At 41.4% G+C, this 288,358-nt stretch overlaps 2 protein-coding genes across 5 annotated transcripts; both read right to left on the bottom strand.

The window, feature by feature from the left end:
- Positions 1–45,990: 45,990 nt before the first annotated feature.
- nlgn4xa (neuroligin 4 X-linked a) lies at positions 45,991–164,972 on the bottom strand. 4 transcript variants are annotated; one of them, XM_072657176.1, is made up of 6 exons: positions 164,591–164,972; positions 154,452–155,193; positions 125,502–125,654; positions 73,191–73,376; positions 64,036–64,825; positions 45,991–50,086 (listed from the first exon to the last, which is right to left on the bottom strand). In XM_072657176.1, the coding sequence occupies exons 2-6, from the start codon at positions 154,912–154,914 to the stop codon at positions 49,198–49,200; spliced, it is 2,481 nt and encodes an 826-aa protein (XP_072513277.1). In that variant the 5' UTR covers positions 154,915–155,193; positions 164,591–164,972; the 3' UTR covers positions 45,991–49,197. The 4 variants fall into 4 exon arrangements, with proteins under 4 accessions (XP_072513277.1, XP_072513278.1, XP_072513280.1 ...); XM_072657177.1 differs by having other exon boundaries at positions 164,596–164,972; XM_072657179.1 differs by lacking the exon at positions 164,591–164,972 and adding an exon at positions 164,354–164,446.
- A 94,488-nt stretch (positions 164,973–259,460) lies between these two features.
- Positions 259,461–288,029, bottom strand: pudp (pseudouridine 5'-phosphatase). Its single transcript, XM_072657316.1, has 4 exons — positions 287,899–288,029; positions 286,704–286,922; positions 284,471–284,700; positions 259,461–260,338 (listed from the first exon to the last, which is right to left on the bottom strand). The coding sequence occupies exons 1-4, from the start codon at positions 287,951–287,953 to the stop codon at positions 260,162–260,164; spliced, it is 681 nt and encodes a 226-aa protein (XP_072513417.1). The 5' UTR covers positions 287,954–288,029; the 3' UTR covers positions 259,461–260,161.
- Positions 288,030–288,358: the final 329 nt, after the last annotated feature.

Here is a 288,358-nt window from a genome sequence, read left to right as displayed (position 1 = left end):
AGCTTAAACACACCTGAACGGAAATGGTCCACCATAGCAGTTAGATAGCAGTTCCACGATGCACACAGATGTTCTTAAATTTGACAACATCGACATTTGACACATTAAAAGTCCCCACCATGAGGCTGCTTGACTCTAAAGTCGTATGCTGTTGACGGCTGCAGCACTACAAACAGTCGGTGCCGTTCCAATGAGACTTCATGCTTGGTTAGCGTGTGTGTTTTTCCTCCCATCACCCAGCGCTGACCTTGATGCTCCACTTAGCGTATGACATGCTCCGTGCATACGTAATGCCTGCGTCGCGCCGGATGGGGCTGAGAACGGAGGCCCACGGGGGAGCCAGAGACGCCCCCAGACGAGATGATGAAACGAATGGGCCGGAATCAATCAAAATTACGCCCGGCGCGCAGTGTTAACTAAACAAATGTCTGCCGGGTTTGCACAGGCTCTGCAGGGAAGCACTAAGCCAAACAAAATGGATTTTCAACCCAACAGACATCCGGCCCCCGTTACACTTTGGAGTACTCGAAGGGCAGAGGACCGAGGCAGCAGTGTGTGTGTGTGTGTGTGTGTGTGTGAGTGTCATTGGACTGCAAAAAATGAACTCACAGGGGCTTTTGTTCTGTGTGTATGTGTGCGCATGAACAATAACACAACCTTGCTTGAGGTGTCACACTTGTGTTTTTGAAAGAATTCCAAGTTTCAAGGGATTTTAAGGATTTTCATCGCTGTCACGCAAAAACCTTGTATCTGCCTTTTTTGACATGAATCAAATCTGGCAGATGATCTTTACATTGTGTGAAGATGTGTAGCGTAGTGTAGTGGGCAGGGATTTTGAACCCCATGAAAAGATATTACACTGGACCCCACAACTCTAACAATTCATGCTTTTTTTTAGGGAGCCTGTCAGTCACAGGCCCTTAGAGTCATCCTAACCCCCACCCTCAATACAGCGACCCTGGTAGAGGGCCTTTCTCATGACAGACTATAGGGTTTGATTCCCCCGGCCAGGCATGCACACCATGCTACACCAATAAGAGTACTTGAGCGAGACTCCTAACACCACATTCTCCTACCTGTGTAACATGTAGGATGCGGAGGTGTGTAATATCAGACCGAGACCTGAAGGTGACAGAAAAGGCCTGTGACCAGATGGGCATTGGTTCATTGCCCTGAACCTACAGGACACAACTGAAGTGCTCTTGAGCAAGGCCCCCAATCCCCAAGTGTTTCCTGTGCGCCGCAGGTAGGCGCTTGCCAATTGCTCCGGGCACATGTGCTCACTCTCCCCCTGGTGTGTGTGTGTGTGCACTCACTGGCGTGTGTGGATGGTCTTTTACCTCACTATCCCACCACTGAAACCCCCCCTCGCTGCTGTCATCCATTTTATCTGCTTTTGAGTGAAAGTTGAGTTGGATTGACGTAAAAGTCACATCAATTCTGATCTGGCTGTTCAGACTGAGTCGCATTGCCACATATCAGATATGCATCGGATTTCAGTGGCCCAAATGGGAACTGAAACTGTCAGCATCAGTGTGTACATTGCAGCCGTGTAACATATGATAAAAAAAAAACAAATCAGATTTGGGGCACTTTTACCTGCTCTGGGAATGTAGCCCTAGTGTCCTCCTCCAAGCGTGTTCAGCTGTCCAGTGATGTTGGCGGTAGTTTAAAAGGAAGAGGTATTGTGCTTATTGCAATTTCAGCTGAGGAAACACAAGCTGGTTATCACCCTTCCAGCGCTGGTAGCCTGTGATAAGGAGGACTATATGTCATGAATGTGGGGTGGTGGTGGCTCGGTGGTTAGAGCACCGGGCTGTTGATGACAGGGTTGTGGGTTCGATGTCTAGGCTCATCAAGCTGCCATTGTTGGGCCCTTGAGCAAGGCTCTTCACCCTCTCTGCTCCCTGGGTGCTGCAGCAATGGTTGCCCACTGCTCTGGGCACATGTGCTCACTGTCACTGTGTGTGTGTGTTCACTGCATGGAGGTGGAGGCCAAAAATCCATATATGTCCAACACTAATGGTGAACATGGTTGACAAATCTTTATCAGTAATGATATCTGGCCTAAGGGTTATATAAGTAGGTTTGGGACTAGAAGGTTGCTGGTTCAATTCCCTTGACCGGCAAAGAGATGGGGGCAGAAAGAACAGGGAAAGAACAGCACTTTCTCCTCCCTTAACCTTTTCAGTTAAGCTGCCCCTGAGCATGGAATTTAACCCCTTCCGCCAGCTAATGCTCTAGGTGTGTGTGATCTCTGCCCTTAGTGTGTGAAGAGTATGTGCTGTGATTGCGCACTAGTTTGTGTGTGTGTGTGTGTGTGTGTGTGTGTGTGCGCTATGCAATGGCTATAATGTTCTCCAAAGGACCCTATTACTATTGAAAGTGAATTCCTTGCATCACCTTTTTCAGCGCGAGTGCATGTGTGAACACACACATAAATATACTCGCAGGAACAGCAGGGAGTCTCTGTGTGTTTGAATAAGGGACAGCTTCAGTTTCTCTTTTTCAAATCGACTGTTACCGGCCAGCGTTGCCAATACCACAGAGAAATTGGACCACTGCACAAAGCCTTCTTCTTTGTTTCACTATGTTTGGCATATCTACTCTATTTGCCTTCAGCTTGCTCAGCAATATCTTGCATGGATTGTAGATCTTGGACAGTCTTCTGAGTTGCAGAAGCCAAACAAATGGATTTCCGACTAAGAACCAGCCAGCATGTGCACACTGCACAGCGGCAAGATGAAAGAATCATTAGGGTTTATGGACTAAGAACTTTAGCCTGCAGGAAGTCCTGAGAACTCGTAGAAGAAGCTAGAAAACCAATACAGCCAAGCAACTGGCCATAAAGGGTTTGGTGCTAAAGCCAAGAACTGTGCTCAAGTGGGGAAAAATCCCTCTTTGTAAATGTCCTGGGGTTGTGACTAAAGCCTACCTTACCATGTGAAGTCTTTGGCTGAGAAGACAGTAGGCGTCTCCATCCCCTTTGCGAAGTGACTTATTGAGGCATGCTGATTGAGTCATAGTTGTGTCCTAAAGGTAAGTGATTATGATTCTCCTCTAAGCCTCTTACAAATGCTGCATGCCTGATGACTGGAGGTGATTGGGTGGTTCGCAATCAATCAACAATGTCTGTACAGTCTTCATCCTGCCAGGCTCGATTGGTGGTGCAATCACATATATAACATACAAGGAGAGACTCACAATGTTTGACAGCTGGAGATTGGACTAAACTGACAGCTAATATGATTAAAAAAAAGCTCATCAATGTTATTGTTTAATGCAAGAACTGGCAACATCATTCTCATCCCATAGAGAATCTCATGCTGAATATTGGAGCAATACCATGCTTTTGGTTTATAGCATTGAATATGCACTCACATAGTAATAAATAAAGTAAAAAGCCACTCCCGGTTGTGCAGTACAATGATTTAAGGAATGTCAAAGAGTACAATCAGTGTAATGCTTGGTCTTAAGTAGTCCATTGCTTCATTGAAGCAGCCATAATAAAATATGATAATATATTCCCCAACTGTAGGCCACGGTTGCCAACCAACATTATTTTGGCAATGGTTTTATAAATTGCATTATAGTCATATAAATTGCATATAAATTGCAATATAGCTACACTGAACAAAGCAATATGTTTAAAGACAGCTACTCTCTACAGTCTACTTCAGATAGCAGACTTTTTCCTCAGATGGCAACAGTCCCCCTCCAAATACAGTTCTCTGTAGCACAGTAAGCTAATAATTAATAATCTAATCTAGCTAATAGTATTGCATAGTTTATACACTGTGGCCAGTAGGAGAGCATGCCGGACTCAAAGGAGACAGAAAGTAGAACCCTGAAGAGGAATTGATTAGTTACACTTGTCTGGGAAACTGGGAAAATTACTTACAGCCGGCAGAGGGCTGGGCAGGTTGGCAAATGGACGAGGTTGAGGGCTGCAGGCTGGCACAGGCAGTTGGCATCAGTTGAGATCCACAGAGAAATAGGAATAGCGGAGAGGACCAAAAAGAAATAAACAGAGAGGGGACGGAAACCACAAAACATAGCCCAGTCTGAACGTATCTGCTCACCTAACTGCTGCTAAGGCAGTAGCTTTACGGTGGTGCTGCAGCAGCCGGGAATGAAGCACAGGTGGTCTCCTTAGTGAGTGCCAGACGTGCACCCTTGAACGGCCCCACCCCCGGCCATGCAGCTGTGTTGGTTGTCCAAAACAGCTGTGCTTGAACCAGCAGCTTGGTTCAGCACCATGGACAGCGCAGAGTTGCTGCGCGGGCTTGATTTCTTTATTTCTGTGGCAGCCTGCCGGGCCCTTGCAACACTACAGCACACTGCCTGGAGCTGGGAACCATTTACGATGTGCAACCCTTCTGCAATTCCATCACAAAATGCACCTTTCCAGCTTTGAGTCGGTTCTGCTTTTTTACCCCCCAGAGCTAAACCGTGATACACACTGAACTGCGTCCAAAAAAAACTCAAGACGGAACTGGACCACCAAAACGTGTGTAATGAAAAGACATGAAAGCATAGATAATAACACACAGTGTGTGTCTTTTGAAACCCACCCACTTGGCACCCTCAGGAACGTTCATCATCAATCAGATAAAAGGTTAAGATCTTAAATCTGCAATTACAGCAGTACAAAGGAGAGATCTCTGACAGAACAAGACATTAGTTCTGACACACCACTAGAGATTTGCCATCAAATAAAGCTGGATGAAACTGCAAATCAATGTGAATATCAGCGAGAGAGAAAAAACGAGAAGGCAAAAAGTACCTAAAGGGTAAAATAATGAATCTACAAGCGATAAAGTTCATGCTGGCAATTAAAGGCACAGTGATGCAGATTACCGGAAAGGTCATATATCAGGACTTTACAGCTGTCAGCGAGAGCACTTCAAATTAACATTAAGAGAGCAGATATCGAGCTCGTCAACATGCCTGACATTATTAGCACCCATTCCATTTCTATTCTCAGAAAAAAGGGTCTGATGTTGTCAGACAAACAATAGCCCCATTTCAACGTCACCTGTTACAACTTGTTCTTGTCTGTAATTTTGACATTAGAAAGCAATTACTGTGTTCGTAGTCTGGGATTTGACATGGTCTCCAAAATAAATTGCAATCATTTTTTTTTGTTCTAACATCAAACTGTATAATTCCTTCCTTATAATACACTGCTGAAAAACCGACCTGCCCATCACATTTGAAAATAGGCCAGCAGACATGAGGCAAAATGAGATGGACTGTGAAAATTAACATTTCTATAAGTGGTTCTTGGCTTGGATGTGTGGTTCTTGGAAAAAACCTTTAATTGATACACATTATGTGGAGGTTCTTTAAACTTTAACAAAGTTCTTCATACTTCTCATTTACAAAACACAAAAACACTGTTCTATAAAGAACTATCCAATAAAAAATGGTGCTCAAATTAACTATAAGTTGTTAAACATCTGACATTTAAGTTAAGCCTAAATTTTATTTGGTTTAATTTTGTGTTCTCCATAAAGTGTGTTGAGCTGTCCACTTGCTGTCCGCAGTTAGCTGATTTCATCTGTTTTGAAGGAAGCATTTCCCCCTCCTTGCTAGCCTTCACCATTTCAGCACTGGTAGCATTAGGTAATAGGAGGAGACCTAGCTAGTGGATTGGAACTGGCGACAGCTAAATTCAGGACAAAAAAAAGGACAATTTAAGCTGCTGACATAAATTTGACTAACAGACTCGACTGGTTGTGGTTCACAGACTTTAAACTACGGTAAAATCCCAAACTCAAAATTCAAGCTCAGTTCGATCCTCACTCCAGACACTGTCTATAAGGAGTTTCTGCCCATGTTCATGTGGGCTTTCTCCAGGTTCTCCAGAATCCCCCTGCTTTCCAAAAACAATTGGTTATTCCACATTGCCCCAAGGTGTGGATGTGGTACTCTTCGATGCACTGGCCCTCTCTCCAAGGGGTATTCCTGACTTGTGCCCAGTGATTTTGGGTAGGTTCTGGACCCACTGCAGTCCTGATGAAGCTGGAAGTTGAACTTGGCGCCTGGTAAAGTGCCTAAAGGAAAATTACAGCTTTTTTCAACCTATTCTTTATCTGCCGCATCTGCAGCATACGGTCGATTACCACAGACAATCATTTTGAAGCATTTCCCTGCCCTTAAAAAAGAACAGAAAACCAGTTGCCTCAAGCATCTGCCCACTGGCTTCTATTATGAGTGTGCTTTGTCAGTGAGTTTTCTATTTATTCTGGAGTACCAGAAAAACGCTGTCCGTGGTAATCGACCATGTGCTGCAGATGCTGCAGACAGGGATTATGTTGAAACACGTCGGAATGCACACACCTCCCAACCTCCTCCCTTGCCTATTGCAAAGAGTTACAGCAGCTAGAGGCCATATAAAAAATAAAAAAAAACTCCCCTAAATCTCATTTAGCCACTAAATGTTACTTACCAGTGCAGAACATCTTAAGGATTCATCCAAAGAATGGGCCTCGCCTGTAGCTTCTAACTTCTGACAAGTGGCCAGCACTAAATGATGTCACTCATGAGTGAACTTCCACCAACAGAATACAATACATGGCACCAGGGGATATTCCGCTACTGTATTTTCCAGCTTTTGCCACTAATATAAACAGATGAGCTGCCAGACCTCCGGGAGAGCGCTGCACATGAACGTCACAGGCAGATGAATAAATCATAATCAATCAATCTGCCAATCAATCAGGGGCGCCCATACGTGCATTCACCGCTCGGCGGAGCACAGATGCGGCGGCACTTAGGTGCACGGTGGCGTGTAATGTGTGTGTGTGGGAGAGAGTATGTGTGTGTAAGTGTGCAGGGGTGTCACGTCTGTAAACGCTGCAATGGTAAATTAGTCCCAATGGGAAGCCATCAGAAGATAGGTTTTACCCAGCAGGCATAACAATCCTTAAGTCAGCCGGCAGGTTGAACCGACCCTTGGCAAAATAGGAGAGAAAATTGGGGAAGTAAGTGTGTGTGTGTGTGTGTGTGTGTGTGTGTGTGCGTGCCTGTAAATAAGTCAATTGCTCTAATTTAAAGACATTTCTGAGGGTCACCTGTCACCTGCCTCATTAGAACTAATGTGTATCCACATTTCAGTTTAACCAAACTGGCATAAGCTGTTCCTTATGGGGCATGGGATTTAGTATAATTAAAGGGCTCATATCATGGACATTTTCCCAGTTTTGAAATTAACAAGGTTGGTTACATTTACATATACCAATTTATTTAGCCTACAGTAGTTTAGCCCCACCAATTCTGTCTATAATTGACCCCTACAATAGACAATGAACTGACTACTGGCGTGTAAAAGGGGTTGTTACTACAAACCCAAGAATAGCCCAGCCAGTTTGCATAGAAGTCCCTGTACATACTAAATACGCCTTAGCGTGTAATAAGCCCTAATAAGAGGTTAAAGAAGTGCTTTAATGCTTCAACTCTTTCTTGGGGACAGCACAGGGTATCCAGTCAAATCAGATCTTATATGCGTGAAAACTTAAAAAGGTACCAAAACAAAGATAGCCTGTTGAATTATAGCTGCATAACCACACCAAAACATCATGTTCAGGGGTGGGTGGAAATACAAGAAATATGAGATAAGATATGAAAGATATGAGGTCTATAAAAAATAAGCTACTTATTGTTCTGAGCCATAGCTATTAAAGTGTTCCTCAAAATTCATAGCGGATGCTATAAAATAGGCCCGAAATCTTGTCTTTTCTAAGTTGAAACGCACCAAAGACAATCATTCATTTCATTATAGATTGCTTTCTTTCTAGATAGCCCATCAATAATGAAGTCATGAGGGAAATTCAGATTACATGTCAACCACGATTTGAAACTAATGAGCTTCCAGCAGAAGACTGCATACTTTCTTGGGAGGTCTTAACACCAATAGTGTGTAAAAGACTGCATTACCCATAATCAGAACCTATATTTTCAGACTGTCAAATCTCTCAAATTGTACAATAAATGTTCTGAGCTTTAGTGTATGTTAACATAACTTGATTTTTCGATGAGCCCATTTAAATCTGGTCGTTTCATGCATCTTGAGTATCTGGATTGTATCTGGATAGGGCTTTTCCACACAAAATTTCAGGTGATGATCCCAAGGATTCAGACTTCTTCAGGGTGTAGTCTGAGATTCATTGCAGATGTTACACTTCAAACAAGTGTAAAGGCATGAGTGTAAAGTGTAAAGCTGAATTTGACAACCAACATCTCTTAATTGTGTGACACACCTGCCCTTTAATATGGGGAAGAGACCACCTCCTGGGCTGCTGCCACTTAAGATCTTAAGAAACTTGACTTCTAGCATTCAGTAGTTGAGTAGGCATGCTATTAAAATCTATGTTTCAGAGAGATTTATTGTCTAATCATGCTACACATGTACTGTACAAACTCATCTTAATATTGCAGTAGCACATGAGGGCTGCAATGGTGTTAGCATTTTACCCTGATATGTGGTGCAGCCCACTACAACATTTAGCTTCTAGACATAGTGACATTAAAAACACGTAGAATTCAGATTATTATGATTAGCTGCTCTGAGAGCAGTCAAATGTGTTCTCTGCCTTTGGAAAGCACTCCCATGAGTTTATCAGTCACTTCCTGTGTTAGTCAGTTAGCATTATCATCTGCAGCTGACCAGCATTACTTATTATTTATTTCTCATAGGAGGCTCACCCAAAGTTTTACTCGACTTAGCTTTCTAAGTGATGAAGATGTGAGTGTATTCTGGTGGGTGTTTATCTCCAGTTTGGTAGTCAGCTGAGGTAGTCCAGTTTGTTTTAAATGGGAGAAGGCGATGGAGAAAAGAGATTCTTCACTATCAACAACACCCTATTTTCCTGAAGTCGCATCATGTTTTACTGTTTCACCAGCTTGGACCAGGGCTTTCACGAGTGGGCAAGTTTATGAGTTTATGCAAGTATTGGGGGTGTAAATATAACAAGCCAAGGATGCTATGAAATAGGTTTTGGGTTTTGGAATTGGACTTCCATGTCCTGAACATCCATTATTCAGCTTTACCAAGGAAAATACAGTTTAAGCTAGAGATGGCTACAAATTCAAAATACCCAGAAACACACTGTGATGTGTTATCTTGCAATGGCAAATGTAATTTTTGGGGGTTCCAAACTTTGTTTTCATACTGAAATGTTACCTGTTAAAAAAAGTCAAGAGTTACTTAGTCATGCTGATTGACCAGAATACCAGCATTCAAAACACACTATATGTTGGTATAGTTATAGTATAGTTATTATATGGTAATATTACATGGCTTATCAAGCATGTGGTGAGCCCTGAAATGCACCTACTTGGGGGCAATTATCATAGTCTATACACAGAAACTGTTTCTGCAGACTGCTGATCTAGAATCAGCTTCTAATCTGCATGTGCTAGCATTCATTAGCATATCATATGGAAGTTTAAACTTGATTGTAGATCAGCACTCTCCCGAGAAGCAAGAAGCTGTATGTCAGGATGGGTATGGTTACTGTTACTGTGAATGAGGTTCCATGATGAATGTACCTTCCCCTAATGAGGTGGCGGTCAACCTTATCCGTTACTGACACATTCCTCAGCTTTATGAGCGATTATGCTACCCCTCCCCATTTATGCGGCTAAAAAAGAAGGCTCTTTCTCAAGGCCTCACATGATGAGAGGCCCATCCCTTTCCCTCCTTCACAGAGCATCATTTTGATTTGGCCTCATCATCGCCCTGTCGTGATGGAAGACCTGTATCGCTGGGATGTGCATAAGGAGAAGGTCAAGGAACAGATCAGGAAATACTTAGAATAACAGCACAGAGCCAGAGAGTTACCATACTGTAACTGGCATGGTGTGATGTGTACAGGCGCTAGGCAACTGTAATGTGTTCCAACACAGAACATGAAGCAAATTATGCAAAAAAGGAATATAATAATGAATCAGACAAGACATCAGAGGCGGACCAGCAGCGAAAAGCAGCCCGGGAATTTGCTGTTAAGCATTGGGGCTGTTGTGTGGATGTCCTCATTATTACCTGCAGACTGCTTTGGGGTGCTAGATATAGGTGGTATAATGGCAGGGAGGGGAAAAACTGTCCCTCATAAAGACAAGCCCACCTTTAAAGGGGCCCTAGAATATTAAACTTGCTAACAATAAGCTAGTATACGAAGCTCGCTAACATCATTTCGTGCTGAGAGGACACAACAAGAGGACAGCAGAACTATCTGGTATGATTTTAGAATTATATTGTTTATGTTACAGCATTAACACTAGACTATAATATGCGGGTTATGCAGCTTATTATTTTTCCCAAGCCTTTAATAAATAAAGAAAATCAGCATTTTTCACTCTGATGCAAAATAACAGGGTGGTAAATAGGCTTGTTTAAAGATATGAGCATTCTCAAATCTACTAATTACACATCAAACCCGTTTCCTAATCACAAATATAGTTCCTTTGTTACGGTGTGGTGTGGGGTTTGGACTCAAGTGCAGTTAAACTTTGTTTTATTATTATTAAATGAAACTACCCCTTATCTTATGGTGTGTGCTTGGTGACCGTTGGGCTTGAACTCCCAACCCTGGTAATGGAAAGTGTATTTCCGCTGCACCACCACAGCTGTGAGAGGTGGCAGTATAAACACTGATCATAAGCAACATAGAAAACGGCGGGAAAACAAACAAAGGAAAAAACAGAAGTGATGTTTACTCAAACTAAAGACAACAACTCAAATGCTTTTCTCTTTTCACTTCAGCATCTCTTCACTGTTCACAACTTAAACCGTTTTCTCTTTTAACTTCAGCTTTTCGCTGTTCACAACTTAAACCCACTGTTACCGTCCACCCCTCTACAAAGGTGCGACGGGGAAGTGTGTTTGGCTGGGTGTATTTATACCGTGCCACACAGGTGGGTCTGGTCAGCGTTGATTACCGCTGGGGATTCTGGGGATTGGAGTTCTTTCCAACCCCACCAGCTTTCATACTTTGCTGGCCGGGTACCCTGCTGGTGGCTGACGGTACATGCTGCCTGCTCACATCCTTATGTTATTTCTGATACTGTGTGACATACTGTTATCTGCAAAAATTGACAGACGTAGCCCAAAGCCTGACATAAGCAAGTCTGTCTGAGATGACTCAACGAACCAACAAGGTTTGAGGGGCTGCATATAGGCTATTAAATGGCAGGGAGGTAAAAAAAAACTGTCCATTATAAAGACAAGGGACCTTTAAAGGGGCCCTAGAACATTATTTACCTTGGCATTGTTGAATAATGTTGCTGAGAGTTGGGTAGATAAACCTGACATACTGTGAACCTCTAATGCTGTTGTGAAAATCTAGCATAACCATAACAGAGCTATAAAATGAGCCAGAATATGTAATGGAATATGACGCCTTGATTTGTTATATTTATGATATTTACATAAACCTCGCCCACTAGCCAAGACCCTTGCCAAAGCTTGTGCAACAGTAAAACGAGAGAAAATGGAGTTGCTGATACTGGAGAGCAGCTCATCAACTCCACTCTGCTCTGCTAGTTATGGGAATTTAGGCTGCTCTGTGAACCTGGCCTTCAGAACGCTGCTTTTCCCGGGCCAGTGCCCACAGAATGGAAGCTCAAACTCATCAAACAAGGATCCACACAAGGCTAAAAGCTAACGCTAGCTGACACTAGCCTCTACTACCTCTTCTCTCCATTTTGTGCTTCATCAAAAACGAACTGGAGTACTTCAGCTGAACCAATCTGGAATTAAACACACATCAGAAGGGATGTGTGGCTTTAAAAAAACTTTGAGAAAAACAAGTTTAGCCTAGTGGGGCAAGGCTAAAAGCTAACCAGCTATAATCTCTTCAGCTTGCTAACAGCATATTACATTGAGAGGACACAATGAGAGGACAGCAAAACGATCTGGTATAAATCTGGAATAATTATATTGCTTATTCTACACCATTACAGCTGCTATAAAATGCAGGTTTTGCGAGTCCTCCATAAATGGAAAACCACTGTTTTGCATTCTGCAGCAAAATTACAGGATGGCAATTAGGCTTGTTTAATGACATCTAAGCATTTTCACCCCAACCAAAATCACATGCTTACTATTTAAACATCATAAACTCATAAAACACCTTCTTTGGCATGTTTATCTAATCTCAAATACAACTTCCCTACGTTATTTCAGATGCTGTTTGACATACTGTTATCGGCGAAAATGGACAGAAGTAGCCTAAAGCCTGAATTTTGACTTTTGATGATGGATAACAGCATCCTACTGTCAAAAACCACATAAGCAAGTCTGTCTGAGATGACTCAAGCAACCGACATGGTTTGAGGTGAGCGTGTGATGATTTAGACATGCTGTTTGCAGGACGCCAGCCTGGCTAGAAGCTCCCAAGCCTTGTTAGCTGCATTAGAGTCACAGCTCCAGCACCAAACTACAGAAGCAAACTTTGGTGCGGGCTGATCACAGTCAAGATGTAATCAAACAGACTCCACAGCGCATCTCAGCCGGCCTTGTGTGTAGAAACAGGGCATTAGCATACTGCGCATGTAGCATGCAGGCAGTGGGCCACCTCAGGTGATCGTTATCTTCACCAGATGCAACAAAACCAACCAGTGAAAGAGGACATGCGCGGGGCTAATAGTGCACTTGCACTGAAGTGACTTCTAGACGCACTTTAATGGAGCATGAGGCCCGTCATTACTCCTGAATAATTCTCTGCCTGCATGAAAAATGCATACGCTGTGCAGCCGGCACAGCGCCCGATCATGGCCGTCTTTGAGTCAACGGCGCAGTGCACACAGCCCGAAGGCCCACTGCTCTCCAACTAGCCGTCCTCGCCTGTGTCTGAGGCGACACTCGCACAGTAGTGCGAACTTCCCGAAACCTGTGTAAGAAGCGGCCTAGTGATTCTGCTTGACAGTTTCGCTTCGTTCTGTGACTCGGCGCTTTTTAAACCATGGTGGAACCTCATCTGCTCTCTCTTCCCTCGCTCTCTCGCTCACTCACTCACTCACTCAGGCTCAAGGGCGCACGTTTGCCGGCGTTTATTCTGCTGTGTTGCCTCCTCGTCGCCATATCAAAAGGAAGCGAGCGGAATGAAATGGGCTTTCTCAGGCATACACCCACACACACCAAGGTGACACGCGCGCACATACACAGACACAAGGGTGTTGCGTAAGATCCGCCGTTCGGTGCGTAGACTAAATGAGCCCCCTCCCTCTCAAAGTGGTGTATCAACTGCAAAATTACTTTCCGCATTCAGCAAAAAGGACTCCCGGCGAAACCGAACATCCGTCATTTCAGACGTTTTCAGAACCGTGCAGAGGCGGGCAGCTCCTTTTCAGACATCTGACGACGCTCAACGGCCTTCTGACCTTGAAGGACACTTTTATAAAATCTGCTCAGCTAAGTCATGTTCTAAACAGCTTGAGGACATGCTAGTTATTTAGTCACAAACACTGTATTGACAAAAGTATTGGGACATCCGCTCATTCATTGTTTGGTCTGAAATCGAGACTATTAAAAAGAGCTTATCCTGCTTTTGTTGGGGTAACTGTCTCTACTGTCCAAGGAAGGAAGGAAAGGCGCTCTACTAGATTTTTGGAGGAGCACTGCTGTGAGGATTTGAATGATATGCATGCCGCGACAAGAGTGTTAGTGAGGTCAAGATGTTGGATGATCACCACCCCACCTCATCCTCAACTCCCCAACTCATCCTAGAAGTATTGGATGGAGCACCAAGCATCATCCAGTGAACACAGTTCTACTGCTCCACAATTAGGACATGCCCTGAGTAAACCCTCTTTTTCGGTGCAATAAATGGCAATAGAGAAATCTTCTGATGTAACCATTGATCTACAGGTTAATAAATACTGATGTGGTATTCAGCTTCCTAGCAGCAACCTTAGCTATCTGTCTTTTTTCTTCATATCCCTCCTACCTTCAAATAGATCATCGGAAGAGGGTTTTAAAACTGGAAACCTTCACCATTGAGACAATTGTGGCATTACTATCAAAGGCAAGTAGGCATGTTTACAACCGATAGTGAGGAAAAAGTGAGGAGTGTCCCTTTAACCCTCTAAACCCTAAAGGCCCAACACCTCAATTCCTTGACAACAGCATACAGTAAGTCACATATAGTTTAATAGCAGTTACAGAATACTTTAAAGTAGCTAAAATAATATACATTATTAATATATCATTAATTATATTATTACATTTAGATTTTGTGTACATATATATATATATCAAATAGTTGCTGAGTAATAGTCTTAAATCTTTTAAAATTAAAACAAAAAAAAAGCCCAGGTTTCAAGGCGTTCAGTCGTATCTTGCATTACTGTGGCTTTTCTTTGTTCTCACTGCTCAAAACTGAGCGCAAGTTTAAGCCACTTTCCAAGGTCACTTAAATAAGCGGTTGAGAACTGTAGGACTGTGAGTCATTCCGGGGCTGACTTCGAGTTTCATTGATGAGTAATGGGAAGCCTTAAGGAAATGTCAGACCGGGGATGTTTAAGGTGATCAATGATCTGAGCCTTCAGGAAGATCTTAAAGGGCTGGTCTGATCAAGCTAATGGAGCTAACAAGGACTTAGTGCCATTTTTTATTCATCACTAAGTAACGTTAGTCTTTTTTGACCAGATTCTTTGAGGCGAAGGCATGGTCCTCTGGAGAGCTGAATAACAGAACTGTGCATGGGAAGAGGAACTCATTCATGAAGCATAAGTTCAAGGAGAATTTACTGACACAAATAAGGAACTGACTTCTAGTTCTGAATGCCAGCACTTGTCAAATGCAGTGATGTTGGATCTTAAAAGACACGTCTCGGATTCCAAATGAATGTTTGTTAGTTTTGGAAGAATAAAGTTGCCTTTTTTTCCTCAACACTCTGTTTTCCTCAAATCCTCTGAAAGCTCAAGACCACTTTACATGGCGCTGGATAAAATCGCTGGAATTTTTATATAGTTATTTGCTGGGTTGATTAATTCATTTTCTATATGGTGGAAAGACTTTTGTTTATGTTTCAGAAATGGTTCTAGGGCTCAGAGTGGCTCAGCAGTCTAATGCGATACCACTTTGCCATCAGCAACCGCAGTCTGAGTGAGCACAACTGGCCATGATCTCTCTAGGTAGATGGCGCTCTCTTCCCTTATCACTCTTAAGCCATGTTGGCAGGCACAGGCATCTGTTAGCTGGTGTGGTGGTACTGGAAACGCAGCATTTTCCTCCTTACCCTCCTAGTGTTAAGAGCATTGCTAGTGCTAGGGGGATTATGAATGGGTGGGCTAATTGGCAGTACCAAATTAGGAGAAAGAAAGGCTTCCACTACTATTACAAAAAACTATTTTCAATATTATTTAAAACTTATTTTGCTAGTTTATAAAGCAGTTGTCACATTCAGCCTCTGCTCCTTTCCTGTACCTAGTGTTTCAACTTAGCTCCGCCCCTTTATCTCCCTCCTGTCTAGTTTGTGGCTCTCCTCATTACTTGCACATGTTTCTTGTCTGTGTTTAGAGTATTTAGAACACTGTGATGGTTCATCTTTAGTGTAACGCTTGTCCATCGGGAGAGGTACACTGTCTGACTGTAGGGGGAGCCCAGGAGCAAGAAATACCGTTTCCCATATAATGCTGCTTTAAAGAATCAAGTGACGATTGCATGACAAGCTGACTGCTGGCTGCTGTGTTGTTTTAACTGATCGACTTTATTTGTTGTGAGGAGGAAAGTGTGAACGTCGGATTTTCCCCCATGTCTCTGATTGCCTGTTTGAGCAGCCCCACGTCTCTTAACTCAGGTGAGGCTTCACTAGCGCAACAAATGGCTGTTCAATTGCTTTTCATCCTCTTTTTCCCCTCAGCATCATTAAAAACGGAGTGGCACGCTCAGCCACTGCCGTGATAACGATGTATGACCTTGTTAATATCAAGTCTGCTAATCCAGTGAGAGGTGGCGCAGGAGGAGGAGGAGAAGTCCTTGCCGGGTTTCAGTATTCCACTCATTAAGGCTCCATATACTGACATAACTCTGTTCAAGGTGAAATTGCTGGTGGACTTTTTTCATTAGCTCTTATTAGGCCATATTAATGTCTGGATGCGGACATGGCTGGGTCAGAATTTAGATACAAGCATTTATTTCTTAGCAGTGTATTATTAAATGGTTTTTTGTGTGTGTATGGGAGTCTAGATGCCTTCCTGAGTGGGCCAATTCTCTACCAATTAGAGACCCCACAGACCCCTGAATAATGTCATTAAACATATCCTCCAGCTTTTATTCCTGGGGCCTGTTTTACTAAAGCTAACAAATCAGCCTTTTCTGCATTTGGATTGGCCTATATCCTTAAATAAAGCAGGCAGAGCCTGCACACTGTGCTAAATGCTCCCAAAATAATTTATTTGCCAGTAAGGACGGCCTATTATTACAGCTAAAGCTGGCATATTCCTCAGCTTTTTTTTAACAGTGATGGAGTGAATGACACATCTGGAACCAACCAGTTCTATTTGCATTAAAGAAGAAAAAAAACATTAAGCTAATAAAGTATATTAAGCTTATATGAACTTTTATATAAAGCTGATTAAGCTTACACATGGTTTACATATTGGCCATATTGTATAGTATTGCCTAAGCCAGCAGTAAGACTGTGTACTACTTATTTTGTATAATTAAATTGAGTAATAAATCATTATAATAATTAATCATTAAGTCAATAAATAATTTAATTAAGAAATTGTGACTGCCCCAAGCTCCAAGGGCACACAGTGTCATTACTGTGAAGCACCATTGTGAGTGTCAATACCTTTTTGGTAAAAGAGCTTTGAATGTCTTGTTCTTTACACTTCAGTGGCCAAAATGGTTATTTTATGGCATTGCTCAAAGAACCCTTTGTAGCAGCTTTATTAATTTTAGTGTAGACAGTTATGGCCACTGTGTATTTTGTTTTTTTTTAGAGAGAATTGGTTTAAGGGATCAGAATCAATGATGTGATAACATAATCAGTATGTTTTTTATTCCTTAGCCAGAAGGGAATATTGAGTGTAATTCATGGCAGATTCAGATTCATGGCATGCAGTGTTTTCCTTTTTCCTTCTGAGACATATCATTGAATCTGCCTGTGGCATCTTTGTGCCAGCATTTAGCCTGAGTTTCCTTGCTAAATCTGATATCCAGCTTTAATGCTTTTCTATTATACACATAAATGCTATCAGAGCTACAAAATGTCTTGTGTACATAGCAATGCTAGACTTAAAGGTGCCATATAATGCATCCATTGAGTATTGTTTAGTTTGGTGTATGAATAGTAAGTATGCGAGGAAAATATGCTCAGATGCAGTTTAACAAGCCTGTTTACCACCCTGTTATTTTGCCTCAGAATGAAACATGTTGGGTTTCCTTTCATGGGGAGGGCTCTTGATTCTAAAAGTATGAGCAAATGAGCTCTGAGCTCATTAACTAGTTTACGTTACTGTAAAGAGCATTTAGCTTTTAGAACTGTACCAAAAACATTGTAAACATTTTTGTGATTATTCCAGAGACTTCAGTGTTCTCTCATGTCCTGTCGGCTTGGTATGCTGTTAGCTGCTAGCCTAGCTTCATCTGATCAGCTAGGGTTAGCTTCCAGTCTATTCCACTAAACCAGCCATTGTGTTTAGTCTTGAAACAGTTTGGCAACTGGGTTCATATACATTTTGGAGAATTAAACATAAGGAGTCGGGACATTTACAAAACAGTTTGGGGGTTTGGAATTGGCTCACAGCAGTGTTTCACAGGTTGTCAGTTCCATATACTGAACTCTCCTTATTCAACTGCAAAAGTGTAATGCAATCTGACGTTCTAGGTCACCTTTAAGGGGTGTCTCAGCAGTGATCATTGTTCATTCCTAAACAGGGGTGGTCATAATATTCTGGTATGTCTGTCTATAAACTGTGTTTAAAATGCTGACATCCTAAATGGTCATCAAAGGAATAAAAATGAAATACAAGAAAAATGTGTATTACAATCAACAGTTAGGAACCTTTAGATGTGAAAATTACAAGGTTTTGCTTAAATTGGGCCAAATGCTAAAATCCATTTCACTGAATCTATAAGACTGGACCGGGTAACTGGACTTAGCTCCTCCGACACTAAGATCAAAGACAGTTTGTCTATTAGCCAATTGTTAGTGCCCTTCCTACTGGATAATGAGGAATGAACTCAATAGTAATTAGATTTTGAACTCCGCAGCTCTCGGATGCCTAACTAAACAGAAATGTCTATATTAACAAAGTTTACCTCACCCTGAATTCATTGGTGTAAAGCATTTTTGTGTTTTTATTATTATTATTATTATTATTATTATTATTATGCAAAACAGAAAAACTGTCTCTGTTCCAGTTAGTAAGACTTCTTCTCTGCACCTGATTCCATAGTGACATATCGACAGTGAGCAAATCACCTTGTTCAGCACCCGCCCTTGACACTTGTCAATACACATTGCTTCTCAAGGGCAATGTGGCTTGACCCGCTGATCACCTAGAGGGTTTTCTTTTACAAAGCATTTCCAACTGTGGCTTTTCATTAGAGTCAACTGAACCTCCCTAGCATCTACAGATGGCTAGAGTGGCTTCAATCATAATCAAGCAAAGGTATTGTTGAGAGAATAAAAAAGTACAGATACACAAACAAAGAAAACAACACATTAATAAATAAAGTGTTCTTTAGAGTGTTATAATCACTTAAGAACCTTCCAAAAATGTTTGTTTAAGACTAATACAAAATTATTGTTCACAAACTAATAAAAAACAAAAAGTGGAATATAATTTAGACACTGGTAGTGCTATATTGTTGTTCTGGTTAAACAGACAGTAATAAGTGTTTGCCAAGCCGAAATACGTATTTTCACCTGGAAGAAAATACAGTGCATCCAACAAGGCAGCCTTGTGCAGCTTTTATATTAGGGTTGCCTGATCTTTGTCCTGGAAATCTATCACTGGTCCAAAAGGACTTCATTGCTTGAACCAGGTGTGTCAGATGAGACTTTGAGCTAAACTCAGCACATTGGTAGATAGACAGGACCAGGACTGTGAACTCCTGTTTTATATATAAACACAATATGTGTTTAATTAGATTTTATGATATGGACAGTCAAGCACATGACTTAACTCCTCTGGTTAAATGGATCCACAACCACAATTTGGAGAAGGGGTCGTTAGCAAGAAGATTCATGTGATAGGGAAAACAAAACATCTTTTAAATTGAAAAAACTTACATGATTTCTACCTAGAATCCTGCCAAACAACAACCATCCTAAAAGCCTTGTTTTTAAGACTGTGTGCAGAGTTCTTAAAACAGCAGGAGAACTTCCAGAGTCTGTCAGAAGCCTGGAATCATTTTGGTCTATAGTAAAATGTTAATGTGAGAGGAGATGGGAGAGGTGCTGGACCAACAAAACAGAATGAAATCACAAAAAACACAAAGAGACAATGAACAACTGAATGTCTGAAGTAGCTAAGGTTAGCCTTAGCAAAAAGTTCATCATTTTTTACACAAATATACTTAAATGAAAAAGTAGAATTTTAAAAGAGTTCAAATACAAACTTTTATCACTGACCTCAGCAATAATTCCTCCTGTAATAATTACTAATTTTGCATTAGTTTCTAATTTAGTACAACGATTTGTATTATAAAAGTCCATGTACAAATGCACAATTTCAACTTTTTTAGAATTTCTTAGTATCTGGTTTGCGTGTCCATTTTGCTTTAATTACAGAGGGCACTCAAGCTGCTTGGACACAAACAGATTTTTGCAAAAGCTTCTGACCAGCAGATCAGAGCAACGTCTGAACATGAGCTTCAACAAAACAGATCTAACGGAACTAAAGGAATTCTTTATATGATCAGTGCCATATATTAGCTTAGATTTTAATATGTACATAGAAGTAGTAGTCTTAAATATAATATCTTCATTGTACATCTCATAACTTTTCTAAAACTTCTAAAATCCAAATTCTAAAATGTTCTATAATTGAAATTCCAAATGTTCAGGTTGCTCCCAGGTTTCTGGACCCAGATTTGCAGTTGGGTTAACGAGACCAGCCCCACATGGCCATGCTATCTGGGTAAACAATTATTATTTTTTCAATGTTACCATTGTTTTGCCTCTCTTTATCCCTAATGTTACTGTAACTTCCAAAATACAGTATCATCCCTAAAACTGAGTAATTAAGTAGTTATTTGATGTAAATATAGGAAGAATTTGATTTTGGTTGGGGTGAAAAACACTATTCTAAAACTTTCTATAATTGAAACAATTCCAATTTTTTAAGTTTGCTCTCAGACTTCTGAACCCCACTGCACATGTGACGTAAAGAATAGAAGTAGATACTACCCACCCTGGCCCGTAGTTCATAAAAGCCGCAAAATATAGACCAAGTGATGCTTTTTTCATGTCTACAGAACTGCACATGCACAAGTGTTTGCTAGGTTGTGTGCATGCTAGTCTTGGCACTAATGCTATAATAAAAAATCCCTTCAATAATAGAAGCAGGGAAAAAGCAAGGAGTAATCTGAATTACTGTAGCATGCATGGAGGTTTCAACATGGCTTATATAGAGCATCCCATCGCCGTTATTTCCTAAAGCCTATTTTCCAGCAATAAAAAATAATCTTTCTTTCTCTTGCTTTGTAATAGGCGGGAAATGGCACTAAGCTATTGAACCATCGGCTTCTACTGTAACCGGAGACAAACTGTTTCCCTACACAGCCTCGGGCGTTCCTCTGATCAGGCACAGGGATAATCGGCGAGGTCCCCGCGAGGCAGGGTTGGCTGGTAATTGCTGATTTCTGATCCTGCAAATTGAAGCCAGTGACGGAGAGTGGCTCCTATCGCATCTACGTCGGAGAAGTATACTTCAGCATAACAGACTGTGAAATGGAGATGGCCTCGTCCAAGATCCGTGCAGAGCCTTAGACTTGAGGGCTTGTAAACGGCCATGACGGATGCAGCACTGATTGCGTAATTTACTCTCCTCCAGCTCTGGCCCATCATTTATGAAGATAATGATAAACGTGCTTTTGTTCACGGTCTTGGAGTTATGCAATCTTTTTTTTTGAAGAAGCATTTTTGTAAATGAGCTGTGTGAGTGGGGGAGAACCCATTTAAAGCTGAAATCACCTCCAGAACCTAGAGCTAGTTCATGAAGTAAGTAACCCTATTTTAGCTGGGAGCTGATTTCGGGTGGTCTTAGCTGGTCTTTGATGGTCAAAGTGGTTAAAAAGCTGGTCATCCTGGAGAAAAAATACCCTATGCTGGTAAGCGTAGTGTTTGTTACATTCGATTTTGGTCATGCTTGGTGATGCTGGTTATGCTGGTCAGCCAGCCTGGTCATGCTGGTCCACCAGCATGGTCATACTGGTCAACAAGCATAGTCAAGCATGATCATACTGCCTGTTCAGCTTGGTTAGGTTCATCATGCTAACCCATGACACTCAAGCAAAAACATGCTCCTAGCTGGTCCAGAGCTAACTTGGTCAACCAGCTTAAGCTGGCTGTGCTGGATGTTTTGCAGATTCTTCCAAACATGGGTGGCGTGAGGTGAACGACATACTCCATCCAACCCATTCCTTTATATGAGCCTTTTAAAGCATAGTTTACGTTCCAGTTTTCAGCTAAATGAATTCCCCTCCACTGGAATTAGATAAATTTACTTTGTTTTCAAGCTCATTTTTCCCCACTGTATAAAACATTAGGCCTACTAGAGCAACCTAGATGTATTGTGTATTAGGTGGGGAATTATAATTACATTACTACGAGCACTGATCTCATGCAAAATGCATATAAATTCATTTTTTTTACCCTTTCCCATCTCATCCCAGAGATTGCTAAGCAGCGACGTAAAAAAAATATATTTCTTCTTTTCAGAAAAAGAGGAGCTCAGAGATTGCATTTTGTTTGGCAAGAGTTCCCTGTCATGCGGCGTTATTAAAATGACCTCCAGGGATCGGATGACTGATTGAGTTTGTAAGCCCGAGACAGACCCCTTTGCATTTTGTGAGTAACCCAATTTCAGTGCATCTGCCGGGCCACTGAAAAAAGTTGCCTCGCTCGGCTCATGTCATCCCTAAGATTCCCCATAAATCACTGCTGCCGTTTCATCCCCATGGCGGAAAGTGATAGGGTGAAAATATCCGCCCTTTTGTCCTACATAGCGGTCCTGTCAGCTGTGTGCCCTCTGAGCTGTGTGTTAGCGTATAATTGCAGTGTCAGGGGCCCCATGATTCATTTACATCATCTGTTTGGGAATTGCGCTAATGACTCTTTTAATTTCATCAAATGTGTTTTTCTTTAATCAGGAAATTTATCTAAAACAAGGTAAGATGCAGAAAAGCAGCAGCTGATGTTGCAAAGTAGCACGCTAAGCAATGAGCAATCGTAAAAAATTTAGCTGAGCTAAGAGCTAAACATGCTAATAGCTCACTATTTCTTATGAATTACTACAACACAAGCATATTTACTGTTTCTATGATGCTGTAAATATTCTGGAAGATGTAGATGCCGAAAAGAAAGTTGATTTCCCTGCTAAAATAAATCCAGCTTAAGACCAGTTTTTGCTGGTAGCTGGTTTTGGATGGCCTAAGGTGGTTGAAGCTGGTCATCCAGGAGAAAACATACCCTCTTGACCAGCATAGTGTAAGTTGCATTTGGTTTTGGTCATGCTTAGTCAAGCTGGTCATGCTGGTCAACTAGGCCATTGTGGTGTTACGGTGTGGTGTGGGGTTTGGACTCAAGTGCAGTCAAACTTTGTTTTATTATTATTAAATGAAACTACTCCTCTTGTGTGTGCATTGTGACTGTTGGGCTTGAACTCCCAACCCTGGTAATGGGAGCCCAGTGTATTTCCACTGTGCCACCATGGCTGTGAGGGGTGGCAGTATAAACACTGATCTTAAGAAACACAGAAAACGGCGAGAAAACAAACAAAGGAAAAACCAGGAGTGATGTTAACTCAAACTAAAGACAACTCAAATGCTTTTTTTTTTGCTCTTTTCTGTTCACAACAAAAACCCACTGTTACCATTCGCCCCTCTACAAAGGTGCGACGGGGAAGTGTGTTTGGCTGGGTGTATTTATACTGTGCCACACAGGTGGGTCTGGTCAGCGTTGATTACCGCTGGGGATTCTGGGGCTTGGAGTTCTTTGCTCCAACCCCACCAGCTTTCATACTGCATATATTCTGGGGCAGTGGAGGCTCAGTGGTTAAAGCGCCAGGATATCGATAACAGGGTTGTGGGTTCAATTCCCGGGCTCGGCAAGCTCCCACTGTTGGGCCCTTGAGCAAGGCCCTTCACCCTCTCTGCTCCCCGGGCGCTGGAGTTGGCTGCCCACCGCTCTGTGTGTGTGTGTGTACTCACTGCCCCTAACACATGTGTGTGTGTGAGTGTGTGTTCACTACCAGATGGGTTAAATGCGGAGGACACATTTCGCTGTACACTGTACAGTGACAAATACGTGCACCTTTACCTTTATTTGCTGGCCGGGCCCCCTGCTGGTGGCTGACGGTACATGCTGCCTGCTCACATGTGGTCAACCAGCTTGATCGTACTGCTTGTCTAGCTATCTGTAAACCTGTAAACCTGTATGCCTAACCAGCTTTACCAGCATGAGCTGGTCCTCTGCACCCAGTCACTCACACCTAGGGGCAATTTAGCATAGCCAGTTCAATTCTTACATGGGTTTTTCTTTTGAATGAGGAGACAACCAGCTTAGCTCTAGGTTGACAACCAGTATAATAAGGCTTGACCAAGCTGGTTGACCAGCATCATCAGCATCATCAGCTTTACCAAGCCCTCTTAAACCCTGATTTTTCTGTTACTGAGGGTTTGTAAAAAAAAAAAAAACATTGTTGCTTGTGACAGTGATGCCAGCTTTAGCTTTAAGCAGGTCCAGAGATACCCTCACACCAGATAAGAGCATCTGTGCTAGCTTAGGCCGATTTAGCATTAGCTTTTAGTCTCTCCAGAGTCACCCTCACACCAGATAACTGCATCAGGGCTTGCTTCGGTCTTACATGTGAGGTTCATAATATATCACGCCCATGTCCCAGACTCACACTGTTCAGCTATGGCAAGCTAAATGCAGTTTTTCATTCTAGGGTGCCTTTAAGATGAACAACGAATGGATTTTAGCGCTTGAATACGTTCTGCATATTACTTCACTTTTTTCCACAGCTTGGCGAAAGTCCAAGAAAAATTACATTGTGTGTGAAAGCATTCAGAGTTTTGATGTGAGAAAGAAAAGCATCCAAACATTCAGCAAATGTTTGTGTTTTATTTTTTTTTTTTCACATTACGTTTGGTGTATAACAGTCCTAATGGTGAACACTGATGCTGAAATAGTCTATATGAGCATTGCAAAGGCAAATATTAATGCCTGTCTGCCTCCTGTCGGCACTTGCATTGGTAGGGCCTGAGCCTGCTGGCCCTCACATCCAAATGAGAAAACTAACCTGCGTCATTGACCATCAACGCTAACAAACGCAGACAGAAACTTGCCTCTGGTGACTCATTTACCTGAAAAAACGTGCCATCAATGAACTAACTGTCTGGTCTGTTGGAGACACTTTAGAAAACGCTGGCAGATTGATAATATACATCTTCAACAACAGGAAAAATAAACCAACTGGACAAACGGGCCTCAAATGCAGGTTAAAGGAATACTTCAGCATTTTTCAGCCTAATCTCTATCTGCCTCATATGTAGCATAAGGTTGATTACCACATAAAATGATTTCGCTGAGCTTAGAAAAGGGGTATTGGCTCAAAACAGTTTTGGCCTGACCAATTCTCTGTTCCTCAAATGAGCACAGTGCTAATATTTTCCCTGGCAATCATGTACATGCTAAAAATGCAATAGATACAGACAGGGTTGAAAAAAGCTAGACTAAAATGGATTAATTTATATTATTTAAATAACATTTCATTTAATCAATGAAATCATGCCTTTTGTCATGATTTGTAATTACATTTTATGGTCTAATGTGAAGACTTTCCTGATAACATGTGCCCATATGGGGTCTGTATGGGTAGCCCAACTGGGAACCAGAATGTTTTGTCCATAGGTTCCATGTTGGCCCCACATCTGGATGCCCACCAGAGCAGGGCACCAGTGATAGAACCTAGAGGAGTTAAACATGGGCTCACTTGGGTTGTACACTGCACGTGGGCCTAGATGGGACCTATGTGAGTTTAGGGTGGGCTGTAACCTATTTAGAGCTCATGCCCAATCTTCCTTGCCCAGTTTAGCTCTGCATGTTAATGCTGAAGGTATAAGCAGTTTCTTTGTCCTTAGTTCTAATGCTTTTCGAATTAGGCATAATACAGAGCAGCCAATCAGAATGGAGATTCATGTATATCAGCAATGAAGACAGTAGCAAAACAACAACCTGTTTAAGGGATTAGGAGATGTTGGAAACTAAGATGATTTACGTCTGAACGATGTCAGGTTCTGTTAGTGGCGTTGTCCATACCAATATGATTGTCTATATAATGCATTATGGGTCAGAAAAAAAAAAAAAAAAAAAAAAAAAAAAAAAAAATATATATATATATATATATATATATATATATATATATATATATATATATATATATATAATTTAATAATTATTTAATAATTAATTAATAATAAATAATGGTGGACATGTGTGCAGTGTTTAGGCATCAGTAGATGACTGTTAATGCATGTTTGAGCTGCTAAGAAAAGAACAAAAACAGTCAAAACAATATATATATATTGTTTTGACTGTTTTTGTTCTTTTCTTAGCAGCTCAGACATGCATTAACAGTCATCTACTGATGCCTAAACACTGCACACATGTCCACCATCATCTAGGGGGCAAAGTTGGCCACGCTCAGCTGCAATTGCAGCTTAAGAGGCAAGACAGAGCTACATCTGTTCTGATTTCATGCAACTTGAAGTGAAATAATTATCTCTCATCTCTATTCAAAAATGAGAGCCCTAAAAGAGAGAGAGATAGAGAGAAAGAGAGATAAAGAAAGACAGAAACCGAGAAAGGAAAGTTTCCCGTTACATTTATCTTTTTGCTGGTGTTGGTTACTCATGTTCACGTAATTGACTGACATTAGTCAAATGTGTTGGTAATGGGATAGCAGGGGAAAAGTAAAACACTTAGAGGAACGAGCGTATTAGAGAGACACAGCTGCCTAACCAGCTGCTAAGAGCTTACGCTGTATTACCGTTTCTCTAGGCCAACTGGGTCACTGCTGCCACCGCAAATATGGGCCGCACTTAACCTAATGTTGGGGGATATAGTCCGTCCAGCTTTGCTCCGAGATCAGCTTTTAACGGCAGCTCCGGCCTTGCCCGAGGAGTTCCAGTTGTGGGAAAACGTTTCCAGATCAGCGAGAAATAGGGTGAATTAACCTCGCTGACTTTAATCTAATAAAGCCAGAGTTTGAGAGGGATCATCGTGCTGATTGTGTTGTACTGCGGCGCTCTCCCATGAACAGTGTTGTGAGAGCACAGCTAGCCATTAAGAGGGAATTAGATTGCAGCTCTGCTCTCGCTGTGAATGAGGACTAATGCTCCAAATTTGACAAATGGTGGAGGAACGCCGGAAAGTGTCCCTGTAGGCACTGACACAACATAAGTGAAATGAGTTTCAGTGCAGGAGACTGAACTGGCACCTTGCTGGCTTTACCATTGTGGTTTATAAGTTGCGTCAAGCATTATTTGACAGGTTTGAGTTTTTCTGCTAGTTAGTAGGACTGATTTTCTCCTTGTCAGCTATAGCAAATCAGTAGCATTCGGCCTACATTTCAGCCTATGTAAAATGTAATGACTTAGCTACACAGATCATCCAGATACATCATCCCTCACATTTACATTTCTGCCATTATGCTGACTCTCTTATCCAGTGCGACTTAGAGTTCGAATCATGTTACACAGGGAGGAGAATGTAGTGTTAGGAGTCTTGCCCAAGAACTCTTATTGGCGTAGTGTGATGTACTTGTCTAGCCAAGGAATCAACCCCAAAATGGGGCAAGGTGAAGTGTCAGAATTTACTTGTGTTTCTTTCATTACTTAGTAAAGTAAATTCCAAAAAAGTAAACGGACACAGTGGCTGTGACCCAAATGGATTGCTGTTTGCATTTTTGGGTGCAAAAACTGTGGATTGGGAAAACTATTATAGAACAGTCATTGGGAAAGAGCATGCTAGTACTTTAAATGGTGAGAACATTCCAGATTATCTCAGCAATCACACACAGATATGCCAGACCACCCCAGTGTTCCCATTTGTTCACCATTCAGTGGTTCTCAAGGACCTCCAGAAAGTTCACACTTGTGATCTGTATGTGGTTGGAGAAGTCAGAGCTGAAACGTGCACTATCTGGGAGTCCCTGAGGCCCAGGCTAAACATCAAAAACCTCCCATGTTTATCCTTTATGGCCATGCGTACAAGCCCAGTTTTTCCAGTGGTGTTCTTCAGAGATACAGTATTTATTTCACTGCATAGCCTTCGCCTCCCCGCGCTCTGCTGCGGGACAATGCTAGGCTGTCTTTATAACTCGGTGGAGTGGTGGTATAATTTGCTGCTGCGGTACATTTCCTCCTGCAGTGTCTGCTCTTGGATGCAGACTGAATCTCGGAGAGTGTGATAAACTGCTGCTTCTTCATGTCAGTGTTTGGGCCCCGTCATTCATCAAACAGCCTCTTCCCTGTCCGCTACCCGCCAACTTCAGATTACATCAGTAACCATGGAAATGCATTTCCAAAAGGACACAGGTTCTCAGTTTGATACTTTCAAAGAAGAGAGTGAGTGAGTGAGAGAGTGAGCAAGAGCGAGAGGCGGCCTTATGCGAAAGCCACACTGCCAGCGTTGTCTGTCCAGAAGGAAATTGAGGATTGCATCAGTTTGTGTTCAAGTAAAGTCTTGCTATAGGTGAGCGTGAAAACTTCATCTGGGAAGTCCCAGCATGCCCAGGTGGAATACAGATAGCAAACTCTCGCACCACAGAAGAAAAAAAATGAAGGCTTATTACTGACCCGGAACAAAAGGCACAGTCCGCCTGGAATAGCCAAGTCGATTTTGTTGCTGGAGGTCACAGGAACGTTTCCGAAGAGACAGTTTTTTTTCTAGCTGCCTTTCAGAGATGGGTCTGGATCAGTGAGTTTTTCCACCTTTCTGCAGTGACTCCATTTGCAAGAGTTCTTTGTAAAACAAGAAGGGTTTGTTCCCTGAGCCGCTGACAGTCTTTAGCTCTTTTGCCATGGTGACCTTAAGGTCATGAGCCTGTCCTATTTCGACAAGAGTGCTGAGTCTTGCCCAGGCAACATGAAAAGGCAAAAGTAGTTTCAAAAGTGAAGTCCTCTTCTTACTCTCCTGAAGATGCCACAAAGAGTGACACCTTGGGCATTCTTTGGGACCTTTCAGTTGATGGTTGGCTTTTCAGTGGATGGGTGGCTGGGGTTGGCTGTATAAAACCAGGTAAAAAAGGGTTTAAATATCACAAAAAGGGTGAATAACAATAGTAGAACCCTGTATTGTGCTATATAGATCCAGTTCTTACCAGTTTAAATGAAAAACTATTTAACCAGGAAAATAATCATCTAAACATTAAAATTGATTATTTCCTTTATTACCTCAGAACTTCAGAATCTGTTTTTATAAGTTCATTAACATCATAAATCATTACAAAAAATCAATTAGTACAGAGGTGCTTTACACTTTACACTACATTTTCATACCTGCAATTTTTAATCCGGTTAAAGGTGTGAATACAGTAACTGCTATGTGGACAAAAAAAGTGACTTTTCAAGTAAAGATTATGTAAAAATGTTTAGTGTTGGTTTTCCAGACAGGGATTAAGCCTAGTCCTACTTTTACTTTCAATGTCTTCAGTAAGTTTAAATTATTAATTATATTTACAACAACAAACACCGATTCAGAAGAAACATCTCACCCTGATTTTCTTAGATAAAACATTGAATACACATTTTCTTAAAAGTCTTTTGCTCTTTTGCCATGGTGACCTTAAGGTCATGAGCCTGTCCTATTTCGACAGGAGTGCTAAGTCAATTAGTAAAATTTATTTTTAAATTTATATATTTATATACTTTTACATGAGTAAAATTTATATAGTCAAACTCAGCACTAAGGCAAATGAGAACTTGCCCTTACAGCATCCCTCACTAAAGCTGGGCAGGCAACTTTTAAAGGTAGGTAGCCTGTGGGGAACAACTACATTGTGTGGCAGTGGGTTGTGGGGAGGAAAACATGCCCAATAGATGGTGCCAGGAGCCAATGAGAAATGAGTGAGTTTTACCTAAGGTTGCATTGCACACTATCCATATGCCAATGGCAATAGCCTAAACTAAGTTTTAGATAAAATCTGAAAAATGATTACAAAAGTTCACCTAATTCAAAATAGGTCAGCAGTATGTGGGAAATATCCAGGTTTATGTATAGACATAGCCATAACTCACAGTGTCAAGTTCATTTGACTCACTCCAATTTTAAACTAACTTAAACTTATCCTGAGTTGAAAAGCAAATGATAAATGACAAAACTTTGAATTTGATGAGTTAAGTTGAATTAAATAAAATTTTTAGCATAACTTATAACTGTAAATATACTGCAAATATTTGTATACTATGTTTTGCTTTTCTTTTTAATACCCAGTCTACTACAAACATTATACTTCAGCCCATGAAGGCATAAAGGTTTGGCATCCCTGTTCTATGGCATCAAAAAAAACTTCATTTTTAGGAGCACTGAGGTGCATCAGGAATGAATGGTGCTGTAGCCAAGCCAATATCTTCACCCTGTAATGAATGCTACAGGGCACATCCTCCATGTAAACGTTTAAGTTCCAGCATGCAGAGTTTAGCTTGGAAATTAGTTAGCCTGCACTTAATTAATTCCTCAACTTTCGAGAAGCAGTAGGACTACAATAATGTGCCCATTTTTAACTGATAGAGGTCTAAGAATTAGATGTTCATGCAATATAATGCCTAGAATGTGTTTTACATACACTATATATGTGAATGTTTGTGGACATCTTTTAATAAATACATTCAGCTAAGGTGCAGCCATTGCTGACACAAATGTACAAATGCACACACAGCTTGTCTAATTCATGTAGAAAAGCATTGCCAATCATACAAATAGAACTCTATAGGTTCAAATACACATGAACCAATTGGCATCATGCATTACTAACACTCTTTTTGCTAATTGCAATCCAATCTTTATATCAATGCTCCAAAATCTAGTAGAAAGTAGAGACAGTTACTCCAATAAAAGCAGGATAGCAAGAATCTTTTTAATATCCTTGATTTTGGAAGAAACCGTGACTCAGAAGGTGTCCCAGAACTTTTGTCAATGTAGTGCCACCTCTTAATATGAAAGTTGACTCATGTGGATTTGCATTTTGTCAGTGCTGTTTTCCCCTACCTGAAACCAAATTGCTCACTTGGAATTTAAAGAGATTTATTTTTTTATGTTGAAAGTGTAAGATATGTTGGCCTTTCCCCAACATCTGAGCCTCGATAAAATGCAATGAAGAACCATGTCCATATAAATACTTTTGATTTAAAAAAAGACTTTGGAACAGCTTCTTTCTCTTTGCTTTCATATTGAAGTCTTTAGTATATGATTTTAGTCACTAATGCTCTTTTTAATAAATGCAATCAAATCCTCACAGGAATGCTCCAAAAGTTAGTAGAAAGCTTTCCCTGGATAGTAGAGACAGTTGCTCCAACTGTCAACTTCCAAAGTAGCCCAAATTTGTTCTGCATCAAGGGGTTAAAGCTTAGCTTAGCTATTTAGTTATTTTTCCATAATTAAATTTAATTAGTACACTTTAGTGCCTGACCCCGACCCCCTCCTGGAGCTGTGGGGCTGTAGATGCTTTTTTAATTCTTTTTGTAAAACAACAAAGGGCAAAGTTATAAAAAAAATAATACAAGCCTGTCTAAAATGTATGATTACAGAAACCTAACTCACTCAACGGACTGCTGTTTGGGGGGAACAGCTGTGTAAGTGTGGTTTAACACTTTTCATTTTCATTACTGCAAAGCGAATTGCCTCTCTCGCAAACGCTTCCAACATCCCAGTGAAGCACAGATGACAGTAAATATAGTAGTTGCATTGAACCCAACAGAATGTAATTAGCAGCGTAATTACAATGCAGCAATATAGGACTTTATGTTGAATCCCCTCAGCACTGATTGCATGTGCATGGATGGACAAATTAAGAAAAGTGCTTATTGACCACCTTTCAACGTTACATATTGACTGCTGCTTGGGGAAATCCCACCCAACCACCCATCTACACATCCCTCACCCTGCAGGCAATGTTAATCTCATCAACAAATCACCAACTGACATGCTGTGATCACTGGTTTTTATTCTTCGGTCAAATATACCACCCTGTTACAGACATACCTAGTGTCATACCTAGTAGATAACCAGCTGCCGGGACGTTCAGTGAGGGGAATTTAGTGGATTGCTCTATTTCTCAACAGTAACTTTAAGCAGTGAAAAAGTCCAGTGTAGCAATATATGCAAGAGCTCTCTGAGGACACGAAGACTATGAATCTATGAAGACATATTCAGCAGTGACATGCGGCTATTTATTAAACTCCAACTTTGATAGATTACTTTTTATTATATTAGTTAACTAGGGAACAGTCCCAATGTTTCAGACAAACCCACCTCAAAAATGTGGGACAGCCCCAGTAAGCCTACAGACTTAATTACTTCATATTGTACTTGTGATAAATGAATGTACACATTTTAATCGACTGAAATTGTATTATTTCTGTTGATTAAAACAATTTATCATTTTAGTCAGAGTAAACAGGCTAGAATGAATCCATATAATATAACTAAAACCTAGCCTACAGTTTAAGACTGTATTAAAGGTGCCCTAGAGTATAACAACTGAAACCATCTCGCCATTTATTGGTCTGTTCTGGCACCAAAGTGGTGGAGCAAACTTCCCCTGGGTGTTCGAATGGTGTCCGAGTCGCTGGCTTTCTTTAAACACCGACTGAAGACCCTCCTCCTCCAAGAGTACTTGGGCGAAGTGTAGTGTGGAGTATTGTGGTCTCCACTCTGACTTCTGTATTTAGTAATGTGTTCCTGTGTTCAGTTTAACACAGAGCAACAGCAGAGATGACATCTGTTATAGCTGTAGTGGCTAATTATCTGTGCAGTATACCAGGTCAACACCTGGCTATGGGAGCAGGATCAAGGTCAGATCACATTCTCACCACAAACAAACCGCTCCAGAGTTGGCTTGGGACCGGACTGAGACCACCCCTTCTCGAAAGGCCCGCATCCAAGTGCGAATACTGTATTCAGACATGCCCAACTGAATCGCACCAAGGGTGAAAATGAATCAAGGTCAGATTTAACCGGACTGAAAAGACGAGGCCACTATGGCCTGAGGATTGGTTCATGCTGCCTGCCATCAGCAGTCAGAGCCAGAGAGAGCACAATTGGCCTTGTTCTTTCCAGGTGGGTCTCTCCCTAGGTCACTTTAGTGTGATGCTGGCAGGCAGATGCATTTTTTTAGCTCATGCTTTAAAGCTGGGTACCTGGCCCTTTCCCCCTAGCACATTAGTTGCCTGGTGACGTTGCATCAACAGCAGTTATTAAAACAGGTGTGGCTGGCTGCACATGTGTATTACAGGGCAACGCTAGTTCTACAGTTAATTGTTACCATTGGTGTAATCATTGGAATTAATTATCTTGATATTGATGCAGCACATCCATCCAAACATCGAATAAAACTTAGCAATTGGGTTGTGTGATGAAGATGTAGGCCGAGGATCTTCAAGTATTGAAGAGTGACTCTATTAGCTCTGCCTTTAATGCTCACCCAATAAAGTCAAAAAGATGCTGAAACAAACAAATGTAATGGTGTCGGGCCCAAGTGTGTTTTTGGGCTGAAAGCCTTTATAGTTTTTGACAGTACAAAGAAATCCAGACGGCAAACATGAGCAAATGTGTTTTAGGAGAAACCTCATAACGAGGCTGTCAGTCAAACTTGTTCTATGCAGCTTAAAAAACAATGAAGTATGTTATTAGCTGGTAATTGGTAGGCTTTGGCTTCTGAACGTCGGGTGATTTGCACTGTCAGCTTGTGAATTGCGAGGTCCTTTCAGGCAAATCAAGGATGGGTAAGAGAGGAACGTTAGCACTATCCGAACAATATGGCTGCAGACGCTGCATTTAAGGGGTCAACCGTAGTCGCCATGGCAACAACAACAACCAGTCAAGGCAAGAACAACAGCAATGGGTCATTGATGGACATACAGAGTCAGTCAACTGTCTGCAGCTGAACAGCTGTTTGTCAAATCCTTCCAAAAAAATTGTCCTCTCCGGAGGTTAGGAAAAGGAGACTGGGATGTTATGGGCATGCTTTTTCTATGGCCAACTCTGGCTACGGACCACTCTGAGCACTTTACCTAGTCCATTAGGATAATGGGCCAGTCAGGCAGGCGTATTATGAGGGGCAATTTGCATCCGAGGCGAGGCCGAAGCTAATGTAAAATGCTAGAGACAACACACTAGTGTGTGTGAACGTTTCATAACAGTGAGGCACAGTTAGAGTCGCACCCACAGTTCCCTTACCGCCTTTCAAAGCGTGGCGCCTCACAGAGAACAGCAATCGTTGTGTAGGTCAGGGCTCTTGAACTTTAGTTGTAGAGTTTACCCAATTTTTTTTCATGGTCAGTTCTATCCAAATAGGTCTCCTCTTTTCACAGAAGGGTTCCAAGCTGAGAGGGTGAGGGCTAACATGAATTATGTGCATCGTTTTTAACACAATGTGACTGGATAGCTGAACACGCTCGGAGGAGAATGCTAATGCAAATTTCACTATGTTGTTATAATGCTCAAACTACTCCAACACTGTAGAAACACACTGTAGAAAAACACTGAATCAGATATTGGGATATCGTCTGGGATTGGGAATTGGGATGGCTAGCTGACTGCCATTTAATTGAGGGATGTGCTGGTTCTGAGTTAGATCCAAGGTGAATCCACCTTGCAACTGACAGGAGTTCATGGATCTGATGCTAACGTCTTGCTGCCAGGTCTCACAGGGAAGATTCATGGCTCCTTGACTCTTGAAGGGCTTTTAGCGTAACTTTAGAGAACTTCCAGAAATCCACAAAGGAAAGGTAGGAGAGAAGTAAGAGAGTTTTTTGGCTTAGATTTTTCGAAAATGGTCATTCAGCCCTCTTTCCACGACTGACGAATGTTTAAAGACTGCACCCTTGTTTGAAGTGGGACATGGGGGCTTATAATAGGGGGTGCACAGTATACTGGCAGCCAATATTAGGGCTGTGTATTGGCAAGAGGCTGGTAATACGATGGAATACAGGGGTAAAATTGTAGCATACCATCATATGAATATATACCATATATTGAATATATAATGCTTTTGGGATGAGTTGGGGAGACGGTCACTGATACTCTTGTTGCTGAATGCAATCAAATCCTCACAGCAATTCTCCATAAATCTAGCAGAAAGCCTTCTTCCCTGGACAAGTTGAGACAGTTATTCCAACAAAAGCAGGGGAAACGTTTGAGCGAGTGTCCCAATACTTTTGTCCATATAGTGTATGACATGATATGATATGATATTTAAATAGTTATTGATATCTGCCTTGGCCAAAGGTTCCTCTATCGTTCATTGTTTGTCTTACCAGTTGGATGATTTCACCCTGTATTTCCATAGCAGAGCTTAGCAAATGCAGCAGCCCAAACTTTTTCAGGCGCGTTTTAGTTGTAGATCTGCAGAACCAGAGATAAGTTCATAGAAAAAAGTTGGTAATGTACCATCAGCAGGAAGGAAATGGAGAGGAAGAAAGTAGGGGGGGAAAAGAGGGAGAAAAGGAGTTTCTCCAAGCCATATTCATTACCCAGGCAGGGTGGCTCAGATGAACGTTCCTCTTCACTTAACTGTTCAGCATATATATTGGCTCAGAAGATTTCATATTCACCTATTAGGGTCCCGCCACCGAGGGAGCGAAGGCAATCAACTGGCTTGGATGTGGAGGTATTTACCTGAATCTTAATTCATGTTTAGACTAGGTGGGAAGATGGAGAGAGAGAAAGGTGGCCAGAGAAACAGAGAAAGAGAGAGGGAGAGAGAGAGAGAGTGAGAGAGAGAGAGAGAGAGAGAGAGAGCTGAGCGAGAAAGACTTCCAAACAAACACTGCTGACCGAAAAAAACGTCTCCAATGTCATTTTCCTTCGGCTAAATAAAAAGAGTTCCAAAAGTATGTGCACACAGAAATTTAAGCTCTGGAAGCTCACAGAATGAATAATAGATTTCTTAAATTGCATTTTAGAAAAATAAACAAAAATTCATATTATTATTATTATTAATATTATTTTTATTTTGAAATATAAACAAAGCATAAAAGTCAAAGCAGAGGATTTGCTACAGAGGGGTAAAACCCTCTTTGCAACCAGAGGCTGAAAAAGCTATGAAGGCTTATTACACACTAAGGTGTATTACTGAGTAACTTCAGGGACTTCTGCTCAAACTGATGGGGTCTATTTCTTAGTAATAGTAGTTTGTAAGTTGAAGTTTGTTGCCGGTGGTCCATAGACCCCCTGTTTAAGGGGTTAAGAGCCTTTTTACAACAAGGACAAAAAAAAACGGATGCAATTTTTAACGTAGTGGAAACCTCACACCAAGTCCAATGCTTTTTTTACCACCAGGGCTAGAAACTCAATGGCTCTCATAAATTCCCTTCCTTTATTTTTCTCTGCTCCTTGTCTGCTCCCCTCTCTTTAATTTCCCTCCTCCACATGATTGCTCATCAGCAAGGGGAGCTATTGTTCGCGGTTGATTGTGGACATGAACAGACCATGATGCAATGAGACCACACCAAAATATGTCTGCATAAAGTAGCTGTACAGTTCTTACCATCATTCCCCAGCCTTTCAGCTCTGCTTCACCATATACAGGCACTTCCTTTAGCCTCTGCAGTCTTATAGTCAGCGTGGTTGCTGCTCATCTTGTAAGCGTTTGTGTGCTGCTATGAACAAGATGTGCTGTCCTGCCACCGTCTGGATGCTCTTTTGTTTGGTCTGCAATCATTACAACAGCGCTCTGATTGGTCAACTTGATTTTAGCACATCTGTATAATGCAGAAAATACTTGTAAGCAGGAATGGTGCCTGTAGGGAAGTACTGCCAGGAGAAAAAAACTCTCTGGAGCGGATACACATTGAACCTAATGCCAGGCGTGGGCTAGAGGGGTATAAAGCCCCCTAGCATTGATCTGTGGAGCAGTGGAACTGTGTTGTCTGGAATGATGGATAGTGGTCCATCCAATACTTTTGGGGAGGAGGTGGGGTGGTGACCATCCAACATCCTGACCTCACTAATGCTCTTGTTGCTGAATGCAATCAAACCCTCACACCAGTGCTCCTCCAAAATCTAGTAGAAAAACATCTTCTCTGGACAGTAGATAGAGACAGTTACTCCAACAAAAGCAGGATAAACTCGGGTGTCCCTATACTTTTGCCCATATCGTTTGGAAAACAGCTGGCTGTAGTTAGGAGGTGTCATGGAGACGCATGTGATATTTTCCTTGTTGTTATTGTTGTCACACAATTCAACTCGAAAATGCAGATGCCCATGAAGACCTTTGTTACCTGGTTTGTGCTATTCAAGGGCTAACAGTTAATGATAATGCTAACAGTTAAGTCGGAAAATGGGGGAAGCTTCACAAAACCTTCAAAATGATATAATGCTAAATGCTAATTCACTGATTTCAGGCTGTTTAAGACCACTTCATTTGGAGATGAAGATGCTTTTGCCTACCAGGTGATTCTGCCGGCTGTTTTCCTAAATATATTATAATCACTTCAGTACCCACTACCACCCCACCCCACCCTCAGCCCTTTTCCCCTCTCGCCTGCTTTCTGTTTGGCCGGCTACCTTGTCATGGCTGGATCGATATGGCCGGGTAATGGCTGTTTGGAGAGCTCCATGCATGAATGACAGTCCAGGCGAGCCTGAAGACTGATGGAATGTTGAAGCCAGGTTAATTAACTTCCAGTCGAGTCGTGAGCATTCATGCCCGCTCAGACCGCTTCGTTAAACACACATGCTGAAACACACCCTCTGATAGGATTCTAGCAAATGGAAATCTAAACAACAGCCACACTAAGATGACTTTTGCTATTAACTCTGCCCCTAGGTTTGCTGTATTGCGTTGAGTGCTTTATTTATCATTTTGATTATTTTTCCTTAGGGTGCACTTATGTGTTCACATTTACATGAACTCTCTTTATCCCTTAAAATGAATCCAGGCTGCATTTGTGACAAGATAAAGATCTGTTTGCATCATAGGGGCCAGCATTTCAAGCCAAAATTATCCAGAGTGTGCCAAAATCTCCCATTTTTTGAGCACTTACATTAACATGGATGGCATTTAGTAGACACTCTTATCCAGAGGGACTTACAGAAATGCTTCGCTGTTCACTCCGAAAATATCCCTAGCTAGTCTGAATACTGAGTAGAAACCTGGGTGTCAAAAGGTGAGAAAAAAAGAATGGAGTTGAGTGTCGTCAGCATAGCAGTGGTAGGAGAACCCATGAGAGGTTATTTCTGCACCAGGAGAGCTAGAGAGTGGAGAGTCAGAATAGAAGAGGGCCAAGCACTGAGCCCTGTGGGACACCGGTGGAAAGTCTCAGATGTGGCTTCTCCACCATGATACTAGGTAAGAACGGCCCTCTAGATCGGTAGAATCACTGCCATGCATTAAGACAGACAGGAGGATCTTTTGATTCACACCGAGAGTGCCTTTGTCAAAGCTGAACTAGGGGTGGGCTTATCTGAGACCATGGGGTTTTGTGACTCTTTGAGTCTGATGAATGTAAATGACCTCTGATCAGATCAACTGACTCGTTCATACACTCCTCCTGGCCTCAACATAAACGAGGGGGATAAACCACTGTAGGCACCATAGGGTGACATATATATATATATGGACTGCATGTTTTTAAACTTTATATTTAATTTACATTTAATTTCATGATATGGGCTCTTTAATGCAGCAGATCTTTTAAAAGAGTGATATATGGTTAATTTGTGTAACGGATAAGAGTGGCCTTAAAGTTTTAATGCTTCACAGAAACTGCTTGATATGGATTTTGATCCCATGAAAGACTCAGAACTTACCCAGCGAAATGTATAGAGACATCCACTTCGGCCCAGTGCAAATAACTATTAAAGCTTTCGATTTTTGCTGCTGTCGTTTTGGCTTTAAGTCAAAAGCTAATTTGCTGGCGTCGTTTGAAGCAAGATCAATAAAAGCAAGCTGCGAGAAGGCAGGCAGCGGATTCACAAAGCAATTTATCGCAAAAACAAGGCGCAACATGTTATGCAAATGAATTCAAAACACTCTTAAAACTCAATACAGCAAAGTACAATGCGTTTTATATCTGATACCTACCCCCACATCCCCCCTCACACTCCCCTCGCCTCCTCCTCCTCCAGCCTGCCCCTTCCATATGGAGCAAGAGTCAATGGCTTTCACTAAACAATTTAGAAATGCAATTTAGCATTCTCACAGTTCCAGTGGCTAGATTGCCAAAGTTGATAAACTCTCAATTGAGAACTCAATGAGGTAAATAGCAAGACACACACTCACTCTCTCTGCCTCTTTCTCTCTCACTGGTGTATGTATATATGTGTGTGTGTACTCTATACACAGGCAATACACGCATCAGTGCATCATAGAATAAATAGGCTATCTCTGTTCAAGTACAAATGAGATTTTAGAGCATTTGTTTCTTCGTCTTGTCAATTTCAGTATGGTTTCCTCCTGAAAGAGTGTTTACTCAGCTGTCCTTAAACCAGCCATCGCAGCCGGCGATTCAGCGAATTTTAATGCGCCTATTAGCGACTTTACTTCTGTACTACCTGAGGGCAGTAACAGTTCTGGGCCCACTTTCCCAAAAGGGGCCGAAACGTTATCTTAATCGAATGATCTCAATCATTAAACGGAATGATCGTGATCGTTAAACTGAATTATCTTAACTGCTTGAGCACGGATCACTTTCAACACTCTGTTAATCAATGTATGATTCCTGTGTTATAATGCCTTTGGGAAACTGGTCCTCACTTAGTGGCTCATGTACTCAGTTTCTTCCTTAACCCAGATGTGGATCTCGATCAGCTAAGACTTATGTCTGGCCTCTGATGTTAGCTTCTTTAGTTTTGCGCTGGACACAGGGGGCTAAGGTGGCTAATGTGATGGAAGCAGTGATGGTCATACTGTTGGATTGGATGGCTCTGCTTAAGTTTGAACAGCATTTAAACACTTGTCCCGAATACGCAAGTCCACACCCAGGATCTGTTCTGGCCTTGTTTGGGGTATGACCAAATGGTAAGACCTAAGTTCATCCGTTTATTGCTTTTCTTTATTTTCATTGGCTTCAAATGCTCAAACAGCAAAGAGCAGTGCAAACAATCTGGCGTTCTCACGGGACGTCAATCCTACGGGCTGCACTAGGATTGCATAGCTTCCACACGAGCGGCAGACCACAACACGAACCCCAGACCACCGATTTCAGGAACACCAAAGAATGGTTCTCTGGGCCGCTCATGGCTCGTTCACAGCTTTTACACTTGACCAAGCATACTTAACTCCTAGGGCCGGAAAAAATACTAGTGTGAAAACGCCCTAAGAATACAGTACAAGAAAAATAAATACAAGGTATTTAGAGCACTTGGAGTTTTGGAATGAGCCCTGGGGTAAGCTTTGGAGAGCAGGCCCTAATGGCTGGGGACTCAAAAGCCTTGTTGTTTGGCTAGAGACCGGAGAGACTGGTGGGACAATGATAATGTCCTGCCGTGGAACTCATGGTGAATCCAAAGGCTTGGTCACCCACCTTTTTTTAAATAACAAAAATACCCATTAGTGACTCACTATAGCATCACCTTTTTTCCAGTGTCAGTAATGAAGCTTAGAAGTCCAGCTAGCTACTGGTTATACCTAAATATTGAAATGTTGGAGTGTGCCATTACTTAACATCAGCTGTAGCAAAGCTAACAGAACAATCCCATTATATTTCACAGCAGCATCACACTTTAGATCAGCTACAACCATGCTGGACATGCCAAGATTGAAGTTCAAATAATTATCAATCTTTCCTGAATGTCTGTGATAATGACTGTGTACAGCTGCCATTGTGCCACCGTTCTATTTTATTGGGCCCATTCTGGCCAAACAGCAGGTTTAGTGGCCTCCCCAGTCCTGCACAGTTGTTATGGGTCCCATTTGTACTGTATCTCTTAATCATGTTCCCTGAATGTTCTTCTTCCTTATGCATGTGGAATTTTTAGACCAATCTTGTACTGGTTGAGCATTTTTACTATACATTCAATGAATAGGTCTCTGACTCCTACACTGCACTGCTCATATATATCCTGAGCTTTTTTACAATTTTTATAGTGAGAGGAAAACACCAGCTAGAGCAGTAAAGTGCAAACGTCCCTTTCTCCTCTGCAAAAGTGGCTACAAGTAGATTCTGCTGATCCAGTATATTACCTGGCCTTGCTGTTGCAAAGAAACCATCCACCAAATTAGATAAAGACACATAGCTGGAAAGCTATGTTACTGATCTAATTCACACATGCCTATACATGCCTCAGTTTGAGTTCTTTTGAGGCTCAGTTAAAGGCCTTGACATGCTTTGTATAGTTTATCAGCTGGCTGCTGTGCAGCCTATAGGATAAACACAAATAAATTGCAGAGTGTGTTAAGCAAATTTACCTCCACTTGCTTGATCTGATGCTATTAGAGATCCAAGACAGTTAGCGGAAAGAGAGAGACGGTACGTTGATTGGCAGACATGTACATGAATTGGCATCAGAGAAAATGTTTGTGGAATTGCAGCCGCAAACTGATCAACCTAATGACCAGAATTCATATCATCTTTGTGGGAATGGAGTTCTTGGACAGGCTTTAACCAGGTCGCCTCAAAACCAAGCCAGAACGGCTGTGAGGGGCAAAACACAAGAATATTGACTTGGAATGTTAAAAACAAAAAGAGCACCAATGATTGTATAGCTGCATTAAAGTGGTTTACTTTCTTAGTTACTCTAAGAAACAATATGATAAACCTTTAAATTGGTAAAGAACCTTAGCACAAAGAGATTTCTTTAGACCTTTGAAACACATCTTACAAACATTTAAAAAAGATGTACATCTCAAAAGCATTAAGCATTTCAAAATAATGAAAAATTACACAAATGAGAATAATGTCTGTTCTGAAGTGTCTCAAGAATAATGACTCAGCATCTTAAAATAAAGACTTCATACCTCAAAATAACATTTTGTTTTTGACAATATTTAAATGGTATGTCAAAAGTAATGAGAAAGTATCTCAAGATAACAACATAATATCTAAAAACATAGTATAACAGTATATTAAAATAATATCTCAGAATAATGAGAAAGTATCTCTAAACATGAGACAGTATCTCACAATAATGAGGTAGTATCTTAAAATAATGATGAAGTATTTATTTTATGTATCAGTGACAGGAACAGGCTTCCATACTTAAAGGACAATTGGTAGCACCTTTATGTTTAAGAGTGTATGTGTGTGTGTGTCACATATGAATTGAGGATGATTGGCTAAACATCCAGGGATGCGTGTTGCACTGTTATACATACTGATCATGTGACTGTGCATTGTGTTTGGCTCATGAACAGGATGCAGATTAATGCCTGAAAAATATAGGCTATGCTTAAATGTCAAGCTTGCAGGACGTGTCCTCAAGCCACTTAAATGTTTGCAGCAAAAAGCTTTCCCAATAGAGCGCGAGGGGGGTGGTTGGGGGGTGGAGAGAGAAAGAGAAAACGACCCCATTATTGGACATCCTGCTGTGGCGAAAGTTTGGCCCCCTGCTATTGTCTAATTGATTTGGCTTTACACATGGACATTACTGTGGACATTACTTGCAACAGCAAATTAGCTGCCATTTAAGCATGTGATTATTGCTAGGCCACTGTAAATAACATTCAGATTTGACTGGAGACAAGGACGGGGATCTTAAAAACCAGGCCTGTCCTGTTACTGTTTCATTAATACTGAGGTGTGAAACAAGATCAGCATTCACAATGAAGTCTTACAAACCTGAAATAGCTCATTTTGATTGGACTGCTATGTTGAACCTTTGAAACCAGCACGCCTAGGGTTCTCAAATTGCATGTCAAAATGGTGTGATTACCTTTTCCAGACGTATCTATTTCATCAGACTTGCTACTTTGTTGCTTTGTGTTTCATAAGGTTCTCTTTGTCACTTCAGGCTCCTACAGATGGCGCTAAACAAGGATGTTGGGGCTATAAATACCTGTGAAGTGTGTGACGGGACTCATAGATTGAGAAGAGGTGGTTCAGTGCAGTGAGTGTCTTGTTGGATGTGTGGAAAATGGGTCACAAAGCAGATGTTAATGATTGGTAAAAAGGAGTGACTGCATTTGGGTGTGCCAAAGACCATATTGCTGAACTTGCAGGTGTATAGAAGCATACGGTAATACAGGTCTACCAGCAGTGGCAGAAATCCCAGGCTACAGGAAATCCTTGTCAGAATTGTGGTGGAAAGACAAAACTGATAGACAGCATCAATTTCATCTTTTGGCCACTACTCTCTATTCTCAGTACCATCTGTTTTGCGACAGATTTTTCTCACATTCAAGAAGACGCTCACTGTGGTGTGACATCAGAAATATGTTATTTTCCTTATCTAGAAGCTAACAGTATTTTCAGAACAATTACACATTAGAGTAATTAAACAAATTAAGTAGATTATATTAGAGGCCTACCTAGTGTAAATGTTAGGTGATCAATAGAAAAATTTAGGAACAGTTCATTATTAAGAATACCAATCATTAAAAGTGATCCTGGGTTCTGGAAGGACCTTGATAAGGGTATGTTAACTCATGTTCTGTGGTACTGCCCCGAAGTACGGGACTTTTGGACACTAGTTCATGATTGTATTCAGAGAACTGTTGGCCAGGAGATCCCTTTTTTCACATTTGCCTGTTTTTTTATTGGGGGAACCATCCAGGCTAAAAGATATAATTCCAGCTGTCTATACTGAATAGACTCCATCCAGTCCACCATCATGTTGGGTAGGAGATTGCTCGTCCAACAATGGAAATCAGCTCATGCGCCATCAATCAAAGACTACTAGCAAAATCTGCGAACTATTGTGGCAGCATATGAGCGTGTCTGCTTCTTTCTGATGGGCACAATGGAACAGTTTTACTTGAAATGGGAAAGAAATCTTCTTTAGTACATGAATGGTCCTTAAAGACAAGCATGGCTTAGCCCTGTTCAGAGTCTATACACACAGGAGGTGGGATAATATAATTATTACCAGAGTTTTCTAGTAATTTTTGTCCTGTCAGTCATTTTTACAAACTGTGCACCGCCACGCCAGTGACATTTCCGGCACCTTTTACCTTCTGTAAAACGAGCCCTTAAAATAACCTCAGGTATATTAATCCTGTGTATCTGTGCATCGACAAGTGGCTAAATATTGCGGATATATTCAGTCAGTCCCAGGGAAAATGTTTTTTTAATGGCTTTCTCAAGTACAGAGGTGCTCGAGGAGGCATTTAGAGGTGCAACACTTCTGGCTGCTTTAGGTAAGTCCTTGTGTAGCTTAGCCTATAGCCTACATACATGTTATGAACATGCTAATTTAGTAGTTGCTAATTTTTAGACTAAAATTTCGTTATTACAATAAGTGGATTACAATATTGGGTATCATCACATGTTTTTGGAGGTGATGGCAGTGCGTAATTCGAGCCACTTTCATCTCAGTCACTTATGCTTAAGATTTCTTATCCCGCACAAATATATACACATAGATCACATAGAAATAGGGCTTAAGAAGAATTTCTTTTGGGAATTTGGGCAGTTTTATTCCAGCTCAAACTAGAATCTGGAAGCTGATGGTAACAGTTGTTGAACTGAATGTCATTATGATGATATAAAGCTCATTACTTATCAATACCCCTAAAGCTAAAATCAATATCCTGGTGTGACTCCAATTTCAGTACACTGGTTTCGACAGGCTATCGCCCAGCACCAACACTTACTTGGAAAAAGGGGAGGGCATAATCTATTTTTTTCTCTTAATTTAAAGAACTGTTATAGGACAGGTTTCCTCTTTTTGAGCCAGACCTCTATTTATCACCTCTGTGGCACAAACTCTAGGTCATTATTTTATGAAGAAAACTGCAGTGTCAAACGCTCAGTAAAGAGTCAGTCATCAAAATAAGCCAAATGGCAGCGTGCCACTGATGGGCTGAATGATTTAGATGAAAGATCTAGAAAAGGTGCGTCTATCCTTTACCTTCAAAATACAGATTTCAAAGGAAATGGTTTTGCTGTTTGTGAACTGGCATCATCACGTTGCCAACTTCCCATCATTGGGCCAGATGCTCATTTCTGTAATTGGGTTTGTACCAAGGATCTTTCTCACACCTGCCAGAACAAACAGAACAAATATATACTTTTTAAAAATATATAAAGATCCTACTTCAGCCGTACCTTGAGCTGCTGCTGCACACCCTGAGTAATTCCTTACCAAGGCCCTTATTAAGTCAATTAAGATGCTTCCAGTCTGTTAGCCCTGTATTATAAACTGTACCAGTGATAATCTCACTTTTACATTGGAGATGCTTTTGAAAAAAACAGGCTCTGTAAACTAACCCAAATAATGAAGCACATGGATATACAGAAAACATCCTCTTTTCCATATGGTTTTTAACTAGGGCTCGGAATTTCCTACGAAAAATTGCATATCAGTACTGATACCTTGACTTTAATACCAATTACTGAAGCTACGTTTTCACCCCATTCAATTAATTACTAGTGTTTTGGCTGTACCAGGAGAAGCAATGATTGTCAAATACGTTTTGGACAGACAGACACGTTTAAACTGCAATTCCGTGGTTCAAATGCGCCTCTGATCAAGTCGATTCCATCAAGTGTGTTATTAGTAATGTTACGCAGCACACAATCCAACTGTTGGTTGTTCTTCAGTATTGCATCCCATCCCAAATAAGATTTTTGTAAGGAAGCATTATTGGTGCTTTGGAGTTTTTGTAAATGGGTATTATTGGCGGCGTTGTGTATCTGTGACAGGTTGGACTTACTGAGGTGAAATTTCCATAAACGGAGGGCATGCTTGCCCTATAATGTAAATGTAGACAAATGTCTATGCAGTGTTTTGTTTTTAAGAACACCTCCTGAAGTGATTTGAGGGGTCTGATTTGTATCTGGTTGTAGTCTTGGGTGTGTTTACACTTGCATTTTTATGTGGCTCGGCCTTATCCAGATATAATCCTAAAACTCAAGATGCATGAAGTGACCAGGTGTAAACGGGGTCTTAGTTACAGTTGCTTAGCTACGGCTAGTTAATCAATTTTAATTGAAAAATTAAAATATATGATATATTCAAATCGAAAGTTCAAAGTTCTCCCACATTAGAGTAACAACACAAATACAAATGAAAAAGCAGGACACTTCCCGTCTGAAATAAAGTGTAGGTAAAAGTACAGATACTTAAAAAAAGTATTCAAAGTACCGCAATGACGCACGATTATTGAATATTTTTAAAGCTATATAATGTTTTACAATTCCAATTTTACAGTCACGAAGTACATGTACTGTTTTCTATAAATTGTAATTACAATTCAGGAAACATCGTTATTAATAGTATGATATTGACAAGACCAATCATTTTTTCTATTTAAATTTTGTACTGAATGACAGAAATCTTTAGTACCAGAAAGTAATTTGGTCAGTACCATGAAAAATGTTGAAACCCAATCCCAGACCTGACCATCATGTTTATTCACTGTATTTTCCCTTGTCAAACACAACAACGAGGCAAACACAGCTTTAGAAAATACTGTGATATTTTATTAGAAACGCTGCAGAAAAATTTTATATAGGTGTCCAGCCAGAAATATCATCTATCACTTAAGGCAAAAACGCAAACAATATAAGACAAACTATTATTTAGAATCCTACATTTCACCCTTGAATTATTGACAGTTGAAGGGGCTAGATGAATATCTTAGATTCAATATACAAATGTAACTTTATAAATTTCAATTGCATTTTTTTATACCATTGCTTGCGCTTTCAAGCTTTCTTGTTATAGGATGCAGAACTAAAAATATCAGGGTTAATGATTTTTTTAATAGCATTTATAATTCTTATTATTATAATTTTTTTTTCATTTATTTACACTCATTCACTTGCGTTGTAACCCAAAAATATCACAAGCCTGGCACAATACTTTACATATTGCTAGCATATGACAAGTAGAAATATCTAACATATACTGCTTTACAAACATATCCAACTAATATTGATACCAAAATCCACTGCCTGGGTTTTTTGTGTCGTTTTTTTTTCTTTCATATAGAATTTTTTTTTTTCTCTAAACAGTACAATGCTGGCCACATCTTCCGTTCAGGCAGTGGAGAAAGTGACAGAAAAGTTGTGAAAATAAACCGAAAAAAAAAGAAAAAGAAAAAAAGACTAAAAGCAGGACATGATGAAGCAGATGGTGACCCAGACAAGTCGGAGAGAGAAGATGCAGTTTTTCTGCCGTCGTTACGATTTGAGGTGCTAATTCTGTAATTATATTCTGGCTATAATGCAGTTACCTACTTATATTTCCTTTAAAAAAAAAAAAAAAAAAAAAAAAACAGGAAATACATAGGGCATGGGAACGTCAGGACAGGCCCGTGCACAGACATGTAGGCAGGGGCTCAAAGGGCAAATAAGGGCACACGAAACATGAATTTGAACCTTTTTTTTAGCATTTTTCACTCAATCAGTCAGGAAAAGAACCCTGAACCCTGATATAAGTGTGGGGCTTGTAATGTTACACGGCACACAATCCAACTGTTGGTTGTTCTTCACTATAGCATCCCATTGGTAAAAAAAAACAAAAGCATTATTAGTGCTTTGGTAAGAGGTATTATTGGCGGTATCTGATGTGTGCATCTTTGACAGGTTGGACTTAACGAGGAGAAATCTCCATAAAGAGCTGAAGCTTGATAAGCTTGGCTGCTAGCGTAAATTTAGACAAATGACGTCTACACAGTTTTTTTAAGTATTTTAAAAGACTTGGACACGGGTGAAAAAACAATCCTTTTCAGAATATCGACACTTATTCAGAGTATTGATATAGGTGTTCAAAAAGATCTATTATCGGCCCAAGGCTAACAGAGGGCACTGCATCCTAGGTGGAGCTCAAGAGCAGTAAACACTCTTAGAGCATATGCCAACACTTTAGTATTCTCAGGTCGAGGCTCATTCCTCCTCACCAAAACAGATCTTGAATTTGAAATGTATTTGTTTATCTAGTTTTTCCCAATTTGATACTGCTAATGAACGCATCCCGTCATAGCTCCCTCTACACATGTCCTCTGATACACACTGCCCGAACTCATCTCATGACACTGCTATGAGAGAGCGGCCAATTTGCAGCTGATTGCAAAGTGGAATGGCTCGGGATTAGAACTCACAACCTCCCGAGCCATAAAGGTACATGTGGACATGGCTTCAATCATTTTGGCTGACCTTAATATTGCCCATTGTGTTTACTGAGCGAGGAGGAGCCCATTAACACGAATAAGACAATATTTAGACTGTGCTAAAAACGACAGTGTTTTTATTTGATTAGTATTTATTTTTTATTAATTTATGTAGGATATTTAAATATTTCTTTCATATTTCAATTCTAATATCTAAATATTCTTAATTAATTAAATTAGTTTTTGAAGAAAATGTAACTGCTTCATAATTCTGCTATAATATAATTATAAATATCATAAAATCACAATAATACTGTTTATACACTGTCTAAAATAACAGGTATTGTGACAGCTCTTAAGGTTTTCTGTGCACGTGCCTGTCCACAACCACAGCTGGGAACCACTGGCTTGTTGCACGAAGATGCATGAGTGACAGCACCATGGACCAGTGTTTTTCTAGCAATTTAGGATTCCCTAGAACAAAACGACTCACACTCGTAAAGTCAGACAGCATGGAAAACAGGCCTGCAAGACCTATCCCCAGTAAAATTAACTTCCCTCCATAGCACGATTCCGCTTGTTACAATCCCGTCCTGCCCCTGTTCTTGGTGAGTGTGGCCCTTATAGTTCACACAAGCTGAGATTAGCATAAAAGGGCCATTGTAGACAGCGATCCTCAGTGACTGTAGTCACTGTACAAGGCTGTTTTTTTGGGGTGAAATGACATTTGCAAGACAAAGATGAAGAACCACCCAGAGGTTATGGTGATGGATGCGGGTGGTCACTGGAATGAGTGGGGTATAGAGTAGCATTGGAAAGTGTAATGCGACGACTGATTATGACTGGCATATTTACAGTCACTTCAACAGAAAGCACAAGCTCATTATAATAGTCATATTTTGAACCAAAACAACAATAAAAGCTTTTTTGTATTTTTCTCTTAGTATTGGATTTGTAACGCACAGCTATTTACAGAATTGTCATCTTTACAAATTTGTCATAAATACATTTCAGGCTGGGAGATTTCGAATTCAGTCCCCTTTTGAATATGTGACAACACTGGTCGGAAAAGTAGACTGATCCCTTTGTTCAAAATACAGTGTTCTGGCACCATACCAATGTCGTCTGTTGCTCTTGATATAGATAACCAGTATGGCACATACAAAGCATCGACAGATCATTGACAGAGCATTGCTGCCCACCAGCTTTTGCATGTATGTGTCACTTCTGCGAGCAAAACCAGTCCCTCTCTAAAAAAGTTTGAGAATTCTTTTGGTAAAACATCCCACTATCCTCTCTACGCTTGGCTCTGAGTGCACCGTTAGTTTAGAAACATTCACTTTTTTTGCCCACAAGTAGGTCAGGTCAGACTTAGCTGTTCTTCAAGAAGGGGTTGTAGCAAAATAATATCTTATCCACTGAGTCTCCAAGTGGAACAAAGAAACGGTATATATTTTTCCTTCATCCTTAAAAGACTTCCACGTCCTAAATCCCATGCTGGAGTAAACCATCCCCAGGCTCCCCTGGATAGTTCTGAAAGGTCCAGCCCACAAAAAGTCCCAAGGCGCAGAGCTATACCCTGGTGGTGGAGTGACCGTGAGGCAAGTTGGTGCTGTTCTGATTCCCGCCAAAGGTGTTGAAGTTGTGCAAGGGCTGCATCCCAGCCAGGGAATTGGGGATCATGGTGATGGTGCTGGGCGTCATGAGCGGGATGTCGTCGGGCGACCGCCGCAGGGTCAGTGTGTAATCGGGCGGGCAGGCCAAGCGCAGTGTGTCGTGGGCTTGAAGGGACTCGCACTCGTGGTGGTGCTCATGTTCCAGCTGCTGCTGCTGCTTCATCTGCAGGGACATCAGCTCCTCGCTTTGCAGGCGTGCGATGTCGTTGGCGTTGGCCGCCACGTTGGCTGGCGTTGAATTGCGCTGAGGGCTGGGGCCCCGGCGGTTGGACTCGTGCCGCCGCTTGTCCTTCTTGTAGTAGAGCGCGGCAAAGGCCAGGATGTTGAGGAAAAGGAGCGAGGCGCCCACGGCGATGGTCACGCTCAGCTCCGTGGAGTAGTCCCGCTTCTCGATCACCACGGCAGAATCGTCGCCAAGGTCGCTGCCTTTGTGCTGGTCTGTCGTCTGCTTGGTGTTGGGTGGGGGGACCCCGGGATGGCGCGTGGTCGATGGCCATGTTTTGCCTAGTCTCTTGGTGTAGGGGAAAGGCGTGGTGTCCTGCGGGGGAATCTTGGTGGTCGTTGAGACGTACTGGAACAGATCATTGATGTTGTGGAGGTGAGGGACGAGCTCCAGCCAGAAAGCCACCTTGGTGGCGCGGTAGTGGTCGCGGACTCTGGGCTTCAGGCCAATGTGAAGGTAGAGCTGGTCTTTGGGGTTGTACTTGGACCAGGCTACTTCTTCAAAGCGGTTAGGCTTGGTGTGGATGAACTTGGTGTCCTGTGGGACTGGCTGATTGGGATCTCTATTAGGAAGAAAAGAAAAAATAGGAATCTGTTAGATCACAAGCAAACACGCACAGCTTGAACCTATTTTCTCTATGCCTAATGCCTGGTGTGGGCTGGAGGGGTATAAAGCCCCCCAGCATTGAGCTGTGGAACAATAGAGCTGTGTTCTCTGCAATGATGGATGGTGCTCCATCCAATATTATCTGAATAAGTTGGAAAGTTGGGGATGAGTTGGAGAGGTGGTCATCCAACATCCTGACCTAATGCTTTTGTCAGCAATGCAATGTTGTCAGCTCCAACAACTAATTTTTAATACCTCGTAAGAAAGAAACAATAAATAAGCAGGTGTCCCAATACTTTTGTCTACATGGAACGAAAGGGTACCACGTGTTACATGTGGGCTCCAGCAGGACAGATCTATAGGAGGAAGATGACTAAGTATACCACTACACTCCATTAACAAGTGTAACCTAAGGGCATACTCATGTGGTCAACAGTGGTCTGCTCGGCATCGTCCTTTCATTTTTATCTCCTAACACAACCAATATTTATGGAAACATCATAAGAGACACCTACTCTGAAAAGATTTCCTGTGCTTTAATAAGCATTATATCACATCTTTCACATCTCTAGTGGGAGCACATCTAAAAAAAAAAATAACCCAGTCCAGCAATTGTTCATTTTATTCAGTGAGAAGGTGTTAAAAGGCTTCTAAATATGGAGATGTACTGGTGGCTGGTGAAATACTTTTTTTCCCTAGGTGCATTAGCGTTATTCAAGTTTGTTGTTTCAATTATGGCTCTAGTCCTACATGGACTATGCAGGGAAAGTTCTTTTTGACCACCTAAGTTGCAATGTCAGTCATGTCTTTTCATCCGGCTTTTTATACACTCATTATAGTGCTACTGGATTCCCACCAAATTACTCTAATGGATCTGAAAATGACTAATGACTGAAATTTCATTAAAAATCTTAACCCACCCCCATCCAACCACCCAGCCATCTTCCCTGTGGAGAACTTGTCCACACTCAACTTTAACAACATTTCAAACCCTCAGGTTTATGTTTTCCTATTATACTCTTAACTATAAAGGTGCTGCACATGGTTCTCCGAGTAATGCCATAGAAAAGTCCATAATAGACCATAAAGAGTCAAGTTTGTAATAGAGATGTGTGAATGTGAAAACCTCTGAAATGGTAAAGAACTTTTCCATCAAGTGACAATTTTTTTGACACATCTCTGTTATACTGATTCGGATTTCATTAAGAACCATGTTTGTAATAGAGATGTGGGAGTGTAAAGGGTTTTTTACATTGGTAAAGAATAAAGTTTTATCAAGTGAAGGTTCTTCAGACCCTTCAAACCCTCAGAAGTTTCTTTACTCTCAGACATTTCTTTTTTACCTAATATACCAAATTACTCTAACGGGTCTGAAAATGACTAATGACTGAGTTCTCATTAAAAATCATAATCCACCCCCATCCAACCACCCATCCATCCTCCCTGTGGAGAACATGTCCACACTCAACTTGTGGTTTCTGTTTTCGTCCTACACTCATAACGATGAAGGTGCCATGGAGCTATTAAGACCCCTGTTTGTAGTAGAAATGTGTGAGTGGGAAAACCATTAAACTGGTAAAGAACCTTTACTTCAAGTGAAGGTTCTTTAGATCTTTGAAAGGTTCATTACATACAGTGGGGAGAAAAGTATTTAGTCAGTTACCAATTGTGCAAGTTCTCCTACTTAAAAGATGAAAGAGGCCTGTTATTGACATCATAGGTAGACCTCAACTATAAGAGACAAAATGAGAAAAAAAAATCAGAAAATCACATTGTCTGATTTTTAAAGAATTTATTTGCAAATAATGGTAGAAAATAAGTATTTGGTCAATAACAAAAGTTCATCTCAATACTTTGTTATATATTCTTTGTTGGCAATGACAGAGGTCAAACGTTTTCTGTAAGTCTTCACAAAGTTGGCACACAGCGTTGCTGATATGTTGGTCCATTCCTTCATGCAGATCTCCTCTAGAGCAGTGATGTTTTGGGGCTGTCGGCGGGCAACACAGACTTTCAACTCCCTCCAAAGGTTTTCGATGGGGTTGAGATCTGGAGACTGGCTAGGCCACTCCAGGACCTTGAAATGCTTCTTACGAAGCCACTCCTTTGTTGCCCTGGCAGTGTGCTTGGGATCATTGTCATGCTGAAAGACCCAGCCACATTTCATCTTCAATGCCCTTGCTGATGGAAGGAGGTTTGCACTCAAAATCTCACAATTCATGGCCCCATTCATTCTTTCATGTACATGGACCAGTTGTCCTAGTCACTTTGCAGAGAAACAGCCCCAAAGCATGATGTTGCCACCCCCATGCTTCACAGTTGGCATGGTGTTCTTTGGATGCAACTCAGCATTCACTCTCCGCCAAACACCACGAGTTGTGTTTGTACCAAACAGTTCTACTTTGGTTTCATCTGACCATGAGACATTCTCCCAATACTCCTCCGGAACATCCAAATGCTCTCTATCAAACTTTAGACACGCCCGGATATGTACTGGCTTAAGCAGGGGAACACGTCTGGCACTGCAAGATCTGAGTGCCTGGCGGCGTAGTGTGTTACTGACGGTAGCCTTTGTAACGTTGGTCCCAGCTTTCTGCAGGTGATTCACTATGTCCCCCCGTGTGGTTCTGGGATTTTTGCTCAGCGCTCTTGTGATCATTTTGACCCCATGGGCTGAGATCTTGCGTGGAGCCCCTGATTGAGGGAGATTAGCAGTGGTCTTGTAGGTCTCCCATTTTCTGATTATTGCTCCCACAGTAGATTTCTTCACACCAAGCTGCTTGCCTATTGCAGATTCAGTCTTCCCAGCCTGGTGCAGGTCTACAATTTTGTTTCTGGTGTCCTTCAACAGCTCTTTGGTCTTCACCATAGTGGAGTTTGGAGTGTGACTGTTTGAGGTTGTGGGCAGGTGTCTTTTATACTGTTAACGAGTTCAAACAGGTGCCATTAATACAGGTAATGAGTGGAGGACAGAGAAGCCTCTTAAAGAAGAAGGTACAGGTCTGTGACAGCCAGATATCTTGCTTGTTTGTAGGTGACCAAATACTTCTTTTCCACCATTATTTGCAAATATGTGATTTTCAGAATTTTTTTTCTCATTTTGTCTCTCATAGTTGAGGTCTACCTATGATGTCAATTACCGGCCTCTCTCATCTTTTTAAGTGGGAGAACTTGCACAATTGGTGACTGACTAAATATTTTTTTCCCCCACTATACATAAACAAAATCTCTATTATAGCAGTTACACTCATCCATTTTATTTCCATAAAGAACAATGTTTGTAATAGAGATAAATGAGTGCAAAGACCAATTAACTGGTTAAAACCCTTTCATCAGATGAAGGTTCTTTACATCTTTAAAAGAACCTTTATTGTAAAGCAATTCCAGTTCCATAAAGAACCGTGTTTGTAATAGACCCACACTCACTCATCTCTATTATACCAATTATTTGTAAATGACATGTGAGTGTAGAGAACCCTTTATATCAAGTGGAGGTTCTTTAGACCTTTAAAAGGTTTCTCATACTCTAGCATACCAAATATAGCAATTGTGGTTCCATAAAGAACCATGTTTGTAATAAAGACGTTTGAGTGTGAAGAACCTTGAAATGGGTAAAGAGCATTTACATAAAGTGAAGGTTCTTTAAATGTTTAAAAGAACCTCTAATAGACCAAGTATAGCAATTTTGGTTTTTTAAGGAATCATGTCTGTAATAGAGATTAGAGTGTGAGCAGGAAAAACCTTCAAACGTTTACATCAAGTGAAGGTCCTTTAAACATTTTTAAGAAACTATCATACCAAGTACACCAATTTTGGATTTATAATGAACCTTTAGATCAAGTCAAGGATCCTCAAGCCTTTAAATAACTCTTCACACTCACATAATCTCTGTTCTAAACATTTATTTTTAAGAGTGTACTGAAGCACACAGCATGTAAGAGATTGCAACAGCCTCTTCCTAAGTGGGTCAACTTATCATTAGTTGTTCTGCAACAGACGTCTTTCTGGTGCATGTCTGCACAGGATTTGCACGAATCAGGTACAGATGACCTGGTAATGGTGGTGGTGGTGGTGGTGGTTTTGATGTTGGGAGACGAGGAGAAAAAGGAATCTGCTGGTTTAATTTGCATGTGCATTAAAGCAGTGTGCAGGTACAGCTTATGAGTCACCAGCTTTAGCACACGCCTCAGTCCCAAAAATACATCAGAAGTAATTCTCGGGGACATGTTCGGAATGTTAAAGTCCTACAATTGCAGTAAATCTTCGTGCTACCTGCTAGCATGCAGATAATCCACCGTGACGCTGTCCGACAATGCCGGCAGGCGATCCCCTCGACAAACTCAATTCGTACCACGAGACGGCAATGCGCCGTCATTAGCTGCAAGATGAACTGGGTTAGCAGCAGTAATTCACCCCAATGGTCTTAACTGTGTTTGCGGGCTGCTCAGGGAGCCTGCAGAGGTGGCGGTGACTCTGCCGCAAGATCACGGGCTGTGATTTCATTAAGTTGGATGAGTTGAGGGGCTGAGACAGAGAGAGATAGAGGATGAGAGCCAGGCAGACTTTAAATAGACACTGATGACAGAGAGAACCTCTAGCGGCATGCAGAACACACACACCCACACACACACCAATACACAGATAGAACAAAGAATAGAGGGCGTGATTGAACTGACCACACAAACTGTACCAAGGTTCTGTTGCTACAAATGAAGGAGAACCATTTTATGGTTCCATAATATGAGTATTAAAAACCTTTACATCTGCTTTTTTAAGCCCTGAAAATGTTCTTCACACATACACTGTATGGACAAAAGTATTGGGACACCTGCTCATTCACTGTTTCTTCCGAAATCAGTGGCATTAAAACAGAGTTGATCCTGCTTTTGTTGTAGTAACTGTCTCTACTGTCCAGGGAGCTGCTCCACAGCTCAGTGGTGGGGGGATTATACCCCTCTAGCTCACACCTGGCATTAGGCAGGATGGTGTCAATAGGGTCATGTTTATCTGCTGTCCTGTGCTTTTAGCAGCACTTATCTACTTGGACATATAGTGTACAAGGCTGTCAATAAGAGTAGATTAGTTATTTACATATATAAGCCTCAAAGCCATGGTTATAAAAAAGTGCCTAATGGGATAAAAGGCTAGAAAAGGGTCATATGAACCCACATGATGACTGATTATAATTGAGGTGGACTTAAAATCCTAAAGGATATAAGATATGGACCCTTTAAAGAGCAGTTTGTTTATGCCTGGACGATATTTTGGTTTTGTTACAATCACAGACTCTCAGCTGGCTGAGAATCAAAGCAGCGCTCTGTGGTGTCTGAAGCTTCGACCCATAATCTACGCATCAGCGCTACGACGGCTGTGTGTGACTGATACCCGAGCAGAAGGGGTGATGGCAAGTTATTTATCTCCCATTTGACTGCGCTGTTTATCTTTGACTCAAAGGGACTCAGAGCTAAATTGAGGCGCAAATGCATTCGGCTATTTTTCTTTTCTGCGTTATCACGTAATTCCTACCACACACAATACCACGGAAGAATGGACCACCTTGCCACTGGCGGACACAGATGAAAAATCTACAGTGTAATCTTGCCGTGAGCCAAACAGGAGGGAGAATCAATGACGCGAAATGGTTCCGCTAGCCCGGCCCATTACGAAAGCCTTGGAGAACTCACCATAACGACATTGCGTACTGGAGCTTCCCATGTTGCTCTAGACCTGTGATGAGCAAAGTGCTTTGAGCCGTAGTTGCCCACAGAAAGGTGCTTCCGAACAGCTGCTAGGACCACACATAGGCAGAGCGTAAGCACCGCACAATATATCACTTGCTAATTGGTGGTGAAATGCTGGGCTATGCAGCCGCAGAGATCTGCAATGCACAAATGAGTCCTGAAACTAGCGCAAGTTTGTTGATTGAGTGCTGCCAGCATCCTGACTATCGCTCAGCTCATTTTCATTACGATCATTAATAATCTTGCCCAACAGAGGTTTATAAGAATCTATGCATTTCATAGACTGTAGTTTTACAGACACATATTGAACGAATTTTAGAAACAGTAATTTTACCACTAATAATTTTGTTAATGAAAACTATTGTGAAAATATTAGCCGATGACTTATTTTCCAAAGCGGAAACGAGACAAGAACTAAAGAAAAATAAACATTTGGAGGAAATGTACTACCCTTATTATTAATGAATAAAAACAAAAAGATAATGTGAAAAACTGACAAACTGACAAATTATGTTTAACCCGTCAACGCAGAAAGGCTTACTACACACTAAGGTGTGTGAGAATAGCCCCACCAGTTTGTACAGGCGTCCCTGTAGTTACTGAAGAATACACTAAGGTTTACTATTCAGTAGCTACAGGGGCGTCTGTACAAACTGGTGGTCCATAGCCTTTTTAATCTGTTTATCTATCTGTCCAGTACAGTGTTCATATGTGCTGATCACTGGACAGATAGATAAGCAGATTCACCATAATTTGCCAATTTGTCAGTTTTTGGTTTCAGGCCATAAATGTCAAACACTCTAAGCTCTGTTTAACACTTAAACAAGATTATAGTAGTAATAGCAGTAGTCTTCGCTGACTAGGACGATGTGTTTATTAGCATTCATCAGAAACTTTATGCCTTCAGTTCATTTCTTGAAGGCCAAACTAATGGGAAAGCTTGCTCGGACTACTTAGACACTATAGGGAATAAGTCTGAATGGATAGGTCGCAGGAATTTTAATGCTTAATTCGACAAGAAAACGTGTCAGTGAGGAAAACACTGTAACTAATCATTTCTGCTCTGAAAGTGGGGATAGTGTTCTCAGCAGTAACACAGCAGCCTTTTTCTGTACTTTCAGACAAGATAACAGCATTGTTAGTAGTAGTAGTCTTTGCTGATTAGGACTATATGCTCTCATTTGACATTTTACATCTTCAGTCCAGTTCTGGAAGGCCTAACCAAGGGGAAATAGTGTAAAGAACAACTGCCAAATTTATACTGTCGAAATGTGAAAAATTACCCAGGAAACCCAGGAGATTCAAGCTCTCAGATAACTTCTACCAGTCTCAGACCTTAATTAGCTTGTTGGGGCTATATCTTGTTCACAATTATCAGTAGGAAAGGCCAGGTGCAAATTTCAATGCTTTCTAAATACTAGCACTCTAAGAAAAGTACTTGTAGGATTACTAGAAAGGCATATCAGAACCCCTGTTTGACTGTTTGACTGGTTTAGCAGGGAATGCTGTTTTAGACCAGAATGCCAGAATGACACAGCAAGGGTTCAACTAACATATTAACTAAGCACATTGAGATTGCACTGTTTATCACTAGAATTGTAATGTGATATTTTGTCCATTATCTGTTGTCTGAGGTCCCTATTCCTAATTTTAGTGAATACTATAGTTCAAGAAGGGGTGGCTGGACAGAAATGCTTCTACTATCTCTTTGCAATGAAAACAGAAAATATACCATCTCTCTCTCTCTCTCTCTCTCTCTCTCTCTCTCTCTCTCTCTTTAGCTCTCTCTCTCTCTTTAGCTCTCACTCTCTCTCTCTTTTAGCCTGAAGCATTTACCACATACAGCTTGCTTCATTCACTACGATGACTGTTTCTGAACTCCTTTGGAATTCAACCCAGTTGCGTCTTGAGGATGCATCCAAGCACGGTTATGTTTCATTCTAGCTGAAAGAATGTATATTTATTAACGGCAGAATTCTTGACGTTAAATATCTTCATCATGCTAGGATTTGCGCTAGTGGAACTTTTATAACAGCTTTGCTTAAACACATTAGAAGAAAATAAGAAAATATATAAGAGATATATAAACAAAACATGCTCTTTTTGATGTAATGTAAAAGCACCAGCTGTCCTTCACATTCTGTCAACATTACTGTTGCACCGATACCTTCACTTACACACAGTATCGGTATCTGCAATAGAGAGCACCGATACCATGAAGCTTCCTGGCACCCTGTTTTTTTCACTACATAGAACATGTTTGTTTGCATACTTTGTTATGAAACCAAACGTTTAAACAACCAGTAAAAGCCAGTCATAAAGATTTATTACCATTAAACAGACATACTTTTTGTTTCCATGTGTTTTTTTGGTTCTGAAACCAGTAGTTGAGTTTCAGCAGCCTGTTTAAAAGCCACACACTGAAGTTTAGTAGTTTTTACACAGAGACAAGGACCTGAATATGAAATTGCTAAATCGGCACTTTTTGTTTCTAAACTAATATTTGTTTCACTGCTCTGAAACGTGAATTTTGGAAAGCTTGGAAAGATTATGCTTCCCTACTTGCATGTGTTTCTGCATTGATAAGAAATAAAAAGTACAACCTATAAAACAGAACACTATAAATATCATGAATTATAGCCATCTATCGAGTATTGATAAGATAAGATAAGATAAGATAATCCTTTATTAGTCTCACAGTGAGAAAATTCTCAGTGTCACAGCAGAAAGGGGTAGCAAGACACTCAGTTACAAAAACGTAGATAAATAATTTACACTATATACACAATATAAATAAGAAAAAAAAGCAAAAACAATATTATTTACAGGTTATTGTAGATTACTCTTAATTGCACATGTGGGGGGAGGGTATTGCACATAGTAAATCAGAGTTAAAGTCAAGGTTATGTATCGGTATCATTATCGGAAAAGAAATAGTGGTCTCTGTGCATCCCTGTTCCACATAGCCTGATAAATGGATCATTAGAAGTAGTCCAGACTGACTGGGAATAAAATATTAAGGAATAATATTCCTTACAATGCACAGTTTATACAGCTGAGCAATGGTCACAACTGTAGAAGATGACCTCCTGACCTCCAAAATGTATAAACTTAAAGATTCAACGTTTTAAGCTTGACTAGCTAGAGTATAAATTGGAAAGGATCCCATGCAGACCTTTCGGAAACCCAGGAGATTCAAGCTCTCAGATAACAGCTACCAAGGTCTTAATTAGCTTGTTGGGGCTATAGCTTGTTCACAATCATCACTAGGCAAGGCCAGATGATGCAAATTTCAATGCTTTTTAAATACTCTGACTTCTCAAACCTTGTCCCAACAATCAGCAGCTATGGGCTTCTCTAAGGAGCCTACTAGCACTCTACTCATAGGATTGCTAGAGAGGCAAATCAAAGAGCTTAGCAAGGTTTAGCAAACTCTAGAGCAGAGATCTTCAAATCTGGACCTCGAATCCAGTTTCCAGGAGTGGTGGTGCACTTTTCTACTGTGCAGTGACATCTGCATTAAAATAGCACCTTCACCAAAGAGTCAACAGAAGAAAACAATTTCCAACACCCTCACCATAAACACACCTACTCAGGGCTAGTTCATTAGCTGATAAGCTGGATCAGGTGTGTTGAGAGCAGGGTAAACACAGCATGCAGGGCTGGAGGTCCTCCAGGACCAGGGGTGGGAAGCCTTGTTTGTCTGGCAGCAGATCCGCACAACAGCATAAATCCTGATACACAGGCAGCTTCGCATTATGCTAAGTTCCTTACAGAATGCATTCTGCTAAAAATCCTTCCAGGACTGAAGTTTAATCTGTACTGAAAAGCATTCGCAAGTGCTTTTGCCGAGTTCCCCTGAAGGCTAAAAGAGCACCCTTCTCCCGGCGCTGTGCAGTCTCCAGACTCATTTACTCTTCATAGCAGCGCTGACAAAAGGGGGATTAGCAGTGAAAGGTTGTAATGATAGGTGCGAGACACGTCTGAGCGCTCGGCGAGAAAAAGGCAAAAATAAAAGTTTTTCAACAAAAAGGCCAAACAATCTCTCTCTCTCTCTTCCTCTCTTTAATGTGGATCTCTCACTTAATTTCTGCATAACACTTAATGAGTCAAATTCAAGCGACTAAAGGAAAAAATATATTTAGTTATTCTAAAAATATGGTGTCTGTATTTCTCTCTCTCGCTCTGATTTGGAGCTCACATTCTCTCTCTATCTCTCTCTCGCCCTCTGACGGAGCTCATATTCTCTTTCTCTCTGATTTGAAGCTCACATTCTCTCTCTATCTCTCTCTCTCGCCCTCTGACGGAGCGCATATTCTCTCTCTCTCTCTCTCATTTGGAGCTCATTTTCTCTCTCTATCTTGCTCTCTCTTTCTCTGATTTAGAGCTCATATTCTCTCTCTATCTCTCTCTCTCGCCCTCTGACGGAGCGCATATTCTCTCTCTCTCTCTCTCATTTGGAGCTCATTTTCTCTCTCTATCTTGCTCTCTCTTTCTCTGATTTAGAGCTCATATTCTCTCTCTATCTCTCTCTCTCGCCCTCTGACGGAGCGCATATTCTCTCTCTTTCTCTGATTTGGAGCTCACATGCTCTCTCTCTCTCATTTAGAGCTCACATTCTCTCTCTTTCTCTGATTTGGAGCTCACATGCTCTCTCTCTCTCATTTAGAGCTCACATTCTCTCTCTTTCTCTGATTTGGAGCTCACATGCTCTCTCACTCGCTCTGATTTGGAGCTCACATTCTTTGTCTATCTTGCTCTCTCACTTGCTCTCTCTCTCACTCTGATTTGAAGCTAATATTCTCTTTATCTCTCTCTCATTTGAAGCTTACATTCTCTCACCCTGATCTGAAGCTCTCTCCCTCTTTCTCTTTCCCTCTCTCGCACCTTGATTTAAAGCTCTCTTTCTCTCGGCCTCTCCCTCTCTCCTGCTCTGATTTGGGACTCTCTCTCTCTCTCTCTCTCTCTCTTTCTCTCTCTCTGTCTCTCTTTACATTAATTGTGCACTGATATGACAGTGTTACACAGTGTTACGCAGCTCTCACGAGGGTTGTCCTGTTTGCTTCGTGTTCCATAGAGCAGCAGAGGAATTCCGGCCTGGAGTGGGAATGAGGGAAACACCATTCCTGCAGTCAGTGGAGTACTACAATGATTCAGACGCTGCTGTTCTACATTAAATACATGATGCTGCTTTAAGTGTTTTGATTAAAGATGATTATAAGTCACAATGTCTCTCAGATTTGTGACTCTCTCACTCTCTCGCCATCTCTCTCGCTCTCTCTCTGTCTGTCAGACATACACATGATTTTTGGATAACCCTCAGCAAGTTAAAGTCTGGCTTCATGAGTGGAGTGTTTACCAGTGGCTGGAGAGACTCTCCTGTGACGTGAGAGCACTTCCAAGTACGGCGGAAATTGCCTTCATTTTTTGCCCGCTCTGTTTTTAAGCCACTTGGGCAGAGTGAGAAACACTCAGAGAGAGTGGAACGAGAGAGACAGAGAGAGAGAGAGAGAGAGAGAGAGAGAGAGAGAGAGGGAGAGAGATGTTGACAAGCCTGCCAGCCCATCTCCTGATGCCATGGTGCCAGTTGGAGATGGGCCATGAGTCAGACGAAGCTAAGCCCTGTCACAGTTACTATTTATTGTTGGACGATATACTGTCCCATAAATAATCCCAACAATATTAGAATAATTCTGAGACCATTATTGATTACCCAGTATTACCCAATTCCCCCCTCCAGTTTCTTAGATTTACCAATTACCCAACCCACTTGTTACAACTCTCCCCCATCACATGTAATGCTCCCGACTCCAGAACGGTGGGGACTGACGTCACCGGGCAGCCAACGTGCTCGGAGGAAAGGCCTGGGTACCCTGCTTTGATGCATTAGCTAGCAGCATAACACCCAGAGAGAGAAAGGCCAATTGTGCTCTCTCTGGTTCTGGCTGCTGATGACAGGCAGCAAGACCTGGAATTCAAACCAACAATCAATAATATAATAGAATAATACTGAACTTTCCATTATTAAGAATATTCACACACTGGAATTGGAATAAAAAATAAATAATATAATAAATAATATAATAAATAAATAATATCCTTAATAAATAAAGCTCTCTCTCTCACTCTGATTTGGAGCTCACATTCTCTCTCTCTATCTATCTCTCACTCTGATTTGGAGCTCACATTCTCTCTCTCTCTTTCTCTCTCTCTCTATCTCTCTCTCTCTCTCACTCTGATTTGACACTTACATTCTCTCTCTCTCTCTCTATCTTTGGAATAGAGTTTCAAATTAGAGCAAGAGAGAGAGAGAGAGAGAGAGAGAGAGAGAATGAGAGCTCTGTGTCCGTGTGAGCGTGCGAGAGAGAGATTTATTTATTAAGGATATTTATTTATTTTTTATTCCAGTTCTCTCTATCTCTCTACTTGAAGCACAGGCAACATGCTGCACAGGGTCCCGACCCCCTGGAGAGGGGCTACTTCTGAAGATGCCCTGATCTTGTGTCGCCTGGAGCTTCTGAAACTTTGGATTGGTTGGAATAGGGTTGTTAATCTTCAACCTAAATTGCACAGCAATTTAGATTTTTGACTACATCGTTCGTTAAATGCCACAGAAGAACCGGTTTGGACTCCATAAAGAACCATTTCAGTGAAGAGCTATATATGTGAAGAAGCGTTTAAAGGTTTAAAGACGTCCATGTAAAGATTCTCTGCCCATTAAAAGATTCTTCACATTTACAAAAAATCCAGTTCTTAATGAAACCTTAAATAGTTCTTCTATGGCATCGCTCAAAAAAAAAAAAAAAAAAAAGAGTTTAGGCCCATATCTGATCTAGGGTCAGTTCTCCAGAGGCTGCTATGTAATCAGGCAGAGGGTAAAATCTGGTCCTACATATATCTGCACTCCCGGTCTAAAAGGTTCTGTCACATATAACCCCTCGTCTGGGAAGCGGCTTGAGAGTTAAGCCACTTATCTTTAAATGGATGGCCTTTGCAATGAGGTGGCGCGTACATGCTCTGAAACGCAATGAAAGGGAGAGAGCGACTTTACAGAGAGGAAAAAAGGTCTGATGAAGGTGATTTCAAATGCAAAAACCATGACTCATTCAGCTCCAGCGCCCAAAAGTAATCTCTGCTTCAGCCAGACACTATGCTTTATCACACCGTACATCTGGCATTAGGGCTGGGAAAGAAATGACAGATGCATCTCGATTCTGAATCGATTCACAAATGTCAAAAATATCAGTTTTCTAAATGTTGACGGAAGACAAAAGACAGAACTCGGAAGTGTGGAAGAGAAGTGCTGAGTGAAGCAAGCCATGTCAGAGCTTCCACCTAACTCAGAAAGGGCGAAGCAGCTTACAACCTCTATCACACTGTTTATTGCCAAGGATTTGCGTCCACATTCAGTTGTTGAGAACCAGGGCTTTCCTGCTATGTTGCACACTTTGAAAATGCCACTTATCAGCACTTATTTTAATACTAATAAGGCAATGCTGTGTGATGTGTAATAAACAGCTAGTCTATAACAAGAACAAAGCATCCCTTCTCCTCCTCCAACACGCATTTACATGCAAATATATCTTTTCAATCTGCAGCTAATTCAACATCATTAGACGGTTCAACGCGCTTGGAGGAGAACACTAATAACTTGTTTACACCTGCCATTAACATGTGTTTCATCTCTGGATGTTTTCTGGATTTACTTTGATTGTATTCTGCATCCTCAGTGTGACCAGACGAGTACTTTCCCGTGTAAATCACACCAACGCGTACATCGTTTCCGTTTCGCTTTGTAGGAAGTTTGTAGGAACGGTGGGGGCTCTACAATGCGGGGGAACAACAGATAGTTCTCGCATTACTGAAACGGCTCTAGAATGAAAAAGCAGCGGACTCTTTAAGCCAGAAGGGAACAAACTATGTTAAACTGCTATCTATAAAAAAAAAAAAAGCAGCCCGAAAAAGCAAGGCAAATTATGCACTCTTGGACTCCTGACCATGGATGTCTGTGGACTGAACTCACAATCTTCCATTGATTATAAAGTTAGTTAAAGTTGTATGCTAGTTCTATTCATTCTATGCATTCAACTTACTGACTCAATGGCATCAGTTAAAAAAGAACCCGACATACGTCATTAGGAATGTCACTAGATCCTTCACTCACCCTGTCTTAGCAAAATTTGTCCAGTAGGTCATCACGACTGCGCTGAGCATGACATCGTTCTTGGAGAAATTGCAGTTGAACAGATCCGTCGGGCCAATCATAGGGATTCCGAACACGTACGGCACCTCGTCTCCGTGTGCCGAGTCGGCCCAGCTGGGCTTCATCTCGCTCTGGCAGTGGTGGTAGAAAGCATAGAAGTATGTGGGCGATCCGTACTGTGCGTGAAGATCTGCTGTAGCCACGGCGGGCGCCACCCACTGGTGATCCGTAAACAGTGCAACCAAAGTCTTGCGCCTGGTCTCCGGGTTCTCCTTGTCAGCCCAATCCGTGTACATGAACTTGATGGTTTCCCGGAGCGTATCCTTACCCTCGGGGTAACCGTACAGGTGGTCCACGAAATCAGACACGGCGAAATCGAAGTCGTTCGCGGAAACACCGTCCTCGCTGTCCACGATCCCGTCGACAAACTTGAACCCTTCCCCCTGGTTGACTCCCAGCATGATGTCGTAATTGAGGAACTCGCCCTGCTCCATGAGGATCTGCGGGTCGTCTGGGATGACGTCGCCATCTATAACCGGTCCGAAAGCGATGTGGTACTTTGCCTGGGTGATGTACTGTTCAATAAGCTCCTTGTGGTTCTTTTTCTGTAAGCACTCCACCAGATCTGTGGTGTCTATCATGTTGCAGCCCACCTTTTCGGCTAGCATGCGTGTGTACTTGGCAGGCTGGTAGTTGACGGCCCAGCTGGACAAAGCAGTTCCGCTCTGGATGATGGCTTTCTGAAACAGATCTGGAAAGAGGACGAAAAACCCATTAGGGCACTCAGACCACTTTGCTAAAAGCAGGAGCAGAAACATCTGTGTAACTTACAGCATTAATGGTAACAGGAAGCATATAAACCAGGACAAAGGGTGAAGGCACTATTTGGACAAAAGTTTAGAGACACCTGCTCATTCATTGTTTTTACTGAAATCAAGGGCATCAAAGAGTTTATCCTGCTTTTGTTAGAGTAACTCTTATTCTCTACTGTTCATGGAAGACTAGGTTTTGGAGTCATTGCTGTGAGGATTTGATTGCATTTAGCAACAGAAGTGTTAGTTACATGATCACCCCCTACCTACTTTGTCCTCAAGTTGTTGAATCACTGGAAACCATATCATTGTAGTCCTACATTTTGAGAAACCATTAAGAACCCAAGAACAGTTACTTGTTAGCCAGCTGTGTGTTGTAGCATCATTCGCTCCAACATGAGAGCTAACAAAAGGTCTGCAGATAACTCTAGGTGTGGTATCTAGAATATTTTGCTGTTATGTCTCCAAATGAATGCCAAAGAAGTGTCAATGCCAGTAGAGCAGTCCATCATGAGACTGAAAAATCAATAATGAATCAATACATCAGTCAAAAACAGAAGAATACAGAAGAAGGTACCTCAGAAGAGAAGATACAAACCCCTGATGAGGCACAAGAACAAAAAAGCAAGGTTGAGTTTGTCCAAAAGTATCAGATTATGCAGAGCTCTGAGACAACACCTTACAGACTGTTGAGGTGATTATTTCCATCTACCCGAGTAAAAAAGGAACTGCCCATGATCCACAGTGAACTAATCCATGAAACATGGTGCCATGGGCATTCATGGCTTCTACTGGTTCATTTCCAATGTGGCTGCTGACAGCAGCCGGATATTGAAGTGTGAAGTTTACAGAAGCCTCTAAACTGCTCAGACCCAACCCACTCAGGGCTCTGGGGACTCAGTGCTTCACCTTGCAGTAGGAGACGGACCTCAGACATAAACCTACTACTAAAGCAAACCCTGAGTTTGCTTAAGGGGATGTTCTTGACTGACCTGACCTTCACTGAGTACACACAAAGACAGGACTGAAGTCAGAAACTGGAAATGGATGCGTTACAGGCCTAGTGATGTACACTATATGGACAAAAGTATTGGGACACCTGCTCATTCATTGTTTCTTCTGAAATCAAGGGTATTAAAAGGAGTTTAGTAACTGTCTCTACTGTCCAGGGAAGAAGGCTTTCTACTAGATTTTGGAGTATTGCTGTAATAATTTGATTGCATTCAGTGGCAAGAGTATTAGTGAGGTCAGGATGTTGGCTGATCACCACCCCAACTCATCCTCAACTCCCCAACGCATCCCAAAGTATTGGAAGGAGCAGCAACCATCATTCCAGAGAACACAGTTCCACAGCTCAATGCTGGGGGGCTTTATACCTCTCTAGCTCACACGGTGTGGTGATGTATCTGTTCCAGAGAGTGCTATTCTATTGGCAGTACTACTCCACAGGGACTCGACAAGCTATGTGTGTGCATTTACACATATGTGTCAGCAACAGGTGTAACGTTAAGTAGCTGAATGCATTCATTAAAGGGATGTCCACAAACATTTGGACATATAGTATATTGCAAAGGAAGATGAATGCTGATGGGTCCATGGATACTGAAATAGATTCACAACCAAGTAGCAAATAGAAAAGCCTCTTCTAAATGTTTTTAAAGCCTAAGATGGAAAAAGTATGTTGACCTTATCTGAGGTCTCACTGGTCACCCAGCATCCATCTTCTTTCAGGTCAGGGTGATAGTTGGCCTGGAGCCTACCAACAACCATTGGGCGCAAGGCAAGAATATCATGTGGGAAGGGCACTAGTCCATCGCAGGGAACTACACACCCCTAGGGGCAATATAGCATAGCCAGTTCACCAACATCCCATGTGTGTTTTTGAGGGGAACAAATGCCAGAGCAAAGATCAAACCCACTACCCCAGGCCTCGGGAGCGGTGTGGCACGCACATTACCTGCTATGCCACCTGTTCACCCAGAATACATTTCATTACATTGTTAAATTTAACATCAGACACCTAAGCATTGAGTTTTGTTGGTGTACTTTTAGCAATTAACCTTTTGAAACTGTATTATGTAAATGTGAGAGGGACCTCTTCCTTTTAACGTATTCTTTGGCCCAAAAAAAAAGATCAACCTTATAAAGGGCTTGATAATTATCTTATAACTTGGAGAAACTACACCTTTAATTAATGTTTCTATCACTGGTCATGTTGGGAATGAAGGAGAATTATATCGCAGGTCAATTACTTGCTTGGAAGATTGCCAGGTTTGCTCCAAAACACTGGGAAAAAGATATTAACAGGAGGCAGACAGGTTTGACCTTAAAGGAAAGCCTTAATGCCTTAACTGTCAGGGTCCTCTTTAGATGATTTTTACCTCAAATGATGTTAAAGTGCAGTTTAGAGTGTGGGATGATGGGATATGTAGTTTTAATGACATTACACAGAACAAGCAGAGATACAGTGCTTTGAGGCTTTAACCCTAGACTAATTTATAGATTCAGTATCTATAAATGATCCAATATATACTATAAATAATTCTGTATCTACTACAAAGATTGAATATATACTATAAATAATTCTGTACCTACTACAAAGATTGAATATATACTATAAATAATTCTGTACCTACTACAAATGATTTAATATATACTATAAATAATTCTGTATCTACTACAAAGATTGAATATATACTATAAATAATTCTGTATCTACTACAAAGATTGAATATATACTATAAATAATTCTGTACCTACTACAAATGATTGAATATATACTATAAATGCTTTAGTAAAAACTACAAATGATTAAATATATACTATAAATGCTTCAGTATGTACTACAAATAATTAAATATATACTATAAATGCTTCTGTACATACTACAAATGATTGAATATATACTATAAATACTTCTGTATCTACTACAAATGACTGAATATATACTATAAATGCTTCAGTATGTACTACAAAGGATTGAATATATACTATAAATACTTCAGTATGTAATACAAAGGATTGAATATATACTATAAATACTTCAGTGTGTACTACAAATGACTACATATATACTATAAATGCTTCAGTATGTACTACAAATGATTGAATATATACTATAAATGCTTCAGTATGTACTACAAATGATTGAATATATATTTATAAATGCTTCAGTATGTACTACAAATGATTGAATGTATACTCTAAATGTTTCAATATGTACAACAAATGATTAAATATATACACTATAAATAATTCTGTATCTACTACAAATGATTGAATATATACGATAAATGATTCTGTACCTACTGTACCTACTACATATGATTGAATATATACTATAAATGATTCTGTATCTACTACAAATGATGCTGATTCAGTATATGATTCTGCATATATAAATGATTCTGTAACAACTAAAGATGATCCAATATATACTATAAATGATTATCTATCTACTATTAATGAATAACTAATAATACATTTAACATGTGCTATAAATGACTGCTAGAAAGTGTTTAGTATTTATGATAAATGAATGACGATTTACTATAAATGATTCAGTAACTGCTAAAATAATTCAGTATCTACTATAAATGATTCTGCAAATATTAGAAATGACCCTGTATCTACTATAAATGATTCAGTAATTGCTATAAAAGATGAAGTAACTTCTATAACTGATCCAGTGTTATGAATGATTCTGTCTGAACATTTTATCTACTATAAATTGTAATGATATGTAATGGGCAAGAAGCTGAAGTATGGGCCCATCTACAGGCCTCTAAGGTTTTTTGAAGGCTGATATTCTGTATTTACAGAGTAACTCATAACTACAATAAGCTGCGACTTATTATGAGATTTCTCAAGTCTCATAGGCATGGCTGCATTACGCCACACTGTGCCAGATAGAGGAACCAGACAGGAATTAAAGAGCATGACTATGTTTCGTAATGACGCTTGGGGCAATGTCCCCATCGTGAATATTTTTTGGGGAAGATGAGTTCTTTTTTTTCCTGAATTGCCACTCTGTAAATAGGCCAGAGCGCACCAGGAACTGTGTGTGTATGTGTGATATTTTGCCCATACTTTCTATTTATATCCTCTCAGAAGCTTCAGTGACTCAACCAGGCCAATATGAGGAGTCTATTGAGCACACAGTGATCGTCTCCATTATGACTGGTTAGCACAGCTCCCTTCATTTCCCCTCCTCTGCACTTAGTATTCTGGAGAAAGAACATCGCCAAACACCTGACGCAGATGCCAAGCGAGACACATAAGCCTCTGTGTAGTACCTCCGTCAGTCCAGCCACGCGTGGCAGCAGATTCGTGCCACAGACTGTGTCCTACAAAAATAAAAAAAATAAAGACGGTACCTGGAGGCATGGAACTGACTAGGCCTGACTGAGGCATATGATTCAGTGACACAGAAGGAAACATAGCCCTGCCTCCATTCTGTATTCTCAGACATGCAGAGAGCAAAAAGAAGGGAAAGGATGAAAGCAGGGCCACTGCAGGACAAAAATGCCTGACCATGCATGACTGACAATTAGTTGAAAGTGGACATAGGAACTTATTTTTAGCTCATGACAGCGTACATGAGGAGAAAAACAGCCATTAGCAGTTGAATAAATACACAATTTACAGCGACACGAAAAAGAATTGGCTACTTTTGCATGTTTGTCAGAATAAACTGCTTCAGATCTTCAAACCAATTATAATGAAACACAAAGGCAACCTGATTAAATTCAAAATACAGTTTCAACTGTAGACTAATTATTAACTAACTATTGCATAATCAATTAGCAAATAGCATTATAATATTAGTATAATTTATCAAGTATCTTCTATAAAATATCTTCTATAAAAACTATTAACTAACTAACTACAACTACAAGTGATTCTGTAACTACCAATTACTTAGTACCTACTAATTAAACAGTAACTGCCACTAATTATTGCTTAATAATAATTAACTACTAGTTAATTACTATCAACTAATTTAGCCGCACCTACTACTTATTATTCAACAACTAATAGAAATGATTCAGTAACTACTACAAATTATTCAGCAACTAAAAATACTAAAGACTCAGTAATTACTAATTATCCAGTAACTCCAGTATCAGTAACTGATTTATCTAGGCACAGATGCTGTTATCCTCTGGAAGGCTGGAAGCCTCTGAAGCAAATAACAGCTAACACAGAATCGACCATCTGGTAAGACCTGCTCTTGTTAGCGTTTTAAGCTGTGCTAGGCTAGGCTAGGCGGCTGTGGCCTGTTTTGGCAAGGTAAACCAGACTTTTTTTCCCACAAGCCCACCATGACAGGAAAATTAGCAGGTTTCATTCAGAGGCAAAATAACATGGTTGTAAAATCAAAGATTTTTTTTTTACTCCAAATTAAAGTCACATACTTGTTATATTTATACATACATAAATATATATAATGTATGTATATAATACATATATTAAATAACAGCAGTCACATAATTGTGTTATTGTGATTACATGTATTGATTCCAGTAATATTTTCTAAAAGAATCCATCTATTATTTCTCTTTTATCATCTATTATTAAGCTTATTGGAACTGTACTTTTCTCAATAAAAAAAGTTTAACATAAAGTTAAATTATGAATTATATCATATCAACAATAAATGTCATATTTATGTTTCGGTCCTTCAAAACGTATCAAGAAGCATTAAAATGGAGCTGAGAAATATTGTATTTTGTTTCTCAAAGGAACAGTTTGAATTGGTGAAATATGTATTTTAAATAATTAACAAATTATAATAATAGGTAGAACACACAAATCATATGAAATACTAAACATCATTTCACATGAATAACTTAAAAAGAATACATAGGTATATAGATACTACCATATCAAATGTGATGCACACATTTTGAAATTTAAATTAGCATACACATACAAGCACAAAGAGTATTAAAAATATTTTGATGTATTAAATACTTAATTTTAAATATTTAATATTAGTTAAAAAAAACAAAAACAGTTTCATTTATTTTCTATTCAAACCAAACCTTAAAGCTTCAAAGGTTGTTGTTTTTCCTGTATCTTCACAATGAAATTCTTCCACTCATAGCACAAAAAGGGGTCCCTAAACACAAGTCCCAAGGGATTTCTTTTCATTAGATGATGAAGTAAGAAGGTCCAAAGATCATATTCATCATATTTGATACAGATGGCCTTAAAGGCTTAGGAGGAGACTACTTTCTACTTTTTTAAATAAAATAAATTCAATTACTTCCACAAAGGAATGGTTAGTTAGGAGCAAAGCAATATAAAATAATTATTAAATACAAAATGACCAAATATCCACCAAAGGCCACCACTTTTGGCACCTGCATGTGTTTAAATACACAGGGCCATTTTCAGAAGAATGAGTGACATCAATCTGTAGTCCATTCCAACCCTTAAAGCTGAGAGGACATCTGTAAGAACTCAGCAGCCGTAGCAGCAGGTGAAATGATGTGCTTTCATGGCAGTGAAAGTGCTTTTCACAGTTTGCATTATATAATTCAAAATGCATTCATAAATCATAGCTGACCCTTTCAGACAAGAACGCAAGGGAGTACAGTGCATCTCATCCATGTTATTTTGATTAAGTCTGTCACATAGTCTATCCAGATTGAATTGCAGGTTCTGCAAAAGTCCAACTGTTGCTGGAGGTCATTTGATCCATTAAGATTCAGCTTCAATCTGAGCTTCTTATTTTTCACCAGGGGTAAGTGCCATAAGAACATCCCGAGTGTGCCGCCTCAATGGGCTGCTTTTTACTTACACTATAGGAAATGGACTGTAATAGGCTAAAATCTTTGCCAATGCACAAGCAGCTGCCACTGTTTGAACTGTAGGGAATGACTAGCACAGAGCTTTTCTGTTCTTCAGCATCCCTCTTTAAATACCAATGCAGCCATATTCCAAAATACCCTGATTGTTCGAAAATGAAAACACTCACTTGACAGTGTTGTCAACATCAGTGAACTAGCTTCATAGTACACCATTTCCATGCCCTGCCCTACAAGTAGGCTGGATTGGACAAGCTTTTCAAAATGTGGACCATTTCTAAAGAGAGGTTGTAGCTCAATTTAAGTGGATATAGCATAGCGTATATTACAGCACATAGGATTGACATGATTAAAATATGGTCGCACATAAATAAAATATGGCACATCAACACTGTTCTAGACAAAAATAAGAAGTCAACATATCACTGCTGTCATGCAAACAAAAATTTTATTTTTTCATGTAATATAAATCTAGCAAATATTCTTTACAAAATGGACCAATAGAAATGTAAATTTTTTTATTGACTTCCATTAATCTTGATCTTTTTACATTGATGCCTTGATCCTGATCTTTTTTTCATTGCTTTAGATCTTTTTACACTGACACATTGATCTTGATCTTTGTACATTTACTTCCATTGATTTTGATCTTTTTAGGTTAACTTCTATTGCTTTAGATATGTTTACATTGGCCCATGTATCTTGATCTTTTCACACTGACTTCCTTTGCTTTAGATCTTTTTACACTGACACATTGATCTTGCTCTTTTTACACTAACATTCATTAAACGTTTTTTTTTTTTTTTTTTTTTGCCATTTTGGAGATACAAGGTTTTTGCGTGACAGTTACAATGGCATTTGCCTACAACCACTTGTCACATTTTGGTCAAATCTAATGTTTATAAAATAAATAAATAACTAAAAAAGCTTGTCAATATATGTAAATAACATGCTTGTAAATGTAAATGCAACAATTGGTTCACTATGGAAACTGAGGTGCAAAAAGGCCAACAAATCTTCAGTTATAAGGCATGTATAAGCCTGCACTTAATAGCAGAGACCATTTGTATGCTGTCTTACAAGAAAAGACAGACAAAGAGAAGGTGAATTCTGAATGTTCTCTGATACTCTAATACTACATTAATAACTTTGCACCAAACATGAGATCATAATAATGAATAGCTTAAAAAAATAATAAGCTAACTAGATGTTACAATTCTCTGTCAAGTAACATTTCAGAAACCCCGGCTACTTCAAATCTGTATAATCTGTCAAATCTACAATTCTTTCTGCGTAATAATAATACACCTAAATACAAGCAGCCACGGTACGAACACTGTTGTCTTCTTATTTGAAATGAAAAGAAAAGCGTATACAAAGTATAGTAAAAAACATCTGAATCAAGTGACAGATGACCTCTGAACTACAGTCTTCAACAGTAACACAAAGAAAAAGTGTTAGAATGAGTACATAACGAAATGGTACATACCCTCTGAATAGTGTGACAAGGTCAGCAAACTAACGCATGATGCTCCAGCCCCTGATCCGAATATGGTCACCCTTTTCGGATCTCCTTTGAAGGCCTGGATGTTTTCTTTGATCCACCGCAACGCCTGAATTTGGTCCAGTAGACCATAATTCCCTTTGGCAGCCTGGTCACCTGTGCTCAGGAACCCTGTTGGCACAGAAAATAACATCAGCTTAATAAAAATGATGTTTTACTCAGGATTATGTTTTTTTTATTATGTAAATTACACATATATGATTGTGGAGCTTGTAGCATGTGCCATAGCATGTAGCATGAGTGTGAGCTTGTAGCATGATTCGGTCTCTGATAATCTATTACTGGCTGTCCTACTGTTCATAAAAAAACTTTAAAATAATATAAAAGTGATGAACATAACCATCTCTGTTTTGACACACACCTAATATATCTAATATAGATATAGAAATCACTAGCAATGCCCCAGAAACTAGGAGGGTGAGGACAAGCACATGCCTCTTCTTATAGGCACTAGACTGTGTTTGAAGGAAAGCACCGGATTCCTAGCTCTGATACTTCAGAATCACAATGGGAAAGCTTGGGGAAGCCAGACTGAGCAAGGCCAATTGTGCTTTCTAGGGCTCCAGCTGCTGATGGCGAAGCAGCATGACCTCAGGCCATAGGACCACAGGCGTCCATCGGTCCAACTCTGTTCCTCAAACTAGCTCACAAGATCTCCCCTCACCTTCTTTATAATGAGAAATGATTTGTGTAACCTGCATCTGTTCTCATGGGATCTGAAGTTTTTCCAGTAAAGACTCTCTTATTGCTTATTGCTCCCTGTGGACTGTTTTTAATCAACAAGAACAAATACGGCTTGAAAAAGAGGTGGATAACATGAACCGTTCCACATGTCAAAGTGATTTCAGCGTAGACAACCATTCTGATAGAACATACACTTAAGACAGCTTACAATGAACAACACAAAGGTGTGTTGTTTAAGTACAATTCTCTGGACCATACGTTGGCATTCAGGATCTGAAACACTGGAATGCACTAATTTTTTTTTTCCTGGTGTGGAAAATAAGTGCTTCCAAACCCGTCTATGTTCAACAGAAAATGTAAGACGGATCAATCGAAAGCTTCTCATTAGAGGTTCGCTCTGCTTGCCATTGCTCCCCCCGTACGGCCCATACAGGGTGTTGGGTGCCAGCAGTGTTAATTGTGCCATCCTGCTTCTATGCAAGTACAATCATTCGGTCCTTAATAATCACAAAAGCCCCCCTCCCCCAGAGTCCTAGAACAGCAGCGGATGTGGTATGGTAAGAAAAGTAATCCTAAAACAGGCTCTTAATGGAACTGCAACATCACTCTGCGCAAAGGGCACTAATGGCTGCCCTAATAATCCCCCCTCTACCCTATTTTACCTCAGCCCCCGATCTCTATTTCTGCCTTTTCACAAGGGCCCCATCATCTTGAGGACAGGATCAAAAAGGCCCCACTTCTGGGCTGAGATGTGCTTTCAGGCGAGGAGAATAGTTAAAAGTGGCGTTCTGCACTTTAATGGGGTTATTTGGCCGTCTTTGTGGAATAGGTTGAGGTTACTTCCATTTTAATTCCAGTAGTTTTTTGGCTGCCCGTTTGGAATCTGAATGCGAAAGTGCCCTATTTACTGCTGTGTATGAAGTAAGTCATTGAAACGACACAAAGAAATGACAGCTTGGCAGCAACCTTTGCGAGATCTTTGCTATGAGGAAGAAACATGGCTCAATTAGAATTATAATGAACTCTTGGAATGGCAGAATCTTTTCAGGCCTCTGGCTGGTTGACAGGAGCCTTTGCCATGGATGCCACTCGCTGCGCGCACTGAGCCTAAGAACGTGAAGCACAAATCCCGTCCCTAGAAGCCTTCAAATAAGCCCCGTAGCACTGAGCGGCTTGAAGCGTGCTCGCTAACCCCCAAAACAAGATTTGTCAATGAGCGCAAAATGGCAACTTGTTGACAAATTAGCCAACTGGTTTAAACCCATTAGCGAGACCCTGGAGCAGCCTCCAGGGGTGTCTGCTCCATTCTCTTGGACGGGCTAGGATCTCTGATCCCAGCAACTGGCAAAGGCATGGTCCCCTGTAGCCCCCTCCAGAGACCTGGTCATGGACCAGAATGGCTCAGGACAAATAGGATAAGAAGCAGGGGTAAGTAGAGGGTTAGCCCCATGGCTCTTTGATTGGGGGCAGATCCAGTTGGTCATGCCCACATGGAAGGAACTAGCAAGGGGTATAGGATTACAAAAGCCCTGGCAGCATTAGACACCCTGACGGATAACCCGGGGCCTTGATGAGATCCAGAAGGCCTACAGGGACACGGAATGAAGATGGCTTGGATGAAGCAGCCAAAAGCTGTTTAGTGCTTGATGAAGAGTCCCTTGCTTCAACAACTAACACTGGATCCTAAGCTTCCTAAAATCTTTAGATCCTAAGCTTCTGCTGTCGATACACTTTAATATGAAACATACACAATATGGACAAAAGTACTGGGACTTTGGGGGTATCCAGGGGGTCTTTGAGGGTTCTTTAGGAGATGCAGTGTATGGAATGTTATATATAGAACAGGAAAACCTATAGAAACACTGGAATGCTTACATTTCCTATGGTTCTGTGTATATTTAACAGGTTCTTCTCTGGGATGTGGAACCTGTCGTATAATAACCTTTAGAACATGGTTTTATATAGAACCAAAAAGGCACAGAACCCTTATTTGTTCTCATGTAAAGCCTTTGTTGTGCAGTTTAGCTCCCATGGGCCTTCCTGGTCACCTTAAAGGTACACTGGTGAGGTAAAGCTCTAAAGTTCCAAAAAATGGATTCTTTGAGGTGAAGGACAACTTTTGGTTCCCTTAAGAACCTAAGACCTAAAAGGTTCTTTAGGCAGACTGAAAGGTTGTGTCACCTTTTTAAGAACATTTTACAAAATCTACAGACTAAGCCCAGTCTGGAATCGTGCACATGGTTCCCTGAGGGTTTTGGAAAAGTTTGCTAGTACACGTTCAGGTATTCCAGAGCATTCCACAATTCTAGGTTAGATATTACAGGGCACTCTGCGGGATCCAATGCCGTCTCCGGTGTGGGGATTAAAGCTGAACCTTCATCAGCTCCCTGCTCCCATCTCACCAGCTCGCTGTAATCTCTGACCGTATTAAAAAAATGAAGCCGGCAAGAGTCGCTAGCACAATATAGGCCGCTCTTTCTAAATACCCGGGGACAGATCGGCAGGTTGAGCGACACTGACATCAGAGATTCAGTCGGACACACCGCTAGCCGTGGTCACTAATGCTTCAGACTGTCTGACACATTGCTTCAGAAGGTGTGAGTCGAGTATGAGTGCGGAAATATTGTTGTCACCAGCAAAGCATGCACAATTATTCAGGAACAACACAGTCAGAGGTTTTTATGACTTGTTTGGGGGAACGTTTACAGTGTTTCGCTTAGCGCAAAGAAAACAAGCTATGAAGATGTATGAGGACAACAAAGATTTCTCAAGTAGCAATGTTTTTTAAAGTCTTGCCTGCAACTGATATTCTGTATCCACCCCAAAAGCTCTCTATCTGGCATACAAATGGGGAAAAACAGAGAGTCTGATGGAATGCACTGTATATATAACTGTGTCTATCCGTGTCTCTGTTTCTGAAAACTCTATTTTCTATACGCACCCTTGTCCTTTGACAATTGCAGTCAATAGCTTTACAAATACTGATAGCAAAGGATTGCTCCCATTAGTGATACCACTAGACATACATAATATCAAAGGGGGGTAAAACAATGAGACTTAGATATTGCAATGGCCATTAAGTACTGCCGGCTATTGACTATGAGGTTAAGGAACGGACTGATTTGGAATATAATACACATTCAAAGTTCACAAGACTTCATTATACCACACAATAGACATTTTCTGTCACTTACAATGAGAGCCTTATTATGCATTATTAAACATACTGTTAAGAAGCTCCATTTAAAAAAGGTGCATTTGGAAAAAGGGGACTTTTTGTGAAGGCAAGTCAGTTCAGAATGTATTAACTATAATATCGAATAAATCTTAATACTGTGAGCCAATATACTGTTCTCCAGAAGGATGGTACTCCAGAAGGAATGGTTCCAGAACAAATAAAAAAAACACTATTTGAATGCTAAGGTAGCTAAGACATGTTTGTTGTCCAAATTTTGCTTCTTATGTTGTGCACTGGAGCTACTAATGCTACTGTAAATACTTGCCCATTCACCGGTATCCACTGTGGGCAGGTTGGGCTCAAGTAGGCCTAAGTTGTAGGACCCTGGCAGTGTGTGGTATGTGTGAGTGTGGAAATCTCTCTCAAACCATGCAGCTACAGTATGCTAATGAACATCCATACATACGCATTTACTCATATATGTGTCTACATGACCAAATCATCAGAATCAGATCAATAAATTATTTCTGAAATCATCTCTTTCAGTTCAACATACAACTAAGGCCTACATGAAACCCCTTAGCCACAACATCCTAACTACGGTGGAAACCTATGTGTCCCCAGTGTCCTCCTAGCATTTGGACCAGTCTTTAGGATGCTGGTACTGTAGGTCTCCATGAGCAGGACTGATGACCACTGCTTTAGATGAAAGCACAGAACATCTAGAAATAGCATGAGAAGCTTGACATGAGCAAGTGAGCTTGGAGGGGAGTAGATCAAGTGGGACGCCAGACTTCACTGTTGAGCCTTCCGGAGGTGTCCTGGGCTTAATTCAGCCAACACTGCCAATGGGAGGTGCCTACCTGATGACCCTTGTGAGAGCTTGCAATGTAGTGGGTGATTGGCGTATGAGTGAAAGGAAGAATACGTGTAACCTTTACTGGTAGGTGTGGGATCTCGTCAGTCCCTGAGGAAGTGTTGCTAATCGGATCCCAAACGGCTTTTGAATTTTCATGTAATAATTCACTGCAGAAGCTAAATATTGAACAACAGGTGAATGTGTTGCTGATTGGATCATAAGCACACAAGCATATAAGTCACAGCAACGTAGGAAGGGAGGTGCCTACCTGATAGAGCTTGAGATGTAGTGGATGAGTAGAGTACGGGGGAAGGGGATGAGGTGGTCCCTATGCGTAACCCCAGTTTTTAGGCTTTTATAGGCAGGATTGTGTCATCTTCCTGTAATATGAACTTCCTGGATATGTTGAGCAGATAGGAGATAAGGCGATTTCACTGGCCAAGATATTTTTTTTGCAGAGTGGCAACTGTATCATTTGGTTGCTTATCTTAATGAATGAAAATCCAATCAGGAATCGATACGAGCACTAACCCTAATCATAAAGCTGGGGGAACACATTAACTTAGGAGCACGTCTGCCAAATTCTCTGAGCATTACAATCAATTCGGCCAACAAGCAAGCAAAAAACAAGCCCTTTTAGCATCAACAGGAGCCTAGCGCAGCGTGGGAGAAGAGAGGAATTCGCCTTAATCCTTGATTATTTTCTCGGAATCACCAAGTCATGTGAGCTGTGCTGACGTTCTCCAGCGAGCACGTACTGAGGATTAAAACATGACACAAAAAGCAGGAAAACAAAACCGGAGAAGGCCTTACAGTCATTACGGTTACTCTACAGCTTCCACTTAAGAGAATTCTATCCTGCCTGTCTCCGTAATCACCTTTCATAATAACAGGAAGCAGCCTGCTTTCTTTTCGGCCCGTTCTGGAGGGAAATTAGACCATAATAAACCGTACAAAGTTAAAGCTATTTGAGAGAGGGAGATAGAGACAGATGACTTAAAAGCATAAGCCTGAGGCATATGCACAGACAGAAGTATGTGCGCTGGTGTGTGTTTGCAGAAAGGAAATCCAAGCAACTGCCCCTTTTGCAACTGTCCTTTGCACTAAAGTGGGCCAGTGCTTGGGGGGAAGAAAAACACCCACCCCTAATAATAAAGTACTATTATTATCCATGTGTTAATTGACCATTGAAGACCAGTTATAATCCCTTTGGTGGACCACCATCCTCGCAATCTCAGATTAACTGTGACATTGACATGGTGGTGGCACTGTAGTGTGTTTGTGTGGGCTGGCGTGAGATATCCGGCACTGTTGCTGAAGGTTTCACACACCTCATTTGTCACTTCTAGGATTAAAAAAGGTCCATCAGCTACAAGTAACCAGCAAACAGTGGCTCTGTGGTCAGGAACCGATGACTGTCTGATCGCCACAGCCATCCCTGGAGAGAGCATAATCGGCCTTGCTCTTTCTGGGATGTCCCTCTCTCCTCCCATCACTTAGCATGAAGCTAGCAGATTAGGCAGGAAGGGTACCAGCACTGGGAGCATCATGTGATAGTGGGGAAGTTCGGTCTGATTGGTGGGAATTTGAACTAAGGACGTTTTCCCACAAACTACCAAACACTAACAGTCAGACTTCGACACACATATTAATGCCACAGTATGTCTTTACACCACTTCCCTTCACATTAATATTTTAAGCAAGGGGACCCACCACAGATTGCATCTCTTCTCGGCAGCACAGATACTTGTTAGCTTTGTGGCAGTCCTCAGACTTCTAGGCAAACAAGTGCAGTCCTTGTGCATGTACGTTTCAACAAGGTTCATCAGCCAGTCAGTAAGAAAAATTGCCTCTCCAAAAAATCCAGGGAGCGCTGTTCAGACAGCTGCACCACTCAGGACCACACTAGACCATTTTAACTGGTCCCTTCATTATGAAAGATTTACATAATGTACCTTCTTATGGTTTCAAATGGTGTAAAAATGAACCAATGAAATGAGGACACTGCTGTTCAAAAGTCTGGAATCCCCCCTTTTTTTGGCTATTGTTACTCTACATACTGTAACAATGTATATAATGCATATTTAAGCACTAGACAACAGTACTGGCCAATGTTGTATTTACTGCCATTATTTATTTATTTTTGGATTTTATCCAGTCATCTTTTTCATCCACTTCTTCCTGGTCAGGGCTATGGTGGGACCAGAGCCTACCCAGAATCACTGGGCACCGTGGCACAATCACCCCCCTTACAAGGCAGCAGTCACAGCCAGTCCCACACACTCATACCTAGGGGTAATTTAGCATGGCCAAGACACCTAGGGAAGCAGACCGGAGGAAACCCACTCGAAACATGGGGAGAACACTCCAAACTCCTCACAGACAGTGACCGGAGCAGGGATTGAACCCACAATCCCAGGCCCCTGGAGCTGTGCGACCACCCTGCCGCCCTTACTGACTGCTTCTACTAATTATTTGTATATTGTACTGTACTGTATACAAATAAACATGTACAGTTGCACAGAACTGATAGATTACAGAGGTTTAATACACGTATCTGCCACCATGCCGCTTTCATGTAATGGAAAACTGTTATTCCAATCTTTCTGACGTTTCCTGCTGTCTAAGAGCTCCTTTACCAGGTTTCCTGGCTTGCTCGCTGACAACTGAACTCACATTCATTGGCATTCATTTTGTGTCGCTGATGTGAATTCCACTGAGTTCTTTCCTGAACCCAGCCTGAACGACATTTCCTAATAGCCACAATCTCTGGCTCACGTCACTTTCATTACACTTCCCCTTTGTCTAGGACACTGAATGGTCATAGTAGCTACTTTTTTCTTTAAGCCAAAAAATATGGAGAGGAGTGAATGTGGGGTATGAGAGAAGAGGATTAAAAAAAAGGAAAAAGGCAAAAGGAAGCCAGCGTCCTGACAGGCTGACGGTAATAGCGCCTAATTATGCTCATTGTCAGGAAGATAATCCGTTTGGCTCCCAGATGAAATGTTAATTATCAAAGGGAGTGATGTGAGGGGAACTTTCCGGATTAGCTGAACGAGGTCAGGTCACACACACACTTTATTCTCTCTCTCTCTCTCACACACACACACACACACACTCCAAGGAACCCTTTTTAAGACGTTCAACTAGTCGTAAACTGCTACGGACTGACGTCAGCAAAGCCACAAAGAATCATGGGACGTGATCTGCGGCGTTCTGTGCAGCTGCGGGTCATGCCGGCTGCCATCAGGGCTGATAACAATCAACTCCGTCCAGTCATTACTGTCATACAGCGCATTAGGCCCAGAATGACTCTGAAGGCCAATCATTCGCTTTCAAACAGGCCATTTGGAGCATTTAATAAAAATAAATATATAAATAATATTTCAAATATTCGAGCAAAATGAACACTATTAAGACTGTAAAATAATTAAAATCATGAACTGCAAAATTTTGTGTAGCCAATCGTGATTAACTCCTCATCCTCTTGACTCTTATTACACAAACTGGCTGAGCTGAGCTGATAAGTTCTAACAGTGGGGGGCAAAAAGCCAGGAACCACCAGTGGCTGCAAGTTCGCACAAAGTCTTATTTATTAATTTATTAATATTCTTTTTTTTTTATTAAACTTTGCTTATACATTTTTTTCCTATTTGGTACCACCAATTAATCCACCCATTCGTCGCTCCCCCTAGCACTAGCAATGCTCCCTAGACTAGGAGAGTAAAAAGCGAAACCAGCCACCATCTCTTTTCAAACTGCCGCCAATACAGTAATCCCCGGGCAGCCGTCACACTCGGAGGCAATCGCTGGGTCCCCAGCTCCTCTGCACCAGCTAACAGACGCCATCAACATCGTTTTTTTTTTTTTTTTTAAGAGTGATGAGGGAAGAGAGCGCTTCCAACCACCCTGAGAAAGCACAGCCAGTTGTACTCTCTCAGACTTCGGTTGCTGATGGCAAAGCCGCATGAACTTGTGACCATTAGACCACTGAGCCACACAGAGCCCTATTATTCACTCAAATTTAACTAAAAGGAAAGACTGCCAATTAACAGGAACAAGAGGTTGGAAATGCCAAGAAAACTACGGGGAAAAGGCCTTCAAGAAGATACAGAAGACTCTGGAATGGTGGTGCGCTGTGGTTTTTACTGTGCAGCAACATCTGCACAAATAGGATCTTCTTGGTGGAGTCCTTAGAAGAAAAATGTATCAGGAGTTTTTATGGAATAACTTGCATTTTGGACTGATAGTCCAAGTTTCAAATAGAATTGATGCAGAAAATTTCAATTTGAAAATTGTAGCCTCATGATCTTAGTCTTAATCACACAACTCATGCAGCCTTTCTGCATATTCTGAATATTCTCCATTCTAAAGCACTGCCAATAGAATGGGACAGTCTGGATAAGCAGCACATAAACCTTTGGTCACCATATGCAATTCCAAGCACCAGCTAGAGGGGTATATAGTCTCCAGCCTAGAGCTTTGGAGCAGTGGAACTGTGGAACTGTGTTCACCGTAGTTATGGAGCTCCATCCAGTACCTCTGGGATGAGTTTGAGGGCGTTTGTGATCCAGAACTAATCATCCAACATCAGCACCTGCAGCAAAGGTGGGACACAGACTAGAAAAGGCTATGAATCGCCTGGCGTCTACAAATTTCTGGACATGCAGTGCAATATGTATGGCATAATTGCAAAATGAACTGCTTACATGTTTTTCTTTGGATGGCGTAGTTGTAACATCATGTTAAAACTAACCTCGCAGTGTGGAGGCCGTACTTTAGCCTGGTTTGTTAGTTATATGCTTCACACTCATGCTATATTACCTACACACAGCACAAAAATGTGCTACAGTTTAGCTTGACCTGCTCTATACTACATGCAATTATCACTACATTACACTCCCTGCTTCACATTCTTCAATTACGTGACGCAACAAGACAAATCCTAGTGCACTGCAGCTCCTGTTTTGTGTACCTAAGGCATCAAACAGCTGTGACAATAAACACTTAATCCTCAATGAAATCCCCACTCTAAGTGGTTGATGAGAGCCAGTCCGGAAGGGTTAGCATAACAATGCAGTCCAGTAATTTATCCTCTTCGTGATTCCAAGTCTAAACACATCAGCACTCAATGATGCACTTTCCAGTAGTACCACTACTTTACATACAGAGCACTAGGGAGGGTACAATATATTGTTTTAAGACATTATCATATCAGCTTTTGATGATATCGAGTTTGCAAAAGTAGACATACAATATTTATCTGGGTGATTCTTCAATTAGGGAAACTTTTATGTTTTTAAGGTATAAATAATTATGTTATAAAACAAATCTTATGTATTTATACCGAAATATATATTTTTTGTTTGTACTTTGCTATTTTGACCCCAAACCCCAGGGGAATTCTCAATACAATGGTGGTAGTGACTTGGCAAGTGGTGGGGAAGTGGCGACTTTGCGGTTAAAGCTCCGAACTATTGATGGTAGGGTTGTGGGTTTGATACCCGGGCTCGGCAAGCTGCCACTGTTGGGCTCTCGAGCGAAACCCTTCACCCTGTCTGCTCCCCGAGTGCTGGAGTTGGCTGCCCACCGCTCTGGGGGTGTGTGTTCACTACCACAGATGGGTAAAATGCGGCATACACATTTTGCTGTACAGTAACAGATATGTGAACCTTTACCTTTTAAGTACAAACTCCCGAGGACAGGAGGGCGCTGTTCGCTCATTTTGCAATTGGAACAGCTGCGTGGTGCTGATTCTGATGCATTCTGGGATATTTGGCTGTGATAAGTCCACACAAGTCACGTCTTGATGCCTGCTCGATAACACAGGCGGAACAGGAACACATCCATGCATTTGGACTGTACTTGTAGTAGTTGGGCAACTGATTACTTTTCTCAAATCCAGAGTATCACTGGTACAGACAAGAACGCAGACTGAGACCCGGGACCAGACTTTAAAACGTCTCTGATCAGTTTATTTTTTTTAGAATTACATCTACACAACCTTTGCATAGTTTTGAATATTATATATTACCGCCATTACTGCAACAGCCTGTGATTTCTGTAAGGATTTTTTAAAAAAAGGTAACACCTTTGCCGTATCCAGTAACCATGGAAACAAAGACTGATGGGACCATTTGTCAGTCCATCAGACATTTTAGTAGAGTGACATTTTAATGTCTGAAAAAGTGCGTAATTTAATCGTGTTTTCCTCCTGATAATAGAGCGGATTTATGCAGTGTCATTACCGTTTATACAGTTATGACATTTTTTTAAGGAAAAGGATTTACATTAATGATGATGTTATTCAAATAATAATATATACTAGATGTTGAATAGTGTTAGGAAATTCATGACCTAGGTACTTTTTCCTGGAAAAACTGAAAAACTGTCTATACAGCAACTCGTCATTACCGACACACTATTTTCTAAAACAAATTCTCACCATTTGTCAATAATCAAAAGTCAATAAAAATATATTAATATATAAACATGAACCTGTTGGCACCATGCCTAATGGCAGGCGTGGGCTAGAGGGATATAAAGCCCTGATCATTGAGCTGTATAGCAGTGCAACTGTGTTCTCTGGAATGATGGTTGGTGCTCCATCAAGAATTTTTGAGATGAGTTGGGGAGTTGAGGATGAGGTGGTGATCATCCAATATAAATATAAATATAAATATAAATATATCCAACATCCCAACCCCACACTAATGCTCCAAAATCTAGTAGAAAGCCTTCGTCCCTGGACAATAAATGACAACAATGAATGAGCAGGTGTCCAAATACTTTTGTCCATATGCTATTGAACAAAACTTCCTTTTACTTCTTAATCCTGACTATGTGGGTTTTTATTAACTTGCTCATTTAATTAGAAAAGGGTGAACATTTCTGAAGGCAGAAAATTTTTCACCTTTTCTTGATGCGGACTAAAACTGGAGGCAGCACCGTTTTTTCGCTCTGATCATTTTCCAGCAGACATTACTTGTCCAGCATTTTTTTAAGCTGGTTCACCAAGGCCATCTTGCTGATGTTCAATCTTTTGTCTTCTTTCCTTGCAAATGTTTGCAAAACACTTGTCCTCCTACAGTTTTAAGCGGCAATAACCAAACTTTCCCAAAACCTTCGCCCTAAGCCCACTCGCACTCACGCACTGTAGAAAAACCTCCCTCTGTTCGTCCATTGTCTTCCCACTGTTCTTGTTTTTCAGTCTTTCAAACCAAAAACCCAAACCCAAACTCTGCTGTGCAGTGGTCAATAACCCTCCTGCTCCTGGCAGATCTACCATCCTGCAGACTTGACTTCAGCTCCAACTCTATCTGACACTGCTCGATGCATCTCATTACTTCACCTTCAGAGCTGATTGCTTCGCTTCGGGTTGGAGGTGAAACCTGCAGCAAATGGGTCATGGTTTTGCAAGACCCCAGTTTACATCTGCAGTGGATTGTCCCAGGGGCCTGTGGTAGCCAGAGGCCTCTGTCAGTCAGATGTCTCATGCAGACAGGGAGAGGCCTCTGGGCACTTACCCCAAAGGCCTGGTCAATAATCCATCCCTGACCTGCAGGAAGGTACTGTGTATCTCCACGAGGAACCACTGCTGTAGAGGCTCGTGCATATTTGAACCGCCTCATTTTCCACCTCATAGACTTCAGTTCGATGCCCTTTTTTGACAGTAGTTTTACCTCAGAGCTCTACTAAGCGTCATGGAGGGTTCTCATTGTTGGCAAATTAGTGCTTGGTTGTGATTGGTCAAAATGCAACATCATCTAAAAAGACTAGGGATGTCTAAGGGTTATTTTTGCCTTATGATCCGAATCTCTTAATGCTGAGAATCAGCCTGATCATGACTGATGTCTGTTGTTGTTGGTCTACTGGTGTAAAATACCTGGTTTATAGTGGGTGAATGTGATGCTGTACTTTTGGGGGTTCTATAGCGTATGTGTGTATTAGCATTAGCATTAGCCTCCACTAGGTTCTGAATGGGCTCTTCAGTGCTGGTTTAAAAACAAAGAAAGGCAAGCGGTTCTGCGGAAAACAGAGCATTTCAGTGATAGTTTTATAAAGGTTCAGAAATGATGGTCTGTTTTCATGTTCCACTGTAAAGTAGGGCCACACTGCAGACTCTCAACTCTTTTATTTACCTTCTCAGCACTTCCCTACTTCTTACCATGAGGATATCAGACAGTGATCCAAACACTGTGGTTAAAACAACTGGGATTGGGATTAAAATAGCTGATACCCAGTCCAATAAAATTTCCTTGGATCAGCCCCGATCTCGATCCACTGGAAGAGACACAATAGGTTGAACACGAATGATAAGAATTATAGCAAGACATGCAAGACATTCCAAGAGGTTTTTAAAAGACTGTTCAAAAAGCAGGAAGGAGGCGATTATCAGTGTGTACATGAGGGACCTCACCTGAGCTGATGTTCACACAGGCCTAAATTCACAAGTCTGGATTATATTAATAATGCACATTTTAAAAATATGAATATGCCTGAAACAAAAGCTAGAAAAGTGTCAAATAAGACAAAAAGATAAATTGCAAATTTCACACACACTTATTTTTCAATCACCAGAAAGTGGCAAAGCTGAGATAAAACTTTATAACTTTCAAATATTAACCACTATAAAAAAAAAATATGAATAGAAAACGTTCATGGCCTGGAAGAATGAATAAGCAACTACAAAAGACATGACACTGGATCCAGCTCTAAATCTGCACTAGCACACAGACAAGTCCCCCAGGTCTGACGGAAACCTCTGCGAAAAGCATTAACCACTTAAAAGTATTACGTGACTAACCACGAAAAGGCCTGCTCTCAGATTAGCAGCAAAGGGCAGCCGCATTTGCGGCTGATTTGGGGCAGGTGGGTCGAGCTTATTTAAATATTACCGCGTGATTGACAGCTGAGCGGAGAAACAAACAGGAACAGCTGTCAAAACGCATCTCCAATCGCTGCTGAAATATGGACGTATTAGGGCCAGGGATTTAAAACGACAGCCGCGCTATTACTCACACTCCAAATGGCGTCATAATTACAAATGAAAAAGACAAATGCTGACATTTCTCCCCGCAGTCGCCACTTTCTCTCTCTGCCCTCTTTTTCTTTCTTTGCCATGTTGTTTCCCTTTGTTTCCGTTATCTACTCCTCAGAACTGAAAAGGCTCCTACGTTCTCCTGTGCATTTACTGTTCACGACAGCTTTAGAGAAGGGTTTGGATTATATTCGACGTTTTTGTGGAGGAGACAGATTACTAGTCAGTGGTGCATCAGGAGAATTAAGAGCTTAGTAAACAAAGAATGACAAAAAAAAAAAGAAAAAAAAGAAAAACAGATTCCCGTTTGCTCAATTTTTCTTGTGTTGAAAAAGTAATAATGGAAAACCTTCCCCCAGCCAGTCGGAGTGATTAAAATGGGCAAGTTTATCTTTTGGGACGTTGCTGTTTGTGACAATAGGCCTCATTTACTTATATTTTTGGATTTTTGGAGAAAGGTCCAACCTATGGTCTATGTCTGATTCATAATGTGTTTTTATTTAGAACTTATGTTTTGCTCTCATAATGATTGATGCCATTGTCCTCATAAATAAAACACATCCCAAATAAGAATACATAATAATTATAATAATAATAATAATAGAAAGGTCCAACCAAAAGGTCTATGTCTGATTCATACTGTGTTTTTATTTAGAATGTATGTTTTGCTCTAATAATGATTGATGCCATTGTCCTCGTAAATCGAACACATCTCAAATAAGAATACATAATAATAATAATAATAATAATACATTTTATTTATTTGAGGAGTTGAGTCGCTTTACAAAAGATACAAAACATACACCAAAACAAGTACAATACAAATCAATAAAACCCTAACATTTAATCAATCATTAAAAGCACATATATAAACGTGAGCTTTATATATAGGCAACTAGGGCTGGACGCTAAAAAAATAATATATCACAATATATAAAGTAGGTCTGATACCAGGATTGGATATCAGTCCTGATACTAACAAAAATAGCTGGATCGTGTATCAGATAATAAAGGCTGATCCACGAGACCGATCCATTTACTGAACTCAATTCCCGCACCATCGTTATTCTAGGCTTCATAACCCAGGATCAGAGTAACTATAGACAAGATACACATATGACAGCAGCCAGCAAGGTATACCCTATCTAACCAGCAGTGGGGGATCTTTCATACGGCAGTATATCAAATTTCTAAGATTCCAAATTTAAATCAGTTCAATCAGTTCAGCTCTTGTCTCTCTCTATTGCTGGAAAACAACAGAAACAGCTTTGCGATAAATGCTTTGCTGTTTCTGCTGTTTTCCAGCAATAGAGAGAGACGAGAGCTGAACTGATTGGTTGGAGGCTTACGCCAGCCGGTCTTCCAGGTCTTTCAGATGCAAAGTCAGCCCAAACGTCCCTGTGCCCATGTCCAGCATAATAATTACATTTAGTGACAGATAAACAGCAATTCAGTATTTCTGTCTGTGTTATTTATTATATTTTGTTTGACAAAGTTAGTAATCTTTACGTTAATCACGATGCCTTAAGTCTCTCTCGCGAGGTGCATGGTTTATTAAGTCAGCAAAGGTATCGGATCGGTATTGGGTATCAACTCATATGCAAAGTTTACGCATCAATATCAGAACAGAAAAAGTTATTTAAAGACATTTGCACAATATATTACATTTATCGTGATACACATGAGCAAAATTCATTTTAATATGATACAATATCGCCATATTTCTCACCCCTGTGGACAACATTAAATCATACACTAAATCAGATCTGAAAAGGCGAGTTTTGAGAAGTGATTTGAATATGGACAGATCGGTGTCGGCTCGGATGTGTTTAAGACAGAGCAACGCTGAGGTCTAGGGTTCAAGTCCCTATCTGGGTGGAGTTTCCACATTTTCCCCGGGTGGTGTGGAGATCAGGTGAACTGAGGGTATGTCTGTATGCCCAGATATGGACTGGCACTCTGTTCTGGATAACCCCTCATAGGGCTTGATGCATTGATTGATCCTCCAGGAGGACGGATGTTTGTGGTGAGGATTGTAAAGTGTCCTTGGGTATCAGAAAGGTGCTATGTAAGTGTAACCTTCATTAATTCATTAAGAACATTGGTGAATATGGCCCAATGTTTCTTGTGGTACTGCTATTTCTGCTGTAACGGTGGGTTTGGAAGGTTAAAACCAGATCACTAACCATCAGCATCAAAACTAAACCCTATCATAAGATATCCTAGACTTAAGAAGCCACAGCCCACATTTTAGATCAGCCCAGAGTTGGGCCGAGCTAGGAAACTGCATTATTCATCTGCAAAAGCTTGACACACCGTATCGAGGGCTGCATGCATTTTAGATGAGTGCACCCGGCTGGCTGCCCCTCTGAAGTCATTTAGGATCTCCGTAACTGAGGCACAACCCTTTTCGTTCACAAAAAAAAAAAAAAAACTGTGCTTCCAGTGCAGCTCATCTCTCACTATCGGGAGGCATTTCATGTCATCCTTAACTTTAAAAAAAATTGCTTCGAGACAGTTGTGTTGGTAAGCCCTGGTTAATTTAGTTGGATGCTTGGAGTGATGCCATGGAAGAAAAACCATGTTTTTAAAGAGATCTGTGACTGTGAAGAACCCTCACACTAGAGGCCTTCGCGAGAGATGGAAGGACCCTTATCGGCCAAGTCTCAACTCAAATATGTACTCGGCTGATAATTTAGCTGATTCCGAGAGCTGATTAGATTCATATTTAGATGATGTGGTTCCAGTCTGTAGCAGTCCAGCTTTCTCCTTTAGGACACCACTGCAAACAAAGGCGATGGTGGCCGGCTGTCAATAGCTAGACACAAAATGGGTGCCGTGACAGAGACACCCTGTGCCATCTGTGTCTGGATGGTGGACAAATTCCAGAACGAGGAACGATCCTCTCTACTGGTGGTCTGTCCGGGCCGTCCGGAGCCTGTTCGCTGTGTCTGTGTCCCCTCATGTAACCACTGCTCCTAACACCTGCTTGGTCAACAGCTTGGTCAGAACGGTCTAGATGGTGAGCAACTGGTAAAAACGACTATGCTGTTCCTCTCAGTCCAATGATGCGCCCCTTCTCAAAGTCTGTCAACTCGGCAAAATGTCATAGAGGCATGTCTAGTGGTCAACTGTCTCTCACCAGAAGGTACACTGCCCAAAAGTAGCCTCTGAGAACCTTTTTTTTATAGGGCAGCGGGTGAGTCACTTTTACGCCCTCTTGTGGCAAGATCCAGCATCTAATCAGACCAGATCACACCTGTACTCATTTTGCAGCAATCTGACATTTCTATCTGGGTGAGAGTGTATATTAGGCCCACATGGACTTATGCTATGGCTGGAACTCAAGAACAGACACATCAAAATCCGGCTTCTGCTCAGCAAGTGTGGATCTTCAGGCAGCATGTAATCCGCTGAGCAAAGCCGTATCGCTTTCCGTCACTTTAAATGTTCTACCATGATCCCTATGCACGGTCAACTCTCATTAGCGTCAATGGGACGAGACAAGAAATGCACACAGCAAAGATAGAATCTGGTGTCCTCTGGACTCAGGCAAACCGTAAAATATATGTGCATGATTGGCTACGCTTCCTCGGATGTGGGCGTTGACCCGCGTGATCCATTAACGTATGTTCATTAAATTCTGCCTAGGTCATTAGAAACTGCTCAGCGCCGCCATGAGAAGCTCTGCTTTGCTTGCAAGATCTTCGGGACAGAGTAAATCATGGAAGAAAAGTAGGAAATGAATAAATACCTGAGTGGTGCAGAACTACAGTACATAACTCTTCGTGTGCAAGCCATTGCGCAAGTGGAGGAGGTACATACTTCATTTTGTGCCTCTGCCTGCAGTCAGGCCGAACTCCGATATGAGAGTAATAACGCTCATAAATTTACAAATTAATTTCTGAAGAAGTTTTTAGCGCTAGTCACGGCTAGACCCCATAGCTCCAGCCTGCAAAGCTTTGGGCGAGTAGGACTAAAAAAGTCTCAAATATGTAGCTGTGTCAGACAGAGACGCTCTGGAGGAGCTTCAAGGGGGGTGTGATATTGCAAAAGGACAAAATATTCCCATCTATCAGCAAAAAAAAAGTAGTGTTCCCCTTAATAGATGGACCCCTCGCCCTGCTCCATTTCCTGCTTCTGTCAGGTGGACATATTTTGATGGATGGTGTCTTTTTCTGGACCATGTTACATTTTGATATACTCTTTATTTCTTTCTCAACCCCACCCCCCCCTCTCTCACACTTTTATTTGTGGTGACCCCTCTCCAAGGCAATGTGTGCATGTGTATGCGTATGTGTTCCTGGTTGCACCTGACTCACTCGAAACCAGATGAGTCCTTTTCGCTACCTTGAAACACCACTTTCCCTACTGTTGTGCCATGTGCCAGTTAGCTTGCAAACACTTCAGGCTGCTAAACCATAACTGTTCAAATCCATACTGGCGACACCTAATCACCACTGATACCCGTTTCGCTAAAATTTAATAACCCCTTTCTGCAAGTCTACGGGTGGTCGACCTTTTCTGATGTTACGCTGCCTCGCTGATGTTGCTGCATTAGCTTGATATGTGATGAACGTGATCCAGCAAAGCTGAAAGGTCATCAATTTTTGCTTCCTTCGCATCATTTTGAACAGGAAAACACATGAACAGGAACATCTTCAACAGGAAAGTGGAGTATTGCTTGTGTTTTATTATTTCTCTAGTTAAAAACAACTAAATGTGCCTACTGTTTTAAAGAGTAGGGGAAAAAAACATAGCGCATCCAACAAGAGCAAACGTCTTGTGCAGCTTGTGATCTTTATGACTGATGTATTTGGGTTCTTTAGCAAAGGGAATGGTTCAATGTAGAAGGCTGACAACTTGAGAAACCCTCTGGATGCTTACATTGTCCATGAACAGTTGAGGGGTTGTGAAGGGGACGCTGATGCCAGAGGGGAACATGCACATTTAGTTTTTTCTGGTATGCAGTGGTCAGTACCTACCAAAAGTGGTCCAAGAAAGGGCAACCTGTGAACCAGGCACCCATAGGAGGCCCCACCTCACAACTTACAGGACCTAATAGATTTGCTGCTAATGTCTTGGTGCCAGATACCACAGGAAGCCTTCAGAGGTCTTGTGGGGTCCATGCCTCGAATGGTCAGATCTGCTGTGGTGGCACAAGGGAGACCTACTCAATTAATGGTGTTAATGCTCTGGCTGAGCGATATACTGGTCTACAATAATGCAGAAGCAAGCAGAGGACCTAACAGTGTGTGTGTGTGTGTGTGTGTGTGTGATGCATATGTGAGTACTCTCTGTGTCCATATGTGTGTCTGTGTGTAGTATGGATGTGAGCAGTCTGGCCTCAGGCAGGGACACTGGCTCATTGTTACAGCTATGAGCATACTCTGAACCTAACCCTCACCACGTGATATATTATCTCTCTCTCTCTCTCTCTCTCTCTCTCTCTCTCTTTCTCTCGCTCTCTCCTCTCTGGGAAAGCGGGGAATCACAGCCTCAGACTCGGTCACTAACATGCCTGCATCTTCTTGCTTTCCAATACCTATACACACACATTCGGTTTACAAAAGGTCATGAACACTGTGTATCCCAAGCACCAATATGTATATATCTATGGAGCTATAGGCCAGCAGCTTCAGGTGATTTTCACATCAGACATCAAAATGGGGGAAAGGGGGGTGGGGTGGTCTAATTTTGAGCATGGCATAAATGTTATTGCCAGATGAGCTGGTTTAGGTTTTTCTAGCACTGCTGAGGTCGTAGGATTTTTATGCACAGTAGTGTCACAAGTTTATGGGAATGAGGATAGGATAGGAGGGTAATCTCTAAGGTCATATAAAACAAAGGAGTTTAGAGGAGTAAAGGTAAGCATTTACCCACAAGAACACTGTACCCAACTGTTAAGCATGGTGGTGGTAGTAACATGCTCTGGAGCTGTTTTGAACTGGTAAATTTCTTAAAGCTTTCAGCAAAACATCAAACCATCAGCTAGGCAGTTAAAACTTGGACACAGCTGGACGTTCCAACAGGACAATGACTCCAAACACACATCACAGAAAGATGTTTGTGGAGTGGGTAAAGCCGGCTAACAGTCAGCTTTTCGAATGGCCTTGCCCAAGTCCTGACCTCAACCTTATCAAAGGTACTGTTTGAGGACTGTGCTAAAAGTTGGGTCTGTGCCAGGAAACCAATGAACTGACCTGAATTCTACCTTTAATTCTGCCAAGAAGAACGGTCTAATGTCCAAGAAGAATTCTGCCAGAAGCTTGAGGGTGGCAACCAAGAGCGCCAGGTCAAGGTTCAACTTGCTAATAGACATTTAACCAATCATTAGACGTGCTGTATATATAATTTTGACCATATTTGAACATGTTTTCTTATAACTAACATAATTTATCAGCTGGGATCCAAAAGATACCTCCAAGCTTGGATACTACTAAATACAAAAGGCAGTGTGGAGACCACAATACTCGACACTACACTTCACCCAAGTATTTTTGGAAGATATGGGTCTCCAGTCGGTGATTAATTTGATATATATTACGCACACATACACACTGCTGCTCTACTAGCAAATAAAAAAGGCTTGCCGCATCCTTCAGACGTACAGGCACACCCTGAATCCCATTTGGATGCAGAAAGCTTGCAGGGCCTCCGTGATGCTTATTAAAATGATGTAAACAGCAAAAACGATAATAAAAGAATGCGAACATGCCACACAAACCAGTCCTCTCCTGAGACTAATGTGATGTTAGTGGAGCTAAATTACCCCACCGTGTCAGTTTACCCCTCCGTGATGAATGTATGCAGGGTGTTTGGATTGGTGAGACACAGTTTTATAAAATGCAGAGCAATTAAAGGAAAATTCCGTCGTTTTTCAATCTGCCACATCTGCGGAGCACGGTCAATTACAGATTACTGTACTATAATTTTGATGTCTTTCTCTGTAATTAGAAAAGAACAGGAAATCCATTGACTAGAAAGACACGTCTAGGCAAGGCCGATGGTGAGCTGTTTAATTCTGTGAATAAATGTTGATGTAGAACACGTGGGCTTTTTTAATGAGCACATATAAAACTGTTGGACTAAATCTTAGGTATAACTACTGTCAGGTATAACTGGTTTTCCAGTTTTTGAGTTTTCCTCCCAGTTGTGCACCAAAACCAGAAAACGCTCAGGAAAATCTCTGGGACCAGGGGCCGGATACACCAATGTGTTCCTAAGAGAAATCGTACAACAGATCTTAAGATAAACACAGTTTCTTATGATTCTCATCAATGTTTTCTGGTTTAGGCCAGTCTTAACATTGTATTTCCTGCTGCATTTCACATCTTATCATAAACAATACAAAATACCATTTATAATTTTCCAATATTCAGATAAGTCGATGAGTATCTTAAGAAACTAAGCATAATACGATAATAAGCATTTAACAACATTCGTATATTGTGCTCTCTCCGACTCTGGCCACTGATGGCGAAGCGGAATGGCTCGGGATTTGAACTCATGTCCCCTGGCCAAAGTGTAGTGTGTTAGACCACTGAGCCACTCAAAGCCTCCCCAGGGGAGTCCCATTTTAAGACTAATAGGTCCCGATCACACCTGGCACTACCATGCGTCCTGGGTGAGCCAATCAGAAGTGACCAGCACAAAGTACAGGAGTGAACGGGGTACGAAGCTTCTCCAGGACTGATTGTAATCTGATCACTCAAACCACATTTGGAGATGGTCAGAGACGCATATGACCACATTATTCTTGTTGTCCAACAGCAAAGCACCGCCTGCCCCATCTGGATAATACACAATAACCGCAAGACCATACCATCCACCATCCACACAAGTTAGCTGAGCATGGTACAATAAAGTACTAACTAACTAAGTAACTAAAAGGACCAGTCTATTAAGACTGTTATGGCCGTGCAGGTGTCCCAATACTTTTGTCCACATAGTGTATGACTTCTGGAGGTTTAGCACATTTGTGTCTCTCTATTCCTTCTCTCTGACTGTCTCTCTCTCTCTTTCTCTCTCTCTCTAACATCTCTGTCCTTCTCTTTCTGCTCTTCTCTCGCTCCCCCCCCTAGTGACAGGTGTCCTCTTCAGTCAGTGTGGCTGGATAAGGATCAATAGTGAGTAGGTGAGTGATGAAGCCCCTCTGGGTGACAGACTGTAGATGCACCAGTGCTGCTTCTCTGCTCTGCAGGGGGAGTATGATGTATGGTTAAACTGTCAGGCCTGGTGTCAAGCTTAGTGCTCTTGGACATGTGTGCAGTGCAGAGTGTGTGTCTGTGTGTGGAAGTGTGTATAGGCACGATATTGAGGTAGAGGGCAAGTCTGCTGCCCCTAGGCTGGGTGGCTGCAATGACAGATCATTCAGGTGGAAGATAGGAGTGCGCTGGTGTGGCGGAAGGCATAAGAGTGTGTGTGTGTGTGTGTGTGTGTGTGTGTGTGTGCCATGACAGCTTGTTCAGGGGGTGGACAGGCGTGTGTGACAGTGATGGAGACTTTGCCACTGGCAGCTCCAGTAATGCTATCTGTGGACTGAAAAAAAAAAAACACACCACCAGAAGTGTGTGTAGCCTTTCAGAACATGTTTCATATCACTCAAGTTATTTCGTTATATTAATAGAAATGAGAATACTGAGAGTTCGGTACATGGAACTGTCGTACCGTCAACCTCTTGCCCACAAAATTTACATAAACTCCGCCCACTAGTGAAAGCTCTAATCTGGCAAAACTGTAAAACACAGCAGCGACTTTAGGAAAATATGGTGTTGTTGGTACTGGAGAGCAGCACATCCTCTCCAGACTCTGCTAGTTATGGAAACACAGGTTCCTACGCAAACCAGGCCTCTTACTATGCCAGTGTCCGCAGAAGAGCAGCTCAACCTCAGCACGTCACAAAGCTGAAGCCAGAGGGGAAAGCTATGCTATGCTAAAAGCTAATGCTAGCTGATCTAAAAGTTCTTTGCAGATTTAAAGGTTCTTCAAGGTCACATCTCTTCTACAGAAATGCTTCTTCCATTGTATCACTCAAAGAACCTTTTGTAGGAACTTTAATTTGAAGAGTGCATCATTATAGACACCCATGAATTGATTCTCTGACCCTGAGGCTGCCCTCACCCACACACACTTGGAATGGAAGACATTCTGCTGTCACTATCCACATAGCCTGTCTGAAAAATGCATCCTTTCTTAACAAATACACTATATGGACAAAAGTATTAGGACACCTGCTCATTCATTGTTCCTTCTGAAATCAAGGGTATCCTCCAAGCACGCTGGTTGTGTGGTGACGTTGCATCGGCAGCAGTTTGGAAAACAGAGGCGCTGGCTGGCTCCGCATTTGACGGCCTTCCCCCTCCCAGTGTCAGAAGTAGTGCATGTGATAGGGGGAGAATATGCATTTTTATGAAATTAATACATGATTCCACTCTTTCCGGGTCAAAGATGCCTTTTTGAGAACTATTTAGAACCCTGTTCTGCTAGGTGGGAACGTATAACTTACTGTAGTACAGCAGCACTCTTGTTTAGTACTACTTTTTTTAAAAATAAGCAATCGTAAATCTAACAATGTCAAACGGGGGTCAGAAGTGAAGACTGCTTAACCGGGATCAGATCAGAGAATTTTCAGAAATCTCATCGTTGCACATCCGCACACACATATACACACACGATAACACACACACACAATAATGCACCTCAACACACACACCATCTGTGCTCCAAAAGCACGGCAATCAAATCCATCAGGGTCTTCCAGGTCGCTATCCACAGGGCGGCCGTGCCCACGTGCCTGTGCCATATGACCAATACAGTGCCCGGCCTCCTACAAATGCCCAACCCTTCTGCAAAAAAAGCAGGCCTGCCAGTGCCTGGATTCTCCTCTCAGTACGCAGTGCCAGAGGCTGGAAGCAGCCTTATCCGCTGGCCGAAAAAGCAAAAAGCAAAAAGCCTGTGTGTGTGTTTGAAAGCACATGATGCTAGCAAAGTACGCATGAAGGGTTGTAAATTGTTACGTGAGAAATGATACGTACATCACTGTAACTGTAATTAATGTCATAATAAGATACCATATGCATTGACTCTACCACGAGGCCAGTCACGATAACTGCGCCTTATATATTATGACAATGTATGGGCCTGATCATTTTTGCTGAGCTCGATATCGCCCAGTTGGTTGGCTCGCATGTATTTTAGCCATTTGCGCTGTTCTGACTTCTTGTCTGCTCTCTGTCGGAGACGATATCAAGTCTGTGAGCAGACAGCGACATCTATCAGTTAGAACAAGAGTGCAGTGCATGCAATGACCAATACATCAATAATGACACCATATCGTCGCTGTCCAGTGAAAATCCTGTATCTATAAAATGGCGATTTTACAGGAGAAGGAAAACATGTTCTGACTTTTGAATGGAAGCAAATGAGAAGTAAATAGTAGTTTTTTCCAAGTCGTTTTAGAGCATTTCTATTGGTCCATTTCTTTACACATTAACTGATCAAAGTTACTGTATTCCAACGCAAGACAATCTGAAACTGCTTTTCACCGCACGACACATGGGTGATACGGTCAATCTGAAACTTTAAGCCTAGCAGAAGGGTTCCAGACCATCATACGCACCACACCTGACTGCAGAACCATCATGCCGTATTTCTCTGTGTTCCGACAGAAATGATTTTGCCAGCCTTTCCATTGCCGACGGACTACCTTTATATGACAGTGGTAATACATCCAGAATGGCAACTCATCTGAAGAGCAACGCTTGTGTCCCTTTTTTCCTGTTTTGCTGAACCGGAAAATGATCCAATCCATGCTCCTTGAATCGTGAGTTTTGTGATCCGTTATACCCCTAGCGACAGGTGACGCTGAAGGTGATCTTAGAAGCTAATGGCTGTTTTTCCTCAAAGACGGCAGAATTCCAGCCGGAAAGTTCGGAAGAGTGAGTCCAAATGAGGGACTTGGTTACAAAACCCTTTGGCTTTAAGCCAAATGAGTGAGCTGAGCCCATTAACGTGAATGACTGACTCGTTTTTATTTATTAAGGATATTTCATCTTAATATTTCAGGATTCCAGATTTCGGAATATTCTTAATTTTCAAACGTTTGCTTCTCTTTAAAAGGATAAATACTTATGCATTATTAAGCATTATATTATATTAAAACAGTGGCCTAAAAATACTCTTAAAATAACAATTATATTGTGTACCGCAATTATTTCTGGGACAAAAAATTCATTACCATTTCATTCTACTTTAACAAGAAATTCATTATAATTTCAAGCCTGAACAGAAAAGAAAGCTTCAACTTGGTTAAAGTTCCAGTTCTGTTTAAGGTCTCAGGTTGCCCTGAGGTCATAGCATGATCACACGTCTACCAGGCTGAGGATGTCCATCACTCAGACGTCTGCTGCTTAAGTAACCCTTCAGAAGTTGACGATCACAGGAGCTCAGAGTGGTCTCTCTTTTTGCAGCGGTCGCTCTGAGGCCTCCATCTCTCACTTGGATAGCCAAGGTGAAGCGCCAAGGTGAACCGACTTCTGCCCGGGTGCATGAGTGAATGAATGATGGACGTCAGTGTCTGATCTACTCATTTCAGCCTAGCTATCTAAAGGAAGTAAAATGCTATAGGCTATTGTCAGTGTGTGAAGTCACATGATGTTACTACATCATAAATACTACTAGAAGTCTACATGGTGAAGCAAGTGGGAGAGTCTAGTCTAGCTCGAAGCAGTTGAGATATATATATATATATATATATATATATATATATATATATATATATATATACACACATATATAAAGCTTGAAAACCATAAAGCTGATTGTTTTCTACTGAATAGAGCTGGATGAAGGGTCATCATTAGTGAATAGTCCTGCAACTCACTGTAAGATAACCAACCAATGCATCTCGAATCAGGATCAAGATACTATATTACACATTCTACATGGATCAGCCTTAACATTACTACCCCGTCAGGCAAGGTCAAAACCATTCTTCATCTATAGTGACATCTGTCAAGAAGTGGACATCTAAGGCAGCGAGTGAACAGTCAGTTCTTGAAGGTGATGTTTTGGGCAAGCATCAGAATCTGACTGTAATGCCTAGACGACTGGGTCAGAACATCTCCAAAACATCAGGCAGGTCTTGTGGGTTTTTTTCTGGTATGCAGTGGTCAGTTCCTACCAAAGTGGTCTAGGAAAGGAACTACCTGTGAACCAGTGATAGGATCATTAGCACCTAACGCTCATTGATGCGATTCATGGAAGCCCCACCTCACAACTTTCAGGGCTAAAAGGATCTGCTGCTAACGTCCTGGTTGCCAGATACCACTTGTGGTGGCACAAGGGAGACCTACTCAATATCAGGCAGGTGGTAGTAATGGGGAAAAAAAACAGGTGGGAAAAAAAGATGCTCACTGTAGTTGTGAATTTAGCGACATGCTAAGCCTGATTAAAAGGGAAAGCAAGCAAGCCTGGATGAAGCGGTCTACTAAATGAGCCTGAAAACAGTGGAAAACACGCCTAAGTCCATTCACTTAACTTTGTGCTCTCAGGTATGAGGCTTTATCTTATACACAGGTGTGCTTTGAGCCTCAGTTAGCTGGTCTTTCCTGGCTACATATCGATGTCCATGGACCTTTGATTATTTGGTCATTTGGCTGGATCGCTGTCGGGTCCAACTGCCTTTAACTTGAGCGGATAATCCCTTGTTTCAGTCCTGGTATGGTTGTTTTTCCTGCTAAACGCTGCCGTGTTGCAGAATGTTTAGCCACTTGCCACTTAAAATCAGCATTTTTGGAGGAACACTAAAATGTGGTTAAATATTAAAATTCTAATATTTTCATTTGAATCTTCCACTGATACCACACCTATGTTTGAAAGTAGCAGTATGCAGAATTCCTTCTAAATATCTTTCAATGCACAGTTTCAGTTATTTATTCAGGGCCTCCATGCAGTAGTGAGAATCGATAGCTAGATATTAATATAACACATGTTGACCTTTGGGTTTCAGGTGCTTCAGAAGCTCCTTCCGTGGGCTGATCCATTACTATTCAGAAAAGCAGTGCTCAGGGAAGCCGGAACTCCACTTTGTCCTTCGTTAAACAAACCGGACGCAGTGGGCCTACAACATTCCAGCGTCTGGAGTGAGCAGTTGGTAGCCACTCATTTAATATCAGCTTGGACCTTGATGGAGTTCTTCAGCTGAGTTTGGAAAGTGCTTCAGTGTAAAGCTCTCCTTGCTATGCCTTTGAGACTATTTATTCAATCCGGGGAGGAGAGCAGGGCAGAAAACATTAAGGATGGATCGATACTAAGCAAATACATAACCATGTCAAAACACAAGCTAATCCTCTTTTGTCAACAGGAACTGCAGTCGTTTCTGGACCCTCCTGGACCTTCCAGCACTTCAGCACTTTGCAAATGAAACAAACAAGGCCTGAGTCAATCACTGAAAGCCAATTCTAATGAACAGGAATACGCTCAGAACCAGGTCCAGATTGAGTGTTGCCATTCACTCATCTAGGGATTGTGCTGTTTAACTGTGCCATTCGAACGTAATTCTCGGTGTTACAGCTAATGACACACATAAGCTGATGTATTTGCCTCCATTTCTGCCTTCATTTCTAAGTATTATCCTAGGTTCGACCCTTTGGACCATCCATACCTCCAGCCTGGACTAGGCAAGCTGCTTGTGCGCTGTATGTCCCTTGCCGCATGTCAAATGGGACTCTGGTCCCTATGCGACACACTGTGTAAGTCACGAAACAGCAGCACACTCACCCAAACAGTGAATTATATGTCTATTAGACAGGCATTTATATTCAGCCATAGCGCAACTCCCTGGAGACTGGAGCTCTCTTGGCCAAATACAGCTTTTAAAGAGCGTGTTCTGCTGAGGCTCTCTCGATAAACCTAAGTTTAATTTATTTATGACCAAAGTATATCAAGCCTTGAGGTATCACTTACGAGCAAAACACACTGCTGACGCTGGCAATACTAGCAATATCTGTAACATCTGGGGTAGAACACGCCTTTGGCAGAACTGCGTAGGAGCTCGAACCACTGACTGCATGTATCATTTTACAGATTTACAGTATTTATAAAAAATGATGCTGTATAAGTTTGTGTTGTGGACGTGATTAGCTAGCTAGCTAACTGTAGCTGCAGCATAATGTAATTTTGAGGATGTAATTAGCTAGCTGGCTAACTGTAGCTGCAGTATAAGTTTGTTTTGAGTATATGATTAGCTAGTTAGCTAACCATAGCTATGGTGATAGTTATTTTGAGGATGTGATTAGCTAGCTAGCTAACCATAGCTACAGTGATAGTTCTTTTGAGGATGTGATTAGCTAGCTATCTAATTGTAGCTGAAGTATAGTGTGTGTTGTACATGTGATTAGCTAGCTGGCTAACTGTAGCTGCAGCATAATGTAATTTTGAGGATGTAATTAGCTAGCTGGCTAACTGTAGCTATAGTATAAGTTTGTTTTGAGGATGTGATTAGCTAGTTAGCTAACCATAGCTATGGTGATAGTTATTTTGAGGATGTGATTGGCTAGCTGGCTAACTGTAGCTGCAGTGTTTGTTTGTTTTGAGGATGTGATTAGCTAGCTAGCTAACCATAGCTACAGTGATAGTTATTTTGAGGATGTGATTAGCTAGCTAGCTAACCATAGCTACAGTGATAGTTATTTTGAGGATGTGATTAGCTAGCTAGCTAACTGTAGCTGCAGTATTAGTTAATTTCATCATTCGTGATTAGCTAGCCATACTGCTCAACATCAACTTTCCATCAATTTTAAATTATAATCAAATATCTCCTCGTCTGCTCTAACTCACGTGTGACAGTCTGAATGTCGAGAAGTTGAGCACTTTCCACAGACTTGTCTTTGTTTTTAACGAGCTCAGACTGAGAAATAATTCATAATAATTAGACCATGCTTTTGCCATCTATAGCAATAATGGCTTAGGGCATAAATGAGAAAAAAATATCCATCCAGACTTTAGATGAAAGTCGTCCTTCATTAATCAAACTCATATTGTTCTTTTCATCCTTCCACTGCTGAAGCGCATGAGAACACAATCAGGATTACATTATGTTGGTTCACTGTGCGAGTATGTGTTAATTAAATATTGCCACTGTGACACACAGCAGTGATCACTGCCATGTTTGATTGTCATTTCTGTGCAACAGCTGAAGTGGAATATCACGGCACATACAAGCAATTACCTGGAAAAAACAATCACAGGATTTTCTAATCACAGTCCTTTCTGTTCTCTTACTATGTAAGCTGTACATTTACAGTACTGTACAGTGAAAAAGGCTTTATACAGTCACTGAAGATTCTATTTGTGCAGTAAATGCATTTGTGCAGCTCACCTGATTTACTTTAATGAAGGACTGAATACATAAACTAGGTGTAGCATGATACTTCAGGAGTGCTTTTAAAATCCTTATTCCAACGCTCACCCACACATTACGAAACACAATGTCTTCTAAAAGTGTTTCGTTATATTTTTGAGTGAAAAATCACTGACTAGCCAGATATATATTTTTTATAATATTTTTTATGTATTATGTTCCTAAACCTGAGATGTTTACACAGTACTATAACACAGTAAAAAACTTAATTTTCCACCATATACTCCATTTCTCATCATGTGAATGGATCAATAGTGATGACCTTTTTATCAATCAAATTATCAATAAAATATAATGTTTTTACATTGGCATTGACAGCTAAAAAGGCTTTTCCTTCTCTTGTAAAGTTGTTCTTTTTGAGATACAAGGTTTTTGTATGACAGGGACGATATGTGGACAAGTCGCACTAAGTTCGAACACATAAATGTGTGCCGAGCATCATCTTAAAAAAAATTGCCTGTATTTGTGTTGTAGTCATAGTGACTCTTGGTTCCCATCACCACCACTAAAAAGAAATCAGAGACAGTAAGTTTCTTTAGAAAGTCCAATTTCAAACTGTTTCTGCTTTCCTCTAAAGTCGCTGGGCCATCCGGACACCAGATGACCATGCACAATGTCAGGTACTCCCTAGAGGGGTATAAAGCCCCGCCCCCCATCAGATTTGCACTGTGGAGCACAGTTATCTAGAGTGATGGAGCACCATCGAATACCTTAGGGATAAGTTGGAGTAACATTTGTTGTCCAGAACAGCAATACCTGACTTCACTAACGTTTGGAGGCTGAGTGCAATCAGATCCACACAGCAGTGTTCCACACAGTGTTGTAAAGTTGTTCTTTTTGAGATACAAGGTTTTTGTATGACAGGGACGATATTTGGACAAGTCGCACTAAGTTCGAACACATAAATGTGTGCCGAGCATCATCTTAAAAACACTAGATCCAAATGCTTAAAAAAAGGACACTAGGGACACATGGGTATTCATCGTAGTAAGGATGTTGTGGCAGGGGGGTTTCAAGTAGGCCTAAGTTAAGTTTAGGATCGTGGCAGTGTGTGTGTGTGTGTGTGTGTGTGTGTGTGTGTGTGTGTGTGTGAGGGAATCCATGCAGCTACAGTAGGTTAATGGTTATTAATACATACACATTTGCTCATTTACTCATTTAGCAAGACCAATAAATAGCCTTAATAGCCTTAACATGACCACATCATCTCACTTCAGTTCCACTTACAACTTAGGCCTACTTGAAACCCCTATATGAACAAAAGTACTGGGAACCACCTCTTGATTCTTCATTGAATTTAGGTGTTTGGTTCAGTCCCATTGCCACAGGTGTACAAAATCAAGCACCTAGCCATGCAGTTTAACTGTGCCAGCTGAAAAGTTTGGTGGAGGAGGGATAATGCTATGGGGTTGTTTTTCAGTGTTTGGTCTTAGCTCCTTTAGGATGTCATGACTGGGGGAAGCTCCGTCTAGTACCTCTGGGATGAGTTGCAGTTGTGGATGTCATGCTTCTTGCTGAATGTAATGAGATCCCCACAGCAATGTTAGACATCTAATGTAAAGCCTTCCCAGAATGGCAGAGGCACTTAAACGTCTTACTGATTCTTATGATTTGGAAAAAGATGTTGATCAGCAGTTGTTTTGGACATTTTTCCATTCAAATATTCAATGAACTTTCCTCTCCATTTTTTCAGAAGGAAAAGCGTCAAATGGTTTATTAAGCTCTCATAAAGAACCATTTTTGTAGTAGAAATCCTTATTTTGATCATCATGAAGTTCTCCAGGTCATAAAACAATTTCCCGAGCCATCATCCCAAAGTAACGTACAGTACAGCTGACTGGCCCAGTGCGTCACAGTGCCAAAAGATGCTAATTCCGATTGCAAGCGAAGGATAAGGAGATAAAATCGCTGCCGTATGCATATTCATTTTACATTCCGTCTCGTTAATTAAGCGCATTACAAACAGCCCCTATTCTCCCGTGCACTTTGTGGCAGGGTGATGATCAAAGCCTCTGTCTTCGTGTCGGCTGGGCGCTTTTTCTGTCTCGCTGGGTGGCTGTAGCCTCTAGTCTCTGGGTGGCATTACTCTTTAATCAGCTTTGCTCTCAGGGAAGAGCCCCAACTCTAAAGGAATCATGCAAATCGACCTGTGCTGTTTTTTCCCCTCTGCTCCTCTTCCTGTTTAGCAATACCCCTTTATCTGTCAGATCGCAAAGGCCATTCTAACTCTGTGAGACAGGTTGTTTGTTTGTTTGTTTTTGAGAGATTTTTAAGTTTACATATAAAATACTTTATTTTATATCCCCAACAAAGAGCTATATCCCTATCAAGAATAAGGTTGGGGTCAAGTATAAAGAACATATTGCATTTCGGCAAAATGTCAACCTCACACAGAAAAATCAAAATTCTTAACACTTTTTTAATGGATTTTTAATTTTTGGGCATTTCTATTGGTTCATTCATCATACAAAAATGCAATGAAACGATACACAGCTAAAGAACAGCTGCCAGATTCACATTCTGGAAAAATATTTAAAAAATATATATAGATATATACTTTTTATCACTAACCAGATTCCCTTCTCGAGAGTACATCACTCAGCCCAGTACAGTGAGTTTCAGCAAAGCTAGCAAACACTGTTAAAGACACTTTTGGCCACAATGCTGTTCTGAATGTAGCAGAAAGTGTAGGAAGAATGGATTTCTTGTACATGGAGTGCCTCCCAATGGCATAACAGTGGTGCCCCATGGGCCATTGCTGCTCTGCTCAAGGTCACAGGACCCTGCAGTTCCTTATTCAACCACACAACCATGGTAATACAGGCCTTACTCATGTCTGCAAAAATCCATTAATCCGTTGAAATCTTTGCTCCGTAAGTGGATAGTGTCTCCAGGCTTGTGACTCAAACTCAAATATTTGTAGAATTTATAAAAGTAACGTTTCATGTGGAGCAGAATGAAGACTTTAAACACCACTAATCAGATACCCCCTCTTGAGAGTACATCACTCAGCCCAGTACAGTGAGTATCAACTAAGCCAGCAAACACCGCTAACGGCACTTTGAGCTACAGTGCAGTTTTGAGTGCCTCCCAATGGCATGACAGTGGTGCTCCATGGGCCATTGATGCCAGAGGGAAACAGCGACTCTGGCAAATAGTACAGAGCAATCAATGCATCACTGTGGAGCAGTTAACCTTTATAATGAACACCTTCCATCACCTCATCGGAGCCAAGAGTGGTTATTCCCATTATTAGGTAGGTGGCCATAATATTCTGATGTGACTCTTAGTCTCTTAGGGCTTAGTTTTACAAACTCCAGATACAGTAAAAACCACCATGTAATGGTCATAAACTGAAGGAGAGTTTTTTTTTTTTTGATGGCCTTTATGATTCATACAAATATCATGTGAAAGCATCTAAATATTTCATTATTATTTATTATAAAATATTACAACATTATTTGACCTGTTTCTGTGCTATTTAGGAAATGTTTCTATTTCAGTTTAATAAAAAAACTGATTTTGCTGCATTGGAAGACAAGTTCTCTTCAAGTCTTTTTTTTTTTTTTAAGTAAACACAATTCTCTACCAGCCACTCCATTAAATCTTTTTTTTTCCAGTGGTTTTGAAGCTAAATGTCACCTTCCTTCATTCTTTAGTCATAAATAAATACCCGAAACCTGGAAGAAAAGAAGCTATGAAGAGTTCTTGTTCATTCATTATTCTGTAACTGTATTCTAAAAAGGAAATATAAGGCAGGCTTTATTGAGCGCAAACCTTGAGACGGGCCTCAGGTTGTGCATGTAAGACCGAAGTAGGCTACATTAGCGAGCCATTACGTAATCCAGCCAAGGAGCGCGGGAGCGATGACAAAGAAGGATTTGACTGCTTCCCTTTGTTCAGCTCGAGTTGCCACTTTTCCTCCACATTCCTCTGTTTGTGTAACCCCATGGATCTTCAGTTCGCTTCTGTCTGCAGGATTTGAGACGGATGGATGCCTCTGATGTGACTGGTTCCTCAGGCGGATACCTGTTCCAGCAAAGCGGTCTGGTGCTTCTATCTAAACCGTTCACTCTCAAAGACCCACAGAGTGTTCCCGGCCTACAAACTCAACCCAGCGGTCGTTTTGCTACACAGAGACGGCAAACCGAGCAAGAAGGTCACTTAAATTGCTCTGCTCTGCTTAGAAGAGTGTTTTGTGGTTCCTGTTTCGGTCTCCTGTTTCTGTTGCACAATAAGATTGTATCTCATTGTTTGCTGTTTGCTCCTGTTTTTACTTTTTTTCCACATACACGATATGACAAAAGTATTGGGACATCTGCTGATTCATTGTTTCTTCCAAAAACAAGGGTATTACCAAAGAGTTGATCCTGTTTTTGTCCCTACTGTCCAGGAAAGAAGCCATTCTACTAGATTTTAGAACATTTTGCTGTGAGGATTAGTGAGGTCAGGATGTAAAATTATAAAGAAAACTTTCTAACTTTTTGAATTTACAAATATTTTGCAGACATCAACATTATTATGAATCTCAAAAGGCCTGTGTGGGTTCACTGTTTGCTTTTAGACAGTAAATAAATTGCCTGTATTTGTGTTGTAGTCATAGCGACTCTTGGTTCCCATCACCACCACTAAAAATAAATCAGAGACAGTAAGTTTATTTAGAAAGTCCAATTTCAAACTGTTTCTGCTCTCCTCTAAAGTCGCTGGGCCATCCGGACACCAGATGACCATGCACAATGTCAGGTGCTCCCTAGAGGGGTATAAAGCCCCGCCCCCCATCAGATTTGCGCTGTGGAGCACAGTTATCTAGAGTGATGAAGCACCATCGAATACCTTAGGGATAAGTTGGAGTGACATTTGTTGTCCAGAACAGCAATACCTGACTTCACTAATGTTTTGGAGGCTGAGTGCAATCAGATCCACACAGCAGTGTTCCAACAGTCCAACATCTAGTGCAAAGGCTTACTCGAAGAGCAGAGGCTGTTACTACAGCAAGAGGGGGCAAACAGCTTATTATTACCCTTGATTTGAGAAGGTGCACAGGATTAGCAGGTGTCTGTGAACTTTTGGAGATGTAAAGTCATCTTATGGTGCCAGTTTGGAGCCGAGGTACAGCTTTGATCTAACATGTACAAAGTAAACAGTCCTGAGCAGAAGTGATGTAGAAAAAAAAATAAAAATAAAAAATAATAATATTTATAATAATTATTATTATTATTATTATTATAATAAAATCATAATTAATAACAAGCTTGGGCTTGGGACCGGAAGGTTGCACAGCACTTTCCCCCACCGCTTTCACAGCTCAAATCTCCTTGTTAAAGGCACCTAACCCATAATTGCTCTCTAGGTGCTGAGGTTGCTGCCTACCACTCCAGTGTTCACTACCCCAGATGGGTTAAATGCAGATGTTATGTTCTGTGGCACTGCTGCGCAACGAGCATAACGTGGATTCTAAACTCAGCCAGGTGTCGGGAAATCGCCATCTTGCCCCAAGTCGGAATTCTCCGTGCTGCAAAATGAACTCGGGAGTCAATCTTGCGGAAGACGAGCAGCGTGTACGCTGCATATGTATCAACTTTCTGAGCGCAGACTCACGCAGACGGCCCTAATCGGATTCGAGCCCATATAATTAAAATCGTCTTCAGCGGGGATCATCCGGTAATTAGTGTCAAGCTATTAACTTTCTTTTATATGTCTGTTAACAGCATATTTAAAACACATTTCCATGAATTTTAATCAGTGCGCCATATCAAAACAGCCTAATTTGAAATGAAGGGTGAGAGAGGGAGGAAAAAAGGACAAGGGAGCAAAATGTCAATTACCTAAGCCCAAAATATAATTATTCTGTTAAGTGCGATGATGTCACACAAAAGGACTAGCATGTGTCATCTTCCCTAATTGGAGAATGTAGAAAGGAAGTGTGGGCACTGACCCTGAAATCTTGAACTGATCTGACTATTCCGGCACGGCGATAATAATAAAGAAGAGCAAAAAATAATAAACAACCCCCTCCATTTAACATATTATCATATAGTACAATATAATGCACCTAGAAAGCATTTGCACTATATGTTCAGATGTTTGTGGACACCCCTTCTAATGAATGCATTCAGCTACTTTAAGTTGCACTCTTTGCTGACACAGACAGACACACACAGCTTGTCTAGTCCCTGTAGAGAAATACTGTGGACTCTCTGAAGCATATAAGCATGAACCTGATAAATTGATTGATTAACATGATACATGTTAAAATTATGACTGTGTAACATATGAGGGGCGAGTGGTTTTCAGTAATCCTTTTAATATCATCCCTTACAGAATCCAAAAGTACTGAAAGATCCATATGCATAAAGAAGCAAAACCCATAATAGCACCAACATAACAAACCAAATCAACCAAACCAATATCAACAATGCTAGACAACCAATGAAGAAAGCACAGGGGTTTAAGAGCATCAGACACAAGCAGAAACACCTGAGGAAGATGCACCTGAGAGGGCAGGGCTACAAAGGAGACACGAGTGGGAACACTAATGATAACACCGGGCCAGGGCGGAGACAAGACTGTTGTGCACATGGCAGGGCTGCAGACTACCTTAAACACTTCTTTGTCCATGACATGGGTCACAAACACATGGATCAGAGTTGGACGGATTTCAGAAAGCATGTCCCTTACAAAGTACGAAGGTCTGGTTATACAATATGCTGCCATAAAATATGCTAGCACGCAACCTTTTGTTGCCACCTGGTTCGTGCCGACAGCAGAGTCAATCTCAGTTCACTGTATTTATTTAGCCAGACAATTTACTCTACATTATGCATGCACAGTAGGTGAGTTTTAAATTCTATCAAAGTGCAATGATTTCACTTGTGCAAGTCAGCTTTGAAAAGACAAGCAAATGCTGCTAAACGAGAGCTGACCACAGACCTGCAATATTTGCCAGTGAACTTGAATAACATGAAAGTCATAAAAGGAAGTATACTTAAAAAGCTACAGTTGTGGTCATTCTAGACATCAATGTCATGTGCTCTAGGAACTGGATGTAAAACACACATCCTTAATCTAAAAAAAAGTTTAGTGCAGTTTTAATTGGGGGGTTTCTAAAATCAACACAGGGTGAAAATTATGTGTATAGCCATTTTTAGCACCACATTCATTCATTCATTCATTCATTCATCCGTCTTAACTTCCTGCTAGTGATCATGATTGACTACAGCTGCTACCTCCCCATGTAAATCCCCACGGAACTCATCACAGATCTGAGCAGGATGATTGTAGATGTACACAAAGTTCCTAAATGTCTCTTGGAACCATTTTTAAGTCCTTTTAGGCTTCTATGCAAAACAAGAGAAAGAGGCTACTTTACTGAGCTCAGGCTCAGTCAAACTAAATATTATTTATTTATTTTGTTTTGTCCATAAAAGCACATAAATGTTTAAATGCCATCTGTAGGATTTGGGATTTTTAACATGCCCCATTGTTGAAATTACTTCATGAACTTCTATGGCTTGTACAGCTACAGCACTTCACAGCCAGATTTCAACAATGCAAGAGCCATGTGATTCCAACCCCCCTCTCCCCACTTCACTTTCCTTAACACTTAAGTCTAAGTGTGAGAACTTCCAGATAAGAACATTTAAGTAATATCATCTGACAGAAGCTTAAATGTCTGGACTGGATAAAGAGAAAGGCCCTTTGATGTGAAAAACGGCATTTGAAACCCCGCTAGCTGTCGAGAGATAAGGTACTTTGTACAGTCTGGTCTTTCTTCAATAGCAAATGAAGAGAGATGTTTGAGGGGTGGAAAAAGGTAACAAAAGAAGAGAAGCATGTTTTAGATTCAGGGGTTATCAAAGAGCTAAGCTAAATTTGCAGAGCATGGGCAGGTGGCCAAATTTAAAATGAGTCTAAATCTAAATGCCCTCAAGTACTTCTATTATTCTTCTTGCTGTTTTATTGCCATTTGGGTGCATAAAATGGATTTTTTGGTGGGCTAAATGAGGATAATACACTCATGGAAGTATTGGGACACACCTCTTAATCATTGAATTCCGGTGTTTCATTCCACGACATCAGTACAAAAACCATGTGCCGGGAGTTTCATGGCATGGATTTTCATCACCAAGCACGATGTGCAACATGCTTGGTGTTCTGTGAAGTGACGGATCACACATCTCTATCTGGCAGTCTTATGGACAAAGTCTGGGTTTGGCAAATGCAAGGAGAACATTACCTGCCTGACTGCACTGTGCAAGCTGGAAAGTTTGGTAGAGGAGGGATAATGCTCCAGGGTTGTTTTTCAGGGGTTGGCCTTTAGGCTCCTTGGTTCCAGTGAAGGGAAATCGTAAAGCTTGAGCAAACAAAAAAGACATTTTAGACAACTGTATGCTTCCAACTTTGTGGAAAGAGTTTGGGGAAGGTCGTTTTCTGTTCCAGCATGATTGTGCCCCAGTGCACCAAGCATAAGGTCCATAAAGGCAAGGTTGGGTGAGTTCAGTGTGGAAAAACTTGACTGGCCTACAAAAAACCCTGACCTCAACCCCATCGAGCACCTTTAGAATAAACTAGAACAGAGATTGTGAGCCATACCCAACCTCAGTGTCTGACTTCACAAATGCTCTTCAGGGTAAATTAGCAAAACCTCCCACAGACACTCTCCAGAGTACTGCAGAAAGCCTTCCCAGAAGAGTGGAAGCTGTAAGACCTGCAAAAGGGGGACCAACTTCATATTAATGCCTATGGATTTAGAATGGGAAGTCATAAAAGCTCCTGTAAATGTAATGTATAGGTGTCCTAATACTTTTTTTTGGGTGCCAGTTTGTGTGTATTTCTTTCTGGGTTCCAGGTTGGTTCAGAGCCAGCTGGACTTAACGTTCCCTGAGCAGGAGGTGGACAGGCCGATGAGGAAGCTGTGGTGTTCGGAGCACAATGTGAAATGTCAACAACTTCATCTGAGAAGGTCAAACTCAAGTCTTTGTCTCTTTCTTCTGGCTAAGGTCTGCTTGCAAAAGCGCAAGCCCCTAAATCCGAACAGGAAAGACAACAGTGCCAAGACAGTAACATTTTCATCCCCAGCTTAATATGATCTGAGAGTGCTTCTTCCATTCCATTTCTCTCCCGCTGCTTCCGTGTCTTTCTTGACGTCGTTGTCAAACGCTGAATATTAATGCCATGCTTGCTTACCATAGAGGTGCTCTGCATTGAATAAGAACCCGTCAAAAGCAGGGATTTCGGAATGTGTCACAATGTCGCTGCACATGTGGTTGCGGGCTGAAACAGCTACAGTACATGCCATCTGACACCGCCATCTGAGATCCAGCCTACAACAAAGCCTGTTGCTCTCTCTAAACAACGGCCTGACATTCTGTCATTTTCTTGCTCGTTCCTGTAGCCGCTCGCTGCGTGTTTGTTCATGTACAATGTGAAAGTCACTCACTGTTTTTCTGTCCTGAGCTGTAGGCAGATTTTCCCAGTTTTTTTAGGAGTGGTGACAGTACACCAAACGGGCACGGGCCTCTTGGCAGTTGCCGTCTCTTTTGTGAGCACGGGGACCCGAGCAATTTCCTGCAGAATGCAACAGCACCCCTGTGCTTTTTTCAGGACCTTTCCACATTGTCCCAAATAGGACACCGCACCCATTTAGGGAGGAAAGGATCATCTCGAACATCACTTTTCAATGAATTGTCAATTCTGCCGCAAAACGGTAGGATCTAGGTTCATCCTTTATTGCTTTTCCATATTTGTGCCTCAGACACAAACCCTCAAGCGGCAAAGAAGACCGCTTTCTGGAGTCAAGACATTTTACCATGCAGGAACACCTACAAACAAGGAGCCGTTATCACAGGAGAAGATAAATCAAAGCAGTCATGTGACAAAATCCAACCATCATGCAACCCCACACATGACACCGGTAGCAGATAGCTTCCACACACACAGCAGACTGCATCATAGTCTGCTTGAAGCGAACCCTAGACTACTGAGGACCAAGACCAGAAGACCAGAGATCTGTTCTCTGGACTGCTCCCAGCACAAAAACAGCTTTCACACTTGACCAAATGCCACTTCTTCCAGGAATGTGTGGTCCAGTCACAAATGCTGTGGTATATGGAGGTCTTCAAAGAAAAAAAAAAACACAATCTCTCCCGTCAAACACAAAAAGTGGAGGTTCAAAGATGTTCTAGGGTTGGTTTGCTGCTCCTGGCAGTGGATGCCATCACTATAGGGTCACATAGGAATAAGTTCAGATCTGAATCCTACACAGCACCTTTGGAAATATCTCAAAAAAAGCAAACTTCAAATCTGAGACCTGGAGCAGTTGGCAAAGGAAGGGTGGTCCAAAAGTCCCAGTAGAAAGGGGGTGTTCCACTAAGTTAGATACAACATACATAATCCACCAGCATGTGGGATTCAAAGCTGATTCACACATACATAGAAGACAGTACCCCTAACAACTAAGACCACCTAAGCCGCCCCTCACATAAACGACCAGGCTCCTCTCTAACTCTTCAGATGTTTTAGGGTTGGTTTGCTGCTCCTGGCAGTAAATGCCATCACTTTAGGCTCACATAGCGGTGTGAAGTCTACCAAAGTCATTTGGGGCCCAATATGGGGCCCAGTGTCAGAAAGCAGGGCCTTCAGGGTCTTCCAGCAGGACAATGTCCCAAAGCATACTTCAGAAAACACAAAGTGCAAGATAGTTCTGAAGTTTCCTACCTTTGGAGAGATCTCAAAAAAAGGAACTAGGAGAAGGCAAACTTCTAATCTGAGAGACCTGGAGCAGTTGGCAAAGGAAGGGTGGTCCAAAAATCCCAGTACAGAGGTGTAAGAGACTCATGAGATTCATGGTTCCAGGGAGTGATTGATTTCAGCTGTTCCACCAAGTTAGATGCAACATACATAATCTACCAGCATGTGGGATTCAAAGCTGATTCACATATACTCGGAAGACAATACCCCTGGTAGACCACCTAAGCCGCCCCTCACATAAACGACCAGGCTCCTCACTAACTCTTCAGATGTTTCTGTCCATCCTTCCACTCTGCAGAGGATGCAGAGATGATACTCTGGTGCACCCCTCTGCATTTGTCTTTGCAGTCATGCTTCATTTGATGCTTGACCGCTTGAACACTAAGTAATGAGGTCAACGCCGGACAGAGCTGACCCTTGTAAACTGGCAGTGGTTAAGCTGTGGATGAAAATCCCTGCCTTCACAACTTTAGTCTCCTACCTCAGCAAATTAACCCTTGAATGCGTGGCCCATGCACATGCCTAGTCATTACGTCCACCTCCACACTGGTGTACTTCACTGTCCTCATATTGCTCATGCTAGTACCCTACATTCTGACTCGCATGTTTACTGTGCCTTCTCCTCGTTCTGCCTCATTATTTCTGCCCCACTCTGGGTCCTGTTCCTAAAAAGTGGCTGATTCAAAGCGCTGCGCAATTACACAACCGGCTCAGCCATCAGTGGGCAGATACGATGGCTCCTGGTGCTCGTTTTGCCCAAAACAGGGCTGATACAGCAGCAGAACTCGCCAGAAATAGGCAGAGAGGCTGCAACCAGAGCCATTATTAACCCTTCACCTCAGCATGCCCTCGCACTCTGCAATCTAAAGCAGCAAGCTGTCATCCAGCAGCATTTGTAGCTAGCTTTGCTAGGATTTGTGTGCAGAGATGCTAAGGTTTCATCCTCTCGCCGGGATCGCGCCATCTGGAGTAACGTGCTGGGGTGGGGCACAAAGTCTCCAGCCCAAATCTCTCCAGTGCATCTGCTTCAACAGAAAGGTCCATTTAAAGGTCAGAACGTGTCTCGTGTCTGTGTAAAGTTGCCAGACTGTGGCAAATAATGCCACTGTTTTACATCAACTAGCCAAATTCACTACACTCTCAGCAAAAAGGGTTGCATAGAGTAGCTATACAAGGTAACAGTAGCTATACAGAACCATGATAATCTCCATGATGGTTCCATGAGGCACCAAAAAAGGGAGTCGCAAAACTGCACCATCTCCATGATCATGATTGATGATTCACTGTAGGTCCAAATACTTGTGGACACCCTGTCTAATGAATGCATTCATCTATTTAAGTTGCACCCATTGCTGACACAGATGTGCAAATGTGCACACACACACAGGTTGTCTAGTCCTTGTAGAGCACTGACCATAAAACCTTAAGGCTCTCTAGAGCAGATGAACATGAACCTATAGGCTAGGCGGGTATAAAGCCCCCCCCCATTGAGCTGTGGAGGAGCTGTGTTCTCTGGATGGTAGATGCTCCATCCAATACTCTTGGGATGAGATTGGGAGTTGGGGATGAGGTGGTTTTATTGAAATGTTCACTTTAAGGTTTAGATGTACATAACTAGATATGCCTGGACTTCTTCTACAAGCTTTCAATATAGCCATGGTTATTCCATCACTGCAGTTGGCAGCTGGGTTGGGGAAACTGAACTGTTGATGAAACATTTGTGTGATATATGTTATTGAGGCTGCCTGTGGGAAAAAGATCAATTTCCGCTTCATTGAAAAGCTGTATAAGTATGTAGTTTAGCATTTGTGTTGGGTTCCTCTGCTCTATCTCCAGGTGGAGATATGAAATATCTAGCCACCATTTGAGACACCATTTGAGAAAGCGACGATATGGTTCCATGAAAAAAAAAAAGTACAGTAAAAGTTCTTCAGACTTCTAAACGTTTCCTTATGAAATCAAAATTGGTGGTGGAGGTTCTTCTCCATCGCTCCAGACAGCCCTGTGCAGCATCTTTATTTTCAAGAGCATGAAGTTCAAGATCTTGTGCCAAAGCGAAACTCTTTTCTCAGGGCTTGAAATGTAATTGGAAACGATGTACCTCTGCAGCATGTACTTTGCACAGCATTACAACAACAGCCAGTGACCTTTCCCAGGCCGGATAACCTTGTTTGGCCTTAAACTTTTATTTTAACACAGAACACTGAAGTTGCACTCTGTACTCTCTAAAGGTCCTCGAGACAAACACGGCTCTGAAAAGCCATGGCAGAAAGTCCACTGTGATTACTGACCACATACCTGGTAAAAACTAATACGGTGAATTGGCTTGTTTTAGGCACCGAAGCACATTATTGAAAACCATTTCTCTCAGCTAGCTTTATGGTTTTAACTGTAGAAACTCCAGATCCTATTAGAACAGATGCAAGTCAACATAAATACAGTAAAAAGGAACATGAGTTTTTCATTCTGAAGAAAGTAGGTGAACTCCTGTGAGCTAGTCTAGTGAGGTTCTTCTGGGTGCCTCTAGCCAGCACAGGGTGGATGTGTTCAATTCCATCACCAGTTCAATTTACCAAACCAGGTGTTGAATAATAACTATAAATATATAATATTATTATATAATATAATTTTTTGGGTTTTTTTGCTGAGTAACTTTGACTGACCAGATTAGGAGCTTTTTCATTCTAACTTTCACAGGTGCTGAAAACTTTCGCACAGCACTGTACATGCACCTCATTTCCATACGTACCATAAGTCAAATGTTGAGTATGATTTAGTTTTTCAGTTTAATCACTTTTGGATTGTACAGATTGTGTAATATCTTCAGTATGAGAAATTTTCATCACATTGCACTCTTGCAATTTTGTTTTACGGCCTTTGAGTCTTTTCAGCTGTTTTAGTTGAAATAAATAGTTTTCCATATTTTTTTGGATGCATAGTTTTGTGTGCTAAATGAAATCATACATTTTATATGGCCACTTCTATTTAGAAACAAGCTGTTTTTGTTCATGTGTCTTTAAGATTGATATGTAAATAACCTCAGTTCTGATTGGCTGAGCCGTCTGTATTGTATCATCCAAAAAAAAAATTGAAACACCCCTTTTTACAGAAATGCTCTAAAATGACAAATAAAAAATAAAAAAAATAATAAAAATAATACAAATCTTTGTAAATTGAAAATGAATCCTGTAAAATTATCAATTTGAAGATACAATGTTTTTGCATGGCTGTAACAATATTTCTTATGGCATTAGCCCTGTAAGGGTCCACAAACAAGACTCATTACATTCAATCAGTCGCTGATCACTATGACATCTTTGTAAATGAAAACAGGACGCATGATCCAAATGTACTCTAGCATCTCTAACTAGCAAGCGCAGGTCATCTTGTGTCGAAATCCGCTGTCTTGTCCGGTGTCATATCCAATTCATCAGGAGAGAACGGACGTGCTTGTTTTTTGCAAACACGCCGATCAAATTATGAGGGACGGCACGCGCTCGAGCATTCGATTTCAAGAAGTGCGGCTTTTATGAGGAACTACAATGGCAGACTCTGCCATCGCTATTTACAATAAATCACCACCGGCTCCTTTTCTCACTAATTACTCCCATTTCTAACACGAAACCAACAACAAACAACAAAAACTGCTTTTAAGAGCAAAGAGGACATTTGTGATTTTTCAGGTTGCCTAAAAAGTGTACCCTTTTTTTTTTGTTCCAAGCTAATGGGCTACATAAGCTTCAGAAGGAGCTGGAGTTGGAGGTGGCAGGTGTGGGGGTGGGGGTGGGAAGGGGCTTGGGGAGTAGCAGCGCTCTGAGTGGTCGTGGTTCATTACTGAAATCACACAAGAGTCGCACGTCAAAAGCAGAGAGCGAGAGAAGGAGCTGTATTTGTCATGTTAATGAAGGGGTTTTAATTAGATCAGGCAAATACGCTCTGGCTAGCATGTAGGAGCCTAGAGGAAGCGCATGTTTGTTTACTGTTAGTCATTTGTTTATTTGCTTACCGTGTGCGGTTCGAGACCAAAAAGTCACCGACCGCACGGCAGGATGGATGCTGCCCGAGCGCTCTTGGCCAGGAGTGTCCCCTTTAGCGCTTTGCTAAAAGTGTTCTCCACTTCTTGTTCATCTTCTCTTCCCAAGCAAATCTCCATCACTTCAGTGTCAGAGGAGAGCAGAGCTCAAACTTCATGTACAATATGTCTTTGTTCATCTACTCATGTTCCCATAGCAAACGCATCTGCACATTCCCATCCATCCCAAGCAGAGATTTCTCCAGATTCCGCCTGAAGTACATCACAGCATGGACTTTCCATGGACATACAGTACACATTAGTCTTTGCGTGAAGACTGATGAACCTAGTGCTGAACCAAATTCACAATCCACAAGCCCGGGTTCCTCCAAGAAACCTTAAGCTCTTAGCTGTTAATATCTTAGTGCCATGTCATGCTAAGCTTAGAATAACCTGACTGCCATCTGACTACAGCGAGTGCAAATGTCACACCGGAGCTAGCAAACCTGATTCTTTTGAATCAGATTCAAATCATGATTCAACTCAAACCAAGCCGAAGCTTGAAGATAGCAGCAGTCCCAGCCAACATGCTCATGTGGGGCTCAAATGGGTGGAATATGGGCTAGGTGGGTTCCAGGTGGGCACGGGCTCTGAGTGGATTTGTACATGTTGTGTTGTAACTGGGACCCAGTTAGGCTTCCCAAATGGGCCCCATCATTACAGCCCACCGTAATCTTACATGGGTCCCATCTAGGCCATCTAGCCATGTGACTCCACTGCTGCGTTCTCTTCACTGGCATCCTGTAGCTGCTGCCTGCATCAGATTCAAAACCCTGACGCTGGCCTTCAAAGCCCAGAACGGACCAGCCCCTCCGTACTTGATGGCAATGGTCAAAAGACGATCCGCACCTAGAGCCCTTCGAGCTTCAAGTACGGCTCGGCTCGACCCGCCATCCCTCAAAATCCATGGAAGACAAGAGTCCAGGCTCTTTTCTGTCCAGGCACCAAAGTGGTGGAACGAATTTCCTCTGATTGTCTGAAAAGCAGAGTCGCTCGCTGTCTTTCATGAGTACTTGGGCGAAGAGTAAAATAGTATGGTCTCCATATTGACTTGTGTTTAGTGTCTAAACTTAGAGGTGTCAATGAATTTTTAGCATATTCAAACTAGCTGAGGTTATTCTTGGGTAAATAGCAAAGCCCTGAATAAGAGCGTCTGCTAAATGCCTTAAATGTAAATGTAGGCCCCTTGTGCATTGTACAACCCAGATGGGGCCCATGTTTAACCCCTCCTGGTCCAATCACTTAGCCTGGTGGGCATCCATGTGTGGGGCCAACATGGAACCTTCTGGTTTGCAGCTGGGCTACCTATACAAGCCCCACATGGAGTTCTCCTCCATCTAGTAGGAAGAAATATCTAGGAACCAATTAGCAGCACCGTTTCACAGTGGCGGACATACGCCTGCATCACCCTGCTCAGTTCTCACTGGTTAATGCCACATCGCTTTGCTCCTAATTTGCATATGTTAAAGTCTGCTCAACTTTGTTGCGGTGCAGACTCCACCCACTTCACAACCACCAATGTTCGCACTAGCTCTGGTCACTGGAAATGGCCAGCTCCCATTGAAAATGAATGAGTAACAGGTGATTTGCTGGGATACTGAAAAAGCAGTGGACCTTCAATCCGTCATGCAACACTGCTGTCTTCCTCTTGAATGAAAATCCCTCTGATCGTGTTTGTGTACCACAAACTGACATCTTGTCTTCCGCACCTTTTGCTCTTGTTCCTCTACTGCTCACCTTCTCGTTTTGTCTTCTAGTTCTGCTCTCACACTCTTTGGTCCTGTAGCTGTGTTTCCTGTCCACCTCCCTCACATCCCACCCCCTGACAGACAGCATGGTCATTAAAGTAGCAATGAAACAACCATTCTGCCCTCCAGCTCTTCGTGATTCTGCCACTGATAAAATCTGTTCAACACACACACACACACACACACACACATAACCCACACCCTCTCACATCCTTACACTGTCATACCCACCACTTATATGCCCACAGCTTGACACTAAGCTGAAAAGGCAAAGGTTCCAGGTGCCAATCACCTCACTGTTCACTGTATGATCCTAAAATCCAGTCTGTATCTCTCTCCTTCTCTCTCTCTCGCTGTCTTTTCCTCACTGGTCTCTCAGGTCTACCAGGGGTCACTCCTCTCCCTTATCTGCACCCACCTACTGACACCATTAAACACAACAGAAGAGAAGTATGAGAAAAAGTTCAGGACTCTCATCCTGTCCAGACGTGGAACCTACCGTTGGAATGATTCACATAAGTCGACCCATCAACTGGTACATGCTGGTCTCACTGAAGCCCTAGAAGTCTAAAGTTTTCATAGCCCACATTAATTCAGGCCAGCAAGGTGTCAAATCATCCAGGAAGTGACAAAGAAACCAGGCACTACATTGACAGGACTTCAGGCCTCTCTTGCCTCAACTAAGGACGATGTTCATGGCTCAATCATCAGAAAACCACTGGGCAAGAATGGGATGCATGCCAGAACAGTATGGCAGAAACCACTGCTTACTTATAAGATAACAAATGCTCATCTCAAGCTTGTCTAGAAAAACATAGATGACCCATGTGGGTTCTGGAACAATGCTTAATGTCAGCCAAAACCTTAACACTTCTTTTACTACTACTAAGTAGGAGCTTTCTACCAACTGTGAAACATGGTGGTGGTAGTGTGATCGAACGATCAGAACCTGTAACTAACAATAAATTTTTTCATTTAGTCAATTAATCTAACAACTAATTTTTTTTTTTAGATTACTCTGTCTAATAATTGTCTAATGTGTTAGCAATTAAAATTGCGGATGTGGACCTGATGACCCTGCGCTATAAGGGGCTCAGAAGCACGACTTAAAGGGCACCTTAAACGCATGTGATCTATAAGACTACGCCCTGACTGGACTTTAGGAGGCACAAATGACACATAGCCCACACAGCTCACGAACAAAAAAACAGACATTTTGTGGTCTATATCTATTGGCAGAGAGTGATTTAAGAACGAGCTAGGTGTGTTTTAAAGATCCCGCAGTATCAATAAAAGCCTTAGCAATCTACACTGGACGATTAAGAAATGGTTAGCAATGCCACCTTCTGTGTGAAATACTCCCACACTTTAGATGCATGCAAGCAATTTTTTTGTAGCTGCAGCTTGCCCTCTGGATAAATCCATGCTTTCAGTAAGCGCGGTCATCTGTGCTAAGCATCGGCACACGTTATGTGAAGCGGCGTAATTTTACAATTAATTACGTTGACGCGTTGCTTGAAACTATTTGCTCTACATCTGAGAGTTTTTTAAGACAAGGCCAGGTCATCTGTTCTATGACCTGAAGCTAATGCGCAGTTGGGTCATGCAACAGGACAATGATCCAGATCCCACAAGCAAGTCCCAACCCTACTGCTCCCAAAATGTTTCGAAAAAAAAGGTCTAATTCACTATATGTTCATATGTTTGTGGAAACCACTTCTAATGAATGCATTGTAGCATCCATTGCTGACACAGCTCACATACAGCTCATATAGTCCCTGTAGAGAAGTATTGCCAATAGAATAGGACTCTCTGGAGCAAATAAACATAAGCATATTATCTACATGGGCTAGACGGTTTAAAGTCCCCCAGCATTGAGCTGTGGAGCAGTGGAACTGTGTTCTCTGGAAAGATGGTGCTGCATCTAATACTTTTGGCAAGGGCTGGGGGTGAGTTTGAGTGGTGATCATCCAACATCCTGACCTTACTAATGCTCTCATCACTGAATGCAAATCAAATCAAATCAAATCCCAGTCCTACTGCAGAGTATACAGTATAGACATATTGGACAAAAGTATTGGGACACCAGCATTCATTATCTCTTCCAAAATCAAGGATGTTAAATAGAGTCTCTCCAGCTTTTGTTGGGGTAACTGTCTCTACTGTCTAGAGAAGACTTTCTACTAGGTTTTGGAGGAGCATTGCTGTGAGGATCTGAATGCATGTAGCAACAAGAGCATTAGTGAGGTCAAGATGTTGGATGATCACCACGCCACCCCATCTCCAACCCAACCCAAAAACATTGGATGGAGCACATTTCCACTGCTCCACAGCTCAATGCTGGGGGCTTTGTACCCCTTTAGCCCATGCCTAGAACAGATTCGTGTTTTTCTGCCATATTCTTCATATTCTTGTGGCAGTGCTTCCCTACAAGGACTAGGCAAGCATATGTGTGTGTGTGTGTGTGCATTTACACATCTGTCAGCAATGGGTGCACCTTAAAGTAGCTGAATGCATTCATTAGAAGGGGTGTCCACAAACATTTGGCCAAAAATGTGGTTTAAAAAAGCCTCAAATGAGGAAAACACACTAGGCTGCATCTCCCAGAGTTAGTGCTAATACTCGGACACATGCTGCTGTATCAAAGGCCCATCAGTAGTCTGCTCACATCTGTGTATAACTAGCAAGATAAAGTGAGAGAGAGAGAGAGAGAGAGAGAGAGAAAGAGAGACATGTGCCAGTGACACGTCTCAGTTCAGCTCGCCCTAAACACACTCTGCTACACCTCATCAACGAGCCGCATGTGACGCCCCTCCACAGATGGTGCAGTCGTTACGAAAGCACCACACTTGCGCGAGTGCGCGCACACACACACAAATAACACAAACACTGAGGCCCTATTACGTTTGATTGATTGCCACCACCAGCTATCATTTATCTGAAGCTCTATATAGTCACCACCGCATGTTAGCCAATTTGGTAATCCTGTTTCCGTGAGGAAACCGCCACGCGTTTTCTGCTTACCCTCTCGCTCCGTAACTGCGTTACCTTCTATAAATGTGTTTCTAGCACCTAAATGTCATCTCTCGCGCAGTAAGTGTGTAAGTGTGTCGTAAGAGGGGTAAATTAATTAAAATGTTGCGGGTTTAGCAACAGCTGAGGCCTTATGTACTTCTCACTGGTACAGCTGGACCTCGGCCAAGTAAGCAGCAGACAGCTTGGTGTCTGCTCGCGCACACACACACACACACACACACATACGCACGCATATACTCTGCCCACACTCACACACAGGACTCACTCTGTTTGCAAAGATCCTTCCGCAGTGCTAACCATTAACCTTCAACGTGTAAAAAGGGTCTGTGCTCCCAAAACGGCGCTAAAGAAGGACATCAGGCTCCTATCTCCAACTAAGCAGGCTGCATTCCAAATGACAGTTTGTTCACTATCTAGGGCACCACTCTGACCTTCACTACAGCCAAAAATGTCCCTGGCAGAGGCTAGAGGGGCTTCTATGCTTGTAGTGAAATCAGTGGAAGGTTTAAGTTAGTGGTCTCGGATTCTAGTCTTGGGGTAAACAGCACCAGAGAGTGTCGTGTCTTCCCTGGACCAAAACAAATGATTCAGCTTAAAGGGTCCATCTCACTGAAAACTGCAGTGTTACAATTTGAATCTGGCACTTGTTCTTTACACTGTGTCCACATTTCATGATGAATAGACCGATAGAAATGCTCCAAAATGAACAGATCTAAAATATCCATTAAAAGTTCTAGTAAGGTTGCTAGTACGGTTACCCCTGCCAATTCATGGTGTTTAAGCCTGGGCTGTATTTTGAATAAGGCATAATACTAAGCAGCCTATCAGAAAAGAGTTGACTGACATACATGGGACAGATGGGATGATTTTTACATGGGGAAGTGGGGTAATGTAATTATTGCCAGAGTTTCTCAGTGATCGCTGTCCCGTCCGATTGCGCCGCGTCATTTTTACGGACTGTGTGATCTTGCATCAGTAAAGATTCTGGAGCCGTTTTTCGGTAAAGAGCCCTAGCACACAGCTAAACCTGTTAGACTATCTATCCTATTGACAGTGAGTGAGGTATCTAGAACGTTACCTGGGAGGCCTAGAGATTGTTTTCCACCCACTGTAAAACAGAAGGTGATTCCACTGTCACTTCCTAACAGTGCTGGTGGTTAATCGGATGCATTAGGCCAGCAGGTTCAGCTTGTAAGGTTCTAACCAATGAGAAAAGCCTGCATGGCTGTATCTTCATAACACTTGCAGATTGTAAACACAATTGTAAAACCTCTATTAGGCGCGGACGTGTAATGTAGCAGCGATGGTTAAGTTCTTAAGTTCTTCGCACCCAGAAACCGAACCTGAACTGATCACTGAACCTTATCCCACACATGTGCCCTTCGATTTACCTTCGATCCAGCTGGAACTCTGCTAGAAGCATAAATAGGTTTAGAGGAAGCGTGAAAAACGCCAAGCACCTGAGCCTAAGCCTTCAGAGGAGACAATCAGAAATGGTACATGGTTAACAAGTCCACTCTCTCTCTCTCTCTCTCTCTCTCTCTCTCTCTCTCACCCATTCCTTCTCTCTCTCTCTCTCTGTCTCTCTCTCTTTCTCCCTGCAGTGCTCACTTTTTTTTTTCAGAACACCTTTTCCCCCTGGCTCCAGCACAACTAAATATAGGGAGCTCTGCCGACAGCTCGAGCCGATAACAAATGGTAAGCAGAGCAGCTCCTTCCAAGCATGACAAAAAAAAGGAGTTGCCATTTTAATATTTCCCCCACCCGTATTCAAGCGAAGCGGGACTATGCTGTGGATTTTACATATTTTGCTATTTTATTATCATATATTTCACATTTTTGATATGCTCAAATACACTGCTAGCGCAGTATCACAGTAGAGGCAATCGAAGACAGACTAACCATGTGTGAACGTTTATTTTAGCGCATTGCTATCAAGAGCAGGAAGAATAATTGCTTGGTTTATCTGTTGAATTACTGCACTGAGAGGCTCCCGAGCTCAGTCAACGTTTTGGCCCTATCATCAGGAGATTGCAAAAAATCCAAGAAAGCTTAATTGGCCTTGCTCTCTCAGAGTGGGTGGGATGGCCTTCATCGTCCAGCACAGTGCTAGCTGGGCAACCGTTGTTGATGTAATGTAACTCAATAGGCAATTGTTTATTGTTCTCCTCCAAGCGTGTTGAGGTGGTGCTTGTGTTAGCAGCACTGTGATAAGACGAAGTGGCGCTTCGTGATAGGGGGAGTGATAGGGGGAGTTCCACCCATATGGAAATCAGATATGGCCACATATACATTTACATTTACATTTATGGCATTTAGCAGACGCTCTTATCCAGAGCGACTTACAAGGTAACTCGTATTACAGAGGAGGGCCAATGTAGTGTTAGGAGTCTTGCCCAAGGACTCTTATTGGTGTAGCACAGGATAGTCACCCAGACTGGGAATCGAACCCTGGTCTCCCACATGGTGTAATAGCTCACTAGCTGCTAGTGGTTTTATCTGTTGTGCCACACCAACCACGATATATACACGTTTATCATAAATGACTGGGATGTATATACCAACGTTTATGCACTATGCTCCTCAGCACTTGGTGACCTCGATCACAGTTGATGGTGGAATACCTAGGAGGGATCTAGACATTTCCCCAACTGACTTGTTGTTCCAATGATGGCATACTATTCCACACAGAACCACACTGGAACTAAAATGAGCTCTTTAGAACCACCCATTCTCTCACTAATGTGTGTAAAGGCAGACTGCATGGCTTGGGGCTTGCTTTTACACAACTGTGGCAACAGAACTGAATTAAATGACTAAGAGGTGTCCCAATAATTTTGTCAATATTCTGTGTGTGTGTATATTTATACATGTATTGCCATATATCAGGTTTCCGTATGGGCAGGTTGTGAGTGAGAATTAGCGATGACAAAATTGAGTAGTCTGAACATTCTTGCTTCCTAGATGGCAATTTTGTCATAACTCCAAAGCTAGGTCAAATATAGTTCGAATGCTATTTGATTTCTAGTGTAAAACACTATACACATCTATTTGACAAATACATGTTATTCTAGAGAGTAGCAAACTCCTCCGCATAAAAAACAAAGAGTTTGGACAAATTTCTGAAAATGACTGGACGACTTGTAGACGCACCCCAACAGCAAAAAAGAAAGCCATCCAACAAACACAGCTTAATCACAACAGCTGCCTCATCCGTCCTATGAGCTTCCACATGGCCAGACAAGCGGACACGTCACGCCTTCTGTTGACTCAGTTCTTCGCACTCAATGAATTAACGGAAAATCTTCTTTAACCCCCCCTAAAATCTTTAAGATTCCCTGATTCTTCTTTCAGCCATTCCTAAATCAGTTAGCTTAGCAGCAACTGTTGCTAAATCGTCTAGATTAGCGCAGCCCAACAACAAAATCACAACCAGACTGACTTACCCAACACTCCTAGTCTGTAGTTGAGAGTGACCACGATGACGTTGCCATAGCTGGCCAGGATACTGCCATCGATCATGTTCCCTGTGCCTTCCATGTAGGATCCACCATGAATGTACACCATGACTGGTCTCAGACCGTTCTCGTCGTGGATATCTGAAAAAATAAAGGAGACGGCAGCAAGCATATGAATATCTAGGAGAAGACGGCAAGGGAATTTCTGGCCCATGCTGTGGTTAGTTATGGTGATGAGAAGTGACCGATATCCATAGTGTGATTCCAGGGTTCCATGGACTCGTAAAAATGCAGGTGTTTCAGATGAGTTTTAATCTTTTTAAAGGTTCTTTAGGCCTTTTAAAGGTTCTCCACCCTCCAAATATGGTTGTCTATGGACCTAAAAGTGGCCAAAGAAGCATCTGTATATTTTTTAAGACTGTAGGCCTTCGCGCTCTGCTAATGTCAAAACGCCAAAACTTCTATTCACTGTTAGCTTGTTTCACTGGGTTTATTATTTATTATTTATTATGGGTTAAAACTGGCTTCAGATCCGTGCTTGATCTCAGATGTTTGACACGTACATAGCACATACTCAATGCAGCAAGGGCTAAGACTCCAACTGCAACCAGCTCCCATTATCTCGCTAATTTGATCCTTAGCAGAGGAAGACTTCATTTACACCAATCAGTGCTCTTGTAATGTTCCACCTTGAGATGTGTGCTAATGCGCAGAGTGGGGCACTGGATCTTCAGACTCAGAGTCCACTAGGCCATTTGCAGTTTTCCCCTGCCCTGATTGTTGTGGCTGATTAGCAAACGCGGAGCAGAAGCTGATTATAAATGAAGGGGTTGGTGAAACCCGAGTCAAAATCACAGGTATCATTCCACAAATAGCCAGCAGGCTTTCAGAGATCATAGGCGGCCACTGCTGCTCCTGCTGCTCCTAGCCTCATTAACAGCAGCTACTTTGAGTGAATACCTATGAGGGGACCATGAAGAAATATCCCAAAATATGCTATCCTAGCCCCTTTACCTCTGCTTAGCATAAAAAAAGAAGCCTGTACTAATACCATCCAATAGCACCAGGCACCATATTTATCTGTCCGTCATTTAGCCTTAGTGTCCTTTCCCTAAAACCCTCTCATAACCTTAGGTAAGGACAATTGTCCCAGATCACTATAAAACTTTAGACGTATACCTCCAACCTCTACATTCACCATGTTTATTTTGTATTGTACATTGTATTTATTTACAGAAGCTAAAAGCCCTGTTTGCCTGAGTACAAGAAGCTAGCCTAGCATCAGTTCTTTCAACTGTAACAATATCGTTACATCATTCACTATATTCATTTCTCCCTCATTTAATAGCACCAAACTTTTTCATTCAATTAAGCTAATGGCTCTGTTTCCTCTAATGGAGATGTTCCACAAGGCGTGGGTGGAAGATGCTAGCCTAGCATCAGCTCCTTTTAAGTGAATACTTATGGGGGGAGCATAATGGGAAATAGAAAATAGCCCAAAATCAGTGAAGAAGAAAGCGCTCTGGGTAAAAGATGCTAGTTTATGCTAACTTAGCATCATTTTCCATTACTTTCAACTTCAAACCCAAACCTAAACTTATGAAAGACGAAATCTGTCCCAGATCTGCATAAAACCCCAGACCTATACTTCAGACCCCTACATAAACCATGTTAACCTCTCCTGCATTTAAAAGAACTGCATCCATGTATTCATTTAAGCTAACGGTTCTGTTTGCTTTAAAGGAGATGTTCCTCAAGGCCTGGGTGAAAGATCCAAGCCTAGCATCAGTTTGTTCCATCTTAACCATTAATTTATTAATTCATTCATTCATCTTCTAATCCACTTCTTCCTGGTCAGGGTGGCAGTGGGTTCAGAGACCACAGAGAATGATTTTGCACAAATCAGGAATACCCCTGCACAATATCAATCCTCTAATGTGGATGTTCCACAAGGCCGGAGTAGATGATGCTAGCCTAGCATCAGCTGCTTTAAATGAATACTTATAGGGGGAGCATAATGGGAAATAGAAAATAGCCCAAAATGAGTGAAGAATAAAGAGCTCCTGGTAGAAGATGCCAGTTTATGCTAACCTAGCATCATTTTTCATTACTTTTAACTTTAATCCCACACCTAAACTTGTCCTTGATCCGCATAAGACCCCAGACCTATACTTCAGACCTCCACATAAACCATTTTAACCTCTCCTCTCTCTGTATTCTTGTATTTGTTTAAGCTAATGGTCCTGTTTGCTCTAAAGGAGATGTTCCTCAAGGCCTGGGTGAAAGATGCAACCCTAGCACAAGATGTAAGCCTTAACCATTCATTCATTTATCTTTTTACCCAGGGTCGCAGTGGGTCCAGAGACTACCCAGGGTCTTTCGGCGCAAGGCAGGAATATCCCTGCACAATATCAAACTAGCCGTGGATCAGCGTAGAGTGACTTGTACCAATACCATTACACCATTCACCATATTCATTTCTCCTTCATTCAGCAGTACCACACTCTTTTATTCACTTAGGCTAATGGTTCAGTTTCCTCTAATGGAGATGTTGCACAAGGCCAGAGTGGATGCCTAGCCTAACGTTAGTTCCTTTGAGTGAATGCCGAAGGGGAGGGGGAGCATGATGAGAACCCAAAAAACAAAGAAAAAAATAAGAGAAGCCTGAGTACAAATGGATGCTGGGTGAACAGAGGAAAACTGTAAGAAGACAAGATTTTTGCCAGCTGCTGATAATGCTATGTATCTCAAATCTCTACTGCTGATTATCCAGGCTTGTGTACACACTCGGCAAATGGCCTCGGCGAGCCTGTGCAAAATGTCAGATCGAATGAGAGCAAATGCTGCAAGGATGGGGTTATGATGATGGCTAGCCTATAGCACACGAGTGCCTATCGCTGTCACCCTCTGCGGGTTCTCTTTGTTTTCCTAACACTCTGCAGGTATAGAATACACCAGAGTGGCTAGCTGTTAGTGCACTAGCCACTCTGGCCCTCTCTCTGAAGTGGAGTCCGGCAGGGGTTTGCGCATTAGCGCTAACATAGCAGCATGACCCCTGTGTCTAGGGCTTTATCCAAGACCCCCGTGTAATTGGTATTCAGTAAGCGCACTCTGTTGCATGTGCCTTTGTTAGCCACATGGGGTGGCTAATACACACAGACACACATGTACACACCCATGCACACTCTCCAGTTCCTCACCCTCTGCAGTGCCTTTGGGCATGTGGACTGCTTAGGCCCCCCTGATCATTAGCCCCACCTTTCTCTCCAACAGAAAGCAAAGAGTAATAGCGTAGATGAGGGGAAAAATATGAGTTAGGAAGAAAAGGAATGAGAGTAAAAGAGTGTGAGCGAGACAGTTGGAGCAGAGAAAGAGAGAGAGAAGACTGGAAAACAAGCCATGCTGACAGGTGATTAATCTCAGCCAGGTTTTGAGCGCGAGCCAGGCGGCACGTTAATGCGAGGGCATCTATTTCGCAGCTCCTCGCTAGTGTACGACTTTCAATGTCGCCATTCTTTTCATTACGCTGGACCGTCGGCACACCGCACTCTCTTATTCAGTCAAGCTAATGGTTCCCCGTCTCCCTACTGGAGATGTTCCATAAGCCTGGATAGCACCACCAGTTTCCTTTGCTTAAATTGTAACCTTAACCACTAAGAGAACATACACTATATGTCCAAATATATATTTGTCAATGCCTGTTCTAATGAATGCATTCAGATCTGCTGACACACAACTAAATGTTTCTTGCACACACACAGCTTGTCTAGTCCCTGTAGAGAAGGAATACCAATAGAATAGGACTCTTTGGAGCAGATAAGCATGAGCTAGTGGGCTATAAGCCCCCCCAGCATTGAGCTGTGGAGCATTAGAACTTTTGTGATGAGTTGGTCATCCAATATCCTGACCTCACTTATCCTCACTTGTCGCTGAATACAATAAAATCCTCACAGCAATACTCCAAAATCTATTCTTCCCTGGGCAGTAGTGACAGTTACTCCAACAAAGGCAGGATAAACTCTTTTTTAATTCCCTTAATTTTGGAGGAAACCACCAATAAGCAGGCATTGCAATACTTCTGTCCACAATAGTGTTTCAAACTAGTCACAGGTCAGCATAAAATGGCAAGCCTGTACCAAGATCATCGCCTTACATCATTCACCAAGCCTTTAGGCTTAACACAGTCTTATTTAGTCAACCTAATGTTCCAATGGAGATGTTCCACAAGGCCTGGGTGGAAGATGCTAGCCTAGCATCAGTTTCTTTTACTTAAAACTTAAGTGTTTTGAGAAAATATCAAACTAGGTGCTTCAAGAGGTTCTTGAGGTTAGTGAAGCCACAGATGAACTATTTATGACTGCCAGAAAAAAAACACTTGGCTGTAAAAGAAGCTGAGTGTGAAGAACGTTTAAGAATTTTTTTAACCTGTTTTAAAAATGTTCTTCACATATCCTCACAGATCTCTTTCACAAACCTGGAAACTTCTAGGACATCAGTGAAAGATGTTTTTGTAGTTTTGTGAGTGTACTATTACACCGTTCAACATAGTCATTCTCCATCATCCATCAACATAGTCATTTCTCCACACTCATATTCATCTAAGCTAATGGCTATGTTTAGTCTAATGGAGATGTTCCACAAGGCGTGGGTAGTAGATTACATCTTTTGCTAGCATAGAACCAGTTCAAGATCAATCCCTTTTATCTACATCTCCAACCTAGCCACCGTTAGCAGGAAATGGCTAACGTACACCAACAACTTTACATCATACACCACGTTGATTCTTTTTGATTTAGCAGGACAACACTCTCTTTTTCACTCAAGCTAACAGTTCAGTGATTTCTAGTGGAGATGTCCCACAAGGCTTTGGCCATTTGTATTCTTACCTAGCTAGGATCAGGGTATACACAGGGTCTATACTGACTTAAACCATTATGAGACAATCCGAAACCAGGCTCATAGCAAATCTGTCCAGCCCAAACCTGCACCTCATGCACCCTATTCCTCCTTCATTATAATGCAGTAGTAAATTAGCGAGCGCTCCATTAACGACTATGAAACATATCAATGGAGCTTTTTACCTAGTGGAACATCTCGGAAACACGTTAAGAAAACAGAGTGCTTCCATAAAGTTGTCAGAGGGCTGATATGCATCTCGGAGCACTCAGAGCAGCAAAGCAGTCTAGGATGCAATTTAGGCCCACTATTACCACACTGTCTGAGTGTTGCTCCTCCTTCGCTTGCAGGGGACACAGCCGACGCCGCTGTCATGAGATTGGGCTGGACGTTTTCTGGACGTAACCAGAGGACGGTGAACATAAAAAGGAAATGTTAGGGACTTTGCTTTCAAGCAAATAAACATGATCTGGGGCAGAGGATGTAAAGGCACGGCGAAGGGACTTGCTGTGTCCCTACGCTGTCATTGGTCAGCGGTTCAGTAAGAAATAAAAATGTTCCTGGTCTCCCTCGCTCTGATGGCATTAGGTAAGAGAGAGACACACACAAAAAGAGAGAGAGAGATACAGAGAGAGAGAGAGAGAGAAGGCATAGCGGGGGTGACTCTGCAGCGTTTGTGCCCCGGACATTCATCATTGCCAGGACAGGCTGAGGGGGATAATATATTCCCCTATGGGCTGAACGGCGCCACACACATTACTCATCTTTATACGATGAGAGAGTGGGAGGGAGAGTGTGAGAGCGCCAGAGTGAGAGCGTGCGAGAGAGAGAGGAAGGGAGGAACAGGGGGTAGGGTCATCCGAATTTTCCCTCTGTTTCAGCAAGTCACGAGTGTTAGTAGAGAAAGATGTAGATGGTTGTTAGTTAGTACATGCAGGAGGTGCCAGAGCATCCTTTGTGCCCAGAATGCTAGTGTGTCTGTTCAGCTGTAACCACCGTAGTACGCTGAAGAATGTGGCGCACAGGGGTCAAATGTGTGCCACGTTTCCATGTGAGTAAAATATTTTCAGAACAGGCCTAGCCATACGTCTATCGTAGAAACTGTTGGACAGAAGAAAAAATGGCCATTCAACTGAATGAACCCGAGTGGCGCAACTGTCTAAGCGTTAATGCTTTTATTGAAAGAGTTTGATCTCTGTCATTCATGCCCAGGAGCCGTCCAGGACTGCACAATTGGACCTACCTCTCAGCCCAGCATCCAGGGCTGAGCTAGCCAATACTAAAGAGCTTATGCTCCATTCTGTTTACCTCGGATTTTGGATGTCGGAGCTGGGAATGGCATCACAACCGAGTTAAACATTATGATAACTGTACAGCAAAACTGTTTACCAAAACTGGTTTGACAAACACCTTTACCAGTGTTTTATGGTGAATTTAACCAAAATATGGCTTGTTAGCACTGTCCCAGGTTAGCATTGTTGGCGGTATCAGTTAATAACAACGCATTATAAGATATTTTGCACATCTCTGGGTTGGTGAGGCTCTCCTGACTTCGAGTAGGAAATCCAACTTGTGGGGTTGTTCCAGTACAGGTTTCCTACTTGGAACTCGGAAATTCCAACATCCCAGTTCAAATGGAAAGCCGCATTATTTAAGCGAGTTGGCCGTTAGCTTTTTTTTCCCTTCAGGTTTACTTTTTTTAAAACAACACTACATACCATTGAGTAGGGTTGGGTGGAATAACGATAATCCTGTCTACCGCGGTATTTAAAAATGTTGATGATATCTCAACATGAGGACAGTATTTCAAAACTATGATGTGTCAGACTGGTCACACTCTGAAAACAGGTGGGGGAAAAAACAAGCCCACCATAGTTGCCTAAAACCGAGAGATTAAACAAACCTGGATGAAAAGGTCTACTAAATGTGCCTAAAAACAGTCAGAAATACTCCTAAAACCATTTACTTGAATTGCGAGATGTGAGTCTCGGTTAGCTGGAACACGGCCTGTGCTATGATGTGTTTCGAACCAGGGTTCGATTCCCGGTCTGGGTGACTATGCTGCGCTACACCAATAAGAGTCCTTGGGCAAGACTCCTAACACTACATTGGCTCTCCTCTGTAATACGAGTAACCTTGTAAGTCGCTCTGGATAAGAGCGTCTGCTAAATGCCATAAATGTAAATGTAAATGTAAATGTGTTTAGCCTACTAGCTAACTTATCTATATCTAGATAGTCAGCTATGAGTCCATACAAGGCAGAACCAGTCTCAATTCAGACACTCAGACACTAGCTTTAATGGTCAACACTTGTGTCCAGAGCTCAGCAGTTGCACCAACAGCAGCTGCACTGGGCTGGCTGATACTCGGTGGAGCTGTAGCTGATCTGGTTAAGCAAAGGCTAGCTTGGCGAGTGAGCTACAGATCCAAACCCATGGGAAAAAAACCCTAAAATTTAGTTTATAGGTGGGGTTTCTGTCAGCCAGACTTTGTTCTATGAAAAACATATTGTTATCCTGCTAGCTAATGCTAACCAGCTTCTCTCTACTGATTCGACACAGTTTAACATGTTATTTTTTTAGACTTATGGTTAAACATTTATCAAATCATTGATTTAAAACCGTGCACAGTGTTCACTTTCGCTACTCTGCCCTCAGAAACATCCCATTTATTTATTATATTTTGGATATCGCCCAAGCCAAGTTTTAAAATGTGCTAAATGTAGCTTATGATCTCAAATAACAGTCATTTGGACCCAGTGCTAATATTAGCTTAGCAAAACAAAATGTCTTTGTAACTTTAAAGGTGTGACTTTTCCCATGCATTGAAAATATGGTAAATATAATTTAAGACCAGGCTAGTAGTGAAGTAGATTCACAACCTTTGCCTCCATCCTTCGGGAGATTACAAATCTAATCACCAGCTGTGCTACAGAGAGCCCAACTGGCCTTGCGCTCTCTCTCTCTCATTCTGGATGAATACGACTGCCCTCCCTCGATTTCCAGTCAACCACATGAGTCATAACATTATTTGCCACCTTAGTGGCGCATCTGTCTAAGCGTGAACCCAATTGTTGGGAAATCCCGATTTCAATCCCTGCCATTCATGTTAAACAGCTGAAACCTTCAACGTAAGATTGACGGGAGCAGTATGGCAAGGTCAACTACTGCCAAAAGCAGGTAAACTCAAAGACAATATAACATTTTTTATTCATGTGGAAATAAAGTCCAGGCATTGCTAGTTTTAGCAGGACCTGTATTGGGAGTTGTAATGTTTTTAGACCTGCTTGCAGGCAAGCCAGCTCTGTCATATGCCGTAATGTCCTTCATAAGCCTTCAGTCAAAAGGGTAATTGCAGCCCTCGTATATGAATAATGACAAGTCAGATTTCATGGTGCCATCAAAGAGGAGTCAAGTATTGCCCCTAGACAGACAGCATGACTTCTATTGATGTCGCAAACCTGAGCATTCAACGTCACCTTCTAATAAAGCCGTTAAAGCTAACGCCTTAGGCCTCCCATTCAATATGCATGTAAACCAATTAAGACGTGGCTGACGAGTAGGGATCTTTCAGTTCGGTAATTCTCCAACCAGCTCTCTGGTTGTTGTTAATTCTCAAACACAGGCCTTTTTAATGGCACCCATTCCTCATAGGCCATGTAGCACTTGCATACCAAAACAAAACATAAGGAGGAGGAGGGTCAAGGAACCCTTCGCTCTTTCCTAACTACTCTACAAATGTAAATGAAGGTGTCAAGAAGGCTTGCTGCCACAGAACAAGAGCCACATTTGGTTCCCTAGAGAGACTTTCAATAGATTGCTCTTTGTAAATGAAATCCATGAGTAATTCTTTTTTAATGCTTAAATTATGCAGAGGTTCTTTAAAGAGGAATTCAGTGGTCGAGGCGAAAATGGTCATTCTGAGTGGATTTATTATGAAAGGGTTCATTACTGGGAAACTTTACAGTGGTGGTTGATAGAAACCACCGCAATAGAGGCCGCAATGTTTACAACACCGGTATAGCCATTTTATTTACTCTTAGAAAGTACCAGTTAACTGCTAAATATAACGTTTATGATTAATAAATTGAGGCTAATTCTTTGGAGGCCATATGGGCCTTACAATGTCCTGTGTGTATCATGAAACCTTACCATGAAACCATGTATTTTAGGCCAAAACTACCTTAAACTAATGTAAAAACGTTTGTGTGAGGCATCAGCTCATGTATTCGTAACAGGGTTGGGTCCCTCAAAGTCTGTACTTTTAAGGGTACAGACAGTCACTAGCAATGCCCCAAGAATCTACTGTTCTAGAAGGGTGAAGACTAGAACGCCCCCCCCCAACACATGTAAAGCCAGCCACTACTCTGATACAACAGCTAACAGACACCTGTGCTGACCAACATCACACTGGGAGTGATGTGGGGATGATGTGGCATCAACCCACCCTTGAGAGAGCAAGGCCAGTTGTGCTCTCTGGGACTCCGGTTGCTGATGGCGAGCAGCATGACCCAGGATCATAGTGGCAGCACCTTAATCCACTGGACCACTTTGAGGTTTAAATTGCACTCATGATGGTATAATAGTGAAAACTACTTTGCCTAACAACGCCCTGTGTGTATCTCTGACCCTTAGATTATGTTTTAAGCTAAAACTACATCTTTAAACTAATGTAAGACAGTCTGTCAGACATCAGGCCCTTATAACCATTTTTGTGCAATAACTTTCTGCGGTGTAGCTTTTATAGGCATTGAAACCCAAAGACTATGTATATTTCACTACTAGAGAGCATTTCCACCCAAAGAACCCCCAAATATCGGACTGACTTTGCTTAAATTTAAAGCGCTTAGTGATGCGGGCAGTTTGATTGGTCGTTGAAATTCCACTTTAAACTCTTAGGGGGGAATTTAGATGGCAATAGTGATTCCTTAAAGAACCATCGCTCCAAATAACCCTTTTTGGCCTTTGTGTTTCAGAGTGTACGCCTGGAAGGGGACTCCGTGGGTGAATTGTGTAGGTGCTGGAGCAGCTCCTCCATTTACTGAGAGGCTCTCTGTTCTGCAGTGGAGCTCTATACGGAGAAGGTACAGCCTCGAGGGAGCCAGAACGAGTAATTCATCGCCACTGCAGATGCGCACGCAGTCAGCCAGCATCGATTGTACCCTCCTGCACAACTCCCGCTGCCGTCTCTCCAGAGCAATGAAGACCAGCCGACGGCACCCAGTCGCCTCACCGCTCCTTTACCCTAATGCTGGGATTTTTCTGTATTCTCCTTTCTGGTGTTTTTTTTTTTTTTTCTGCAGCACAATAACTCTTGCATGCTTGTCTGCTTGACTTTCATCAGCAAGATACTGTGGGTTAAAACATTGCTGTGGCTTTGATTATCCTGTCAGGAGGATAGTGTAGGGTTTTCAAGCTTATTTTATTTCTCCCCTTTTATTACTCCGCCAAGAAACACCCAGAAGAAGAAACGGTTCCAAGCTATCATAGTAGAACATTGCGGAATACGTGATGTTGGAGATACAACGCTTCAGTCAAATTTACTGCAGAGACAAACTGTCAGCATAGCTGGCCTTATCGTACATGTGATGGCATTTGAGCTAGAAACTGTTGAGCAGATAAAAAGCACCAGAAATGCAGATATGAGATAATCAAAACTACCACCACTCTCGTTTAGTCAGGTAGTGAGGGGGAAATGCCTGGACCCACTCACCTAAATGTATATGTAAGATAAACACTTATACTAATGCTGTACAATAACATCAGATTGTTCTTCACTCTTGAATGTAGAGTCCTAGAGTTCTAGCCAAAATCTTTACAGGTGTCCTAGAATGGAAAACTTGAATCTTGCAATCTTAGAAAAATAAAGGTGCTACGAAGGGTTCTTGAGCGAGGTTATTTCAATTGGTAAAGGTTTTTCACACTCTACAGGTTCACTGTTTGACAATAACTGTTTCCTAATGATTAATGATGTTTATGAACTAATTAATAACAATAAATAAACATAAATTAAAGAATGCATAAATTTTAATGAGTGGTACCACATTTTTACCTGTTTGGAATTGTATTGTTTTAAGGGAACAATAACGCTCTATTCTATTAGTGAATAATCTGATTATTTCAAGTCAAATAATGCTAGAAACAATGAAAACAATGAAAAAACGCAAATAAATGTAAAATGAGCTGCATTACTTTTAGTCACTTTTTACTTGTTTTTCTTTTTTTAGTTAAAATGTCTAGCAGCTTTTGGTAAGTAAATTTGCTGGTTTCAAACAAATTATGCAGGAATGTGAACTTGAATGCTTAAAACAAGAATATCAACTGGAACATTTAAATATCTATAAATACGTCAATAAACTTTTAATGTTTTTACAACATACAGCATGAGATATGTACAGGCAGTGGAAGGAAAGGTATGGATTTTGAGATAATTGGTTAATATTGCTTAAAATCAATGCCTGTTGTCTGGCTCTGCATCACATTTGCAGAAGGTCATAACAGTAAAAGGGTGCTCTGCTAAGTGCTGAAGATTCTTGCAATGAAGGGTTAAAGTATTTCGAGACTGCAGTTGTCATTTAACATGGAATTGTGCATTAAATTTGGAGAAAGCACTTGTTCCATTAGTTGTGTTGAGCTATTTCAATCGGTCTTGTTTGATTGACTTATTGCAAACAGCTGCAATTTTGTACATTTTGCTAATAAACCTCCGTGGTCCAATCATTTCCACTGTATGTCATTTAAAATATAAAATATGACATGAAATGACATGATGAATTATGCTTAAGGTGACCTGAGATACGATAAAAAAAGGTCAGTTTTAATTTCATTGTGGCTTTAAATGAAGCTTTGAGGAGGCTCATCTCATTTACATGCTTTCTGTAGAGAACGATTCATTGAAAGGTTCTTTAGGGAAGGAACCCTTTTAGACAGCTTTATTTTTAAGACTGTAACATAATACGCAACATTTGATGGGCCCAAAAGCTGTTTACCACAGGAAAAAAACAGCTTACCTACATTTAGACACTAAAAATCAGTCAAAGCGTACCTCGCCCATGTCTTTCCTTGACGACAGTCCCATTTTCCAACATGAAATGGTCACAGAAAGGTCATATCTCATGCACGTCTTCCATCTCCATGTAATTTATCTCCAGTCATCGTTAGCAAACAAGCCTTCCGCGGCACTGTGGTGCAGTCCAAAATACTAGACTGCGCTCACTGAACCGCTTTCTGTTCTCCGAGAATTACTGCTGTCACCCACATCTGCCATTTGTCCAAGTGGAACGCCATGCAAAGAAGCAGGCCATTAATATTACAGGCCGCAAAAGAAATCGCTTATAGGACACGGATTGTGGCAGGAGTTACAAATGAACAGATCTCCCATTGTCAAAACAACACAGGTTAGTGTTCATGCTTCACCGAGCAATGAAAGAAAGGAAAACGAGGGAGGGACGGGTGGGACGGGAGGGGTGGGGGGATACGTAACAGGAAAAGTAAGGGAAAGTAAGGGAAAACATGGCTGTAATCATTTCTCTGAGGAGGTAAAGAGAAAAGGCATGCAGACTTCTCAGTGGAACATCTTTCACTTTGCAGCACTGGGGGGAAGGGAGTGTCTGAGGGAGAGCTAGCATGACTAGCATAGCTAGCATAGCCAGCATAAGTAGCATAACGCTACCGGCATATTCACCGATCTTTTTCATGTTGTGTTCAGAAATGAACACTGACCTTATGAACTGAACATATGTATACAGGGATTTTGCTTTACACAGCCCTCCGACTCTGTGCTAAATATCTCCAAAGAGGAAAGAGGTTAAAAAATAATGAAAAAAAAACAAACAAACAAACAAAAAAAAGCCAAGAGATGCGTGCGCATCTCCAGGGGAGGTAAAAAGAAAAAAGAAAAAAAAGGGAAAAACCCAAACCAAATTAAGCTACAAAAAAATCTGTAGGATTCGTTCTCATGCATGAGTTTCAGGCTTTTGTCAAGTCTTTGTTTTTGTTTTTAGGGGAAAAAAATGGAAAAAAAGACAGAAAAAATACCTTCGTCTTCGCCACCCTCATTATTGGTGAAATCATCGCCTTGATTGTATGTGTTGGCTCCTACTGTCAACAACAGGAGAAAAATACACAGGGGATAAATGGGGAACAGACTTTTAAAAACAGCAGCTTTTTTTACCAAAAAAGGCCAAAAAAGAAAAAAACACATGAAAAATAATTGTATGAACTTGGATGATGTGACCGCAAAAAGGTACGGTAGTTACTGCAAAGCATCAAAGGGTTACAAGGTTGTTACTGTAAAACATCAAGCGGTTATTTTCAAGGTAATTTAGGCTCCCCAAAGTTTGACATGCCTGTCCTCAGTCCTCTGAATCCATTCATTAATAGCGTTCCTCGCCACGTCCAAATAAAAGAACACTGTGCTCCTATAATCCGCAACAAACCCGAGCTACAGATGGACAGATGTACAATGAAATATCATAAATATTCATTGTTTAAATGTTCAGTGGTACTGATGCACCAGTGAATCATTTGTTGTTGCCGCTGCCAGGTCATTTTGTATTTATGGCAATACAAAATCTGGACATCCACCCAGGAGCGGACGTAGCGACCTTGATGCGTCCGGCAAGTGAGTGTTCCCAATGCTGGGTTCATTACCTTGGCACGATAAAGCTGGAATCCAGAATCCCAAGCCAAGTAGCTTGGCTCTTTTTTTTTTTATTGGTAAACACAACGGCTTTCAAAAAAACAATACCACAAATGCAATACCTAATAGCATCAAAGTCAAATCCCTTCTTTGGGCAGATGCAGTGCCCTTGAACATATTTCAGTGGTAAGGTACCTTATGTGGGGTTCATCTTTTTTCTACAGGCCCACAAGTGGCCACCGTTTCGTGAGGCATCACTGATATTGTTGATGTAACAAGCATGATTTGGCAAAGCTAAATGCTCATTTTAATTGTCTGGGAGGTCACTGAAACATGAACAGGAGGAGAAGTCACAGATAACATATCATTACTCTGACTGAAAATGAAAATAAGTGCTTACCAATCCAAACTGCACTATGAATTAGCTGAATTCCTTCTGTAAGAAAACATAGTGTATCCAACAAGAAACCTTGTACATCTTTTATGCAGCAATAAAATCATGGTACTTTTAAGAAAGTCCTGATTCTACATAATGGTATGTATGTGCAGTGTGAACATACTTGTATCGTAACCTCCATTCCTCTTTTTCTTCCAAAATTCTTGAAGGTTCCTTAAAGCACCTTAAGAGGTTCCTCATGGATCTTACATTTTAAACAGTGTAGTAGGTAGTCACAGTTCCTCAAGAATCTTATTCTTTTAACAGTGTAGTAGACAGTCACAGCGATAAGATGACTGGAGCTTTGCACTTCTAGATATAAGTAGGTTAGAAGTGTTAAGGAAATCATTAACACTGTTAAAGTATTAGTATTAAAAGTGTAAGATCCTTGAGGAACCTTTGGAGCTTCCTCAGTCTGAAGATGTAGGTGCTTTGAGGAACCTTAAAAGGAACCTTTTAAAAACCTTTTCTTGAAGGTTCCTCAAAGCACCTTAAGAGGTTCTTCACAGTTTCAAACTGAAGAACCTCCAAGTTTTAACAATGTAAAAACATCCTATAGGTTTTACCTACTTTTGGTGGCATTCGGCACTCAAAATACAGCTGAATCCTTTAAACATGGAAGCTGCAACTGACAGATAATGATCGCTAGATGACGCTTCATGGTTATTAGCCAATGTTGGACTGTTTTTTATTATATTAGAGTCAGGCTTCATGTTACGTTGCTAATGTTCTTTTCAACCAACGTAATGTAAAGCTATTTCTCAACCTTCTTCTTCTCTCTCCTCTTCCCGTCTTTCTTATTTCTTTCTCTCTCTTATCAGGTGCGTAGAGATGCATCGGCCCTTTCAGTAGCCATCATTTCAAAGCAAAATCTCTGCAGAGTTTAGGAATTGGGCTTTTCTTGAAGGTTCCACAAAGCACCTTAAGAGGTTCCTCGGCAGTTTCAAACTGAGGAACCTCCAAGTTTTAACCTTTCATAAAATTCTAAAGCAGCAGAGGCAATCATTTTGCATTCAGGTTTAAGATGATACAGATTACAGTTGGTTGGTGGTTGTCACAGGGCAATAAACATGAAATACCAGGTCTTCCATTATAATTACTGGGAATTTAAAGGGCTTATATAATGTAAAATGTTTAAAAAAATGATGTATATATAAACTAAGTTGCAGAAACCATTTTTTTAATCTACTCAACACATTTACATATGTCCATTTATTCAGGGTTTGTGTTGTAAGTAGTGTTTCAGCCTGGGCTGCTATTTGAATGAGGCGCAATACAGGCCAGACCATAAACCAGAGCTCATTTACTTAAAGGCTTAAAGGCACGGTAACAAAAACAGCCTGTTTAATTCTACAATATAAAATAAAGTGTCTGTCACATAAAAATTAGTTCTTGTCTGTCTATAACTGACTGTACACAAACCCACACAACCACCATTGTGTCAGGGGAAAAAAAGGAAACACCAGAATAAGCCAGAACGTGATCCATTCAAAGTTCTCTCCGTACCTGGAGGTAGTTAAGGAAATTGTAGATCCTACAATCTAAGACTCACTCAAGCTTATTATGAAAATTTCTATCAGGAAGTATCTAAATATTAGGTTATTTTATAATATTATAAGAGATTTTCTCCCTCTGTCTTTTCTTTTAGGCAAGAAGCAAACCAAAAAGCTGTTAGTCGGCCTTGTGGTCAATACATGCATTACGGCAAATTGCTGTAAAATCAATTACGGTGAATTCCATCCTTTCAGACTTACGATGACTCAAACACCCATTTGCAACAACAACAGAATCACTGAATAAAAGGGAACGACGTGGCTCCTAATGTGAGTAGAGCGCAAAGTCTGCTGCCTACACTCTCCACCCCCACCCCTCCTCAACTCCCATGCTACCCCACTCTCACTGGACAACGACAACAGGGACGGGGGTTGGTGTGGGGGGTAGGAGCGGACAGCCATGCCATCTGAGTCACAACTGCCCATGAGCAGGGCTTCACAGATGACTGCTCTTTCGCTGTTCTTCTGACTTGTTTTCTGTCGTTCTGCCGGACCTCGCGTCTCATCATGCTGAGCCGTGGCATGTACAGGGAGGCTGTCGCCTTTGGCAACAGTCCACGGGTACGTGCACATGGGCACTTTGGTGCCTGGGGATGGATGCTTGTCATGCTCATGGAAATTAGCTTATTTATATATGATTTACATTTTTATATAATAAACATCCATTTCAACATTTAACTAATGGAAAACTAGCACCCATTGCTGACACAGATGTGCAAGTGCACACACACACAGCTTGTCCAGTCCCCTTTGAGAAGGCTTGCCAATAGAATAGGACTCACTGGAGCAGATAACGGCAAGATAACACCAGGCTACATTGCTACAAAGCCCCCCCCCCCCAGCATTGAGCTGTGGAGTAGTGGGACTGTGATATCTGGAATGGTAAACATGGTGCTCCATCTAGTACTTCTGGGATGAGTTGGGGAGGTGGGGATGAGGTGGGGTGATGATCATCCAACATCTTGGCCTCACTAACGCTTTAATAAAGGCAAAATAGTAAAGGCAACAGAATTATGACTCAAAGAATATTTGAATGCCTACATGGTTCTTTGGCTGGTTAAATGGTTCTTTATATACAAACTTTATATAGACTCTAAATAGAACCAAAAAGGGTTCCACTGTTGTTGCGATTATTTGAGGTTGTCTGTGTTAGTGTTAAATTAAAGTTAGTTCACAGTTAATTAACAAACCAACAACAACCTGTCTTATATTCGTTCAATTGATGGGCAGTGGCTGTTAAGTGGTTAGAGCACTGGGATATTGATCACAGGGGTTGATACCCAGGTCTGTGAAAACCCTGACCCTGACTTTGTAAGCCTGAATAAGTGTATTTTATTTTACTATGGAAATAAAATAAAAAAATAAAGGTTCCTAATAAATGTAATAAGTCTTTTTACAGAATATTAAACATTTAGCCTCAGTTTCAGAGGCGACCAAAAAACGTAACGTAGTGTAAGTGTTCATGTTGCCATCAACAAATTGGAAGTGTAGATTCTGGTGGTCACATTTCTATCATGGGAGCCCAAGAGGAAGAACAAAAAAAAACAAAAAACACAACAACAACAACAAGCACCTTCAATTTAATTATTAAATAAATATTATTTCAAATATTGCTTTTGACTGAAGCGCTTGGGCACCTAAGACCATGTTTACACCTGGTCACTTTATTCATCTTGCGGTTGAGAGTCTAGGATTATATCTGGACAAGACCAAACCACATACATATGCAAGACCCAGGACGCATTTCAACCAGATACAAATCAGACCAATGATTGATGCGAATTTGCAAATTTCATCCCACACAGAGCTCAGATTTCAGTTTGACGCATTTGACTACCCAGTGAAAACGCATGAGGCCTTAACTGTTATCAGGACACAATCCAGATACTAGTCACATGAAGTGACCAGGTGTAAACGTGGTCCAAAAGTAGGCTACAATGCTTTAACTACTCAAACACTCTCCTACCCCACAGGCAGAAACACCCAGCTTATAACATCACAAACGTGAGTTTCATTGTGTAAAACAGGCCAAAGGCCACAGAAATGACTAACGAAACTGACAGTATTATCTGCGTACACCCTGGTTCCACTGCACCCAGCTTTGATGAATGAGGGCTGCTGCGTGGGCCGCTGCCTTTGGGCTAATCCATAGTCCATGATGTTGACAGCTTTGTGACAAATTGCATGTTAGCGTACTCCGAGCAGCAATTGCTGGGCACGGGCAATGACATCATCGGACATGGACAGATAGATGACTCAGTAACTGAGATGGCAGCGTTGTTGGTCATGTCGATACGTATTTGAGAAGCACAGCTTACTTCAGGCTGTGCATGAATTGATCTGAGTCGGATCGATCGGAGGTGGCTATTTGTTCTTGTTGATAATTAAACCAAGCCGGCGGCGTGCTATAGGGCAGCATCAGTCTCTTGCCTTTAAAAACACCTTGGTGCCATGCAACAAAAAAGAAAGCTTTAAAAGGGCGAAACATGTCCAACACGTTTGTTTAGAGGTTAACTGCTCAAAAGGGGTACTGGACAAATTACAGTAGCAGGTTAGGGTGGACCTGGAGGACATGCAGGCCACCATTTAAAGGCTTACACTGTTTTTAATAATATATAAAATATATACAGTGGTTCTATCACAGTTCTAAAAGGGTTCCTTAAGGATTTGTACAGAAAGTCAATCAAGAATGAAATTCATAATAAAATTAATAATCAAAATTTCCACATATTTCATTATACAATTTCATTATGGCACCGGGGGTTGAGAGTTCACAACGCTTTGCCATCAGTGGCTGGAGTCTGAGAGAGGTTTGAGCAGGTGGCAGTTAGGGGTACCAAACTGGTAGGCAAAAGGAAAAATTTGGTAAACATCATAATAATAATTATTAAACAAATAATAATAATTAAGGTATTACTATAATTTACCATGTTTGTTCCAAAAAACATTTAATTTTGAAAAACATTTGACTAACATTTCTATTCACTGTAATATTTTGTATATATATACTTTTATACTTTTAATATATATATATATATACTTTTAATACTTTTAATATAATATATATATACTTTTTACTTTTAATATACTTTTGCATAATTTTTTGTTAGATTTTTTTTTTTTTTCAAAATGGCAATTTTACATAAATTTTACATTTCTATTGGTCCAATCAACAAGATATTTTGACACAATCTAAACTTCCATTGACATTTTGTCAAAAAGTGAAAAACTGGGGATACAAGGTTTTGGCATGATAGCATCTGAATGTTAAGGCCTACCCCTACTACACCTTTTGACCACTACCCACACCCATCCTGTCCCATCCCACCCAACCACCACACACATACCCATATACAGTATACATACACGTGTCTCTGACTTTACATCTACAAGGTGGACCAACTAGGTAGTGGTGTCTTTATAGAGTGGACAGTGAGTGGACAGAGTGTTTAAACACTCCAGCAGCACTACTGTGTCTGACCACACACTACTAACACATCACCACCATGTCAGTGTCACTGCAGTGCTGAGAATGCCCCACCACCCAAATAATACCTGCTCTGTGGTGGTCCTGTGGGGTCCTGACCATTGCAGAGCATGTCGAAATGAGGCTTACCGAGTATGCAGAGAAACAGACTGCAGACTGGAACTGTAGAACTACACAGTGCTATTTGGAAAGTCCAGCTGATGTAATGGACAACGAGTGTAGAAACAAGGAAGTGGTGTTTATATGAGTGTATATATGTGTGTTTTTGTGTGTGTGTCTCACTACCTTTGGACACGTGTGTGTGTGTGTATATGTGAGCATAGTCCCCACATGGCCGATCCCCAGCTGTGTGGTGCAGATTCGGTTGCTCTCTTTGCTTGACCTGGCCCGCGGTCATCTCTGCCCCGCCTGGGTCCGCATGCCACTAGCTGTCTGTCAGAGGGGAGATCCAGCAGCCTCCACGTGGCCGAATAATCACTCCAACACATCCTCCTGTCACTGCCTTCTGCTCACAGCCAAACCGGAAGCTTCCAGACATGTCTAACCATTCCTAACAGCCACAGCACTAAAGCTGTAAAGGCCTAAAAACACAACAGCACTGAGAACCAACATCATTTTATAGGGCTGGTCCATCTGTTTTATGGTTTATTTTGTATAAATATATTAGTTTATTTAACCATTTTTCTTTTCTATTCTGCTGTGTTTAATATGTTAAACAGAGCAGAATAGATTCAACAGGTTTTTCCTTAGGTCTTTCCTTTGCCATTCTGTCCTTTTGTATTCAGTAGGTTTATTATTGAGTATAGTTTATTTTATTCATTATGCCTGTTGTTCTGTTTTCAGTACTTATTCTATTCTATTCTACGAAAATAACATACAGGGTATTATATATTCTGAGGCCCAAGCCTTTATGGGGCCCTAAGCAGATTTTCATTTGGGGTCCCCCATACCACCACCTCAGCACCAGAAGCTTCATCATTCCATAGGCTACACTGTGTGTGTATCCACTATCATTAGCATTATCTGCTTATGGCTAACAGTGGCAGCAGCCAACAGAAGGAACTGATTAACTTAGTATTGGTGTGCCAACTATGAAAATAAATTAATATAAAAATCACTTTTAACTGTGTAATACCATATTGTTTTATTACCCATGCTCTTGGGAGCCCCCTGGTGGCATTGGGGCCCTAAGCGTAATTTGAGTATACCTTGGGCCGGCTCTGGTTTAGTCTATTCTATTCTATTCTATTTGAGTATCCTGTTGTATTCAGTAGGTTTAGTCTATTCTATTCTATTCTATATGATTACCCTGTTGTATTCAGTAGGTTTAGTCTATTCTATTCTATTCTATTCTATTTGAGTATCCTGTTGTATTCAGTAGGCTTAGTCTATTCTACTTTATTCTATATGACTGTCCTGTTGTATTCAGTAGGTTTAGTCTATTCTACTCTATTCTGTATGACTATCCTGTTGTATTCAGTAGGCTTAGTCTATTCTACTCTATTCTATATGACTACCCTGTTGTATTTAGTAGGCTTAGTCTATTCTACTCTATTCTATATGACTACCCTGTTGTATTCAGTAGGTTTAGTCTATTCTACTCTATTCTATATGACTACCCTGTTGTATTCAGTAGGTTTAGTCTATTCTATTCTATTCTATATGACTATCCTGTTGTATTGAGTAGGTCTATTCGATTCTATTCTATTCTATTCTATTCTATTCTATTATATATGACTGTCCTGTTGTATTCAGTAGGTTTAGTCTACTCAATATAGCTATTATGTTGCATTCAGTAGGTTTAGTCTATTCTATTCTATTCTATTCTATTCTATTTGATTATCCTGTTGTATTCAGTAGGCTTAGTCTATTCTACTCTATTCTATATGACTATCCTGTTGTATTCAGTAGGCTTAGTCTATTCTACTCTATTCTATATGACTATCCTGTTGTATTCAGTAGGTTTAGTCTATTCTACTCTATTCTATATGACTGTCCTGTTGTATTCAGTAGGTTTAGTCTATTCTATTCTATTCTATTCTATTTTTTTTCTATTCTGTACATTTGTTTTGTGAATGCATGCTATTCTGATTGTTTTATTCTATACTCATCTCTATTCTGTTCTACATCAAGTATATTCTGTTCTTTCCTCGTCTGTTTTATCCTGTTCTGCTGAATTCCCTAAACTCCAAATGTCAATTCACACCAACAGCGTTTCAGTCGTCCGCCTGACAGAACAGATACGCCTCCGTTTTAATCAATCTTTCAGTTCACATCGCCTCCGGTGGTCACAAGTCTGCCTAAACACCAGCTCTTTCATCCCACTGCATTTTTTAACAAGTTGACTCTGTTTGTTTCACTTGCACATGAGTGAAGCTTGAACTCCATACCAGTCCATTATTAGGTAACCCATGTATTGTAACGAAACCCATACTACAAACACGGGTCAAAAACTGAATAAAACTAAAAAAAATTGTCCCTCCTCTCCACAGTGATCCTTTACCTTACAACCAACCTCCAGTCGGTATTTCAAGCACACTTCTGATGTATAAAATAGTAACACATGGGAAGTCATTATTTCTAGGCTCTTCAATAATGTATAGTGTCATAAGAACCAGGATGACTCTGGACTGGAACACCTTGCATTTCAAAGCATCATTAGGCAGAAGCCCAAACTGGCCACAGCCCTAATAAAGCTTTCAGAGAACACCGAACGTATGGCACTGGAATGTGTAATTCACAGCTCCCAAGAGCAGGTACCGCATATCTCCCAGCCTTGTTTCACATAGGAGTCAGGTATTGTGACACAGTGGCCAATTAAATGCATGAATTGCCCAATTAACTACAATGATTAGGAAAACACAGGGTCAAATGTAGACTTGAAGGTCAGGCTAGAGTATGTACCACTGTAGAGAACAGTTATCATTAGTTACACAATACTAAAAGGCAGATAATTGACCTACGATCTACCAAATGCGTGCTTTTGTAGCAACCGATGCAAAGTTGGACGGACTTTGCACAGTGTTGGCAAATTCCCATTCAGCATAATGAGAACCTGGCACTCAGATATTAGTATCAAAAAAATTATAATAAAAAAACACTAAGTACACTGATACAGTATTTGCAGTACTGCACAGCATTAGGCATATTTAAAGCTGTTTGTCTGGGCAGTAAGCATTTTGACACTGTCATGCAAAAACCTTGTATCTCCAAAATGGCAACTTTATAGGAGACTTTCAATAGAAGTCATTGTAAAAAGTCATTTTGGAGCATTTCTATTGGTCCGTTCATCATAAATATAATGAAAATGTTCATATAAAGATTCAAATTAAGGCAAAGTTGATGCATGACAGCGATGATTTATTTGTCCAAAGCTCTGTTCGAAAATGGCCAGTAAATACAGTTATCGAACAACACCTACGGCCTTATCTTACACCCTGCACAAGGCGCGTCGCGATGCTCATTGCTATCTTACACCCCGACAACAGTCTATGTTCACTTTTCACCACCTATGTCATTTAAACAGCCACGCTGCTTGTGAATATGTCTACGCTGATGGGCGTGGTGGTCTCGAAACGAGGGGTGTTCAGGTCAATTTCTGGCGTATTGCTATCTTGGTAACAGAAAACACAGGTGCTCCACTGACTGAAAACAGCCTAGGCAGACGTCAACAGACGTTCATTGCTGTCTTGGTAGTGAATTGTCAACACAGGCACGTGCCCAACGTGCCCTCACCCCCACTTTGCACAATTGAAACAGCAAAGACAATAGCAAGTGACACACCGATTGGTTTATTGCACGTTACGCCCAAAACACACCTATGATTAATTAGTAGACTTAGTTCAAGCCTTTTGCGCAAGGCGCACCTTTCCCGTTGTTACCAGTCACGGTTGACACCTCACCTAAAGATGGCTAAAATAGGGCCCCTAGTTTATCTAATCAGTCCTTCATTAATAGAAATCAGTTGAGCTGCTGGTGGAACTGAACACATGCATACAGAGACATGAGTCCACACAGAAATCAGCATCATGTGGGGCTGATCAGGTGGCTAAGTTGTTGTCCAATCAAACCTAGTAGAGAAGTACTGCCAATAGAATAGGCATCAGACTCTCTGGAGCAGATAAACATGCACCTACTGGCACCATGCCTAATGTCAGGCGTGGGCTCCTAGCATTGAGCTGTGGAGCAGTGGAACTGTGTTCTCTGGAATGATGGTGGTGCTCCATCCAGTACTTTTGGGATGGGCAGTGATTCTCCAACATTTTGACCTCACTAACACTTTTGTTGTTGAATGCAATCAAATCCTCACAGCAATGCTTCTCCACAATCTAGCAGAAATCCTTCACTGGTCAGATTGTTAATAAGAAGATAATGGTGAATGTCAGAATCTTTAGAAGTAATTTTAATGAAAACATTTCGTCCTATAAACGACTGACCGGTGAATAAGGCCCATATGTTCTAATGGTTAACCAAGACAAGATAACTGCCTATACTATGAAACAGCACGCATCAGATGAGACAATAAAGCCTATTCCATAAGCAAATTCATTACTATGAGCCATACCATTACTGAGCAATTACCATATGACTGCTGCACTGTAGGGGGTTGTATCAATTACACATAATGGAAATGGCCATCCATGTCCGTTCCATATGGAAACCCCATGCTGATTTGTGACATCCTGCGTCTGCATCCCCGCGGAGTCTCTTCATAAAGACTGTGTTTCAGCATCAACGAAAAGAAGCTATTATTCCACGGGGCGGAAGGGGTGCTGGGGTGGGGGGTTAGGACTGTAGGCTCACTTGAGGTAACAAGCAGTGATTTATCGGGACTGCTGTTTTCCTATTTTCTGTCTCCGTCTCTGTGAATGGCTTGTTTTGAAAGGCCGCCCAACGGAGAGCGGACGCGGAAAATGCTCGCAATTAAAGAGTGGAGAGCAGCCCGCTGCGCCATTGTCTCCTCACCCAGAACGTCCCCCCAGGCCAGAGCATTGGTTCTGATTAATTCACAATGAAACGGGACACCACCTCCGCTGCATGCGCACAACTTGCTGTGCAGGAAGATAAAGCCTGCTCTGCTGCTCACTAACCGACCGCGGCCCCCTTTGCGCTATTTCTGAACATAGCCGAGAAATAAATAAATAAATAAGACAACAAACAAATAACAGAGAGGAGGGGGGGGGCAAAAAGGAACGATTCAGTGCTCTCAAACACTCGGAGCACTGACGCCGCTCTATTGCCCCCCTCCTCCCAAGTCCCTGCGGCTCTAGTAGCCCTCCACCGAGAATAAACAAGGCGAGCGCAGCGTAATGTTCAGGCGAGGAGGAGTTGAACCCGGTTGACCGTGCCAGCTCCGTACTCTGGCATCCTTCTCAAAGGGGATGCTGCAATAAAAGGGCATTTTAAATCTGTCTCCCTACTTTAGGAGCGAGCGAGAGGGCGGGAGAGAGAGAGAGAGAAAGAGAGAGAGAGAAGAGTCTAAGTCTCCCTCTGATCCTGAAGTGGCAGGATGTTTCCACATTACACAGGATTTGAAAAGGGCAGTTTTGAGCGCTAAAGCATGATTGGCAGGCCGAGTCTGAAAGCTAACGGCGAAGGCTTGTCTGCCACGGTCCCCGTAAGAGGGCCAGAGATTTAACAAGGCGTCGGGGACCTCTTACACAGAACCAGGCCAGTGATTGACATATCTATTTACATATACAGTCAATTGTATTTAGCTTGCGTATCGACAATATCTGATAAGCAGCAGAACTGCCAAAGCAGTTGGATATCAGTTTTGCAAGTAGATCTGCTTTTCATGAACCCATTCCATGCCTGTCAGTTTAAAAGGATGTATATCAGTTAATGCATATGTTTAGAGGTGTGGATTCCAGCACAGTTTGGTGATTCTTCTGCTTAAAGACACCTGATTCAACTTTGCCAGAGTAATTTTAATCATCAGTAATTTAAAGTAATTTTCAGACACATATTCCTTGTGGCATTTGATTTAAACATTAAAAAGTCATTTGCCCAAGAAAAGCCATTTTCTGCAGATGAATGACACTTTTTAGAGCAAAAGTGGTGGGTGGCGATCTTCTGAATGCTGATGCTACTGTCGGTTGCCACTACAATAGTCTGTGATTGGCTCTGTTCGACCCTTCCAGCTCTTCACTAAGCTCCTCACTGCCTTCGTGCACTCGTTATCAACCCCGTAACATGCGTTTTTCAAATGTGCTGAGAAGGCAGGAGACCCCCCCCATGCTACGCTCATTTGTTGTACTGACAAGGCTGACCAATCAGAGCTCTGCGAACTTGGTCGTAGCCCAAACAAATGAGCATCAGGATACCAGCAGAGCTTGCTTGTTTAAGCACAAAAGCTTATATGACGATTCTGTTTACATTCGCCAATAAAATGCGTCCTCAGTGTGACCAGATGAGACCCGATTTTACCTTCCTGTGTCTAAATCACACCAATGTGTACATCGTTTCCATTTTACGTCCTGTGAGCAACGATTTCTCATCAAAACTGTCCTGCTAAGGGAGACTGTGAACAGTTTTGAGGAACAGTGGGGAGTTCTACAGAGCTGTGAAATCATAGATAGTGCTCAGATTCCTGTAATGGATCTTCGAAAATATGAAGGACTATTTAAACCACAAGGGAGCAAACTCTGTAATACTGCTCTCATCTACTAGGAAATCCACAGTAATTACTTGTATTAAAGCTCTTTTTGACGGACGGTTTTCTGCTTGCCTGACGAAACCCGGTCACAGAAAACGTACTTTGTTCACACTTATGTTTTAAATGTATTAAATTAAACAGGATTCGTCTCTGACCACCCCTCAAACTGGTCTGGGTTAGGGCTGGGCGATATGGGAAAAATACTGCATCATGATATTTAAAAACATTTTCTAGATACACACAAACATAATACATCAGTTATGACAGATTATTAAAAACTGCTATCCAGATACTCTCCAATTTAACATCTGCTGCTCTTCATTTAATTAAACCTGTCTAATTACACTGTTAGTAATGAAACCTGCAGCTGATCAGTGTTTATTAAGCACTTTCAATATCCTCCATATGCTTAGAAAAGCATATTGTGTATCATAATAACAAAATTTATCACAGTACAATAAAATAACCCCATAATGCCCAGCTCTAGTTTGAGCGATCCGATCATAATCCGATCACAGCCTGGCTTTTCATGTGGACAGGTGAAATTCAAACGTGATCCGATCACCAAAAATGCTAGCTAAAGGTTTCCTCGCTAATAAAACAGTGGACATTTGAGAGATTTCGAGTGTTTTGAGAAAATATCCATTGGATTTGGTCCCACTACATTAAAAATTGCACTGTAAAATCGCATTGTAAACATGTCTTTAGTTCAGAGCAGAGAAATCATCAAATTGGCCCTATAGTTCCCCACCCGTGGTTTATGCAAGACTTGGCAAAACCTGCACTCTTGGCAAAAGACTCTTCACTCTTCAGATGTTCTAAATCTATATTTTAATTAATTCAGTTCATTCTATCTGAGATAGAAATAGTTTCCCAGATAGAACAACTGGTGGTGATCCATCCCCAGAGTAGCGGTGTGATTGGATATTTCATCTCCTGTTTGATTGCCATAGAAACCAGAAAACCAAAATATTCCAATAAACTATTTTTTTTTTAACACCAATCAGCCATAACATTAAAACAACCTGTATAATGTTGTGTAGGTCCCCCTCGTGCCACCAAAACATCGGTGAGCCATTGAGTCACGGACCTCTGAAGGCGCCCTACGTTCTCTGGCACAAAGATGTAAGCAGCAGATCCTTTAAGTCAAAAGTTGTGAGGTGGGGCCTCCGTGGATCGCATCAATAAGCCTTAGGTGCCCATGAACCTGTCGCCAGTTCACCGGTTGTCCTTCCTTGGAGCACTTTTATTAGGTACTGACTACTGCATACCAGGGACACCGTTCTAGACCTGCTTGATGTTGTGGAGATGTTCTGAATTTCACCATTCGGCTCTCATTGATGTGGCTCAGATTCTTACGCTTGATTTCTTCATGCTTACAGCATGTCGCCTTCAACGACTGACAACGATTGTTCACCTGCTGCCACTCCCTGACAGGTGCCATTGGAACCAGATCATTAGTCTTATTCACTTTACCGGGTAGTGGTTTTAATGTTATGGCTGATCTGTGTATGTCTGCTTCCTAGAGTCATGGGAATCAGGTTTTCTACGTTTTCATGGAATTCAGCAAATTATCCATTGTCTTCCATTATAAGAGAGTATCGGGTCAAAGGGTCTTTTCTAAGTACAGGGCAATGCTGTGGAATTATCGACTGTGGTAATAGGGCGTACAGTTCTGGTAAAGATCAGGTTGTTGAAAATGCTAGAGTATTCCTTTAAGATCCCTTCACTGTGTTAATATCACGGCCCAGTACACTTTACTGCTCAGAGCAGTATTTTATTTTTTCAAACATCCCTCATTTATTCAAGGTAGGACCACTGGGAACCTGCTGTTCTTTATTCAAGAGGCACTCTGATTGAGAAGGAGCGAAGGTGCAACAGAAACAGTGGTGCACTGGAAAAAAAACATCAAATTAGTTTCTTGTTCAAGGGCAGGACGGCTACAAAGAGCACATTAACATTTCTCACTATGAAGATAGTGACCTGTGGTCCTCTGTAAGAAGGTGCTCATTGTAGTCCCCTGCCAGGATCGAACCTCCAAGCCTCCAGTCGCAAGTCACGAGCCCCAGCCTCTCAGCTGATCTGCCCACTATTACTTAGTAAGCAGAAGATCCCTGGCAGCAAGACATACAGGGACATGATTTCAAGTCCTGCTGAGTCACGTAGGCCCTCCACATGGTTGAATAATCAAGTCCCTGGCACAACAAGCCTCGTCAAGAGACTCCTGCCCAGGCAATGTCACGATAATAAGACAGCAGCAGTTTGAAGAGGTGGGCATGGCTGCTTGCCCTCTCTAGGAGAATTAACCGGAATCCGTCGGAATTAGAGCCCTCATTCTTTGTACCCTGATTTTTCGATTGTGAGATTATCCCTTTTCTCTCCTCCTTAATCTAGCTTTCAATCCAGTTCCGGCTAAATTTAGCACAGAGAGAGAGTGCGACTCGAGCACACACACACTCAGACACACACACACACACACACACTCACACACTCCAGGCAGGATCATTAGTCCAATCGGTTCCTAACCTCTGACGACCCGAAATCTCTGTTGGGTTACCGATTGTGAGCAAGGTTTAAACTGGAAGGATCAAGGTCCTCCACATGGCTTTAACAACTTACGAGGTGGCACGATGGACACAGCAGCTCTGAGAGAGTTTTGAATTATCTGGTGTCTGATGTAATCGGTTCAAAAGCGACTCCCACCAGATCCCACCAGATTTCAAGCACCTGATTTGCCTTAAAATCGTCAAATGTGAGCTGTCTCTCTTCCAGCAGCCCAGTTTGTTTCTACATCTGCACCGACTACCCGAGCCGAAGCCAAATAAGACATTTGTCTGACAAAACAAGTACCCTGTACCACCTTTGAAAAGATGGTTCATGATATTTTGCGTTTATGAGAGCTTTGCTTGGGTTTCAGCACTGTAGAAAATCAATACTGTTAAAATCTCCTTTGAGAGCCTTGGCAGACTGCACTATCCAGCTGCCACTGAGGCCAAATGCTTTTTTTTGTGTTTCGGAACATTTTAGATTAAACTTTAAGAAATATTCCAGGATCCATTAACAACTTCTAGTGCCTTCGCTTGGGAGTCACTGCCTAAGTGGCTTTGAGAGAAGATAGGTGTTGGTAGTGTCTCATGGCATGATCCTGAAAGCATCACCCAATCATTTGTTACACACAGAATAAACAATTGTATGGTAAAGCACAGAGAGCAAAATAAAGAATGGAAAGGCAAAGATTACACTGTCTGAAATAAAAAGTGTGACATACCATCCTCAGTGGGGACGTAGATGTTTAGGTACAGGCAGTCTTCACTTTGGTCCTGCACATAGGTTACCACTGTATCCAAGTTGGCGGTGAACCATACAGGCAACATATCATTGAGCAAAAAGCGGTCTTCCAGAAACTGGGGACAGACGGCAGCGAACTGAGTAGCGTTTCGGATTCCAGGCCAAGACATCGGCGGCTCCGGAGGTTGAAATCTCCTCTCCCCTGTAGGCGGAAGAGCATAGGGAATCCCCAAGTACTGTTCCACAGGGCCCAGAATCTCATTGGGCAGCGCTGTTTTCAAGCCTCTCAGCTTGCCGTAGTTTGTAGTGACGATAGGATGCTGTTGCGCCTGGGCCACGGCTAGCCAAGCCACTACAACCACCATCCTGGAGATTCGGGGTAGCATTGAAAACGGCTGGACCATGGTTGAAGGTATCCATGTGCCTCCTTCCTGTCGAGACATGGTCCAGCTGAGGTTGGCGAGAAGAAGGTGTCTACGGCCCTATACTCCCCACCCGCGCAGCCACGGCAAAACCCTTCCTTTAGGCTATGATGGACAGCTGACGGGCAACACACCCTCCAATCAGATCACCAATACTGAAGTATCCCCCCATCCTAGGAAGACCTAGGTCTTGATCGGCGTCAAGGAGCTATCCTCTCGCGGAAACTGAAAGCTTCCGTCGTCTTGGATGTCCTCTTGTGTAACTACTGCCCCCTCTTCACTCCATCTTCAGTGGCTTGCCTGGAGGACAAACAGTACAATACGTTTAGATACATGCTCGCTAGTGCTGACAAATGCAACAAAACCCCCCCAAATCATTTAACGTGGCGGCTTCGAGTCCAAGCTGGCAACCTTGCACAAATGAACTTGCAACAAGCATGCACACTCAGCACATCGATAACGTGCCAACCCGAGAAGAGACGTGAACACGCAGGTTGAAACTGTGGCTGTTTTGAAATACGATTCTCATTACAAAACTCCACAGTTTGTAGGCAGTCTGGAAAACAGGGAGGACTGAATATCACGTTACACATTACACACGGAATACTTGCAGCATAAACATAAAACACCATTGATTCGTTCCACAGTCAGGTCAATATCTCTACAAAAGAAACAATCAAAAAGGTCATATATCTCTGACGCCTCTCTGTGATTGTTTTATCCTCCATGGTTTGAGCAGCTGATGGACTTTTCTCACGTTCTGAGTTATTTCATTATTTCCCCATCAATATCTATAAGGCCCTTCATCCATCAGATGTTCTCCAGGGACAAAAGGGACACATTTACGACAACAGGTGCTTCAATGTCTTGATGCAATGATGAAAGTGAACTCAAGAGCCACGATTATTTGAGCACAGCATCAGGTGACCAGCTCGTCTGGTTCACGTGGCAAAGAACTGCCGATAAAGTGGGATTCTCTGGAGAAGATAAACATCAACCAATTGGCACCAGGCCTAATGCCAGGTGTGGGCTAGTAGGGGTATAAAGCCCACCAGCATTGCGCTGTGGAGCAGTGGAACTGTGGAAATTCCCTGGAATGATGGAAGGGGCTCCATCCAATACTTTTGGGATGAGTTGGGGAGTAGGGGATAAGGTGAAGTGGTGATCATCCAACATTCTGACCTTACTAAGGCCCTTGTCGCTAAATGCAATCAAATCCTCACAGAAGAGCTCCTCCAAACTCTTGTAGAAAACTCTTTTCAGAGACAGTTACTCCAACAAAAGCAGGAGAAATTTTTAATAGCCTTGAATTCTGAAGAAATAATGAATGAGCAAGTGTCCCAACATCATCTACCACATTTGGTAGTTCCCCTCCTATTCAAAAAATTCCCTGAGAAACACAGTGAGGTTCTGCCCTTCACTGCACAAAAGAACCTGCATTTTTAATTAGCACATGTCATTTAGATACAGCTGGAATTCCTCTACTGCACTACACTGTAACTGCTTTTACTGTTCCCAGAAAGGATTCAGGGCATGTTAATCACATGTATTGATTATGCACATTGGGTTCGCATTAGTGGCCTGGATTTATGGTGGGGTTGTGGAGGGGGTCGGTTGCTGAGTGAGCTTTGGTTCTGTAGCTTTAATGATCGAGCCCTACATACATCAATTGGGAATGTACTTTCTTCATTTTTTCTCTGATGTCTTCATTAACGATATTGTCAGAGATTGATATAAGGGAGGTTACTCTTATATCGTTCCACAACCAGTACAATTTCAACACATCTCAGCTTTGAGTTCAGTCCAGCTGCCACTGGTATGTTCTACCACCAAGGAGAACATATAGGCTTTGAGCGTTTGGGACATATCCAACTATGAATGATCAGTTAAGATACTCTATATATCCAAATGTTTGTGGACTTCCCTTCCAATGAATGCACTCAGTTACTTTAGATTGCACTCATCGCTGCCACAGATTTACATTTACATTTATGGCATTTAGCAGACGCTCTTATCCAGAGCGACTTACAAAGTGCTTTGCTATTTACCCAAGAAAAGCCTTAGCTAGTTAGAATAGACTAATAATACAAAAGATACCTCCAAGTTTAGACATTACTAAACACAATACAATAAGGCGACCATAGAACTATTCGTCCAAGTACTCTCTGAAGAGGTGGGTCTTCAGTCTGCGTTTGAAGACAGCGAGCGACTCGGCCGTTCGGACACCCAGGGGCAGCTCGTTCCACCACTTTGGTGCCAGGACAGAAAAAAGCCTGGACGCTTGTCTTCCGCGGATTTTGAGGGATGGGGGGTCGAGCCGAGCCGTACTTGAAGCTCGAAGGGCTCTTGGTGCGGATTGGCTTTTGACCATTGCCATCAGATACGGAGGGGCTGGTCCGTTCTTGGCTTTGTAGGCCAGCGTCAGGGTTTTAAATCTGATGCGGGCAGCTACAGATGTGCAATGCACAGACAAGAAATGCTTTGGCTAGTCCTCGTAGAGACATACTGCCAACAGGATAGAATAGACTTTCTAGAGCAGATAAACATGAACCTCTCGACACCATACCTAATGCCAGGTGTGGGCTAGAGGGGTATAAAGCCCTCCAGCATTGAGCCGTGGAGCAGTGGAACTGTGTTCTCTGGAGATTGGGATGAGCTGGGGAGTTAGGGATAAGGTGAAGTGGTAATCATCCATCGTCCTGACCTCACTAATCCTGTTGTCATTGAATGCAGTCAAATCCTCAATGCCATGCTCCAAAATCTAGTAGAAAGCCTTCTTGCCTGGACAGTGGAGACAGTTACTCCAACAAAAGCAGGATCTACACTTTTTAAAATAGCCTTGATTTTGGAAGAAATGATAAATGCGCAGGTGTCCCAATACTTTTTTTCCATACAGCGTAACAACCAAGTCATACAGAGTGGTTCTGGGTGGTGGTGATATGAACCAGATGGCTTAAGAGTCCTAAGAGCCTCTAAAAGCTGCATCACAGATAGGTCTTACAGTAAATGGCGACAGATATGCTACATAAAGGCTGAGACGTTGTTTACAGTAGTTTTAAAATACGATTCTTGACCTAAAACCAGTTTTTATGGTGGATGAAGGATGCTTCAAGACAAAACAGCTCCCAGAAAAAACCTACACAGTAATAATTTCCATATAGGCTAAAACTCAGAAGACATGTTTGGGTTCACTGGTGGTTTTGGCCAGACAATAAAAGGCCTTTATTTGAAATTCAATTAACCATTTTCCCATCAAACCACTCTGAATGAATTTGCTGACTTATCTTGATGATTAAATTATGCAGAAATTGTCGTAGAAACCGGTGGAACTTCATGCTCAAAGAAGCTGCTGTTCTCCAGCAATCTTCCAAAAATGCGAGACTGGAGAGTGAACTTAATTTCAGTACTCACATCATGCAGCGAAATTCGAGCAGTTATCAGATGGAAGATAATCATTCTCATGAGAAGTTGATGGTTTGAACAAAGCAAGTCTGTTACAATGCACTCATTGAAATACTCACATTAAACTAAACCTGGGAATTTGCAGTTTCACAGCGCTTTACAACGCTACACGTCCTAAGCCCCAATGGTTACAAGAAAAAACGAGGAACAAAACATTGCTTCCTCTGCTCTCTAGCTCCGAAAACATCCCTTGATGCCATTAAAGACCATAAAAAGGAGTAAACTCCAGGAGCCATTTGCTCGAGGAGCATTTGCTGCTCTTTCCAAAGGTTGGATATTTATGAAGCTGCTGGACCTCAAATGAGGCTTGAAGTCCCAGTACAAATAATATCTTACTATACAATCTTTATTGCCAGGCCTCTGTAATGGAGACCTTTGAGGGAGTTCTTAAAGCTCTGCTGTTTTTGCTTTTTATTAAAACCTTTTACTGCTTTACAGATAACAAACTGGTTTAAGAATCTGTGCATCAAATATTTAAGATTTAGCATTTAGCATTGTTTGCTTAAGCAAATGGAATAGCTGATCAACTGCAACATGTTGAGAAAGTAGAATAATAAATATTAAATAAAATAATAATAAATCCCCCCTAAATTCCACTAGGAACTACGTATTGAGTGCCCTCAAAAATACCATCAACAGGATAATGAGCATTTCACATTTCCCTGTGACAAAGCACACAGACCTTGACATCCAGTTGGGAAAAAAAAATACAGGACAAACTGCTTCCACCGGAGTCTTCAGCCAGCGGTATCCCCCTAGGACTCCCTCAGATAGATCCAGCTAGCATCACAGAGACGAATCAATTAGCTTTGAACTAGCATCACTACATGGCAAAGGAGGGTGTAGTTACCCCAGGTAAGAACTGGCTGCTAGCAATTCCAGTTAAAAATGTATGAAGGCACATTATATCACGTTTTAGCTGCTGGTTTGCAGCAAAGCTAGATCAGAAGAAAAAGGTCAGCTAAAGACGCTAACCTTGCAAACGCTTTAAGAAGATTTATAACATTAAGAATTAGCGTTTTAGAAATAACAACACCAGCAGCACCACCAGTTTCTTTTTTTTAAAAACATGTGATGTATTATGTACATTATGTATTACTAGAACATCTTTTGCACAACATTCCCAGCTAGACAAACATTAACATTATGGAAATACAATAAATTTAATAGAGTACAAAAAAAAACTGTGATAAAACCAATACATAAAACCCTAAGAAGTAATATTCAATCAACGTGTCATAGATAAGAGCGTTTATTTAAACACAATTGCTATAATTGCTAAAACATTTCTACATTTACACTGATCATAAGCACTTTTAATGATTAGGTTGGATAAGGATGAACTTGCTGTACTCCTACAAAATGTGAAAAGCCCAAATTCAATTGTACTAATAAACGTAATAAACAAATAAATAAAATGTTCTGGAAACTTCCAGAAAACTTGACAGATTAAACGCTCTAAAACATTGTAACAAAACAAAACGACTGACCAGCCGATAAAATATGAAATAATGTCGTTTGAAGGAAACATTGACACAAATGCCAAATGCTTCCAATAACAGTAAACAGTAAAACACAGTAAAAGTGTTTTTTTTACTTAATAAAACTCATTAACTCATTAACATAAACTAAAACATTACTAGTTCTAGAGCAACAGCAACAGTTTTTTTTTATTCTAGACATTACGTTGCTAACAGTGAACCAAAGCCAGTAGCCATCCCCCACCAGCAGCATAATGCCATGTACCAGCTATCCGCTTTTTTATTGATCACTAGCAATGCTAGCTAGCATTTCTCATGGACCGTTCACTTGGAGCTCCAACACACACAACACACACACTAGTGTCAAATATTGTCATATACTTGATATGTATAATTAGATTCTGCCAAAAAGCGTGAGTGTGTGGGAGAGAGCAGCCTGTGTGTGTATTGGAGAAGTCTGGACTCTGTCACAGACAGCCTTGAAGGTCTGCTCTGCTGCCTCGTTTATCCTTGAGCGAGATAAGTCTGAGGCACAGGAGAAGAAACTCCAATCTTCAGCCCATAGCCAGCCTTTTTTAAAAAAAGAGAGAAAAAGGGGAAACACTTACACCCACCAAACGTCCTGGAAGAGAGCAAAATGGCAACAAGAGGAGTGAGAAGATAGCGTTCGCTGTCTGCGCGATGGCCTCGGCCGATAACTCATGCGAATTTCAATGAAGGTGCAGGCACCTCATTTGCATTTTAATTATTATAAAAGATCTTGTGGAGGGCAGGTTTGGAGGGAGGCTTTATTCCAGTGAGGGGGGAACACACTGCGGGTGACACTGGCCGTCCGGGACGAGGGACAGGGAGAGAGAGAGAGTCTCCGTGGAGGAAAAGGTGGGGAAAAAAGGCAAGAAATAAAGCGTAAAAAACCTCAGTTGACCTTTGGGTGAACTTCACGGAACAGAAGCGGTAGTTCCGCCGCCGCGAACGCCACCTGCTATCACCCGGCAAGAGGGAGAGCCAGCTAGAATATGCTTTTCTCCAAGCAGTGCTCTCGCTACCTATCTCTCGCTCGCACTCTCTCTCTCTCTTTCTCTCTCTCTCTCTCTCCATTCTTCTAGCGACTGCCCAAGTGTGGACAGGGACCCCAGAGAGCCACGAATGAATGGAGAGGGGGATTTATTTAAAGGTGACAGCGCCGAGAACACCCGGCCCAGCTAGTGATCCAGTGAGAGAGAGAGAGAGAGGTAGAGTGACAAAGAGAGAGAGAGAGAGAGAGAGAGAGAGAGACTGGAGTGTACAGCCTCTGCTCAAATCCACCTTTCAATCGCCAAGATCCAAACCAAAATAAACATTGATCCTCATAGCCAGAAGGCGGTCGTGATAAGACACCTCCATGGCTTTGTCGTGTCCAGATTCTTAAAATCGCTCACATCTGGACGGGTCCCTTTGCGGTGTTTAAAGAAATTGCGCTGCAGCGCCTGATAAGAAATCAATAGGATTCAATTCCCTGTTAGGAACGATGGAGCTTTTTTAAAGACCCCATAAAAACACATTTCGGATGGGACCAGTATGCTATGGCTATGAGTGGAGAATGGACAACGCCGCCCACTGTAAACCATTAACTGATAAGAATACAATCACCACTATTCTTCTGGAGGAGGGCAGGCCATCAGCTTGGGGGTCGTCTTATGAAACTTCGGTCACCAGCACAATGCGTTAACAATGCCTTATCAGGAACGTACTCCAGCAGGCTAGCGTCGATTCTTACCTAGACCTTATCTTCCGTTGCTAAGTTAGTTTGGGTGGGATCCACTTATTTCATACCAGCTTTAAGTATTCCCGCTATACTGCGGTACGACTGCTGTTGAAAGGACACAAAATGAAAGCAACGTTTTTTCCTCATGGTTTTGGATCTGTAGCACACTCGCTAAGCTAGCCTTTGCTGAGCTAGCTCAGCTACAGATCCGCCGTGCTCAGCTCAGTGTACCACCCAAGCCTACTGGTAATGGCTAATGTGAACCCCTTAATCCTCAGGGTTATCCATCAGTTTCTAAACCTCTAACTAAACCATAATTAAATGGTTAGAATGTAAATAATGAGGTGGTTTAGCAGAGTGTTTTAGTGTTAAATGCTGTGCTCTAAAGGAACCCATCCACAGTGGTGGTGATTGGAATTAGAGCCGACGTCTGATGTGTTTTGATGCCTCTCAGAGGAAGTTATTACAAAAAATGGTTCTGAATCTGCTGCCTGATTCTTAAGATGTTTTTGAATCATTTTAAAAGAACGTTTTGCCCGAAGTTTTACATTTTTAGGAGATATTAATGGTGGAGTAGTTCCTAAAGAAAACCTACTTTTTATTTACTGTTATTTTCACATTAAAAACATTAAAAATGACAAAAAAAGACATGAGAATTTGTTTTAGATAGTTAGTTTTCAGATGAAGTTTTGGCATAAACTGTTAAACTTTTGAAGTTATTAATGGTGAAAAAGTAAGGGACGTTGTCAGGCAAAAAAGCTCCCCCAAAATGTATTTATTTTTAAAACTCTACTACTATTTCCTCATTATTAGCATTATATATAAAACCAAGCTTTGAGGCATTGCTTTTTGACAGTTTTAGGGTGACATTTGGCCTAAAAAGCAATGACTGGTGGAGTGGTATGTGCAGGGCACTGTGGGGCAAAATAGTTCCCAACAAAAACATACTTTTTTAATTAAATCTATTATTATCATAACACCTAAAACCCAGAAGACATGAAGCATTGTTCTTGAACATTTTAAGATGAAGCTTTGGCCTAAATCTGTCTTATCTTTTAAAGCCTTTTATGGTGAAGAGGTAGGTACAGAACGTTGTAAAGAAAAATAGTCCCCAAAGATAGACTTTTTTTTAACTACCATTTTGCCATTATCTGTAATACACATAAAACCCATCACTGAGACACTGAGACATTGTTTTAAGATGAACTTTTGGCCTAAAAACATCATTTTGTGTGGCTAGTGATGGTGGAGCAGCATGTGCAGGGTGTTGTGAGGCAAACAGTCTCACCAATGTTTTTTTAATTTTTTTTATTTAGTGCTATTTTGCTAGGGCCTGTATAACATATACAACCACTCAACACATAAGATTTGCGTTGGCCTAACATCTGTTTGAGCAGTTAACTGAGGAGAGGTATGAGCAGGGCGTTGTCGTTCTGTATATCTGTATTACATATTAAATATACCACGCAATACATTGTTTTATAAGGCGAATGATAGTGGAGAAGGTATGTGCAGGGCATTGTGAGGTAAAGTAGTTCCCAAATATATACATATTTTTTAGAAAAGTGTAGATTCACTGTTCACTTTGGATAGCAAATAAAATAGCCACATTTGTGACCCCTGGTTCCATTCACCTCCACTGTAAAGAAATCTGAATCGGTAAGTTTCTCCGCAACGAACGATTTTCTCACCAAATCACTTTGAGTGGCCAGATTCAGATCTCACCAACTAAATAATGCAGAAACTTTGGAAATTTGGTGACATTCCCCTTTAACTGCCTTTTTTCTTTAACTGCCCTGCATCAGCCATCACGACTCACTGGGTTACTGTGGAAGTTATGCAGTGAGGAACTGAAGGGTAGAGCCACATACGGGTCCTTCCAGCTGAAAGGGTTGCAGAGAAGTTTAAAAAGCACTGCGCTGCTCCAGCCCCCCGAGGTGCCCCCGTCCTCCTCTTCTTCCCTGTTCCCACCTTGTCTTTCCTTCACAGCCCCCCTCACCAAAAAAACAAGCGCACGTATGCAGATGTCCACAGTACCACCTTGCGGTTCAGTGGCGAACTGGCGGGACAGTGGCACGCGCCATCCTGACGAGGCTAGACTGGAACACGTTGCCCCCCACCCCCCAACCCCCCTTCCACCAATTTCCCAACCACCTCATCCCCATTACCTCCACCCCCCCCAACCACCACCAAAGCAAGCGAAGCGCCTGTAACTCGCGCGAGCTTTCGCGAAGCACCACCAAACGCACGGTCCCAATTCCAACTTTCACCCCAGCAACTCCGCACGCGCTTTGCTCTCCCTCTCTTTACGTTACGCGCGCGCGTGCGTGCATGCATGCATGCATGCGTTTAGCCCTACGGCTGCTTTCCCAGTCCAGTCTCAGCCTACTGTTGCTCCAGATTAGCCCCTACCCTCGACTTGGCAGGCGATACTAAGCGCTCGCGCCTTAAACAAGCTTCATCATGAGCTCAGCGCCTCGAGTCTCAATACTGCGCATTTTCACCCTTTTTTCTTTTGCACGAGGGTCTTCTGAGGGGGGGGTCAATAAATGCACCAAGCACTGGAAGCGCATGCTTGCTTTATTTGTTTGATCTAGGGCACCGTTTCAGGTTAGACACAGGTAAGTACTACATGGTGTGCCCTTGCCCACCCCCAACAACCCCTACCCCCCTCCACCCAACACCACCACCACCACCCAGCCCAGCACTTTTTCTTCAACCTTACTGTTTATAAACAACTACATATGAGGCTCCACCAAGGCTCCACACTTACCTTCAGCGTCACACTACTGCAGGACACCGGCGCCATAGGGGGAAACGGCGCGCGCTTTCGGCTCCGTTTTTTAGGCGCGAGCCGGTGATCAGCCGCACTTTCATACAGGACAGAATGCAAAAAAACGTCCGGAGAAAGACACACACTTTCACACACACTTTCACACACACACACACACACACACACACACTCAAGCAAGCACGCATGCACCGCACGCGCGCCTCGCTTAGGACTTACCTTACCGCTCGTTTTGCCGTCGCCGCGCCGCCACCGCGCTTCATGGGGGGGTTTGATGATGCGGAGGAAAAAACGCGCGCGGGAGCTCCAAAAGGAGGGGAAATTAAAAATATATATAATAATAATAATAAAAACTCCACCGTGCCTCCTCCTCTTCCTCCTGCTCCTCCTCCTCCTCCCTTCTTCTCTCCTTCCAGTGGAAATAACAATAATGATAAAAGGAGAATCCGAGCGGTGTTGCAGTCCGACCAGAGAGCGCGCGCGCGAGAGAGAGAGAGGCACAGAGAGAGAGAGAGAGAGAGAGAGAGAGAGAGATTTGGGGACACTCCCGGGGGCTGCTGCTGCTGCTGCTCTCAGCAAGCGCGCGACACCATAGCAGAAAGAGTGGAGGAGATTCACATCGAGGAAGAGGAGGAGAGAGAGAGAGAGAGAGAGAGGGGGGGGGAGAGCGAGAGAGAGAGGGAGAGAGAGAGGGAGAGAGAGAGAGAGAGAGAGAGAGAGAGAGAGAGAGAGAGGGGGGGAGAGCGAGAGAGAGAGGGAGAGAGAGAGGGAGAGAGAGAGAGAGAGAGAGAGAGAGAGGGGGGGGGAGAGCGAGAGAGCGAGAGAGAGAGAGAGGGAGAGAGATAGGGAGAGAGAGAGAGAGAGAGAGAGAGAGAGAGAGAGAGAGGGAGGGAGAGAGAGAGAGAGAGAGAGAGAGAGAGGGAGAGAGAGAGAGAGAGAGAGAGAGGGAGAGAGAGAGAGAGAGAGAGAGTGGGAGAGGGAGGGAGGGAGAGAGAGAGAGAGACAGAGAGAGAGAGAGAGAGGGAGGCAGGGAAGAGGAGATGAAAGAGAGGGAAATATACAGAGAGAGAGAGAGAGAGAGAGAGAGAGAGAGAGAGAGACACCAAAGCTAGACCAGTCGCTCACCCTCTCCTCTCTCGCTCGCTCTCTCTTGCTGCCATTGGACTGTGCTGAGTGAAATTTACAAAGCCCACAGCCAATAGCTTGCCGCATTCACTCCATCACCGTTAACCAGCTGCGTAACACTTTTCTAACTTCGCACACACACACACACACACACACGCACACACGCACGCGCGCACACACGTACAAGCAAACACCGAGCACAGACTCGCGCCTCACGCGCTTTCAGAGCCCTTTGAACACTGCCTGGATTTGATTGCTTGCGTTTGATGACAGAATGCAGTGTTGGTCATTCATTCGTTTGTGTGTTTGTGTGTTTATCTAACTTACACACCCAGGAGGCGCTGGATGTCTGTTTGACGTCGGAAAGATGTTATACTCTAACGTCAGGCAGATGTTGCATTTTAGCTGAAATGTCAAACCCAACCCAGGACGCTGCACTGTGGTTGGAAATCAGTCACATATCCAGCGTATCCATAAAGATCCAACGTTAGACAGACATTGGAAATCAAAGCCACATGTTCGTGAAAGAGGCTTTATTGAACAGAAAATCCTGCAGAAATATAGCAAGGTTTAGGTTATGTTAGAATTAGGTTTACGTCTAGTAGGTTAGGTTTAGGTTAGAATTAGGTTTAGGTGTAGTAGGTTAAGCTTAGGTTTAGATTAAGGTTAGAATTAGGTTTAGGTGTGGTAGGTTAAGTTCAGTTTAAGATTAGAATTAGGTTTAGGTGTAGTAAGTTAAGTTTAGGTTAGGTTAAGGTTAGAATTAGGTTTAGTAGGTTTAGGTTAGAATTAGGTTTAGGTGTAGCAGGTTAGGTTAAGGTTAGAATTAGGTTTAGTAGGTTTAGGTTAGAATTAGGTTTAGATGTAGCAGGTTAGGTTTAGGTTAGAATTAGGTTTAGGTGTAGCAGGTTAGGTTTAGGTTAGAATTAGGTTTAGGTGTAGTAGGTTAATTTCAGTTTAAGGTTAGAATTAGGTTTAGGTGTAGCAGGTTAGGTTTAGGTTAGAATTAGGTTTAGGTGTAGTAGGTTAATTTCAGTTTAAGGTTAGAATTAGGTTTAGGTGTAGCAGGTTAAGTTTAGGTTAGAATTAGGTTTAGGTGTAGTAGGTTAATTTCAGTTTAAGGTTAGAATTAGGTTTAGGTGTAGCAGGTTAGGTTTAGGTTAGAATTAGGTTTAGATGTAGCAGGTTAGCTTTAGGTTAGAATTAGGTTTAGGTGTAGTAGGTTAATTTCAGTTTAAGGTTAGAATTAGGTTTAGGTGTAGCAGGTTAGGTTTAGGTTAGAATTAGGTTTAGGTGTAGTAGGTTAATTTCAGTTTAAGGTTAGAATTAGGTTTAGGTGTAGCAGGTTAGGTTTAGGTTAGAATTAGGTTTAGGTGTAGTAGGTTAATTTCAGTTTAAGGTTAGAATTAGGTTTAGGTGTAGCAGGTTAGGTTTAGGTTAGAATTAGGTTTAGATGTAGCAGGTTAGCTTTAGGTTAGAATTAGGTTTAGGTGTAGTAGGTTAATTTCAGTTTAAGGTTAGAATTAGGTTTAGGTGTAGCAGGTTAGGTTTAGGTTAGAATTAGGTTTAGGTGTAGTAGGTTAATTTCAGTTTAAGGTTAGAATTAGGTTTAGGTGTAGCAGGTTAGGTTTAGGTTAGAATTAGGTTTAGGTGTAGTAGGTTAATTTCAGTTTAAGGTTAGAATTAGGTTTAGGTGTAGCAGGTTAGGTTTAGGTTAGAATTAGGTTTAGATGTAGCAGGTTAGGTTTAGGTTAGAATTAGGTTTGGGTGTAGTAGGTTAATTTCAGTTTAAGGTTAGAATTAGGTTTAGGTGTAGCAGGTTAGGTTTAGGTTAGAATTAGGTTTAGGTGTAGTAGGTTAATTTCAGTTTAAGGTTAGAATTAGGTTTAGGTGTAGCAGGTTAGGTTTAGGTTAGAATTAGGTTTAGGTGTAGTAGGTTAATTTCAGTTTAAGGTTAGAATTAGGTTTAGGTGTAGCAGGTTAGGTTTAGGTTAGAATTAGGTTTAGGTGTAGTAGGTTAATTTCAGTTTAAGGTTAGAATTAGGTTTAGGTGTAGTAGGTTAATTTCAGTTTAAGGTTAGAATTAGGTTTAGGTGTAATAGGTAAACTTTAGGTCTAGGCATTTAGCTGATGCTTATGAGCGTAAGAGTGACTTACAAGGTTACTTGTATTACAGAGGTGGGCCAGTGTAGTGTTAGGAGTCTTGCCCAAGGACTGGTGTTGGTTGGTGCAGTGTAGTATAGTCACCCAGAACTGAAAGTCTTTCACATGGTGTAATGGCTCACTGGCAGGTAGTATTATTTATATTATATTATATTTATACAGATATTATATGTATATTCTATTTTCTATATTTATTATATTATATTTAGACAGATATTATATGTATATTCTATTTTTTATATTTATTATATTATATTTATACAGATGTTTTGCGCTGTACCACACCAACCACATATAAAACACTTTGGTGTCTGACTCCATTCACCACCACTGTTAACAACTGAGACTTCAGCTTCTCTAGAGCTAGATCTAGATCTTCATTCTGGAGAAACGCCACTCTGTAAAGTACAGTCAGTAGAATGGGGCACTCTGGAGCAGTAACACCAGCCTAAGGACAGTTCTTCGACATTGGGCTGTGAAACTGTGGAAACGCTTTATCTGGAGTGATGGAGCTCCATCCAATACCTTTGAGATGAGTGAATGAATGCAATCAAATCCTCACACCAGTGGTCCACAATCTAGTATAAAGCCCTCAAAGAAGAGTAGAGGCTGTTGCTGCAGCCAATCTATTAATACCCTTGATTTCAGAAGTCACGTTGGATGAGCTGGGGTCTACAAACTTTTGGACACATCATGTAGTTAGGAAGGGGTGTTTTGAAGACCATGGATGTGACTGTTGGATAGTGCTAATGCTAATGACCACTGCACTCCCAGTAGCCTATGTTATCTCACTGGTTTCTTCCATCATACTCTAGATAAGCCTCCATAGGTCTATGGGCAGTTCCAGGCTTTACCAATGTTAGCGCATGCGTATCGCAGCATATGTATAATGTAATGTGTAGCGCTTGACGTGTGCTCTTGACCGGCCCTGATAGAGACTGTTACGCGCAGAAAGCTAGCCTAAGATCAAAGGCGGCAGCGCGTGCAGATGAAACTCGTCGCCTCCAGCCTCGCAAATGGATTCCGCGTGGCAGGGGATGGTGGAGGGGTGTTGGGGGAGTAGGGGCACGCAGGCATGACGTATGACCCGAGAGGAGGGGAGGGAGTGTGTGTGTATGCCAGAGCGAGAGATAAGAGAGTGTTTAGCTCAGTGTATTCCCAGCGTGACGTGGTGTGGACGTTTTTTGTTTGTCTGTTTACAAACACCACCATCATCTTCATCATTCTTTATTTAAGCTCGGGGTCTACACTGAGGGGCATCCTCATATTCAACGCAGCCAAGTGCACCGGGGGAATGAAGACAACAGCAAATCCACCTTTAATGGAAAAAGTAAAAAGAACGAAAAGAAAAAAAGGTCAGCATCCCAGCAGGCACAGGCCCTCAATTTGGCATCAGAAGGAGTTTGGGCTCTAACATCGGGCAGACGTTACATTGTGGTTGAAAATGAATGGTTGATGGTAAAACCCAACGTTGGACAGATGTTGAATATATATCTACTGCCAACGTCAAATCGATGTGGAATAGTGACGACAGCTGACGTTGATAACATTATGAACTTCTCCTAAACATCGTACTGTTAACGTTCACCCGACGTGCAATTCTAAAGCTGTTAGACGTCATGGTGTTAAGTAACCAAAATGTTATGTCTGCCTAACGTAGGAGCATGAGGTCTGCCTAGTGTTTTCCAATGTTTGAATTCCAATCATAATTCAACATCTGTGCAATGTTGGGATTTGCCATCAACCCTTCATTCATTTTAAACTACAATGCAACGTCTGACCAATGTTAGAGCCCAAAAAGCCTCACAGCTGGCTCTCACTATGAGTTTCTGACATTACATGCTTCAAATTGTGCTATTTTACAGCCACCAAGAGAGACATTAAAATAATACTGGTGTGAATTCTCAAAAACAACTCAAATTAATGCATTCAGCTACTTTAAGTTGCAGCCATTGCTAACAAAGATGTGCAAATGCACACACACACACATACACAGCTTGCCTAGTCCCTGTAGATAAATACTGGCAGTACAACCGGGCTCTCTGGCGCCATCCCTAATGCCAGGTGTGGAATAAAGGGGTATTAAGTGAAACTGTGTTCTCTGGAATGATGGTACTCCAACCTATATTTTTGTGAAGAGTTGAAGATGCGGTTGGGCGATCATCTAACATCCTTGTGAGCAGGCAGCATGTACCGCCTGCCACCAGCAGGGGGCCCGGCCAGCAAAGTAGGAAAGCTGGTGGGGTTGGAGCAAAGAACTCCAAGCCCCAGAATTCCCAGCAGTAATCAACGCTGACCAGACCCACCTGTGTGGCACGGCATTAATACACCCAGCCAAACACACTTCCCTGTCGCACCTTTGTAGAGGGGCGAACGGTAACAGTGGGTTTATGTTGCGAACAGAAAAGTGAAAAGTTGTGAACAGAAAAGAGAAAAGCATTTGAGTTGTTGTCTTTAGTTTGAGTAAACATCACTCCTGGTTTTTCCTGCCGTCTTCACAGTGGAAATACACTGGGCTCCCATTACCAGGGTTGGGAGTTCAAGCCCAACAGTCACCAAGCACACACCACAAGAGGAGTAGTTTCATTTGATCATAATAAAACACACTTTAACTGCACTTAAACTTTTACAGCAATGCTCCTCCAAAATCTAATAGAAAGGCTTCCCTGGACAGTAAAAACAATTACCTCAAAGGCAGAATAAGCTCTTTTCTTAATACTATCGATTGTATGAAACAATGAAAGAGCAGGTGTCCCAATACTTTTGTCCATATAGTTTATCTGTCCAATCAAATTTGCATACTAGAACATGATCTACCTGATGTTCTACCCGAACCTCTTTAACTATATAGGAAGGCCAAGTTCCATTTTACCCCATGGTTGGCTGCGCCCCACTCTCTCCTATCCCCCACAAAGGCAGGAAAACAAGCTTTTATGTGAGTGTGAATGGGGGCGAAAGAAGGAGCGAGAGCAAGCATGAAACTGTACCATCATTTACCACTGCTGTCTCCAGTCCTGTTCCAGTGCAGTGCTTATGAAAAGATAATCATGCACTGCACTACAAGTCTTCTTTCAGCATCACCACAGACAGTGAAATGAGTCTTTTGAGGACAAATACAGGCTGGTGAAAGGGATGCGAGCAGCAAGAGGAAAAATACTCAGACAAGCTGAATAGCCACATTGCTGCTAACAACCCAACTTAAGTTAGGCGAGGCCGCTAAGAGTTTACCATCTACAAGGTGTGAAAAACTGACCGCCAGCTCACCAATGGCCTGAAAAAGGTCTACTGACAAGTCTCACCATCCCCATTGCTGGACCTAATGACTATGTGCTGGTGGCCCTGCACAATGTTAGAGTTCTGTTTGTGGACTCCAGTGCTCCTGTGACTCCTGCAGGTCAAACTGTCTGAGCTCTCGATGTCAGATCCCATCGTCTGGTGGATTGTGGATTTCCTGACCCACAGGGGGCAGCAGGTATGGTTAGGAAAACCATAGACACCCAGTTTTAGACACCCAGACTCTCAGTACTGGAGTACCACAAGGATGTCTGCTTCCTCCCTTTATCTTTAATCTTTACACCAACGACCTCGTCTCCAAGGACCCATTTGTGAAAATCCTGAAGTTCGCCAACGCCATCAGTGTTGTGCGCCTCATAAGCAATGGTGATTATTCAGCCTACAAAGAGGAAGTTCAGACGCTGCTGTTCTGTTCAGGCAGCAACCACCTGTTGCCTAGCACAGAAAAGACCGTAGAGATAGTTGTTGGACTTCACTCGTTCCATTATACCCATTCCTCAACATCTGGCTTCCACCGTGGGGTCACTCATGGACACATCCAAGAACCTGAAGTGGGAGGCAAATACAGTCTCCATGGCCAAGACAGCACAGCAGAGGATATTCCTCCCGAGGCAGCTGAAGAAATTCAACCCGCCACAGGCCCTGATAAGCAAGTACCACCCAGCGATCATCCATAGCATCTGGTTTGGAGCATCCATCTTTCAAGAAGGAGCCAAAATCCATTGCATAATCAGGACAGCAGAGAGGATCATCTGGTGTGCTCTGCCAATGCTTCAGGACATCTACAACAGCAAGGTCACAAAGGCAAGATTGTAGCTGACCCCGCTCACCCTGGACATCACCTCTTCCAACCACTTTCCTCGTTTAGAAGACTCAAAACTATCAAAGCCAGCTCAACCAGACATGTTAACAGCTTTTTCCCCAGTGCTGTGGCCCTTATTAACCGCAGTGGACACTTTACACTTTACAACCCCCTAACTGTAGCCCAGAAATCCACTCTATGCCATAAATGTCATTCTGTAACATACAGTAAATAACAGTACCAGTGTTTTATGTTTCCTCAGACCCTTATATAGCGGCAGAGTAGCCAATCTAAGCAAACACATTACATTTAACAGCTATGACATCCAACATTATAGAATCTGTCATTACAATTACCAGCAATGATAACATGACACTATTATATTACCAGACATAAACGGACATGGCAACTCATGACAGTACATATTATGACTCGGGTATATCAAAGTTATGAAGCAGAGGTCAAGTTGTGGTACAGAGAATGAGCTCTGAATGGAGAATCCCTCCTCTCCCCTCAAACACAGGGCAGCAATAGTTTCCCAGACATTCGGCCAACCTGCAATATTCATTTTATGGGCCAGTCGGAACTAAGAGATCATTACCATAACGTAAAAAGAAGCACATTATGTGACAGGTGATGTTTTTGGGTTTATTTCTGCATATCAGAATTTCTTTTGAAATCAGATGGGCTTGGAACCAACCCAATAAATGTTCTAATGTTCTACGGTCTAACCATCGCCCACTTTTTGATGGAGTTCAGTCACTTAAAATAAATCCACTCTCTCCAACTGCACAGACACCGAGCTATAGTCAAATCCAGAGGCAGAACCAATCAGAATCTGTATTTCAGCTGGGGGGGCGGGACTGCGACTGTGGTGCAAAGTACTGCAGTGTACAGTGCGAACCTATGGTGACTGTGGTGGGTCTCGTAGAAATGACAAGTCAGCGTACAGAAAGGAGGACTAGTGCAGAATCAACAACCTGTCTATTCATGACAAAAACTAAAGAGATGGTTGCTGACGTCAGGAAGCATGAGGTGACCACCCCCTGCTGAACATCAACAGATCAAAGCCAAGAGCCCAGCAGCGTCTCTGCTTCCTGCAGAGTCTGAGGAAAGTTCAGGAATCTCCCCTTTCCCGTCCTCAACATGTTCTACAGAGGGACTGTAGAGAACATCCTGAGCAGCTGCATCACTGAGGGATTCTCGATACAGCAAGTACAGCAAGTTCAGACTAGTGCACTTGGTAGCACAGACTCGGCAAGTTTGACTTGCAAGTACAAACCTTAGAGGACGTTGTATGGTAGTTTTGCAATTGGAATATCATTGTCTGGTTTGGGAACTGAAATGCCCTTGCGCAAGACCCTACAGCAGATACTAAAGACAGCTGAGCTCATCAGGGTTTCATTCTCTTCCATCATGGAGACTTACACCACACCCTGCATCCGCAAACCCACTAGCATTGTCGACGACCCCATCCATCCCTCATACTCACTTAGACTCTTTTCACTGCTGCTGCTGTCTGCCAGAATGTTCTGTGGCATTCAGGTCATCGCTTCCAGACTCTGCAACAGCTTCTTCCCTCAGGTCATTCGACTTCTCAACACACAGGGACAGGATTGCCCCCTCTACTGTATGCATTTTGTGTGGTCTTGTTTTGCAAAGTTGCACCTTGGATTTGGATGAACCTTGGTTTCAGTTGAAACAACAATAAAAGCCTCTTGACGTGATTTGACAATAGACAGTCAAGCTCAGCAACAGAACCAATCAAAATCTCCATTTTCAGCTAGGGGGCTAATGAGTAATGGGAGCATATAATCTAATCTAGCACTAATTAGCATTGTGCAAATTTAATTTCCATTTCTAAATGATCACACACTAGCCTCAAACGGCAGTGACACTGATATTAAAAAATGCTGTAAGTAAGGTTTGGGGAGGAGGACCACAGCGGAAGATCATCCACCTTCTAATTTAACATTCATAAATACAGCATGTGCACCAGAGTCATGTTCCTGTTCTCAGTAAGAGAAAACTTAGTAAAATCAACAACAAAGCAATTTTGTTTTTTTTGAGTGAGACTTCAATATGGCTGCTACTGCTGTTTTTTTGCAATTTGTCACACTTTGTCCATTTTTCTCGTGAGTGACCTTTATTTCTGAATACATGCTTGCACTGCCCCCTACAATTCCATTCAATGAACGTGATATTTGCAGCCCCCTCTGCTGCGTCGCGGTGAATGCTCCTGGTATTTTCACACTCTAGCAAAGGTAAACGGCCCAGTGGCCAGGCTTTTGTGTGGATGCTGTCAGACTCCATATTGGTTTGCCGAGGCATGTCACCAAGACCATTCACCTGCCAATCATCTCAGCCTCACATACACTACTAGTGCAAAGTTTGGCATCAAGTGTCATAAAAAAATGGAGCATGAACTACATTCCATGTTAACTCTGATCATTATGCTTGTTTGTGTGCCAGAAAATCAGTCACAATTCATTTGCAACCTTTTTTTTATCCATCAACATCACAACCTCCTTCTCATATATTCATTTTTGTACTAAAGGGAGCATAAATTAGTCTTTAGACTAAGCTGTGTTTGCAAACTCTAAAACTGACATCTGGTCTGACTGACTGCTTAGTTTAATTAAAAAAATAACTGCTCTAAAACATTTTTTTTACTTTAGACTGAATGGGTGGGGCTAAACTACAGTAGGCTGAGTAGTATATAAGCAGATATGTAAATGTTTTCCTATGACATAACAAAAACAGTCAATTCACCAGAGGGTCGCTGGTTAGAATCCTGGGTCATGCTGCTTGCCACCAGCAGCCGGAGCCCAAGAGAACACAACTGGCATTGCTCTCTCTGGGTGGGTTGATGGCTCGCTTTCTCTCCCCACATCACTTCAGTGTGATGCTGGTCAGCACAGGTGTCTGCTGGCCTATTCATCAGAGGAGGGTACCTGGCGTTTTCTTCCGAGCACGTTGGTAAGCCGGTGATGTTGGATTGACGGCAGTTTCGAAAAGAGGTGGTGGCTGGTTGCACATGTGTCTGTCCTCACCCTTCTAGTGTTGGGAACATAACATGTGATGGGGGAGAGTATTAATGAGTGGGTTGGGTAATTGGCTAAAATGAAATAATCTAAAATGAAAATTTGAAATTGAAGAATGTTCACATATTGTCATCAAAAATGAAATATTTTATTAATAAATAGTTTTTTTGTAGGATTAAGTATTTAATTATAGCTTGCAAATGTTTTTTTGTAGCCAGCTAAGAGTCCTTCAGTTCTCATAGCCTCTAGTTCTGAGATATACTTGGGTCATCAGGCATGTACAGCTTGATTAAGATCTATCCATAAATGTGCTATGGTAATTACTCTGTGAGTGCTGTTCCAAAAGGCTGTGTCTTCTCAAGTAGTACATGGTGGTTTTGTATATTTTGGATCATCATATGGCAGAAGCCACCATCTTCTCATATTCAGACGTTTCACTGACGGTTTGCCATTTGCATTCTAGATTTGCTGGTATTTTGTCCACCTGTGCAATATTGACAATGCAGAGTTGGCAAGGTGTTCTTTTCATGAAATGCAGTTCTCTTTTTTCTCCAATGATATCTTTGCTGATTGAGGCCAAGGATTGTTTTTAACCACATCATTCTGCAGCACTTATTCCAAAACTTTCTTCATATTCTGTAGCATACTGCAAATGTTATGTGAGTTATGTGATGCGGTCAACATTATGTTCTGTGAACACTTTCATTTTCAGATCTTTAGACGGACTGCAGGATAATGACATTACTAAGGCGTAATACAGGGACATCTGTAACTGGTGGGTCTATTCAGTGGAAGTAGAAGTTAACCCGTTCAGCAAGCCAGCAGTCCATTAAGCCGTTAACCCGTTCAGCAAGCCAACAGGGGTTAATACAAGTGTTGAGGAGCTTTATGAGAATTAATAAAGCTTGGAGATCTGCTTCAGCTCAGAGTTCTTCATTACAATTAACAACATGCCTCAGATCCAATTTTCTAAGCAAACTTTTTACAGAAGGTTGAATAGCTGAAAACCTTGATTCCCAAACAGCTGAATTATCTCTGCTCAATTGCTGTGTATCATGCGAAGGACGATGATAAAAGAGAGCGAGGCCGAGAGAGGTAGGGAAAGCATGGTATTAATATTTGATGAGCATCGTTTGACACAGCTTTGAATCTATTGTTCGGGGTGACATATAACGTTTAGGTGGCATCTGGATGCAGACAGAGTGCTTCTACTGAGCATCTTTTTGTGTGGAAAAGGTTAACCTTAGAAATGAAAGATCAAATGCAGCAAGAAGAAAAACACACACATACACACAAACACACAGCTCAGATACACACACCGTGACATTATCAGATTCTTCTGGCTTCATGGATTCTAAACTTAAACTTCTTAGTTAACTCAAAAGGGCAAATACAGTTAGTGTCCAAATGCAGTTTAATGAGGTTTGGAAGGACTGTGGAAGAGTTTTGAATGGATAAAGTCAGCATTATCTGCATATCAGTACTGCACTTTCCTTTGCACTGATCCATCAGAACTTGACACGTCATTAAACCAACTCAAAGAAACCGTTCAGATGCTTAAATGGTTCTTTGCTTGGTTAAATGGTTGTTCGCACTGGTAGAAAAACCAGGTTCCTTTATTGCGCTGAAAAGGTTTGCTCTGTTATTACAGGTCAAGTCAAGAACCATTTCCAGTACTAAATAAAACCCTTCTAGCTTAGAGTGTCAAATTTAACAGGTTCTTCTTCAATAGGCCACTAAAGTCATGCTGTACTTTTGTAGTCGGTGCCATGTTATGCCCTCTTTTGGGTTTTGTTTTTCATGGGGTTTTTGTTACATTCTGTGGTGAATAAATGTGTTCAGAACCCTATACTGTACATCACGAGGGTTTTTAAGAGTCATACGCTAATATTGGTAAAGCGAAATGGGTCCTCCGCATTTTACCCATCTGTGGTAGTGAACACACACACTAGTGAACTACAGGCAGTGAGCACACACACACCCAGAGTGGTGGGCAGCCAACTCCAGCACCCGGGGAGCAGAGAGGGTGAAGGGCTTTGCTCAAGGGCCCAACAGTGGCAGCCTGCCGAGCCCAGGTATCGAACCCACAACCCTGTTATCAATAGCCCGGAACTCTAACTGCTGAGCCACTACTGCCCATTAACTTGCTACATGCAAGTTAATGCTACTTCTCATTGATAGGGCATAAGTCAGCTACACCATCCGTCTGTCGGCGGTCCGTAGGCTGTTTAAGGGGTTAAAAGAGGTGAAAACCACCCTTTAGTTTGGTCATGTTAATCAGTGTAGCCTGAGTGCAGGTCAACTTGTAGGGCTTGGCAAAGCGAGTTAAGAAGGGAAAGCGCTATCGTGTTTCAGTGAGTATTTGATGAAGAGCAGATCGCTGTATGGTAACCTACATTACTTCCCTGCTGAAAAATCCAGCTCATCACCAGCTTCTGCTGGATAACTGGTTTCAGATGACCTAAGCTGGTCCTTCATGGTCAAGTTGGTTGAAGAAGAGCAGCTCATCCAAGAGAAAACAAACCCTATGCTGGTAGGCCAGATGGTTTAGCAGCTTAGCTTTTGACCAGCTCAGCATATGATTTCCTTTGAGTTTGATGGTTTAGCTGGTCTATCTATGGTAAAGGAATGTAGATGAGAAAATAGATAATTACACATGTGTATAACTCTACTCTCATTGGCTGTAGCTGGTCGTTGCACTAACTTCCAGTCACTTTTTTTTGCTTCGGCAATCACTCGGCCTGGCTCTCAAATCGTGTCTTTCCAGCGTCCGTAACTGAGCAACCGACCCAACAGCCAGCAACTCAAAGCAGTGCTGTAGTAATCTGATCTCAGACCAGACATCCTTAGCAGTAGGTAGAGGGATGGAGCCATTTAAAGCTTTTAGGTGTTTGGACCTTTTAAGATATCAGTAGCCAAATGGAGCATTTCCTAAAGGTATCTCAAATGAACCCTCACAGGATATCTTTATCCTACCTTCAGAACAGCTGTTTTTTCCCCCCTTCTAATGCAATTATGTTGAAATGTGGTGTATATGATCAGGAAATTGCAATTAGCTGGTGGTGGACTCGCAAAAGTGTAAAAGGAATGCTGGAGCACCAAAATTACCCCAACCCACACAATACATCTGCTTTGCATGATAAATATGGAAGCTCAGTGCCAATGAATATTAATGCAGATGTTAAATATTAATGTGAGCATGAATAAATAATCTCTTATTAACTTTCCCCTGCCCTAATAAATTACAACAGGATTTTTTAGAGTATTAGTCTTGCAACAGTTTTCTTTATGATTTTAATTACACGCAATTGGGGTGGAAAGGCCTCCTCTAATGATTCCGGGAGTTTATTTAAAATTTTATTTTCAAATCTAATAAATGGGTGAATGGAATCTATACTGGATGAATATCCTATATGAGCATATATTGCGGTTTAAAGGCTAGCTTTTACACTTAAAATAATGTTTAATCTTCACTCCTTCAACGAGGGACAGACATTAAATATGAGCATGACTCTGGGAGTATGGAATATGACTCAAATCTAAGCAATCTCATAATTATTTGAAAAAAAGAGAGAAATATAGCCTTCGAGCAGCCACATATTAACTGAAGTGAATAGCAGAATTTATTTTGCAATGAAAAGCTCTCCAGTTATGGCACAATGTAAGACTGACTCTCCACCTTATCTGCTCTAAGCAAAACTTTAAACCTTCTGTCAACACTTCTTTGCCGGTCTCTGAATTCTAAAACCATCTCAATTATTGAAATTTTTTGGATGGCGCCTTGGGGTACAAGGGATCACAGCAACATAAATGTAGACCTAACAAAACTCCAACATGTAATATTTATTGGTATGTATTCATTGTTTCCTCCACTTTGATTAGACAGTAGCTGTCACTACTGTCCAGGGAAAGCTTTCTACTAGATTTTGAAGGAGCATTGCTGTGAGGCTTTGATCGCATTTAGCGACAAGAGCGCTAGTGAGGTCAGGATGTTAGATTTACATTTACATTTATGGCATTTAGCAGACGCTCTTATCCAGAGCGACATACAAGGTTATCCATATCACAGAGGAGGGCCAGTGTAGTGTTAGGAGTCTGGCCCAAGGACTCTTATTGGTGTAGCGCAGCACCCAGACCGGGATTCGAACCCTGGTCTCCCACATAGTGTTGTAACTCAGTGGCAGGTAGTGGTGTTATCTGTTGCGCCACACCAACCACATGATGATCACCACCCCACCTCATTACCAACACCCCAACTCCTCAATCCTAAAAGTATCGAAGTATGGAGCACCACTGCTCCACAGCTCAGTACTGGAGGGCTTTATACCCTTCCAGCCCACACCTGGCATTAGGCATGGAACCAATAGCTTCATGCTTATCTGCTCCAGAGAGTCCTATTCTATTGGTGGTCCTTCTTTACAGGCACTAGACAATCTGTGTGTGTGCATTTGCACATCTGTGTCAGCAATGGCTGCAACTTAAGGTAGCTGAATGCATTCACAAACATTTGGACATTTAGTGTATATTCTAGGGTTTTTTGGGATCTGGGCTGTCTTGAAGTTGTGTCAGAAATAACAGATTTGCACAGGAACGCTTCAGGTGAGTTCTGACTTTCCACATTTGAGACATGTCAGTAAAAAATGCAGATTTTCAATGGCTTTCTCTAATCCACACACAAAGAAATGGAAAATGCATGGCTCCCCTAAAGCTCATACTCTACTGTGGCACCAGAAAAACAAAGCATTTCCCCCAGGGCATTTAAGTTTCCACCCAAAATAATTAAAACACAAATCACGTCGTACTTACAAGCTCAAAAGTCATAAGCAGGAACTTCTGAAGAGGACCTGAAGACAGCTTTGCCGTTATACAAACCAAGAGTAACTTTTGGTTTTATTGTACTTTGCTATATTGCCAGTTTGCTCATTTGCAAGCTAAGTCTGTACAGCTAGCAACAACAAAAATGAAGGACAGTGCACCATGCTTTTCATTCTAAACGCAAAGCAGAACTCGGAGGAAAAGTTTGCTTAGCTTGCTAATTAGACACCTAAAGCTAACCTCACAGAGGGCATGTTCCTATTGATGAAAGTGCTGCTTGCCATTCCCTCGTCCACTCGTTCAGAGAGTGGCTATGTGTACTTGATGGCAATAGTCAAAAGCCGATCCGCACCAAGAGCCCTTCGAGCTTCAAGTACGGCTCGGCTCAACCGCCATCCCTTAAAATCCACGGAAGACAAGCGTCCAGCCTTTTTTCTGTCCAGGCACCAAAGTGGTGGAACGAGCTTCCCCTGGGTGTCCAAACGGCCGAGTCGCTCGCTGTCTTCAAACGCAGACTGAAGACCCACCTCTTCAGAGAACATTTGAGTGAATAGCAGAGTACTATGGTCGCCTTATTGACTTGTGTTTAGTAGAGTCTAAGCTTAGAGGTATCTTTGAATTTTACCTGAGGTTTTTCTTGGCTTAATAGCAAAGCACTTGTGTAAGTCGCTCTGGATAAGAGCGTCTGCTAAATGCCTTAAATGTAAATGTACTTGTATAACGCAGGCACTACACATTCTTAAGGCAAAGTTGAAGGCAAGTGTTTAAAACAGGACTGAGGAGGAAAGAAGAGTTGCTTGAGCAAAACTATTTCTGCAGCTGATTGTATCCTGCACTTTTGAAATACCATCAAACTCCTGCCTCAAACCACACTGTTTTGTAAAGTAACTTCAAGTATGTTTTCATATGTGGTTTCTGATACTGTTAAATACGACTATATAAACATGGACAAAGTTTAAGCTGCTAACAGTTTCTTTCATACAGTGTCAAGAACCTCAAGACACTCAGTTTGAGATTACTTTACAGCTCAGCATGATCTGAGACAAGTGTGTGAAAATGCTAATTGGTGTGGATAAGCTTTCATTGCGAGGCTTCAGTGTAAAACTACAGAAGCAAACTTCAGACACCAAACATGTCTTGGCTAATGACTGCCAGCGATGTAGTCGAGGAGAACTGCACAGAAATGAAAGCTCTAGTGAAAATTCTACCAGGAGACCCTAATGCATCCTCCACCTGTGTTAAAAAACCTCTACCTCTACCTCTATCTCCTTCTTTCCCACCGCCACCACTATCAGTTTGGTCCCAACGGCTGACCCGGGGATAGGCTCTGTCCCCTGCCTCCAGGTTTGACAGGATCTCCGAAAGTCCCGATGTTGCAAGACCTGGGCTGACGACGGGGCCTATGCCAAAGACTACCAACAGTTTTACCTCGCCAACATTGTTACCATCTCATTATTTGTCAAGATTCAACTCACAATTTACTTAACTCTCTTTTTTTGTGATTTCTTGCATCAAAAAAGGTTTTTCTGGCGAAGGGATTTGCACCTATGACCCATATCACGCCTGCCCCGACCCAAAGTAGAGGAAATGCTAATGTTAGCCATGCTAATGTAAGCACAACTTTATCGTCTCCACTGACTCTAAATAAATGAAATAAAAGCGAGGGATTGCACACAGTCACAGTCAAAGATGACTGTATTGTAATCTTCATGTGTTCAGCTCGTTGTGGAGGAGTTAGCCAGAAAGCTAACTTAAGGCTAACTGCTAAGCTAGCATCTCTCTTTAGCTGAGAGGAGCTGATGCCGAACTCTCCTGCCAAAGCCGATACATGTCGAATGCAGTTTTATGCGAAAACTCAAGGTGCCGCACTGTACTGTAGCGAGGACGCTCACTTTTGTAGTTTATTGTTGGGGGTAACTAAGTTAGCTGGCATGCTAATCACTAAATCGCCACTCCGCTGAGAGGAGCTAAACACAAGTGAGCGTAAGGCAACAACAACTGTTATAGGTAGTTTTATACTGTATAAAACTGTGACGACTTTAGGTTCACTTTTGTGGTTTACTGGTGGTAGTAGCTTGGTTAGCTGTACTGCTACTTGCTAAATTCACTCCAAACTAAGCACATTACTGTGCTCTCACCAGTATCAAGTTATCGGACGTAATTATTTACTCTGTGCTGGCAAGGTTAGCATGCTAACAGCACCAAATGAAGAACGTTTTGGTGACTAGGCCTCCAATCCAGCTCCATTTGGGCCCATTTCGCAAGGAGACGCAAACTGCAAGTGTATAATGTAAGATATAGGGAGCAACAAGTTACCTAGTTAGGCAACAAGTCATGTAATTCTGGTGTTGTATTGATTTGTTTACTCTGCTGTTGATAAACTTCTTCTGATGTATGAGGACAAGATAAAAAAGTGTGTTGGCAATGAACGTGAACCGCCCCAGCTCTGGCCTGAACCCATCAAAGCTTTTGCTACGGAGTGCTTGCCCTTCAAATTGAGGAGGGCATTGTGATGCTCCCTTTCATTCTGGACCATTGGCCACAGGGTTCAGCTGACCTCAGGTCAGCTGCTAGCTAACCCACTTCTCACATTCACAACTATAAGACTGATACTGGCCCCGGGACTCAGCGAGGAGATGCCCGCGTCTCACAGCCATTCACGGCTTCTGACCTGAATCCTTTCTGACACCTGCCACTCCCTGAAAGACAGACCGGCAGGCAGGTGGACAGAGGGACAGATAGACAGCCGTCTCACTTTCTAGGAAAATTTCTGTTTATAGTGCAACTCAAATAAACATGTTGGCCTGATTTCTCACAGTGGCCACAGATGTGAGTGGATGGGGCAGAGAAGTGTATTATTTATTTATATATAAATCAAATTTAACATCTCGTGTTGATGGACATGGATGGACATGTCCAGAAGTTTGTAAACGTCTGCAGATCCAATGAGTCTTCTGAAATCAGTATAGGGTTTGTCCCTCTTAGCATCAGTGTGTCACATTTGCATTGTATTTTTAATATTCGATTGAGAGTCCAGAATATAAAAAGCTTCATTATGAATCTGATGCTGAAAAACTGGTTGTTTCCCGTATTTATGCTTTTGATTTTCATATTAAATTTGTATGGTTTGTGTGACCTGTTATTGACTTCTTTGTGAGGGAGGGGTTTGTTGTAAGGACGATTCTATGGGCCTGGGAAGACCCACCTCTTCAGACAACACTTAATAAAGCACTAATACCTATTAAAGCTTTTACAGCATTTGCACTTGTTTTGTTCTTCTCCACAGATTTTCACAGATTTTAGTTCCTCTAACCTCTACACTCGGGTTCTAGGCATTGTGTATTTCTTGAGGATTGTTGCATTAGGGTTATTGTGTGGCTCGTTACTGGCAGGGTCAGAGCTCAAAGTATCTTGAACATCTATCGACACTAGCTTTGGATATTCTAAGTGAATGACTAAGCACTTTTGTAAGTCGCTCTGGATAAGCTAAATCTGCTAAATGCCATAAATGTAAATGAAACAAAACTACCCTAACTCCCAGTTACCAAACCATCAGAAAAGGTAGTTAATGATTAAAATAATATGAAAAAAGGCACTTATACCTTCTACCTTCCCCAAAGACCTATGAGCAAGCTAACAGAGCAAACATGGAAAGTGCCAGGTTGATCTGAGCAGGATGTTTTTTACATCACCAAAGAGGAGGAGCTCTAAACATCACTCACTAGGGCCCTATACCATGACTCTCATTTGCACCATTGCACCCCTTGTTTACGAGTTTAGCCGTGTTACGAGTGCCACCTATGAGCACTTGATACACTTAATGCAATTAGATACGAAATCAAATTAAAAAAAGGAGCTGCAAAGAACTTTATTGTTTAAAGCACTTGAACTGATCTAATTTCATATGTAGGTTATTTTTTTTTTTGTATTTTGTTAATAAAAAATTTAAAGATTCATGAATAAAGTAAATTTAGTAAACTACTAAGCAATGCTTTGCAGTGATAAATATTCAAATTACATTTGGTGACTTGACTAGGCCTTCAAATTTAGGACTTTAGACTCGACTCTAGACTTGCCCCTCTTGACTTGGGATTCAATTCTGTTGACCTGGGACTTGCCTTGGGATTCACTTCTGTTGACGTGGGACTTGCCTTGGGATTTGCTTCTGTTGACCTGGGACTTGATTGGGACTTGTCTGTCTTAACTTTGGACTTGACTCGGGATTTGCTTCTGTTGACCTAGGAGTTGCCTTGGGATTCGCTTCTGTTGACCTGGCACTTGCCTTGGGATTCGCTTCTGTTCACCTGGGACTTGCCTTGGCATTCGCTTCTGTTGACGTGGGACTTGATTGGGACTTGTCTGTCTTAACTTTGGACTTGACTCTGGATTTGCCTTTATTGATTTGGGACTTGCCTTGCGATTCGCTTCTGTTGACCTGGGACTTGACTCATCACTTGAGTGTCACGTCTTAGGTTACTTGTTACTTGCAACTAAGTGACTTGTTCCCACCTCTGGAAAATACACTCAAAATCATCTGAACAAGACGATACTCTCCATATTTAACATTTCAAGACTGATCATCAAGGCCAGCAAGGCTAGAATGAAGCGAACAAAGCACAAGCTAAGAAACACACAAAGCTAACAGCCCTGGTCTGTGTGTTTCATTTCCTATGTTTCATTTGGAATTTTGAAGCAATAACAAAATACATCGTTTCCTTCCTTTTTTCATTTTGGATTCTCAACTGAATACAAGAAGAATGAAAGATACACAGATTTAACAGCCTCTTATTTGATTTGCTTTGATTTAACTTATTTGATTGCATTCGGCCACAAGAGCATTACTGAGGTTAGGTTCTGATGTCGGATGATTAGTTTTGGATGGTTAACACCACTCTAACCCATCCCAAAGCTAATGGACGGAGCTTCATCAGTCCAGAGAACCCAGCTCCACTGCTCCTCAGCCCAATGCTGTGGGGGAGGGGGGGAGCATTTTACCCCTCTAGCCACCTTCTCTGGAAGATTTCCTCCTTTAAGGTTCCTCCTTCTTTAGCAATATAAATAAATGAGCTATAAATATTAAGTTTCTTTTTTTCATATACCTAGATAATGATGTGCCCTAAGGCGGCACATATTTAAAAGCAATGATTTTCCACTCTGAATGAAATTCTATAATTTTTCAGGCCTCACACATCTGCTATACGTGTCAAATTGATTAGGGTGTTTTTATTTTTGTTGGATGAAGATGAAACTGTTCAGGCAGTTATATTGCTTTCTTCATTAAACTTATCACTTGATACTACCACTCTTATCGATTAGCTAATTTTGTGTTTACAAAACAACTGCGCTAGTTATCCTTCGGCGATGCATTTTTACAAGAAAACAAGGTTTTGAAGTTGCTTCATTTCTTGGAGGCGCGCAGAATAATGACTCATTCAGATTGTGAGCGCTTACTGCATTCTAAATCAGCCGATGCAGCTGGCTGAAGACTGATGCATCAACTTAAGGCAAAGCAATGGCCTTCGCAAACAACAGAAAAAAAGCAGACCGTGGTGGGATTTTTTTCCTCAGTTAAGAGGATGACTGAGATAATAATAATGAAGCAATAACTCAGCCCAGCACCACTGGCGTAACTGTGCAGCAGATCTCATTTTCACTTCAGCTTTAGCCTAAGGTAAAAGAAGAGAAGGGAACTGGAGAACGCTGCATATGGAGGATGAGAGGAAACACTCAGAGGTCATCGCGTAGGGTCAAAGTTAGTTTGGCAGATGGTGAGTGGGCTAAGCATGTGTGTGTTTGCTGGGAGTGTGTCTGCTGAGTGTTTTTAAAGGTCAAGAGACAGAGTTTCTGTCCCAGTGTGTGTGCGGTAGATAGCTCATGTCATGGCAGATGTCCTTCAGCTTGATTCAGATTTCTTAATAAAGGACTGAGCTGACTGTAGATCAGTCAATCAGGTCAGACTACACACACAAATATATCTTTGCTGTAACGTGAAAACCTTGTGTCTCCATTTGAGCCAGTCTGGCATTTGTTTCTTAAATGTGTCAGAATATCATGATGAATGGACCAATCAAAATTCTCCAAAATGACATGAAATGCAATCATTGACTTCCATTCCAAAGGTTTTTGAGCGACAACACCAATAAATGCACATTAATGTACTGTATATACAGTAGCATGCACTCCTTATTCATGCCATTTTCACTCAAAACAGCCACTATTAATTTTTTATAGAGATAAAACCCCCAGAAAACATTCAATATTTAACAGAAAATGAAACAGAAGCCAATGCTAAATGTAATATCAGACATTTGATTGTTTAGTGTTTCCATTCTTTCCATCCGCTCTGAAGACTCACTTCCACGTAGTCTGGAAGTCTGCAGGGAGATTATTCCATGCCTCCAAAGTTCAGTCTTAGAAGTCAGAACAATTTCTGCTTCTCATCATCCAACCACCCAAACACATTCAATGATGTTAAAGTCTGGCCTTAGGGGCTGTCGGTCTATTGCAGCAACACCAGCAGCTCCGGCAGTTTAAGTAGCAAATAATTCGGGCCTTCTTTTGGGCCAAGGGGCACCGTATGGGTGTGGGATTTTTCAGGGGCCCTAAATCATGCATTAATTGAGTATTTAAGCAGAATTGTTAGTGTAATATCTTTTTTGTGGGGCCCAACATCCCTGGCAGCACCCCGGTCTGGGCCTGTTTGCTTTTCTCAGTAATACAGACATCCCAATTGGCAAAAATGTATCTCAGAGCAACCGGAATGAGGATGCTCTGTGTCACTCTCTCTCACTACGCCTGTCACTCACTTGCTCTTGCACTCACTCGCTCCCAACAAGTGCGCAAGCAAACCCGATATACAGAATTCCAGTTTCCGGGACATTGTATGTAATGTGCGGGCTTCTGGGAGCTGAATCCTGAGAGTTGTGGTAGAAGTTTGATGTCTGGTAATCAGCTCTGCATGCTTTCTAGGAATTTAATCAGGGGTTAAATTAGGCCCAGAGTGCACCAGAGTGAAGCTCTATTCCCCTTGGTTAACTGATCCCTCCTTTTCTGTATGAATTCCTTGATTCTGTCTGATCTGTAGATCATGGCTTTAGAAAAAAAAAATTGAGCTGAACTTGCTTATGGATCCACGTGGACATCATTTTTAAATACCGCGGTATACCGTATTACCATAATACCACCAAGCCCTACCCTTTAAACAGGAAATGTAAAGTTCTTGTGCAAGCCACGCCCACTTTTGCTTCAAATCCAAACACCGATACAAATATAGAGCATACTTTTGCTTTTTTTGACACACACACACACACACACACATGTACACACACACAAGTTAAATGCACCCATGCGTACAATAGCATCACACGTCAATCACACATGTCTATCATACACATATGCATATACCCATACACATGCATGCTCACAGATGCATACCCACATTCATATGCACACATTTATATTCACCCCCTCACACATTAACATGCAATTTCAAACAGGTCCACACACACACACACAAACACACACTCACATCACATATGCTTGACTAAAGCATGTACACTTAACGAAACCATTCCGTGCTGCTTACTGTAACATAGCTGCTGCACAGTCGTGTTATGATTACACTGCATCCTGCCCTGCAGTGACGAAGCCTCATTTACAACAAGCTCAGGGGTGGTGTGAATCTACATTTGCCTCAAAGGCCATATTTATATGTATATTAGCAAAGATAGGGTATAAAGGCAACATTAGCAACATGATAAAGCAACATTAAGTAGGCTCTGAGTGGTTCAGTGGACTAAGGTGCTGTCACTATGCTCGGAAGCCATGCTTTCCTCTAAGCGCTTAAAAAGAGATCGTGTCAAAAGAGACATGTGTTAGGGGGCACTGCTGGTGATAGGGGGGTTTACATAAATGGGAATTGGGTAATTGGCCTTCCAGATTTAGTAGAAAATGAGGTTAAAATACCTTAAAAGAACTGCTTTACAATCATGATGACTTGAAATAGTGAGACTAGCACCTCTACCATGGCCACTCTGGGCTTGATATGCTGCTAACTACACTGTGTAACTTTGCAGGCAGGATAATGCTAGCAAGAATTGTGTAGCACTGCGTAACCTGAGCCTTATAGCTCAGTCCACATGTTTCTTTCCCTCCCAGTGACAGTTTTTTATCTCTCAACTTGTCCAAAAGTGCATGTGTAAAGCATGTAATTGGCTCAAAGCACAAATTACACTTCCCAACTGCAAGGGGAGCATCATAGCACAACATACCAAATCTTGCATAATGCAGCTCTAAAGGCCGGCTGTAAAATTACAGCTTTGGCTGCATTATATTGCCGTTCAACCTTTGCTATTAAACAGCAGAGACAGCGTTTTTACATTTAACATTTAAATAAGTATTACTAAATAAAAGTAAAATAGGATTCTGTTTAATAACTATTAGTTATTTTTAACTATTATTACTACTCTTATTTGTCAATTTGATAACATTTTGTAATCACAAGCCTCCATCAGTAATTACAGATTATTTAATACTATAATAATGACACTGTTTAAATTATTAACCATTTACCTGTTATTATATTTACTAGTAATATCCCAAAAAATTATAATTCAATTAAATGTGTTTTATTTAAGTTGAAGTAACATATATTACTCACTGTCACCTCATAACCTCCTAAGTCCAAAATGTCAACTTTTCAAGAGGAGGAAAAACCTTACATTTCAATTCAATGTAAGTCAATATAAAAAGATCTCGGGTCGTTGTGGAGCATTTCTATTGGTCAATTTGTCATAAAATTCTGACACAATATAAAGCACAAATTCAAATCATGTCAAACTGTTAAAAAATAACAAAAATATTTCAGATCATTTTTGGTTAAATGTCGCTTTAGAAGTTATACCTTAACTGGGTGCTTTTGTCAGCCACTAACAAGCTTCTGGCAGAATTCTGGTTGGATATTTGACCACCCATCTTGGCTGGTGAACGTATAAGGGTGGGCTAGAAATGGGCAATGACTTCCTTGCTATCTGGGATGATTTTCACATTAACACTGATGAACATCAGCAGTGCAGACTGAGATCCTGTCCATACAGAATGTATACATCCGTACATCATATACAAATGTAAATTACTGCATAACTAATTTGAAATGTACTATTTTAAGGGTAAAGCTAGCTAGAATAACACCCCCCACACCATGTTTTGTACTTTGTGCCAAAGCATCCTGCATCTTAACATCCACAGCAGACACAATGCAGTATGAAAGATGGTTATGTGTGGAGTTATGCGTGTGAAGCTTGTTCACACTGCTTTAGAGATGTGGGTTACTTGCCCTTTGTTGAATGACAACAAGCCAGCGTTGTGGAAGAGGCTAAGAGGTGCGTTGTTGAAGAGGCTTGCATTAATGCAGAGGAAAAACAACTGTGTCTGATTGCAAACTCTAGTACAGAGTTTGAGAGAAATAGGGGTTTTCATGTCACATTTCAGAACCTCTCATTTTGTCTAAGATTGTTCGTTAGCAATTTAACGGTCCTCTAAAACTCACACAGCTCTTTTACAAACATGGTTCTTTAGGCAAAAGTGGTTCTTCTGTGGTTTCGCTCAAAGAACCTTTTGTAGCATTGTAGAGGGGATGATTGCATTATTAAAACAATAAATGTGCCAGAAAGATTTTGTAGGACTGATGCCATTGTATGACTACTTTTCAATAGCTGTTTTTTTAGAACCAACCTTGTGGAGATTTGTGTGTGTAATCATTATATATCAGGTAAACGCAGCAGCATCAGTAAGGCCTCATGTGACTGATAGAGAAATGTTGATTAAATGGCGAATCCCAAGCCATGCGACTTTGCCATCAGAGGATGGAGTCAGAGAGAGCACATCTCTCCAGGTGGTAGGTGGTAGATATATATATATATATATATATATATATATATATATGACTTATGTTCTATAGACCATATAGGTTGATTGTTTTTTTTCCCACCGCACCACTAGTAGCACGGTTTATGAACGTTTTGGAGCTGTAGGAGGAACAAAATTGCAGGAGAAACAGTAAAGGTTTAATGTATCAGTATGGCTAAAATTAAAACAAGATTTTATAATAAAACTTAATATTAGGTTTAGGTATAGATTTAGGTGTAAGTTAGGGTTAGGTTTAGGTGTAGATTCTAATACTTCAGCCTCACTGCATCCACCATATGTTAAAACACAAAAACACAAAATAATCATAATATATTTTGGGGTCATTTTTGAAAATATCATGTTCAAGACAATCTATGTGCCGTGGCGGTGTACAGCTTTCATGAAAGTATGAATAAAGGTGATGTTTCACTTTCTCTAATGTTGGGGTCACTCATAAAAACTCAAAGTCATTATCATTCAAACTGAAAAATGATAATTTAAAATATTTTCTCTGCTGTTAAACATAGTGGTGGACATGTATAACCTTTTGTACAAGAAAAAAGAAAACTGATTGAGAAACTGAGTCTACAGAACCTAAGACACTTCTTTTTCTACAGTTTCTACAGATGCTGGAGGGTGTGTTGCACTTCTGGAAGTTAGTCGATACTTACCTCCTTCATGCAGAAAGGCTTATCACACACTAAGGTGTGTTATACAGTAACTACAAGGTCTTCTGTACAAACTAGTGGGGCTATTCTTTGGTAATAGAAGTTTAATAATAAAGTAATAACACTTTCAGTCCGCTGCCGGTCAATAGGCTGTTTAAGGGATGAAGTAGCATTCTGAACTACTTGGTCTGACCGTACTTTATTGTGCTTGTATTGTAAGGTATGAATAAGTCATTGTGTCACTACAATCATATGTTAAAAACTATTATACCTAATATAGAATGGGATCAAAAAGCTGAAATAAGACTCAGAATATTCATATTTCCTCTTTATTTGAAGCTCTTTTGATCTTTCAGTCATATGCTTACGTGACACAATTTCAGTGCATACCTCACGGGCATTACAAGCCGCAAATAGGGCGAGACAATCAAAGAACTGTTCTTCAAGTGTAGTTTCAGGGCTGGTTCCAAAATTCTCCAAACACAATAAAACTCACTCATTGGAACTTATAGGGCATGCACCCCATGATGTTCTTTTGCCTGCCAGGCAGTCATGCTACTCATGAGTGCACAATTAGCTGAATGCCTTTCTGTTTATATAGTATGTTATTACCCTTTCCTGCACAGTTGGAAAATCTCTTTAATGTACTGAATTGAATATTAAATATGATCTAGGATCAGCTGCACTACCTTTATGGCATTTGGCTGACGCACTTATCCAGGGCTTCTTCCATTTGAACCATAATGCACGGGTAGGTAGGTAAATGTAGGGTAAAGAGTCTAGCCCAAGCACCGTTATTGGTCTAGCATGGTGTGCTTGCCTGGCCTGGGTGTTAAACCCAGTTTGCTGCCTTAAGGAATGTGGTTTTATTACCCATTAGACTCATTCAGAGCTTCCTAGATATGAGCATTTGTATTCAGCCTTTTGATCAGATGTATTTTTTACATAAAAGCCATACATATTCAATGTATGTATGTATCATAAATATTTCAATGAGATTAAAGGTCTGTATATATTGTGAGCAATGTCCCTTTAATGTTAATGTAAGCTACCAACACCCTAGCAGTCACCTAGAAACACCATAGGAACCCTTTGAAATACCCAAGGAACCACATAGTAACACACCAGCAACTACTTGTAATACCACAGTAACAGCCTAGAAAAACCCTAGCAACCACCAGAGATATCAGAGCAATTGCATTTTTACACCCTTGCAACCAACATGAATGTTATAGCCGACCACTTGAAACAGCACTGCAACTGCCTAGCAATTCCATAGCAACTTCCTTAGATGTGCTAAATACTGCCTAGCAAAAGAGATACCGTAGCACCTAACAACACCCTAGCAACCACCTGGAATCTTATAATAGCCATGGAGTAACCACCTGGTACAATATGGCAACACCTTAGCAATACCACACCTGCAATACCATAGCAACTGCTTAGCAACACCCTAGTAAACCAAAAAAAAAAAAAAACATATAAAGATCCCAATAAAATGAAATAAAATGGCTCTTTATTGTATTTTTTGTCTTTAGATTCTTAATAAAAATCACAATAATCACACTGACAATCTCAAATGATCAGAAATACAGAGAGAACTGATATCACAGGAAAACATGAGTGCATGCCGTTATAATGACTTAAATAACTTTAGAAACTTTTTAGAAAATAAATAACGCATCATCAAATGAAAACAGGGTACATGAAATATATGAACCAGTTTTAGGGCCTCTGTACAAAGCCTAATGATCCAGTGCAGCATGAAAGGCAAAAATAGTCTCAGGCCAGTATGAAAAGGCCACTTCTACCAACACGCAACATACCCTTGGGCAGCAAAGTGACTAAGAAGTCGTACGTTCTGCTGGAGAAAGCAAGACGGAGGGAAAACGCAGCCCTGTGCTGGCGGCATGGCTTCCTGTAGTTTATATGCATCTGTGTGTGTGTGGATGTGACAGTATGTGTTCACACAAGCTCCATCCGAAATGTCTGACCTACAACAGCTGTGCTTCACTGCGTCACACATGAAGGAGTTCAAGGGCATTGCTCCAAGTGACACTTCTTTTCCCTTGGAAGTGCATACTGTGGACGTTGTAAGTAAAGGGCTGAGGGACAGTGATTTGGAACATGCTCCCTAGGGTACATCCAACCTTCTGACTAGAGTTGCAGCCATATGTGAAAGTATTATTCTGGATGAGGAGATAATGCATTCTAAACATGTACAATGTACTTTTTATTCACGTTTGTTATTTTCCAACATTAATCTCCAGAATAACCTCACAGGTCTACACCACCTGCTGACAATCCAGGCCTAAACACTCTCCAGCCTAATTAATCTCCAATAGGTCTATACCACCTGTCCTCTTAACCAGGCCACAAACACAGCCATAGGTCTACATTACCTGTTCTGTTAACCAGGTCTAATCACAGCCTAATTAATCTCCAGAATAATCCCACATATCTGTACAATTTATCCTGCTAACCAGGTCTAACCACAGGTTTATTAATCTCAGAAAGAATCTCATAGGTCTATACCACCTGTCCTGCTAACCAGGTCTAACCACAGGTTAATTAATCTCAGAAACAATCTCATAGGTCTATACCACCTGTCCTGCTAACCAGGTCTAACCACAGGTTTATTAATCTCAGAAATAATCTCATAGGTCTATACCACCTGTTCTCTTAACCAGGCCCAAACACAGCCATAGGTCTACACCACCTGTCCTGTTAACCAGGTCTAATCACAGCCTTATTACTCTCCAAAATAATATTATATGTCTATACCACCTGCCCTGCTAACGAGGTCTAATCACAGCCATAGGTCTATACCACCAGTCCTGCTTCCCAGGTCTAAACACAGATATGTGTCATGTCAACTGTCCTGTAAACTAGCCCTAAATACAGACAGTGGCATTGCATTACAGTTCTGCGTTTGACTCAAGCTGTAGTCCAGTGGCCCATCCCCCTGCTGGAGTGTGAAGAATTCAGCAAATCTGGACAGGCCTTCTAGCCAAGGCATTTTCGCTATTTGTGTGTGTGTGTGTGTGTGTGTGTGTGTGTGTGTGCACACGAGTGTGTGTCCAGGGCAAGCAGATAATGGAAGAGCAAGCACAACCCTGGCTAAGCTTTGGAGTCATGTAAAGGGCCTGTAAACACAGAAAGCACTTCTAGCAGGGAAGCAGGGAAGGTCTGGTTTTTCGCTCCAAAGAAATGTAACACATTGTGACAAATGATGACTGGAGGGAATCAAAGAGAACTCAGGTAGAACCCCGGATAGGCACCATTTAAATGTTTCATTTTTTTCCTGTTTGAGAGACCAGAGAACTAAAGCTAATACAAACAAGCACAAAACAATGCCCCAGGGCTTTTCAGCACTTAACTGTACAGCAAGTCTTTCTCTCCGCAATTAAACAAACAGGCTTCGTCTCTGGTCTACAGCAAGTACCAGAGGGAGGGGTGTGAACAAAGAAACAAAAAAAACCAAAATAAAACCTAAAACATTGGTTTACCACACTGAGATTTAGCACATTTCCTTCTACTTAGTAAAAGAATACAACCCCCTTTGAAATAAAGCCCATTGAGATGCCACTGGCTCTGGTTGTAAAGTTGTATTTGAATAGCATTTGAAGTTGTTCTTTGGTGTATAAATAGTAAACATGCATATTTACAACCCTGTTATTTTGCCTCAGAATAAAAAAAAACACCCTGATTTTCCATGTATGGTGAAACCATGAAAAAATAGATGCGCTCTCTCTGCTTTAATTGCCTGGTTAACGTCACTGTGATGGCTCACAGGTGCTGCACAGCATAACATAGCATAGCATCCCCTAGAAAAATAGGAATTTATTCAAGTATGCTATTAGTATACTTCTTTAAAAATGACCAGACATGCTTTCTGTTTACTTTTTAACACTATAATTATCTACAGTTGACCTGTACTGCCAAAGATATGGAAAAAGACTAAGTATAGTTGGCCTATACTTGTACTTAATATTTTGTTCTAGTTATGTTTAATAAAAATAATAATATTGAAGTACTCCTGCCATACACAGACATTCTGTGGGGCAGTGGTGGCTCAGTGGTTAGAGCACTGGGCTATTGATGATTCAATACCCAATGCCCTTGAGCAAGGCCCTTCACCCTCCCTTCACCCTCCCTGCTCCCTGGGCGCCACAGCAATGGCTGCCCACTCTGCCGGGCATGTGTGCTAACTCTCAATGTGTGTGTTTGCTCACTAGTATGTATGTGTGTGTGTTCACTGCACAGATTAAGGGTTAAAGGTGAAGGCAAAACTAATGGTGAGGATGGTCTTCTTGGTTTGGTCATTTGGATCACTCTAAAAATAAAGACGTTAACACTTAAACTAGAGACTTTCAAGCACTGTGTGGCAGCACCCAAGTTTACGCGAAGCAAATCCATGACCTCTGTTCTCCAAAGGACAAGAGATGGGTTCTCTGGACTGTTTGGACCTGAGTCTAAAAACATTAATCACACTTGACTAGACATACTGAACTCTCGGTTCAAACTTCCCCAGCTCCGGAAGTGTGAAAGCGCCCCATGACTCATTCCGAATGGCCACAATCTCTTGGTAAGAATATTTCACTGCCATCACGGACGCTGGCTGTCAGCGATGAGGGGGATAAATAACTGATTAAGACAACTCAGGGAGATGTTGGATTAGGTCCATGGCCTCCATGTGATGGACTGGAATGAGTTCGTCAACTGGAGGTATTGGGCCAGAGTGTGTGTATGTGCGTCCGTCTGTCTTGTGGTGTTCCAGAGTGATGTCCCAGGACGCTGAATCAAAGGGACATTTACTTGGAATGACTTAATAGTTTTTAGGGGCCGGATCGATAGCCTGCCTACAGCCCATCAGTATGGTGTCGTTGCTGCATTTCTCATGCCATAGCCCATGTTCTGCAGCAGACATCACGCCACAATGCTAATAGAGGGAGGCGGGGATGAAAAGCAAAAAAAGCAAGAAAGAGAGGCATCGAGAAATACAGAGAATTCGCAAGGTCTTAATCAAAAGCTATGCACACTGACCAATCGATTTGTGAATCAGCATGCCTAAATTGTACAAGGCTGGGCAGCAGCCACCAAGACTGCTTCTCCCTCTCTCTCCCTCTGTGTCTCTCTGTCTCTCTATCTTTCTCCTTTTATTCGTACAACAAAGCACCCATGTATCTCATTATTGTTCCCTTTTCTGTGATTTGTTTGCTTTGTACAAAAAGTGGACCCATTAGCCTTGTATTGCAAGTTCTTTTATCCCCCCCTCTGGATACAGGTTTCCTTTAAAAGAGTTTTTTGGAGTGATGCCATAGAAGAACCTACAGAACCGTTCAACTGGTAAAGGTTTTTATGTATTTATTTATTTATTTATTTATTTATTTTTAACTACTCTATAGAAAGTAATGGTTCTATACCAAGAGAAAAGTTTTTTTTGTTCAGAGAACTGTCCATTCAAACCCACAATCATTCAAAACTCCTTTTAAGACTAAGCACCATCGCATTCACAAACTTCAAATGGAGGGCACAGTTGGCTGGAAACTGCAGGAATTGGAGGTCAAGTCTTGGTCACCCGCCTCCTGTAAAAATGGGCAGCGCTGACGGGGCAGTTTAATTACATTTGAATGAATGTCAGAAACATAGGCCTCTTGATGGGCAGCAATCACTGCTTCCTCCAAGGCAACTCCGGTCAATACCAGACCCTTTGCCATTTTGCTTAGCTCGGATAAAACATGCTTGCCATCCATCTGCTGAAATAAACATCCTCCAGGCTCTGAGCGGTACAGCCCATGCTAGCAGTTTTTCTCTCTGCAAGATCAGTGATGTTCAGCACGGCTACATCAGGCAACCTACACGGCCAGGCTTTGGGATTTCTCTTTGGATTTGTAACGAAGATCAAGACGAAATTGTAAAAACAACTATAGAGTGGAGCATACTCTCCGAACTGCCATGGGGTACTCCACCGAACATGAACAGACTACAAGTGTTTGGGTTTTTTTTTTTTTACTTTTCACAGAGGCAGGCAGATAAATCCGTATCAATGGCTGTTGATACTTCTGAAATCAAGGGTATTAAAAAAATATTGATCCTGCTTTTGCTGTAGTAACTGTCTCTACTGTCCACAGAAGACCTTCTGTCAGTCTTTGGAAAATCTGGTTACATTTTGGGTCCCATAATTTGGTTTTAGTCAAAATATTGATCTTTTTGGCCAGATTCCACAGGCATGTGAGCATATACACTATATGGACAAAAGTATTGGGACACCTGCTCGTTTATTGTTTCTTCTGAAATCAAGGCTACAAAAAAAAGAGTTGATCCTGCTTTTGCTGTAGTAAAGAAAGCTGGCTTTCTACTAGATTTTAGAGCATATTCCCTACAAGCTAAACGTGATATTGGCTAATTGATAAAATCCCTTTATTGATAATGCCTTGCAACGTCAGCATGTAAAAGAAAGTGCCTAGCATTCCCTGACTGCTATCCCTGACTGCCCTTGTGCTTTCTAAACTACCTTGCACCGCAGCCATGAACTGCAGCCATGTATCATTAGCATTATGTATGTTAAATGGGAATGAATGTGATGTTCAGGGACATACAACAGGTTTGTGTCATGTTTACATTGAGTTGTATTGCTCGTGATGAGCGGCAGCTGTTTTAGCCCCCAAGACACGCAGTGTCTGTGGTGACTGATGGGTAAACTTTACTGTCAGCTTCCTGTGCAGTGATATACCGTTATGTATTACTGCCTACACAGTTTGGCGTTCCCTTCTAACCGGACAGTGCTTTCACTCCCTATGATTTGGGCTTACTGGAACTAATGGGGTGATGGGATCCACCTCGATTCTGTTGCCAATACTGCTGTGCATGTGTGTGTACTGAGCGCAACTTAAAGTGGCTGAATGCATTCATTAGAAGGGGTGTCCACAAAACATTTGAATTCAATCCAGTCCTGTAACAAATGTAGCTAACATTACATCAGCTGTTTTAGAGTCCGGTCAAGTGAACAGCAACTCTAGACGTCTCAGGGTTAATGGGAGTTTACCCTTGGCGTGAAGCATCATGGCTAAACGATGGCTGAAAATAACACACTTGTGTATTCTGCTCTTCTTCATTTCCACTGCGATCCTGTTTGCTTCTGTTTGTCCGACACATGCTCCGAGCCTGAGCACACCACGTGCTCTGCTCATCACCGACTTTAATCAGTCTGGATTATGCATCGTTTCTCGGATGCTAGTGGCATTAGAGAGAGTTAGCATGACTGAATGCACTGCTGGTTCTGCAATCCCTCGGCGTATGATAATTAACACTCTTTCAGTGACATCTTGATATAGTCTGGACTGAAATACCAGCTGTGAGGGGTCTTTTTTAGATTGATACAACCATGATCAGACCGGCTAGCATTGGATTAGCATCTTTGTGCAATTATGCTCCTGCGAAGTCTGTAGGCGCAGGCGGTTAGCTCAGTTTGATGGACTGAGCAGAGTGTACCAGTAGAGAGTCCCACTACACATCAGCGAATCTAAGCCTCCTCTGATTGATATATCATATTCTGCATTAGCGTCCCGGGCTAAATTAGTTATCGAACGCCCCCAGGCTAATATCATCTGTTTTCCTCAGCTTGTGAGGGGAGGCTAGCACCAGTTGCGTAAATCACAAGCGCACATCTCCTTCAAGTCAATCCTTCACTTGCACAGCCATTGACTGCTTCCCCGAAAGACAGGAGATGGCTGCTCGGGTCTCTGCTGTTGTTCTTCAGAAGAGACGGTCTAACGTCACTTTGCACTCTTTAACACGAAGCCATACAGTACGAACACAAAGCCTCCACATATCCTCCTAGCTGGGATGCATGGTTCTAAGAAAAAACATACATATGGGAAGGTTCCTGCATGTGCTAAATCGACAAAAGTATTGGGACACCTGCTCATCCATTATTTCTTTCTAGCAAAGAATTGATCTTGCTTTTGTTGAAGAAGGTTTTCTACTTGATTTTGGAACATTGTTGTGTGGATTTGATTGCATTCTGTGACAAAAGCATTAGTGAGGTCAGAATGTTAGATAATCACCACCTTACCTCATCCCCAACTCATTAAAGCTTAGATCGGGCCAAAAACATCCAGCCTGACCATACTTGAGCCCTTGCATGTTCTGTACAAGCCTGCCCCGCCCCATAAACCGTAAGTATAAATAGTACAACACGTGGCGGAAAATCTTAGCCCAACATGGGCATCGGGGCAGGCCTGGGTACGGGCTGAGACTCTGAACTCTACAGCTCATCCTAAAAGTACTGGCTGGAGCACTATTGTTCCAGTGCTCCACAGCTCATAGAGGGCTTTATGCCCTTCTATCCTACACTTAGTATTTGGCATGGTGCCAAAAGGTTTATGTTAATTTGCTCCTTTTCTATGCATTGGCAGTACTACTATACTCTACAGGGACTGTGCATTTGCACATCAGTGTCAGCAATGGGTGCAACTTAAAGTAGCTGAATGTTTTAATTGGAAGGGGTGTCTAAAAACATTTGGACGTAAAGTGTACTTTAACATTTCATTTTAAAAAATTGCTTTTTTTATTTTTTCAAAATATTTTTTTTATTAAAATTAAAGGGTTCTCCTATGGTAAAACATCTACGCCAAGAACCATCGGTATATTTTGAAACTCTAACAGTGTTTACAGATGACCTCAAACTCCTTTATTAAAACTCCATAATATGGAACCTTTAAGGGTTTCTCCAGAAGAACAAAGACAGAACTGAACAGTGAGGGCAGTGAATTTTTTACTCAACTTTGCACTAAACTCCTAAATAGGGGTAATGTAGCTTAGCTGGAAAATAGCTTTCCTTTACACTGCTCTTCATCCTTTAGGCTGGGTTTTTTTGCTCTTCACTCAAAGTGAATTGGCCTCTTTACAGCCAGAGGCACCAGAAATCTGACCATAAAATTGCTATCAAAGGCACTATATCCACTTTTCCAAAACTCCTAGCTGTCGCTCCAGTGTCTTATGCCTTGCCATTTCTGCAGTCCTCCATATTACTACAAGATTGAAATGCGGGCTGTAAGGCATTTGATGGTTAGGCTCTGGAAGTGCCCAAGCCTGATGCAGCAGGTACCTGGCAGTCAGATCTGTTTTTCTCATTGTCCTTGTGATGAGCTGCTAACGAATAGGGAGGAGGTCTGATGTGTCACAGAGCTGACAGACTCACAGCTGGCCCCATCTCCAAGTCTTCAGTCACGCAACCAGTGGACACACAGACACACACACACACACACACACACACACACACACACAGAACTGACAGGGTTCAGCCCGCAGGCCAATTAGTGGCATGCCATCACTAGTGCAACCTCTACAATTGATTTAACATTTTGCTCATCATTATAATGGAGATGGTAGACTTATTCAGACAGAGGGTGGAGAAGATCATGTAGATCTACATAGCTCAGAGGTGCCGCTGCTAATGTCAGGGAGTGTGAAGCACCCTGTGAAACACAAGACATCAAATAGCTTTTTAGGGAACTAGTTGCTCTGGATCATTTAATTGGCCCTACCTTAATACTTGCCTAATTGGTCCTCAGTTTCCACAGTGTAGGGAAGAGAGGGCCACAGTATTAGATCACTGATGAATGACTAAAGTCATTCTGAGCTTGAATCTATTAGAAATGACACTAACTCTGACAGAACACTACGTACTGTATGCTAACCTAGCATTTAACCTGCAGCAGTGGGATTAAAATATAGGGGTTTGCATCCAAAACATGGTGACGTGATCTGCAATAGATCTTTAGACTGGTTATACTTGCACAGAATACTCGTCTATAACATTTTTTCATTCTTAGAAAAGAGAAACACATCATGGAAATTCTGTTCTGCTTTGCTTTACTGTAATAATTCTCTCAATCTGGACGCAGAGCTGTAGTGACATCATACAGACTGAGTACATGAACGGAGCGTGTGAATAACACTAACACAGCCACAGCTACTCTATTAGTGTGAGGTGTCCCATATGGAATTGAGTGGTGAGGTGTAAAAGGAGAGATCATCAAGTAAGTCAACCCAAAGATGCTACAAATGAGGAGACGTCCTGTCCTTCAACAAAAAGAGCCAATCAGCTGGATGGTTAAAGAAACGTCCCGCTTTTTCACAAAAAGAGCCAATCAGCTGGAGAGTTATGGAAAAAGTCCTGCTCTTCAACAAAAAAAGCCAATTAGTTTGCTGGTTACAGAAAAAGTACCTCCCTTTATTAAAAAGAGCCAATCCGCCTGCTGGTTATGGAAATAGTTGCGCTTATCAACAATAGGAGCCAATCAGCTTCATGGTTAAAGAAAAAGCCCCGCTTTTTCACAAAAAGAGCCAATCAGCTTGCTGGTTTTGGAAAAAGTCCTGCTCATCCACAAAAAGAGCCAATCCGCTTGCTGGTTACAGAAAAAGTACCTCCCTTTATTAAAAAGAGCCAATCAGCTTGCTGGTTTTGGGAAAAGTCCTGCTCATTCAAGAGCCAATCAGCTTGCTGGTTACAGACTAAGTTCTGGTTACAGACTAAGTTCTGCTCATTTACAAAAAGAGCCAATCAGCTGGAGAGTTACGGAAAAAGTCCTGCTCTTTTGCACATCCTTGGTTTTAAGAGTTTTATTGACTTAATTTTTTAAAACTGATAGCTGTATAATTGAGTTATTTGGTAACTGAGCAATTCATAATCTGAATAATCGTTTATTCGTTAAATTATTGGCAGATGTTTCCACTATCAAAATGTAACCCTTCCAGAAAACCTACACTTGTGTTATATAGATGATACTAATGATAGTAATATAGTAGCAAACCTGAAAAATATGTATGCCATGGGTAGTAGTTTGCCTCGCAACAGCCTGTATATGCACCTGTCCAACATGTTTGTATAAAAAATTGCTTGAGCTCAAATCCTGCCCCCAAACTAGAGTTTTTTAAAGTTTCAAGTTCAAGTTTAGGTTTATTTGTCATTTGCACAACATGTCAGGACATTTATGCATTGAAATGCTTGTGGTGAGGCTCAGGTTGATGCTCTACAGGAGGACAAAAGTATATACATACTAAACATATTAAAATAATGTTATATTAAAATTATATTAAATAAATACAAAATACACACAAATACACAGAAAAAAACAGAATATACAAAGACAGGAGGGATCTGTAGAAATTCTCTGATACTTTGACCTTCTAATAATAATCTATAAATGATCTCGGATTGGTTGAATTCCAGTGTTCTTGGACTACATCAGGACCCTCCAGTCGTACAGTCAGTGAAAACCAGTTACAGGGCTGGCGAACAAATCCACTGTGGTTCTGTTTTATCATGCCCAGACATCTTCTTAGATTTCACCTCATCTAAAGTCATTCATTTCTTTGCAAGTGATTCAATCGTTCCACGTTTGATTGATAAAGCGCTCTGCAATAAAGCCCGCTACGCCACGCCATCCCTGTTAGCCAAGCTGAGCACGAGGCAGTGAAATTTAATTGGCATTTGATTGCTGTTGATCATGCGCCGCCCTGTAGTTCTGAAATTACCTCCTGCAGCTGGCATTAAGCTTTCAGCCAGCAGCGCTCTTGAACATTAACCAACTCAACCAATTACACACATGCCAACAGCGGCCTTTCTCTAGTGCTAGCATGAGGCACACTGCTACAACATTAACAGATAAAATTCAATTACAGAACTAAGTCCAGTTATTAAGCGGAATACTGTGGCCTCTAATATCCCTCTGCTTTTAATACTTTCTCTTATTTCATTCCACTATTTTTTCTTCTTCTTCTTCTTTTTTCCAAGCATGCATAGCAGCACCAAAGGGGGAAAGCTTCTCAACAGCACTTACTGAGAGGCCTGATGTTAGGAACTTTAGCCACGGCCATAAATACTGTCTCCACAGCCCTCGTTGGCAGAAACTCATTTGTGAGCTCTGTAGCAAAATTGCTTTTTATTTTCCATTGAGGCAGCACAGCACTAATATTAAACAGGATTACATAGCATCTGACCTGACTAAAGACATGATAAATGGACTGGAAAGAAGACTAGGGGGATGTGTGTTGCCTTCATAAACAAGCATGTCACCTGCACTCTCTGTAGTAAGGGAGGTCACAAAATGGTTCTTGGCTTGGATGTACTGCGCGCTTGTAGAATTGTTTATCGGTATACAACCTTTACATTAGGTTCTTTAGACTTTAAGGGGGTTCTTCACACTTCGACAGCTCTATTATTCAAATGTTTTTTAAAGAAAGATTACCTAAAATAGCAGCTTCAAAATGACTGTGAAGCTCCACTGACTGTAAAAGGGAGAATGGTAGCTCTATCATTCCCACATTCTCACACAAGAAACTTAGGGTTTCTTCAAGATAAAACTGTGGAGGAACCTCTTAAGGTGGCTTCGAGGAATCTGTTTCCTCTAGAAACCTTGTCTTGAAAGTTCAAGGGAGGTTATCTCCTGCGTAACCAAGGCATATTCGTGTAAAATCTTTGATTTCTCAATCTGAAGAATAAAAAAATGGAAGTTAAGTTCCCTTAAAATGGAAGTTAAGTTCCCTTAAAATGGAAGTTAAGTTAAAATGGTTATTTAAATTGATATGGTTCTATATAGAACCCCTGCTTTTTCTTTAGAGCCCTTTTCAAGAGTGTACTCACTTAAAGCAAGAGGAAAAAGGCTAAGTACACCCGTCCGGACTCTCTCTTGGCCACGGATGCCACTTAAGGCAAAAACAATAGTGTTTCGTTGGTTTAATCTGGTCTCCATCTAGTACAATCATTAACATAAAGGTTCCTACATGGTTCTTGAGCCTGGGTGTAAAGTTCTAAGCCTTCAAATAAGCATCAATTAAACAGTTCTTCAAGAAACCCAAACTGATTCGTCTGTAGCATCTCTCCACAGATCCCCTTCTGGCACCTTTTAGTTTAAAGACTGCACAGTGCTCGTGCAAACAGCCCACTTTTGGTCTTGTATGAGTGAGTCAGCAGCCTTCCGGATATGGAATCTGTTTCTGAACACCTCTTGCTGCAACAGACGCTTTGCCTTGGTGTCAGCTGCAGAGCCAAGAGTGTGAATGACATTCTCAAGTCTGCTCTGCAGTGAATGTGTGACTGGCGAAGAAGCACCAAGCCTGTTCCTTCCACTCCCGTGGCCTGGGGGTTATACAGACACCCGTGCTTCAGCACCATAATTAGGCTTGTGGTGGTAGAGAGAGACGGAACGTAATAGCCGCCGATAACCTGGTGACACTTTGGGCGCCGCTCCTATGAATAATTCACTCTGCTTGCGTTGCAAAAGCAGCTAACAAGACACGATGGTGAGGGATGCAGCTCCATGAGAACGGTAGCACAAGGCGTATCATTTCTCCTGTATGTATTTTAGCATTAAAGTGCCTTCCAGACAGGCCATGAGCAAGTGAACTAGCTCCACCATCCTATTGTAAAATCTTAACTGCAGGGGTGGGAATCCCTAGAGGCCCCATGGCACTACATTATCATGATTCTTGGGCCACAATGCCCAGCTCATAAGCTGCTTAATGGACGTAAGGTGTGTTTGTTTTAAAATATTAAAATATCCAAATTCATTGGAAATTTACAGCATTTTTTTTATTTTACATGCTTCTACAGATGTTCCTGAATTATTATGACTGAACACCTTCAGCAAAGTGACAACACTAAAAGTTCACCAGTAAAATATCCTACTGATCACTGACAGAATTATTCTGTGGTAGCACAAGAGTGAACACTAGCTCTTAACCAGTCCCACTCAGCACCACAGAAAGATAGTAACTCGCTCAACATTAAGAAGGCAAGCAACCAAAAATATAAAAGACATAAGGATACTCAAGAGAAGGTAGCATAGGGGAAATGACAATGCACTGATGGTGAGTGCTGGTGACATGAGGTCACACCCTGTATGCAAATAGATGGTGCCAGGAGTCAATGGGAATGACATGGAACTTGTTCAAAAATAATCACTCGTAGTCAGTGTGGTGTTGACTGTAATGGTTGACTGCCTGGCCTCAGTGTTGTAGCTTTAATAGCAGGTAATTAGTTTCTTTCTTACTGTGACTCAGTGCTGGCTGATATTTTATTTGTGTCTTCAGCCTTTAGTAATAATTCAGGCAAAAAAATGTCAATAATAGTGCTTCTCTATAGAACTCTTAATGAATGTGTTGTTTTCCCACTGAAATGTGAATATTTTACTTTAGTTCAGTGTTTTTTGTTTGGCAGCCTTTGCTCTTTTTAACTGTTTGAATTTTTTTTACAGTGAAATTACAAAAAATATATATATATATATTTGTATGGGTGTCATGACGTGTTAGGCCAGGCCAAGATGGGATGAACACTAGCAGAGATGGAGATCTAAGCAAGAGGGTTTATTCAAAAAAGTGAACACAAACACCAAGTGTATGAAAAACATGAGCAGCAATGAAAGGGCAAAACCGAAACGTTACGACAAAATGGCGAACATAACAAACCTGGGACTGGGAGGAGTTGGGAGCTGAGCAGCGCTCAGGAACTAGGGAACCAGCCCCTAAGCAAAACGGCAAGGCCGACCAAACCTGGAACTGCAGCGGGCTGCCGTGAGCGTGGGTTGCCTTGCTGGGACATGGGTAGCCAGTGAATCCTGACAGTGAGCGAGCGTGCCTCGCTGATAGCGTGAGTGACCTGCTCCTGAATGCAGATACTGAGCCGAAGCTGACCTTAACACACCTTAGTCGTACAAGGAACCTCTCAAGGAACCTCATCGTTTCAAACGATACAATTCTCGGCATTAAACCATGGTGTTGAGGCTCCTTAAGTACCCCCAGTCCCAGGTGAAACACATGAACCAAACAAACATGACTCGACTCACACATGAACACAAAAGGGGGGGGAGTCCTTATTTGGGCCTGTGGGCGGTGGCTTGGAATCGCCCCGGGGAGGGTAGATACCAAGTGCCTGACAATGGGCATAAACTGTTGGATAATTAGCTGCATGTTTCATTATTGTAGCTTAATAATAGATAATTATTGATAATTATTTAACTTTTACATTAATTCCAATGTACTTGAATCATACATAATTTAAAAATACAGTATTTGTTTTGTAAAATAAAAATTATTGGCCTAACAGTAGGCTTGTTAATGTACATGTACAGGTCATTTTACAGGATTTTGTATACAAATAAAACAATGAATTTATTTTTCCAGAAAAAAAGGATTGTTTACAGTAGTTTTGTCTCATTCTGAGGATGAAATTCTAAGAAATACAATAAATTCAATAAAAATGTACATATGTTACATATTTTGCAAGTTTATTTTGTGTTTGTGGTTCATTTATTAATACAACATATGTCCAACATAGTCCAAATGTTTTTGGACTAATGAATGCATTAGTATTTCATACTACCCTAAGTTCTACCCATAGCTTGTCGAGTACCCATTACAGAAGTATTGCCAATAGAAACATGAACCTATTAGCCCCATGCCTAATGCCAGGTGTGGCCTAGAAGGGTTAAATTGCTCCTTATCTTTCATTATGCAGTAAGTTATGCAATGACTTACATTTGTAGTTTATAGTCTTTCTATAAATATACTTTTAGTCATAAAGTCATGTTAGTAAAAATATTTTAATAAAATACAAATCATACTAATATATTACAAACTCAAAAATGTGGCATTAATTAAAAGTTGAGAGTCTATACTGTGTTAGAACTCCTACCTGTTGCAATTAGCTTTGCATGAGAGCCCAGCCCAGCCACGTGAAGTTCTTCCACAACAATAAAAAAAAGTGTTACCTTTGCTTGAGTTTGTAAATTCTGCTACTGTTTGGTTATGTCAGGCAGCTGCTGAGTGCAGGGGAAGGCTCCTGCTCGAGAGCTAGCACGTGTGACAAAGCTCTTGTCGCTAATGCTAAAAGCATGTTGAGCCTAAATGGCGTGGCATGAGAAGGGCCTGCTCTAGTGAGGCGGCAGGTTACCTTAAGGAGCACCTATTAGGGCAAGTCCGGGCCCATGAGCCGAGACGAGTCCTTCGTAAATGGTACAGAAGCGATTATTAATTAAAAAGAGCCTCGTTTCTGACGAGTGCACAGAGCTGCTCCTCCTCCTTCCTCCGGCAGCGGAATAATCCAGGAGGGAATGTTTTCCTCCAGTGTAGGAGACAGAGAGAGAACCTCAGTCGCAAAACCTCCTAATAAAAAAAACGCTGGGTCTGTTTTTTTTCCCAGCCAACAAAAAGCTTAAATAATAACCACATTAACTCAAATTTGAACGCTTACTTTCTTGAGCTTTAACATTACATACATAAGAAGGTTATAACCTGAATCTAAAAAGCCCAGCTAATAATGTCCTTTTCACATATAGTCATGTGAAAACAATTATGGCGCCCTATGAAAACCTTGGTCTGTATTTACACAATTAAACATGTGGACATTTCATTTTCATTTTAATGATATTTAGAGATGGAGGTTATATGAGTAAACACATACAACTGAAGAAATGTCTTTTAAAATCATTAATAAAATGTAAATTTAATTCATAGAAATTTATTTTTTTTGTGGTATCATCTTGGCGAGATCCAAAAAGTTCTCTGAGGCCTTGAGAAAGAAGGTTGTAGATGTAGATGAGTCTGGGAAGGGATTTGAAGACCTGGGGTATAGACTGCGTGTTTGTAAATCAGTACGTTGATCAGTGATCCTGTATTTACCTGCCAAAGGGTTGGATTGTTAAGCTATTATATCAATGAACAAACAAACAGCCCTGGTTGTTCGCTAACTCATGCTGTAATGTAATAACAAGGTTTATGCTGAGAAAACCTTGGTTCCTCGATGACAATACACCTTGAATGAAAGCACAAGAGTTGCAGTCTTTGGAAAAGCTATGTTTAGGAGTTTCTGCGATACCTGGAAGCTTATTTAACAAAAACGTTACCAAATAGTAACAGACTTCAAACGAACAATTCTGTTCCAGAAGACGGGTGGGTGGTGGTAAAGTGCGCATCCAGGCTACATCCATTTGTGTAATTCAAACAGTAAGCTTCTTATTTCAGTAACACAAACCAGCACAGATGAGCAACAGCACAAGAGCTGCATCCGCCTCCTCTACAATCAGCTTTTGCTTTGTCTTTAAGAAACAAAGCCAGAGACAATGTGCTCTTTATGTGTGAACACAGAGCAGTGGGAAGAATTCTCAGTGTTTCGTAGAGTCCATGCCAGCTGCTGTCCCTTTGTGCTGTTGTGCCTTACTCTTGCATGGGCTACCCGTAGAGGATATTGCTGGGAGCAGCACTTTATCACTGTTTGCTGATTTGAATTTGAAGAGTCTTCTGGACTAGGCACATTGTTTATGTTAGGAAGACTTGTGGTCAGGTGTGGAAACTTACATAAAAATACATGGAGTGGCTTCGGCTTGGCTACGTTCACATAGCAGGTAAAGTTGCTGAAATCTGAAAAAAAGAAATATTTTAGGCTGTTAACACTGTATTTTTAATCTGACCTACATCCGACATTAGTCTGAACAGTTCACACTCCTAAACTGATGCGCACGCATTCTCAAAAGAGCAACGCCTCACGTAAAGTTTCAAGTTCATCTTCACCAGCATCACAGGAGTTATCAAGAAGTTCCAGCTGCTGACAGCTGGGCTTATCACCACTCGAATGTGTTTGTCTGGCCACGCCCACTTCTTTGCTCTTAAGCTTTGTAATTTCCCTTGACGCTGTAGCAGTGACCTCCTGTGGCTGCATTTGCTTGTTTCTTTCATTCATGCAGAACGTTCACAAGATTTACCCTGTTCTGGGTTTTTATTCACAAGGTTGTGGGTTCAATACCCACATCCTCTGAGATTTTGGCCACATCTACTGTTGGATCCTTGAGAAAGACACTTACTCCTTCTGCTCTAGGGGAGCCATAGTGTGGCTAACCCTGTGCTCTGACCACAGCGCACGCATTCTCAAAAGAGCAATGCTTCACGTGAAGTTTCGGGTTCATCTTCACCAGCATCACAGGAGTTATCAAGCAGTTCCAGCTGCTGACAGCTGGGCTTATCACCACTTGAATGCCACTTGAGCTTGGCCACGCCCACTTCTTCGCTCCTATGCTTTGGAATTTCCCTTGACGCTGCAGCAGTGACCTCCTGTGGCCGCGTTTGCTTGTTTCTTTACTAATTTCTACAATCATGAGCCCTCTAATTTTGTCACATCCCCCTTAAAATGTATGAGGTCGGTTACCTCACTATTTCACCACTGAAAACCTCCCTTACTGCTGCCGTCCAGTTCCCCTTCTTCTCAGTGTTCATTTATGAGGAATATGGAATTGGATTGATGGTAAGGCCCTTATAAATTGGCATTGTTGCATATTGGACATGTATCAGATTTCAGAACCACATATGAACTGAAAATGTGAAATTCAGTGTGTTTTAAGCCGTTCACACTGCTACACTGATAACACATCTGTTTACACGTTTGAAAAAAGATATGAAAATTGGGCCACTTTTACCTGCTGGCCTTTTAGACTGGCCTTTTAGACTGGCCATTTAGACTGGTTAGTGTAGTGCAATTGATAACACCACTACCTACCAGTAAGCTGTCACACTATGTGGGTACATCAATAAGACTCCTTGGGTAGACTAATACTGTAATACGAGTGACCTTGTAGGTTGTTCCTGATAAGACAGCTAAATGCCAAAGATGTAAATATAAGTGGTTTCACGTTAACCTATGGGTTTCTAAATTGTCCTTGACTTGAACAGGTTTCAGGAAAGATTTCATTTGTATAGACGTTTTAAACAAGAAGGTTCTTTATGTAACCATACGTGGCTACTTCTGTGATATCACTCCAAACAGCCCCTTTGGCACCTTTATTTTTGTCATGGTTGGCTGACGGAAGCCAACAGGCTGGTCCTTTGCCAGAATGAGGATGTGTATGACTCCTTTCAAAAGAAGAAATACCATCTTATTTAAGAAATGATATGTCAAAAGGAAGTGAACTATCAGCCACAAAGGGTAAGATGATTTAACCTCTTATAAGAACCTTGAAAAAAGAAAGAAAGTGTACAGAAAAAGACTGAATGAGCTTCCATGTAGACGCTTAGGTAAAGTAAAATGAATAAGAAAGTGTTCTTTCTTTCTTCTGCGTCCTGCAGGCTAGCATCGTGACTTCGAGAGAGCTAACCTCAGTCTACTTCTCCTTCACCCGCAGTTCATCTAACGCTGAACACATGCTCAGTACAGACGCCCCAGGTCTATTGCAGAGATACCAGGAGATGTGGTACTTGGGCGTCTGGTGGGCAGCCAAGAGGAGAAATCATTCATTCAACAGCAAATGCTTTCAGAGTTGCGTTTCCCTGCAAGGCCAGGTTGCTCTTTTGTGGTATGGATTTGCAGGCCCTGCTAATGCTTAGCTGTAGCAGCAGGGATTACAAGCAGTTAAGTAAAAGCAATAACTGAAAAAACAACACAGACATGACTCGAAGCTGAAGACGAAGCCATGATAGACTGCATTTCTTGGCCAGTATGTCACTGAAGGCTGTCCCGTTTTGTAGGGTCCTTCAAATGTGGCCTAGAAAAGGCTCCCAAGTGGTGCAGAGAGCAGAGTGGTGCCCTATGCCACAGCCATCCAAGGCCCGGGAGTCCAATAGAGCAGAATTAGCCTTACTGTCTACTGTAGCCACAGTGCCAGTGAGGACGTCTGTTAGCTGATGTAAGAATTTGCAGTTAGTGTTCTCCTCCAAGTGTGTTGACCTGTGAATGATGTGGTGGCAAGAGCAGTTTAAAAAGATGTGTTGGTGCTTGGTTTTACAGCTTCTAGCATGGTTGCACTGTGTCTGATAGGGGTATGTGCGATCAATGGATATGACTCAAGTTTATTCGATTTTATTGACTGGACAGGGACAGTGCATATTACAGAATTACAACAGAATAAAATACTGCAAATAAGCTAGAGTTGGCCTTAAATTCCTAATTTTTTAAATTCCTATTTTTTAAATAATAAATATTCCTAATTATATAAATATTCCTAATCATTTTCCTAAATGTTCAATTGAGTTGAATTGAAGGTTTTTTAAATGTTAATTAGGAATGCATCCTATTGCATTTAACATACAATTACGATGTGTTGGTATACTCTATTAAGTCTGTCTCATATGCATGTGACTAAACATTTAAGGGGAGACTTAATATTATACCAGGGCTAGCAAGGTCTCTCCCACCTCGACTGCAGCCTTCAGCTTTTTCCACTGAATATGATTGAAATCGGAACAAAATTATGTTCAATTTACTAAATCAAAGTTTTATATTACCATGTGGGTTGATGTAATTATCCCACATATTATACTAAACACAAGCTTATTACACTATAACACGTAATTTTTCAACTTTTAATTTAATTAAATTAATATAATAAATTAATATGAGATTAGGATTGGTTCTGCTTTTGGGTTTAGAATAGGATTGGTTCTGCCTCTGAGTATAGATTAGGATTCCTCTGAGTTGAGATAAGGTTTGGTTCTACCTATAAATTGAGATTAGGATGGATTCTTGCTCTGAGTTTAGATAAGGTTTGGTTCTGCCTCTGAGTTGAGATAAGGATTGGTTCTGCCTCTGAATTTTACTCTGAGGTCAAATGTGAAAGGTGAGAGGTCACCTTTGTGTGGTTTCAACTACGCCGTTTGGATCCTGGTGGTGAGGAGGCTCGGAAATGGCACATGACCTTGCTTTGAGGTAGCCTAACTGTTTAAACATGGCTGCCTCAGCCAAGCCTAGGGTTATTTCAGCCATTTCGCTGACCAGTAATGGCTGTGGGCTCTGTGGGAAGGCTGGCGTCTGTGGCAAACAATTAGAGAGAAAAACACTGCACACTCCAGTACTTGCTGTTTCTCACAGGTCATGCTGACCTAAGAGGTGGAACATATTTAACCGGCAGAGAGTTACAAACACACTCACAAGACCTTGCGCTGTTGAGCTGACATTAGGCCTAACTACGCTGTGCAGCTGTTAATTGCTCAGTGCAAGAGAGGGAGGGATAGAGGGAGAGGGAGATAGAGAGAGGGAGATATAAAAATAAGGCTATTCTCTCACAGGGCCAACTCTGTGTCTATAAATGGACACAAAAATCTGACTCTTCCTTCACGTCTTATCGCTGCCATGTAAGTGCTTTCCTCTCCTTCAGCCATTAGCACAAAAGCAGCACTCTGGACACTCTTATGTAATTGCCAGCAGCTTGATTTTAAAAAGCAGAAGCTGCTTTTTAAAGATCTGCAGGCGCGGTTGATCACATCAACTTATGTTACTTGTCCAAAAGTATCCAGACGCTTGTGATTGTATTCATGTGTAAAATCATCTTATTTAAGATCATTGTGAATTGGATATTAAAATTCATTTTTCTTCCTTAAAGCAACATTATGTAGGATTTTTTACCTTAAAATAACAGCTTCAAAATCATGTTGATGTTCCACTGACTTACACTATGTAAGCCGCTATGTAATATTCTGTGATATTACTCTAGCACTCAGTCCACATACTTTTTTCACAGTGACGGTTCTGTATCTCTCAGCTTGTCCAGAACTGCATGTGTAAAGCGTGTCCTTCTTGAGGTGTGGTTCAAAGTATAACTTCCACTTCCCAACTGTAGGGGGAGCCCAGAAGCAAGATACACCAATTCCCACATAATGCTGCTGTATTTCAGAGTGAAATGGGTTAAGCAGGTGGGAAACAGAGTGACAGAAACAGTGATGGAGCTCCAGCCAATCCATGTCCTACAGCCTGGGGTTAGAATGATTTTAATCATGGCATTTTCTTGTGTTTTTTTTTTTTTTTTAAGATCAAAATTAGGGTGTTCGTGAAATATCTGGGGCACTGCCTGGTAAAACCTGACTAAAAGATCACAGACCAAGCATTAAATTATGAACATATAAAGTATATCTATATATAGTTCAGGAGTGTATGCTTAGGTATACAACTCCAGACTGGTGTACCTTAGCATATACACCCGAACTTTTACTTCATTCACATTTACAGCATTTGGCAGATGATCTTATCCAGAGCACCTTACAAAAGTGCTTTACTCTTTACTTAGAAAAATATCCTTAGCTTGTTTCTATAGACTAGAATCCAAAAGATACCTCTAAGCTTAGATGCTACTAAATACAAAAGTCAGTATAGAGCCCATAATACTTGACATACTCTACACTTTGCCCAAGTACTCTTGAAAGAGGTGGGTCTTCAGTCTGCGTTTCTCCCAGACACCCAGGGGAAGTTGGTTCACCACTTCGGGCCAGGAAGAAAAAAGTCTGGATGCTTGTCTTCTGTGGATCTTAAAGGATGGCAAATCAAGCTGAACTGTACTTGTATATCGAAGGGCTCAGACTGGGTTTTGACCATTGCCATTAAGTACAGAGTACAAGTACATTCTTGGCTTTGTAGATTAGTGTCAGGGCTTTAAATCTGATGTAGAGATACATGGCTGAACTGAAAACCCTTAATCACCCAGTCTTCATACACACATTAGCGCATAATTGTATATTTGTGTATTTATTGTCTTTGTATTTATTGTCTATGCACCATGTCTTGTATTTTTTGTATATTGTCTGTCGCTGTTGTATGACAGGAGACTTAGCCTAACAGTGTTTTATTGTACTGTACAACCGTGTATTAATATAATAACAATAAGGATGAATCGAATTGAATCAGTATATGCTATTATTTAAAAACCTTGTATACTAGCAGCTTTACAGGAGAAGTAAAAACACAACTAACTTTCAACAGAAGTCGATGTAAAAATATTTAATTCCATGTAATGTCTGAAAGTGTCTATTGATCCATTCATCAGGATTTTTGTAAATGTTGTATTACTTGGCTTTGATCAAATGATAATTTTTTTTGCTTTTCTTTGTAAACTTATAAATAATGGATTTAAGGCTCACTTAAGTCAAGTGGATCCCACATGGGGTGTAAATTGCCTAAAAAGATCAACACAAAAATTCAATGAAAGTTTATGAAAGAAGCTTCACCCGAAAGCTCTCACAGGTCCTCCGGTAGGGGGGTTAGGAGTGAGAGTTGTAGAGATGCTTCTTTAGATCTTCTCAGCCTGGGCACAGTCTGGCACACCATTCTTCAGTTCCTGCTGTTGCCGAGTCTAATCTTCAGCTCCTGGGCGCGGAAGGGCTGCTGGGCTTTGATGCTTCCTTAGCCTGCAGGAACCGCTCCACACTCCGAGAAACATCTCTCCAACCTTGACCTCAGCAGATGCCGGTCTTGAGGAGTGCTTGCTTTCCAGCTAATGAATTAGTGTGTGTACATGGTTCCAATCGAGGCAAAATAATACATGTATGAGGTTAGTTATTTGTTAGAAGAGGATGCTGAGGAACAGAGACTTCCAGGGCATTGAGACCCTTCATTTGTACAGAGGCTGCATGCCATTGATTTGAGCAGACAGATAAAAAGGAAGTCTGCCTGTGTGTGTGTGTTAGTATGCCCTTGCCAATGCCCTCCTCCGCAGTGGCCTATCAGCGGCCAGCATTGCAGGCTTACCGACGGCCAGCATCTGTTCCTGATTTCCCCCTCACGCTCTCATCAGCACCAACATACATGCTCCCCAGCTTCCCTCAGCGGTTTGCAGCGTGTTGCCAGTAGTTTACTCAGCCTGCACATTAAAGAGCCTTGTTATTTCCATGTTCACTCTCTGTGTGCTGCTAGTTTGCATGTTCTTCTGATTTCAGTTGGTGGGCCTGTCCATACACCTGTGAGAACATGTGGTCGTCTTGTAGTTTGCCATTAGCATCTGACCAAGCTGAGAATAAGCTGATTTAATTTATGGGAAAAATAAATGCAGTTTTCAGAATCACGCAGTGCGGATAACAGGATTTGAAGGACTGTTGCTTCGTGTTTGATGCTGATAGTTCAAATCCTAGGGGCAAGACTGTAGAAACCAGGGACCAGACACTTCAAGTCCCACTGTTTGCAAAAGGGTTAAACTTACCGCACCCCCAATGTTATGAGAACATCACATTTGAGGCTCATAGTGAAAACCACTAAAACGCACTTAGACTGATTGAGATATATATATATATATATATGCAGTAATAGTATTAGTAGAAATAGTAGTAGAAAGAGTAGTAGCAGCAGTAATTGTAATAGTAGTATTAGTAGAAGTAGCAGCACTACTACTAGTAGCAGTAGTGCTAATAGTAACTGCAGAAGCAGTAGTAATATTAAGAGTTGTTGGTAGTAGTAATTATAGTAGTAACACTTCCAATAGTTGTAGGAGTAGTGATGGAAGTGGTGGTAGTAGTAGTAGTAGTAGTAGTAATGGCAGTAGTGGTAGTAAAAGTAGTAGTAGTGGTTGTTGTTGTAATAGTAGTTGTGGTAGTAAGAGTAATAGCACTAGTAATGGTAGAAGTAGTAGTGGTGGTGGTAATAGTAGTAGTAATGGTGGTAGTAGCAGTGGTAGTAGTAAGAGTAGTAGTGATGGTAACAGCTACTAATAACAGTAGCGGTATTAATAATGGTAGCAGTTGTAGTAATATCAGCAGCACTAGTGGCAGAAGTAGTAGTAATGGTAGGAATAGTAGCAGTAGGTGAAGTAGTAATGATAGTAGATGTGGTAGCAGTAGTAGTAATGGAAGTAGTAGCAGCAGCAACAATAGTGATAGTAGTAGTAGTAGGAGGAGTAAAAGTAGAAGCAGTAGTAGTACTGGTAATAGTAGTAGTAGTAATACTGGTAACAGTAGTAGTAATAGTAGAAGCAGTAGTAGTACTGGTAACAGTAGTAGTAGTAGTAGTAGAACTGGTAACAGTAGTAGTAGTAATAGTAGAAGCAGTAGTAGTACTGGTAACAGTAGTAGTAGTAGTAGTAGTAATAGTAGAAGCAGTAGTAGTACTGGTAACAGTAGTAGTAGTAGTAGAACTGGTAACAGTAGTAATAGTAGCAGTAGTAGTAGTAATAGTAGAAGCAGTAGTAGTACTGGTAACAGTAGTAGTAGTAGTAGTAGTAGTAGTAATAGTAGAAGCAGAAGTAGTAGTGGTAGTAGTAGTAGAACTGGTAACAGTAGTAGTAGTAATAGTAGAAGCAGTAGTAGTACTGGTAACAGTAGTAGTAGTAATAGTAGAAGCAGTAGTAGTACTGGTAACAGTAGTAGTAGTAGTAGTAGTAGTAGTAATAGTAGAAGCAGAAGTAGTAGTGGTAGTAGTAGTAGAACTGGTAACAGTAGTAGTAGTAATAGTAGAAGCAGTAGTAGTACTGGTAACAGTAGTAGTAGTAGTAATAGTAGAAGCAGTAGAAGTAGTAGTAATAATAGTAGTGACAGTAGTGATGGTAATAGTAGTAGTAATATTTAAATATTTAAACAGGTAGTTTCGAGCAGTCAACAAGTGTTCAGCATATGTGCCACCCAGGTGCCTCTTCATGAAGCTGTTGAGAAAATGCCAAGAGTGTGTAAAGCTGCATCATAGCAAAGGAGGCTGAAGAATGTAAAGCAGTCGTGTGACAGGTTTCTGTTTGTGCTCTAATGTCTTCACTAATATTCTAAACTGCCTTTCCTTTTACCTGCACTGTGTATATCAGCATAAACACCACCATTATGATGATTAGCATTATTATCCTTCCTCTTTACTCAAAAATCACTGCCAAATCTCGGCCTTTCTATCTGACACTCTGCTCACTGCTACTGACAACAGCCCTTTCTCGCATTGTAGCAAATGGAAGCTTTAAAAATTCATCTACTTTTCAATTAGTTATAACAGAGGTGCCAAAACAAGGTGACGGACAAAAGAAGAGAGGAAGCTGGACAGTCTTCTCCCAAGCAGAAGGAAAAAATGCATTTCCTGAATGAAACACTGAATGGAGGCAGTTGCTATGTGATTGATAAAATAAGTACTATAGTGTTGCTAGGTGGTCGCTATATAGTGTTGCTGTGGTATACCAGGTGGTCATGATGGTGTTACGAAGTGGCTGCTAGATGGGTGTTATATTGTTGGAAAGTGGTTGCCATGGTGTTGGTTAGTGGTTCTAAGGTGTTTGCCAGGTGGTTGCTATGGTGTCTGGTAAACCATGCGGAAAACATCTGACATGGAAAATCTCTGACAGGAGATCAGTGTCAATACAGACAAGGCAGATTTTCTCAAGCACTTATGGAGCATTATTACCTAGCTTTATATATATTATAACAGCTGCAAAATTATGTTGATGCTCAACTGACCTGTAATAGGGAGAACGTCGTCTCTATCATTGCTAATTCAGGCTTGGCACACTGCTAACTGTGCTATTTAACTCAAAGAGAAGTGGGCAGGATGCTTCTCGCAGGAACAGCATAAAGCTGCATAACCCCATTTTGTACACGCATTTTGTTGGTTCTGAATCTCTCAGCTTGTCAACAAATGCTGCATAGAGTGTGTCTTTTAGGGGAGGCTTAAAGGGCGAATTACACTACCCAACTGGTGGAGCTTTCAGGACTGAATGGTACATTTTAACATTTTTTACTTTTTAACGGCACGTCCAACTACTTTACGTAAACAAGCGAACAAAGGTAGGCCGTTAAAGAGCATAACTGGACTGGACTGACCAAAACTGGCATCTTTGGGATAGATCTCATTTATCTGATCCAGGGTTAAATATAGCACCTCTCATATGAGCATCATTGCTGGAACGCCAGCTGTATCTGTATATGTGCAAATGTAGTAGAGGCAGGCAGATGTGTGTAATGAGTGTGACAGCAATGAGTCATATGGACCCTTGTGACCTTTCTCTTTTTTGCTCTCATCTCTCTCTCTCTCTCTCTCTCTCTCACTCACTCACACACACACACTTTCTTTTTTGTTTTAAACACATTTACAGCTGCCAATCAAGACCTATTTCCCATGGCAGAGTATCCAATATCCTGCATCTTGTGAAGTGTCCATAGAGTCAGGGTCACCCTAGTTAGTAATTAGTACTAACTACTTTCTGAGTATGTAGTATTTGTATTTTAAATTAAAAGTAATTAAAAATGCAGACCTAGGACAAGCCTGTTCTTAGTGTGCTTTCATTGGACATTTGTTTCACAAGGCAATGCGAAGGCAGGAGAACTTGCAGTATGTTGACATAACAATGCTTTATCACTTCCTGTTATTATGCAATGAATGATTATGTTAATATTTTGTGTACTAACCTGCCAAACTCACATTATTAAGACTGGTATATAGTAAATGCATTATAGTGTAAGTGTCTAGTACACAGTTGGGACACACCCTTAGTTTTCTGTACATTCTTAAAGAGTCTTCAGCTTTAGTGTGTGTACCAATAACAGTCATAATTCAATTCTGCCACTCTCCATCATCATCCTCTTCATCTATCTATCTATCTATCTATCTATCTACTGTACTGCACTGACAAAAAATGGCCTCGCTGTTCTGATTCTTCCATAGTGGACTGTATATTAGGAAGAGGTAATTTCGCTGCCTCGTCATAATTTAAAAATATTTAGGATCATATGTCTAGAAGCACTAAATTGGTAACATCATGTGAAGGAACCCCCCCCCCTCCCTCCCTCACTTTCCCTGGTTTGGTTTCTTCAAGCCTAAGAAGTAAAGAAAAAAAAGCCTGTACTTTCTGTTTTGGTGTGTTTTAAGCTGTAGTTTGGTAGATAAGTCAAGGTAGTCCTGTTTGTTTTTGAGGAAGTGAGTAGGAGAGAAGAGATGGTAATGGTCAGTTTCCCAGCCTTAACCTTTGGCCTAGCGTGGCTCTCTTGAGACCTTGAGGTCTAGTTCACGTAGCCAGCCATGTTCTCTTAACTAGCAGAGTCTGGAGGTGATAAGCTGCTCCTCAGTATCAACAAGAGCATATTCTCCTGAAGTCGCTGTCATTTTTCACTGTTTTGCTGATGGCCTTTGACTAGAGCTCTTGCTAGTGGGGTTTTAACCAAGTGCTAAAAGCAGTACGTATGTGAAAATAATTGAGTGTAATAATAATAATAATTGGTATATTGGTAATAATAATCTCTTCCTAGACTCGCATCACCGCTGCTGAGCAGCTCTGTTGTGTTTTCACATTCCACACGTGTCCTCACATCTTGACAATCCACATCCCACTTCCTTAACACAGCTTAGCAAACGCGTGTTGGTATTAGCTAACTCTCTCCTGGATACATCGCCATGCTTCCTCCCACCAGCGGTGTTCCTTTCCCCATTGCTTCCAATGATGTGATTTCCCTTCCTTTCTATTCCCTCTCTCTTCTAGCACTTCGCCGGTGCTACGTGCCCGCTCGTAAGGTTCTTTGAAACGATCCTCCAACCAGTTCCTTTGCGAAAGTTATCCTCAACTACCAAAAAAACAGGGTTTTGATAATAATGAAAAGGCTGGAGGGGAAAGTGAGGCTTGGGAAATAAATAAATAACCCGAAACGGCTGTTCCCACCACTCACTAATGCACCGTATGGCATGCTGGTCCTCGAGGTGACCCCATGAATATAATTACGTGGGCTGGTATTATTAGATCACTTCATGTTTCGAGTTATGCTACAAAAGGAACGCGGTTATGTGGGCTCACAGGAGCACCCTGAGTTCAGGCGTAGCGTAAACTGCTGTAAGCACGTTAATCGATTTCTGCTGGCAGGACTTTAATCAAGTCGAGATGGTAAAAGTTTCACTTTTGACACAGAACTAGGGTCTGCTTGGAAGAAACAGTAGACACAGATGAAGACAGTGTGTGTTTATCAGATTTTTAGGTTTGTGGTTAAATGCTGGCACTGGATTAAGTAATACCTTGGATGCTTTTGAGTTATCTTAAAGTACAATGTGGTTACGGATGCTCGATCTCCTGTTTAAAAGTCCTGGAAACAAAAGGCCTGTTTCTGCTCCTTTTCTTCTCCTCAGCTTCATTTCAATGTTAAATTGTATTGTCATTATTTACACAATTTACAATTACATCCAGTTTAAGCGAAGACTTATTATTTACAGTGTTGACCCTTCTTCTTTAAAACCTCTGCAATTCGCTTGGCATTCTGGGTATCCACTTCTGGGCAAAATCCTGATCAACCCATTCTGGCCTAATAGGTGCTTGGACTACATCACAGATCCTTCTTCTTGAGGATTGCCCACAGGCTCTCAGTGGGATTGACTGCTAATTTACCCTAACCCTAGCACTAGCAATGCTCCCGACATTAGGAGGGTAAGTCTCCTGCGATACATGCAAATCCAGCCACTGTGTCTTTTTTAAACTGCTGCCGATGCGGCATTGCCAGACAGCCAGCACACTTAGAGGAAACCATTGGGTCTCAGTTCTGCCGTACCAGCTAACAGAAGCAGGTGCCAGCCAACACCGCAAGTGATTAGGAGAGAGAGCGTCATCTACCCACCCAAAGACTTTATTTATTTATTTATTTATTTATTGACAGCAAGACTTTCCTCCTTGCACACCTCCCATGAAAATGCAAACTTGTGCAGTCATTCTCTTTCTGATGCTGTACTTCGACATCAGCAGTGGCGACCAGAGCGACCTGTAGGTCTTGTGATGTCATTTTAAGATTGTTGGAGACGTCTTTACACATCTTGAGGTCTGCTCCTGGGCTGAACTTACTACGATGGGCATGTTGGCAGTTTGTAAATGACTGAATTTTTTATGTCCTGAGATATTTTCAGATCACTCCCCAGACTCATCTGCATCTACAACCTTCTTCCTGAAGGCCTCAAAGAGCTCTTTGGATCTCACCATGCTGATACCACTGATTTCAGCAATCAAACCGGAGGTTTAAATAAGACAGGCTCCTTCAAAATCCCCTCTAATGATGCTCTAATCATCTGCAGCTGATGTGCTCCACAGGAAAATAGTATTTCTATTAATTACATTTTATGTATTATTTTAAGTGAAAATCAAATGTCTAAAATGTCTAAATGTTTAAATATGTAAGAAATAAAATAATGGGGTGTCCTAATTCTTTCACATGACTACATATGGACTGTACGGACTAGAGAGTCTATTTTAAACCAAACCTTATTATTTTATTTTTTTCTGAAATTAAAGATATTAGATTGGATGATCAGTTCTGGATCATGCATGCCAAATAAACATAGTCCTTAATTATTACTGTTATTATTATTACATTAATAACAGCACATTACTTATAATGTCCTATTACATTAGTACATTGCAGTTAGGAACAGTTATTTTTTTGATTCTAGATGCTTGATTAGTCTTCCCTCCTAAAAATACACTTTTAGTGTCCCAGCGCTAAGGAATGTCCCAAACCACTAAGGAGAAGCTCACTCCCTCCCTTCTCTTTCCCCTAAAAAGCCTGTTCCTGACGAGCAAAGCCAAGTACACACCAAAAAACTACCATCAAAGTTCCTAAAGTAGGACTTTTGCCCACGGACGTGTTCAGTCGTGAGCTGGCGCTGAATAATTCTCCCTCGACGGCCCCGGAACGCTCCCTCTCCTGCTGAAGGATTTTCTATTTGCGGTGCGTTTTGGACATTAATTAATTCGCTGTGATTTGGAATTCATGAAGAGCGGTGGGCAACATATTTCAGGCGGGCAACACCAGGCCTGTCTCTCTCCTGCTCAACCGAACGACTCTCCAGCTCGCGTTTTACCTGCCTAGTAAATGAAGGGGATAATGCATGTAAATGCAATACGACCCACCAGCTGTGGGCATCTGCTGTGACTGCAGGCCATCAGATATCTTCAGTTATTCTGATGTTAGTTTTTGTTGGAAACATAAAAAAGGCAAAATAAAGAACTAAAAAAAGTTACACTTAGCTTCTGCCTACACTCTTTGGCCATTTGTTGGGAAACTTCTACCAGAGAGCTGCACTGTGCAGGATTACGGCCTTAGTAGGTTGTCCATATGTTGCTGCACAATTTATCAACCCCACTTTACCCCTTCTGCCAAGGGAAAGGGGCCACAGTAGGACCACTGCTGTCTAGATATTATATGTGTGGTAGACCACTCTCAGCACAGCAGTGCTATCATCTTGGTAGTATGAGTGTGGTGTGGTGCTGCTAAGAGTGTCTAAGGCACTGCAGTGTTGCTGGAGTTCTTACACACTGCTGTGTCACTGCTGTGTTGAGAGTGGTCGGTCAGTAAAAATATAAAGCCAACAGGGCTAGAGGATGACCCACGCAGGCAGTGCATGGAGGTGAGCTACAGTTAAGCTACAGTCGCATCCCAGAAAATTGTTCCAAGAAGGCAGGTGTTTCAAATAAAGTGGCCGGTAATTAGCATCCCCCGGTGCCTGATATTTATGCCCACAAGATCTACATACACCCAGCCCACTAGTGAAAGCCCTGGTCAAAGCTGGTGCAACAGGGACTTGGGAGAATATGGTGTTGTTCATCCTGGAGAGCAGTACATCACCTCCAGACTTTCTAATAATAGAAATACTTAGAAAAACCATATCTTGTGACAGCTGCTTTTCCTGTGCCAAAAGGAGCTTGAACTCAGCATGTGACAAAGTGAAAGCCTGTAAGGTAAATGGGAACCGTGCTAGGCTAAAATCTAATGCTAGCCTCTTAGCATCTCTTTTCTCCAATGTCTGCTCCACTGGAAACAAACTGGACTACCTCAGCTGAACCAAACTGGAGTTTTTTTTTTTTTTTTTTTAGCAGCAAGGCTAAAAGCTAAACCGGCTACAATCTCTTAAGCTTGCAACCAGCTGAGAGGACACAACGAGAGGACAGCAACACTATCCAGTAAGACTTGGGTACTATTATACTGTTTTTACAATGCTAATACAATGCTATGCAGGTTCTGTGTGTTGTGATTCAGCCATTTAAAGTTTATTCAAATAAGACCTTTCTTTACAAGCCTAATTCTGATGCAAAATAACAGGGTTGTAAAGAGGCTTGTAATATTATGTATGAGCATTTTGACCCCAACGAAGTCACATACACACACTATATGGAGAAAAGTATTGGGACACCTGCTCATTCATTGTTTATTTCTAAATCAATGGTATTAAAAAAGAGTCCTGCTTTTGTTGGAGTAACTGTCTCTATTTTGGAGCTTTGCTGTGAAGATTTGATTGTATAAGGCAACACAAGCGTAAGCAAGGTCACAATATTGCGTGATCACAACCCCACTTTATCCTCATCAACTTCCCATCTTATCTTATCTTATCTTATCTTATCTTATCTTACCCACACCTGGCGTTAGGCATGGTGCCAATAGATTCATGTTTATCTGCTCCAGAGAGCCCTGTTCTATTGGCAGTACTTCTCTATAAGGACTAGACAAGCTGGGTGTGCATTTGCACATCATTAGAAGGTGGGCTCCACAAACATATCTGGCCAGCGGTGGTTCGATTGTGGCTGGGGGGCTGAGAAATGGTGCAGTAGTAGATGGGCTACAGTCAGTACATGTAGTAAACCTACACTTCTATGATAGGTGTTTCTGATAAAGTGGTCAAAAGAGTTGCTACCTAATAAAGTGGCAGCTTGGTGTATACAAGTATACAAGGTGGAGTAAAGTGGACATTTCCCAATCAGTGATTACAGGTCCTTAGTAACGCGCTATTGGGCACCCCTGTGTTTATGGCCCTGTTTAGTTTGCTTGTATTGTTGGTTGTGTTCAGTGGCTCAGAAGTATAGTCATACATGCATTAATAAATTATTTGAATGATAAAACATTTACTTTGGGACATAAATGATCAGTATTGATTTTGAATTGCAGAACCATAATCCCTAATTGTAGCTGAATTGATCATTAGGTATTTGATACTCAACATTTATAAATGATATGACTTAATATACATTTGTCTTCCTCTAATAAAATCTGAACGATCTGAGAATGCAGCTGTAATATCCACTCTCCTACCTTCTTTCTCCCAAAATCTCAAGTAGCTATCAGTCTTCATGACACAGCTATTATACCGTTTCTGGATACACTCAGTAAATTAAGAATTAATGGTCTGAATTATTAAAGTTGCCTATTGTCTACATGCCCTCTGTCCTGATAGTCTGCTCTGCACTGTTCGTCATTCAAAAAGCAGTTTGAGCTGAATCACAACTCTACAACTCTCTACAACTTCAGCTTGAAGGGATGGAGCTCAGCTACTGTCACCGCTGTCCTGCAAAATCTCACTTTCTGATGCTTTTGTTTGATCTTAAATCAGTATCTTGAACTTCTTTACATTGGGTCAAAAGTTAATGATGAATAGACCAATAAAATTACTCCTGCAATTATTTGTATTTTTACATTATTTTTCATTTTTTAATTCTCCTAAGTTGCCACGATATGTGATATGTTTTAACCCTTTAAACTGTTTTACCCTCTGTTTAAGCCTTTTTCATTCAATTTATTGCTTGCCTGATCTTTTTTAAGATTATTACTCAAATAAAACATTAAAACCTGGAAATCTGTATTTATTTGTATTGCATGCAGTGCAAGGATAATCCAACTGGATGTGAAAAAAACATGTTTGAATTTATTTTCTTTACTTAATTCATTATTATTATTAGTAGTAGTAGTAGTAGTAGTAGTATTGTTATTGTTCTTGTTGTTGCTGTTGTTGTAAGGTAATTACTATTGTTTAATTATTACACTGATGTTGCAAATGTCGCAAAAACTGTATCAAATTTGATATATATATATTTGAATATAGGAATGGAAAAACGGCAATCCTCAGAAGTAGATGTATGTCCAAACACATCCTACTCTGATTACAAGTACTTTATTTTTTGGGTAACAAGTACCACAAATCCAGCTGGAATTAGGACAGATATATACACTGCTGTATTCCTCTGTGGTTCATTCAGATCTGAACCCTCAATGATGATGTGGTCATGTGTCATATCAGGATATCAGCACTCAGTTCTCAGAACGTCAGGTCAGATTTCAGCTAGATAAAAGGCTTAATGATAGAGACAGAGATAGAGAGAAAAAAATAGATATTTATATATATAGAGAGAGGGAGACTGTGTGTCCTAGACTCTCACTAAACAGTCATACACTGGGTGTGTGTGCGGCCCTGGCCGACTTTAGCCCGAATCCTCCATGGTGCTGCTTCCCTAGAAGCATAAATAGGCCTTAGCTGCGCTAGGCCTGGAATGAGGTGACCTGAAGCAGTGTTGTAAATCCTCAGCCGCCTCTCTTTTGGGGCTTCTTTCTCTTTTGTAGAGGGACTGGACTAGATCTAAACGATCCTGCTTTAGGCTGTTGTCCTTTCTATCTCCTGCAAACAGGTCTGCCCCTTGTAGCCTTTGCTGGCTTTTTCTTACAGGTGACACAGTTCCTAGTGAAAAAATTCCCTGCTAATTAATGCATTTAACTACTTCATGTTGCACCCATCTCTCACTTGTCTAGACCTTTGTTAAGAAGTATTAACAACAGAATAAGACCCTCTGGAGCAGATATACATGAACCCATTGGCATCATGTCTAATGCCAGGCGTGGGCTAGAGAGTCCCCCAGCATTGAGCTGTGGAGCAGTGGAACTGTGTTCTCTTGAATGGTAAACATGATGCTCCATCCAGTATTTTTGGGATGAGTTGGGGATCCTGCCCTTACTAATGCTCTTAAAATCTGAATGAAATCAAATTTAGTGTAATTTTTCACTTGGATGACCAGCTTTCCAGCCACATTCACCATCAAAAGACCACCTTAGACCATCTGAAACCAGCTACCAGCAGAAGCTTGTCTTAAGATAGGTTTTCTGGATTTTGTTGTTGCCCATGTTTATTAGGCACTGATGATCCTGCCTAAAAGAGCATCTTTTAGAGTGGGATTTAAAAAAAATGGTTTATTAAATACGAAGCCCGCTTGGAAACACGCTCCTTGGTATTAATGCAGCTTTTTTTTCTTCTAAGAGCAGCCCAAGTTTCTGCCGGTTAGGAATTTAGCAGTAAATAAGAGCATGCTGTGTAGCTAGGTCTCCAAAGACTGCCTCAAGTGGTTGTTTTTGTAGTGCTTTAACCACTTAAACAGCAAGCTTATTATTAAGTTATTAATCTTAGGACTCATTATTCAGTATCTGCTAGTAATTATTCCTTGAGTTCTTGAAAGCAACTATACTATACATATATAGGCAATGTCAAGGGTCACTAATGGGTCCTGTAGAGTTTCCGTTAAGGAGTTAATAAAACAGCATCGTTTCCATGTTTCCTGTTGTCTCAGTGAGGCTTTAAAAAGGAAGCCGAACGCTGTTCTCGATTATCCGGCCTTGACCTCACATGCTTCCAAGATCCGGCATGGGAGGGGCCTAGGGGGACACGGACAAAACGGAACTACCAGAGGGATAAATTAGCGATCGTCCCATGTGGCGGACGACAAAAGAGCACTTTTTTTCCCTCTTAAGCGTAGCTCTTTTCTCAGGCTGCCGGATGAACATGGGGAATTGAGTTGGACCTCTTTTCCTCCATTACCCCCCCACCCCCCCTCAGTCAGAACTGCACACCCAGCCTGGGAACAAGGGATGTGGAGCCTGTAGCGTCCCCCTTCCCTCTCCCCAACTCCTCTTTTTTCTCCAAGTAGGAGCGGCTATCGCATTGCGGGTTCGTGGACTGAATGGTTTTTAATGAGCCATCAGACGTATTAAGGCTGAGGGGAGAGAGAGAGTGTGAGAGAGGGAGAGGGAGAGAGGGAGCTGTATCCCCTAATTTCCCTTCATTAATTAGACGGAAGCCGGAGTCATCAAAGGCGTCTGGGGGGGCTCCATGCGGTAGGAGTGGTGTGCGAATAGAAGGGGCTAAGGAGGAGGAATTTGCTTCCTGGGCGCTTCCCAAGATCGCCTCTGGGATGTTTTACCCCCACCAGGCTGAGAGAGAGCGAGAGAGGGAGAGGAAGAGGGAGAGGAGTAAAAGTGAGGGGAACATGGAAAGAGAGAAGAGGAGGAGAATGAAAGAGGGAAGAGGGAGAGAGAGAATAATAAAGAAATTCTACACAGTCAGAGAAACTCCTCCAGAACACTTCCACCCAAATCTGGAAATTCAGAGTCAGTCAAAAAAAATGGTGCTGTTTTGCCTACGTTTACCATGGGGAGGTAAAACAGTGCCTCTCACAGCCAAATATTTAGCAATATGCCACTGCCTGAAGGACAGTGAGTAAGGCTCATCACGTCTACCTCACCTGCTGGACACCTTAAGAAATAAGAATATAAACACATTACTATTGTCCCTTACTGTTGTTTTACAGTGTTTACTGAATATTGTCTAATTTGGTTCATTATTTAATGTAATTTGATGTCATTTTACAAAGCGTTCAGCTTAATGTGTGCCAACATTGTTATGGAATCAGTCAGACCAACTGAGCCAACCTGAAATGAACTGAGTAAAGAGAGAGAGAGAGAGAGAGAGAGAGAGGGGGGGGTAATTTAATTTGTATTTAATTTGTATTCTTTAATATAATATACGTACACTTTCTAGATTGTTGTTATTATTGTTGTATATGTTTGTATATTGTTGTAATTGATATTATATATCATTACATTATTTTTTTTAGATGTATGTGTGTATATTTGTGTATTTAATACTTTTATATTGATCGAACATACATCCTTTATACAGTATGATTGTAATGAGATGCAGAAGTGAGATGCAGAAGTGAAGAATGTGAGTTAAGAGAACTTTTGACTGAACCAAGTTGAGTTAACTCAAAAAACTCTGTAATCTGCTAATGTCTCATTTCAAGGTGGCCTGACATTTTATTTTAGTGTGTAATGTTCTTCTTGGTGATGTTGAAAACCTGGCAGGTAGAGTCCTCACTCACGCTAAATGCTAAATGCATGTACTCATCCCTACACCCCATGCCGTGCAGTAGGTCCTCTGGTGGCTGGTGTACTCAGGGGGCCCTGTTTCAGAATGTTCTCAGTAGGTGGCAGAGCATTCAGTGCAACAGCTTTAACACTTCGGAACTTGATCTCCCAAAGCCTCTGTGATCTCAACCCTGCCTCAGCCTTTAAAAAAACACAGCTCGAAACCCACCATTTTATTCAGTGCTATTTCCTCCCCATGCGTTGTTGTACGGGTTCATTCGGCTTGCTTCTGTACCCCGGTTTGAGCTCTGTTATCAGTCTCTAATGTTCCTTTTTGTTTGTTTGTTCTGTTTAGTTTGGTTGGTATTGTGTTCTTCATGGATAATTCAAAGTGGCATTGAGATTGATTTTATATATATATATATATATATATATATATATATATATAGAGAGAGAGAGAGAGAGAGAGAGCGAGAGCACTAGTTTCTATTTAATTAGTTACTTAAGTTACTTACATAAGCGTTTATCCATTCACCATTTATCCATTTTCAGTATTGTACTTAATGTGGAGTTAATCATTAAAATTTGAGCATTTATTGATGAAAATTGTTCCCGCTGTTATGCAAAATCCATGGTCAGAGGTCTGAGATTAGGAAGACCTCCCCCATTAGATTGAGGAAGATTGTAACCTGCAGATAGAATAAACAGATTAATGAATCAAGGGAGAGGAGCTACAGACTAAACATCTTCTCAGGCTCAATTCTATATGTGTTGTTGACTAAACTGAGACGGAACTATACTGTAGGAAAATCCCACGACAGCTAAATATGCAATGTGAGCACTGTATCACCTCTCACAGAATACAGGATGAGTGTGGAGGTGGTTGTTTATTATCATCCTGTGCCCTTTCACACACCATAGCCTACACACTCACTGAGCCCCAAACAGAGGAGCTGGAAGCAAATTTCAACCATTAACTTTAAACATGTTCAGTTCAGGACACGTCAAACCCCCCCCCCCATCTCTCTCTCTCTCTCTCTCCGGTGCTGGATCTCTCTACTTCGTGTGTAATATGATTTCGGTCAGAACTATTTTTGAAGCATATTTCCACTGTAGAGAAATGACTCCCTGCATGCTCTAATGTCTGGCCCCGAGCACTCTCTCTCTCTCTCTCTCTCTCTCTCTCTTTTTCTTTATTCTTTCTCTCACTTTCTTCTGTTTGTCTCTTTATTCATGTAATCTCTCTGTATTCTTTCTCCCTCTTGTTTCTCTTTGGCTCTCCCTTCTCACTTTCTCCCTCTTTCCCTTTTCTTTCTTTTGTTCTCTCTAATCTCTCTCTCTCTCTCTCTCTCTCTCTCTCTCTCTCTCTCTTTATTCACCTTCTCTCCCTTCTTAGTTTACCCCCCCCTCTCTCTCTCTCTCAGTTCAGTTCAGTTTACTTGCTTGACACAGCTTATTTACATTTGTATTGTCAAAACATTCTTCAGCTTCACAAACATTAAACAGTAAGTGAGCTTCAGCTGAAACTGATTTAGTCTTCTGTAAGATATTTAGTCTCTTCTTCAATTAGTTCACTGTTTCCATCTGCAGGTTAGAACCTCCCCATCACATGATGTTCTCCAGACTAGGAGACTTTTGACAATAAAGCACTGAGCCCTTGCTAAGATTTGAACCTATGATCTTCTTTCAGTTAATGAGCAGCAGTTAGACCGCAGGGCCACTCTGGAGCTGTGAAATGACACTACACACACATGCTCAGGGAACAGAGATCCCTCAATGCAAAAATACTATGTGCAATATCTCCCATCCCTTCCCCCCCCCCCCACATGTGCAATTAAGAGTCATTTTGCTATCCCTTTCTGCTGTGACACTGAGAATTTCCCCACTGCGGGACTAATAAAGGATTATCTTATCTATCTTATCTTATCTTACATTCAACACAAATGTAAATTTACTTGTACGTTCTTGCTTGGACACAGAAATATACATGGCTTTAGATGTTTAGAAATCATAAGTTTGATTCCCATCAACACCACAGTCCTCCATGGTCAGGAGTCTGAGAATAGGAAGACCTCCACCTAGGTGATGGGGCAGTTCTAAGTTACAGATTGGAAACAATCAGTAAACAGATTGAGGGGGAGGAGCTACAGAATACAGAATACTATTTGAATACACAATATTCTTACAGATTATTTGATCAGTTGTAGCTGCAGCTTATTTACTACTGTTTCTGAGGCTCAACTCAGTATTTATTGTTAAAAAAACTGCAGAAGTTGTGTTAACTCAACCAAGTTGATTAAAAACATCATGATCAGTTACACTAAAAAAAAAAAAAGGTTATTTGAGCGATGTCATACAAGAACCAGTTTTGGGTCCACAAAGAACACATTTTTGTAGCAGAGATTGGCCATTAAATGGGCCTTTGCATCAAGAGAAAGTTGAAGGGTTCTTCATACTCACATATCTCTATGACAAACATGGTTCTTTATGGAGCCAAAAGTGGTTATTCTGTGGCATCACTCAAAGAACCATCTATACCATCTTTATTTTTAAGAGTGTACTGCATCATTTTACTTTGGCCTGACTTTATATTTTCCACTGTGCAGGTGAGTGAGCAGAAACGATAGGATATGAGAATAGTATAGTATCGAGAATAGTAGAGTATAGATATAGTATAGTATATAGTGATGCTTGTTTGTGTGTTTGAATTCTTGATCTGTGACTGACCACTATAAAGAAGCCTGAGAAGGTGTGACCAATGAGAGACCTGGAAGAACACCAGCCCAGTACACTATACTAAGCTTCAATAGCATTGCAAGCTTTGTTACATTTTGTCCATCTCATGAATCAAATTAGGGGAAGTAGGGGGTGGGCCTTTTGTTCTGTCTACCTTTTCCCTAGCTTTTCTGGACATGGAGTTAGGGTAGTTCTGTTGAGTCATTGAGTCTTTTATTAATAAATCCATGCTGGTTTGTACAGTTACACAGTGTCTGGTGCTCGGTGGGGCAGTAGGTCTGTGGAAAGAGTCCACGTTAATTTTTTCTTACGTTTAAATTCTGAACCAGGGTCTTAACAGTACCTACACTTCATCAATGGCAATGGCTATATTAGAGTAGGTGCTAACAAAAGTTTAAGAACAACTGAAAGGGCATTAGTTTTATCAATGTTGAGTTTAAAGAAATAAGGTCTTCCAGATCTCCTAATGATCTGGGTATCATCAGCATAGCAATGAAAACTGATATGAAAAGCATGTAAATGATGAAGAGGAGAGGGCCAAGAACAGAACCCTGGGGTACACCTTGAGCAAGAGAAAGTAAAGTAGAAACGGGCAAAACGTAAAAAGCCAAGAGGAGAGAGGAGAGTATATCTTGAGAGACATAATCAAAAGCAGATCTAAGGTCAAGGTGAAGAAGAATGCAAAGCACCTCAGAATCTGGCACAACAAGAAGGTCATTTACAACCCAAAGGAGAGCAGTTTCAGCTCAGTGGACTGAAAGGAAACTAGACTGAAAATGTTGAAATAGATTATTTAATACTGTATTCAAAAACTTAAGCTTAAATTGAAGGATCTGGATGATGACCCACACTTCAGACCATCATAACTGTGCGATTTTTTTAACCTGGGCACTTTTGGCCTTATGAATCTTCAGAAACAAATCCATCTCAATAGTTTTATTAAATTGACTTGTAACAAGGTCTGAATGTTAATGCAGTTCACTGGAGAATACTCAGAATTTTGTCTGTTTTCCAGAAACATGAACATCTGTCATTTCCACCACAGCACTCTGAAAATCAAAATAATAGCCTGTTCACAAAGCAGGAGAAGACTATAAGAGAACAGCACAGTGTTTTCAGGATGCTGTTTCCTCAGTTTGTAATGTAATTTCAGTTAACAGGAACAATGGAGGTAAAGTTGAGCTCTAATAGACGAAGAAAACTTTCAGAGAGATCTGCTTGTAGGATTTTTAGAAAGGCAAACCAAAACCACTGTTTGAACTTTCTGGATGAGTTTTCAGAAGAAAACGTTTCCTGCATTTAAACTTGAACTTTTCCATTGTACTGTGTGTTGGTCAATCAAGGCAGTGCTGTTGAACAAACCCTTTTTGTATGCACGCACAGAGAAACCTCTAGCAGTAGCCAATCATGATCACTAACAGAAAGTTAAAAGCAGCAAATTCTTTTTTCTTTCTTTCTATATTCCTACCATCACTTCTTCTGCCTTAGAAAAAGAACAGTTCATCTAAATAATTGAAAACCCAATACTGACATGGCAAAATATAAAGCTGAAGATTGCATAGAAAACGGTCTAATAAGCCTGGAGTTTTAGGGGTTAAACTTTATGCATTTGAACAGCTCTGTGACTCTGGGATTGAACATGTAATGGGGTCTGTTTATGCTTAAATATGATGCAAAAAGTCACTCAAGTTTATCACCATTTACCACTTGAATACTTCATTCATGAAGGAGGACAAAAAGTGTGCACTTGGTGATTTATAGTTCGAGATACAAACTAGTTTTAATGTTAAAAACTGATTCGGCTCATTTGTCACCCAAAGCCACTGTTCCTTGGATTTTGCTGTGCCGTAAAATGTATCAAACCAGGCTTGTCAGTGACAGTGACATTATTCATTCCGCATTCAGTGTCAGTGCACTGAACAGCATCACTCATTGCCTAAAATGGTCTTGGGCATTTATTAGTAGAGCCCTGTAGGAGGAGTAGAGCCAAATTACAAAAGCAATTCAATGACCATTGACATCCACAGTATGGTTTCGGCCTACACAAGAGGCCCACAAGTGTGCTTTAGTGTTTTGCTTTGTTTGTGCGACACTTGAACTACTCCTATCCCCCACCCCCCAACACCCCCCACCCCCCCACGTCTAGTGCTATATCATGCACGGTGGCGGGGACAAAACAGCGTCCTCCAAGCCATGTTCCTATCATGCACAATGGCAGGGACAAAACAGCGTCCTACGAGCCATGTTCCTAACCCCATGCAGGCAGAAGAGGCCATCCTCACACCCTGAAGCCTTTTGTTCATTTTCCATTGCGTGCAAACTACTTCACATTTCTCTCTCGCTCGCCCTCACGCATTGGCGTTTATCAATCGCTTGCAGATGGATTTATTTGCTCCTCTGTTCCTAATGTAATTGTTTCTTTTCTCTCCTTGCAAATGTGTTAGCTCACAGTAGGACATGTCCTGTTATGCATCCTTGAGTCACTGGTACATTTGAGAAAAAAAGAAGAAATAATGGCATCAACAAAGAAGAGAAATTGAGGTGCCCCTCTTTGTCTGGCTGTCGTCTTGCGGATGCCTCTCTCGTTCCTCGTTTTCATTACAGCTCACCTGCTCTCCTGGCTGACTGATAGATGACACTTGTCATTATGTGGACTTAGCAGGTGTTGCAGAATAGGGAGAGAGAGGAATGGAGAGAGATCAGCAGACAGGGAGGGAAATTTATACTCATTTCTCACTTATGCAAATTTCTCTCTGATCCCAGCAACAAGCAAGGATATCAAATGGCACTACCCCAGGTCCTTAGTCATCAAAAAGCTTATAAAGGCAATTCTGGCAAGCCCCTCTCACTCAGTGGAATTCCCACCATTTCCTGAGCTGTTTGCAATACTTTGGAATTTCCTCACTGCCTCTCTCAGGGCGGGATCTATAATGGAGGTCTGCAGGGGATTAGACGGATAATTGTACGCAGCCTTCAGGTCCGTGAGGCAACACTCACCAAATCTCCGAGCTACAGTGTCCATTAGCATCAGAGTGGTAGAAACTACATCAGCATTTGGACAGAGCCTGAAGGCCCATCATTCAGCTGGTGCTGTTTCAGCACCTCGGACAGCGACTGAAACGCTCCCTGCAGCCTAGAGAGTCCTACTTGTTTCCATATTAAGGATCTAGGATGCATTCATGGTGGACCACGCATTCATCTGGTTAAGCGTTTTGTCATGCTTTTGTCATCCTAATTTGACAGTGAAAACGGGCCCATTCATTGCATCTAACAGTCATTCATCTTAATCTATTCAAAGCATAGTGGAACCTACAGCCATTGCCAAACTGAGAGCTAATTCATGCTCACGGCGATATTGGCCATGTGTCTTCACCGTGTGGTGCATTTCAAAAACCAAAGAGCATCTTCCAGATGCAGTGTCTCTCTGTGTGTGTATGCATTGATAGTAAAAGGAAACACTACTGAAGTCAGTGATGCCTGCCATTCCCAGCCCTTAAAGCTCAGCATGCTAAATTAGGCCATCAATCATAATCATAAAAGTTCTGTAACGTGACATGCATAAGCCAAAATCTAATTAACACACAGCTTATAGAGGAGCATTACTGTGTGAGCAGTGGAAATTCCTGCTCTGTATAATGTGCATAATACTGATGAACAATTCTGTGATCTTACAATTCAGTCCATAAGTAATTGGACAGTGGTATCAAGTACTTTATTGATGCTTTTATGAGTTGGTACTTTCTGTCCCCCACTTACCTCAATTCTGCATGGACAATAAAGTCCCATAAAGCTGTTTTGATGATTATATGAATAGCAAAAAAATATATGTTTAGTTGCTTGTTATTAAAAATAATTAAACAACTTCTCTAGTAAAACATGGCACAGTGAACTTAAAAGGATGAAGTAACTGATTACAGAGTAATATTTGAGTTAACTCAGTCAAAAGTTCTCCTAACTTATGTCTTGGCCTCCTAAACTCCCCTTATTAGATGGAGGAAGACAAACTTATGATTGCTTGTTTCTTGACAAGAAGGCATTTAGACAGTTGTGCCACCCCAGAACTGTAAATCCATGGACATTTCAGTGTCCAAGAAATTGCCCAAAAACTGTGTTTTTAGTGAATAATTCTCACTCCTTAAGTAGCTCTACAGTCTAACTGCCGCTAATAAAGTGTGTAACTGTAACTGTAATCCACTCTTTCTGTTTTAGACTCTGTGGTTTATCTTGTAGTAGAGGTTATCTTGTAGTAAATCCTATAAGGTCATGCTGGTGTTTTCTGCAGACAGTGTTCTTCATCTGTGTAGGAGTTGTTCTTTGTGACTGAAAGAATTCTTTGGTTATTTGCTTCAGTGTTTTGGATCCAGATAGAACTGCAACTCTGCACTTTTGCTCTCTCTTGAGCAGGAACTAATGATCCAGTGACACACAGCTGGCTCAGAAACAACTGAGCAGCCAACTGTTCAATTACTTATGGTCTCCAGAAACAGGGGTAACTATGTATGCAATGTGCCATTATCCTAATATAGTTGATCCATCTTAAATATAAATGCCATTAAATCATCTTCAGAAACACACACAAAAAATTTAATATATATTTATAATTTTTAATATTATATATATTTAATATATATATAACTATAATAATAAATAAACAAAATAACCAAAGAGTTTGCTTTTTGGGAAATAAAAAAAGACTAAACTGCAAAAATGCTCTTTTAAAATAATAAAATAACAAACAATAAACTTACTAAATAAAAAAAGTCAGGCAAATTTCACAATCACAAATACTACAAGTTACATGTTCTAACTGTGGTTAACTATGTATATAATAATTGTCTATACTATATCATGTTATATATATGTATTATGTTTATATATATATATATATATATATATATATATATATATATATATATATATATATATATAATGTTTTTATTAACACTAATCATATGTGATAAACCTGTCAATATATGTATATTATTACTGTCATTTGTCATATATAATTGTCATAATAATCCTGGTTGTATAGCATACAATTGCTTTTTATTTGTAAAAAAAAAAAAACTATTCATATTTATATATATATATATATAGATACTATTATATTAGCCAACTTTATATATATTAGTTGTCTAATATAATAAGATAATTGCAGTCAGAATGTAGTCCTCTATACTTTCAATTAATACTCATAGCTGTAAAATTGAAAAAACATGACTACATTCCATCTGACAAAGCAATCATTTTTACATTTGTTTTCTAGAAAAAACACATTAGCTCAATTAGCTCACATTAGGTCACATTAGCACTGTATTTATAATCAAAATAATCCACAATTGCAACATTTTTGTCTGTTTTGCATTTATTTTTGTGAGCAATATGTTACAGTAAACACATTTCTCCCATGTTGATGTTTCTCAACAAGTATATAGACCAGCTGTGCTGTTTCAGTGTATACAGTAGGTTTTAGTGTGCAAGGTATTGAAGAACTCCTTTCCCATTGGCTCCTGGCATCATCTATTTGCATATCGGGCATGTGCCCACCCCCTTTACTCACCATCACTGTGTAGGCATTCCTCCCAGGCTACCTTCTTTTGGGTGTGCATTTGAAATTTAAGGAGTTTGTTACAGGGAAACAGCAAGTTATTTGTGTTCTGTGCTGATAGTGCAGCTCTAAGTGGTCTTGATTTTGCAGTGATTGTTCTTGTATTGTAGTGAGAGAGTGTAGTAATGTAGTATAGTAGTAGAGTGAACTCTCATGTTTGTTGCTTAATAAATCCAGACTGCTGGAGTGCAGATATAAGTATATTAATAAGCCTCTGTGTTGTCTTCACATCGTCACCTAACAGTCATAAATGACATCAGCTATGTTTAGAGTGTGTATGTGTGTGTGTGTGTGGAGGGGGGTACTTCCACTGCATGCTTGACTAGGCTCACTCTACCGCCCCTTCACTTCTTTATGACATTGATTAGCAGGCTGGTTTGAATTCATTCCTCCAGCATGGGGTTTCTGTCAGGCTCGCTGAGTGCTGATATTAACACCAGGCGAAGCTCGTCACACACACCTCCGCTGATTAGCCCCGACAAGTCTTCACTCAATCACACACACACACTGAACATTTCTTATTGCACACTCCATGAAGTCAGATCCCTGTAAGACAGCAGGGAGGTAATAACACTACAGGCGAGGAGGTTAGATCACCACAAGCCAGTCGTTACTTACTTTAGATGCCTTTTCATTTTTCTTCAGTCATGGCTAAATACAGTCTTTCACAATCTGCATAGGAATCAAAAGGTGTAACTTTGGGTGTGGGGGTCCGGGGTCATGCAAAAAGAGTTCCTGAAAGAGGGCAGGTAAGAGGTAAATACTGATACATTTTTTAAAATATATATAAAAATAAAATAATAATAATAAATATATATACATAGACATATATGATGCTCTGTTTAGATTTAGAATCTGTAATTTTGTGACTTACACTACATGTAAATTGTAAATTTTACAGTGTAAAACTGTCAAATCATGATAGTTCAATATCAAATACTCTATCAAATACTCTTGCACTGTAGTTATAACAGAAATATTCAGTATTTCTGGAAATTTTGCATTTATTTTTGTGAAAAATACATTACACTTAAAAAACAAACTGCACTGATGTTGGATCTAATCATTTCTCACATGTTTCTCAACAAGTTTATAAAACAGCTGTGGTATACAATGGATTTGTAATCTACAGTGGGTTTGAGGGTGCAATGTTTTGAAGTAAAACCTCTTTCCATTGGCTCTTGGCATCATCTATTTGCATATTGGGTATGTCCCCACCCCTTTTCACTCACCATCACTGTGTAGACATTCCTTCCATCTTCTCATGGGTGTGCCTTTATGTTTTTGTTCTGTTGGTTGCAGCAAAAAGGTTGTAGCTGTGTCTTGAAAGCTTTGCTAATGCTTTTCTCCTGCTCTAGAAGAAGGTGGAGGAATCAAGAGAAGGAGTAGTATTTGTGAATTAAACTCCTGCTTATTGCAGAGATACTGTGAGCAACATAATATAAATATTATAATATAAGACATAATATATGCCTAAGTATAATCGTGAAAAATGTATTAGAAATAGGGCCTTTAATAAAGTTTAATTGAACATACAGTTCACATACAGTACATACCTGCGGTTGTGTAAACTGCATTAAGCACCTTTAAGCTCTGTTCCAATATATAAGCCAGGTGGGAAATAAGCAGGAGAGCATGTTAGTTTATCTAAACTCTAAACCTATATGATTGCTTTACTGCTCATTGTATTAGATAAGGATCCTAGATAATATATACGTTTAGGACGTGTGTTGCCTTCTCCATGTATCTCTACTAGGATACATGTATATCTACTCTCATGTCAAGTCAAGTCAAGTCAGATTTATTTGTATAGCGCTTTTTACAGCTGTTGTCGTCACAAAGCAGCTTTACATAATTAGTACTTAATAAAGGACAGAGACAGAGAAGAAAGAAGAAATAACATGAAGGGTCAAAGACCCCCGTGAGCAAGCCAACGGCAACAATGGCAAGGAAAAACTCCCTCAGAGCTGGAGGAAGAAACCTTGGGAGGAACCAAGACTCACAAGGGGGACCCGACCCGTCCTCCTCTGGCCAGACTATTTAAACATTAACGATAAAAATTACCTAACCAGATACAATAGAAAGTTAATAGTGGTGATATTAATAGTGTCAGACAGACATGAGACGAGTCCATCTAGGTTTCAGCACGGCCACCAAACAGGCAGCAGCGGCAGGCGGGTGAGCCATGGGTGGTGGCGGGTTGGGGGGGACCCGCTGGCCGGACTGGTAGGTGGCAGCTGGTTAGACGCAGGTAGAGGGAACCTCAGCGGGCAATCTTCCAGCAGGTCGGGCTGGGTGGCCATTTACTCGAAGAAGGTAAAAAGAGAAAAGTTAGTTCTCATGTATCCTCCACTGGAATCCTGACAACTACATCTGCTGCTATTTTACCTTAAATTTACAGATTTTATTTACAGTGAAGGGTGTGCTGTTTCAATAATATACCGCAGATTTGAGTGTGCCACATTTAAAGTAAATCATCTTTCCCCTTGGCTCCTGGCATCATCTATTTGCATAATGGGGATGTCCTTACCCTCTTTACTCACCATCACTGTGTAGTCATTCCTCCCAGACTAGCTTCCTTTGGGTGTTTGTTTATATATTACGTTGTTGTTTAAAGAGAACGAGTGAGTTGTCTTTTTCTTTGCTTTAAGCTTGCTGAGTGTTGGGGTGGTTGCTCTTGTACAGTTTGTGCTGTCATTGTTTGGGCAGGTAATTCATAATTAATTTTAACAGATTAAGGAATTAAAAAACATCATAATTTAAAAAATGCTAAAATAATAAAAAAAAGGCAGCACTATATGTTACCATATATGTTATGGTGAAATTCTGGCAATTCTGTCTGCCAGTTATGTCCCAACTACTAATGTGAAAAAGCTTGAAAATGAGCAACAAGCCTAATAATGTACTAGTATCTTGTTAAGCAAATACTGTCTGGTTACAACCTAATAAGTACATTTCTAAGGCACTGTAGGGCCCCCCTAATTCTGTGACATTGACCTGTAAGACTTGGTGTCATTTTTACTGGCTCTGTTTGATGTGCAAACTCCATCCCCCGATTTACAAGCCGTGACATTATAACATTTCTCTCAATCTTTCCCCACGAATGCTCCGAGGCAGCCGTCAATACCTCGGAGCCAGCAGGTGGGGCTTGTTTGAAAAGTCTCGGCCGTTCCCTGGTGCTCTCCCGCCGCCTGCAATGTATTGACATCTCGGCATGAGACGAGCGCCGCTGGCAGCATAGCCATCGACCCACTCCTAGACAGTCCCAGTAGGGGCAGGAGGGGCCACGTGGGTGCTTTAAGGTCCCAGGGGCCTGAGGAAGAGGAAAGGAGTAAGGAAGAATAGATGGTTGGGATGGTTGTAAAAGAGAGAGGTGAACTGGATGAAGGGACTCCCGGCGGCGCGTGACCCTGTGAGTAGTTATTACTGGGGAAGGTGCTAGTAGGGAGGAGAGTGAAGATGTGAAGTGAAGATGTACTTAGACCTGACCTGTGGGTGGGGACTCAACAGGAGAAACACACTCAATCATTTACACAGCCTTGCTGTTAGAGAGTTAGCAAGCGCTAGTCTAAAACTCCACACACCAATTTGGATGTATGTTCTTCGCAATAGTTTGAAATGTCTTGAGATATAACCCTAGCCAGTGAGAATGATATAAACACTTACATAGTTGAATTAACACTGATGATTTTCCTGTGTAGTGTTCAGATTATCAGTATATCCAAATCTGGATATATTCCCCTAACTTTAACTTAAAAACTTTAAGGCACCATTTGAAGCAACATCTTCATAGTTTAACTGGAGGTTTTGCATTAGCTTAATCCAAAATCTGAACTATAGATCAATGTCTTTATATTTGCATCAGCACTTCATTAACATCTTTAATTTCTTAATTGACTATATAGTAATACATAGAAATAGCAATGCAAAATAAACACTGCAGTACTCAGCCAGCAAAGAGTCACCTGATCTTATAACCTACAACACTAAGGGCAGACAAACAGCCATTACATAAATTTCAACTGTATATCTAAAAGAATGTAGCCTGTGGAGAATGACTACACTCTGATGGTGAGCAAGGGGGTAAGATGTGCCTCATATGCAAGTATGGTGCCAGGAGCCAATAGGAAACATGAGTTTTATTCAAATAAGTTGTATTGTGCACACAAACCCACTGCAAATGATTGAACTCAATATTAACGCAGTTGTGTCTTTTCAAAGCCAATTCCTCTCCAGTTGCCAATGGCAACAGAGTATACTTAATTACTATAAGTTCATTCAAGTCAAATATTTGGAAAATGACCACAACTCTGGAAGTGCTCATTTGAACACTTTAAAAGTAGGCGCCTCCCACAATTCTCCCACAATCATCCCACCTTTTCCATTGGCTTTTGGCTCTACATTATGCTACACTGCATGCTGGGTGTTTTCCCCCTTCCACTCACCATCAATGTGTTGTCATTCTCTCTAGGCTACCTCCCCATGGGTGTGATTTAGATTGTGACATAACTGCTTGACCTTAGTCTTAATGGTTGTAGGGATAGGTCAAAGCTTTCCCATGTAAGTGTCTGCTCAGAAGCTGATATGGAGGTTAAATCTGGTGGTTGAATGTCTGTGAAAATTAAGTTGTAAAACTCATAGTGGTGTTTATGTCATATCTGTGATGGTGTTGTGATCAATACAGACTAGAGTTTTCTTGAAAGTAGTAGGTAGCCAGATAGCAGTGATACTGGGAGAGAGAATAACTCTATTTCTCCAAGAATAATGCTGTATGTATGATGAATGTAAAACAACTGCAATAATTACAGTCTATTATTTCTTACACTGACAAGAGTGTTAAATTAGCCAGTAAGAATTTTATAAACACTTTAAAACTGATCAAATTAACACTTACAGAGTTGAATTAACACGGATGGTTTAGTGTGTCAACCCTGGATACGTTCTCCTAACTTTTTGAGTCAACCTGATGCCCTAAATAAATGAACTATTTTCATTTCAGTTGAATTTATTTAAAACACTAAACCCTATAAACCCTGACTCAACTATTATATTATTATATTTTAATTGATTCTTTTGTGTTAATCTAATCCAAAATGCAACTGAAGATGAAAGTCCTTGTAATAACGTTAGTGTTTCTTCTTTAATTCCTTAATTGAGCTTTATTAAACAGCCAGCAACACTGACCATATATCAATGTATAGGAACAGTAATGCATAGACTCAGATTCAGCAATACAGAAAACTTGATCATACAGCCTCCAACACTGAAGCCCATAAAACAGCCATTGCATGAGCTAACCCTGCATGCCTAAAGGAAAGTTGTGGGAACAACTACACACTGAGGGTGAGTAAAGGGGAAAGACACGCCCAATGTGCAAGTATGGTGGATAGAGCTGTCCTTTAACTCAAACAGGTTGTATTGCAGACACCAAGCTACTGTATATTATTTAACCAGTACAGCTGGACTTCAATATTGGAAACAAGTAAATCTAACATTAGCAGTTGTCTTTTTATAGCTTATTAATTTGCCAATGGCAACAGAGTAAACTTAGTTACAACAAATATTAAAAAATAAATAAAAAATGACCACAAATAATCACTAAACTCGAAACATATTTGGGATATATCCAAACTTGTGAGAAGTTTAGTGTTCGGGGAAGAATAACAGGCTCTTTGTGGTTTATTGGTTAGTATGTCCTTGTGGTTTTTGCTATGTGGGTAAAACAACACAACTATCATCAGGAATCTGCAGACATAACTGTACTGTAAGGAATAAATTTGGAAAATTTTTGCTAGCAAGACACTTTAATAATGTGGGATATGATGCCAATTCATTATGCTTCATGGGTTTGGAAATGCTAAATCCCTTAAATTGGAGATCACAAGTGATGTCTTTTACAGAAAGAAAAAAATAAATTGAGACCAAATACAGTGATTCAACTATCAGTTATATCTCTTGGAAAACATTGGTTATTTTAACACTGTTGATCTTGCTAAGTTAGAAGAAAACTCCTGTCTGTGACAATTATAATGCTTTCACAGTGTTTATGTAATTAACTCCAACTTAACATTTATATGCAGTCTGCAGAGAAAACAACAAATTGCTTTTATAACCATTTCATAAAACAGAACAGACATGGACATCCATAAGGAGGTAGCCTAGAGGACATGACAACACAAAGATGGTTAGTGGAAGGGGGAGTGACACACCCAGCATGCAAATAGGTAGTGGCAGAAGCCAAAGTGTGAGGAGTATGGGAGGAGCCTAAACTACTTAAGCTCTTCAACACCTGCTTTTGTCATCTTTCAACACTGGCAGTGTTGAGCAGGTTTAGAGCGATTGTGAAAAACAATACGACTGTGTATGTAGAGCAGGTAACAGTGGAAAATCAATACACAGCCACACCCCATATTCTCAAAGTCTACAGTCAAGAGATGGGAAAATGTCTACACTCTGATGGTAACCAGGTGAGGGGCATGCCCAATACACAAATAAATGATGAAGATAAATGATGCCAGGAGGCAACAGGAAAAATTTTAGTTTTACTTAAAGAGGTTGTATTGCACAAACACAGGCCGCTGTATATTACTGAAAAAGCTCAGTCACATTGATCTGTTGAGAAACAGAAATATAGGAGAAATTAATAAATCCAATATTTAGGTGTGCTGTTTAAGCTTGTTGATTGTAGTTAGGATTACTTAATAATATGCATGTTCCCTTATTTTGTCAGTAGCAGGGATGGTGGTTAATGCCAGAGTGATGGTAATATATGTGAACTGAACAAAAATAAGTTTTGCCAACTCAGTTCATCTGTGTTGCTCAGAAGTCTAGAAAAACAAGTACATTTTAATACGCTTGCTGATTTCTGATTATAATGCAAACTATACACCAAAAAACTTTGGATGATGATGAAAAACTATACAAATACAAATACTAACAACAAATTCACATGACACACATCCCTGAGAGATGTTAGCCTGGATGGAACGACTACATATTCACGGTGAGTGAGGTGGGAAAGACACACCCAATATGCAAATAATGCAAATAAATTCTAATGATACTCAGAATCATTAGCATAAGGGTAGTTTGTGCAGTGTGCAAGTTCCGTTCTGGCACAGTCACGCCCACAACTGATTTTACTGACAGGTGTGTGTGTGTGTTAATTGTATGGGGCTGATCTGTTTATGTAAATGTTATGTAGTTTCAAAAGTGTTTTTTTTTAACTTTTGAGTGTGTAGTTCATTTTAACACAAATTTGCTTTATTTCAAATCCACTAAGGTGGTGTACAGAAGCAAAATTACTTAAACTCTTATTTTAACAAAATAATGACAAACTAAATAAAACAATGCCACAGATATACCATATTTGTATTTTGATTCCATTCAAGAAAGGTTAAGGACAAAGCAAGTGTAACAGAAGTATAAACTGGAAAAAGCAAGATAAAACATTCAGCTACAGAGCAATCTGAATACAGCCTACATTCAGGAGCGGCAGACGCAATGATGGTAAGTGCTCAAAAAAAGTCAAGAAAGCAAGGATAAAATGTGAAATCAAAAATGATTGCTGGGTAATTTCCATTAATGATAGTGGTCAGACTGAAAGAGGCCTGGTGTGCGACAGCCAAGCTAACAGCACAGTCCACAGTAATCCAGATACAAACCATTATGGCCCATAAAACACATTTTCTGTCCTGACCCTTTCAATATCCCCCCATTCATACATAGTTTATGTATTACTCTCGGATGGACTGAAAGGTGTTGTGCTTTGCAAAAGGGAATGCTTAGAAAGATCACCAAAAATGCTAACATTGATAACAATATAATATAATATAATATAATATAATAATAGTATCATGAATTTAAATTAAATCACTCACTACATTGTAAACAACTATTCCTTAAACCAAGGAACTAGTTAGGAACAGTGGTTCCACACCGAATTTCAGGTGTTTCCAACAAGCTTAAATACGTTCACCTAACTCCAAACCTTTGAGGTTTGACAAATAAATGAAGTTAAGCTTTGTTAAACACAAAAGTTGAATTTATTAAAAACACTGAAAAAAATATTCTGAAATATGTCATTAAGTCTTAAAACTTTGATTGGAAATTTCGAGTTAACCCAAAATATTTAATGAATATAAACAGCCAATTGCACATAAATAACAAATATACAAATATAAAAGGTTGTGCACAAACAAATCCACTGTATATTATTGAACCAGCACAGCTAACTCGGTTACTGGACTGGTTGAGGAACATTAATATGAGAGAAATTGTTAAATCCAAATTCAACTCTGCTAATCAAAATGAGTAAGATGTAATCAAGGACATTCAGAGGGGTTTAGAGTGACATTTTTTCACTCTAGGGAGATTTGTTCACAGTGGTGGTGAATGAACTCAAGCTGTCTGAAGACTGTGTTGCAGAAAATGAATACACAAAAAACCCGGCCTAATGCCTGAGACACTGTTTGGGAACACACTGCAAACCCACAAGTTGTTTGAACTCAAATAATTTACATTCGACTAGAATCTTTGAGTTGAGTCAACTCATAATTACTGAGATTAGTTTGTTGCCATTGGCAATTGGAAAGTGATTGGCTCATGAATACTCAAAAATAGAAACTGCACTGATGTTGGGTTTAATCATTTCTGAACAGTTCCAGAGTCAGCCACTACTCTAATTCTATATTACCTCTAGGTATAACTCACATCTTTCCCATTGGCTCCTGGCATCTTTTTTGCATAATGTACAAAAAAGTACTCACCGTAAATGTGTCGTGTCCACAGGGCTACCTTCTCTTCTCTTAGGTAAACATATGTAGCTTTTGTAATGGTGGACTGCTTGCCTTTAGTGTTGTATGCTGTTCAGAATATTAAGTTTTTAATAATTTAAAACTTATTTAATTATTATAATTATTTAGTTTTAATAATTAAGTGAACTTATTTGGTTTTATGTCTATGATTTGATATATATGATTGAGATTTCAATCATAATTCAATTGATGAAACAAACTAAAAACAAGTAACTTAACTTATTACACTGTTAACCCTACTAAGTTTACTCATGTCTCTAAGTTCAATAGAAAGACCACCAGTCCACCAGTACTTTACACTCAAAATGATGTATTAAATTAAATCCATTATTTGTACTTTTGTGACTCTGCTGTAAAATCAAAGCCCACGTAAGTTCAACTTAAAAACTAAAGTTGAATATGTTTAAGGTACAAAACATTTTATGTTATAACAAGATGCAGTACTTAAACTTCAACTGGATATTTAAGTTAGCTCAACCATAACCCTGCAGTTTCATGTCCAGTTTCATGACCAGGCAAAAACTACCCACTTATGATAGAAGGTAAACCTGGGGGCATGACAACACATCGGTGGCGAGTATCAATGACTGAATGAAACACCCAGTATGCAAATAGATGGTGCAACACAAGATGGTACAACATACTGAACTTGCATATTATATGAAAAACATATTATTGACAATATTATTAATCATTTAAATGATACGGAAATAATGGACCACTTAAGCTGATTAAGACATGCTAACTCAAAAATGAATTGTTGAGCTACACTCAGTTCATTTGTGTTAGATCAACTTTTTGGCATATTTGACTTAAGCTGAATTTATTCAGTTGAGTTATACTGACTGCATTTAACTGAGCTGTTTCAATGAAATATGAGGATCTTAAGGATGAGCTTTATGTTTGGGCAGCGCAACATTGATGAGTAAAACTTACACCTGTCCCATTGGCTCCTGGCACCATCGATTTGCATAGGAGGTGTGTCATTTCTCCTGACTCAGCATCATTGTGTAGTCATGTCCAGACTCACAGTGTAGAAAACTGTTGTTTTATAATTGAATTTGATGCTTGATTTAGAGTTTGGACTTATTTTGTTGTAAATTAAAAATGACTGTAAAATTAAAATGATTCTTTGTTCACCATTTTGCACAGCAATTTTAATATTTCACTATGTGCTCCCTGTGACTTTAAGTCCTCATCATAACATTCTGGTGGCGATACTTTAATTCATTTGAAACCAATCAATTACATTTTGTATCTCTCCTCAACCTATACATGCTGAACTGTGTACAAACACTATTAATGCTCTGAAAACCTTCCCAACACTCCTAACAACTCCTAACAAATGTGAGTGTGAAGAGCTTTGGTTGTTTGCCAATGTTAAGGTTCAGGACCCTTTTTTAACAATCTGTAGGCGAGCCATCAACCGTGCACCAGTCAGCTTGATTTAGGGCATGTCAGTATGTCTTTCCTTTCAAAACAATTACACCTGTGTCTCCAAATTGTGTCTCTTAATTAATCATGGGTGTGTTTTGGGGGCGTAACATGCTATAAACCAATCAGCGTGTCATTCTGCTTTCTCTTCAAGAGCCAGGTGCAGTCTGACTTTGGTGGATTGCGGTTTCAATGGTGCAAAGTGGGGGGGTACGCACGTCGGGCACACACCTGTATTGACAATTCACTGCCAAGATAGAAACGAATGTCTGACTGTTGACATCTGCCGAGGTTGTTTTCAGTCAGTGGTGCACCTGAGTTTGCCGTTGCCAAGAAATTGACCTGAACACCCCTCATTTTGAGACCACCGCGCCCATCAGCGTAGATATATTCAAAAGCAGCGTTGCTGTTTATACGATGTAGGCGGAAGGCGTGAAAGCAGTAGGCGGGGTGTAAGATAGCAATGAGCATCACAACGCGCCTTTGTGCAGGGTTCTAGGTAGGGCTCTAGGGCTCTAGGGCTGTTTGTCATGATGGTATTTTTTGTGCAACTTGTTGAGTAAACGAATCTTAGTATAGCGCCATATGTTGCTCATACAGTACAGAGTTATAGTCATGTTCTGTTATGAAGATTCATATTGAGCATTAAAAAGCCTTCTCAAAATGAACCAATTAACTCAGAAGCTTTGACCCTCCCTACCACAGCCATGATGAGATCCAGTGGCATCTGTTCGCCCACCTCCACTTTGGCCTGGCTAAGTAGTAAGCTCTCCAGCTACTTTTGGCCTTCTGCTTAATGAGCGGTACTGGTGTAGACATACTAATCTTTCTGGAGCTCTAATCTTTCTATTTCGCAGCACTGTTTCTCGCTGGTTTGAAAATGAACTACCTCCGTTTATTTGTGAGGGAGAGTGAAGACATTGTTTCTGCAATTGTGCTGGAAGAGAGAAAGAGCCTGAGCGAAGGCAGGCGCGAGCTAGCTGAATGACTTATTCATATGAGCTTGATGAAAGAATGGATTCCATTATACGAGCAGGTGGGAGGTTACAAATGAGAGATTTGAGGAAAAAGAAAGACTGAAAGATATGCAGGGAAGTACCAGCACCAATCCAGCTGCACCCCTGCAGATTAAACAGAAGCAATAACATAGTAAAATTAGCTCTTTACACACACACATGCACACACAAACTTACACCAACTCACAAAGACCCTGGCTCTGTGTCTGGTTCTCTTTTTAAGACGGAATTGAAATAAGGCCCCCCGTTTTATTGTGCAATACATATCAAATCATATTAAATATTGCATGGTCTCAATTACTGCTTATATAATTATAATTACTGCGGGATGTAATGCAAATTCATTCATTATTCAGTGGCATGTCGGCTCAAGTGTCCTTGAGCTTTTGGAACAGAACTAGTCAGAAACCGGGCCATTCTCTTCCAAGGCCAATGACAGTTATTATAGTACAGCTGGCTTTTATGGACCGAACACCTGCAAACACAGAGGCAAATAACAATAACTACAATGGTAGCAGACATTTTTGCCTTTTTTTCCCCTTTGACCTTTTTTATGAGGACGGTTTGGTTACGTTCAACCGGTTTTGTAAAAAAATGCATCCGAAATTCAGGCTTCTTTAAATGGTTCTTTTTTTCTCATTCCCTTTTTGTATAACCCCCCCACCCACCCACACACACACCACCCCTCAGGAATCTGTGTGGCCTTATGTGTTGAAAGCATCATTCATCATTCACTTTTACATGACTATATTACAACCTCTTTACCCCCTTGACTGTTTTCATTACTGTGCCTTTTGAACTGATTTATGTAAATGACCTTTGTTCTGATTGACTGCTTTGTATTGTCTCATTCAAAAGGCAGTCTAAGCTGAAATGTACTGGAGTCTGTGGACTTAAAAGAGAATAGTAGGTTAGAGCAGAGCACAGGCTGCTTACTTTGTAGTGGTTACTGAATAATTAATAGCAGTTACTGGATCATTTATACAGTTGCTGAAGAATTAGTAGTTACTGAATACTTTGTAATAGTTAAATATTAATTAAATTAATTAAATAATGTATGGAGTTAATGAATAATACATATATTTTTACTGAATAACTACTGAATAGTTACTGTAAAGTATTTATTGTGGTTACTGAATGATTAGTACTTACTGAGTAACTGAACAACTAGTAGTGGTTACTTAATAATATATACATAGGTTATTAATCATTTATAGTACTAAATAATTTTTAGGTGCTGAATAATCTTTTAGTACTTTCTGAATAAATAGTAGATATGGAATAGGTTATAGTTGTTACTAAATAATTAGAAAATATGAAATAATTTCTAGTAGTTCCTGAATAATTAGTAGTAACTAATTAGTCATTACTAGATAATTTGTTGTAGTTAGTGAGAGGTTTGTAGTAATTACAGAATAATTTATAATATTAGCTGAATAGCTTGTAGTAGTTACTAAATAATATATATAGATGATGAAACATTTGTAGAAAAAAGTGAATTTTTTTTTTGAATTTTCTGAATAATTCGTATATATGGATTAGGTTATAGTAGTTACGGGAAAAAAATTTGTAACAAAATAATTAGTTGTTAATGGCAAATGTATTGTAGTTATTGCTGAATAATTTACTGAATAATAGTATTTACTTAACAATTTGTAGTGGCTACTAAAGAAAATACATAGTTACTAAATAACTAATAGTACTTACTAAATATTTTTGTAGTTACTAGATAATTAGTAGCAACTAAATACTTTGTAATTACTAAATAATTGATTGTTGCTAAATAATTTATTTGATTACTGAATAATTTATTTGATTACTAAATGATGTATAATAATTTATAGCAGTTATGCAATAATTTACAGTAGTTACTAAACTCTATTAAAGCCTAGGGGTAAACTATTAAATTCAAGTGGTAAACAGTAGGTTTATACTTTTATTTATAGCAGAGATGAGCAAATTGCTTTTATAAAAAAGATGTACTTCAGAAACATTGTGTATAGAACAAAAATGCTTTACTATAGTGTACACTGTACACTACAGCGTTCAAAGTCACAGGGAGGGTAGTCCAGAGAACTATGATGTAAAATACTACATCAGAACAGAGCATTCTCAGAAATGATGTCAGAGGTGTGTGTTTTACAAGTGGGCGGTGGCTCTTGAGATGCTGAACAATTAGCAGGGCTTTTTATGCAAGGTCAAAAAAGGTCATTGTGCCTCAGCTCTTGGTGAGAGTGTTTAAGGTAAAGGACATCTGTCCTGAACAGGCTTTGGAAGAGTTGTGCCAACCAGCCTACCGTTGAAGAAAAAGGGTGCTTTGGAGGTTTATCTCAGCATGCCATGTACTCTCTCTGTCTCTTTCCCTCACACTCTATCTCTCTTTCTCTCTCTTACACATTTCACTTCCTCTGTCTGTCTTTCTGTCTCACACTTCACTACCCTCCTCTCTTTTTCTGTGTGTGTCTCTGGCTCTCTCTATCTCTCTTCCTCTCCCTCTTCACTACTTGACACACAAGCTGAACAACCTCTCCACCACCGGAGAGTTCCATATTAGCGGCAATGAGAGCCAATGAAATATGAATGCACTCGCTGAGCGCTAGACATCATCAGAGTGCTGGCACTGCAGTTAAGCGCCCTGAAGTCTCCATTAAAAATAGGGTCCCTGGCGTCCCCTCCCCTGTACTACACATCAAGACTGCCACATCCATCCCTTGATTTACTGTATCTCCGGGTGCCAGCTGTCCCACCACAGAGTCGGCCTCTGCTCCGCACACTCTATTACGCTAACTTCCACTATGGAGTCTGCACTTTTGCCTTGAGTTAACAAACCCAGAGCCGTGGTGGCACATCTGACGCAAGAAGCAACTTCCGATGACCCCAAACATATTACTGCGGCACAAAGGGTCAGGCTCATGGATTAAGCCTAGTTTGGGCTAAATTGCATTACCCATGGTGAGTCACCGTCAAAAATCCTTTTTTTAGTCTGGGCTTAAGCTTAATCTGTGTCTGGGAAACCGGCTCAAAATGTTCAGTTGGGAACAAACTCAAATACATCATTTTTCTCCAGCAAAGCAATCTGCTGGGGTTTTTTTTTTAGAAAGATTTTTTTTACTTTAGTTCTCAGTTCAGTCCATATTAACCCCTTAGACCCTGTAACCCACACTTTTTTACTTTCATAACATTACTGTTATAATCAACATCAGTTTTACAGGTCCTAAAATAGAACCTATTGGGACGCCACAAGAAATGCTAATTCAAACTGCTTAAAACTACAATAGTTTCTGCAGAATGATGAATAACTGACTGAATACTAGACCTAGGGTTCAAATGGGTTAAGCAGAATGCATCAGATCATGGAAACACTGTATCTGAAGCACCACACACTACGCCTTAAGAACATGTTCTTTGTTCAGTAAAGCCAGAATTAGACTCTTCTAAAAGGTTTATTCACAATGCACTAAGCTTTAATCATTATGGTCTATATTAGTAGGGTGAATTACCCTAATGTGGGACACCTTAGCTCTATTTGTATATTTCTTCTTTTTATATTTCTCAGATAAATCAATAAAACTATGGGTAAACCCTTTAAAGCCAAGTGTGTCATATTTGACAGATATTTAGGTGTTTAAGACTTTTGTAACATGTATTTAAATGATAAATAAATAATAACAATAATATGTAATGCATTAAATAAATATATATTAATTCTATTAATTAGAAAACAAAATCCATAGCTGTGTTTTCTGCTCCCTAGTTGATTACTCTTGTAATATATGCTCCAAAAAGGTACATACAGATTCCTAAGTTTAAAGGCAACTCATAGTAAGGGTTACACAATTATGTATTCTATGTGTTTTTTATTTAAGAAAACTAAATGAATAAAAATACATTCTGGATGTATTAAATATTAAAATATATTAAAATAGATTTATGTGTATATGTAAACTGTTATTTCATTTTTTTATATAATTGGCCAAAGGCTCAATAAACCCTCCAGTTTTAAAGAATTACAGTTATCTGGCAACTATGTGATGGTTCATGCCAGATGTGATGGCATGTGATAAAAATCACATGACTTTCTAAAATTTCCAAGACTGTGGTGTGAAGACTACTGAAAGGCCAGTGATAGTGTTTAGCCAAGTGTTATGTTCTTTAGGGTATAAAATTCCCAAAAATAAAACACTACTGCAAGTTATTTTATTAGGATGTGTTGATATGATATACTTGTTCTTTAAAACACCTTGTAATACAGTATACATATATAAATATCACCTACATTTGCTATTTCAATTCTAAGAGTACTTCAGCCTGGCTAAATCTGTATGGAGAGACATGCTACAACATGTACTTACAGGATTGTAGTCTTCTGATGAATTAGTAATGTCATTTAAAAAAGATATTGTATCTGCAAAACTTTATAGAAGAAGAAAACAAGTTTGGAAGCAATAAAAGTTTCGTTTCAATGTAAAAAACAAAAATCCATGTAATTTTAGAGCATTTCTATTGGTCCATTCATCACAAAATTTGGTCCCAATGTAAGGAACAACTGTCAGATTCATGTTATATTAAAAGTGCAAAAATGTAAAAATAAAGTTTTTGCATGACAGCGATGAAAAAGCGTTAAAACTGTTTGATTTAAAACATTTTTATGAGCATCTGTTGTTACAAAGGAAAATAAAGATAATAGAAAAAAAGAATTGCATAGAATTGCAGGTTAGTAACTACCCCAAATATCTAAAATAGCTGAACCATTCAACAATTACTTCAACTACTCTATGAACGGCTATGTCTATTCAGTTACTCTACTATTTTTTTGTTTTTATTATTATTGCCATATAATATACATATTGTCCCTATTGCAAAAAAGCCGCCGCCCACAGGCTCACATAAGGACTTCTGCCTTGTTTGGCTCATGTTTGGTTCATTGTGTTCATTAGTTCATCATCTTTTAATTAATGTGTTTCACCTGAGACTGGGGGTACTTAAGGAGCTCTGCCAAGAATTGCTAGTTTGGGACCTTGAGGTAGCCTGAGAGGTTCCGGATACGGCTCACGGTGCGTTTAGGCCAGCTTCGGCTCTTCGTCCACTCTCGAGCAGGCCACCCGGCCATCCACAGATTCAGCGAGGTGCTTGCACTCGCTCCCAAGTTATACCCAAGACTCTCTTCCACGCGGCAGTTCCAGGTTGGGACGGCCTAGCCGCTCTTGCCAAGTAGCTGGTTCCCCAGCTATCCCCCCGGTCTCAGGTCTGTTTGTTTTCGCCCTCTTGTTTGCCATGTTCTGGTTTTGTTGATCACTGTTGTTTATGTCTTGCTGCTTTTTGTCTTACTTGCCTTTTGTTTGTCTTGTTTTGTTAATAAAGCTACTTGCATTGGATCCATCTCTGCTGTGTGTCTGGCCTAACCCGCTGTGACAGTAATGTCATTTTAGAGCATTTGGTCCATTTTTTATGATATCTGAAAACACTATTAATGACAATTGCCAGGTTCACATTATGTCAAAAAGTTAAAATGGCAAATGGAGATACAAGCGTTTTGTGTGATGATGCAATGTTAAAATACAGCATTATAGAGCTTTTTTTTCCAATACAGGGAGACAGCTTTTGTCTTTGTTCCCTGGCTTTAGTTTGGAGCCTCATCATTCAGGGGTGAGGTATGAAAACACAGTGTCAGGCTCCCTTTCATGGCGCTTGCAATTCTATGGCTGAGGACCAAAACAGGCAGTGCGCCCGTTCTGCAAATGGATGGCTTTTGTTTTCTTCCCATCTTCACGTTCTTTTATTTTGCTGTGGTTTGCGTTATGCAATCACCTTGTCTACCTGTGGACCTTACTGATGAGGATTCACAAAGGACTGCACACAAAGTGAAGACCCACTGGTTGGACATTTAGAGCATGCTCATCTTATTGTGAGTATGGCCGTATAACAAGGCCTCTGTGAATAAGGATTAGGTTTACGTCCAAGCGCTACTGACCAGTTTGATAAACCCACAGATGTCCATTAAGCGTTAAGGATTTACAAACCACACTGCTGTTTTTTTTAAAGAGTCGTGTTAACCTCCATACTTAAAAAAGCCTGATTATGTATTCCCATGCAGACAGGCTTTTTTTATTCTTTCCTCCACAATGAGCTCTAATGATACATTAAAACTCATTGTTGGAGAGGGAGCGAACCAGCTTTCTTCAAAAACGTGAAGGACTGTCATCTTTATCAGATGAAGTCCCCCCTACTCCCCCCTTCCCTTCTTCCTTGCCGAACCATGGCTGCCTCGGCAGCCTCTAAGAGGATAAGAAAAAGGCTTTTATGTTGGAAATCAGGTCATCCATACCAAGAGGCCGTGCCTGCTGTATGTGTGAGAAGGCCACTGATAAAATCCTGTCAGAAAAGACCAGCAACTGAGGATGAATCGTGGCCTACCGATCCCAGCTGGGCTATCTGGGTTTGGCTTGAATAGGAGAGGTGGGGGATGTGTCTCGTGTCTCCTCTCACCCATCTCTTTACCGCCGTTTTCTAAAACCTCCACCGTATCCTGTTCTTGTCCTCCAGCTCCATCTGCTCTCTCAGCGTCCAAATCAGTTTGGGCCCATTGCTTGGCTGCCCTTCCTCGCCTTGCTTTTCCTCACGCCTTCTATACCTGTTCGTACTCGATTCAGCTGCTTCCCTTGCATCATCTTTAGGCAGTAGGTCCAGCGCCGGCATTCCCATCAAAAGGAAATGTGCACTGCCCAGTTTTGTAGAACTTGCATATTTCAGAGGCTTTAGAAGGCTGTGCAGTGAATTCATGGTACTCCTCTCCAAGCCTTTTCCTTTTTTACTGCTGTTCTCAGCCTCTCAGCTTTCCTCTGCACTCTTTATTCCATCTCACTTACACAGCTCTGCTTCTCTCAGGCTCTCATTCACATTTCAGTTCTTACATTTACATTTATGACATTTAGCAGACACTCTCACCCAAAGCGATTTACCGAAGTGCTTAGTTGCCCCACTCAGGAAATATCCCTTGCTAGTGTGAATAGCCTAGAGTCCAAAGATACAGTACCTCTAAGCTGAAATATTGACAAATACAGAAGTCAGCTTGGATACCTAGATACAAAAGATGGACAATACTCAGCAACTACATACAAATACTACCCTCTGTCTGAATGTCAAATAAATCAAGGTACGACATTGTGTGCTTTTGAAAGAGATGGGTCTTTAGTCAGTGCTTCAAGTGCTACGTATCACAACCTTGGTGCCATGACAGAGAAAGGTCTAGGGGCTTGTTTTTCATACATCTTGAGAGATGGTGGGTCAATCTAAGCCATATTTGAAGCTCAAAAGGCTCTTGGTACCATTGTCTTTGGGTAGGAAGAAGCTGGTCCATTTTTGGCTTTGTAGGCCAGCCTCAGGGTTGTAAATCTGATGAGGAAAGCTACAGGAAGCCAGTAAAGTGAACACAACAAAGGAGTGACCGGACCAAAATTCTCAGTCATCTCTCTATCTCTCTGCCTTCCCTGCTAAAGGAAGTTCCCTCTCTCCCAGGACTACCTGATAAGACTTTTGCCGATGGCATCCAGGTGTTTTGGGGAAGGATACAGCAGGGTTATATAAACACTGCCCTTCCTGACCAATCAAAGAGCCTTAGCGCCGCATCTCATTACCCTTGCAGAGCCAGGGCTGGACACTCAGGAGCTCTGTCAACTTTAACAGTGTGGACACAGCCTATGGGCTGCCCCTGGGCAAATTTACCTCATCACTCTTTCTCCACTCGCTAGTAAACAAGCAGCAGACACCTTGGCCACTAATTGCATACACATTACTGGATCTGTGCTGTCCTGTATAAAGAAGGGGAACTGATGAGCCTTTTTTTTTCAAAAGCAAAACTCATGTAAGTAATGCATATACTATTTGGACAAAAGTTTTGGGACACCTACTCATTTATGTTGGAGCAACTGTCTCTACTGGCACTACAGGGAAAGCTTTCAGCAGAATTTTGGAGCCTTGCTGTGAGGATTGAATTGCATTCAGTTACACGAGTGTTAGGGAGGTCAGAATATTGGATGTTCACCACAACTTTCCAACCCATCCCAAAAGTACTGGACGGAGCGGCATCACAGTTCCACTGCTCCACAGCTCAATGCTGGGAGGCTTCATACCCCTCTAGCCCACGCCTGGCATTAGACAGCTTGGTGCCAATTCGATCATCCTGTTCAACTGGCAATACTTCTCTACAGGGACTATACAAGCTGTGCGTGTGTGTGTGCATTTGCACATCTGTGTCAGCAATGGCTGCAACTTCAAATAGCTGAATGCATTCATTAGAACAGGTGTCCACAAACATTTAGTGTAGCTGTTAACCGGGCCAATTTACATGCACACAATTACAGGTTACATGCAATGGCTACTTCAGGAGAATATGGAAGCGAGGCTAAAAAGGCTACAAGCTAATGCAGGCACACCGCTCAGAGAAGGGATGACCGGAGAAAGCGCTGCTGCAGGTATCCACAAGATGAAATTAACTTGTTACAGTTAATTTCTGTTTCAGAATGAGGTCAAAAATGACATGGTGGTAAATAAGCTTGTAAAGCATCTGAGCATTAATCACTTAAAGTCATTAATCACATAAAGTCAAAGCATACTATTTATACGTACAGCCTCATTGCTTTGATGCAAATGCAAAAATGTCGAAACAAGCATATTCAAGTGATCAAACGTAAGACATTAAATGCTTCATGAACGTTTGCCTGCCATGGCAGTAGCTACACTTTAGTTTTTTTTAAATGAACTGTGCTTAGTTGTTTTTCCATTAGTCCTCACTAGGTTAAAAGGTCCGCTACAGTTGGGTTGGGTGTATGTTAATGTATTCACCTATTCTCAGTCTTGCTGTTGTTTTGTGTCACCACAGGGCAAAAAGTTAGGTTGAGCAGAGTGATGTTGTGACATTGGAAGACCTGTGGAAAATGCATGCAATTCTGAGTGCTTGTCAGACCTGCCCGAGCTTAACTACAGTTGCTAAGCATAAATATATAGGTAGAACACTTTTTATTGAGGTGGCCAAAGTGTTTTATATTGGAAAAGTACATAAAAAAGTAATAACACAAAATACAAACAGCAAGGGGGAAAAAAGAGAGAAAACAATCCAAATAATTTCTTATGTATTAATATTTTAATAATGTCATTAATTAATATCAAAATATAAAATTGTATAAATGGACAAAACCCACATATTTTATTGTTATAAAAACCAAAAAGAAATGCAAAAGCACTGAAAAACAAAGAGAGACCTCCCCACTTTCCAGTTATTTAGTATGTAGGGGATTCTACAGAAGGCCAGTATCTGTAGATGTTCTAAATATCACGTATTGGAACTCAGAGACATTTGGTAGGCAGGTGTTTAGCCATTAGGATAATTAAAATCTATCCTAAAGATACAGGTAACAGCGGCAGTTCATTCAACACCGGGGGTGATGTGCTCTCGCTCTTCTGTTTTAGTTAGGATCCCTGCTGCTTCTGCATCTTGTACACGTTGTAAAGGATTCAGTTTTCTGAGGAAGCCCAGCAGAAAGCGCATTGCAATAATCAATTCTATTTTTAACAAATGCACAGACAACTTTTTCTGCATCGCTCTGGGAGGGAAAAAAAATAACTTTAGCAATACTTTAGCAAATGCAACCAATGAGCCCACGGTATTTAAGTGAGGCATGCATACAACAGAGGTCAGAATCTAAAGTTACATCCCGATACTGTACTTCAGATTTTATGTATGATTCAAAAGGGCCTGATTTTCCCACAGAGCTACCAAGTAGGCCTGATAAGAGACACTTCTCGGGGGCATGGATTCAGAGAAAACAATGGGCTTTATTCATGGTTGTTATCGTCTTGTAAAACGACCCATTGCTGCGTTTAGAGGAAACGTGACCTCTATTACAAAAATGTAATTTGACTACTTTAATCTACACCTTAATCCACACCTAATCTTAACCTAACCATAACCTACACCTAAACCTAATATTAAACTCTTTTTAATGTACACCTAAACCTAATCTTAACCTACATCTAAACCCAATCTTAATCTAACTGTAATATACACCTAAACCTAATCTTAAACTCATTTTAATGTACACCTAAACCTAATCTAAACCCAATCTTAACCTACACCTAAACCTAATCTTAACCCAATCTTAACCTACACCTAAACCCAATCTTAACCTAACCTTAACCTACACCTAAACTCAATCTTGACCTAATCTTAAGATCATTTTAATGTACACCTAAACCTAATCTAAACCAAATCTTAACCTAAACTTAACCTACATCTAAACCCAATCTAAACCTTCACCTAAACCCAATCTTAACTTAACCTTAACCTACACATAAACCTAATCTTGACCTAATCTTAATCTACACCTAAACCCGATCTTGACCTAATCTTTATCTACACCTAAACCCAATCTTGACCTAATCTTAATCTACACCTAAACCTAATCTTGACTCAACCTTAACCACAGTAAAATGAGGAATCCTTACAGTTTCTCCACTGATGTCAGTTCATTCATTCATTTTTTATGAGGTCCAAAAAGGTCATAAAGAGTTGTGTGTGTGTGTGTGTGTATTTAGCTCAACAGCACTGGAACAATTGACTTATAAGGACGTTTCTATGTGCGATCATGTTTGGTTTTCATCAAGATTCTGACCTTCACCAGTGTTTTCCTATTTGGGATTTGTTCAGTTTAAAGAAGGCAATGGGATCCATCATTATAAGAGCAGAGCTGTGAACAATTCTGCAGTTGAAAAACACACCAGGAATCTGACCCAGACTTTCCTCAAGCGCACATTTAAGAAACTTCTTAGAAAGATACTGGTACATATACCTTACAGTATGCACTTTTACTCAGACAGACACTGTCTCCTCAGGTTTTAGAAAAAGGCTTTCACTTTTATAGCACAAAACCACAGATTAACAAACTTGCTACCATTAGGTATGAGCGGTTGGGTTGCAAAGTATTTTACGTTGATGTATAAATAGTATGTGATTTTGGTTTGGGTGAACAATGCTTTTACAGGCTATTTACCACCCTGTTATTGTATCTCAGAATGAAACACTCTGATTTTTCTTTAATGGTGGGCTTGTGGATAAGGATAAAAATAAAATAAAAGCTCTGCTTTAAATGGCTGGCATACACCACCAAGGATAACAGTCTCCACATAGCTTAGCATGGCCTAGCCTAATTATTCCTATTATAGTCTCCTCTGCGCAGTGTAGCACCACTCTGCCCTTATGTGGTTGGCCTACCATTAGGTATAGCCTTCAGCAGCAGCCCTGAGCTTCTGCATGAGGAAACCTGCAGTGGTGCTTAATCCAGCTGGGCCCTGCTTTTTTCGCCGGTTAGCCTGGCATTAGCTTTTAGCCTTGCTTCCATATTCTCCGCAAGTAGCCTTTGCATTTAGCTTTAAGAGGCTTTCTCTCAAGACTGTTGTATCACAGTTTAGGGTTTTGGAATTGGCCTGTTTTGCCATGTCATAAAAAAATACAGGTCACTTTTAAAGCTGTGTGGATCTAAGAAACCACATCAGCCATGTGATTGGTGAGGGTCCTGCTCAGGAAGATGGACTTGGGGTCCCTGAGGGTTCAAGTAAGATGTTGTCTCCTCGAAAGGCTAGTGGTGCCTACACACACCAACGTGTGTGATTCATCAGTTACTCATATCATGGAGCTACTGCTGGTATTACTTTCACTAAAATAGGTCACTGATCAAAACAATGTGTCACTCGATTCACACATTTACTCCCCCATTTATGGATCGAGGGGGGAAATAAACAAGACGACAAGAATCATTATGGTATTGTTTTATGGCCTCACCCACGCTCCGGCATAATTTGTCACACCACCTGCTAGGTCTCCTCTTCTCTCTTTGTTTCGTAAAAGCACGCACGCACGCGCGCACACACACACACACACACACACACACACACACACACACACAGCTATCAAACCCTGTATCTCCATTTTGCTGCTGTTCACTTTTTGACATGCACTATATTCACTATCCACCCCTTCTAATGAATGCATTTAGCTGCTTTAAGCTGCACTCATTGCTGACGCAGACAGACACACACACATTGTCTAGCCCCCATAGAGAAGCACTGCCAATAGAATAGGACTCTGGAGCAGACTTACATGAACCTTTTGCCTAATGTCAGGTGTGGGCCAGAGGGGTACAAAGCCCCCCAGCATTGAGCTGTGGAGCAGTGGAACTGTGCTCTCTGGAATGACGGTGGTGCTGAGCTGGTGAGTTGACGAGTTGGGGATGAGGTGGGGTGATGATCATCCAACATCTTGACATTACTAACGTGCTTGTTGCTGACTGCAATCAAATCCTCACAGCAATGCTCCTCCTGAATCTAGTAGAAAGTCTTTTTAAAAAAACACCCTTGATTTCGGAAGAAACAATGAATGAGCAGGTGTCCCAATACTTTTGTCCATATGGTGTAATATGCATCTGTCAGCTGGAATCTATTTACGCTGACTTCCCTTCCCTGTAAAGTAGCCATTCTGCAAATACAAGGTTTTTACATGACAGTGACGATATTCTTCAGATGGAGACAGGTATGACGTGCATAAACATGCAAACATACACACACACACACACACACACACACACACACACACACACTCACACTCACACTCGCACAACCAGCTGCTCAACACTCTTTCATGCTTTAACCCCCTGCCTGATAGCCGTTCTGCGCTAAGCCTCTAAACGACATGTAAAAAGCCCATAGGCTGGGAATCATGCAGAAAAGAACAAGCCTTCCGGACTCCCTGCTCGTATTTAAGGATGAAAGGTCCGCGGCCTACACGGAGAAGAAAAGAGAGGAGAAGAGAGGACGCCGGTGAAAATCTCCTTCATCCCCGAGGGGGCTTCACGAAGGGAGAAAAGAGCTGGGGTTCGACTTCTCCGCTGTGTCGGACACCGCTGAAAGAAGGAGAGCAACATGCTAACCCCCCCCCCCCGTGCGGGGGAAGCGAACACGGGTAAAAGCTGAAAGACGCCTGGCCCCTCAGATCCCTTTTATTGGATTACTGCACACACTGCGGACTTTGAAATGTCTTTGGCATTCTGATAAACCACTCTAGTGTTGCTACGCTACTGTTTACAATGGGAGAGAAAAAATATGACTGAAATACAGAGCCTTAAAAAATGACATTAAAAGCTTGATAAGCTTGATTGTGTGAGAGCTGCCAGTAATCAGATTCGAATAGCACATCACTGTGCCGTTAAATATAGAACTATACCATTACTGTCGCTAATTCGATTGGGGGAAAAAAAACATCAAAAACACAAACATCAAAAACTGTCAATGTGGCCTAATGAGCCTAATTGAGCAGCATAATCAAAATCAGTTTGGATGCTGTTCAAGCCATTAACACTAAAAGTGTTTAATGGATGTGCTGAGATCCAGCCTTCTGATTGGCTCACTGAACTGCACCAATGAGATTAAGCCTGTGTTTAATCAAATTACCAGTGAAGCGTCCGAATATGTCCCCTGCACTATCCCAGGAAAAAAGGGACCCTTTTTCCATCCCTGTAAGACACTGATTATGTGATTACATAATATGACTTGTGTGATCAATTAATCCATTAATCGATCAATTGATTGTTTGTGCTGGAGCGAATACCCTTCATTCCATTTCAGACCAGCTATGTCAAACGGCACATTGGGTACAGTAAGGTAAGGTGCGCCATGAAGTGCAGTCTCTAACTGTAGGCAGGGAGGCCGAAAAGCTCTGGCTGGAAGTCCTCCATGCTGTCCAGTACCAGTGTTGCCTCCTTGGTAAGGCTGCGGTCCAGGTTCTGGTCTGGGATCATGACAACCTGCATTCCAGCCGCCCAGCCAGCTTTCACGCCGTTGGGCGCGTCTTCGAACACCAGGCACTGTGGAGGACAAAAATGCAGCATGTGAAAGGCAGCCCACATACACCAATCGGCCATAACATTAGTACCACTGACAGCTGATGGGGAAAACATTGATTCTCTTCATCAGCAGTGGTGTCTGTCAAGTGGTGGATGTGTTAGGCAGCAGGTGGACAGTCAGTTCAGGCAAGCATAACAATCTGAGACACTTTATTAGAACCAATCTGTGATGCCAAGACAATGGGTAAGAACATTTCCAAGACATCAGGCAGGTCTTGTATGTGTGTGTGTGGTTCTGATATGCAGTGGTCGGTACCTACCAAAAGTGCTCCAAGGAAGGACAACCAGTGAAAAGGCATCAGGGTCGTGGGCACCTAAGGCTCGCTAATGCTTATGAAGGCCCATGGCTTAGGCCCAGGCTCATGTTGCAAACGTAACTCGGTCCTGCAGATTTCTCCTGTACAACATCCAGAGAACTCGACCCTTTCTCTCTAGAGAGGCCGTCCAGGTGCTCGTTCAGTCTCTCGTCACTTCCAGACTTGACTACTGCAACTCTCCTCTGGCTGGTCTTCCTCTGTGCACCATCAGGCCCCTGCAACTCATCCAGAATGCAGCGGCACGGGTCGTCTTCAATATCCCTAAATTTAGCCATGTCCTCTGCTGCGTTCTCTTCACTGGCTTCCTGTAGCTGCTGCCCGCATCAGATCCAAAACCCTGACGCTGGCCTACAAAGCCAAGACTGGACCAGCCCCTCCATACTTGGTCAAAAGGCGATCCGCACCTAGAGCCCTTCGAGCTTCAAGTCCGGCTCGGCTCGACCCGCCATCCCTCAAAATCCGTGGAAGACAAGCGTCCAGGCTATTTTCTGTCCTGCACCAAAGTGGTGGAACGAGATTCCCCTGGCTGTCCAAACGGCAGAGTCGCTCGCTGTCAAACGCAGACTGAAGACCCACCTCTTCCGAGAGTACTTGGACGAATAGCAAAGTACTATGGTCACCTTGGTGTCTTGTGCTTAGTAATGTCTAAGGCTTAAAAGGTATCTTTGAACTATTAGTTTATTCTAACTAGCTAAAGTTTTTCCTAAGTAAACAGCAAAGCACTTTTCTAAGTCACTCTGGATAAGAGCGTCTGCTGAATGTAAAGGTCAATGTAAGGCCCCATATCACATCTTGGGTGTCAGTTATAACAGGACACCTTCCTTGTGGAGTCCATGCCTCAAATGGTCAGATCTGTCGTGGCGGCACAATGGGCAGATAGTTGTATTTACCCTTAATTTGAAATGCATGAATGCATTATAAAAAGGCTTGCCTGGAGTGGACTATGGAGTAGAGCTGGCACCATACAACGTGTTCTCTCAGGAGGCTTTTTCACACCAGCCTTGTTTGGTTTTAGATAGGTGTGAATATTCCACCCACACTAAACTATTAAACCATTATCTGCCAAACATCATGAGTTTTGGTCAAATTCCAAGTGAACCCAGGCTCAGTTTGTTGCCGATGGGAACACATTGCTTTTAAGTTGGTACAAAATTGAGCAATTCCAACCATCAGACCTAGCATGTGTTTCTCAATGCAGGTCAGTGCTAAACTGTCCACATAATCTACCTGGTGGATAGATGGAACCAAGCATTGGCTAAACAAACCAAACCAAGAGTCAATTAGCAATTATCTGTAAACAATCTGTAAATAATACTGTTATTGCTTTTTTTTTTTACTTCTATTATTTATATTGTGTATTTATTGGTAATTTATCTATGTTTTTGCATCTGAGTGTCTTGCTATCCCTTTTCTGCTGTGACACTGAGAATTTCCCCACTGTGGGACTAATAAAGGATTATCTTATCTTATCTTATTTGGTAAGATCCAAAAACAAAAGGAACGACTGTCTGACACCAATTTTTATAAGTAAGCTATTCATTAAAAATCCATACTGTGTTTTTGAGAATCGATACAGTACAGCATAACATAATAACGAAATACTTGACGATATCTGTATCTTCTTACACCCTTAGTGTCTGCATATGCTCATGTGAGCGTATGGACAGAGATTTTTTCAAAGAGAGACCTACGTTTTAAAAAAATACCTGGATACTTGTGAATGGGACTTTAGCTGTTGAATACAAATGACCCCCCCCCTCCACACCACACCACACCACAGCAACATCACAGTACAAATAAATGTGATTCAAAGCTACCTACTGATTTTTCTTCTGATATCTGAGCCAGAATTTCCTGCCAGTATCAACCCAACCAATACCAATCCTGGGTATCAGATCAGTTCCATCTTTCTGCTTGCTTAGTTCAGGTCTGCTGGAATGGTTGGAAATCAAACACATTCTAGATGATTTAAAAGAGACAAGACAATCATATTCACCATTTGTGTTGGACAGATGGAATTTGGCCTTTAACCCAGCCACGCAGTGAACACACATACATACACACTAGTGATCACACACAGACACACACAAACACAAACACACACACACAGTAAAAGTGAGCACATGTGCTCAAAGCAGTGGGCAGCCATTGCTGCGGCGCCCAGGGAAGTAAGAGAGGGTGAAAGGTCTTGCTCAAGGGCCCAACAGTGGCAGCTTGCTAGAAAATTGACTGATATAACAAAGTATTGCAATGTTATATTCTGCAATACTGTGTGTATTTTTGTGAATAGCTTATGTGTAATGATTGGTGGCAGACCATTTCAATTAGTTCATTCAGTGTTTAAACCCCTGCTACAGTCTTCAAATCTTACCGTTGTGATTGGAAAAGAAATTCAGATTTTATGCATTTGATGATGTTTTCTAATACAAAAAAAATGCAATTTATTGCCATATATTGAATCGTAACCCCTGTAGCGTTATGCGCATCATATCCCCAGATTCCTGCCCATACACAGCCCTACTGAAGGTACTGTAAAGATGTTGATGGATGATTGCGAAACCCAGCCACTTCTCAAAATAAGCACCTCATTCAAACTCTCTAGGTTGAAAGGAAGCCCTTGAAAACGCTGCAAAGCCTCAGGAAAGCTGAATATATATGGCATCGCCGAGCAGTGGATCTGCAAACAGCCTTACTTACTGCCGCCTTATTCATCCTCTACCACTTCCTGCTTTTAGCCCTCGCCTCCTTTATGTATGGCGGAATAAGAGACTTCCCACTGAGCTTTTCGTCGAGGGTTCCTCTTCAATCCGCCAGGATGCAGCCTATGTTGCTGAGGTCCCACTGAGCGGGTTCAATATCTGCTACAAGTTGAATCTTACTTAGCCTCCTGACAAGCAGTCCTGCTGTGAACTCTTCGGCGGACAGAGCACAGATAAAAAAAAAAAAAAAGGGAATCAGACTCGAAGGCGTGTGTTAACTAAAACAGCATCTGCAGAACAATTTGTGACGGCAAACACACACAAGCTATAATTCTCCAAGCATTTTAATGCAGATTTTGTGCTACAACTGTCACTCAAAAGAGAGCGGCATGTGTGCATGTGTGCAGAGCCCGGCCGAAATTACACTGAGGAAGTAAGTCCTTGCATTCCACCCCATTCTGCTTTCTGTACACAAAGAAGAAAACAAAAAAAAATAAAGCCAACCCACTTGACTTCCCCATGAATGGACCCTAATTGACTTCAGTGATGTCACTAAGCCCCTTTTGCACGGCGAAGTGGACGCGGCACGCACAAAAGGCCAGCGGAAATACGCCAGCGTCGCGAGGAGGAAGGCTTAGCTAATTCCCTTGTGTCGAGGGCCGCAATTAAAACTCTTAATTACGCAAAAGAGCCCCGCAAATGACCCGTAATCAGAGACTCTCGCATTGTGATAACGGAAGAAGGGAAGGGTGGAGAGGGGGCCGGGACACAAAAGCATAGCGTCGCATAGTGTAGCGGCTAATATTGGCTTTGTCACTGTCAGCCATTTGAAGTGGAGCTGCATCATTCTCGTCGGATTAGGGATGGTCTGGGACGACTCATGCCAGAGAGTTGGTAATTAGTCATGGCTTCGGTACGAGGCAGCCGCCGATTGCATGTCAATCACGCTGGCAGCTGAGAAGGAAAGAGACAGGGAGCGTTCACACAAACACCGCTAATTAAGAGAGGCGCCTCGGACGAAGGCAGTGAACGAGGGCTTTTGGAGACAACTGAGTTGGAGGAGAAACGCCCTGACAGTGGACAGCGGTTTAATATAGTGACATGGCCCCAGTATATCAATCCAGGGCAGTTGTGTCCAGTCCGAGTCCGGCACAGTTTGGCGTGTTCCCCTGCTCAATATTCAACTTACTGCTGTTGGAATAAAACCTTGCATCAGAAAACAAGGTTTTGGACCTCACTCTACCTGGACAGTACAATTAGTCCCTAATAGATTATCAACAGATTAGGACCAAAACTCAGGATTAGGTTTTAGGCTTTAGATTGAGGTTAGGTTAGGTGCTTCAAATATTTGTAACAGAGATGTGTGAGCGTGAAGAACCGTTTAATCTAGGACTAATGAACCTTCACCTGTACACTATATATGCCCAATGTTTGTGGACACCTCTTCTAATGAATGCATTCAGCTATTCAGCTATTTTAAGTTTCCCCATTGCTGACTCAGATGTGCAGCTGCACACACATAGCTTGTCTAGTCACTGTAGAAAAGTACTGTCAATAGAGTCAGTCTCTCTGGAGCACATAAACCCATTGACACCATGCCTGATGCCAGACGTTGGCTAGAGGGGTATAAAGCCCCCCAGCATTGAGCTGTGGAGCAGTGAAAGAACTGTGTTCTCTGGAATGATGGATGGTGCTCCATACAATACTTTTGATATGATGCAGGGTGGTGATTATCCAACCTCACTAACGCTCCTGATAGTGAAACTAATTAAAACCTCGCAGCAATGCTCCAACATCTAATTGAAAGACGTCCCAGGACAGTAGAAACAGTTACTCCAACAAAGGCAGGATAAACTCTTTTTTTAATAGCCTTGATTTCAGAGAATCAATGAATGAGCAGGTGTCCCAATACTTTTGTCAATATAGTGCATCTATAAAGCGTATAAAGGTTTTGATCCAACAGCGACATTATTGTTTATCAAGCAGGTAAATCAGCAAATTATGCTGTACTACTGAAGGTGCAGAAGATGATCCCAGTCTGAACCTTCCCAGTGATTAAACTTTCTAAAGGTTGGTCTTCTCTTAGTCGCTCTTATTAAATGGCATTTCTCACACATTAGTTTGATAGAGGTTCCTAAATAATTAATATTAGTTACTAGATAATGAGCCTTAAGTAGATAATCCATCTAATGCGTTTTCCACCTAATCTGCAGCATCTGTAGTATACAACCAAATGCCACTATTAATTCTGAAGCAGAACAGAAAATCTGCTGACTCAAAACACACTTATTAACAGGGGCCTGGGGGCAGCTGCACTCACCCATTGGTTTCTATTATAAGGATGTCTCAAGTAAACAGGTACTAGGTTTTACTAGGTTCTACAGTAAATGACTGTATGCTACAGGTGCAGATGCAGAGGTTAGACTGAAAAAAGCTGCAGTAGGAAGATTAGGACCAGGGCAGGTTTTAGGTTTTAGGCTTTAGGTTGAGGTTAGGTTAGGTGCTTCAAGTGGTTCTTTGAGCGATACCACAGAACCATGTTTTTTCATAGAGCTTTCTGAGTGTCAAGAACTGTTTAATCTAGGACCAATGAACCTTCACCTGTACACTGTATATGTCCAAATGTTTGTGGACACCCCTTCCAATGAATGCATTCAGCTAAGTCTCACCCACTGCTGACACAGATGTGCAAATGCACACACACAACTCTTCTAGTCCCTGCAGAGATGTATCGTCAAACAAACACAAAAAGCCTTACTGCTTACATTTAATATCGTTAATAATGTCATTTCAGCTCAGGTGAGTGACTCTCACTGCGGTTCTTGGCCTTAATATTGCCTGATTTCCAACAGATGTATCATGCACTGCATGTCTACTGTGCAGCCCTAACAAGCCTGGCGGTTAAGGTTTCCAGTGCTGGACTGACTAGCAAAGCTTTTTGGGCCACTATCCTTAGGATTTTTGCTGCTACACCTACAGAGCTAGAACTTTCCTTCAGTCTGCCAGCGTTCTAAACCTTGTGACGGATTTTTCATACCTTTGTCTCCACACAAACACACACACACACACACACACACACACATGCACATCCAAAAGCACATGCGCGATTATTCAGTGACAGTCACTGTGTATAATGAGAGGGTAGACACAAGACACAATGGCTGAGCGAGCATCAACGCATCAGACTGAAGCAACCCAACAGCAGATAGAGGGAGGTTGAAAGAATATGTACGTGTGTGTGTGTGTGTGTGTTGTTTCTGCACTGGGAGGGTATCTAAGGACAAATGACTGCTCAGACCAGCAGACCCTAACAAGCACTCTACTCTATCTCTTCCAGTATGATTATAATAATAATATAATAATTCCGCTGTGCTACACTGATGTTATTACATAATTAGGTTCCATAGAAAATACTGAATTTACATATCATTTACATTCAATAAAAAAAAAACTGTACACTTTATCAAACTCAAATCCTAGTGAAATCCCTTCTCTTCTACTTACAGACATAATTTGTCATTAATTGATAGTTTAGAATCTATACTTTTAACATCATTTCTATTCTTGTTTCAAAGGGTTATGAGCAAAAAAACAATCAACGTAAAATAACAGCTTGCTTTATTGTCTGGGGTGACAAATGCGACTACTATTGGTTAAGGACACCCAATTTGTCATCAAGGACAAATCATTGCATGCATTATGGAAATTGAATAACAACTGCTGTGAAAGCCAGGAGTCATTTAACAGGCAATTCATATGAAGGCCTACAAGTCCAACATGATAATCATGCTGGCCAGATAATGTACGCAGATGCAGTTATACATGCAGAAATGTGGCCATCACTTGACAAATTACATACTTTAGCAAGTACGGTCCCACCAGTGAGATTTGCCGTGGCTGGTCCCTGGTTGGTATGGTCCCATCGGTGGGATTGAAATGCTTGGCATAAGACGGGCAGCAATCATCGGCTTTAGTTCCACTTTTCAGCTCAGTGTGCTCATTTCAAAGACTAAGAAGTGCATGTAAAACGCTAGTTAAACATGTGCTCGCTAGTTAAGCTTTGGTCTTAAGATACACTCATATGACGTCTCTCATAATATGCCAAAAAAGCTCTGAAACGTTTAGCTTCTTTAACCACCCCGTCACATAACCTCAATTCAGCGCTGATTTCGGACACTATAAACAAATCTGTCTGCCTTCACTTCTCTAGCTTGATATTCGCATTGTATATTTATGTAAAATTACCATTTTATTAATCTATATTTTAAATCAATCAGATCCAATGAATACATGAATCAAAGTCATGAAGTGTCACTACTTTTGCAGTGACTTTATATCTGAGTAATTAACTAGCTAATAACTATTAATTAGATCATGACTGCTCCGTTACCCAGGTTAAGAAAAATAAGAATGGTCATTTGGAACGGTCAGCTAATGACAGTTCCCGGGCTTATAAATTCTTGGACTTTTTCCAACCTTGTGCTAACATCTACAAGCATAGGCTCTCCTTTACACCTGGAAGAGGCCCTGAAATAAAAATAACAGATAAGAAGAGAAGATATCAGAGATGTGTTTTACTGCCTGCAAGCTCCATTGTCCAAAAGGGCAGTTTGCGAGTGCGGACCACGCTAGCTGAGGCAAGGAAGGAGAACTCGAGAAATTTGGGCTGGAGTTCTCAGGGGGGCTTAGAGCGGATGGAATCCGAAGCCAGACCCCCCCTCCCCCCTGCCAGGTAGAGGTTGAGTATAATTGGATGATCAGGAGGAGCAGGGGTGGTGGTGGGGTGCAAGTTTTTCGCACGAGAACGAAAAGGGAGAGGAACGGTTTTATAGTGCGTAGTAATGGAGGGGAGGAGTTTGTGCGTGGTCCTTCTCCTAAACACTTACATAACTCCATTTACGGGGAACTATAGAAGTCAGGTGACTCATAAAAAACTCAGGTGACTCAGAAAACACCTGGTTACTTCAGGATTGTATCTTGATAAGATTATAACCACGTGCATTTACACTTGGTAGTCAAATGCATCTCTGGTTATTCAGGCTGAAATCCGGATGGAATATGCATATCTGATCATCACACGACATCCAGTTTAATCTCTTCAGCTCTTTCTGTGCTGTGCTAAAGATGGCTGACGCCTCACAACCTGCCGTTTCACATGCCGTTGTGCATTTCTTCAGGGATTCAGGGAAGGCAACAGCGTCGGCAGTCAATGGTGATGAAAAAACAAGTGCTGTGAATGGGGAGAAGTTCCGGTTGTACTGGGAAGGGTTTTGGTTGTCAAATGTGTGTTGGAGATCCTCATTTGTTTACACTGCTATAACATGTCTCAAATGCATGTGAGACCACCTCCTGAAGTGGGCTGAGTGATCGGATTTGTCTCCCGTCTATCTGCTTTAAATGAGTCTTTTTAATGTGGCTTGGCCTTCATCAGAAGGAAACTCTGACCTGATAACATTTAGCAAAACGACATTAAGACAAGCCAGAGACATTCTGGAAACAAGTGCTGTAGACGAATGAAGTGGACTCTTTGGCCACAACCACCAAAACCATGTTTGGAGGAAAAAGGAGCAGAATTTGAGGATAAGCACAGGGTAGATCGATTATCCAAACAAAGTTGTTTGGCAGCGCAGGGTAGATGGAGGAATGGAGCTCTGGAGGAAACTTTGACAGTCAGTCAAAAAACTGAAGCTGAAAAAAGTCTGACTTTGGATCAAGACAATGATCCAAAACATGCCTCAAAATCCATCCTGAACTCCTTAAAAAATGGAAGCTGAAGCTTTTGGAATGGCACATTGCTCAAGAATGAGTGGGTGAACCAACTCCTAAAACACCACAACCTCAGAAATCAACTAAATGGGTCATTTAGCCAGAGATTTCCAAACTTTTGTAAACCACTGTAAAACTACTGGAACTCGCCGGTAAGGAGGAGATAAACCAGTCTCGACACATACAAGGACAAAGCCATTGACGCAACACCACTGGGATATTCCTGTGTCCCTCAAACCTTTACAACACAAGACTGGATAAAATCTAACTCGATGGGCTGTTTCCACTGCCAAATGATGCATGGCCTCCACTTGTCATTTGAGCTCAGGCCAAGAGCTTGGAAGACGAAGGTAGGGGATGGCGATTACAATAAGCGTCTTGACACACATCGATCCTGACATTTAGCACTTGATCTGTGCATATTCAGACTGGGCTACACACACACACACACACACACACACACACACACATTTAAAACACGTGCCTTTACTGCGTGAACCGCTGACGACCCAACATGATGATCCAGACATGACCTGACACATCGGAGTCCATCTGCGGTCCAGCGCTCTGGGAAAATGTCACGAGCCAGATGACCAGAGCACAACGCCGCTGACTCGCGGCTCCATCGCATGCGGCATAAGCAAAAAGCTACGTATACATGCGCGTGCATCTCGCATACAGGGGCATGATCACAAAATGACACACACACACACACACACACACACACACACACACACACACACACACACAGCCTCGCTCGTGCACACACACACGTAGGGAAATGAAAATAGCCCAGAACAGTGAAGGAGTTCTGACAGGCAGAGGAAAAATCTCATTAAAATCACCTCTTCCTGTCACAGCCAGCGAAGGGAGGCAGGCCTATGAAACATGGCACAAGCCCTAATATAGAGCAGTGTATAATGTAGCCCTGGGGGATGGATACATTCACAGGCACAGACAAACACACACATTCTTTACGAAGACGTCTGAATTCTGGTGAGAGGTTAAATAATAATAATAACAATAATAATAACAATCATAATAAACCCATCAGTCAAACTGATTGAAATCATGTCTGACGTGAAGACAGTCACAGGGAGAGTGCTGGATCTCCTCACATCTGTTAATTACTCTTCGCCTGGAATAGCACCGGAACAAAGCAAGCACTGGAAGAGACGGCAGCTCGGAAAACCTTCCGGGAACCACTTGTACAAGCGCGAGTCTGTGTTTCTTCACGCTTAAGTTGCAATGCAAAGACCACACAGTCATGTTTAGGGAGCTGCGGAAGAGTTTGGGTACGATGTCTGAGAGTCATGCTCAAGACCGCAGGTTAAACCAAGCGCAACTGCAGTGGCACCCTTATACCACAGATTCACACCAAGTGAAGACACATCAGCAACATGTAAGGGCAAGGCAAGTGAAGCACGAGCGGCCCGGCCTCCAATCCACACTGCTTGCATTTTGTAATAATCAGTTTTATAGCAGGTTTAAAATGGGATGCAACAATAAATGTGAACCTGTTAGCCTCCAGACACAGCTGGAACAGTGCAGCTGTGTCGCTTTGCGACTACTAGGCCAACACTATCAATACACTGCACTGTGTTATGGTTTTACGGTGCAACAGAATGTATTATAAGAGTATTTTAAGATGCTAAAACAGCAAGGATGTGATTGTGATCGGGGTGAAAAATGCTGTGTTTTTACAAGTCTATTTACCACCCTGTTATTTTGCTTTAGAATGAAACAGTGATTTTCCTTTTATAGAGGGTTTAAGAAGGAAAGAAAAAGGTGATCTCTGCTAGTCCTGGCTAGTTTATGGGGTGTGAGCCTTGGGGCTAAGATAGGACACTATCTCTCAATTTGTTTGCCATATAACCAAGTTTGTGATGGATGGACTAACATTCCAATGACTTGGAATATAATCTTTTACATTGACTTCCATTGAAAAATAGGTATTTCTTTTTTATTCATTGAAAGATGGGTAAGAAGGTATTTTCTTTTCCTGTGTAGTTCTCATCTTGGAGATTTAAGGTTTTTGAAGTGACCGTGTCGATATGCAAGGGCAAATGGGGGTGGGAGGAAGAAAAAACAGGACATGTAGAACTCCTAGCATCTAGCATAATCAATGTGAACTGGAACCCAGGTTACCACTGAGCGGTTTCTTCATTTGGACGACTATAAACTAAGTCCTTTGGTGTGAACTGACCTTTAGCAGCATTAGCAGTCATACATCTACAGCCATTATGACCAAACACAGTCGATCAGGACAAAGAAAAATTCTACACAAATGTAGAGTGCATTAAATGTACATTCATGATGAGCTACTACGACTGGGGGCTTGGAATCAGAAGGTTGTCTGTTCAATCTCCTGGACTGGCAGAAATTTAGGGGCGGATGGGGCAACAATTACAATTGAGGTGCCACGTATTGTGTATTCTTACCCTCAGCTCACTAGTGTTTGAGTGTGTGTGTGTTTATTGCCACAGAAGGGTTAACTGCGGAGAATGAGATCCAATATACTGCTGTGCAATATATTGTGTCAGAATAATGTGTCTTTATCTTTGTTTACATGTGTGCATCTAGAGACGATGAAGCCATTCTCAGGACCAGGGGGGAAATATACTGTATACACGAATGTAAAGTGGGCGAACTGCAGGTGTTTGACAGGAGTGTATATTTATTTATTTCTGTTCGTATATGTGTGTGACAGTGGAGGAGACTGCTGAAGCTATTTTCAGGACAAGTGAAAAATACATACACAAATGTAAGTGTGGGAACGGTATATGTTTGACATGTGTAAGTGCATTCCCGTATATTTCTGTCGAAGTGTGTGTATGCGTGCAGAGAAGACTGCTGACGCTATTCTCAGGACAATGACAGATTGCAGGCTGCATCTTTCAAACGAGCAGGGAGCCTGGGGGCCAGCCTAGAGATGGGGCGAAGTGGAATGGTTTATTATCTGTGCTACAGGAAGGAAAGAGAGAGAGAAAGAGAGGAAAAAGAACAAGCCTATGACTTCTCACACTTTATTAAAGTTCTGACATGTGAGTCGATGGCCATCGTATGGAGGGGACAAAAAAATATATATATATAATAATGCGCTCAGCAGCTAAATGAGATCCGGACTAATCTCTGGTCATCATGGCTTCAATTCCATTCTCTAATGGCCATCTCCTGCAAAACCTGGGGAAATCAGTAGCACTCTGGTCAATGGAAGACTGGCCATTCAGACGGAAGAGGATAGGGAAGGCAGTTTGACAGGCAGAGGTGAGTAGGTCGATTTCCCCTGGTCTCACGCCCAGACGCAAATGCAATCTCCAACGGATGGGTTTGGAAAAGAGCCTCGGAAGGACTGGCCTGACCAGTACATGATGACTGGCCAAAGAAACCATTTATCATCAAGTAGTTCTGCAAAGCGGATGGACTGTACCACAGCTTGTGTCTTGGCGTTGATTGAAGTCGTCCAGATTTAAGCTGGTGTGTTTTCTTCCAGCTCGTAGGAACTTCCATGAACAAGAAAACTCTTGTTGGCTAAATGTACATTGACATTTCCCAAGAATTTTCCCTTTTTCAAGCACATTGTTCAGAGCAACTTGGTCAGTAAATCAACTTTAAGTCTTCTGTGCCATTGCTAGATGACAAACTCCATTCAGCACTGGGATCCTGAAGGAATCAGGCTAAGGATGGGCTTAAAATACTTAGAAATAAACAAAAAAAAACTGATTTGCTGTTTGTCCCACCTGATAAATATTTTTTTTGACTCAAACGTCTCATTTCACAACATCTGGTTTACCTTTCACTGACATGGGGCTAGAAGAAGCCATTTATTGGGTAGACTGTACCATAGCTGGTGCCATGACGGTGGTTGAAGAAGTCAAGATTGAAGCTGGTGTGTCCTCTTGAAGCTTACAGGAACTTCTATGAATTAGCAAGCTCATAGAGCTTAGCAAGTAGTAGTAATGGGATGGACCGTACCACGGCTTGTGTCTTGGCGGCAGCTGAAAAAGTCACGATTTAAGCTGGTGTGTCATTTTTGAAGCTTGTAGGAACTTCCATGAACAAGAAGACTCTTGTGGACCAATTGTACATTCACATTTCCTCCTGAAAATTCTCCATTTTTCCAAGAACACCATCCAGAGAAGCTTGGTCAGCTTGGTCAGCAGATCTCTTTATTGATGAAAGCATAAAACCATATTCAGTCTTCAGGGCCTTTCCGTGCTGGATGATAAACTCCATTCAAAAAGAGGGCTTGAAATACTTTAATGTTTCCAGAGAATCAAGAGCTTAGAAAAGGAAAAGTGAGGAAATCATGAGGACTGGTGAGCTGTTTTTGCTACCTGATAGTAAATCTGACTCGAACTCTAATTTCATATCTCATTTCCCAGCACCTGGTTCACCCACATAAGCCTAGGAGAAACTATTTATCAAGTAGTACTTCAAATCGGTTGGACTGTACCATGGCTTGCGTCTTGGCGGCAGCTGAAGAAGTCAAGACTTAAGCTGGAGTGTCTCCTCAAAGCTTTGAGGAATGTCCACGAACAAGGAAAAGCTGTTGAATTAATGAACAATCTCCTTTCCTGAGAATTCTTCCATTTCCAAGAACACCGTTCAGAGAAGCTTGGTCAGCAGATCTGTTGTCTTTATTGATGAAAACACAGAAGCGCTCACTGTGCCATTCTGTGCTAGATGATAAACTCCATTCGAAAAAGAGGGCTTAAGAACTCTTCTTTTAAAAAGACATTTCGCAATTTTCAGAGAATCAAAAGAGCTTAAAAACGTAAAAGTGAGGAAATAATGAGGACTGGGGAGCTGTTCTAACCCCCTGATAGCAAATCTGACTCAAACTCTAATTTCATATCTCATTTCCCAGCACCTGGTTGACCTTTCACTCACAAGGGGCTAGGAGAATGATCAATACTGTAAAACACCTCAATAAACTAACTAACCAACACACACACACACACTTGAGTTTTGCTGCCCACACACTTTTCAAGGTTTTGAACTTCTACAGCTCTTTCTGTAAACACTCCCCACTCAAAGCTGGAGGTTTGATAAAGTGCTCAATGGGGATTTGAACAGTAAAGCCAAAATAAGGAAAATCCCTGTATTGGGATTGGACTGCAACACAAATACATAAACGAACTAAACACACACACACACACACACAGTTACACATAAGCACATATACTTGCACTTTTGATAGAACACTGTATCAGAAAGAAACAGACCACATAACACTGCAGAAGACGTGCTCGTGCACTGCACAGTCAAAGGCCCAGCTTCATTTTTAATGGCTAAACTGATCATACAAGCTGCTCACTGGGGTCACACTGACAGACGAGGTCTTTCTAGGCTCTGCACTGAATGGGTAAGCAATCTCACTGCTTTAACTTAATGTTCACTGGATTGAAGCCAAAGCAACTTGTGTCAATACAAATAAAGCAATACTTAAACAAGACTAGAATGTCTGCAGCTCACATTTCTCAAATACCATTAAAATGCCATTTGCATCATTATAACATTGTTTTCAAAAACATGAATGAAATCCATGGGAAGGGAAATCATTTACCTTCTGGCTTCTGGCCGATTTTCTCATGTTTGTGATTAAAAAGGCTAAACTCTATAGATTAACGTTACTTCATTAATTCATTACAACCTTTGAAAAACAGACCCCTCACTGCTGCTTTCCACAATGAGCGTCTTCACCGCTGAGCTCTGTTCCACGCTTAAACGTCTGAAGCCTTTCGTCCATGTCGGAGGGACTTCCAGACGCATCAACTGATGCTGCTATTCATTTACATTTACATTTGTGGCATTTAGCTGACGCTCTTATCCAGAGCAACTTACAACGTTACTCATATTACAGAGGGGGGCCATTGTAGCATTAGGAGTCTTGCCCAGTGACTCTTATTGGTGTAGCGCATCATAGTCACCCAGACCAGGAATCGAACCCCACGTGGTGTGGTAGCTCACTGGCAGGTAGTGGTGTTATCTGTTGCCCCACACCAACCACATTCAGAGCCGGATGTGACGCCACAGTGACCATGATAAAGGTCTATTCCACTGATATTTTTTAAATATAAATTTTCTGCATAATCATGTTGTTAATATGATGTTGTTAACAAAATCTGACCATACCGATACTGATACCCAAAAGGCTTGGTTGCAGAGAAACTTACTGAGGCGAAATTGCTCACAGATGATAGGAACCAGATCTCCTGAAACGTTGCAGTGTAAGCCAGGTCCAGGAGCTGCTGCCGTGGTACAATCACAGGAAAGCAGAGAAAGGAGAGAAAAAAAAAAAAAGAAGTTCCCAGTTGTCCCTAGACGGACGGACCTTTGTGTCTTCTACCCAATCCATCAATGGAAGAGGACCATCTAAGGACCATCATCAACTAGATATGATTTAAGTGGCAGACCATTCTCTCCAGAGTAATGAGTCCAATACGTTAGTGACATGGTAGCATGTGTTCCACTGGCTTGGGAGACTATTTCCAAACCTGGTCCCATCAGTGAGCTATGAACCAACTGACTGATACAACGAGCTAAGCTGTCCACAACGGATATGTATATATAACATACATACACACACATTTTTTTTTTAAATCATACACATCATTTGACATAATTATGTCAAAACTAAAAGAATATTGGAAAGCATGGGGAATTCTCTTTAAGACTGAAAAGACTTTCCTCTTAAGAACAAAGCTAAAAAAGTAAGTATTCTCAAAAAATATACAATAACCTGTTGGCTATTTATTCCGCCACCACTTCAAGTGCCTTTTTCACTCAACGCATTTTAATCCCTTTTATATTATCCTCTTATATTTAACTGAATGGAAAGAACACTTAATTCGAATTAAAAATGCGCCTCCCGTTATTTATGATAAGCTGTAATTTGCTGCATAAAAGACTGCATTACAAATGGCCTACATAAGAAAAGAATGAAGTGTCTTAAAGGCACTCTATACCATTCTGTAGAACTACTGCTGATATTTGAACTCAACAGCAAAAACACAGCCCTCCCTTCAGTGCTCCTTCAGAAGCTCCGCCCCAAATTCAGAAGTTCCTCATCCCTTTCAACATTTGGAGATCTCTCCACCATCCAAACGCCATCTCTCCTTGACAATGCATGTAGTTTACCACATAGCCTGTGTCAGATACAGAGTTTTCCCTTGCCCCCTCCACTTCCCCCGTCCTGTGCACATAAACGGACGCTCCTGTTGATGATTGGTTAGAATAGTGTTGTGTGGCTCGACCAGAGCCACTTTCTTTGTTTCCCATTTGCAGAGCCAGGGCTGATTATGAACACTGGACATGTTTTCAGTGCTGTGAGAAAACATTAGCTGACTTTTACATGAAGTGTATTGTATTAAGATCGTATACAGAGCCTTTAACAGAATATTTAAACACTTCTTTACGAGACTGTTTGATTTATATGAACTGCTTCATGTTTATCTTAAGATTGTTTTTAAGTTGAAGGGCTGATCTAACCAACTGACTGTTAATTGATTGAATGAATGGGGTATTTGAACTGGAAATCACCAAAACACAGCTAAAATTCATGCCTCTAGGACCAGAAATGATTGATCTCTGGGCTATAAATGTGTGCACTTTAAAGAAGATTTAAATCGTCCAACTTAATACAGCTGTCAATCAGCTTAGGTCTAGGATGGAGGTTAAACTGGAGGTTAAACCTCCATTCCTCTGGGCAGGGACCACTCTGACTGTTCATGTGGTTCCTCACACATGGCGACATGCGACTTCACCTGAAACAAAGGCCACCACTCGTTAATCATGGAAAAGAAATGGGCGACTTTTACTTTTCACACATGACTTCCGACTCTCTCTGAACTGCTTCACATTACTGCGCTGCGTTTATGATGGATGAAGATGGAATTTTATTCGACGTGGTTATGAGCGATAGTAGTAAAGCACGGCTCTTCTCCATGTTCAAGTATGATCGTGAACTCCTGCTCTTTCTCGTCTCATTAATCCAAGCTGTACGGCTGAACTCAACCCACCTTTTGTAAAGATCTCTTCCCCCCCAGGGCTTTTCTGCCCCGGCTGAGGAGTGAAAAATGCCCTGCTCGCTTTGAAGAAGGTGGTCCGTTCCCTAGCTTCTGGTCAGAATGGAGACGGATGAACGGGAGTCTATTCATTACTCACCTGTGAGGCAGTGCTTCCGTGCCCCAGGACAGAAAGGCTGCTTGGTATTCTCCAGGAGCAGCCCCACCACACTTCTTCCCATGCACCGAGCAAAAGGAGGCCAGAGATCCCTGTCCACACTCTTTGCCAATACTAATGTTAAATGTTCCACATACACATGCTGGTTTAGATCTTGGCGAAAAATTATCCAGAACAGATAAAGCACAATGAAAAACAGGCCTTTTTCAAGCGTGCAAGCAGTGCGTTGACCATGTCCGAGATTTTAGTGCCTATAATGGAGGCGAGGATGAAATTCTGATCCGAAGCGCTCTTTGAAGATGAGATCCTGCATGTATTATTGAAACCACGCAGGCAAAGGCTAGGCCTGGACCTGAAAAGCTGGCGTGGTATGATCACAGAAATGCAGAGGAAGCCACAACTGAATACCCAGTTGTCCCTAGCCTGACTGACCTTTGTGTCTTCTGCCCAATCCATCAATGGAAGAGGGCCATCAAAGAACCCCAGTTTCGCAAGCAGTTACCTGCTCTGTGACAAGTATTTTGATGCAAGACAAGGACGACCAGGCCATTGGGAGAACTGGGACAATTCCCAGTGGAGCGGTATGTTTGTGGGCCACTGAAGGTACAGAAAAAACTGTATCTTCAGTGCTTGGCTGTCGGCCAATCCAGCTGCCCAAAAAAACAAAGCACAATCAGAACAGAAGGGGGTTGGACTGGATATTCATGAGCAACATCAGGCTTGGGGTTGTTTTGTAATACGTGACCTATAGAACAGAAACAGGAATTTAAGGTTTGTCCAGTCAGTCATAAAACAGCAGTTTTAACAGTAGTTTACTTTCCGAGAAGTTTTCCACAATCAGGAATCGCGACAATTCTTCATGAGCCACTAGGCTGTAGTGCAACCTGCTGTAGGTCCTCCTTTACAGCTGCTATATGCTAAATGCCAGTGCACCAGGCACATTTCAATATTTTGCATGTAAGCTTGTACACAGACAGATAAGCAAAGAGACTCGTTCTTTAACTAAGTGAGTTGAGCACAGCTAAACTTCATCACATCACCCATGACACACACTAGCTTACTGCTTAGCGCTGCTACCTCACCAAAAACTAATGCCTTCTGACTGCTGTGCCACTTTCGGTGCCGGCAGCATGCACAGTAAGAGTTATTAACTGACATATTTACGTTTCTATAACCAGAGGATCGCTGGTTTGAATCCTGGTCATGCTGCTAGCCATTGGCAGCCGGGGCCCTGAGAGAGCACAATTGGTCTTGTTGGCCAGCACTGGTGTCTGCTGACCGATGCATTAGAGCCGGGTACACTGTGCTTTCCTTCAAGCGCGTTGGCAGTATGGAAAAGAAGGCGATTGCTGGCTGTGGAAATGTTGGAGGAGGCGTGAGTTGGTCTTCTCTCTCCCAGTGTTGAGACCATTGCACATGATTCACTATTCTTTTTTTAGAGAACGCCATGTGAATCAACTTTGCTCTGACTCCCTTTTACTCCAACCACTGTTCTACTCAGAGTTGCAGTGTTCAGAATAATGCTCTAATAATGCTCAGAATAAAGATCTGATTGGCTGAGTAGCATCACGTGATATTTTTACGTCACATGCGATCATAAATTGTATGCAAATAAATTTCATGGGCTGCTAAACCTGTACCATAAAGGCTAGAAAAGTAAAGGGTTAAGATATACACAGTTCTCAATAGTTTATCGGTTATAGAACCAGGTCCGGATTGGACAGCGCCAATTGGGGCTGTATCACATTCAGCCTATTGGGGACCTCTGCCATAGAACTACTTTTGGACTTATAAAGAGACATGTTTGTAATGTGTAAGGAACCCTTTAAAGGTTCAAAGAGTCTCCTGACCCCTTTCAATCACAAGCAATGGAACCAAAAGTGGTTCTGCTGGGGCACTGCTTAAAAGAACCATTTAAAGCACCTTTATGTGAAGAGGGTAGACTGCACATACTGCAACCCTGACCAGGAAGGAGAGGATACGAGATCCATTAATGAATTTAGTTTCAGAGATCCCTGGAGTTTTAACACCCCATTGTCTTCGAATTGACCTTTCATTTTGAAGTAGGCTGTTTTTCCCCACGTGAAGTGACAAAATGTAGGCAGAAGGTGAAGGTAGGTAGACTTAAAGAGTACATCCAGCCTCAATATCAGCAGCTCTCCCGCCCACTCAACATGTTTGAAAGATGTATGTTAGGGGGCTGATAATGAGCATGCGGAGGTGGAGCCTAGTGATGAGGTAGCAGGGTGAGAACAGAGCCGACCAGAAGCTCCTCTGCTTGGTACACCTCTGCAGCAGCCAACAGGAGCGCCAATATTCATCAGGTTGTGTCTGACTCAGAGTGGCTCAGCGGTCTAGTCCCGGACGTCGCAAGTTCGAATCCCGAGCCATGCAGCTTTACCTTACAGGCTGGAGTCTGAGAGAGCAAAACTGGCCTACTCTCACTATGTGGGTAGATGGCGCCCTCTCCCCTCATCACTCTTAAAGCGATCTTGGCTGGCACAGGCATCTGTTAGCTGGTGTGGCAGAGCTGGGGACCCAGCGCTCCCCTCCGAGCGTGTCGGCTGCCCGGTGAGTTTGAGAAGAGGCAGTGACTAGCTTTGTGTCCTTGAGTCCTAACTGTCCTAGTTGCTAGTACTGGGGGAGCTATGAAGTGGTGGGTTAATTGGCAGTACCAAATTGTAAAAAAAAAAAAAAAAAAAAAAAAAAACATCCGTAAAAATACACATATGGTCACTGCCCACCACTACGTAAAAAAGGGCAAAATCCTCTCTCTTTTAAAATCAATTGAGGAAAGTTACCGATGCAGCAGGACTGTTTCAACCCCTTGGGGGTACATAAGCCAAGTTATCAGCATAAAATGGCCTTTGCTGTACAGATCACTTGTTTTAACCACATGCTACATGGAGTTTGTGTGTGAAAATGGCTATAGATTAAGAAATATCCACATTTAGAGTGGCAACTGTGGAAATCTATATGCATTTCTAGAAAATATATTATATATATTCATAGTCCTTGGTCATAATGTATTCCAGGGCAACCCATGCTTGCTTTGTGGCGGTCTGTGAAATAAATAGCTAAGCCGTCGTTCTAGCAGCAAAGAGAGAGAGAGAGAGAGAGAGAATAAAAAAGAGAAAACCCTTAACACTTGCTCTCACACCTTCAGGAGGAAGCAGGCTAGTGTCTGTACTCAAAGGTAGGTAATAATTCAAAACAGAGGAGTGAGCGTGAATAATTAAATGGTTTTATGCCAGGCTTTAAGCCCTCAAAGAGCTGGTCTCAACTCGTCAAGTGCGCACAGATGGTTTATACCACTACTGCTGTCGACACGGCAATTCATCAAAGTGTCGGCGTTCTGACACCGAAATTAAGATTACCGTAAAAAGAGAAGTAAACACAAATCACAGCAAAAAAGAGGAGCTTATTAACGGTGCAAATGGGTTAGCGCATCATTTTTATCTATTCTTAACTGCACCCAAAGGACATGCCAACTAGTACAAAAATAAAAGAAGCACAAATTAATTAACTGGCTTATAATTTTGTAATTCAGCAAAGAGCTAATGGAAAGTGCTAACGGCGGGTAGGGAAGGGGAGCGAGAGCGAGAGCAAGAGGGAGAGAGAGAGAAAGGCAAGGAGAGAAAGCCCCAGTCTTCCTGCATAGTGCTAGCTAAGTTTTCCCCAAGCCCAGATAAATAATGATAAAGAATTCATTGAGCAATAAGAATGCAGCGGAGCGGCACAGGCTTTAGCACAGGAATCATGCTAAGTGTTCCTGCACGTCTTCCTTTCCTGTCCCCTCTCCGTCTCTCTGTCTCAAATGGCCCCCTTCTGTCATCGTCTGTCAGCTCTGAACGCGACCAGCTTTCCCTGTCTTCCAGCCTCTTGCTTTTACTCTCTTTCTCTCTTTCTCTCTCTCTCTCTCTCTCTCTCTCTCTCTATCACTCTCTCTCTCTCAAGACTTTCTCCAGACTTGCTGCAGCGCACCTGAATTCCCAAGCACCTTGGCAAACTAGCATTGTGTGTGAGAGAGCACACAGTGGCTGAACATGTGCTGAGCACATGAACACAGGAACAGATGTACAGATGCTTCACGAGCAGCCAAGTGAGCTGACTTCTAGGACGAGTGTGTTCTGATTAGGGCAGTCACGATTAATCGATTAAGCTAATTAATTATTGGGCAGTGGTGACTCAGCGGTTACAGCTCTGGGCTGTTGATGACAGGGTTGTGGGTTCGATACCCTGGGCTCGGCAAGCTGCCACTGTTGGACCCTTAAGCAAGGCCTTTCACCCTCTCTGCTCTGAGTTGACTGCCCACTGCTCCGGGTCTGTGTGTGTGCTCACTGGCCCTAGTTCACTAGTGTGTGTGTGTGTGTGTGTGTGTGTTCACCACCATGGATGGGTCAAATGTGAAGGACACATTTTGCAGGTGCTGCACCTTTTATTGTGTTTGAACACTCGCAAATTAGTGTCAGTGTCGGCAATTGAGAACACTGGTTGCTGTGGTTGCTTGGGTGATTGGGTGATGGACCTTTTTTGGGTACTCACCCAATGTTAACTAAGCAGTGATAATACCTCCGGACTGGATCTCGAGATAGGGGACATATATTACATACATTTTTTTTCATCTGTAATGGTTTAATAAGTTAAGACTTCTATTGCTAATCAACTTTTGATATCCATACATACATATTTATTAAGCTAAACATTAAAACATTAAACATTAAGTAAACATCTAGACTAAAAAGTATTTTTAAAGGAAGTTCAGGACAAATCAGATGCTAAAGCGATGCTTAACAAGGGTCTAGCTTAGCAGCCCATGGCATTCAAACAGGGAAGTTGTCATTTCTGTCGTAGCATCATTTGCCATCCGTCTCAAAACTGTATAAAAATTCTGGTATCATGGCAGCTCTACTATATTTTTTTGCTCTACCTCTGAATTATATTATTTTGTTACTGGTAATGTTCATGTTTTATATTATCATAGCAATTAGCAATGAATTAGACTAATTAGAAATGCTTGAACTGTTTGTTTGGACGGTTGTCAGAACAATCGATGCATTTAAGAGTTAATGAGGCAATTCTACATGCAGTTCCCTTTCCTGTCTCTCCCAAAACTTTGTCTTCTGGCTATCTCTCGCTTTCATTCCCTCCCTCACCTGCACGTCCTGACTCCTTCCTTTCTGTCTCTTCCCCTCCCCAGACTCTTCTGTCTGTTTGAGCACCCACGTCACGTCAAGGCTCCGGCGAGTGGCACAGCGTCATCCGTTATTCCTCTGAATACCCTGTCGAGCCGCTCGCTCTCTTGCCGCACCGCTTTCATATCTCATCAGGAGAAACGCAGCTCCTAACCGCACTATTTAACACCTGGCTGACTGCCTTCCTTCTTAGGCCTTTCCGGAAGCTTCAGTCACTTAACAGGCAGGGACAACTCACCAAAACAGTTCATACCCAAGGCGGCAGCGGCCTAAACGCACCGTGGCTGCGAGAGTATGGTCGATGACAAGAAGGCCTAATATCAAGGTCTGGAGTAACAGAATGAAATCCGGTCTGTCGGACTGAATGCTGGTGCTGGTAGATATCAGGGATGGAAAGAAACACTGTAAGACAATAGACTGCGACGCAGAAACGTGATGATGCCCTAAGCGCGACACGCTAATTTACAAGACTATGTCTTGGTCCATTATCCGTGCAAATATGGGATGCTATGATTTCTGTGTAGTACCGCAGTAACATCATCATAAAGATTAACATGACCATCATTTCTTTCTGCCAATCTGCTCTGCTTGGCTTCGTTTTCTCTTCTGCTCTAAGGTTCCCCACATCTGCAGGCTACTTAATCATTCTAAACAGTTAGTAATTAATCATACTAATATATATTAATTAATTTATATTAATCATAAATCATAAATATCAATCATACTCTCACCAGGCACTTTATTAGAGACACCTGGAGACCTACTCATTCATGCAAGTGTCTACACAGCCGGTCATGTGGCAGCAGTGGAACGCATAAAATGAAGCAGATATGGGTCAGCAGCTTCAGCTTCATGTTCACACCAACCATCAGAACGGCAGGAAGACATGTGATCGCAGTAATTTTTTTGCGGGGCATGATTGCTGGAGTCAGATGGGCTGGTTTGAGTACCTTAAGAATGTGTTGCCCTCCTGGGATTTATAGCACAACAGTCTCTAAAGTTTACTCCAGTGAGCGACAGTTCTTGTCACATCTTGTTAATAAGTAAGGGTCAACAGAGAATGGCCAGACTGGTTGGAACTGAGAAGAAAGGTTCCAGTAGTTGAGATAACCACTCTGTACAACTGTGGTGAGCAGTAAAGCTGGTTAGTAGGGGTTGATTTTCATTGGATTATGACTTCTCAGGAAATTTCTTGACCTAATTAACTTGCTTAGCATAATAAACTGCCATGACGGATGCCTTGAATACGTATACGTATTTATATCATATCACTAAGATGTGTAGAAAAATGGGTACACTGTTTAGAATATTATATAGAAAGTCCAGAGCTGTGCATCACAAGCTCCATGCTTAAAACACAGGACTTTCCATAGCATACAGCTATGTTCCAACTAGTGCCCAGTCTCTATTTATAATGGCTGTGTCCCAATTTGGGGGGCTGCTTCCTTCAGAGGCTGCATTTAAATACCGACTGCGTCACAGCAGTGTGACTAGGCTGTCCCATTTCGAAAACTCCTCCAAGAAACATGCGGTTGAGAAACACGTGATAATGAAGGATGGCCAACAGGTGGACCCTTGGCCAGCCAACAAATCCCAAGATTCACTGCGTGCCAACCGCAGCCGCCAAGACTGCTAGGTGACAGGAGCTATGTTTCGTGACATAACGGTAAGGGCAGGAACAGCGGTGCTGTAACACACAGGAAATCCACGTGGAGCAGACTCTCATTTCAGATCGACCTTCGCGGTCTACACAGACTCCGAAGGCTACGTCTTCGTAAACTGCGTCCTTCGAAGGATGCAGCCCCTGAACTGGGGCACAAGTAATGACTCTGGAACAGCACAATAGTACTGCAAAGCAGTGTGATAAAAAGATAAACATAGCCTGTAAGAGATCTCAAGCACCCCCGATAGTTGTAATGACTTGTATACCTGTTCTGGATTAGCTGGAGGATCAAATCTGCCGGCACACACCAGGAAGATATCCGGCTGGGGCTTCCCATCCTTCACTTCCGAGTCATCTCCGAGGACAATGTGCTTGAAGAGACTGAAGAAATCTTTATGGCGGCTCGTCTTCATCTCAAAAGTTAGGCCGGCTGAGCTGGTGGCCACAGCGATGGGGATATTGTGCTTATGGAGATGACTGATGAGCTTCTCAACACCTGAAAATGTAAACAGTACAGAGTTAGAATGAAGCTTGTTAGATTAGAGACTGTTAAAGCTGACTTTAGGGAACAGACAGATGGCACGCCACTGAATTTACTCTCTCATTTTTAAACAGTCGCTAATTAGTGGCGCTCCTTGACCTAAGTCTTATTATACAGAGCTCTGGTCAAGATGGCTTTTTAAGAGTCACAGTTTTGCTCTCTCCATGCAGTATACAGTCATTAACTAATCACAAGCTCAGCGCCACGAGATGCTGAGATATTTGCGACTGATGGAAAAAGGTCAAAGAAGCTCAGCTCAGGGTGCCTGCCCAAAACACAACAACCACTCTGATTGGAATAGGCTTTTCAGCAACAACGAACCATCAACAAATGTGTAGAAGGAAGCATTATGAAAAAACGAAGCTAGAGGACCCTAATAGAGCTGAGCAATATTCAAAAATATTTTATCAAATTATGGTAATTGAAATAATCATTTGGTGAAACAAACAAACTAAGATGATTTATTACCTACCCTAGATGCAGTCAATCAGTCAAGACATGCTTGCACTGTACCTCTTGATGCCAAATATTGCAAGTTAAAAAGTGTACTAGTATGAGTGGTTACTCAAATTAGTTGCCCAAGCATTTAGCAATGTAGAGAAGCTCATTTGTATACCATAACCGTGTTCTGAACCACATCTACTTCTGTCAGTAAAAAAAAAAAAAAAAAAAAAAATCAGTATGCATTTTAATCTAGCCTTTTTTTTTTTGGGGGGGGGGGGGGGGGGGGGTCCAGAGATCTCAGTCTGAAGTCCTATTTGGACATGATTAGTTATACATGGGGTGGTGGAGTAATGTAATCTCTGTAATGTAATTAAGACAGATTTGCACGTGATACGAAATCTCTGAGATAAATGACTGAGATGGGACTAGCTACCCAATTTTACGCACTGCCGCCACCTCCAAAAAAATTCTGACAATACCCAATATTCTGATCCGCTAATGAAATTTTGGTGTGAAAATTAGCAGCTACATGTTCATAAGACATATGTAGGCTACAGGCTACGCTAAACAATGACTTGCCTAAAGCTGCCAGCAGTGTCGCTCCCCTGGGGAGTCCTTTGGTTGGTCTTCTGGACTTGACTGAGGTTTGCCATAGATTTGAACAAAACGAAGTATCAGTGCCATACACTACGAAATGAAATGTCTCCCGGAGCGCCTCGGTTCTTGAGAAAAAGCATGAAAAACCTGAGGTTATTTTTACGGCTTGTTTTAAAGAAGGTTTGCGAAATGCGGACCATGCTCGCTTGGCTGAGACAAGGAAGGGGAACAGGAGAAATTTGTGCTGGAGTGCTGAGGGGCTTCGAGCTGATGGGACCCTAAGCCGGACCCCAAGCCAGACCGCTCCCCCTTATCAGGATAGTAAGAGGAGCAGGGGTGGTGGTGGTGGGGTGTGAATTTCCATCATGAGAAGGAAAGTGGAAAGGGGTGGTCTCATAGGGCGTAGTAATGGAAATGAGGAAATTGGGTGTGGTCCTTCTCCCAAATTTTTACTTATTACATAAGTCCATTAAACAAAGAATCTGGCGTGGTAGTGTGCATTCAGTACAAATGACAAACATAGGATATGAGAACTGGACTAAAATTACAGAGGAACTAATTATCCACCCCATGTAAACCTAATCCCGTCCAAATTTGGGGCTTAAGTCCATTTTATTAGCATTGTTAGCCTAGCATCTGGGGTAAGTGATAATTCAGGTCATGTTGATTTTATTTTGTTTAAAAACTAAATTTAAGGGGCCCAGAGTGGTCCAGCGCTGTCACTATGATCAGAGGCTTGCTGGTTCGAATCCCAGTCATGCTGCATCCCAAACTGGGGATAAAACGGGTGTAAAATCGGATACAATTTAAAAATGAAATTTAAGATGTTAAGATGCTGCTGTTTAGAAAGTGTCCCAACAAACAAACAAAAACCTTCATACTTCTGAGGCCAACAAGCCTACTTCCGCACTTATTACCTGGCATCAGTGCAGCAGAGGGGAAAAGGCGCTCCTGTATTTTTCGGCTCTCCTCCAGGAGCTCCTCGGGGCTCATGGGGAGCTCGAGAGAGTCTCTGATAATCCTGGCTGCATCCAGTGCCTTCTTACCCATCACCGAAGACTTTACCTCCCATGTATACAGCTTGCCAAAACGGTCACAGATCTCCTGGAAGGAGACCGTGTACAGCCTCTCCGTATCTGATAGAAACAGCAAAGCAGTGGAGCAAGAGCATGAGAAAAGGATGGGCAACATGAATCCAGCACAGAGGTGAGCAATGGAGCCTAAACCTCTAATGAGGCAACAGATTGTGGCTAGTTCTCAATCTTAACAACTCATGAAACTGCTTAGAAAATCCAGCATCAAGCAAAGGGGCCGAAGCAGGTTATGGCTCCATTCTGTCTTGTTATTAACCTTTTAAAATCTGTATTAATTGCTAAAGCTGCTACAGCATGAGAGATCCACTATAAGGACAAAAGTATCGGGACATTCATTGTTTCCAAAATCAAGAGTATAAAATAGTTTATCCTGCATTTGATTGCATTCAGCAACAAGCGCGTTTGTAAGGTCAGGATGTTGGATGAATCCCCAAACTCGTCCCAAAAGTACTGGATGGAGCCCCATCATCCATCATTCCAGAGAACACAGTTCTCCCATTGCTGGGGGCTTTATACCCCTCTAGCCCACACCTGGCATTAGGAGGCATGGTGCCAACAGGGTCCTGTTCATCTGCTCCAGAGAGTCCTATTCTATTGGCAGTACTTCTCTACAGGGACTAGACAAGCTGTGTGTGTGGATCTGCACATCTGTCTCAGCAATGGGTTCAACTTAAAGCAGCTGAATGCATTCATTAGTAGGGGTGTCCACAAATATTTGGACACGTAACTAAGCTAGCTAGGCACCTTCTAGCCACCACCTCTGGACTGGGAGCAAGTGTCAAATGAATGGAGAGAGCTAGCTAACGAGGGGAAGTTCAGAATATCATGGAAAACGGAGGTAATGACGGTGTTATAACGACATATTACGTATAGCTGTAGTTTTTAAAATCTCATTTTTTCTTCTTGAGGAAAACTGACACACACATCTGCAAGACCTGAGCTAAGGTGGGCTGGAATCTGCTAGCGCTAATTCAACTGTCCTAGCTAGCACAACAACAAGCCACCGCTTCCTACTCACCTAACAACAACCCGTCCATGTCGAAAAGAACATGTGTAACTGGTCTGTGAACCATGTTTACACCAGAAGACACTTATTTGAGTCACACCAGCGACCTCCTGAATGTCTGAGAGAAAAGAAACCGGCTGGACTCGAAGAAGTTCGCTACAGGCAACGCGGTGGACAAACAAAATTCACAGTGAAATCGTATCCGCTGTGACTTAAGGTGGGTTTTTACAATCGATTTGTTACCAGATATATTTCAATAAACACAAAACCTAACAATTAACCACAACTGCTTTTAAAAATCCGCATTGTAGTAGTTGTTTTAAGCTAATTATGAACTTGTGGCAGGTTATGCTTGGCCAACCATTCCGCAGGGCTTCATGGGAAATGTAGTTTTGCGTCAACGGCAGCTGAATGGCTCCGAATACAGAGACACAAGACCAGAAATAATACGGGTTATTATTTTTTAATGTGA

Source organism: Salminus brasiliensis, chromosome 15, assembly GCF_030463535.1.
Source record: "Salminus brasiliensis chromosome 15, fSalBra1.hap2, whole genome shotgun sequence".
Lineage (NCBI taxonomy): Eukaryota > Metazoa > Chordata > Actinopteri > Characiformes > Bryconidae > Salminus > Salminus brasiliensis.
The sequence above is the reverse complement of the archived record's forward strand: the minus strand, read 5'-3'. Positions and strand labels throughout refer to the sequence as shown.

Coding starts and splice junctions, on each gene's coding strand:
- pudp (XM_072657316.1), bottom strand. CDS start 287,953: ATGGTTCACAGACCAGTTACACATGTTCTTTTCGACATGGACGGGTTG. Junction 286,923..287,898: donor CATGGACGGGTTGTTGTTAG/GTGAGTAGGAAG, acceptor TGTTTCTATCAG/ATACGGAGAGGCTGTACACG. Junction 260,339..284,470: donor CTCCAGCTAATCCAGAACAG/GTATACAAGTCA, acceptor TGTCCTCCACAG/TGCCTGGTGTTCGAAGACGC.
- nlgn4xa (XM_072657176.1), bottom strand. CDS start 154,914: ATGTCTCGACAGGAAGGAGGCACATGGATACCTTCAACCATGGTCCAG. Junction 73,377..125,501: donor CTACAGACTAGGAGTGTTGG/GTAAGTCAGTCT, acceptor CTGTGCCAACAG/GGTTCCTGAGCACAGGTGAC. Junction 64,826..73,190: donor CTTGTCACACTATTCAGAGG/GTATGTACCATT, acceptor TCCTCTTTCCAG/ATCTGTTTCAGAAAGCCATC.